This window comes from Prionailurus viverrinus, chromosome D2 (assembly GCF_022837055.1).
Source record: "Prionailurus viverrinus isolate Anna chromosome D2, UM_Priviv_1.0, whole genome shotgun sequence".
NCBI classification, from domain to species: domain Eukaryota; kingdom Metazoa; phylum Chordata; class Mammalia; order Carnivora; family Felidae; genus Prionailurus; species Prionailurus viverrinus.
This window is the reverse complement of record NC_062571.1, coordinates 46442115-46685907: the sequence shown is the minus strand read 5'-3', so window position 1 is coordinate 46685907 and position 243793 is coordinate 46442115. Positions and strand designations below refer to the sequence as shown.

The 243793-nt window shown below is 43.2% G+C and overlaps 2 protein-coding genes, 2 long non-coding RNA genes and 1 pseudogene across 11 annotated transcripts; 3 read left to right on the top strand and 2 right to left on the bottom strand.

Moving 5' to 3' along the window:
* Positions 1 to 4952: 4952 nt before the first annotated feature.
* On the bottom strand, positions 4953 to 5071 carry LOC125148562 (uncharacterized; annotated as a pseudogene).
* A 3531-nt stretch (positions 5072 to 8602) lies between these two features.
* Positions 8603 to 27064, top strand: FRMPD2 (FERM and PDZ domain containing 2). Its single transcript, XM_047826444.1, has 6 exons — positions 8603 to 8710; positions 12124 to 12271; positions 14247 to 14461; positions 16755 to 16853; positions 21905 to 22248; positions 27016 to 27064. The coding sequence occupies exons 1-6, from the start codon at positions 8603 to 8605 to the stop codon at positions 27062 to 27064; spliced, it is 963 nt and encodes a 320-aa protein (XP_047682400.1).
* Positions 26787 to 42797, bottom strand: LOC125148397 (uncharacterized). Its single transcript, XR_007145528.1, has 4 exons — positions 42338 to 42797; positions 37058 to 37132; positions 32034 to 32273; positions 26787 to 27906 (listed from the first exon to the last, which is right to left on the bottom strand). It is a non-coding gene; the product is annotated as an uncharacterized LOC125148397 (long non-coding RNA).
* A 129-nt stretch (positions 42798 to 42926) lies between these two features.
* PTPN20 (protein tyrosine phosphatase non-receptor type 20) lies at positions 42927 to 166610 on the top strand. 8 transcript variants are annotated; one of them, XR_007145485.1, is made up of 14 exons: positions 42940 to 42964; positions 43285 to 43365; positions 64677 to 64830; positions 65152 to 65199; positions 93819 to 93916; positions 99666 to 99760; positions 105670 to 105779; positions 124382 to 124530; positions 127778 to 127868; positions 139545 to 139879; positions 143794 to 144009; positions 150474 to 150536; positions 151637 to 151906; positions 153275 to 153506. XR_007145485.1 is itself a non-coding variant. In XM_047826225.1 (14 exons), the coding sequence occupies exons 5-14, from the start codon at positions 81215 to 81217 to the stop codon at positions 166593 to 166595; spliced, it is 1398 nt and encodes a 465-aa protein (XP_047682181.1). In that variant the 5' UTR covers positions 42940 to 42964; positions 43285 to 43365; positions 64677 to 64830; positions 65152 to 65199; positions 81197 to 81214; the 3' UTR covers positions 166596 to 166610. The 8 variants fall into 8 exon arrangements, 7 of the variants coding, with proteins under 7 accessions (XP_047682179.1, XP_047682181.1, XP_047682178.1 ...); XM_047826225.1 differs by lacking the exons at positions 151637 to 151906; positions 153275 to 153506 and adding exons at positions 81197 to 81251; positions 166392 to 166610; XM_047826222.1 differs by lacking the exons at positions 151637 to 151906; positions 153275 to 153506 and adding an exon at positions 166392 to 166610.
* A 60359-nt stretch (positions 166611 to 226969) lies between these two features.
* LOC125148037 (uncharacterized) lies at positions 226970 to 242201 on the top strand. Its single transcript, XR_007145393.1, has 3 exons — positions 226970 to 227671; positions 233578 to 234088; positions 240689 to 242201. It is a non-coding gene; the product is annotated as an uncharacterized LOC125148037 (long non-coding RNA).
* Positions 242202 to 243793: the final 1592 nt, after the last annotated feature.

Sequence of the window (243793 nt, the reverse complement as noted above, 5' to 3'; positions counted from 1 at the left end):
CAGCCCCGGTTCACACTGTCTGCTGGATTTCCCAGCACTGTCCCTGTTCTTCACATCCTATTTTAGCCTTCCTTTCATTCCCTTCCACATTTTGCACAGGACTAGGACAGAAAGGAGGAATCGAAGCATCCTTTTTTTTTTGTCAGGAAACGATGCAGCTGGGCTGGGATCGGTTTGGAGTCATTCAAGGCTGGCTATTGGGATGGGAGGTGTCAGCAGTTGGCCCCCAGAGTCTGTGAGGCTCAACCCACAGTTTCACACTAGAATTTTGGACAGCGGCCTTCCCATAATGCCTGTGAATTACATGTCTTTCCACCTGAGGGCCCCAGTTACCTGTTGGTAAGTGTGTATTACCACAGTTGGCATTCCTCACACAGCTGCCAAGGCTTCACTGCTGTGCATTTTTTTAAAGTTTTCTTTCTTTTTCTTTCTTTTTTTTTTTTTTTTGAGAGAGAGAGAGAATCTTAAGCAAGCTCCATGCTGTCAGCACGGAGCCCAACATGGGGCTTGATCCCACAAACCTCGAGATCATGACCTGAGCCAAAATCAAGAGTTGGATGCTCAACCGACTGAGCCACCCAGGCACCCCTTGACTGCTGTGCATTTGTCTGTGGTTAGGCTGTTGTTGGGGGCAGGTGCTCTGGACCTGAGGTCAAGGACAAGACAGATAACGTTCCCATCATGGGAGCCATCACTCTCTATGACAGATTGAGTTTTAATTTCCGCAGAAGGTCTCCTAGCTTGTACTTCTGTTAGGCAGGCTCACGTTGTATAGCTTGACTTTTTATTTCTTTTTTTTTTTTTTTTAATTTTTTTTTTCAACGTTTATTTATTTTTGGGACAGAGAGAGACAGAGCATGAACGGGGGAGGGGCAGAGAGAGAGGGAGACACAGTATCGGAAACAGGCTCCAGGCTCTGAGCCATCAGCCCAGAGCCCGACGCGGGGCTCGAACTCACGGACCGCGAGATCATGACCTGGCTGAAGTCGGACGCTTAACTGACTGCGCCACCCAGGCGCCCCTTGACTTTTTATTTCAATCATAAATCCTGTCCTCATCTCGCATGGAGTGTGTGGAAGAAAATGAACAGATGCTTACAACATTGCCAGAAGGACAATGACAGTAGAATCTGTGAATAAAATGGCTAGGGATAAGGCATTAAAGAACAATGGCCCCACCATTCCCTACTGAATACCTTTATGCTCGAATAACTTCCAATCTAATTCATTAAATTACAGTTCATTCAATGTGTGAGTTTAGGTACTTCCCTGTGTGCTAATGAGTCTGTATCAAAAGTAAACCTACTTGTGTGTTTATATATCCAGATCTAAAAAAAGTCAGACTAGTATACCTTCCTCTCGCATTTATTTGTTAAGCAGCTAATATTAACATATTAATAGTAAATGCATTGGGGCGCCTGGGTGGCTCAGTGGGTTAAGCATTAGACTTTTGATTTGGGCTCAGATCATGATCTCACCATCATGGAATCGAGCCCCGGGTCAGGCTCCATGTTGACAGTGTGGAGCTGGCTTGGGATTCTTTCTCTCCTTCTCTTTCTGCCCTTCCCCTGCACACACTTGCACCTTTTCTCTCAATAACTAACTAATTAACTAAATAAATAAATAAACAAACATTAAAAAAAATAGTAAATACATTTATTGAGGCTCTACCATGTACTAAACTAATTTCTCTTCATCTCTCTCTGTCTATATGAAAGATCTCTCTACATATATAACTTCTAAGCCCTACCAACCCCAAAAGGTTGTTGATACTATCTGTATTTTAACTAATAAGGAATTTGAGGTCCAGAAATGTTAAGTACCTTGCCCAGTGTTTTGTCTATTGATTTCTGACCTCATATTCTTTCCCCTGTTTTGTGCCAGGTCAAGGGTCAGACATGGGGTAAATTAGTTGCCTAGCCTTCACCCACAAGGAGTCCGCCATCTTGTTATTACCAAATCCTCCCCAAAAGACCTAACATGTTGGTCTTTGGATCACATGGTGATTACAGGCACGCTCAGCGGTATCTCTGGAAGAGGCTGAGTTTAACAGCACTACCACATGCTTGCTGTGGGATCCTGGGCAAGCTACTTAATCCTTCTGACTCTGCTTTCTCATATTTGAACTGGGATAACACCTTCCTGGTGGATATGTTGAAAAAATGTGTGTGTGTGTGTGTGTGTGTTTGTGTGTGTGTGTATACATAAGTGTGCTTGTGTGTGTGTTTATGTATTGCCCATCACATGGCAATAAATTAATAAGGTGGAACTGGCATTATTAACTCTCCATTTGCTCCCATATTTTCATAGTTGGGTCACAAACATCTACTTAGGTTTTTAAATCACACTCAGAATCTTCCCTTCCTCTATTCTAAATGCATCATCCTTTCCGAGGTGCTAAACTGACATCGTTCCCAGCAGCTATAAAAGGTCTCTCTGTCATTGGAGGAAAATACTGTACCCCATGTAGCATGATGCCACCGAAATGCCAGCCTTTCCAAGCTGTTGACTTCTTGGCTTGTTTTCATAGGTATTTGTGGAAATACCCCAAGTGAGGAAAAGAATAGCCCAGACAATTCTGGGGTCTTCTCTACAGACAGCCCAAGCAACGGGCACCTGGGAAGTTTTTCATCACGTGCACAGGACCAGGAGAAAAATACTGAAGAACTGGAAATGGCTCAGACTCAGAGCTTACTGCCCAGGGTGAGGCCTTAGCTTTCCCCTCTGTCATTAATGGTAATCATCCCTTGGTTCACTCTCTAGAATTTGGAGAAAAGAGAACAGTGTGGACTCCAATAGTCCTGGCTCCAAATTCCTTCTTTGCTCTTTTTTTTGCCATGTTAGCTAGATAGAATTTACTTACTCCCTCTGACCCTCAGCTTTCTCGTCTGCAAAATGGAAATAAATGCCTGCATTGCATGGCTATGGAGAAGAACATAAAGGGGAAAAGGCAAAGCCATGCCTGGGCCGTTCCCGGGCTGTAGGGCTCAGTCTTTGAACCTTCAGTGTCCTCAGTCACTGATTATAGTTGTTACTGGTAATAACATTGACTGCTACCAAGGGCCATGTATGGACAATCAGGCATTCCATAACTCTTGGCCTCTAGTTGTCCCTCGAGATCCAACTCAATGGCTTTGCTCTTGACAACGCCAGGGAGGAAGAAGACAAGCCACCTTTGGGATACAGAGGGCTATGAGCTTCAGTCCCAGCGCCACCGCCTTGAGCTGTGTCTCCTTGGACACTTGGTAGAAAGGTCTCCTTTTGCCCTCCAGAACTTTCTCCCTTCTGCTCTGGGCTCCATGAAGCTGATGTTCAGAGACGGTGTCAGCCTTCTGTCCACTTGTTGGCTGTGCCCAGGAGAGGCCCTGTGTCTAGAAAAAACTCTCTGCTTTCCTTTACTCTCACACCAGGACCCCACTTACGACATCACACTTACGGCACTGTTGTGTGGGTTTCTCACCAGAAGCAATTCTAGCAGTAACTGAGTGGAGTTAGCACCAGGTCCCACAGGTTTTGTGGGATTGGACTCAGTCCCACAAGACTGCCTCCATCTGGGAAGCCAATCACAAGTAGTAGATCCACAGGTTACCCACACTTCTGTCCAAATTTGGCTACAAATTGGAGGTTCCCATGTCTCCCCCTTGGGTTTGATAATTGCCTACAGCAGTTCATGGAACCCAAGAAAACAGTTTTCTTGGTATTACCAATTTATTACAGAGAATGTTTTAAAGGGTGCAAGTGAACAACCAGTGAAGAGATGCATAGGCCAAGGCCTGGAAGGATCCTGAAAACAGGACCTTTTGTCCTCATGGGGTTGAGGTATGCCATCCTTCCAGCACATACATGCTTTTGGTATTTTTATGGAGACTTTATCACATAGGCATGGTGGATCATTAACTTATTCTCCAGCTCCTCTCCCCCTCCCCCTCCTCCCCCCCCCCCCCCAAATCAATGGGGAGTCGAGTGAGGTGGAAAGTTCCAAGCTTCTAATCATGGCTTGGTCTTTCTGGTAACTAGCCCCCATCCTGAAGTTATCCAGAAACCCACCGAGAGCTGCCCCTTTAGAACAAAAGACTATTACTCAAGAAATTCCAAGGGATTTGAGAGCTTTGTGTCAGGAACTGGGGTCAAAGACCAAAAATTAGTATAAAATATTCTCCCAGTCTCTTAAGAAATTACAAGGGTAGAAGGAGCTCTGTGCCAGGAAGTGAAGAGAGACCAATATATGTATATGCTATTGTTTTATACCCTGGTTGAGTCAGTAGTTGGGGGTGGGTGGGGGCAATATTGTCACCCTGCCTGTGCTCAGGTTGGCCTCGTCCCTCTTCTGAAAGCACAGCTTGTATGAGGTGCTCTTCACCATAGAACTACTCTGTAGATTCCACCAGTCATTCCCTCCTCTTGCCCCTCAGGCTCAGAGAAAGTAAGTGAACCTACTGTTTCTTGCCCCAGTGTCCTTAGCCCTCCTTGCTGGTTTCTTTAAATGCCACCACCTCTGAAAGCAGGCCTTGCGCAGGCTCTCCTCCATGGCCCAGGTTGAGCCTGTACACCTTTGCTTTCTTGCTGGGACTCTGGTTCACACAGACAAGTTATCCCACTTCTCTCCATCTCATTTTTATCCTTTATGAGTAGAGGTAATGTCTAGCCACAGAGCTGTGGGGACAGAAGTGCCTGGGATCTGCCTCACAGTAGGGCTCCAGGAATGTTAGCTCCTTCCTAATCAGTCATGGTGCCTCAGCTGGACAGTGTACCCCATGAAGAGCAGGGATAAGGGGTCAGTATGAGGATAATCCTAACAGCAGACATTTATGGAGTGATTAACCATGTGTCAGGCAGGATCCTGAGCACCTATATGTTTTATATCATACAAGCTTGGCCGGAGCCGTGCTCCCTGGGGAGGGAGGGTGCCAAAAGAGAGGTAAAGGAGGCCAAAGGCCAAAGGCCAAAGGCAAAAGCCTACAGCACCCAGTGTTTCCAGGTGGTCTCCAATCCAAGTACTAACCAGGCCCAACCCTGCTTAGCTTCCAAGATCAGATGAGATAGGGCGCGTTCAGGGTGGTATGGCCGTAGATGCCATTACAAGCTTATGAGATAATTATTATCATCAACCCTTTTTATAGGTGTGGCACCTGAGGCACGAGAGGAAAGGAATATGCTCGAGGTCTCTCAGGGAGTGAGTGGTAGAGTTGGGATTTGAATCCGCGAAGTGGGACTGTAGAGCAGAAGCTTTCACCATAGGGCTGTACTTCAGAAGGTCCTCCTTGGCAGGAAGCAGGGCCAAGAGGGATTCAGGTTGGGGCCTCTGAGGCTGCAAACCTGCGAGCTAGTTTTTGGTGAGCAGTTGACGGGAGTGATGGTGTTCCAAAGCCACAGTTGACCATGGTACAGGCTATGGAACCTGTGCAAGACAGGCTCTTCTGGGCCACAAGGCCAGTTTTGCAGGCTGGTAACTTTCAGTGGCATAGTGGGGTTTACACTCTTGCTTTGGACTTCACCCTTAGTGGCTGCTTTACTCTTTGGATTTTAAAGTTTGGACAAAACATCTTGCCAGACTCTGTAGGGTAGACTGTCTCTGGAACAATTGGAGTTTCGTCTGTTTTATGCCAGTCTCTTTGGAACCTCCTCTGTTGGACTGATAATTTTCTAGCTTACTTCAGCCTGTTTATTTTCCTATGGTATTAATGGTATTTTCCAATATGGTGAACCAAAAGCAACTAAGTAAAGGGGGCAGACACGACAGAAGTCTGGGAGTACCCGTGGCTCTATCTCCACCCGTGGGTACAGTTCACTAAAAGTTTCTCCCCTACTAAACAGTAGTTCAGTAGGGGCAGGTCCGTATTATCACTGCTGTCCCCTCAACTTGCACAATGCCTGACACGTAATTGGTGCTCAATTAACGTTGTTGCATGACTGGATGAATGACCAAACAAATCACACACGATAGTTGTCATAGTATGGAGTTAAATCCCTGGCACGTGGTAGATAATTCTTGTCTTCTGACCTTTCCTCAGGCATTCCATCCACTGTTAAGTAGAGCTCCAGTGCAGCTACTCTTGCTAGGGATGATCGGAGTTTCCCCTGAGGTTTTTTCTGTTCAAGAAGCTACTGTATCTCTGGTATCCAACATCGCTTAGCTGGTGTCATGCGTGAAGCTACCAGGAAGTGCCTAGATGGCTTTAGTTCTCAAAATGATATGTGCATCTTGAGTGGAAACATGAGGGAACCTATATTTATTGAGCCCTGCTATGTGCTGGGTATGATTCATAGTCACAGTGAGAAGGGGATCTCTCATGCCAGTTCTGTGGATTGAGAAACCAAGGCTGGAGAGACCAAGGGACTGGGCCAAGGTCATGTAGGGAAGATCTGATAAAGCTGGAAATGATCCCTGTTGAAGCTGAAATTCATGCTTCTTTTGGTGCGTAATCCTGGTGAGAGCTGAGAGGTGCTATCAGCTTACATAGGGCAAGTGCCTTCATGCGTTCTTTATTTTTGTGTTCTTTAGGGGCAGGATGCTGGTACATCTTGTCCTCCACCACCTTCAGAAATCAATGCCAGTGAAATCTACTTTGTGGAACTGGTTAAAGAAGATGGGACACTTGGATTCAGCGTGACTGTAAGAATTATTAGGCAAGCTCGGGAAGTACACGGTTGAAAAGATGTTCATCTGTAGCCTTGGTGGGCATTCCACTCATATAGCAACCTCTGATAATGTGGTCCTGGGTACAAGAAGCACACGAGAAGTGGTGAGCCAAGAAAGTCAGTGGGACCTCCGTTGGGGTGGGGCTAGGAGTTCAAAGACAAACTGGGAGATGTAGGATGATCAGGCACTCCAAGCAGTGCAGGTGGGATTGGGTGATGGGGTCCTGACTCTGTGGTCATGCTGTACAACCAGGAAGGCGCAGCAGAGTGGGGTTGCAGGGACATAAGCTGAAGGTGAGTGGGGATGACCCATGGTCATCCAGAGCAGCGTCACGGTGAAGCTTGGTGCTCCCGCTTCCAAGGACAGAACAGAGTCACCTTGGCCAGAGTGGGGTCCAGGGTGATCACTTTGCACTGGCTTCTAAGGTCTATCTGCGGACCCGGGAGGAGGGAAGGGAAAAAAAAAACTGCACAAAAATGATATACTCCCACTGCTGGATACGTGTGTGAAGAAATCAGAAGAAAAGTAAACTTAGATCTTCATCTCGTGACCTGTAGGGATGTTCGCGATCTATTGTTAAGTTAGAAAAACAAACGTAAGTTATAGAACACTGTGTATTTAATTCTAAGTTTGTACCTATAAATCAAAACTCAAGAACACAAGATGTGTCAGGCCTGCCTTTGGGCCTGTGCCTGCATCCATGTATGCTGTTTGCTACTTATGGAGAGATGATGTGGCACGTTGATGTGACTTCAATTTCTGAACACCTGCCATGGGTCAGTGCTGGGCTGGGTGTGGGGCACAGCTCCCTCATGCTGGCTGTGTTGTTATACTCCTTTTGGGCATCTAACCTTGCTGCACAGCAAATAATGTAGTCTGGACGAACAAGTGAGTATATAAGACGTTGTTACATGGAAATGAGGTATTGGGATAGAGTGTCAGGCAGATGGGGGAATCTCTTAGGGAGGTTGGGGAGGCTCTTTCAGGAGGGGGCAGACAGGTGGTGAATTTTTCATTGTGTTTTCCAGGGTGGCATTAACACAAGCGTGCCCTATGGGGGTATCTACGTGAAATCCATCGTTCCTGGAGGGCCAGCTGCCAAGGAAGGGCAAATCCTGCGGGGTAAGGGACGGAGTATGTTGGGAACTGCATTGAGTCATGTGATGAGCCCTGGTCTGGGGGGTACAGCCTCCAGGCCTTGCCTCACTCCCACCCTAGACTTTGTGCAAATGATGGCCTCTCCAGGTTCTGGTTTCCTCACCTGGGAAAGGGGCTGATGTAACCTGTTCCACCTGCACGATAAGTTAACAAGGGGATCAAATGTTTGTAGTGGCACATTGGGAAGCAAAAGGTGATTTTAAAATATGAGATTTTAAATAAGCCCATTGCTGCTGGCCTTCATGGGAGAAAGTAGTGCTTCCCATGGAGGACAGAGAATGCATTGGTGATCCCACTTTTTGGTATCCAGGGAGGACACCGGCAAGCCTCCTCTCTGGCCTTCCTCACAGTCACTACACTGAAGCAAGGGGGTGACTTTTATTGCTCTCCAAAATGGCCAGTTGAGCTAGAAAGGGAACCTTGGATCTTAGTCACTTCTAATTTCTCTAGAATTCCTGTGTCTCTGGCATCAACCAGGTCTTTCTGACCTGTTTTGAGATAAAAAACATCCTCGGGATATAAATACAATCCCTAAGTGACTTGAAAATACTTTCAAAAATGGTTTCGGAGGAAAATAGGAGGAAGGATATGGCTCTACAGAGTTGGCTCAACCTCTCTGTGAGCCAATAATAGAAAGATTTTTGTATCATTGATCTATAAAGATGTCCAGAGAGGTGGCTGGTGGCCAGGACCTATCTGGGCTCCTCACAGCTCAGCTTCCTGTCCCTCCTTGAGGCTGCATGGAAGGGTGCTGGGCAGGGGCCTCCCAGAGGAATGCTTCCTGCAGCCTTGGGAGCTCAGAGACATGACATCTGTCCCCCTCCCAGGTGACCGGCTCCTGCAGGTGGACGGAGTGAGTCTGTGTGGCCTCACCCACAAGCAGGCTGTGCAGTGCCTCAAGGGTTCCGGGCAGGTGAGTGCACCATTATTGGGAGCTGTTCTTCTTCCTTCCAGAGCTTTCCTGGACAACATCAGAAGCTGCAGTTGCTTCTGGGTGGGATGCGGACAGGCAGGAAACCAAACAAGACTTTCTTCTTTGTCTTTTTGTTCTCTTTCACTTCTTCACTTTTCTATGGTGATGTGAAAGCCAGGAGGAAGCAGAAAGATTTCCCAAGCAGAATACCTCACCCCTGCAAAGACCCTTGAAAAACTTGCTTTTCCCTTGCTGAGATTCTAGAATCAGAGAGCTTAACAGAGCTGATGTGCTGGAGCGACTTCTTGCGCCTCGCTCTGGCTGCCCTCTCACACTCTCCGCTCCAGCCTGAGCTGACCAGTGCTTCCATCGGCTCTCAGGACCTGTCACCAGCTGGCCTTTGCACTTGTAGGCACCCTCTTCCCAGTTCATGCTATTCCCATCACCCTGGGTAAATTCAGGCCACATTGTCCTGGGATTCTTTTCCCAGTGAAGCAGAAATTCAAGACACCCTGAGCCGAAGGCATGAAGCCGTTATTCTATGCAGCGCCCAAACAGCATGTGGATGTTACCATGCTGTGTTCAGTTCTCGTCCTGAAGGTGGGAGCCTTTACATGTCTCAGTGTGTAAGCCACAGAGCTGGCGTTGCCCTCTAAGTAACTGGGGAGTTGGCAGAGAGAGGAAGGACTCCTGTGGCCCTTCTGGCAAACTGAGGGAGCAGAAGGGCCCCTGCTTGCTTCCCATCCAAAAGCAGTCTTCTGGTTTGTAGTGCAATTAACTTATGCTGGTGATCTTGGTTGACCTAACTTGAGAACAGAGTCATAACTTATTAGTACTCTCTGTTAGACTTTTTCTAATGAACGTGATTAGAAAAGGTACTTCTTGCTTGCTGCTGGCATCTTGCTGGCAGCGATAACAGGTAGGAATTGTCACTCTGGGATCACGGGCTTGGTGCTGAATGACAATGGCAGCAGAAGGAATGTTAGCAGGGCCAAGGCCCCTGAATGGGAGCTTGGCATTTCTAAAAAGCTTCCAGGTGATGTCCAGCCACTGGTTCCTGAAATATGGTTTGTGTAACAAGAGTAAAGAGTGTGTTGGGAGGAAGGATGGGAAATCAAACCAGAAAGAAAAGGGAGGCCAGATTGGCAGAGGTTGAGGATACCCTGCTAGGGGTTTGGACTTAGGTGATGGGCATCATTAGAAACTTTTTTTTTTAATATGAAATTTATTGTCAAATTGGTTTCCATACAACACCCAGTGCTCATCCCAACAGGTGCCCTCCTCAATACCCATCACCCACCCTCCCCTCCCTCCCACCCCCCATCAGCCCTCAGTTTGTTCTCAGTTTTTAAGAGTCTCTTATGGTTTGGCTCCCTTCCTCTCTAACTTTTTTTTTTTCCTTCCCCTCCCCCATGGTCTTCTGTTAAGTTTCTCAGGATCCACAGAGGAGTGAAAACATATGATATCCGTCTTTCTCTGTATAACTTATTTCACTTAGCATAACACTCTCCAGTTCCATCCACATTGCTACAAAAGGCCATATTTCATTCTATCTCATTACCAGGTAATATTCCATTGTGTATATAAACCACAATTTCTTTATCCATTCATCAGTTGATGGACATTTAGGCTCTTTCCATAATTTGGCTACTGTTGAGAGTGCTGCTATAAAGATTGGGGTACAAGTGCCCTTATGCATCGGCACTCCTGTATCTCTTGGGTAAATTCCTAGCAATGCTATTGCTGGTCATAGGGTAGATCTATTTTTCATTTTTTGAGGAACCTCCACACTGTTTTCCAGAGCGGCTGCACCAGTTTTCATTCCCACCAACAATGCAAAAGAGATCCTCTTTTTCCGCATCCTTGCCAACATCTGTTGTTGCCTGAGTTGTTAATGTTAGCCATTCTGACAGGTGTAAGGTCGTATCTCATTGTGGTTTTGATTTGTATTTCTCTGATGAGGTGTGATGTTGAGCATCTTTTCATGTGCCTGTTGGCCATCTGGATGTCTTCTTTAGAGAAGTGTCTATTCAAGTTTTCTGCCCATTTCTTCACTGGGTTATTTGTTTTTTGGGTGTGGAGTTTGGTGAGTTCTTTATAGATTTTGGATACTAGCCCTTTATCTGATATGTCATTTTCAAATATATTTTGATCAAGAGTGTTGCACGCTGCTGGTGGGAATGCAAACTGGTACAGCCACTCTGGAAAACAGCATGGAGGTTCCTCAAAAAACTAAAAATAGAACTACCCTACCACCCAGCAATTGGACTACTAGGTATTTATCCAAGGGATACAGGTGTGCTGTTTGGAAGGGGCACATGCACCCCAATGTTTATAGCAGTGCTGTCCACAATAGCCAAAGTATGGAAAGAGTCCAAATGTCCATTGATGGATGAATGGATAAAGAAGATGTGGTATATCTATACAATGGAGTATTACGGGGCAATCAAAAAGCATGAAATCTTGCCATTTGCAACCAAGTGGTTGGAACTGGAGGGTCTTATGCTAAGCAAAATTAGTCAGTCAGAGAAAGATAAATATCATATGACTTTACTCATATGAGGAATTTAATATATAAAACAGATGAACATAAGGGAAGGGAAGTAAAAATAATATAAAAACAGGGAGGGGGACAAAACATAAGAGACTCTTAAATATAGAGAACAAACTGAGGGTTGCTGGAGGGGTTGTGGGAGGGGAGTTGGGCTAAATGGGGAAGGGGCATTAAGGAATCTACTCCTGAAATCATTGTTGCATTATATGCTAACTAACTTGGGTGTAAGTTTAAAAAAAAAGTGTTACATGTTCAGTTTGTGTCTTAGATCAATCCACGGGTAGCCAAGGGCAGAATGGACTGAGGAGGAGAAGATAGGGTCCAGGAAGCCAAGTTAGCTGGAGCTTTGCCACAGTCCAGCTGGGCATTGGCAATAGGGGAGGAAATGGGGGAGGGGGAGCCCTGGGGGGAGATGTTTCTGATGGTGAACAGGCAAGTCTTAGAAAGCAGATGGACATTTGGAGGGCAGAAGGGGGCAAGCTGGATCACTGCAAGTGTGGCCTCTAGGAAATTAATTGAGGGATGGTTCCATGTTCTGAGAAAGCAGGTGCAGGGGGAGGAATGTTTTAGGCAGTATGGGGAGAGGGTAGTGAGGATGTGAGAGAGGAAGAAGATGAATGTGGCCTTGAATGCACAGAAATGGAGGTACATGTGTTACCTCCAGGAACATTTGTCTAACAGGCACTGGAAAATATGGCTCTGGATCCTAACAAGGAGGCTAGATTGAAGATTTTCATTTGAGATTCAAATGAAGCAGCTGGTGGAAGTATCAGAAAATTAAGAAGCAATTGCAGGGTGAAGGGAGAGCCTCCTGGTGGCTATATGAAGTGTAAACTGAGCTTGTCCACCCATCTTCTAGGTTGCAAGACTGGTCTTAGAGAGAAGAGGCCCCAGGACCACACAGCAGTGTCCTTCTGTTAATGGCAGGATGGCAGACAGATGCACGGCTGTTTCCTTGGCAACAGCCTTGCCCGACAGGCCTGTGAGCTGTGTCTCAGCGACAGATGGTGAGAGAAGAGAGAATTGAGTGTTACTATTGTTATGTCATCCTGTGCTGCCTTTGAATTCTCAACTCAAAAGAGAGAGCAGGAAGGCTTCCTCTGGGTTCTCAAAGGACAGTGAGCACGATGTGGCTGGCTTTCGGATGCAGTGGAAGCCAATCTGATGGAATATGTTTCTGGGAAAAAAAAATACATTGTCCCCAAACAATTGCTAGGGGGACAATTGCTAATGTCCCCAAACAATTCTCCCCAAGTTTTCTGAGGTTTCTTGATCAGCTGTCCGAATGCTTGTGTGTAAATATGTAGGAATGAAATTGGAATGAAAGGATCATGCATTTCCTGACCAGGTCTCCACATTCCAGCCAAGATATTTGTAACAAAAGATCTGGAGAATGATGAGGCAGGCTGGGAGAGGAAGGTGCTCAGAAATCTAACCTTGCTATTAGCATCATTTAAAACCGTAAACCTCCATAGGTTTGCAGGGACATCATTTGCGTATCTTCTGAGAGGTGGCCTCTTTGCACTTCCCTGGTGACTTTGTTTCCTGCTAGGAAAACATGTATTTCTTTTGTATTTCATGATTTGGAGCTTAGCCATTTTTCAATCCCTTTATAGAGATTTTCCTGAAGGTGTAAGTCAGGTTGAATATAAGGTAGCCATAGTGAGTGATGGGGTTGGGTGGAGGGGGACACGTGTGTATAAGATGAGTCTGTTTCCTTTTTCATTGCTCCTCTGCTCACTCAAATGAGGCCCTTTGACAAACTGACTATCAGATGAGGGGAGGGGCCTAATGGCAGTGATGGTGAAGTTGGTCGCACAATACACCTGAACCTAAAAGCGTTAGATGCTTTCATTCTTGCCCCAAATTAAGGTTTACCAGCCAGTGCTCTGTCCTATTGATCGATTGCCAACTGAGTTGAAGGCAGACCAGGAGAGACCCAGAGATCTCTTTTGCTGTTAGACTATGGAGGTTCCTGAGGCTGTGTCCCTCTTTGGTGCCCAGAGGTAGCTGTTTTGTCTTATGGTCCATCCACATGGCTGAACAAAACAGCAGCTAAAAAATTTCCACAGAGTTTACCATAATTTTCTCCATGGTCTAGTGATCAAAATTTTGTTTCAAGTGTGCTAAAAGTGATTGAGGTTCTAAAGGAGTAGTAGGAATATATATGATATACGTTTTACTAAACGATATGGGCATATTATGTCTGTCTATAAACTATATCTTTACATATAAACTTTGCCGATTATCTAGAATTGCTTTGTCTAATATGGTAGCTACTTGCCACGTGTGGCTATTGAGTACTTGAAATATAGCCAATCCAAATTGATAAAATACATATTCAATTTTTGAAGACTTAGTTCATAAGAAGGATGCAAAATCTCTCACTAATATTTTTTCATATTGATTACATGTTGAAATGGTAATATTGTAGATATATTGGGTTAAGTATACTATATGATTAAGTTTATTTTTACCTATTTCTTCTTACTTTTTTTTAAGCTTATTTATTTTGAGAAAGAGAGGGAGAGCGAGTGTAAGTGGGAGAGGGGCAAAGAGAGAGGTGGGGGAGGGACAGCGAGAGAAAGGGAAACAGAGAATCCTAAGCAGGCTCTGCATTGTTAGTGCGGGGCTCAAACTCACGAACCATAAGATTATGACCTGACCTGAAATCAAGAGTCGGACACTTAAGGGCCTGAGCCACTCAGGTACCCCATCTTACTTTTTAAAATGTAGCTGTTCGAGAACTGAAATTACATACATGGTTCGTCATTTGCATTTGCACCTCACCTTGTTTCCATTGGACAGCACTGATCTAATGGATCTAAGTGTAACGGACTCTGTCATAAAAATTAGCAAAATGAAATCTTTTTGTGTAAAGCAGAAATAATTCTTGCCTGCTTGACAGTTTGCATTTTAAGGCTGGTCAGTTTCGTTCATAATCTGCTGTCAGATTTATCTTGTTCGCATCCCACAATACAGGTCCTAAGTTTGAAGTCACTCTGAAAAAGAATGCCAGTGGCTTGGGATTCAGCTTCATGCAGATGGAGAGAGAGAGCTGCAGCCATCTCAAGAATGATCTGGTGAGAATTAAGAGGCTTTTCCCAGGGCAGCCGGCTGAGGAGAACGGGGCCATTGCAGTTGGTGACATTATCCTGGCGGTGAATGGAAGGCCCACAGAAGGTCTCGTCTTCCAGGTAGGAGACCATCTGGCCCTGTGTGCACACTGACCCCACCCATGTTTCTTTCAGGCCCACCTAACATAAGGAATACTCTGGGCTCTCGAAAGTCACACCAGGGGCCTGGATCAGATAAAGAGAGCAATTGGTGGAACATTCTCACATTTAATTTTCTGTCTCAGTTCTTAAATATCTGACCTTGAGCAAGCCTTGCTTTTAATTAGGTTTATAATGGAAGTGAAGATAAAACCCTGGCTCTGTGCTGGCTAAAGCACACCTAAAATTCCAGAAGGAGGATATATGGGCTGAAGAGATTACAGTAGGTCCTTTTCTGCCCTTCCTCACATTTCTCTTTTAAATTTACAGTTTTTGATGTGTCGTGTTGCATTGGTTGTTCTGTATGTGATCAAAAATGTAATTGAAAGAAGAGAGAGAGTGAAAAGTGGACACTTCTCTTAATCTCAATGAAATATTATGCATATGCACAAAATCTCAATGAAGTATTATGCATATCAGTCAGGGTCCTGGCCGGAAATTGAGTCACTTGAGGAGAGTTTAATAAAGGTGTGAGCTGGTTGTTAAGAAGCTCAAGGGAGAGTATAAGCCCTGGGGCTGGGAACAATGGGTGCAGTTTCCCCGTCCACCCCTCTCAAGTCCAAAGGCATATGGGAAGGAGCAATTATACAACCCGGGAAACTGAGAGAGCTGGTGAAGTGGACGTGGTGACATGAGCTGTGATATTAGGTGGCAGACCCAGCCATTCTGCACAACCCCATGGGGAGGAAGACAGAAAAACAGACATCCACCTCCCTTCTCTTCTGCCGCTGATCCTGCCCATGCTCCCATTGGCTGAGCCCAACAGGAAGTACCTCCCTCTCCTCCTGTCTCTGATCCCTGCCCATGCTCCCATTGGCTGAGCCCAACAGGAATCGTGGCTGCAGTCTGCACAGGCCCACCTCCAGAGCACAGAGCAAGGTGGATTGGTCACTCTGGACCGGGTTGTGAGAGGTGGGGAATCCTCGGGACAGCGTATGTTTGGGTGGTGGTGATACCTTCATCAATCTAGTGTGGGAGCCAACTGTTTTGAGAGAACCAGTGCTGGGTCAGCAGCTCTCTGAGGAACTAAAGACACAGGCGGGCCATACACGTGGTCTCAGAGCTCGCAGTGGGGTGGACAAACAAGAAAACAAACCCGACTGTGGAAAACAAGTGTCATGAGAGACAAAGCTGCTTGCCCTGGGGAACCGGGGAGGGAAGAAACACATTCTGTGGAAGTCCATTGTCGCCAAGGGGGGGGGGGGGGCGGGTATTATGTGGCGTCCAGATTAGCGGTTCTCCAGTGGGGACATTTGGCAAAAAATTCACGTATGTTTGTGGTTGTCACAACTGGCGGGTGCCCACTGGCATCTAGTGGGCAAGGACCAGAGATGCTGCTCAACATCCTACCATAACAGGACAGCCCCACAGCAGAGCTATCCAGACTAAGATGTCAGTAATGCCGAGAGGCTGAGAAATCCTGGCCTAGATAAGAAACAGGAGCTGCCAAGGCACCCTGGGCTCTGAGAGAGTGGGTTGGAGGGAGAGGCTCGGCACGGTGGGAGCTTAGGATATGGGAGCAGAGGGGACAGGTGGGAGAGAGAGAGTGGGGGCGAGAGGCAGGTGAGAACGGGTCCTGCGTGCTGGGCTGCAGAGCTCGTTGAGTGTGAGGTGAGCCAGAGGGGGAGCTCAGCAGAGAAGGACCTGGTTATATCTGTGCTTGGAAAGAGCTCTCTTGAACAATGTGGAGGAAGGGAGGTGGGTGACACTGGAGGAGGCAGGGAGCAGAGAAGAAGGCACTGCAATTTCACAGGTGAGAGGTTCTGAACGCTGAGCTGAGCAGTGGAGCAAAGCTCGGGGCCAAGGGGCAAGCTTTAGAGATTGGGGTGGCGGAGCGTACATGACTGATGGCCCCTGAGATGAGGGGGTGCTGAGAGGAAAGGGAGGTTGAAGTGATGAATAGCTATTTGCTTGAGTCATTCTCTCAGTGAAGAAAAGGCATCAGTATTGGCAGGTGCTGCCATGAAAAGACCCTGGGCAGACCCTGGCCGCTTCTAGCCCAGCACATCTGCATTGCCTGCATGGGAACTTCAGGCCCGTGGCTTTGGCTTCTCTCCCTTCAGGAAGTCAGGCCCAGAGCAGTGTTCTCCAGAATTCTCTGGAGGTGAGAAACAGATCAAGGGGATGGTGCCAGAGAGATAGTGGGGAGCCCAAAGGAGGAGCTGTCACAGCCATGCCACTCCCACATCTAACCACAGATTTTGGTTTCTCGTAGGAGGTGCTCCATTTACTGCGAGGGGCGTCACAGGAAGTCACGCTCCTACTTTGCCGACCCCCTCCAGGTGCACTGCCTGAGATAGACCAGGGATGGCAGGTAAGACGGGGTGGTACCCGCTGGTGCCTTCAAGCACCCCTTTTCTTGTCTGGTGGGTCCTGAGAAACCCCACTTTGTTTTAGGTAGGGTTCAATGCCATTTTCTTCCACTGGGACAGGAAAATAGCTGGCCTCCAAACGTCAGTCTGTGAGAAGTTCATGAGATTCTATCTCTCTCTTCTCCTTGCCCTCCCTACTCTGCCTCTCCAATGTTTGGGTCTTCCTGTAGAGAAGTAACATGTTTAGATCTTTTCTGTGAATCTTCTGGAGCCAGGGCCTCTGGCAGCCCAAGCCTCAGAGAGGGGAAACCAGGATCAAGGGGAATACATACAAAACCAGACTGAGGGAAGGTAAGAATTTCCATTGTGAGGAATGAAATGGAGAACAGGATGTATGTCCACCCTCCTAAAGCATGAATTAGACATGTATGGTCTAGTGCAAAGAAGAGGCATTGAAATCAGGAAAATTCAGAATTTTTGCTTTGATACCTATATTAGGTTCTCCAGAGAAATAGAATCTACAGGGTGTGTATGTGTGTGGGTATATGGGTAGTTGGAGGTGGGGGGCAGTTAGGGCATGGGCTCACGTGGTTGTGGGGGCTGCAGTCTAAACTCTGAAGAATAGGCTGGTAACCTAGGGAGGAGTTGATGTTGCAGTGTGCATCCCAAGGCAAACTGGAGGCAGAATTCCTTCTTTCTTGGAGATGTCAGTTGTTTTTTCCTAAGGCCCTCAACTGATTGAATGAGGCTGACCTACATCATGGAGGGTAATCTGCTTTACTCAAAATCTGCTGATTTAAATGCAAATCTCATCTAAAAAATGCCTTCCCAGGAACATCCAGACTCCTGTTTGACCACGTGCCTTGGTTCTGTGGCCTAGCCAAGTTGACAGATAAAATTGATCGCAATGCCACTTGTGGGGTCCCCGGGACACAGACTCTGCAGCAGAGATTTGAGTGCAGGAGGTTTATGGAGCCAGCTCTTGGGGACACCCCTGTGAGGGTGAGGGAGGCAGGGTTGGACAGTCAGGGAAGTTACTGTGTGCAGCTGCAACGGGGGCCTGTGTTCATGCCACAGGGAGCTTTGGAGCTGGGATGGCCCCTCTGAGCCGTCTTGAATTAGGGCAAGAGAGCCTGTGCCTTTGCATTTTGTATCAACCAGCACTGGAGTGGGGCTGCCCCATAGGGGACCTGACTTTGGCTGAGACAGCTCCCTTGAGTTGAGCATGATTCCTGCGGAAAGGCTAGCTGTGAGCTGTCAGTACCCAGCATTCCCAGCAGCTGGGAGATGAGGGATTTGTCCTGGGGAGGGATCTGTGTGGGTACCCTGCAATCACCTGCACCTGTCCTGCCACTCACTGGCTGCATGGACCTTGGGACAATTGCCTGACTTCTCTAGGTCTCCTGAGTCTTCATTTATAACATGTGGATAAAATCGGCCCCTTATCACTGGGGTGACAGTCACTAGAGATATCACAGGGGATTTTGTGACCCAGTTCCTTTTGATTCTTGGACTCCAAGAGGTCATTTGATATACACGTTGGTGTATAAAATTGCCAGGGAAAGGAAATCAGAAAGCTGCCAGCTTGGAAAAGAAGGTAGGTACAGCAGTTGTGTTGAGCAACTGACCAGGGTGCGAAGGTCAAGCTTCACATGCACAAAGATCAGGCCACAGGGCTTGTGTCTTGTGTTTTTGCTGAGGTATCTGGGAAATGCCAGGAAAAAATGGTCCTTCTGTTCTGGAGAATAGATCCACCTAGGAGGACCCAGAAAAATCCCGTGCGAGGGCTTAGAGTGAGGTATGGTAGGCATGCTTTCTCTCTCCTCAGACTGGAAGGCCAAGTGGAAGAGGAATTTTCATTCATTCATGTGGCTTCAGAGGTCAGATAGAAGACCAATGAAGGGAACATTTAGTTCATAACTAGAATAAAGTAATCATGGAAAGGAGGCAGTCATACAAAATCTAGAGTAAAGTCAATCCAAGCAGAAGTGATAGCAGGTGTGAGGGAATGAACCTGGATGTTTGAGGGACAAAAAGTAACAGGTGTGCCTGGACTTCAGTTAATGGAGAGGAATGTGGAAGGGGAGAAGCTATAGCGGGAGTCAGGGGCCACATCGTGTAGGGACTTATAGGTCTTGACCATGTGCGGATTGCATCTTGGCTGCGATGGGAGGCCACGGGGCTGGAAGTGGTTTGAGGGTGAAGGGCTAGGCAGGAGCATACCCTCGTCTGGTCTATACTTTAGAAAGACCACTGAGCTGGAGATGGACTGGAGCACAGAAGCCCTCAGTCATTCAAGTAAGATACTGCATGCAGCTTGGAATCAGGTTGCAGGCAAATAGTTGATAATAAGTAGTCAGATGTAGGATACATCTGGGGGGGTAGAGCCCAAAGGATTACTTTTGGCTTAGATGTGGTCAGATGGAAAGTGAGCAAAGTTTGCCTTGGACAACTGGTTGAATGACGATACTACTTGCCGAGACGGAATGTATTTACAGAATGCAGCTTAAAGTACGCGGCAGAGAAGTGGTAGTTCTTAGTAGCATCTAGAACTGAAATTCCATAGAACAGTCAGGGGGAGATGTCAATTAGGCATTTGTTTATGGAGACCTGGCATGAGGTCAGGGCTGGAAAAGGTAGATCTGGGAATTGTCTGCAAGTAATGTTATTTGAAGCCATGACGTGGATGAGATCACCTTGGGAAAGAGTGCAGAGAAGTAAGCCATGGGATCTGCCCAAACACTGAAAGGTCCAATTCAAAGAAATGAGACAGCAGGGGTGCCTGGGTGGATCAGTCGGTTAAGCGTCCAACTCTTGGTTTCAGCTCAGGTCATGATGCCACAGTTTGTGAGTTTGAGCCCTGCACTGGGCTCCACGCTGATGATGTGGACACTGCTTGGAATTCTCTGTCTTCTTCTCTCTCTGCCCTTTCCCCACTCGCACTGCCTTTCTCTCAAACTAAATAAACTTAAAAAAAAAAAAAAAGAAATGAGACAGCAGAAGAGTAGGGGCCTGGGAGTGTTGGGAAAACCAGCAAGGGCAGAGTTCAAAGGAAACTCAAGTAGAGTGAGTAAAGGATGCTCTCAAGGACGGAGAAACCAGTTATGTTGCCAGGAGACAGAGTGAGGTGAAGAAAAAGAATTGTCCTTTGGCTTTAGAAGACATAGGTCACTGGAGACCCTGATCAGAGCTCCTTTAGTTGAATGATGTAGGCAGAGGCCTGGGTGGAGTGGGTGCAAGGAGAAGTGGGGAGACACTGACAGAAATAGTGAGTACAGGCACGCATTTGAAGAACAGAGAAATGAATGGCTTGGTGCTTGGAGGAGGTTGGGACAGGGATGCAGGCTGGTCGACTGATTGCTGTGGGGAGGTGAAGGATTCTTATCTGAATGTGCCCATTTTCACTGTCAAGTAAGAGGCAAGGTCAGGGGGATGGTTGAGGAGAGAGATGAGAAATAGAGTAGAGGGAGAGAGAATAGGAGAGAACAGGAAACTGACTTCACAAAGGAAGTGGAGAATGATTATCTAGAAGTCTTGAGTGCCCACTTGACACCTGTGCCCATACGCTTGGCATTAGTCAGTGGCTCAGAAGCAGGCATAAAGCCCACATAGAATGTCACTAGGAATTGGAATTACAATATGGCACCTGCATATAACACTGAATCGAGGCAAAATGGAGGCACATAACACAGAATGGGAACTCGGGGTTTTCTTTATTTTTAAGGGAGTGTTTATGGGATAGAACCATGGAATCTTAGCAGAGGAAGAGGGTGGAGTTAGTAGGGAAGTGGTGGTGGTAACGTACCATGGACTGGAAGCCTTGAAGAGGGTGAAGGATCGCTATAGAGTGAGTACTGGGGATGATGAGTTGGTGGGAGAGGAATGGTTGAAAATGAGATTTTGGAGGTCTCATTACAAGAGAAAATATAAATGCTCTTACTATTTATTTCTTATCTCATCCACTTCAAATTTGAATTTTTGGTATATCCCTTATAATTTACATTGTATATCAGTAGACTTCTAATAAGAATTTGTGGTTTATAATTAAATAAAAGTGTAGCTTTGGAAACATAGCCCCCTCTCGTTTGGAGGAGTGGGCAATCGGCAAGGCGAGGAGATATCCAGTGTCGGGGGCAGAGTAATAGTATCTGTGTTACAGGTGAGGGCAGGGATGGGAGCTCAGCCCTGTCTGGCTCTAAAGTCTGTGTTCTCTGTCACATCAGGGGTGTAGGTCATGGGACGGAAGTGCTAAAAGATAATTTTCAGGAAAAGGTAAAATCATGACTCTCACATAGATGTAGAAATGAATATATGTTAAAGATTTTATCTAACCCATTCAGTGAAGGAACCAGGTAGATGTTAAAACTGGTTCGAAAGAGATTTCAGAGGAAAACAAATTTGTTTATACAGAGTTATGAAATAGCTCAAAGTGGAAAATACAGTACAGATAACCCAGAAAGTTGTGCTGTAAACAATGCATAGTTTCCATCGACGTCTAGACTTTTTTCTCCAATAGAAAGTTGAACGGTGTTAATGTACACAGTGTGTCATCAAAATCAGAACCTAAAAGGCCCAACAGGGATGTAAACAGTTGAGAGCAATCAAGTAATGTTTGGAGAAGTGAGGGGGACACCTAGGGAAGGGAATCAGGATGGGAAGGGAGATGAGGCTGTGAAAAGGAGCCATCATGGATGAGGACAGATAAAGACAAGAGTTTACAAAACTCATTTCTTATTGGAAAGTGAGAGAAAGAGTCAGTGTTACTTCTGCTTCCATGTTTTTTTGAAGTTTTTAAATTATTAAAAATAATGTTTACATTTATCAAGAGCTTCCAATGCCTGAAGCTAAGGGGTTTAGAGATAGTTACTTGGGTCATCTCGGGCCCAGTGGGAGCTGGGGTCCTGACAGCGGGAGACTGACCCCAGAGTCCATCTTTTAACTGCTTTGCCCTACAATCACACACAAAAAAATGGTTATTTTTAAAAGAAGCACTTTTTAGACTTTGCTTAGTGTGCACCATTGATCCAATAACCCTTAGCATTTCTTTTAATAGACACCCGTGCTTTCAGCAGACAAAGAATTCACCAGGGCAACTTGCACTGACTCTGAGCAGAGCCCGAGTCTGGATCAAGAGGACAGCCGGAGGGACAGTGCCTCCCCAGACACAGGGGAAAGCTTGGGTCCCGGGCCCGAGTCTTTCCAAAAGGCCACTGGCAAGGCACAATGGGACCAGGACATAGAGAGACCCTGGGCCACTTCCTCGATGCGTCCTCAGGATTCCCCCCCTCATTTATGCAGACTTCAGCAAGAAATGGATGCATCCACATTGGCCACCTCTTTGGAAAGGGATATGAGGCAAAACTGCTATTCGGTTTGCGATATCAGGGGACTTGAAAGGTAAGAATCACTACGTTCGCAGACACTTTGTAAATGGTATGCATTTCATTGCTAGAAATTGCAATCAGTTAATAACTGTGTTCAGATGCTTACTGGGCCCAGGACTCTGCTAGGCCTTTGGAGGGGAGGTGGGGAAAAAAAGAAGCATAAGGTTTGGAGTGGCTGCAACCACAGTTTGCGAGCTTTTGGGAAAGCTACCCTCACCCCATGGTCCCCTAGTACCCTTGGAGCCTGAGGATGGCAGGCCTCTGTTTTTTCCCAGCACACAAACCTTTGTGCTGCATTCTGCATGGCTTTTTAAAGCATTGTGGTAAGAAAGAAGGTCCCTGGTATGCATCACCATTTTTTATTGCTAATGTTACACTTTACAGTCAATACCAGCTTAAAAAAAAATCTATGTCTTCAAACACCAGACTGAAACGTTCATTTTCATAGCCCCTTTTTTTTTTTTTTTTTTTATTAAATTTTTTTTTTTTTCAACGTTTATTTATTTTTGGGACAGAGAGAGACAGAGCATGAACGGGGGAGGGGCAGAGAGAGAGGGAGTCACAGAATCGGAAACAGGCTCCAGGCTCTGAGCCATCAGCCCAGAGCCCGACGCGGGGCTCGAACTCACGGACCGCGAGATCGTGACCTGGCTGAAGTCGGACGCTTAACCGACTGCGCCACCCAGGCGCCCCTTTCATAGCCCCTTTTAAAAAGTTTGTTTATTTACTTTGAGAGGTGGGGGCAGGAGGGGCAGAGAGAGAGGGAGGGAGAGACTCCCAAGTAGGCTCTGCACCTTCAGCGTAGAGCCCGATGAGGGGCTCGAACCCACTAACCGTGAGAGTCAAGAGTCGATGCTTAACCAACTGGGCCACCCAGGTGCCCCATTAATAGCCATTTTAACTCAGGCTTCATTTTGGGCCCATCCCCCACAAGTATTTCCAGTTTTCCATCCTGTTCTGCTGAAAAACATTCTCTTTGATTCAATTTGACGGTATTTATCATGTAGAGTCAAGGTGCAGGGGAACCCGTTAGGAGCAGAGAGAAGGTACAAATACTAAGAAAGGGTGAGATACTACTTCGAGGCACGTGCTAGCTAGATACACAGGCACAAAGCAGGCAAATAATGAGGAACAATGGTTTGTGTTTGACGCTGTATAAACCCACTGCTATGAAATGGCTCTTTTTTGTTGCTCATCCTGGAAGACTAACTAGGGCAGATCTGTAGGGACTGATAGGTGACATGAAGTCTGAGGCAGAAGGTGTAATGAATGCAGTTAGGCAGGGCGAGATCTGTGACTAACAGGTGCCAGGCATGTGTTCCCTAAAAGCATCCAGACACAATTTTTATAAGTATACTGCACCCGCCAAACAAAAACTAGTGTGCCAAGTAGAACAGAGTGGGCAAGCACGATCCACCAGTAGAATTCATTTTCATTGTCTGAAAATGCATAAATACAAGTGTATTTATAGCTTCTTACAATTGCATTCTAGGCAGTAATAGATACACTTGATCACATGATAAAGGAAATAATCTACAGAGGTTTATCCAAGGACAACTATTAGTGTTATCTTATAGGAAATATAGAAGGAACTGTACTTCCTTATAGGCATGAAGCTCCTCTTTTGGATTTTTAAAAGTTTTACTGCCAGAGAGTTCAGGGTGATGGATGGAAATGACGAGCATTGGATTATAAAGTGACTGTGGGTTTAGGTACAATACTGGAGTTTAACTTGCCATGTGCTTGTAATCTGATATAGTTATCAGCTATTAATAATTGGCTTGTTTGTTTTTACTAATTGTTAGTTTGGTCACTGTTTCATTCATGGAGTCACAGAATCTGGGGGTTGTTCGATTAAAAAATGATCTAATCCAACCTCATATCCTGTCGTGAAATGTGTTGTGTAATATCCCCGCAGTAGGGGGCCTGCTTTGCTTGAATACCTCCAGGAATGCAGAACTTGCTACCTCTTTTTTTTTTTTTTAAGGTTTATTCATTTTTTAGGGACAGAGACAGAGCATGAGTGGGGGAGGGGTAGAGAGAGAGGGAGACAAAGAATCCGAAGCAGGCTCCAGGCTCTGAGCTGTCAGCACAGAGCCCGATTCGGGGCTCGAACCCATGACCTAAGCTGGTCAGACACTCAACCACCTGAGCCACCCAGGCACCCCAGAACTTGCTACCTCTTAAAGTGGCCCGTTTTATCACCATGTGGTTGTTGATCAGAAAGTGCTTCCTTGTGTTAAAGTGAAATCTGCCTTTTTCCGTGTTCTACTTATACATAGATGCTTGTGTCCTCCTATCTTTTTTGTCATTATTTTTGCAAGAAATATCACATTATATTATTTTTCTGAATCAAATTAAATTTGACTTAGTGTTCCTACTTGAAAGGGTGTACCCGATGTCCAAAATATTCCATCTTTGGAGGGGGTTTTTCTCTCCTAGAGTTACACAAGAATCCTGAGGGCTTTTCCAGAACATTCTGGGAGCGCTTTTGATATTCAGTTGGTTGTGGTTGCTGCCCCATGCTTGTTGTCCAGGCCGATGTGGTCCAGGGAGCCACAAGTAGTACGGTCTTACTGTTTCTCTGTCCTGGTTCCCTCCATGGTCAACACCTCCCCTTTGCACTTGACCTTTCCTGTGATGGTCCTGGTAATGACGATGCTCTGTCTTCTCACATTTCCTTACTTCACTTTTACCATGTTTTCTTCCCCCTATTCAGGGACCTTTCTCTGTCTCTGAAGGAAGGACTCAAACCACGTTAGCTTCTCCTCTAATGGGACACTAGCTTGCTCTAGATGCATATATAGTGACTGTCTCCTATGGGAAGAAAAGCACGACACATGCCCAGCTGCCTCTGAACACATTCCCCCAGTTCCTGGTGGGGTTGTGGCTCTTCGCAGATGCCTTTTAGAAAGAAGTGTCTGTACCTCAGTTCTGAGGTGGCTGTCCCAGGCAACTGCTCTTTCTGGAGTTTAGAACAAAAAGAGCATGGACTCCTTGACTGTCTAGCCTTGGCTTCAGCTCTACCACATACTGTGTGTGCCTGGAGTGTTGACTTCTCAGAGCTTGAGGTTTCTCAAATGTAAACAAAGACCACAACAGCCCCACAGGGCACCTCATGGGTCAAAAGAAGTAACACAGGCAGAGTGTTATCACAGCGCCTGGCTCCTGGCTCACAGCGGGAACTTAACACAAGTCAGTTTCTTTCTCTTTCTTGAATTATTTCCAGCTAAAGAACAGGTCCTGTCAACTGAAATTCCCAACAAACTGCCAGAATTTACCGTCTACCAGGTGGCTACTCTTAAAGCCAGGTGGCTGCCGGCACCCCAGCAAGCCCAGAGTAGTCATAGAGAAGATGAGGTTTTACTTTTCCTTCCTTCCTTTCTCTTTTCTTTTACAATTGTATATCTGGAGACTGCCATATCGCAGTAGATCTTTAGAAAGCATGTTAATAAAGCAGTACAGTATATTTCCATGGAGGAAGGTTAGAACTGTGTGCCTGCTGGAGGATGGCTTGGCACTTGGCTAGAGTTGCATCTTATGCAAGGTTTATTTCTAAAGTTAGGGCATAAGGCAAAAATCACATCAAGTCACATCACCCTGGAACATCACTTTGGAAGGCGCAATGTTATTTGCTCCCCTGGTAGGGGGACAGATCACCTTTTCTTTGGTTGAGCCTCAGGTGAAAGGCCTTGCTGTCTGCCAAATGGTTATCTTTAAATGCTGGACTCAGAGGAATGAATGGGGATGGCAGATTCAAGGCTTCCACTTGGCCTAGGGGCTACCACGCCCTCTCCACACACTCTGACCCCCTCACCTCTTGCAAGGAGCTTACTAGAAAGATTGGAGGAAGATAGTGGCGGACGGTAAGGGGTGAACTATCAGGCACTGCAGTGGCCCGTGGGCAGGTGTTGCCACCTGCTTGTCCTCTGCCTGGAGGGAGGAGGGTAGGCAGGTTCCTGCTCGGGACAGGGTGGGGTGCGGTGTGGGCTGACCTCGGCAGCAGGCTGGATTTCCCATTTTCTGATGAAACTTCCACATTGTCCCCTTCCATGTTTATAAGAAAATGCATTTTCTACACAATTTGGTCAAGTGCTTTAAGGTTTTAAACTGATTTTTCCTCAAAGTGCTTAGTGATTTTAAATATTACTTTCTTTTTTTTTTTTTTAATTTTTTTAACGTTTATTTATTTTTGAGATAGAGAGAGACAGAGCATGAACGGGGGAGGGTCAGAGAGAGGGAGACACAGAATCTGAAACAGGCTCCAGGCTCTGAGCTGTCAGCACAGAGCCCGACGCGGGGCTCGAACTCACGGACGGTGAGATCATGACCTGAGCCGAAGTCGGACGCTTAACCGACTGAGCCACCCAGGTGCCCCTAAATATTACTTTCTTAAAGTGAGTGTTCTCCTTTTATTCCTGGTAGCATACAGTCTCCTTTTTGTGCATGTGAATGTGCATATATTTACATGAAACACACATTGACACATACCTGTAGGTCTCCTGAGCAGAAATAATGTCTTTTTGACAGTGAAACTCAGGTTGGGACAGACATGCCACTTCTCCCAGGCAGGAGGACAGGCTCTCTGGGGGTTTGGGGCCCTGTAGCTATTGAGGGGCACCAGAGCTGGGTTTACAAGAAAGAGGCGTTTCGAGAAAGGGAAGGGAGGACAGCGGGCACATAATAAAGCCAACCCATTGCTTTGGGTGTGGTGACAGAGGCTGATAAATGAGGATTTGCGTGTTTGGTGAAAAGCTAAACCTGTGCATTTTTTTTTTAGATTTTCCTACTCACCCTCTCTAACCAGGCTTTCGACAGATATTTTCTGAGCACATTCTCTGCATGTTTGAAGCACTGTACAAAATGCTCTGCCGTCTGTATGGACTGCTTTTTCTAATCAAAAGGCGTGTGTGGTGACCTTTGGGCAGCCCCTGGAAGGCTTATTCTTCATGTTGTGTCTGCGTCTTCACTGCCAGACAATGCGCCCCACTCACCGTTCATCTGCCTCCTGTGTCACACCGGGAGTAAATGTCACTCCAGCTGGCTGCCTTTCCAAATAGGCACTTTCTCAGCGCTCAGAAAAGGACTCGATATTTGCACAGGGTGCTTTGAAGGTCACCTGCTTGAGTTGTTCCCAGCCTCCCGCTTTGGCCCTTTCCCTCTAACCCCTCTGTTGAAACGGCATTCATAGTCATAGCGATAACAGCCCCTCCTATTTACTGAGGACTTACCCTGCACCAGGAGCCATGGACGGATGTACCAGAATTATGTATTCTAAGCATCCCAGAAATCCTATAAATTTCTCGGCCTTCTCACTTTTCAGATGGGAAAACTGAGGTCCCAGAGAAGTTAATAAGCTTTCCCGAGAACCGAAGTCATGGCCCAGAACGGAGGCATAGCTCTGCTTTTGATGCCATGTCCTCTGGCAAGTCCCCCATGGTCTCCTGGGCTCCGTAAGGAGCTCCCCTTGCTCCCATAATGCTCTGTGCTGCCGCTCCTATAGCACTTTCTCCCTGGATTGTAACATTTGTTCACCACTCACTCTTCCCATTAAATCAGGGGATCCTCAGGCACAGGGGCCATCCATATCTTATCCAATGTTCAGAACAGTCTCTGGCAGGAGCTGTTTGGACCCTGGCTGGCTCTCCTACGATGTGCTGTGATGATCATCCTGAAAGCAAGGCAAGATGGGGAGAGGAGTTTCTTATCAATGCTGGAAGACACATGGGTTTCTGTTTTCTAGTCCTGAATTGGACAGGGATGATGAGGAAGGGGACATGTGCCATCTACCTGAAGCCACTTCTCCCACTGTGGAAAATGAAGCCTATCTTACCATCAACTCTGCATGGGAAGGCCAGCTACTCTGTGAAGAATGTTTGGAGGAAGATTCAGGGACCATTCCCTTGCCACAGTTCTGTTCTTGGAGTGCCCTCTCGGAGTCTTTGCCTGCAGAAGAGGCTTGTGAGAGTGACAGTGAATGGGAAGACCTGGAGGAGGCTGTGGACCCGGAAGATGGCACCCTCAGGTGGGTGTCACTCTGGGTGGACTGAGGCTGGGCTCAGTGTTCAGTCCACTTTGGCTGGGTGATGGTCTGTGGGCATCACCTCGTTCCCCTTGCATCCCCTCGGGGTGGGGGGGGGTCACACCTCGTCATGGCATTCGCCACGGCCCATGTTCCATGACAACACCCTATAAGATAGGGTCACTGTCATTCCCATTTGGGACTTTCCCGAGGTCACACAGTGGGTAAGTGACAGCCATAAATCATCCCAGCTCTCTTATTCCATGGACCACATGTTCGGGGCCTTCCTCTGCTGCCATCTATATGTGGCCCAGTGCCCTGTCTCTTTTGGGAGGGCTGCTTGTGAAGTGCTCATTCCTCTTTTGTGTGCTCTTGCCTACCCTTGGGCTACATAGATTTCAGAGAAGTGTCTCGGTGCCCTGTAGTGCAGTCCTTCTCAACAGCCTCTGTGGCTCACAGTGAGCTCTTTTTTGATCGAGAAAGTCATTCTGTTAACTCAGGATGCCACCAGAAGTTGGGACTGGGTCAGAGAGCTGGAGGCAGATTGTACCGATGAAGACGAGGGAAGAGTAAATGTGACAAAAATCCTCTGACTAGGAGCAGAGCGGGTTAAACTCTTGACAGGTTGGTAAACCCACCCAACGTTCTGTTAAAGTGCCTATAACATATGTTGTTCCAGTATTTTATTATTTATTTATTTACTTACTTACTTATTTAAAAATTTTTTAAATGTTTGTTCATTTTTGAGAAACAGAGAGAGAGGAAGAGAGAGAGATAGTGGGGGGGGGGCAGAGAGAGAGACAGACAGACAGACAGAGAATCAGAAGCAGACTCTGTGCTATCCGCAAAAAGCCTAACGTGGGGCTTGAACTCATGAACCAGGAGATCATGACCTGAGCCAAAGTGGGATGCTCAACTGACTGAGCCACCCAGGTGCCCCTTTTTCTTTAAAAGAATTTTTTTAGGGGTGCCTGGGTGGCTCAGTTGGTTAAGCATCCCACTTCAGCTCAGGTCATGATCTGAAGTGAGTTGTGAGTTCGAGCCCTGCATTGGGCTCTGTGCTGACAGCTCAGAGCCTGGAGCCTGTGTCAGATTCTGTGTCTCCCTCTTTTCTCCTCCCCTGCTCGTGCTCTGTCTCTCTCTGTCTCACAAAAATAAATAAACATTAAAAAATTAAAAAAAATTTTTTTTAAACATTTATTCATTTTTGAGTGTGTGTGTGTGAGAGAGAGAGAAAGAAAGAAAGAGAGGAGGGGCAGAGAGAGGGAGACAGAGAATTGTTCCATTATTTAAAAAATGTAAATACTCAAGAAACTTTCATATAAACACATTTTCAAGGCACCTTGAAACTTACTGAGGCATCAGCTCATGAAGATTTGGGTGTACCTGAGACAGTCTTGTTCACTTTTAGCCCATTGTGTCATAGCTACATTTTCACCACAAATGACTGACCTGGATTTCTTAGAGGACAATGGCAGGCAAGCTAATAAGGTGGGTGGCTATTTGAAATTCAAATATGACAAAAGGACTGGTTCTTATATGAAATAGGAAGCAACAAGTTCATAGAGGAGATCATGTGGGGGCTTTGAAGACCATGCCTGCCATCCGTGGGAAAGTTGGACACTGACAGCTTTGGGGATGATGCAATGATGGATTCATACAAGTGTGGAGCAGGCAGGGTGTGGCTTATATGTGGAGGGAAATATTTCCAGAGTGGGCTCCTCAGGGCTGGGGAGCTAAGAGAAGATGGGGTAAGCAATGCTTTTGGGACCTACAGGGAAACAAGTAAGGACCCCAAGTGTCAGTACTTATGAAATGTCCCAGGAAATCTGCTGTTCCTCTGGAGACTGGAGCAGGTAGCAGAGAAGAGACAATAGGGCTTTTTGGTTGGAGGGGCTCAGGCTCCAAGCCTGCCTCCATCACTTACTAGGGGGGTGACCTGCAGCAAACGACTTTTAAACCGTCTAAGACTCAGCTGACTACCAAATGGAGATAGCAAAAGCCACCTCATTCTGTAAGAGAGGACAATGCGTGTCAAGGGTTTAGCACACTGCCTGGTGAGTAAGGACTCAAGCAGTGTTAGTGCATTTTAGTCATAAATCACAAAGGAGACTATCTCTCCAGTGAGATGGTGCAACCTTAGGAACCCATTCAATACTGGTTGGTTTTTGGTTTTTTTTGTTTTTTTTGTTTTTTTTTTTTCTGTGTAGACAAAGGAACTGGGCAACTTTGTCAGACTTGCCCTCTAACTTGAGGGGCGGGTAGAAGTATTGGTCCATGGCAAGGGTGTCAGGATCTGGGTAGACTGAATAGCCCTCTGCTATGACAGTGGCTTGGGATGTCATTAGGCCTAGGCCTGCCACAGTCACTTATCCCACCCTGCTGATAGAAGGCAGGCCTGCAGGGAAGTGCTTAAGTGAGCTCTCAGCCTGGGCTCCTTGGAGCAGCCCACAGATGAGTTTCAAGGCATCTACAGTTAGAATATTGACTTGCATGCTTCTTTTGGAAAAAGCAGCTCTTTTTTTTTTGAAAAAGCAACTCTTGGGGTGCCTGGGTGGCGCAGTCGGTTAAGCGTCCGACTTCAGCCAGGTCACGATCTCGCGGTCCGTGAGTTCGAGCCCCGCGTCAGGCTCTGGGCTGATGGCTCAGAGCCTGGAGCCTGTTTCCGATTCTGTGTCTCCCTCTCTCTCTGCCCCTCCCCCGTTCATGCTCTGTCTCTCTCTGTCCCAAAAATAAATAAACGTTGAAAAAAAAATTTTAAAAAAGAAAAAGCAACTCTTAACATTCTTTAAATTCTCTAAGTGGTCCACAATCCCCTAAAGATTAAGGATCTCTGTTGTATATATTCTCTCTTTCATCCTGGAAGTGGGGAGGGTATAAAGAGGATTTTCCTTATGGATGGAGTCACGCATTCTTTAAAACCATATAACAGATTATTTTCTTTGGTACTTTTAGACAATGAGATAATAAATAATTTCATTTAGCCCTCATATCAACTTTGAAAGATATTCTTATTCCTCTTTTATAAATGGCACTTAGAAGGTTTATTTAATTTGCCCAAAATCACACAGCCAGAAGGGGCAGATTCACGCTGCATCTGTCTGATTGAACTCTTGGTGCATTTTTACATTTCCTCTAGAATGTGTGTTCCACATGCACTTGTGTAACACACATGTCTTTGCCTCAGATGTCATGAGTCCTACTAGTTCTCTCACAAAGTATTTCTCTCTTAGGAGGCTAAAACAATCCCTGCTGTCTGGTGGGATCGAGAAGGCAATTAAACTGTTCTCTTTGGGAAAGGCTAGGGCCAAATGGTGAGGGCAACCAGTAAAAGCTGCCTATTGTTTTAGGTGAACAGAGAAAGTTGGAAAGTCACCCAAGGCAGAACCCAAGGTTTCTGCATGCACATCCTTTTGACAGTGATCACATGGAAGAGGCCTCAGATGCCCTTGGTCCGGAGAATGTACGCACGAGCTCTACAACCAGGAAAGAAGCCTGTGGGTCCCCGAGAAGGCAACATGGAATGGAGGGTCTGGCCCAGTTGAGAACTAACTTCAAGAAGATCATGCCTGTCAGTTCTGAGACTCATTTTGAATAGTGGTCATGACCTCTCCTCGGTTCTGGGGTTTATGTCCAATAAAGCTTGGTGTGTGTGTGTGCGTGCGTGCACAAGTGCACTCGCAAGGGCTTCCCCTTGTGAAAGGATTTGAGAACCAACCACCTATGTCAAGATAAGCCAGCCCAGGGTGAGGTCTCGCTGCTGCCCTGGTACACACCTTCTGGGACAGATGCAGTGTTCCAGTTTCCACTTTTTAGTTCTCCATTGGTTGAAGGAGTTTCCATGGCCTTCAAAGTGCTGTCAGTTCCCTCAAGGGAATCTGCTGAGAGATGGCTCAAAGGCCATGGGAGTAATGTGTTTTGACATCTTTCTGTGTTCCTCCTGTGCAACTCCATATGGTTGTAGATTCTTTTAAAAGCATTTTCCTTTTGAACTCCACAACCTGATCCTAAAGATTCTATGAAGGAAAAATAAGATGGGAACATGTAATAAAAAAGAAAGAGCAAAGTGGTAGATCCGGCATTATCAGATATTATGCTATATAGCCACGGCCATAATAAGAAGCTAATATTACGTGGGATTAGCTGGGGGACACAGTGTGCGCCAAGGAACACGCTTAGCATGACACAAGAGGGGATACATGGCAGTCAGCATTTCAACATGGGTAAGGAAGACGCCTTCACACACATAACTGGAAAAGAGGATTTGATTCAAATCTCACTTCATCTATTAAAATTACAGACCGTTTGATTAGGAAAAAAAAAAGCAACACAGAGAAAAGCTGGTGAAAACAGATTCTAGTCTCACCAGATCTACACAGGAATAACACACTTCTTCTGGCCTACAGCAATAAAAAAGCATAACAAGGAAGAACTACAGAGTTGACAGTATTGAGAACGTAAAAACTTCTGTGCGGCAACGATGACAAAATTAATGTAGAAATAGGTGCAATGGATGGGGAAGCACTTACATAATTGTGAATAAAGATTAATACCTATAATATTTAGAAATCCCATTATAGTTTATAATAGATTAATGAAGGATTTCAGTAGCTGGTGTACACAATAAAAATGCAAATGGTGGACAAATACATATTCTGTTTAAAAAAGTTTTTTTTTTAACGTTTGTTTATTTTTGAGAGAGAGAGACATAGTGTGAGCAAGGGAGGGGCAGAGAAAGAGGGAGACACAGAATCCGAAGCGGGCTCCAGGCTCTGAGCTGTCAACACAGAGCCCAGATGTGAGGCTTGAACCCTGAACCATGAGATCATGACTTGAGCCGAAGTTGGACACTTAAGCGACTATGCCAGCCAGGCACCCTGACAAATACATAGTCTAATCAAAATAATCTCAATGGATTAGTTTGTGTTCACATTTGCAAAATTAAAAAAAGTACTATCCAATTTTGGCAAAATTTGGGTGAAATTGGTATAATCAGAAATACCAAAAGCCATATAAATGCTTATGCCCAATACCTCACAGTGCCAGTCTTCAGAATTTATCCCAAAGGAATAATTCAGAATAAGAAAAAAAATACCCACATATTTCAAGATGTTCATTGGAGTGCTCTCTCTGAAAACAACTTGAAAATGGTGAAAATCCCTTAGAATATAGCAATGTTAAAGACAGTTATGTCAGCATGGTGAAAAAATTGAATAGAATAAAAATGGCAGAGAATAAAATATGGTGATATTAAAGACAGTATGGTAAAAAAAAAAAGAGAGACAATTATGGGATGGTAGCATAATGGGATATTATGTAGTGAAGAGGACAATAAACCAAATACGGAAAGTCACGACTTAGAGCAGTGTTTGGTATAATAACATCAAGTTGCATGTTGAAATGGCGTACTAATGACATCCACAGAAAGGCATATGCACATACACACAGACTAGTATAGTGAGGGAGTAGAAATCACCCAGGGGTCGGATGATAGATTAAGAGAATACATTTTCTTAAAAAATACCTTTACTTTTCTATATTACTTGTATAACGAATTGTAAGTTGAAAATAAAAAGACTGGACCAGAAAAAAAAAAAAAGAGAGACAACAGACAAACACAAAGGTTTAGAAAAGCCTATGCTCTAAAATTTAATTTACGAACTCTTCTCCATGTGCTTTGATTCCTAATTTCTTGTTTTCTTTATGAGAGAAGTCTGATAGATCCATTGCCTTGTTTTGTTATTAATTAAAGAGAAATTTCCGGGCATCTGAACAGTCTTGTTTCAAATGCACTCAGGGCTGGAGCCAGCTTCCTCGGTGCACTATTACACGGTTTCACAGACCTCAAGTTTAGGGAATTAATCAAGCATGCAATGAAGTGAATAAATAACAGTATTTACAATTTTGGAACTGCTTGTGCTTTGCTGAACCCTGGTTGCTTATTTCCTTTTTGGAAAAGAAATGGATGCCTACAGGTTCAAAATGAATCTAGTCCTCCTCCTTAGGGGAAAGGACCCCCCTTCCCCCCAGGGCTGTTAACCCATTTGAGCCATATCTCATGAAGAACATGTTAATTTGCCTTGGGTGGACTTGACTGCAGCTGCTACTTGCTTTGTTTCAGGGCAAATGTTGGAAAGGACAGTACAGTCCTAAGGGACTCAGACCACTGAGCACAAACTGCTTCCCTGTCTGGCTTCTGCATTGCACATCCTCAAATCTGGCTGTACCTAAGTCAAGTCAACTACAGAGGGTGTTAAAAATACAGCTTCACTGGCCTCACCCCTGGAGATTCTAAACCAGCAGGGTTGGGGTAAAAACCAGAGAACTGTCCTTTTATCAAGCTCAGCAGAGGATCGTATATATGGCCAGATTTGGAAAGCATGGATGCACACTCTTCAAGACTTTGCTTGGCTCTCCCATCCTTCCTCTCTGCCATAAATATTTATTAAGCTTCTGTTATGTGCCAGTACGCCATGTGTATGAGGTTGCCCAAACATACACACGGTCACCACTAAATTGTAGAGCTAAGGTGGGCTTCCCAACTCCACTTAGCAAAGATGTGAATTCTCCCTGAAAAGTTTAATTTAGAGGTGTAATGGGATTCCTGTCAAGTTCCCTTCAAGGTATTTCGCAGATATAGACAAGTGTCTTCTAAACTTTATTTTATACATTTTGTATTTTAAATATAATTTATATAAATAAAAAATACGTTCTGAAAAGTCACAGGCCCTAGAATAACTAAAATAATTTTGAACATGTCGAATGAAATGGGAGGAATAGCTGTGTCCAACATCAAGGCTTACTAGATAGCTACCTTCATTAAGTGTGGTATGGCAGAGGGATAGACATACAGATCCATAGAATAGAATAAAGAACCCAGAAATAAACCCATACATATATTTCCAACTGATTTTTGACAAAGGTGCAGAAGAAATTTAATGGAGAGAAAGTAGCCTTTCAATAAATATTGCTGAAACATTTGGACATCCACAGACCAAAAAAAAAAAAAAAAAGGACTGACCTAAACATCACAACTTGTACAAAAATGAACCCAAAGTGGATCACAGACTTAAATGTAAATGTAAAACTATGGGACTTTCAGAAAACAAACAAACAAAACCAAACAAGAAAGCCTTGGGATTGAGGGCTACGCAAGGAGTTCTTAGACTTGACATCAAAAGCATGACACATAAAATGAAAATGGTAAATTTGTATTTTGCTCTGTGAAAGATTCTACTAAAAGGGTGAAAAAACAGGAGTGTCTGGGTGGCTCAGTTGGTTGAGCATTTGACTCTTGATTTTGGCTTAGGTTATGATCCCAGGTTTGTGGGACAGAGCCCTGTGTTGGGCTCCATGCTGAGCATGGAATCTGCTTAAGATTCTCTCTCTCTCTCTCTCTCTCTCTCCCTCTGATCCTCTTTCTTGTTCATGTGTGCATTCTCTTTTGCACTCTCTCTGTCTCTCTAAAAAAAAAAAAAGAAAGGTGGGGGAAAGTATTTGCAAACCACATATCCAACAAAGACTAGTATGTAGAATATACAGAGAACTCTCAAAACTCAACAGTAAAAAGCCAAAATCCAATTAGAAAATAGGCAAAGGTATGAACAGGTATTTTCCTGAGGATTATATACAGGTGACAAGCAAGCACAGGAAAAGATGTTCAACCTTATTAGCTATTAGGGAAATGCAAAAATCAAACCACAATAAGGTATCTCTATATACATATCAGAATGGTAAATAAATAGTGACACCACCAAATGCTGGTGAAGATGTGGACAACCTGGGCCACTCATGCATTTCCAGTGGGACTGTAAAATGGTGTAGTCACTCTGGAAAATAGTTTGGCAGTTTCTTATAAAAAAGTAAGTATGCAGTTACCATGAGACTCAGAACTTGAGACTAGGCATTTATCTCAGAGAAGTGGAAACATTTTCGTACAAAGATCTGTATATTAATGTTCAGAGAAGCTTTATTTATAATAGCCCCAAACTGGAAATAATCCAGATGCTTTTCAACCAGGCGAATCGTTAAACAAACCATGGTATATCCATACCCCAAAGGGTGAATTATGCATGTTTGGATGGTTCTCTGGAGAATTCCGCCAAGAAGCCAGTCACAAAAGTGTGTGCAGTATGATTCCATTTGTATGACACTCTTGAAGTGATGAAGTTCTAGAAATGGAGAACCTACCCATATGATAAAATTGGATAGAACAGAACACACACACACACACACACACACACACACACACACTCAATCTATCTGATTGAGAGATAGATCAATGTCAGTATCCTGGTTGTGATACTATACTAGTTGTATAATAATAAAGTTGTTATCCTTAGAGCAAACTGGTAAAGGTCCAGGGGATCATCTGTATTGTTTCTTATAACTGCATGTGAATCTATAATTACCTTAAAATAAAAAAGTTTAATTAAAAACAATGGTTTTCTCAACTCTGCTTTAACCATATTGCGGCTGCTCCACGTACTGGCAGGGCGGGTTCTGCATTAAGTCATAGATCCATTGACCAAGAGTGAGAGCTCTCAGCTTCTGCGGCCAGTCAGACACAGACTCTCCCACAGTACATCTACATCATGCTATTGCTGCGACACTTCAAGTATATATATATTTTTCATAAATTGCAATTTCATCCTTCAGCTACACAAATCTCGGCTGCCGAATAAGTGACTCAGCTTCAGAGTCAAGCAATCCTAGAGAGAAATCATCAGGAAGAATATCGGAACAGCTCTACACGTTTCTGCCCCATTTTCCATTTGACACACATTCACCGAGTACCTACCATATAGCAGGCTCTGGGCAGGGCGCAGGGGGTAGAGATGACCATGGATGGCAGTTACTCGCTGGGGGCTTGTGTCTTGTGAAGGAGATAAAACACAGACACATTACTATCAATGGGAATAGTGCTAGAATGATGGTATAGAAAAAAGTAATGTAGAGAGAAAAGGGATTTTTTTTTCCCCAGAAGGAAATATTAATGCAACCTGAGGGGAGGGTCTGCAATGGGGTAGCAAGATGTTCCTCTAAGAGGAGAGGCATAAGCCTTGAAGAGCATGGGAATGATTCAGCATAAAGACAGAGTAAGCAGGGGGCTGAGAGGCAGGAGAGGAGCCGAGGACGGGGTGTGGACAGATTATGAACTAAGCTTGGCTTTTCAGCAGTGTTTGTTATAATAAGAACTCTCATCAGAAAGATTAGTCTGGTTTGTGGGGTGGAGGAAGGATTGGTATAGGGAGAGACAAAAAGTAATCAGATCGCTTTGGAGACCACTGCTGATTACAGAGCAGAAAGAATGGTGGGCCCATCAACTAGGATGGGGATGATCAAGGAATATCATATTTGGTGATCAGTTTGGTTTTATACATTCTGAATTTGAGATGTCTCTGGATCTGAGGTACCCCAGAAGGATGTTTTCATTAAGATGGGATCATCATGAATTCCATTGCAAAGGGCGCCATCACCGAGGGCTCAAGGTAATGCCATGGTGTGGTTTTATCTACGAGAGTTTCTGTAGAACAGACCCTAAGGCTAACAGTGCTATGAGGTGCTAACATATAAAGGGAGCAGCAGCAGAGGGACAGCCCCATGCAGCGGTCTCCCTTCTTCATTCGGTGAACTACTCCAGTCACCTCCCCTGGCAAGCCAGCAGCACTGGTGATCACCCACCCATAGCTTATAAGGGTTTAGAGGGTAAGGAGGCCAGTAATGGACAATTCCCCTGAAAACAGGTGTTGGAATGCTATGGTATTTTCCCTTCCATACCTGTGAGGGAGGGTGGCGCTTTTCCCTGTATGAGAGAACTTTAAGAGAATAATTTATAAGGCTTGATGTGTGTCTCCTGAAGTTGGAGGTGGTGGTGGTGGGGGACACATGGGAGTGTAGCTGCATCCCAACAGACTTGAAGGCAAGTGTGGGTAATGGTCCAGTGAGGCCAAAGAAATGACCCAGACACAGATGTCAAGACATCGGTTTACTCCTGCAACTTACATACAAGGAGTCCGTAAGTGGCTGACTGGACAAAGCAACCATTGCTGGGATCTACATGCAGCAAGCTTTTATAATGTAGCAACTAGCCTAGCAACTATCTGTAGCCTCTCCTTCCTACATGGCCAGCATTCCAAGGAGATGAAGGCCTGCTGTCTGGACATTCTTCATTACAAGGGAGACGCTCCGGGTTGATTACCCCCAGAGCCCCTGACCTTGAATGCTGAACAACATGTTCTTCTGCATATTCTTCTTGATGGGAATATACAAGGAGGATGGGATCTCTGCATTCTGAAGATAGCGATGAACATGGACACTCACAGTGTGCTCGCACAAGCTAGCTATCTAGCACGTACCGGACAAAAGTCTTCGTGTCTAATCCATGCCTGAGCCGTGTAAAGGTGAGAGGTGATGGTAGAAAAAATAAGCCTGGTGGGGGAGCAAAGAGAAAAAGGACTGCCCAGGAATAAATTGTCATACCCCTGGTAGGGTAAGGACGTGGAAGCTTTTCTTATAGTCAAGTGGCCCTACAGGTGGGGCACAGCCTACAGCTCTTGTAAAATAAGTAGGCATGACCCAACCAGAGAGAGAGAGAGAGAGAGAGAGAGAGAGAGAGAGAGAAGTGTCAGAGCCTCCGCTCACACAGAGGGTGTGTCAGTGAGAATCCTAAAAAGCCCCCTTCTGTGGCTGATACATTATGCAAAGGTGGCCTTTTCTCCCTTTGACAAGCCCCTCATCGGGGGACAAAAACCAAGTTGGCATTTTGGCCCCCACTTACTCATTTGTCTGGCACCTGTACTCATAGCACAGAGTACATAAACTCATTGGTACTCTGGAGTGGGGGAGCAGAGGGAGGGCATTGTAAATAGCTGTCCAGAGACAACATCACCCAGGCAATGGAGTTGCGCCTGGAGACACCTTGCAGGGGAGTTGTTGGGGAAACCACAAGATTCTCTCCCAGCACAAACAGCTGACTCAAAATACCTGCAGAGCCCAGAGGGCCCAGGGCTGCGTTCCAGCTGCAGAGATATCAGGCACTGGGTCTACAAAGTAGGATGTGGGTGTGAAGCTGAGTGAGGAGGAGAAACTGATATGTCCATTTCCCATACCCGTTTCCAACCCAAAGCAGTCCCAGCCTCAAGGGCAGAGAGCTTAACAGATCAGAAGACAGAGGGAATCTTACACTGAAATGGGACTGTTCTGGGTGCTCATAGTTATGGGCCTCCCCAAGATTTGATATACAAGGGCCCAGGAAAAAAATGCATCTGGATATCGAACTTGAATGGCACTGGAAGGAAACAAAGACGTTGTCTTCCGTGTGCCCCCTATTCTGTCTAGCTAATAAGATGCAACCAGCTGATGACATCTGTATTCTTGCTGTAGAGCCCAGGGCTTGGCACAGACCAAGCGGTAATACATGAGGGTTGAAAGGCATCCATCCAGCTCCCCTGTTAGAATCTGTCAGTGTTAGCAGTTCACTTTCTGCCACATCATGATTTTACTGTTAATAAGTAGAGCTGGAAGCGGAAGGCGGGGCATTTATGTACAAGAGTTGGTGACAGGCGAGCCTGCCAACTTAGCGACTCTCCTTGTCAAAGCCTCCGGATTCCTTCCCTCTCCGTGTGGTGTGTGCCTGCGGAACGATGGGCTGGTTGACACTCTGCAAACAGATGAGCAGCAGCTAATGGTCAATCAATTAATATTTATTGGGCATCTACCATGTGCCAGGCTCAGGGACGGGGCAGCGGGGAATTCACAACGAGGTAAGTGTGTGTCCTTCTGCCCCTTAAATAAAACAGTTTTCGGCTCCCACTGGGCTTTTTATTGGCGTTGCACTTTCCACAATTTATTTTTATAGAGCCTTTTATGTGAAGTGTCTCAAAGCTAAGCAGAGAGAAGGAAACACACAGAAAGGCCCCATGGCTTCTTCCAAGCTCACGATCCCCATCCACTCACACTTGGTGGCGCTGGGTGTGAAGAACATCATCTAAAAATAAATCAGGCTGCCAAGCAGAGGCCTGGGCCGTGACGGATCCGATGGAAGGGTAGTGTTGCTGAAAAGATTCTTTTCTTTCCTGCCAGTGTTTCTTATTCTTAGTTATGTGCTCTTCCCTGGGTTAAATCAAGTTTAGAAAACTCTGGACTTGAGCGTGGACCTTGCGGACTGTGAAAACATGCCTTTGGGTTCTGAGGTCCTGGGTGCACACTGCTTACTGGAGTCTGGAAGCCCCTCGTGGGTCCTCTCTGATTGTGTCTGGAGACCCATGGCTTGGGATGAGGGGCCATTTTGTCAGTAAATTCTTGTACTTGAAAGAAGCAGAAGGGCCCCACCTCAGCAGAGAACAGGTCTTTGGCTGGCCTTCAGGTGCATCCAAGAGGGAGCCTGGATGTCCAGACCAGGGGTGGGGGTGCAGACTGTGAGATGACACAATCAGCATTACCTCTTGGTGCTGGTCACTGCTATTCCCCCATCTGAGCTTTCCCAGGGATCTGTAGTGAGCCCCAGGCAAAGCAGGACAGGAGGAGGTGGTGTCTGGGGGGGGGGAGTGGGGGGAGCAGAGAGGGGATAACCAAGAGACTCCATAGCTAGCCTGGAAAGGGAACCTGGATGGATGGACTACGAGAGGCAGAACTGGGCTGGAGGACCACATTGGGACCAGGCCTGCAGTAAGCACCAAGGGTTGTGTGGTGAAGAGTCCTGTAAGGTTGAGTTCTGGAGCCCAAAAGAAAGGGAATATTAGCAACCTAGTCTCCTAGACCTGCTTTTGGAATGACCGCGACATCAATATGCCTGGTCTAATTTGTGGAGGGTATCCAGCCTTACCCACAACAGGACAGAGACCATGGCTACAGCGGGTCCTTTGCTTAGAGAGAAACAGACAATGAGAGATAGAAACAGCACAGAAACTCTGGAAGATCCACAGCCCTAGAAAACTCTGTGAATCCATCCTTCTGGGAAAGGGAAACAGGATTTAGTACCAGACACAGTGCTTGATGCTTCTGTACTTTGTCTCATTAAGCACTTACAACCCTATGGACTCTTTTTTTTTTTAAGTTTATTTATTTTGAGAGAGATAGCATGAGCGGGGGAGGGCTAGAAAGAGAGGGAGAGAGAGAATCCCAAGGAGGCTCTGTGCGGGGACTCAATCTCATGAACCATGAGATCATGACCTGAGCTGAAATCAAGAGTGTGCTTAACCGACTGAGCCATCCAGGTGCCCCTGGACTTTTTTTTTTTTTTTTAAAGAAACTGAGGCAGAAATTAGGAAGTAACTTGCTCCAGGTCACCAGCTATTCAGTAGCAGAGCAGGGATTGAAATCTAGGCCTGCAAGACTCTTTGCACTAATGGTGACTGGTTAGACACAAGAGTTTGAAAAGGCCTCCAAAGCATGGCAGAAAGTTTGGTAACATACTACATCGTTCTTTCAATTTTCCACAGAAGCAACCAAGAAAAGCCTTCTGGGTTGGTGGCCTCTGAGATTATTGTGTGGTTTAGCAGAAGGTTGGTGGATAGAGACCTCAGGATCCACTTTGACCAAGTGTTCATTTAGTCTCCATTCGGGGATTTCCTGACGCTGTGGGTGGGAATTCTTTCTTCTGTGTGTCCCTAAGATAGCCTTCTATGTAGGGACATATAACAGTATACATAACATTTCAATTCATTCATGCTGTTCATGTTTGTGAAATGGTGACCACGGCAGAGTTCTGATATTAGAGACTATGAAAAACAAAAGATACATCAGACAAGGGGGTCCGTCTTTAAGAGGAATCTTACCCTGGCACTGGTACGGCTTGCCTGGAGGGTGCCTTGGCTGCTAAGGGAAAACCAGGACTCTGATGGAGAGACGGCAGCTAGCTATTGTCAGTGACTCCTAGAGCAGGAAGCTGACCCCTCCATGCCTGGACAGAGGGTGGCCGTTTTTGCTGAGTCCGCCTTCAGCTTAAGGATATGGCTGTCTTCTTTGGACCAACACTGACAACCGTGGTCTGAGCCAGGCAGGTCTTGTCATGACTTCAAGGGAAATGGATCTGCTAGAATGGCTCGAGTCAGGACCAAATGGAGAGAGATGTACTCACCAAGATAAAAAGATTCCAGCTTCGTGGATTGAGGCAATGTTTACATCCTGAATTGCCCCTGCACCGACGATCCGAACAGAAACTCTCAACCGACCTGTAGCCAACTGACCTCGCACTCCGGCACGGGTTAGTGACTTCTGCAGTAGTCTATCCTGTCCAACGTTCTTAAATACTCTGTCTGTCCTGCTCTGACACTGCAAATCCACTCCTACTCTGGCCGCTCTGCGACTCAGTAGAGGGGGACAGTCAGAGGTACGTATGAACCAAGAGGCCATCCCCAGGGAACAAAGTCAGTGGTTCAAGATGTGGGCATGGCTCAGAGAGTTGCTGGCGTCAGGGCTTAGTTTAGGAAAGGGGTATGTACAGCGGGGTGGTGGACCAGCGACCCGCAGGGAGGCGTCAGCTGGGTCCGCAGGGAGCGCTGTATGGCCTTGAAAGGCCAGCAGGGGAGGTACTGAAGGCTCCAGCCAGGCCAGCAGAGGGCGGTGGCGCAGGGTGAGGCTCCAGTGCGCAGGCTCGCAGGCGTGGCTGGGATTGGGTCTGCGGGCTCCCGCGAGAACTCAACTGGCAAGGCGGGCTGGGGGCGGGCAGGGGGCGGTTGGTGCCAGGCAGGGCGGGGCAGGCCAGGTGAGGAATGGTGGCTGGGGCCAAGTGGCAGCGGGGAGGGTGGGGGAGGCTGCTGCGCAGCAGCGTGAGAGGGCCGACTTGGGCTCACTCGGTGGCCCGGAGAGGAAGATGCCTTTGATGCCCAGGGGCAGAAGGAGTGTGTTGTGGCCCCAGTCCCCAGGAGGCCTGCAAGTGCTGGTTTTGGGCAGGCCCTGGGCAAAGAGAAGCCAAGGAGGCGGGGGGGGGGGGGGGTGGGGGGGAGGGGGGGCGGAGACTCAGCCTGCGTAGTGTGATGTCCAGCTGTACTGTGACATGTGTTGTGGTTCCTGTGTGTGTGACAGGTTTGGGGCAGGAAACACTTTGGCTCTGTGGTAAAGAAAGGCCTTGAACTCTCATTGAGAAGCATGGAGCCGATATGATTGGTAAGAAGCCATAATCAGATACTAAGACATGGTATGGTCCTCGCTGGCCTGGGCTGGGGAGGTTTCGAGGCCAGAACTCCAGTCTCACTCAAGGACCAATGAGGGTTGAGGGGCCTAGCAAGAAACAGAGCATTGATTCATCAGTTAATTCAACAGCTAGTTTTGAACACCTCCTGTGTGCCAGGCACTGCTCTCGAAGTTGGGAATATACATGAACAAGATAGGAAGGGCCCCTGCTTTGATGGAGTTATAGTCCAGGGGGGAAGATAGCTAGTCAAGGCTGCGTCCTGGGTTTTTGCCTCGCCTACTCTTTTGCCTTGCTGTTTAATGAGGTGGGGAAAAATGTAGGTGGGGTGTAGGTTTCATTTTTGGAAGAGGTGGAACCAAGAATTAATGTTTTGAATATGTTAGGTTTGAGATGCCTACTAGGTTTTCCCCCAACGTGCGACATACAAACAACATAGTTGGAAAGAATTTTCCACTGAACTCTGTATACCCGCCACCTAGGTCCCACCACTAACATTTAACCACACTTGTTCTTGTGTTTTTTTTTTTTTCTTTCTCACATATTGATTTATCTCTCCATCCCTCTCTCCATCTGTCACCTTGTAGATTTATTTTGTTTTATTATGGTGAAATATACATGATAAATCTAGTAGATTTTTAAGTTGAGATGTCAGAGAGGCCATTGGAAATTTGTATTTGAAGTCCTGCGCGATGTCAGGGCTTTGGAATCACTACCACATAGATGGTATTTAAACTAAGGGACTGGCTGAAACCACCTAGGTTGAGAGTGTACCCAGAAAAGAAAAAGGGAGGCCAAAAAAAGAAGGAAGTGGTGGTTAACTGTGGCGAATGCCACTGTGTAAGATGGATTTGGAATTAGGATTTTAATCATTTTAACAAGAATAACTTTTTGGACTAGAGGGGCCTTTGGGTCAAGTGGGTTTTTTTTTTTTTTTTTCCAAGATAGAAGAAACTAGAATATATTTATATGCCAGTAGGATTGAACTCCTAGAAAGGGAGAAATGATGCAGATGAGAGAGGGGAACATTGCAGGGGTAGGTCATTGAATATCTGAGAGGGGAGGAGATCCAGAGCAGGTGGGTGGTTGGCTTTGAATTGATCAGGAGCACATATTCCAGTATCACTAGAGGGGAAGCCGAGACAACAGGTGCAGATGCAGGTAGGTGGTAGTGGCACCATCTGTCTGTAATGCAGTCATTGACTGAAAGGACAGTAGGGGAGAGGAGAAGAGGTGTTAGACTCTTGAGGAGATGCATGTGACGTAGTCCTTCCGCAGAGTGGAGAAGTGAAGTGACTAGGGAAATGGGATTGGACTGTCAGGCAGTGTTGAATACCTGTTCGAGGTGTGTAGAAATGAATTTAGAGTGAGATCGACCAGTGGGGTTGTGTGGTTTTCTCTGGGAATGTTAGCCCCTGGAACGGTGTTTTGAGGATTAAACGAAGCAACCTATGGAAAACATTTAATAAGTGGCAAGCACATGATGAATGTTACCTATTTTTGAGCTCTCGTTTTGTTTTTCTTTTGGTTTATGCAAATATAACTGGGGGAGGGGTGCTGGCCTTTACCAACTGACAGGGTCCTCTAGTCCACTGTTTGCAGCTATTTCGAAGCCTGTCTCCTAATGTGTTGTATTTATATAGCCTGATAATAGGGGATGTTGGCTAAAAAAGGCTAAACTATAGCAAACGGGGCTGTCACTGGCAGACTCATTCAGTCTTGGCCTGGATGGGCTGGGGCCTGTCACAGTAACAGTTACAAAGTTCTCCTGAAAGTCTGTTTTGCGTTTCCTAGGGAAACTTTACAGAAGTTTCTGGGACTTTACAGAATCTACAGACTTTACAGAATCTTTACAGAATCTACAGACTTTACAGATCTACTAAGATCACCAGAGAGGATTTTCAGTGTAGTAGGTTGTCATTTCTCCCCGACCACTTGGGCCGTATTATGGTACAAATAACAATAATGGTTGACATTGACAGCTCTTAAAAATGTCATGTACCGTTCTAAGCACATCACATGCATTGTCTTGTTTAATCCTCACCCCAACTCACTGAGGCAGGTACTGTCATCTCTATTTTTCATGTGCAGAAATGGCACAGAGAGGTTAAGTCACTTACCCACAGTACACATAGTCTGATAGCCAGTGTTTGCTGCGGACTAACTTAAATTTTTTTTTTAAATTTTTTTAAAGATTGTTTGGCCATCACTCATCTACTAGTTAAGGTAACAGACTGAAGCAAATTGCCTGGGTTCAAAAACTGCCACTTACTAGCTCTGTGTCTTTGGAACTCATTTAACTTCCGTGTGTATTTTTTTTTTTAACTCATGAAATGGGAATAATAAAAGTACAGTATGTGCTCAATAGGGTTATTTTGAGGATTACATGAATTAATGTATTTAATAAGCTTAAGAATAATGCCTGGTTGTTTAAATGCTATTACCATCTGTCTGGTAATGCAGCCAGGGTGATATGTGTACTGATTGATTCCCCTAAAATCATTCACTAAGGGTCCTGCTGCTGGGTTTAGTAGAGCTTGAAAATTACAGGGCACTCTGTTAATGCTCCTAATTAAGAGATCACCTTTCCTTAGATTTTATTATGTCTGAGGGAAGCAAATTTAAGTTTGCCTCTAGGTGCAGAAAACAACTTGGATTTCATTCAGACTCATCTGACCAGTGAGGTTAATGTCATTAGTCCTGGTATCACATACCACTTAAAGGGAAATGAGGCCTGGGCATTCCATTTTGCCATTCCCAAACCGGCAGCCTAATGGGATTTGGTTAGAAAGGCCAGCGGACTGCATAGCTGGTGCTGGGCACAGTGTGTGGTAAATGATGCGGGTCAGTAGTCCGCACATGAAAATGTTTTGAAAAGGTCTGTAGACTTTAGACTTGCTGTGATGTATTGCATCAGTTACTGATTAAAAGAAACTGGGAAGGCTTGGCATGGGCGGCCATGAAAGTTCTAAACATGCCAGGAAAGTTCTAAATGACCTTTGCTGGTACACAACAGGGAGAGTAAATTCATAGTATAAGGTAGTGGTTGCCTGCGGGTTTCTGTCAGAATCTCCAGGGGGAAGTTTTATGATGCTTTGCAAAACGACAAGTTCCATGTCCGTGGACTCGGAATCACTAAGTTATCGCAGGGTTCTGGAATCCATCTATTTTTTTGAGAGCTCCACAAGTGACTCGGATATGTAGTTAGCATGGGGTGTCATTAGTGCAAATAAGTATTTTTCAGCCCTGACTGTGTTTTAGAATTACAGATCAATTAGCCTTTTATTTATTTATTTTTTAAAGTTTTTTTTCCCCAACGTTTATTTATTTTTGGGACAGAGAGAGACAGAGCATGAACGGGGGAGGGGCAGAGAAAGAGGGAGACACAGAATCGGAAACAGGCTCCAGGCTCTGAGCCATCAGCCCAGAGCCCGACGCGGGGCTCGAACTCAGGGACCGCGAGATCGTGACCTGGCTGAAGTCGGACGCTCAACTGACTGCGCCACCCAGGCGCCCCTCAATTAGCCTTTTAAAGAATACTCATGCTCTGGACCTACCCCAAGGATTTTGATCTAATGGGCTTTCTCATGGTCTGGACATTTGGTATGGGTTATTTTTAAAAAAGCTTAAGTTGATTCTAACCTGCATCCAGGTTTGAGAATCACTGGTATAAATAATAAGTTAGATTTCCCTTCAAAGTTTAGTTACTCATAGATTTAAAATGGACATAGCTTCAGGTGGCATCTTATCATCAGAACACTGAGAAAGTTAGCATTTCTAAACTTCTCCAATGCAAATGTTCACTTCAATAATCAGGTAACAATGGAAGATATGAATTGATGATTGAATTAGCATTTGTCATACCAAGCAATGAAGATTTCATCAAGCTTGCCCTGGAGAGGCACATTAACATTTACTTAGAGCTTTATATAGAATCTCAGTCTTTGGGAGGTATATATTGTTCCCATTTTATAGATGAGATTTTGGGGGCAGAGGGAGGTTATGTCACTTGCCCAAGATTTTCACCCAAGTAGGTACAGCTCCAAAGCCTAGGTTCCATTTCCTCAGTAGTTTTTAATCTTGACTGCATACTAGGATCACCTGGAGAACTTTAATGATCAATACTTGGACCCCATTCTCTGATTTCATTCATTTGATGTGACCTGCAATCGGTATTTTGCAGAGCTCCCCAGATAATTCCAATGTGCACAGTCCTGGCGGTCTAAATTTACTTTCTTTTACATCAGGTTGCCCCTCTGTGGTCTGCTATGACTGGGTTCCTTGCTTTTGCAAATTTACTTATCTTTGTGTCACTTCTTTCTGCTTCTTACTGCCTTTTAATACATATGTATTGAGTGCCCACTTTCTACTATTCATCTTGGTGTTGAGGTCACACCGTGGTGACAACACAGACCAGGTCACCAGCCTCATGGTACTTATACGGAGGGATTTAAACAGTACACATATGAGCAGATACACAAGGACTTGCATACATAAGTAAATCTTAAGGTAATGAAAAGTGCTTTTAAGAAAACTAAAGCAAGGTAGTGAGTAAAGGGGTCCTGACAGCGGTGCATCAGAGTTCCAGTTGTTCCATTTTTGCCAGAACTGCTTTGTATTGTTCGTGTGATTGTATTTCATTTAGCTATCCTGATAAGTGTGTAGTGGCGTCTCATTGTTTCCTTTTGCATTTTCCTGTTGACAAATGGTGTTGAGCATTTTTTTCCTATGTTTAATTTACCATCTGTAGTTTTTTCTTTGGTGAAGTGTCTATTCAAATATTTTTCTCATTAAAAAAAAAAAACTTGGGTTGTTTGTCTTCTTGAGTTTATAAGGGTCTTTACATGTTTGGAATACAAGTCCTTTTCCATATAGGTGTTTCTTCCAGTGTGTGGCTTATCTTTATATTTTCTTAATGTAATCTTTTGAAGAATGGGATTAAGAAAAATTTTTAAGAGTCTTCCAATTTTTTTCTTTTGTGGTTTGTGCTCTTAGTGTCCTAATATATGCATTCTTTCACAGTTCTGGGAGCTAGAAGTCTGAAGTCAAGTTATTAGTCAAGGCCATGCTCTTACCGAAGTTTGTCAAACCATACCTTTACTCTTGTTTCCAGAGCATGATATATTGGATAGGTTGAGAATATTCCAAATCATCAAATGCTGGTTCCATTTCGCCTAACAATTCCTTTCTCAATTTATCTCTTCCCTCTTGCATTTTCTTATATAGGCAGCAAGGAGAACCCATGGTCACATCTTCTACACTTTGCTTAGGAATATCCTCAGCTAAATATCCAAGTTCATTACAGTTGACCCTTGAATAACATGGGTTTGAACTGCATGGGTCCACTTATATGTGGATTTTTTTTTTATAAATGTAGTACTATAAGTGTATTTTCTCTTAAGATATTTTAAATAACATCATCTTTTCTCTAGCTTACTTTAAGAATACAGTATATGAGACATACAGATGTGATATATCCGTAGATATGATACATTCAGATGTGTCAATTGACTCTGTGTTAGGTAAGGCTTCCAGTCAATAGTAGAGTATAAGTAGTTACGTTTTGGGGGAGTCAAAAGTTATAGGTGTATTTTTTACCATGGCGGGGGCGGGGGTGGTCAGTGCCCCTCACCTCCACTTTGTTTAAGGCAACTATAGTTACAACTTCTACTTTGACCCAACAGTAGAACACATTTCAGGCAGTTTTTGCCACTTTGTAACAAGGATTGCTTTTCTTCCAGTATCCAATAATATATTCATTATTTCCTTTGGAAAAAATTTTTAAAAAATGTTTATTTATTTTTGAGAGAGAGATAAACAGAGCACAATCAGGGGAGGGGCAGGGAGAGAGGGAGACACAGAATCTGAAACAGGCTCCAGGCTTCACATTGTCAGGACAGAGCCTGATGTGGGGTTTGATCTCACAAACCATGAGATCATGACCTGAGCCGAAATCAAGAGGTGGATGCTTATCGCCTGAGTCACCCAGGCGTCTCTCATTATTTCCTTTTAAGGCCTAGCCTGAAGAACCTTTAAAGTTTATGTTTCTAGCAATATTCTTTTCTTGGACGGTACATGTATTCTCGAAGACTGGAGATGCTTTTTACACCATTCCCCTCTTTTCTTTCTGACCCCTCACCAGGGTCGCCTTTAATGTCCACATTTCTACCCACAGTCTTTTCAAGGCAGACTAGGCTTTTTCTATAATGTGCCTCAACACTCTTATGTCCTCTATCCATTACCTAATTACAAAGCCACTTCCACATTTTTTTTGGGTATCTATTATAGCAACACTGTACTTCATGGTACCGAAATATGTATTGGTTCTTAGGGTTGCCATAACAAAGTACCACAGACTGGATGTCTGTAAGGAAACAGAAGTGTATTCTTTCACAGTTCTGGAGGCAAGATTCTGAGATTTTGTCAGCAAGGCCATGCTCTCTCTGAAGTTTCTACAGAAGGATCTTTCCTTGCTTCTTCCTAACTTTTGGTGGTTGCCAGCAATGCATGCTGTCCTTGGCTTGTAGACACATCACTCCAGTTTTTGCCTCTCTTGTCATATGGACTTTTTCCTCTGTGTCCAGATTTTCCTTATCTTAAAAGGACATCAGTCATTGCATTAGGACCTCATCTTAATTACGTCTGCAAATAGCCTATTTCCAAAAAAGTTTGTTCACAGATACTGGGGGTTAGGACTTCAGAATATCTTTTTAGGGAATACAGTTTGCCCACAACAATCACACAGGAGAAAATATGGGTGACCTTGGTTTCGGCAATGAATTTTTAGATACTACACCAAAAGGAATCATCCATGGATCACCATGAAAGAAAAAAAAATGATAATTTAGTCTTTATTAAAATTAAAAACTTCTGTGAAAGGTACTGTTAAGAGAATAAAGACAAGTCTCACACTTGGAGATGATTTTGCAAAATACATATATGATAAAAGACTTGTAATATAGTTGAAATCATCCAGTATGTGGCCTTTTCAGCCTGGCTTCTTTTCCTTAGCAACATTCACTTAAGGTGCCTACATATCTATTTATAGCTTGATAGCTCTTTTCTTTTTATTTTTAAAAAATTTTTAATATTTTTTTATTTTTGAGAGAAAGAGAGAGAACCAGAGCATGAGTGGGGGAAGGGCAGGGAGAGAGGGAGACACAGAATCTGAAGCAGGCTCCAGGCTCTGACCTGTCAGCACAGAGCCCAACGTGGGGCTTGAACTCGGGAACGGTGAGATCATGTCCTGAGCTGAAGTTGGACGCTTAACCTACTGAGCCACCCAGGTGCCCCCTTATTTCCTTTTATCACCAAATAATACTACATTGGGTGGATGTACTACAGTTTGTTTATCAATTCAACTAATGAAGGACAGTTTGGGCATTTCCAGCTCCACCTCCCCCACCCCTGTTTTTGATGATTGTGAATAAAGCGGCTATCAACATTTGAACACAGGGTTTTGTGTGGATATACGTTTAAAATCAGTTGGGTCAATACCTAGGAGTACAGTTGCCAGATCATATGGAAATACTATGCTTAGCTTTGTGAGAATGTGCTAAATTGTCTTCCAGAGTGGCATTCCCAGCAATGTGTCTCCATCCTTAACAGCATTTGGTTTGCTTAGTTTTTTTCGGATTTTAGCCTAATAGGTATGTAGTAACATCTCATTGTTGTAACTTGCAGATCTCTAATGACATATGATGTTGAACGGCTTTTCATATGCTTATTTTCCATTTGCATATATTCTTTGGTGAGACATCAGTTTAGATCTTTTGCCCATTAAATATTTTTTTTAATTGTTGAGCTATTTAGGAGTTTTTTTTTGTTTTTTTTTTTGTTTTTTTTACTTTTTAAATGTTTATTTATTTTTGAGAGAGAGAGAGAGACAGAGTGGAGGAGGAGGAGCAGAGAGAGACAGAGACACAGAATCCAAAGCAGGCTCCAGGCTCCAGACTGTCAGCATAGAGCCCAAAGTGGGGCTCGAACTCACAAACTGCGAGATCGTGACCTGAGCCGAAGTCGGATGCTTCACCGACTGAGCCACCCAGGCACCCCAGTTTTTTTTTTTAAAGTCACCCAGTTTGTGGTACTTTGTTATGATAGCCCTTGGGCACCAATACAGTTATCTTTTAGAAGTTTTGTAATTTTGTGCTTTACATTTAGGCCTATAATCCATTTTGAATTAATTTTTTAAAAGTGTAAAGTCTAGTTTTTTTTTTTTTTTTTTTTTTTTGCATATGGATGTCCAGTTGTTTCAGTGCCGTTTGTCAGAAAGAATGTTCTTTCTCTATTGAATTGCATTTGCTCTTTTATCAAGGATCAGTTGACCAAATTTGTGTGGGTCTGTGTGGGTCTCTCTGTTGATCTGTCTTTTTTCCCCACCGTGTCATGCTGTATTGATTACTGTATCTTTATAGTAAATCTTGAAACCCTGAAGTGTCAGTTCCTACTTTGTTCTTCAGTATTGTGTTGATTATTCTGAATCTTTTGCTTTCTCACATATACTTTATTTTTTTAATATGGAATGTATTGTCAAATTGGTTTCCATACAACACCCAGTGCTCATCCCAAAAGGTACCCTCCTCAATACCCATCACCCACCCTCCCCTCCCTCCCACCCCCCATCAACCCTCAGTTTGTTCTCAGTTTTTAAGAGTCTCTTATGCTTTGGCTCTCTTCCATTCTAACCTCTTTTTTTTTTTTTTTTTCCCTTCCCCTACCCCATGGGTTTCTGTTAAGTTTCTCAGGATCCACATAAGAGTGAAAACATGTGGTATCTGTCTTTCTCTGTAGGACTTATTTCACTTAGCATAACACTCCCCAGTTCCATCCATGTTGCTACAAAAGGCCATATTTCATTCTTTCTCATTGCCATGTAGTATTTCATTGTGTACATATACTTTAGCATGAGTTTATTGGTAACTACAAAACAACTTGCTGGGATTTTGACTGAGATTGCACTGACTCTATAAAACACATTTGGAAGAATTGAGATCTTAACAATTTTGAGTCTTTCTATCCATGAACATGTAATATTTCTTCATTTATTTAGACGTTTCCTTTCTTTCATTAGTTTTGTAAAGTTCTTCATGTACATCCAGCACATATTTTGTTAAATTTATGCCTATGTATCTCATTTTGGATGAAGCTAATGTAATGATGTATTTTTTATTTCCAATTTCATTTGTTCATTGCTGGTATATAGGAAAGGAATTGACATTTGTGTATTAACTTCAACCTTCAACCTTGCTATAATTCCTTATTAGTTCCAGGAGTTCTTTTGTTGTTGTTGATTCTTTGGTATTTTCTTCTTAGGCAATCATGTCATCTGAGATGAAAGGTAGTTTTATTTTTTCCTTACCAATCTGTGTATCTTTTATTTCCCTTGTGTTATGCATTAGGTAGGACTTCTATAATTTGGTCTTGAATAGGAGTGGTGGGAGAGGATATCCTTGCCTTGTTCCCCATCTTAGAAGAAAGCATCTAGTTTATCATCATTAAGTTACCTATAGATGTTTTTGTAGATGTTCTTTGTCAAGTTGAGGAAGTTCCTCTCCTCTAATCCTGGTTTCCTGAGAGTTTTTTTTTTTTTTTTATCATGAATGTGTTTGGATTTTGTTAAATGTTTTTTCTATGTATATTGGCATGATAATATAATTTTTCTTCTTTAGACTGTTTTGTTGCATTACGTCAGTTGGTTTTCACATGTTGAACCAACCTTGCATACTTGGAATAAGTTTTGCTGGTCATGGTGTATAATTATTTTGATATATTTTTGGATTCAGTTGCTGATAGTTTTGTTGATTTTTGTATCTGTGTTCATGAGTGATTTTGGCCTATAGTTTTTTTTTTTTTTCTTTGAATGTCTTCATCTGGTTTTGATGTTAGGGCAATGTTGGCTTTATGGAATGAGTTAGAAAGTATTCTCTATGATTCTGTTTTATGGAAGAGATTGGAGGTAATTGGTATATTTTTATTGATTGAATTTCTTTTATAGACATAGGCTTATTCAGATGATCAACTTTTTCTTTTGTGAATGTTGGTAGTTTATGTTTTATAAGGAATTGATCTCTTTAATCCGAGTTATCAAATATGAGGGCATGATGATATTCCTCTCTTATCCTTTTAATGTCCGTAGAATCAGTAGTGATAATCCTTTTTTATTTCTGATATTAGTACTTGGTATTGGCTCACTTTTTTTCCGTGGTTATCCTGGTTATAGGTTTATCTATTTTATTTATCTTTACAAAGAACCAGCTTTTGGTTTTATTGATTTTCTCTATTGATTTGCTGTTATCAACTTCATTTATTTCTGCTTTAATTTTTATTCTTTCTTTGCTTGTTTTAGGTTTATATTGCCCCTTTTTCTTTAATGTCTTGAGGTAGAAGCTTAGTTATTGATTTTATCTTTCTTTTTTAAATATATGTATTTAGTACTTTAAATTTATTGTATCTCACAAATTTTTGCTTTTGCTGTATCTCACAAATTTTGATGAGTTGTATTTCAGTTTTCATTTAGTTCAAAATATTTTAAAATTTCTCTTGAGACTTCTTTGACTTCTGTGTTATCTAATCACATTGTTTAATCCCCAGCTATCGTTCTGTTACTTATTTCTAGTTTAATTTCACAGTGTTCTGAGAGCATATTTTGTATGATTTATACTCTTTCCAATTTGTCTTAAAGTGTGTTTTGTGGCTTGAGATGTGACCTGTCTTTGTGAATGTTCCATGTAAGCTTGATAAGAGTGCTTATTCTGCTATTGTTGAAGGAAGTATTTGATAAATGTCAGTTAGATACAGTTGATTGCTTGTGTTGATCAGCTCAACTGTATCCTTACTGATTTTCTGCTTGCTGAATCTGTCCACTACTGATAGAAAGGTGCTGATTTCTATAACTAAAATAGTGGATTTGTTTATTTCTCTTTGTAGTTTTATTACTTTTTGCCTCACATATTTTGACACTTTGTTAGATGTGTACCTGTTAAGGATTGTTATATCCTCTTGGAGGATGGACGATTTATCATTATGCAGTGCCACCCCTTGTCTCTGGTAATTTTCCTTGTTCTGGAGTCTGCTTTGCCTGAGATTAATATAGATACTCTAGCTTCCTTTTGATTAGTGTTAGCATGCTATATCTATTTCTTTCCCTATCTAAAAAATCTATCTTCGTCTTTATATTTAAAGTGGGGTTCTGAGAGACAAGTTATATTGGAGGCTTTTAAAAAGTCTACTCTGACATGTGAATGTATTTATTAGACTATTCATATTTAAAGTGATAATAATATAGTGGGGTTAATATCTACTGTGTTTGTAACTGTTTTCTACTTGTACTTGTTCTTTGTTTCTTTATCTTCCTCCATTTTTCTGCCTTCCTTGATTTTAATTGATCATTTTGTGGTCAGTCACTTATGGTAAATCATTTTCTGTCCTCTTAATTAAAAAATTAATTTTTTTAATGGTTACCTTAGTGTTTGCAGTATACATTTATAATAAATGTAAGTCTACATTCAAATAACATTATGCTGTTTCATGGGTACTCCCCATTTTGCCTTACATATTTATCTTATTACACAGTAGTCCCAATTTTTCCCTCCTATCCCTTATGACATTGCTGTCATTCATTTCATTTATCCATATGCTATAATCACCCAGTACATTGTTGCCATTATTACTTGAAAAATTATTAGATCAATTAGGAATAGGAAAAACAAGAGATTCTACTTGACCTTCATTTATTCTTTCTGTGATGTTCCTAGTTTCTGCCTTTTCCTTTCTTTGAAGAACTTTGTTAAAATTTCTTATGTGGAGGTCTGGGAAAAGTCCCCTAGTTTTTGTTTGTTTGAGCAAGTCTTTATTTCTCCTTCACATTGGAAGGATAATTTCACTGTATGCAGAATTCTAAATTGGGGTTTTTTTTTCCTTTCATCATTTAAAGTACTCTATGGTCTTCTTGTTTGTGTGGTTTCTTACAAGAAATCAGATGTAAATCTTGTCTTTGTTCCTCTATAGGTATTGTATTTACCCCCCTTCTCACTTCTTTCAAGATTTTCTCTTTGTCTTTGGTTTTCTTCAGTTTGAATATAATATGCTTTGGATATTTATCCTCCTTGGTGTTTTCTGAGCATCTTGGTTCTGTGGTTTCATGTCTGTCATTAATTTGAGGGAAGTCTTGATTATTTTTACTTCAGGTATTTCTGTTCCTTCCTTCCCCACCTTCTTCCCTCCCTCTCTTCTTCCCTCCCTCCCTTCCTTTATGCTCCTTCTGGCATTCCCATTATACATATGTTACACTTCTTAAAATTGTCCAGTGGTTCTTATATATTTTGTTCTATCCCCCACACCTCTTCTTTTTTCTCTTTCTTTTTAGTTTGGGAAGTTTCTGTTGACGTGTCTTCAAGCTTGCTAATTCTTTCTGTAACCATGCCCAATCTACTGATGAGTTCATCACAAGCATTTTTCATTTATGTTACAGTGTTTTTTACTTTGAACATTTCCTATTTATTTATTTGTTTTTACAGTTTGCCATCTGTTTGTGTCCATGACCCATATATTCTTACACATTATTACTTCTTTTTCCTAGAGCTCTTAGTTTTTGTTAAATCCCTAGTGGATATGTGTGTCATATTGGAATCTAGTTCTGAACTTGCTTTGTCTCTTTAGATGGTAAGGTTTTTATTTTGCTTGTTTAGAATGTTTTGTAATTTTTCTTGAAAGTCAGACATAGTATTTGAGTAATAAGAACTGAGGTCCTTAGGCTTTAAATTTTTTTTTAATGTTTATTATTTTTGAGAGAGCATGCAGGGAAGGGGCAGAGAGAGGGAGACACAGAATTGGTAGCAGGTTTCAGGCTCTGAGCTCTCAGCACAGAGCCCCACGTGGGGCTCGAACTCACAGACTGCAAGATCATGACATGAGCTGTAGTCAGCTGCCCAACCAACTGAGCCACCCAGGCACTCCTTTAGGCTTTTAGAGTGAGATTTTGTGTCAGTCTGGCTGGAAACTGGACTCTTGTCTAATGTTTCCTATAGCTGTAGGTGTCAGAGCTTGCAGTTTCTTCTAGTTTCTTTCTTTTTCTTTCTTTAAAAAAAAAAATCTTTCCATACCTCTGTTGTCTCTAGGTTTTCCTAAGAACTCCTCCTTACATGGAGTTTGTAACTTGCAGCTTGCAACTTTTTCAGTTATAATGCACTGCTAACATATGCTAGCATACTGAAGCCTAGATGATATGGTAGGGCTTTGAGGAAGAAAAGCATTGTGTAATTTTAGGATTAGATCTTGTATTTTTGGTGGGCCTGAGTCCTTAGGTTGTGATTTTCTGAATGGTTGATTAGTCTCTTTTCTTATCTCTTTACCTAAGACAGATGGCTAGAGGAGGCTAGAGTTGGCGGTTGCTCTTCCCCCAGGTCAGATAAAGCTCTAGTCAAGTACTCTTCCTTGGAGTGCAGGCTTTTGTTATGGAGAACGCTTTAGGGACAATGCAAATTGTCCCTATTGTCCAAATTGTCCCAAATTGGTTACGCTGTTCTCCCCTCCCCCATCTAAAACACAAGGGTATGTTTTAAAATATTTTTTCTCATGGGAATCCAGTGGAGTTCTTGGAGCTAAAATTCATATAAGTATTGAGGCTTTTCCAAGTCTGGACCCTCAGTTGTTTGTTTGTTTTTTTCACTTCACCCCTTTTTATTTTGGAACAGTATTTCATTCCATTCTATGATTATACATCATCCAATGAGGGGCATTTGGACTGTTTTAAGGTTGGAATTATTATGAAAAGCACTGCTATGAACATTGATGAACAAGTCTTTATGTGCGTGTAAGTTTTCATTTTGCTTAATAAATTTTTCTTAGTAAATATCTAAGAGTGAGCATGCTGCTTCTGTGGTAAGTACATATGTAATGTAAAAAGAAACTGCCACACTTTACTTATAAGCATTTGTGTCATTTTACACTCTCCCACTATACGTGAGAATACATAATTTGTCCAGATCATTGCCAACACTTGTAATTTTTCCAAATCATTGTCAACACTTCCAATTTTTAGCCTTTGTAATTTTGGGATTTCTAGTTGGGGGAGTAGTGGTATCTTACTGCAGTTTTATTTTGCATTTTCCTGTTATTTAATCATGTTGGGTTATTTTCAAGGCATATTGTCAATTTCTTTCCCTCCTTTAGGCGAATTCTGTCTTTTTCCCATTTTTTAAAGAATTGATAGAATTGGCATGGAATGTTATATTAATTTCAGGTGAACCACATAATGATTCGATATTTGTATATATTGGGAGATGAGCACAATAAGACTAAATAACATCCATCACCACACAATTATGATTCTTTTCTCGTGGTAAGAACTTTCAAGACCTATTCTCTGAGCAACTTTCAAATATACACTACAGTTTTATTGACTCTAGTCACCTGCTGTATGTGACACCTCCAGGGCTTGTTTACTTTATAACTGGAAGTCTGTACATTCTGACCTCCTCCACCTCAGGGGTTTTTCACTTTCAAAGTAGTCCATGCTCAGCCTACAGCACTTTGTAAAAGCAGTGAGCTTAATTCCCCCTACTCCCTACCGGCTCTGATGCCTCTGTTGTAGGTAAGCTGATCTCAGCAGCACTTGTCTGTATCTGCCTGTCTCTCCAGATTTGGGGTGGCGATTTTCTCTGCCACCTCAGTCCTCTGGTGGATCTAAGAAAAGTCATTGATTTTTACTTTCTTCATCTTTTTTTCTTGTAAAGATGAGAGTGATGACTTCCTAGCTCTTTGCCCATTAAAGCTAAACCCGAAGTCGCAATTATCTTTTAAAGAGATTAAAAAATCCTTTATATTTTTACCATTTTTTGGCATTCTTACCGTTTTTGGTATTTTCCACATGCTTGGTATGTAACTTCAAATTTCCATCTGTGGCCTACTTTTCTTCTTGAAGAACTTCTTTTAACACCTTTTAGTGCAAGTATGCTGACCCTGAATTCTGTCAGTTTTTTCATAGGTCCCTCCCAGATTCCCACAATATCTTTGTTTGTCAGCATGTGGACTATGATGTGTGTAATCCATACACTCCCCCTTCCCCTCAGTTGAGGTTCTGAACACATCTTTGATTTGTGATTTCTTATCATATATTAATTATGGACATTTCTCAGGTATTCTCTCTTTTGGTGACTCCACTTATACAGAAATTAGGCCATTCGATAATGATCCACTACTTTTGAACGATCTTCTGATTTTCACTCATCTGCTTATTTCATTTTGGATCATCTTTATTTACCTGTCTTCAAGCTTACGATTTTTCTCTTCAGCTGTGTTCAGTCTTCTAATAGATCCATCTAAGAAATCCTTTATCTCTGATATTGTTTTCTATTTCTAGCATTTCCATTTGATTTTTTTAAAGTAGTTTCTGTCACTCTACTTAAATTCTCTACCTGTTCATATATGTTGTCCACCTTTTCCCCTCGACCCTTTAACATTGTGCAGTGACATGTTCCTCATTTTAGTTTGAGACCTCATTAGAATCACCTTTACCATCCATATTTCTACCAAAATCCTATTCGTGGTTACTTATGTATTCTCTAAGCAAATGGAAACTTTGTCTGTAGCACTCTTCTTTGCTTCCTGAGCTCTCACAAGAATTGCCTTTAGAAGTCCTTTCATGGCAGTCTAGGCTCTTTCTAGCATGCACCTTGAAACTCTTCCAGCCTCTACCCATTACCCGGTTCTAAAGCACTCCTGCATTACAGCAGCACTCCTGAGAAATTGGCACTTCTCAGAACCAATTTTTGTCCAAGTTCAGGCTGCTTCAACAAAATACCATAAACAGAGTAGCTTAAACAACAAACATTTCTTTCTCACAGTTTTGGACACTAAAAGTCCAAGATCAGAGTGCCAGAATGGTCAGGTTTTGATGAGGACTTTATTCCGGGTTGCAGACTTCCATCTTCTTGTTGTGTCCTCACTGGTAGAAAGAGAGCTCTCTGCTTCCTATAAGGGCCCTAATCCCATTCATGAGGTCTCACTCTCACGACCTACCTCCCAAAGACCCCACCTCCAAATACCATTACACTGGGATTAGGGTTTCAACATATGTATTTTGGAGGGATGCAAACATTCAGTCCTTTGCAGGAGGAAACCATGTGCAATCTTTCCAGAGTCCACTCTTAGTGGGGTCACACAGAATGTATTTAATTCCCCCAGCAACAAATTGTGACAGCTCCTGTGAAGTACGTCTACCTAGGTTAGGCATTGAGGGTCTTTTTTGGGGGTCAGTCATGAAGACACACAGTATTTGTGGTCTGATGGGACTGATGGTCCCATTCATGAGGTCTCACTCTCACGACCTACCTCCCAAAGACCCCACCTCCAAATACCATTACCTTGGGATTAGGGTTTCAACATATGCATTTTGGAGGGATGCAAACATTCAGTCCTTTGCAGGAGGAAACCATGTGCAAGCTTTCCAGAGTCCACTCTTAGTGGGGTCACACAGAATGTATTTAATTCCCCCAGCAACAAATTGTGACAGCTCCTGTGAAGTATGTCCACCTGAGGTTAGGCATTGAGGGTCTTTCTTGGGGGTCAGTCATGAAGACACACAGTATTTGTGTGACTGATGGTGGTCACTGAAATTCCAGATGTCCAGAAGGAAAACAGATGTTCAGCATACACCACATCATTTATACAGTGTAGGCACAGTGAGTCACTCTTCTCATTTAGGGAAATGACTTCTCATTTAGGGCAATTCCTGGAAATGACTTTGCCAGGAAAGTTCCCAGATGACAGCCAAGGGCCACCCTTGCAAGTAGGTTTTTCTAAGTGTGGCAGCCTAAGGCCTGCTATGTCAACTCTTGTCTGCATACATATGTCATGTGTATATGTTTGTGACTGACATAATATTAGTTATGGAAAGGCTCAGCTGTACCCTATAAATAAATAGTTCCTTGGGATATACAAGCCAAGGTCTATTGATTAAAGGTACAGGAGCTACATATTTTGAAACAGGAAGGCACTCTCATGTAGTTACTGGCAAACTTTATTTCCTAAAGAGCGAGAGGAAGGTAAGAGGGAAGATAAAAAAAGAAGAACAACAGACAGATGGATATGATGTTCAGGAGGTTCAAGGGAAGATGCCAAAGCAAGTTATGTCGTGGATGAAACAAGCAGTAGAAGATTGTTTATCTTGGCACCTAAATAGCAGAAGCATCTAGGTAATGAAGTCATTTTCAAATGTTGTTAGTAAGTAGTTATTTTTACTAATGCCATTCTAATAATTGAAAAAGTGTTTGCTCAGAGTGTGGCTCATGGTAACTATGTAAGTCCCTGGGTTGCAAGTGACTGAGCATTGTTGACACAGACTTCCAGTGCTTTATAATACAAACAAGATGGTAAGGACCCGCGAAGGGGTAACAGTTCTCTCATTTCCATGATGGTGGATAACAGCTCTTTAATGTTTAAACTTCCATTAATAACTTGATTTTTAAAATCATTTTAGCACAATCACCTCTGTGTTTTATTTTACTCTTACTGAAGTAGATTATCTTTTTATGGCTTTTTTTAAACGTTTTATTTATTTTTGAGACAGGGAGAGACAGAGCATGAACAGGGGAGGGTCAGAGAGAGGGAGACACAGAATCTGAAACAGGCTCCAGGCTCTGAGCTGTCAGCACAGAGACCGACGCGGGGCTCGAACTCACGGACCGCGAGATCATGACCCGAGCCGAAGCCGGCCCCTTAACCGACTGAGCCACCCAGGCGCCCCTTTTTTTTATGGCTTTTTAAAAATCAGCCTTATTGAGGTATAATTATGTACACAAATCTTAATCATGTGAATAAAGACAGTTTTATTTTGTCCTTCCCAATTCGAATACCTTTATTTCTTTTTCTTGCCTGATTGTGCCAGCCAGAACTGCCAGCGGCTCTTGTGCACTTCAGCACCTCATCCCTCCCTGCTTTGTACCCCGCAACCCTCACACATACATACTTCAGAGTGACTAGTAAGCCACTGATCAAAAGTGAAATTTCCTGATGGGAACTTCACTTTCTACATGAATACTGGTTATCTTTATAATTGGAAAAAGCAGTAACACTATTCCTTTAAAAAACACAACAAAACTAAAAGCAATTCTTAAGTGGCGTAAAACATGCTACATAATACTAGTCCAAGAGGCTTGCCCTGAGAATTTAGTCACCGGAAATACAGAGTTCACAGGAAAGAGCTCTTATACCTGAGGTGGACTTCAGGTAGGGCAGTAGTTACTCAGTACTGGGCATTTGGAGTTCTTTCATTCTCTTCTTTCTAGGCCAACACAGGTCTCAGAGAAGAATTTTCAAAAGAATTGGAAGTACTCAGCCCTAGAGGTTAGAATTGTCAGGACAAGGTGCTGAGCATGTCATTTCAAACTATATTTTGGCATTTTGCTTCCAACATAAAGTCCGATATGCAGGAATGGCCTTTGCTGGCATCTGCTTTAGTTTTGAGAGCATGTGAGACAGTCTGACAATCGCACCTTAACTAAGCATTGGAGAATATGTACAGTATTCATTGGTTCTTCTGTGTCACTCTACCTCCTAAAGAAAAATGTCCTGCATTTGTTTCTTGGGAAACCAAACACGTGTTTTCTTCCTCTTGTGGTCACATGGGACCACTTTGTGCCATATTGGAACTTTATTTGTCTGTCCTCAATGCTGTATCCCAAAGCAAGTAATAAGTTTTTAATGTTTTCCCCCTTTTCAGGGTTAATTCCTTGATTTTCTATAGTGTAGAAAACTTCTTCAGGAGTTGGGAGAGAAACTTTTCATTTAGGGATCTGACCTCTGGGACTTCCCAGAGTTCTTGGCATGCTATGCAGATGCATACACATTTTTCATGGAATTAAATAATTAGTGAACCCATCAAACATTTCTTGAGTGTGTAGAATGTGTTAGTCACTGAAGATACAACAAGTTAAAATTCCTGCCTTCAAGGTGTTTATGGTTCAACTTGGGGAGATGAGTCCAGAAAGTATTATAAAAAACAGAAATTATGGGGGGAAGCCCTGATGGGGGCTTACTTAGTCAAGCATTGGAGGAGGTGAGTAATATGGTAGCAGCTTTCACTATATTCCCTTAGAAGTTTTCTTTTGCATTATAATAAGTGAAGATTCTGTTTTTTATTATGTAATTTACTTTTGTAGACTTTATAGAGCCTCTAGGCTTTAATACACACTTGTTGAATTTTATAATCTTATGCTGTTGCTGATTTACTATAGTAGCTGCAACTCACAAACTGACTTAAATGTTAATCAGCTTAATTAAGATATTCTTTTATCTATTTGTCCTGCGATATACTAGATCAAGTGTAAGAGAAGGGAAATTCATCCAGTTTGATTTTTATATTTCTATAGGCTGTCTCAAACTCATTGCACTAATAAATGCTAGAAATGGGTATGTGTTTCTGATCAGAGTTGTTTGCTCTGGGAGAAGTACTGGCTTATATGAAAGATTTGATACTGGTGACTGTTGGTATGGATTAATATGAATTTCAGTCTACTTACCTGTGTGCTAGAGAGATCTTGTGTGTGTGTGGGGTGTGTATTCACATAAAGATGATGAGCTGTTGGAGTGCAGGACCATTTATATGTTTGATTTGGTGGAATGCAGCATATAGCATATTTGAATTATTTGATTTATTTATTTACATTTATTTAGTTTTGAGAGACAGAGAGAGACAGAGCGTGAGCAGGGGAGGGGCAGAGAGAGAGGGAGACACAGAATCAGAAGCAGGCTCCAGGCTCTGAGCTGTCAGCACAGAGCCTGTCATGAGGCTTGAACCCACAAACCGTGAGATCATGACCTGAGCTGAAGTCGGACGCTTAACCGACTGAGCCACCCAGGCGCCCCCAGTGTATAGCATATTTAAACCCTGATATTTAATTAAGAGTATCTCCCGTTACCAAAGAGCATCTTAAAATTGTCTGGCAAAATTTCTAAAAAATATTCATTTTTTTGTCTTTAGTTAAGATTGTATCATTTTAAATATTTTCAGTCATGTATTTGGAAGGCAGAAACTTGGGCATTATTCTCAGTGGTTCTTAGTTACCAGTGAGGTCTTTAACTTCTCAGGTCTGCTTCCAAGGAAGGCTCACCACTGAAGTCCATTACCACAGTACCAGTCATGAGGCCACCGCTGTCCTTTTAAAAAGAAGAGATTTTTTTTCCTTTCGTCAAAGTAGCATTTAAAAATAAAATTAAAAGTGTGACACATTAAAATTTGAAGTGAAACCATGATAGAGATTGTATTCAATTTATTGATTAATGAAGAAACCAGGAAGTTGGTGAAAGTAGTTCAGAGAAGGTTTGATGATCCAGATTTTTATAGGCAATTGGAATGAATGTTAGAATAAGAACTCTAGGTTAGATTTAGAAAGCCTGGTTTAAGGTCTGACAGGGCAATAGATGATAATCTCTGATGTTCTCTTTCCTACTAGAAGAAAAATCTATAGGTTAACATGTAATTTTATTAAGTCTAGGATTTAAACAATGAGTCGTAGTTAACAATTCTCTACATAATTGATAATCCTTGGAAGGGCCTGTTAAATATCAACGTCAACATTAAAAGGACATGCCACCTACCTTTTTGCCTTATATCCATGTTTTAAATAATCTTTTTTAACATCGTATATCTCAAAATTCTAAAATTTGTATGTTTCAGGGGCACCTGGATGGCTCAGTTGGTTAAGCGTCTGACTTCGGCTCAGGTCATGATCTCATGGTTTGTGGGTTCAAGCCTCATGTCAGGCTCTGTGCTGACAGCTCAGAGCCTGGAGCCTGCTTAGGATTCTGTGTCTCCCTTTCTCTCTGCCCCTCCCTCTGCTCATGCTCTGTCTCTGTTTCTCTCTCTCAGAAGTAAACATTTAAAGAAATTAAAAAAAATAAATTATGTTTCAAAACATTAACTTTTAGATTCAGATTACAGCAATCCCATATCATTTGCAGGTAGTTAATGGAGAAGTTGCCAAACAAAAAGTACTCTAGGTTTTAACCAGAAGGAGTAATGTGCCATGATTTTACAGGCCTATTATTTATAGGCAAAGATTAGAAAAGAAAACATGCTTATTCTATCTGAGGAGTTTTTATAGATTGAACATGAACTATTTGAAGACGGGCTCTGTAGTCAGTTCTTATCCATTCAATATTGAATCCCCAGCACCCACTTTAGCATAAGTGTGGCATTCAAAGAATTAAGTCATCGAGTGACAGTGACTGGGTAAATATCAGTAATAATCTAATAGAAATTTCTTTGCATTGTGTGTTTGACCAGGTGAACAACAATTGTGTGCTGGCCCCAGGATACTAATCAGAACTTCTGCCTGACTCTCAAGGCACAAGGCTCAGTACCTGCAGAAGCCTTTTACCCATCTAATTCGGGCGTGGGGACAACATGTCTGCACCTAGGAAGGCCACAGCAGAGTCTGGTAGGTTCTCATGCCTCACACACTTTGAGGGATGTGGAGCAGAAGGAACCAGAGCAGTGCTTCTCAGACTATAAATACATGTGGGAACCACCTGTGAATTTGTTGTTAACCTGCAGATTCTGACTCACTGGGTCTGTGCAGGAGTCCAAGATTCTGCATTTCTAACAAGCTGTCATGCTTTGAGTAGCAAGGAATAGATTCTAGTGTTTTATTATACTCTTTCCATAGAACATTTTTCCAATTATGTAAATAATATGTTACCTATATAACATGTAACATATAATTATATATAATAATAAATGTAATATGTATTTATTGCAGAGAATTTGGAAAGTACAAACAAGCACAGAAACACAAGGAAGGCTTTTGGTATGTAATAACTAACACGGTGTTTAGATGAGATGCCACTGTGTCCCAGGTGATCCATATTGTCATTGTCTTGTCTCAAACATTAGCAGCTTGCCATCATTTTTCAACATTTCTTTTATACCTGTCCTCATTCTTTCCATGTTGGGCTCAGCTGCTCGTCCCTCTCCTAGACTGCCCTCCTTGTCATCAGTGTTACTCCCTGGCCTAGAGGGCTGAACCAGAGCTCTACATAGGGCTGTCCTTGCTGGGCTGCTTCTCTGCTGTTTCACCTCTGACTCCAGAAGTCCTTCTGGTCCTGTCTACATTCTGAAAGACATGGAGACAGCTTTTTTTCTCATTGTGGTATTTCTTATCCAAGCATATATGTTGTTTCCAGTTTCTTTCCTTCTATCATAGACATTCCTATTGACAACATGTTAACATTTACAGGTTTATTCTTTGGTTGAATTCCTCCTTTAGGATAAATTCCCAGGATTGGGCTCTTTGAGCTAACAGGTCTGAAATTTTATATTGCCTTTTTAATTTTTTTAAGTTTATTTATTTATTTTGAGAGAGATAGCACAAGTGGGGGAGGGGCAGAGAGCAAGGGTGAGAGAGAATCCCAAGCTGTGAGATCATGACATGAGCCAAAATCAAGTCAGACGCTCAACTGACTGAGCCACCCAGGCACCCCAAGAATTTTGTACTGCTTTTACTATCAATTGCCAAATTATTTTCCAGAAAAAGTTAATCATATTACCAGGATTATACCAGTTCTACTGTAACCTCACCATATTTGGTGTTATCACAGCAAGAAGAAAGGTAATTTATAAAATGATATCTTGAGTTTCCTTTTCTCTTCCATTTCTATGATTACTGTTCAGGATTATCTATTTCATTTTGTGTAACTTGATTTTTTTTTTTAATGTGTGTTCTGCGTTTTCCTTTTTGAGATAGCTATGCACTCACCAACAGTTCTATCAATTATCTTCTGACCCTCTACTAAAGAATATGATCAAATTTGGGGCGCCTGGGTGGCTCCGTCGATTGAGTGTCCGACTTCGTTCAGGTCATGGTCTCCTGATTCTTGGGTTCAAGCCCCGCATTGGGCTCTGTGCTGACAGCTTGGAGCCTGGAGCCTGCTTCTGATTCTGTGTCTCCCTCTCTTTCTGTCCCCCCTCCCCCCAATTACTCTCTGTCTCTCAAAGGTGAATAAATGTTTAAAAAAAATTAAAAAAAAACATAAGAATATGATCAACATATACATTTTACTGAGGTCTTTTAAAATACAATTTTGAATCAGTTTCTTTCCTATTTTATGTTCTAAACACTCCATTCCTTTATTTTAGGTTTTTTGAAAAGGACAAAAACAGCACACAAAAAGATAGCTGAGGCACCCGTTTACCCAAGACCTTTGTAATTACTATGCACGTGACCAAACTGGGTGGGTTTTCCTGAAAGAAATTACAATGAAAGTAGCAATTGTCATATTTTATTGGCAGAACTTTTTAGATTCTAAATATATATGGTAACTTACAGCTTTGTTCTTTATTGCCACCTAGTGAATGGCAATATTCTTTTCTCGAGGAAAGAGTGTGCTTGCAAAATTGAAAAGTTAAACATATAGATGGATTGAAAGTCCACAGTAAGTGGCGCCTGGGTGACTCAGTCAGTTGAGCATCTGACTATTGGTTTTGGCTCAGGTCATGATCTCATGGTTTCTGAATTTGAGCCCTGTGCGGAGCCTGCTTGGGGTTCTCTCTCTGCCTCTCTCTCTCTGCCTCTCCTGCTGTCTCTCTTTTTCTCTCTCTCTCTCAAAGTAAATGAATAAACTTAAAAAAATTAAAAAAATAAAGTCCACAGTAAAAGAGAGTAAGAACCAAGTTACTTTATTTTTTAAAATTTATTTATTTACATTTTAGTTAGTTAATATACAGTGCAATATTGGTTTCAAAGTAGAATTCAGTGATTCGTCACTTACATAGAACACCTAGTGCTCCTCACAACAAGTGCCCTCCTTAATACCCATCACCCATCTAGCCCATCTCCCACTCACCTCCCTCCGTCAACTCTCAGTTTATTTTCTATCATTAAGAGTCTCTTGTGGTGGTTTGTTTTCCTCTCTTCTCTCCCCTCCCTCTTCCCATATGTATATTCATCTAATTTGTTTCTTAAATTCCCCATATGAGTGAAATCATATAATGACTTTCTCTAATTGACTTATTTGCTTAGCATAATATATTCTAGCTCCATCCATGTCCTTGCAAATGGCAAGATTTCATTCTTTCTGATGGCTGGGTAATAATCCATTGTTTGTATATACCACATCTTCTTTATCCATTCATCAGTCGATGGACACTTGGGCCCTCTCCATAGTTTGGCTGTTGTTGATAATGCTGCTGTAAACGCTGGGATGCACCTACCCCTTTGAATATGTATTTTGTATCCTTTGGGTAAATACCTAATAGTGCAATTGCTGGATTGTAGGGTAGTTCTATTTTTAGTCTTTTTAAGAAACTCCATACTCTTTGCCAGAGTGGCTGCACCAGTTTGCATTCCTACCAGCAGTGCAAGAGGGTTCCCCTTTCTCCGCATCCTTGCCGATACCTGTTGTTTCTTGGGTTGTCAATTTTAGCCATTCTGACGGGTGTGAGGTGGTATCTCATTGCAGTTTTGTGTTTCCCTAATAACAATGTTGAACATCAACAATGTTGATGTTGAACATCGTTTCATGTGTCTGTTAGCCATCTGGGTGTCTTTTTTGGAAGAGTGTTCATGTCTTCATTTCTTAACTGGGTTGTTTGTTTTTTGGGTTTTGAGTTTGATAAGTTCTTTATAGATTGGATATTAACCCTTTATTAGATATGTTGTTTGCAAATATCTTCTCCCATTCCAGAGGCTGCCTTTTAGTTTTATTGACTGTTTCCTTCACTGTGCAGAAGCTTTTTATCTTGATGAAGTCACAGTATTTCATTTTTGCTTTTTTCCCTCTTGCCTCTAGAGACATGTCTAGTAGAAAGTTGCTATGGCAAAGTCAAAGAGGTTGCTGCCTGTGTTCTCCTCTCAGATTTTGATGGTTTCCTGTCTCATGGTTAGGTCTTCCATCCAATTTGAATTTATTTTTGTATATGCTGTAAATAAGTGGTCTGTTTTCATTTTTCTGCATATTGCTGTCCAGTTTCCCCAACACCATTTGTTGAAGAGACAGTCTTCCATTGGATATTCTTTCCTGCTTTGTTGAAGATTAGTTGACCATATAGTTGTGGGTCCATTTTTGGGTTTCCTATTCTGTTCCATTGATCTATGTGTCTGTTTTTGATGACTACAGCTTGTAATACAGCTTGAAGTGTGAAATCATGAGGCCTCCAGCTTTGCTTTTCTTTTTCAGGACTGCTTGGCTATTAGGGGTCTTTTGTGGTTCCATACTAATTTTAGAATTATTTTATCTAGCTCTATGAAGAATGCTGGTGGTATTTTGATAGGGATTTCATTAAATATGTAGATTGCTTTGGGTAGTAGAGACATTTTAACAATGTTTGTTCTTCTAATCCGTGAGCATGGAATGCTTTTCCATTTCTGTGTGTCCTCTTCAATTCTTTCATGAATGTTCTATAGTTTTCAGAGTACGGATCTTTTACCTTGTTAGTTAGGTTTATTTGTAAGTATCTTATTGTTTTTGGTGCAGTTGTAAATGGGACTGATTCCTTGATTTCTTTTTCTGCTGCTTTGTTATTGGTGTATAGAAATGCAACAGATTTCTGCATGTTGATTTTATATCCTACGACTTTGCTGAATTCATGTATCAGTTCTAGCATTTTTTCTGTGGATTCTTTGAGTTTTCTACATAGAGTATCATGTTATCTGCAAATACTGAAAGTTTGACTTCTTCCTTGCCAATTTGTATGCCCTTTATTTCTTTTTGTTGTCTGACTACTGAGGCCAAGACTTCCAGTATTGGTATTAGTTGTGGGTCTTTTATATACGGCCTTTATGATGTTGAGGCATGTTCCATCTATCCCTACTTTGTTGAGGGTTTTTACCAAGAATGGATGCTGTATTTTGTCAAATGCTTTTTCTGCGTCAATTGACAGGATCATATGGTTCTCATCCTTTCTTTTGTTAATGTAGTGTATCACATTGATTGATTTACGAATATTGAACCAACCCTGCAGCCCAGGAATAAACCCCACTTGACCACGGCAAATAATTCTTTTAATGTACTATTGAAATCAATTTGCTAGTATCATGTTGAGAATTTTTGCATCCAGTTTCATCAGGGATACTAGCCTTTAATTCTCCTTTTTAGTGGGGTCTTTGTCTGGTTTTGGAATCAAAGTAATGCTGGCTTCGTAGGAGGAGTTTGGAAGCTTTTGTTCCATTTCTATTCTTTTGGGACAGTTTGAGAAGAATAGGTATTAACTCTTCTTTAAATGTCTGGTAGAGTTCTTCTGGGAAACCATCTGGTCCAGGACTCTTGTTTGCTGGGAGTTTTTTTTTAAGTTTATTTATTTTGAGAAAGAGAGTGTGAGTAGGGCAGAGAGAGAGGGAGAGAGAGAATCCTGAAAAAATCCTAAGTAGGCTCCGCGCTGTCAGCACAGAGCCCAGCATGGGCCCTGAACCCATGAACCGTAAGATCATGAACTGAGCTGAAACCAAGAGTCGGACATTTAACCAACTCAACCACCCAGGTGCTCCTTGTTGGGAGATTTTTAATTACTGATTCAAGTTCTTTGCTGGTTATTGATCTGTTCAAATTTTCTATTTTTTCCTTTTTTAGTTTTGGTAGTGTGTGAGTTTCTAGGAATTTGTCCATTTCGTCCAGATTGTCCAGTTTGTTGGAATATAATTTTAGTAGTATTCCCTTATTATTGTTTGTATTTCTGTGGTCTCAGCTGTGATAAAAAATGTGATTTTTATCTATTTGGGTCCTTTCTGTTTTCTTTTTGATGAGTCTGTTTAGGGGTTTATCAATTTTGTTTATTCTTTCAGAGACCCAGCTCTTAGTTTTATTGATCTGTTCTACTGCTTTTTTTGTTTCTATATTATCTATTTCTGCTTTCAGCTTTATTTGCTGTTTTTTCTGAGCTTCTTTAGGTGTAAGGTAGGTAGTGTGTTTGGATCTTTCTTGCTTCTTGAGAGAAGTCCAAATTGCAGTATCCTTTCTTTTTAAGACTGCCTTTGCTACATCCCAAAGGGTTTGGACTGCTGTGTTTTCATTTTCATTTGATTCCATGAATTTTTTTTCTTTAATTTCCTGGTTAACCCATTCATTCTTTAGTAGGATGTTCTTTAACTCTCATGTATTTGAGGGCTTTCCAAATTTTTTCTTGTGGTTGGCTTCAACTTTCATAGTGTTGTGATCTGAAAATATGCATGGTATGATTGATGTTGACGACTGTTGATGACTGATTTGTGACCATGTATGTGATCTGTTCTGGAGAATGTTCCATGTACATGAGAAGAATATGTATTCTGCTACTTTAGGATGAAATGTTCTGAATATATCTATTAAGTCTATCTGGTCCAGTGTGTCATTCAAAGCCATTACTTCCTTGTTGATTTTCTGCTTACATGGTCTGCCCATTGTTGTAAATGGGGTGTTAAAGTCCCCTACTATTATTGTATTATTATAAATGAGTTTCTTTATGTTTGTTATTAATTGATTTATATATTTGGGTACCTCCAAGTCAGAGGCATAAATATTTACAATTGTTAGCTCTTCTTGATGAATGGATTCCTTAACTATGATATAATGCCCTTCTTCATTTCTTGTTACAGTCTTTGTTTTAAAATCTAGTTTGTTTGATACAAGTGTGGCTCCTCTGGCTTTCTTTTGACATCCATTAGCATGATAAATGGTTGTCCATCTCCTCACTTTCCATCTGCAGGTGTCTTTAGGTCTACAGTGAGTCTCCTGTAGGCAGCATATAGATGAATCTTGGTGTTTTTTTTTTTTTTTAATCCATTCTGATACCCTATGTCTTTTGATTGAAGCATTTAGTCTGTTTACATTCAGAATGATTATTGAAAGATAAATTTAGTGCCATTTGTTACCTGTAGAGATGATGTTTCTAGTGATGTTCTCTGGTTCTTTCTAGTCTTTGTTGCTTTAGTCTTTTTTTTCTCCACTCAAAGGGTCTGCCTTAAAATTTCTTGCATGGCTGGATTAGTGTTCATGAACTCCTTTAGTTTTTGTTTGTTGGGAAACTCAATCTCTTCTTTTATTCTGAATGACAGCCTTTCTGGATAAAGAATTCTTGGCTGCATAATTTTCCCATTCAACACGTTGAATATATCCTGCCACTCCTTTCTGGCCTGCCAAATTTCACTGGACAGGTCTGCTGCTTACTTTGTGTGCCTACTCTTGTAGGTTAAGGACCTTTTGCCCCTAGATGCTTTCAGAATTCTCTTTATCTTTGTATTTTGCAAGTTTCACTATGATATGTCATGGTGTTGACCTGTTTCTGTTGATTTTGAAAGGAGCTCTCTGTGCCTCTTAGACTTGAATACTTGTTTCCTTCCCCAGATTTCCTTTCAGCTAAAATTTGTTCCAATAAACCTTATGCTCCTTTCCCCCACTCTTCTTCTGGGAATCCTATGATACAGATGTTGTTCCATTTTATGGAATCACTAAATTCCCTAAGTCTCCTCTTGTGATCTAATAGTTTTTTTTCCCTCTTCTTTTCAGCCTCATTGTTTTCCATAATTTTATCTTCTATATCACCTATTCTCTCCTCTGCTTCTTTAATCCTCATTTTGATTGTATCCAGTCAATTTTGCATCTGTTATTGCATTTTTTATTTGAGCCTGACTAGTTTTTATGTCTTTGATCTCTGAAGCAAGGGTTTCTCTGTTGTCTTCTATGCTTTTTTCAAGCCCAGCTGGTAGTCATATGACTGTTCTGAATTCATCTTCAGATATTTTGCTTCTATATTTTTTTAATTTTCTTAATGTTTATTTATTTTTGAGACAGAGAGAATGAGTGAGAGAGAGATTGGGGGGGGGGGGCAGAGAGAGAGGGAGATACAGAATCTGAATCAGGCTCCAGGCTCCAAGCTGTCAGCACAGAGCCTGACATGGGGCTCGAACTCATGAACCGTGAGATCATGATCTGAGCAGAAATTGGAAGCTTAACTGACTGAGCCACCCGGTACCCCATATCTGTTTTTTTTGAGAAAAACCTTTTTTTAATGTTTACTTATTTTTCAGAGAGAGAGAGAGAGAGAGAGAGAGAGAGAGAATGAGCATGAGAATGAGCAGGGGACGGGCAGAGAGAGAGAGGGAGACACAGAATCCAGAGCAGGCTCCAGGCTCTGAGCTGTCTGCACAGAGCCTGATTCAGGGCTTGAACCCACAAACCGTGAGATCATGACCTGAGCCGAAGTCAGATGCTTAGCCAACTGAGCCACCCAGGGGCCCCTTACTTATTATATCTGTTTTGAGCAAGTCTCTGGATGTGATTTCTTCTTGACCTTTCTTTTGGGGGGGAATTCTTCCATCTTGCCATTTTGGCTATGTTTCTGTCTTGTGTGTGTTTTGAAAGCTTGTTATATTTCTTGCACCTGAGAGTACTGCTATATTTAAAAGGCGTCTCACACTGTCCAGAGCCTGACGCTTCAGGAAGTGTTTCTGGTATGTGCTGTGTGTATTCTGCTGTTTCATTTTGGCTGTGCTTTCCCACTGGTCAATCAGAGCTCCTTCTTGCTTGTCATGTGGTGTTTGGACCCTTAACTAGGTGTGCTTTGATTTGTTTGTTAAAATAAGCCTTGCACCTGCCATGCTGTCTCCCTCCAACTGTGGAGATCTTTCTGCCAGGCCACAGATCGATTTCCTGAGTGTTCCACATGATCTGACCTCAACACAGCTGTGTTTGATGGATGTGGAAAGCCCAGGGTCTCCCTACTTCTCTGTCAACTTAACTCGTCCACCCTAAGAACTAAATTACTTTAAATGAATTAAAATCTGTAGTCACATACACAGTCCCCAAATCACCTTGAAAAGCATTTATAGTGTTCATGGAATTCCAGCTGAATTTATATTCTCTTTTCTGGGCTCCCTTAAGCCTTTATTTATATTCTTATTTGAGTGCTTGTTTTATTGTCTCATGTTATAGTTACTTTTATACTTCCTTATTGAAGTACAGACTTCTTGAGGATAAAGGTTGGGTCTTTTTCCTCTTTGCTTAAGCACGCTCAGTGCTTTGTATATTGTAAATATATAATGTTTAATAAATGTTGAGTTGAACATGATTTCAGAGCTGCTCTTAGTGGTGGGAGAAATCAAAGAACAAAAGAGATACCCCTGATCTGTGGTTTCTGCAATATATTGTCCTTAAAGAAATGACAGATTAGCAGTTTTGATTTATGCCAAATTTCGATGAACCAAACAGATAGCTTATGACACATTAAGTGAATGAAATGATCTTTAAGAACTGAGTTTCACTAAGAACAAGAGGGATTAAACCTATCTCCATCTAGAGTAATCTAGAGCAGCCCTGGATCAAGACGAAGCTTTCTTCATCCTGATAGTGTAATTGTTCTCCTTCCTGGCTACCCTAAGATTAGGATGACCCAAACCTCCATACCCCAGGAAATTATTTGTTTGGAGAATTTCATGGCCCTGAAGCTTCCCTAGAATCCCTTTGCAAAGTGAAATGGGTGCTTGAATTTAGCAATGTTTGCTGAAGTCAGGAGTCATCCTTTTAGGATTCCCAAAGTGGTAGAATACACAGGAGATTCATTTACTAGTTTAACTAGTTTAATAGCCATTTATATGTCCCATTGGCAAAGTCTATGTGAAGATCATCAGCCTTCTTCGTGTTTTAGGCTCCTTAAAACTTAACCACAATGACCTGAAATTTCTGGTGATTTTGATGCATCAGGTCCAGTATTCTGAATTATTCAGAACCATGTAGGCCCTGAGCTAGCTACCTAGCCCAGAGTTTATGCTACTCTCTGTTAGTTCCTGAGGATCCTGGAAGAGAGCATCATTTTCATTATGGTAAATGTCCAGGCCACACTAGACCAGTAGGTTCTTTGCGCTAGTTCACTTTTAGTTTTTATAGTCAACCCCACTTTTTCTTGAGATACTTCTTTATCACCTTCCCACCCATGTGTCTGAGAAAGGGCAACATTTGTACCTTGTACTTTTTAAGGTTCTCTAAGTTCATGTCCCCTTATCAATAAGCCAGATGGGGTATTTAGAGGAGTCACTGGGAAGTACGTTTGGTACTGTGCCTCATATGAGTATAATGACAGGCTGCATAGCTCCTAAATAAATGCTGAATTAATGTACAGCAGGTCATGAGATCAGTCCACACATCTTTCATAATAATTATGTCCTTCCCTCTTACTTCTCCTCTCTCTAGAATCATCCTGACTCTGGCCATTGGTCAAGGGGTCTCCATCCACAAGAAAGATTTATAGGATACCACACCAGGGGCTGCTACTAGCCTAGCTACAAGGCTACTAGGCCTCGGCTGCTAGCAGCCTCGGCTGCTACTAGGCCTCGGCGAGCCTTGCTCGCCATTGGAAAAATCCCACAGGCTTACCCAACTCCTGTGAAATCTCTACCACCTGACCCTTCAAGAAACCACATTCTGGATTTTTCCTAAATCACTGAAGTAATAAAGGTTGCCATCTTTCTACTACCATTAATTAATTCATTCACATTCTCCCTGGTTTTTAACTTCCTGACCATTCCGATATGCCAGTGTATAATGCCATGCACCCGGACTTTCAGGACATGCTCTACAAATAGCCTTCTTCAAGGCCTGCTCCAGTGCCTGAGCCGAGGAAAAAGGTTGGACACCAGAGTAATTCATAGGAGCTTGAGGCTCAGACTTTTTTAGGGACAGGATCTCAGACTGAGCAAAAAAGGGACACCTTGCCTTATTCCAAGGCTAGGGAATCTAGGAATGAGTAGGGTGGGACAAGAGGATGTTCTCTCCAGCCTGGTGCTTTTAAACTTTCATGTCTGCCCATAAACAACACATGAGCACACATAAAAATGGGTCTCTTATGTGTGTTCATTTTTCATGGACCTCTTTAATTTATGGCCTTGTGCCTTGTATGACTTTCCATTTCATATTTCATTCCTTGCACAGATGCCTAGCACCTCTTCTCCAGTTTTGACCTGTTCCTTTCCTTCTTTGATTTTTATTTGCTCTCTTCTTCTGGCCAAGGGATTTTCCTGGTTTTGGGAAAATACCATTTTAATCTACTAATCTAGAACCCGTGATAGAAGTCCACACCCTAACAGAAAAGCTTTCCATGTTGCCCAACACCTTGCATTTGTCCAGACCTGGTAAAAGTACTCTTATTGCTAGAGAAACATGTGATAAGATGGACCACACAATGACAGTTGGTAACAAAATTCATCGTTCCACAAACATTTTTCTAGTGCATGTTTTGGCCTGGCCAGACTTGGAAGGGAAGGGAAGTAGAGAAAGCGTGGTCTCTCCCAAGAAGATTACAATATATTGTGGACATTTGTATGCAGGTAGATTGTAATATAAATGTTTATCTTGTAATAGTCATATGGGGAAAGTGCTATAGTAATCTCAGCGGATTTGGAAAAGGAACTAAACAAGGTAAAATATAGTAAGAATAAAATTAAAGTTTTTTGTTTGTTATGTTAAAAATTCAGCTCTGAACATGACCAAGGTAAACTGTTTAAAATGTATTTAGGGGGCGCCTGGGTAGTGCAGTCGGTTAAGCGTCCGACTTCAGCCAGGTCACGATCTCGCGGTCCGTGAGTTCGAGCCCCGCGTCGGGCTCTGGGCTGATGGCTCAGAGCCTGGAGCCTGTTTCCGATTCTGTGTCTCCCTCTCTCTCTGCCCCTCCCCCGTTCATGCTCTGTCTCTCTCTGTCCCAAAAATAAATAAACGTTGAGAAAAAAAAAAATTTTTAAATGTATTTAGGAGACAAGAACCTGAGCAATCCTTGCACTAAAACACGGCAGACTAAGTACAGGCTTTAGTGTATGCTCCCTCTAGAAATCCTACTAAAGAGGTAGTGAGGGAATGGAAAGATGTAAACCCATACAGACATCTTGATAGGAGAGGAGACACTGGAAGGTGAAAGAGTCTAACCATTTTGGAAGATGGAAAGCAGATGGGTGATGACTTTAGCAGAGAAGAGGAGAAGAAACCCACTGCCAGAAAGGGATGAAGTAGGAGCTAGATTTTTGCATTAGAACTAAGAAGTATTCAGGAATTGAAGGTACTGAGTGAAACAGGAAAATCATTGAAAGCCTGTAATATTAGAATTTTCTAGACACAAGACAGTTGTTCTTTTCTTACCTTGGCTAAGGACAGGAGGCTTGCTCTGTAGAGGTGGAGGTGGAGGAGTTGTTTGGTTTGGAGGTTGGCTGGACTGGGAGGGGAGAGGGCTGTTAGGCTGAAAATGGAGTGGTAGTAGAAAGTTTGTGCTTAGCACAAGGTTAAGCCTCTCCCTCCCTCCTTCCCATCAACCGTCCATTTTCCTCCACTCAGCTCTTAACAATGCTGGTAGCCAGGTTTATACACCATAGGCAGGAAATCAGAGGATTTATCTCTGGGGAAATTGGCTTTTCTGAGGAAACATCTACAGACTTTGGGAAGTTCTCAATTAAAGGACAATGTATGTGTGTCTCCCTCTGTCTTTGAATTTTCATATAACAAGGACTACTTACTACTAGTCAAAGACACACACACACACACACACACACACACACACCCCTTCTTAATATCTTAGTGTTATGCATGAATGAATGGCCAGAGGTCACCAGATAGGTATCTAAGGAAAGCTTTTGAGTAAAATAAACAAATGGGAAAAGAATGAGTTCAGACAGGAGCGCCTGGGTGGCTCAGTCGGTTAAGTGTCTGACTTCGGCTCAGGTTATGATTTCACAGTTCATGGGTTTGAGCCCTGTCTTGGGCTCTGTGCTGACAGTTCAGAGCCTAGAGCCTGCTTTGGATTCTGTGTCTCCCTCTCTCTCTGCCCCTCCCCTGTTCATGCTTTGTCTGTCTGTCTGTCTCTCTCTCAAAAATAAATGTTAAAAAAAATTTAAAAAAAGAATGAATTCAGAGACAATGCAGGTAGAAAACAAATAAGTAAATACTGTAATTAATATGCTTAGAGAACTGAGACAATACTGCACCAAGAAACGTGAACAGGATTGTCAAAACAAGGACCAATCAATCAATAAAAAGAGCTGTTAGAAATTTAGCAACTGCTAACAGAAATACCAGAATTGAATATAAAGTTAGATATATCTTTCAGAAAATAGGATAAAGAGGTAAAAAGTAGAGAAAAGATAAGATTAGAGGATGAATTCAAGATAGTCTGCATGTAACTAATAGGAATTCAGGAAAAAAAAAAGCAACTGAGGAGCTACTCACTAAAAAGTTCACAGACTGAAGGACATAAGTTTCTAGGTTTGAGAGTGAGTTCAAGTACTAGTGAAACAAAAGGAAAAAAAAGACACCACATCAAGGAACATTACTGTAAAATTTCCACTCACAGGGGAAAATCCCAAAAGCTTTCAGTGAGGGTGAATAAAACAGGTCCCAGGTTGTGCATTAGAGTCAGAATAGCATCATACTGGGGCACCTGGGTGGTTCAGGCAGTTAAGCGTCCAACTTTTGATTTCAGCTCAGGTCATAATCTCATGGTTTGGTTCATGGGATCCAACCCTGAGTTGGGCTCCATGCTGCCAGCACGGAGCTTAGGATTCTCTCTTTCCCTCTCTTGCTGCCTTTCTCTCTCTCTCTCTCTCTCTCTCAATAAATAAATAAATAAACTTAAAAAAAAAGAAAAGCATCATATTATTAGCTTATCAAATTATCTCACTGGAAGCTACAGTAAAGGACTTCTCAGACATGAAGTAAGTTTTATCACATTTATTTTCAATGTAGAATAAGAGAGGAATTGAAGGGAGTGGAATAAGGAAGTAGGGATGTGAATCCTGGAGAAGAGAACCTAACAGTAGATGTTACACCGGTGTACAAATGTGCCAAGAGCTATTGTGAAAGGGCATGTTCTGTGGTGCTCCAGAGGGCAGGGCATGGAATCCAAGATTACAAAGGGAGACTCTGGCTGAACTTGTGAATGACCTGTGGTATTCAGTGATGAAATCGTGATTGTCTGATATGAGCCTATATAAGTTTGAATAGAATCATATAAGGGAATCTCTTGAGAGACTGCTAGACTATTAAATATAAAATCTAACTAGACGATGAGATGCTATTGTAACAATAAATGCCATTATGTATATAAATTAGCAGAGAGGAAGCTGTCTGTTATAGGCACAAAAAGTGGGTCAGTAAATTTAGCGGGTTTTTTAGTTTTAAAAAATTCTTAACAGAGCCCTGCATTCCTTTAAAGAAGGTAGGTTATTTAAAAAGTGCAAGGTCTAGTAAACTTGAAGGTTTTTCACTTATTCAAATCAAATTTTGAAAGCCTCAGACTTGACAAAATTCTCAAAAGCATTGTAGACAAGGAGACAATCCCTTTTTTCTAAAGGTTAAAATCATATATGCTTGAAAAATCACTCAGCATTCAAGTGTCACTTCATTTAGCTACCTTGTATTAGAGGAAAACCCTTCCAAATATGGAAAAAAGCTGTCTCAAGTAATTTATTCAACTCATTAAATAATCAGGGAGTAGTGCTGGTTGAAAGAGCATTTTGAGGAACAGGGTATGTGTTGTCTATTAGGGAAGGCATTTCGAAATAACTTTGTTGAATTAGAAATAAAACTGATTAGTGTTCTACAGGGCATCAAAACCACAGCCTTTCTATCAGGGGGCTCTTAACAAAATATTATTAAATTAATAACTTTACTTCTGATATGAACATATAAACCTGCAATTTTAGTTATTTAATTATTATTTATAACTTACTGTGCTGTATGTCACAAACTGTTTTGACTCAGTAGAACTTTATGAAGTTTGAAAGCCTTTGAAAGGGCAGTGGGATAGAAATCAGGGAAATTTAGGATGGTCTATTAGATTTCCATTTTATGGATGTCTTAATTTATTAATTGTCCCATAATTGAAGGACATTTTGGGTTTTTTTCCCCAAATTTTTATTGTCCCAAACAGTACTACAGTAAACATCCTTGTTCTTCGATCAATATTTACATGTGTCAGTATTTCTTTATGAGAGATACATAGAGGAGGGATTTCTGGTTAAAATTTATGTACATTTAAAGGGATTGATACTATTTCAATTTACTTTCCCTTTAGCCTATTTCCCTAAACCCTCATCAGTAGTGAATGTTATCCATTTTAATGATTTTTCCCAACTGATCAGTTAAAGTGGTATCACACTATTTTAATAAGCATTTTCCTGAATGCTGGCAAGGTTGTCATCTTTTTTATTTATTAGGCTATTTCCATTTCATTTGAATTTTCTGGGTTTTTTTTGTTTTGGTTTTTAAAAAAATTCATATATCCTGTATTTTATAGCTAATAACCTTATCTTTAATACATAAATCAAAAATCTCCCAGCTTCTAGCTTGTCTTTTTTTCCTTGAATTTTTATTGAAATACAATAAAATACTATCTCAATATAGTTTATTTTATATACATGTGATAAAGTACTCATGAATGTACAAGCTCAGTGAATTTTCACAAAGGGAGTGCACCTTTGTAACCAGAACTCAGATCAAGAAGCAGGATGTTACCAGTATCCTAGTACATCTTTTGAGTCCCTTTCTCAAAGGATAACTACTGCCCTTACTTCTAATACCATAGTTTAATTTTGCTTGCTTTGGATCTTTATGTAAATGTATTCACATTTTATGTACTTTTTTGAGTCTGACTTCTTTTACTTAATGTTTTATTTGTGAGATGCAAACATGTTACTGTACCTAGTTGTGACTTGTTCATTCTTACTGCTGGGTAATATTCTACTCGATGGATATACTACAGTTTGTTTATTCATTGTTTTAAGTAAACAGAGTGTTAGTAGTCTTTATTACAAATGGTACTGCTATGAATATCCATGTGAATGTCTTTTGGTGAATATACACATAGGATATGTACATAGGGGATATATACATAGGAATACATGTACATTGGGGATATATACATAGGAATGAGATGCTGGTTCATAAAGTTTGCATCTGTTGAGGTGTAGTAGCCGTGCCTACCAATTTTCCAAAGTGATTAATCCACCAGCAGCGTTTGAAAGTTTCAGTGGTTCCACATCCTCGTCAAAACTTATTTGTATTATTTGTGTTTTTCATTTTGTCAACCTAGTGGCTGTGTAGTAACATTACATTTTGATTTTAATTTTTATTTCCTTGTTGATTAGTGAAGTTAAGTACTTTTTCATATCCTTCCTTATCTATTCTTTTTATCTGTGTTAGCTGTTCAAACACTTTTCCCGTTCTTCTGTTAAGTACTCTCATTTTCTTATTCATTTGTAGAAGTCCTTTTTTAAAAAAAAATATTTATTTTGAGAGAGTGAGAGCACACATATGTGTGCATGCTGGGGAGGGACAGAGAGATGCGGAGGAAGAGAGAATCCCAAGCAACACAGAGCCTGTTGCAGGACTTGAACTCACAAACCATGAGATCATGACCTGAGCCAAAATCAAGCGTTGGATGCTTAACCGACTGAGCCACTCATGTGCCCCCATTTGCAGAAGTTCTTTATGTGTCATTTAAGTGAGTTTATTATAGGATATATGTATTGCAAATATCTTTTCCCATTCTGTGGTTTGTCTTTTTACTTTTTTTTAAGGTTTTTTTTTTTTAAGTTGTCTCTACACTTCATGTGGGGCTCCAACTCATGACCCCAAGATTGAGTTGTATACTCTTCTGACTGAGCCACCCTGGCACTCTTGCCTTTTTACTTTCTTAATAATATCATTTGATGAAGAGAAATTTTTAATTTTAAGGAAGTCCAATTTTTCAATGTTTTTCTTTATGACTGGTGTTTGTTTTAGAAATATTCACTTTCTGAAGGTCATGAAGGTATTTTCTTGTATTTTCTTCTAAAGGCTTATTGTTTAACTTCTCAAATTTAGATCTGTGATCCTTTTGGAATGTTTGAATATGGATATTTAATTGAACCAGCACCAGGTAATTAAAGACTTATTTTTTTTAAATATGTTCATGAGAGGTAGTGGTGTTCTCTTTTAACATTCTTGTCTGTTTTTGATAGCAGGGGATGTCTGGTGTCCTAAAGCGTTTTGGGGAAGTATTCTATCTTCTTTTATTTTCTGAAATTCTTTGTGTAGAATTGGTATTATTTATTCCTGAAATATTTGGTATAAGTGAAGTCATAGAGCCCTAGAGTTTGTTTGCATGTCTTTTCCAAGATTTTTGGCCCAAATTCAACTTCTTTATTTGGACTTTCTGTTTCTTACTGTGTCTGTATTTAAAATTTGTGTCGTTACATTGATGAAAGAAAAGGAAGAAGACACAAATGAATGGAAAGTTATACTCTGTTCATGGACTGGAAGAATTAAAACTGTTAAAAATGTGCATACTACCCAAAGTCATTTATGGATTCAGTGCAATCCCTATTGATACTTCAATGGAATTCTGTACAGAAGTAGAAAAACAATCCTAAAATTTATATGGCACCACAAAAGACCATAACACTTTGTATTTCAAGCTATATTATAAAGCTATAGTGATCAAAACAGTATGGTACTGACATAAAAACAGATACATAGACCAATGGAACAGAACTGAGAACCCAGAAATACACTCATGCATATATGGTCAACTTCTATTTTACATGGGAGCTAAGAATATTCAATGGAGAAAAGACAGTCTCTTCAATAAATCGTACTGGGAAAATGAAATATTCACATGTAAAAAATGGAACTATACACACACAGGAATATTATTCAGCCATAAAAAAGAAGGAAAACCCTCTATTTGCAATTACATGGATGGAACCTTAGGGCATTATGCTAAGTGAAAAAAATCAGAGAGAGAAAGACAAATACTGTGTGGTCTCACTTATGTGTGGAATCTGAACAAATGAAAAAGTGCACAAAACCTTAGAAAAAGAGATCAGATTTGTGGTTACCAGAAGTGGAGGGGGTGGGTTGAGGGGGAGATTTGGATGAAGATAGTCAAAAGGTACAAACTTACAGGTATAAGATAAAAAAGCGCTAGGGATGTCATATACAACCTGATGTCTCTCTGGTTAACAGCGTTGTGTGTTGTACGTGAAAGTTGTTAAGAGGATCTGTATGAGATGCTGAATGCTAACTAAACTGGTTTGGTAGTCATTTCTGGGTGTACATAAGTCAGATCATTGTGCTGTACACCTTAAACATATACAATGCTGCCTGTCAGCTATAGCTGATAAGACTGGGAATTAATGGGTGAATGGATAAACAATATGTGGTATATTCATACAATAGAATATCATTCAACCTTAAAAAGGAAGAACATCCTGTCACATGCTACAACATGGATGAATCTTGAGGATATTATGCTAAGTAAAATAAGCCAGTCACAAAAGGACAAGTACTGTATGATTCTACTTGTATGAGGTATCGTAGATGGTCAAATCAATAGAAACAGAAAGTACAATAGTGGTTACTAGGGCCTGGGGGAGTGGGAAAAGTGGAGTTGTTGTGTAATGGGTACTAAGTTTTGGATTTGCAAGATAAAAATGTTCTGGAGGTCTGCTTCACAACGATATGCATGTAGTCAACACTTCTGAGCTGTATACTTAAGAATGGTTATGATGGTAAATTTTATGTTTTATGTTTTGTACCACAACAAAAGCAAGTGGGGGGCAGTGCTAGGGTTGGAAAATTATCATTTTGTACCCATTATAAAAGACTGAATCAGGCAAAAAGCGACAATGGATGTTAAACAAGGTGAAAATTTTGATGAAGAGCAGGATGTATGTGTGGTTGCAGGGTAGGGATAGGGATCCAATGCCTAAATGGAGGGCGCGTGGCTCCTGTGTTACCTACCACCCTAGGAAGAGGTCAGATGTGCAGAGGTGGAGGATTGGTCTGTTATGCATCAAGGATGCAAGAGAATTCCAACTGATGGATTTATTTTGTCTGAAGTGCAGGTTGGTCCACTGCTGGGAGTGAGGGGAAGATATGGATATGTTACAGGCTTAGGAGAATAGCAAGATTTGAAACAACTTTTGGGAGGACTAGGAAATTAAGTGAATCTCCCAAATCTACTAGACCCATTGAATGCCAGGATTAGGTACCGTTGTGAATGGTAGAAAAACTGAAACACTGATGGCTTTTAAGAGCTGTAAGTTTATTTATTTCCCATATAAAGGTCTGAGATAGACAGCCCAGGACTAGAATTTGGCGCTGCTCCAAGAAGTTTTCTAAGAAACGTATTTGACGTAAAATATTATAGGTTTGGGAGAGGAACACCACAGAAGTGAAGTTCCCTTCTTGTCACATGATGTCAGGAGGCACATGACATCCACATGACACTACTGATAATGGTTAAGGTGGTATTTACTAGAGGTGTTTTCTCTACTACAAATTTACTGTGTTTCCTTTTTCTCACTCTTTGGAAGTGAGCCACTAAGTGTAGTCTGCTCTCATGAGTGGGGAAGGGAGCAAGAATTAAACTCTACCTGTTGGAAGAGGAGGTATACATATGGTTTTTGGGATTATTCTATAAAAATATTTTCTCTCTTCTCCCCTACTTATTTATTTGATCATTTGTTTATGAGTTTGGAATCATTTGTATTTATTTTATACTTTATTATAATCCAGTTGTCATTTAGCTTATTGTTCAAATTGTTCTAGCCTTGGCCCTTGGAATGTCTTTCAGGTTGACTCCTGTGTCTTGTCTTTATCCCATATCTGTGTTTTGGGTTTTTTTTTTTTTTAGCATTTCATTAATTTATTGCTTTGCAAGATACTTCAGGCTTATCTTGTATTTACCCACACCCTAGCCCTAAATTCAGCCATTTCTCCACAGAGATTTGTTTCCTTTTATTGGAGAATAGTATTTAGGAACCAAAATCTGGGCACTGGGCTTTTTGTTGCTACTGTAGTACCATTGTTTCTAGCTTCTGGATAGTTCTTTTCAACAGATTGAAAAATAATCACATGGTTTAATGGAATAAATCTTAAAAAATGTAAATGAAGAAAGTGAATTCTTGAAACATTAACAGTAATAACCAACATGTTAAATGCTGACCCTGTCAGCACTTTGTTGAGTGCTTCAAGTATAATACCTCATCTAATCATTAAAACATCTTTTTTAAAAAAAATATCCTTTAGTTAACATACAGTGTAGTCTTGGCTTCCGGAGTAGAACCCAGTGATTCATCTCTTACATATGACACCCAGTGCTCATCCTGAAAAGTGCCCTCCTTAATGCCCATCACCCATTTAACACATTGCCCCTGCCCACCCCCCCCACCCCTCCCATCCAGCAACCCTCAGTTTGTTCTCTGTGTGTAAGAGTCTTTTATGGTTTGCCTCCTTCTCTGTTTTATTTTTCCTTCCTTTCCCCTGTGTTCATCTGCTGAGTTTCTCAAATTCCACATGAGTGAAATTGTATGATACCTGTTTTGCTCTGACTTATTTCAGTTAACATAATACCCTCCAGTTCTATCCACATTGTTGCAAATGGCAAGATTTTATTCCTTATTTATCACTGAGTAGTATTCCATTGTGTGTGTGTGTGTGTGTGTGTGTGTGTGTGTGTATACCACACCTTAATCCATTCATCAATTGATGGACATTTGGGCTCTTTCCATAATTTGGCTATTGTTGATAGTGCTGCTATAAACATTGGGTGCATGTGCCCCTTTGAATCAGCATTTTTGTATCCTCTGGATAAATTCCTAGTACTACAGTTGCTGGATCATAGAGTAGTTCTCTTTTTAATTTTTTGAGGAACCTCCATAATGTTTTCTAGAGTGGCTGTACCAGTTTGCATTCCCACCAACAGAACAAAGGGTTCCCCTTTCTCCCCATCTTCTCCAACATCTGTTGTTTCCTGAGTTGTTAATTTTAGCCATTCTGACAGGTGTGAAGTGGTATCTCATTGTGATTGTGTTTTTTTATATATAATTTATGTCAAATTGGTTTCCAAAGCAATCTATGCATTCAATGCATTCAATACATTCAATGCAATCCCAATCAAAATTGCACCAGCATTCTTCTAGAAGCTAGAACAAGCAATCCTAAAATTTGTATAGAATCTCATTGTGGTTTTGATTTGTATTTCCCTGATGATGAGTGATGGTGAGCATTTTTTCATGTGTCTGTTAGCCATCTGCATGTCTTCTGGAAAAGCGTCTCACCACTGTTGTTCAACATAATGTTGGAAGTCCTAGCCTCAGCAATCAGACAACAAAAAGAAAAAGTGTCTCTTCATGTCTTCTGCCCATTTCTTCACTAGATTGTTTGGTTTTTGGGTCTTGAGTTTGGTAAGTTTTTTATAGATTTTGGATACTAACCCTTTATCTGATATGTCATTTGGAAATGTCTTCTCCCATTCCGTCGGTTGCTTTTAGTTATGTTGATTGTTTCTTTCTCCGTGCAGAAGCTTTTAATTTGGATGAGGTCCCAGTAGTTCATTTTTGCTTTTGTTTCCCTTGCCTCCAGAGACATGTTAAGTAAGAAGTTTCTGTGCCTTGGTCAAAGAGGTGGCTGAAGGATTATCCTGTAGGATTTTGAAGGCTTCCTGTCTTACATTAGGTCTTTGATCCATTTTGAGTTTATTTTTGTGTATGGTGTAAGAAAGTGGTCCAGGTTCATTCTTCTGCATGTTGCTGTCCACTTCTCCCATTTGCTAAAGAGACTGTCTTTTTTCCACTGGATACTCTTTCCTGCTTTGTCAAAGATTAGTTGGCCATATATATATAGGTCCATTTCTGGGTTCTCTATTCTGTTCCGTTGATTTATGTGTCTGTTTTTGTGCCAATACCATACTGTCTTGATAATTACAGCTTTGTAATACAGTTTGAAGTCTTGAATTGTGATGCCTCCAGCTTTGGTTTCCTTTTTCAACATTACTTTGGTAATGTTTTCGGTATATTTTCTGGTTCTGTACAAATTTTGGGATTGTTTGTTGTAGCTCTGTGAAGAATGCTGGTGTAATTTTGATAGGGATTGCATTGAATGTGTAGATTGCTTTAGTTAGTATCAACATTTTAACAATATTTATTCTTCCAATCCATGAGCATGGAACGTTTTTCCATTTCTTTGTGCCTTCTTCAGTTTCTTTCATGAGCTTTCTATAGTTTTCAGCATACATACCTTTTACCTCTTTGATTAGGATTATTTCTAGGTATTTTATGGTTTTTGGTGCAGTTGTACATGGGATTCCTTGATATCTTTTTCTTTTGTTTCATTATTGGTTTATAGAAATGCAACCAATTTCTGTATATTGCTATTATATCCTGCGACTTTGCTGAATTCATGTATCAGCTCTAGCAGTTTTTTGGTGGAGTCTTTCGGATTTTCCACGTAGAGTATCATGTCATCTGTGAAGAGTGAAAGGTTGACTTCTTTGCAATTTGGATGCCATTTATTTCTTTTTGTTGTCTGATTGCTGAGGTTAGGACTTCCAACATTGTGTTGAGCAACAATGGTGAGAATGGACATCCCTGTCGTGTTCCTGATCTTAGAGGGAAAGCTCTCAGTTTTTCCCTATTGAGGATGATATTAGCTGTGGGCCTTTCATATATGGCTTTTCTGATGTTCCTTGCATCCCAACTTTCTTGAGGGTTTTTACCAAGAAAGGATGCTGTTTTATGTCAAATGCTTTTTCTGCCTCTATTGAAAGCATCATATGGTTCTTATCCTTTCTTCTATTAATGTGACCTTAGCACTTAATTGATTTGCAAATATTAAAACCAGCCCTGCAGCCCAGGAATAAATCCCACTTGATCATGGTGAATAATTCTTTTAATGTACTGTTGAATTCGATTTGCTAGTATCTTGTTGAGAATTTTTGTATCCAGGTTCATCAGGAATATTGGCCTGTAATTCTCCTTTTTAGTGGAGTCTATGTCTGGTTTTGGAATCAAGGTAATGCTGACTTCATAGAATGAATGTGGAAGCTTTCCTTCCATTTCTGTTCTTTGGAACAGTTTGAGAAGAATAGGTGTTAACTCTGCTTTAAATGTCTGGCACAATTCCCCTGGGAAGCCATCTGGCCCAGGATTCTTACTTCTTGGGAGATTTTTGATAACTGATTCAATTTCTTTGCTGGCTATGCATCTGTTCAGATTTTCTATTTCTTCCCATTTGAGTTTTGGTAGTGTGTGACTGTCTAGGAATTTTTCCATTTTTTTCCAGATCGTCCAGTTTGTTGGCATATAATTTTTCATAGTATTCTCTAATAATTGTTAGTATTTCTGTGGTGTTGGTTGTGATCTCTCCTCTTTCATTCGTGATTTTATCTATTTGGGTCCTCTGTCTTTTCTTTTTGAGAAGTCTGTATGGGAATTTATCAATTTTGTTTATTCTTTCAAAACATCAGCTTTTAGTTTCATTGATCTCTTGTACTATTTTTTTTGATTCTATACTGTTTATTTCTGCTCTGATCTTTGTTATTTCCCTTCTTCTGTGGGCTTTGGGCTTGATTTGCTGCTTCTTTTCTAGCACCTTTAGGTGTAAGGTTAATTGTATATTTAGAACCTTTCTTTCTTCTTGAGATAGTCCTGAATTGCAATGTATTTTCCTCTTAGGACTGCCTTTGCTGCATTTCAAAGGGTTTGGACTGTTATGTTTTAATTTTCATTTGTTTTCATGTATTTTTAAATGTCTTCTTTAATTTCCTGATTAACCCATTCGTTCTTTAATAGGATGTTTTTTAACCTCCATGTATTTGGGGGCTTTCCAAATATTTTCTTGTGGTTGATTTCAAGTTTCATAGTGTTGTGATCTGAAAATATGCATGGTATGATCTTAGTCTTTTTGTATCTGTTGAAGGCTGTTTTGTGATCCAATATGTGATCTATTTTGTTGAATGTCCCATGTGCACTTGAGAAGAATGTGTATTCTGCTGCTTTAGGATAAAATATTCTGAATATATCTGTTAAGTCCATGTGGTCCAATGTGTCATTCAGAGCTGTTGTTTCCTTACCGATTTTCTGCCTAGATTATCTGTCCATTGTTGTAAGTGGAGTATTACGGTCTCCTACAATTATGGTATTATTATCAATAAGTTTGCTTATGTTTGTGATTAATTGATTTATATATTTGGGTGCCTCCACGTTAGGACATAAATATCTTTGATTCTCTGGGATTCAAAACCCGAAGTCTTAAAGGACCCGGCTTGGTGTGTCTTCTCTCCCCTGTTCCAGAGTAGAGCCTTTCCACCCTGCTGATAAAAGGCCTTTGGCTGGCGCCTACAGAGTCTTTTGTCCTTGGGTACACAATAAACCCTCTTCCCAGAGTCCGAGAAAGGGATTGTTCTCTCTCAGTGCACCTCTGAGATTGCTGTACCACATTATGCACTCCAGGGCCTCTTTGCTCCTCCCCAGGAGCGTATGCCAGGGCTCCTGGATTCACTCCAGAGAAGGTTGTGCACTCGAACCTCTAAGTTTTAGCACCTAAGCCTGTTTGCAAAAAAGAAAAACTGGCGCTCTCTGTATTTCTCATTCCTCAGTCTGTGGTCCAGAGAGGTTTTCCTCTTGTGCTAACTCCATACCACCCTTTCACGACCCCTCTTTCTCTCCCTTTTGTCTCTCCACAGAAGGGGTTCCCTCCCCTTCGTGCCTATGCTGTTTTATCTCCCGCAAGTCACATACACACACCTCGATCCTGCCAAGCTGTCTCCCTCCAACTGTAGAGATTCTTCTGCCACTCTGCAGATTGATTTCTTGGATGTTCCAAGTGATCTGACCTCGATACAGTTGTGTTTGAGGGACGAGGAAAATCCCAGTTCCCCTACTTTTCTGCCATCTTAACTCCCTCCCTCATTATAACATCCTTATGATACAGGCACTGTTAGTATTTCTGTTCTATAGATGATGAGCCTGAAGCATAGAGAAATTAGGGAACTTGAGCAAAATCATGAGCCACATGAATGAACTGGGATCAAAGAGGTGAAATTAAGGTATGATATATGACACTTGGAAATTTACTGATTGTATAAAATCAAGAGAAACCTGAGAAATTATTAAACAGTGAATTTTGATGAAATTTAATTTATCAGTTTTTATTTTACCTTTCATGTTTTTTGTGTACTAAGACATTTGCATAATTGTAAATCACATTCTCTCCTGTTTATTTCTAAAATTTACAGTTTAGTTTTTAGATTTAGATCTCTGATTTATTTCATTTCTTTTTTTTTAAATGATGTGACATAAGGATTTTCTTTTTCTTTCCATGCTATTTCAGAATTACTTTTTGAAATTAATTACCATTAAATTACCCCCCAAAAATAATAGCAACAATTTTGGGGGCACCTGGGTGGCTCAGTCGGTTAGGCATCCAACTCTTGGTTTCGGCTCAGGTCATGATCTCACGGTTTGTGGGTTCGAGCCCTGCATCGGACTCTCTGCTGGTAGCACAGAGCCTGCTTGGGATTCTCTCTGTCCCTCTCTTTCTGCCCCTCCACCATTCTCGCTGTCTCTGTGTCTTTCAAAATAAAAATAAATAAACTTTAAAAAATGCTTTAAAAATGGCAACAGTTTTGAAAAAGAACAACATTGAAAGACTTAAACCACTTGATTTCTAGACATCTTACAGAGCTGTAATAATTAAGATACTATGACACTAGCATAAGGACAGAAGTAGGAATCAATGGAACCAAGTAAAAAGTCCAGATATAATTCTACACATATATATTCAGTGATTTTTAGTATGGTGCAGTTTTAGCCTTCAGTATCAGGAGTGTTAAATGTGCACCCTCAGCATTCAGGTGGTTAGAGGAGTTGTCCAGAGGACATGCAATGAATTTTATTTATTCTCAAATCAGCAGAGGTTGGTTGTTGTTACTTCCAACTAAGAGTATCCGCTAGTTTAATATACTTTACTCGTTATTTTCTATTGGCTTGTCTTCCTATTGAATTTCAAAAATTCTGTATGTATCCTAGATATATATCCTTTATATCCCTTCTTCCTGGTGAATGCATTTTTAAAGCTTTGTTGACAGTATATTTTATTTTTGTTTTTTTAAGAATTTATTTTTAAGTAATCTCTATACCCAAGATGGGGCTTGAATACACAACCCTGAGATCAAGAGTCAGATGCTCTTTTGACTGAGCCAGCCAGGTGTACCCCTGTTGACAGTATTTTTTATTGAATATTCAGATTTATCAATATTTTCTTCTATAAGTTGTGTTTTTGTAATTCAAAAATCTATTCCTATGCTGAGATAATAAAAATAGCTTCTTTTATTTTATCTTGTATATTTTGATCTTTGATCTTATCATGCTCTGAGATAGGGATATAATCTTTCTTTCTTTTTTTTTTTTTTTTTTTTCTGGTGGGAAAGCCAGTTCCCCAATCCCATTTGTTTCAGTGTTTTCCCTACTGATCGCCAGTGCCACCACTATCAAATGGCAAAGGCTCTCATGTTCCTGTGTCTGTTTTTGAATCCCTGTTCTCTTTTCTTCATCTGTTTTTCTATTCTTACATTAATTCACATTGTTGATTACTTTAGCTTATAATGAGTATTGGTATCTGATAGGGCAAATGCCCCCAATCTGTTCTCCTTGTCCAAGTTGTCTTTGCTGTTCTTAGACTTGTATTCTCTAGTTTGTCTACATACAGAGTGTGCACGCGTGTGCGCGCGCACACACACACACACACACACACACACACACACCCTGCTTGAATTTTGATTGGATTTACATTGAATCTGTGAATTAGTTTAAAGGATTCTTATCATTATTATGATACTGGGTTTTCTTCTATATGAATATGGGTTCATTAGTAATTGTATTTTTTTTTACACTTGAATAAAATGTTTGCAATTTTTACTATATATTTTTGGTTTATTTCTAGTTACCTTATATTTTTATTTCTATTGTGAATGATACATTTTCTTTTGTTGCAATGTCTAGTTGGTTATTGTTGGTTTATGGAATGTTTCTAATTTATTATCAGCTATCCTGTCAAACTTTCTTATTATTTCTAGTGTTTGACTATAGAGTCTCTTTAATTTTCTGTGTAAGACAATTACAGTATTTATATATATGGTTTACTTGCTTTTGTTTCTAATCCCTAAGGTTTTTTTCCCCCTTTCTTCTTTTGTTTTAGTGCTTGGACCCCATATATTATTCAGTGTTAAATAAGGGTAGTAGTAGCAGGCATTTTTATGTTTTCCTTAAACAATGAGAATATGTCTAAAGTTTTACCATGAAGTATAATGTTGGCTCAATATTTTGAATAGATAACCTTTTCTATTAGTTAAAGAAGTTCCCTTCTATTTCTCCCTTGAAAGACTACTGAATTTTTCAAATTCAGATTTTGAAAATTCAGATTTTTTATTATATGTTCAGATGATACTGTGATTTCTGTCCTTTAGTTAACATTTGTTATGTACCCATTTATATTGATAGATTTGTATGATATTGAGCATACGTTGAATTTTTTTGATAAATGTTACTTAAATCAACACATTTATTTCATTGCACTTTTTACTAATATTTTACTTAGGATTTTTGCATCTATGTCCATTTTTGAATTTGGCTTATGATTTTTCTTACTTGTATTTTATATATTTTGTTTTTATGTGAGAATTTTCTTAACCTTTTAGTATAAATTTGGTAACTTTACATTAAAAAAATCTCTAAAATAATTAGTATAAGAAAGATATTTTGTTCATTGAAAGTTTGATAAAATTTCATCTGGAAGCCTCTCTGGCTCCAGATGCCTTTTACCTCCTGGGATGAGATTTTTAATTATTGAACTTTTAAACTGGCTATTATATTATTCATGCTTTCTACACATTCTTGAGTAGATTTTGATGGTTTATAATTCTCTATAAAAGTTTCCATTTCGTCAAATTTGTCTAAAGATACTTACTTCTTTTAAGTTTTTTTTTTTTTTTAAGTTTATTTATTCATCCTGAGAGATAGAGAATGTGTGTGAGTGGGGGTGGGGGCAGAGAGCAAAGGAGAGAGAGGATCCCAAGCAGGCTCCTTGCTGTCAAATGCTCCTTGAGCCAGATGCTAAGCTCAATCCCAGGAACTGTGAGATCATGACCTGAGCAGAAATCAAAGAGTTGACACTTAACCACTTAACCGACTGAGCCACCCAGGCACCCCAAAAGGATTTAGTTCTAAAAGTGATAGCTGGGGGGTGCCTGGGTGGCTCCGTCAGTTAAACATCTGACTTCAGGTCAGGTCATGATCTCCCAGTTCGTGGGTTTGAGCCCCGAGTCCGGCTCTGTGCTGACAGCTCAGAGCCTGGAGCCTGCTTTGGATTCTGTCTCTCTGTGTCTCTCCCACTGCCCCTACCCCGATCACGCTCTGTCTGTGTCAAAAATAAACAAAGAAACAAATAAATGAATAAAAGTGATAGTTGGGTCTGTGGCTGTGCCCTTTTTCCTTCTTAATGTTAATTAAATTGAGTAGTGAAAGAAGTTTGCGTATTTTTAAGTCTTTTTTTCAAGTCTTTGATTTTGTTGATTGTTCTATTGTTTTAAATTATTTTCTATTTGCTGTATTTCTTGATGATGTCTTACTTTCTACTTTTTTTGGAGATTTCCTCAGTTTTTCTTAGCCTTTATGATTACATATAAACCTAATATTTGTCAGTTTTTCTGTTTTTGTTATAAATGTATTTAAAACTGTACATTTCCCCTTTAAACACTGCTTTAGCTAACTTTCACATTAGTTTTGATATGTTGTTTTTTCATTGATGTTTCTTAAGATAGATACATATAGATACATATGTATATAAATATAAAATCAACTCATGTGTTTTAATAGTTCACAATTTCTATTTGGTTTTCTTTTTAACACATTCACAAGTGCACTTTTTGTTACAAAGTACTTGTTTACTATATTTTTTACTATATTTTATACTATTAATTTTATAATAGCCATGTCACAAAATTTCTAAATCATAATATTTATGGCTGCTATGATATGGGGACAGTACTCTGAAATCTTAGTTCTAAGATCAGAGAAAAATATTTCCTTTTGTTCCTCTCTGAAATACTCTGTTCAGTGAAAGAGAGTAATTAACAATGCTCCTATAATAAAACCAGCACAGAGTTTCCTAGGGAGGATTCATATTATATTCTTCAATAAAGCCTGAAATGATTTTCTGTATACATTAACATTTTGCTTATTTATTTATGATTAATAATTCAAGAAGTCAAAGTGAGGCATATGTAACACGCTGCTCTTTATCCCAGAAGTAGACCCTGAAGAAAGAATTATATTCTGTAATACCTAGTACATATGTTCTGTAAGTTGTGTATATTTAGGATTTATCTGAAGAGTACTTTCTTAAATAATTTGGAAGTAGGAACAAAGGGACCGCTCAAAAATTAACTTAAATGAACTGAGAATGATCCTAGAAGAAGGATCATGTTTGCTCTGTTATTTTTTTAACGCAGGGAGAAAAGTGATTAATACAGGAGATAAAGATGAGATGACTCTACAACAAGAAAGTGGATTCCCCTTATGTAGCTTGGCTTTTCTCATTAAGGCACACCCTTTCTCTGTGTAGCCCTTTGCATTTGATCAATTCTTCCCTTCTCTTTGTTCAGGAAAAGATATGGAGGGAGAGGACTCTAATTTGAAAGACGTGATTTCCTGGGAGAGTTTGCCTTCATCAAGTCAGACACCTAGATCAGTGACTCGTGAGGTAAAACTAGACGAGGGAATCTCTGCTAATTGATTGTGACTAATGCCTAAATCACTGAGTAAGCCCTCTAAGGAATAGGTGTCTATTCTGTTCTCCTCAGCATAATCATTCTCAGTTCCATTTCATTCTGGTGTTGAAGATGACCCAAATATCTATTTGAAAGAGTGCAACTCTTTGTGACTCTAAAGAAAAAAAAAAACCTTTGATACTATTCTGGAAAGTTTACTTATTTTGGCATCTATTTCATTTTGTGCTACTGATAGAGATACAGAATAAATTCCACATAAAATTTGAAGCACTTTTAGGTATATTGATGATGGAATTTTAATTGATAGAGACATGGCGCAGTATCTCCAAACCATGGAAAGGTAGAGAGTTGGGAAAAATCTGGGGCAAAAACTCTCACCTTGACATGTGTCTCCTCCCTTGTGGAGGTTAACTGCCAGGATTAAAGCACAAAAAGCGAAATGCATTGTCATCGTGTGGGTGGCTTGCAGTTTTTTTTATCTACTGGAACTTTGGGACTTCTACCATGTTGCTGTCCTCATACTCACATTCTGTAAGTTGCAGCATTATTAGAGATAAAAATAAGTACCAAGAACAGACATTGCTGTCCTAACTTTCCAGTTTGGTTGCCATCCCCACCCAAGGGCTGACAGTCATGCTGCTCTTTGAAAAACAGTGCTATGGTTTGATTGTTCTCTCATGTAAGAATCTGTGCGTTCCTCTGTGACATGTAAGGTGGCTGCATCAGGGCCACCCACGATCACGTATCTGACTGGCAGTCTCCAATTTTTAGTGTACTGCTGGGCTCTCAGCTCCATTGTTGATACTTTTCTCTGATCAGAAGGATTTTCTACTTGAAGGACCGATAATTTCAAAATGAGCACCTTCATAGAATGTCCCAAGTAGATCGTTTTTATAACCATGCTTGACTCCCTTCTAGAACTAAATACATTTTATTGTTTTTTTTATCCCCATATTTTATGGCTTGACCTATCTAGGATAAGTTTTGATATCCTTTAAAGTTTCATTTTAGAAAAGAGTGTCTTAGCGATCATTTCTGGATGGTTTTTAGAGTATGTTGGGAAAACCAGCTGATTTTACCAGAATTTGCTTTTAACATTTCATGAATTAATTTGATGTTACAGCCACTTGATGCCCTTTGAGTTATGATGCTGTCTGTAGGAATTATCTAGACTCATAGACTTGTAGATGATTGTATTTGGAAGCTAGGTCAAATCATTTTTATTCCAACAATCATTTTAGACATGAAGAACCTAAGTCCTGGAGAGCTAAAATGATTTGTCTGTGCTCATACAGCTCTTCAACCACAGAGAAAAGACTAGAAACCAGGCTCCTGTCTCTTAGTATTACTGCTTTCACTTTGTCCTCATATGTCCTTGGCATATGCAGTACAAAAAACCCAACTTAGGCTCCTCGTAAAAATTTATCTAGCCCTTTCTTTAATTTGACACAAATTTGATTCAGTGAGCAATCTCTGAAAAGACCTGACATCTTGGTAATTTAGTATATTTCTCCTTGTACCTTCTTGGCGTTGCTGGCCAAATCACATTTCATTCAATCAAAGATGTATTAGAGTCCTAAGTGAGCCTTTAATTTGAATTGCAGCCATCTAAAACAGTTCGCTTCTTGGATAAATGTAATCAAGTTGATTTTGAAGTGTGACTTGAAATATGTCTCAGGTTTAAATTATGGTAGGAATTCTTACTCAGGTGATGTCATTTTTTCTCAGTGAGCAAGTGCTAAGAAAATGGCTTTTTAAACATGTCTTGTTGGAAGAAGAGAGGGACTGTGTTGGTGCAATAGTATTCTCCTTTTTCTCCATCCTCACATTCCTGTTTTAATTATCCTGAAATTAATGCTTAGGGATTTGTTTTACCAATTAGCATTGATAAACTAGCTTTCAGGACTAAGCCAACTCTGTAGAACTCATTTAATTCGTTGGTCATCTGTATAGGTTAATGAGAAGGAATCTTTGGGGAACATTTTCCCCCTGATACACAGAGCAATACTAACAAAAGAGAGGTAATGTAGCTATAGTAATGTCAGACAAACGAACTTAAAAGCAAAAAACATTAGGCTTTAGAGGTCACTATATAATACGGGAAGGTTTACTTCACAAGGAGGATATAAAATTCTAAATTTATAAGCACCAGAATATGTAAATCAGAATTAGAAGTGAGAATTGATAATTTCACTATGAGAGTAGACCATTTAAAAATATATCTTTATTAATAGAATAGATAATAGTTAAGAGTAGAGAAATAACAAAAAAATTTAGCAAGATATATATAATGAACATATATATAGAACTTGCATCCAGAAGTTAGAGAACCCATATTCTTTTCAAGCATACATGGACCATTTATAAAAATTTACCATGTACCAAATCAAAATATATCTTAACAAATTTCAAATAATACTATATATTTAAGTTTATAGCGCTGACTGTGATCTCTGACATAAAGAAATTCACTTAGAAATCAACCACAAATAGAAAAAATATGCATTTGGAATTTAAAGACATACTCAAAACTCGTGGGTCAAAGAAGAAATCATAATGGAAATTTAAAATATTTATAATAGAATAAGTATAAAATTACAGTATATAAAAACGTGATTTTCTCATTATGCAGTAGTTAGCAAATGTATACCAAATATTAAATACAAATTATCTACCATAATGGATTATACTATTATATTTACAGCTATAAAGTATGTGAGAGTCAATTTAATAAATGGTATGAATTGCCTTTCCTGAGAATATTTAAAAATATTTTGATGTATAGCTGTATCATATTAATGGATAAGAGGAGTTAATATAATAAAGAAAACAGTTATCTCTAATTTAAATATGAAATGAATTTAACTTAATTTCAGTAAAAATTCCAAAGTTTTGTTTTGTTAGTGTATATTTGAGGTTTGATCAACTGATCAAAAAGCTTTTGGGAAAACAGAAGGTCAAGAATAGGCAAGACAGTATTAAGAAAGAAAGCAAGAGTATGTATGTGGTGGAGAGGGCCATTGGCACTGCAGAGTGTCAAGGCCTATTAGAACGCTGTAGGAATTAAGGAAATGTGAAAACAGTATAGGAAGTGGCAAATAAGACCCATGAAACTGCATAGAAATTCTAGAAAAGACCTATACACATATGGGAGCTTTTCATGTGACATTGTAGATTTCTAGAATGGTGTGCTCAATTAATGGTGCTGGTATAATTGGTTATTCCAACAGGAAAAATAAAATGACATTATTGCCTGTGAGTAAAGATGAATGAACCTTTTCTTTTTCACAACGAGAAAATGATCTTGTGTTAGCCTTCTAGCACCCTGTTTCTCTGGAAACCTGGTAAAAGTGGACTATCAGCTGTATTACCAGGTGGCATTGGCTATGATAAAAATGATCCCCAGACTGGGAGGATTATGACTAGGACAATAAATGTCTTAATGAGAGTACTAATGGCATGAATGTGGGAATCCCCTTGCAGTGAGCCCTAGGTTAGGTTCATGCATTCTTACAAGAGATACGGGTTCCTGTGCTGCTTGAGGTTTCTAAGGAGGGGGACTTAGGTACCCACCCACCCATTGCTTCACACCTGAGCTTACACTAGAATGCTGCTAGGACTCTTAATGAGGCCAAGCCTAAGACTGTCCTGCTCACATGTTGTGGTTTTCCACCGTATCCTCTGCAAAGCTCATCTGGTACCAGGTGTGGCCTACTGGATCTCGTGAATGTCCAGTTGAACGCAAGATCATTTTTGGTGGTTGCGCAGAGTGGGTGAGGAACACTTCACATCGAAATTGTTTCTAGGTGAATTAAGTCCCCAAATATTAAAAGCAAATGTTAAAAAATTTTGGAAAAGTATTTCAGAGTAGATGGTTTTCTTGCATAGGGAAAGACTTTTTTATCTTTTTATTTCAATTTTTATTTATTTATCTACCTATTTTTATTTAAGTACAGTTGACACACAGTATTACATTAGTTTCTGGTGTCCAACATAATGACTCAACAACTCTGTATGTTGTGCTATACTTGTGTCACCACAAGGAAAGACTTTTTATGTTTTATGTATTATTCAAAATGACAATTAGCTAATCCACTAGAATTTACTGTATTTAGAAAACTACTGCTAAAATATGAGTTAACTTTAATTTCAAGCAATCCTTATTCATATTAGATTAAAAACCTAATAACTTATATGTGTTGATTTGTTCAACCAAATGAATATGCTTGGTAAGAACAGCGTTGGGTAATTGTTTACATCTTTCCATTAACGTGCTTGTTTCTAAAATTGATTGTGTTTGAGTCCATGTTCTGGAATGATGGCTGTATATATGCCCACAATAGGTATTTCAGGTCTAAAAAGTTTCATGGAATAAGCAAAACACACACACACACATGCACACGCACACACACACACATACTTGCGAGCGGGGAAAGATTAATAAGTTTTACACAATCAGAGTTGTCAAAGATGTGTAAAAGATGTGAGAAAAGATGAAAAGACATGGTATATAGGCTGTGACTTGATGCTGCATGAGAAATAAGCATGAGGTGAGGGTGGTCAGTTAGGCAGAGGCCAGAGGCTCTGCCTGGACCTGGGATCTGCTGTTTCTTTCGCTCAGGATGCTTCCCTGTCTCTTTGCTTAGCCCTTCCTTTTGCCTTTTAGGTACATGGCAGTTACGTATCACCATATTCTGTTACTGCAGTAACACCACCAGCTGTAATTTGTATATGTTTGCTTGTGTGTTTTCTTTCTCCCCATGAGAGTATATATGCTCTGCAAGGGCAGAACACATACCTCTCTTGTTCACTGTTTTATCCATAGCACTTGGACCACTATCTGTGCATACTGGGTCCTCAGAAAACAATTGTCAGATGAATGGATTAATTGAAACAGAATTGAGGGCTAAAATATTGATTGAATTTTTAGTTTAATGTGATTTTTCCCCTCTACTCTCATTTTTTTTTGTTATTATTATTTTTTTACTATACAGGACTCTGTGAATGCAACAAAGTGGAAAAAAGTCTAGGGGGCAGAAGAAAATCTCATGGCAGAAACATACTTAGAATTAATTACTGGATTAGATTACATAAGTATTAAAATAAAGATAAATATAGTGCTAAGAATTTTGTATGTAAACTAAATGTGATAAGAATTCATTATAAGAATCTTCACTGGGCTACAGTGATAGTCTTTTTTTTTTCTTATCACAAATTAAGCTTATTTTTATCAACTTTTGTAAAATAACTTGGGTGACTCAGTAAAAATCATTTGTGTGTGCATAGTACTTTATACTCTATTTTTACAGTTTGGAAAATATTTACTAGGGAGAAATACATTTCAAGTGATTTTATAGGAATAGAAATCAAACTGTGATTGTGGTTTTAATTCTGTTATTAAATACCTTAGCACTCTTCTTAATAAGCTATAGAAATCGGGGGTGCCTGGGTGGCTCAGTTGGTTATGTGTCCGACATTGGCTCAAGTCATGATCTCGTGGTTTGTGAGTTCGAGCCCCATGTTGGGCTTTGCACTGATAGTGTGGAGCCTGCTTCACATTCTCTGTCTCCCCCTCTCTGTGCCTCTCCCCTGTGCTTTCTCTCTCTCTCTCAAAAATAAATAAACATTAAAAAATAAAAAATCTATAGAAATCATATTTCTTTTAAACTATACATTCCTAAAATCATAGCCATAATTTTCTTTCCTTTCTTATTCCTGTAGGTTTTGGCAAAGGAAGATAGCTCAGAGGAGGTAAAATTCTCTCCTCAGAGTTCCCAAAATGATTATGAGGATATTTTAAAAGATGCTACAGAAAGGTATAATGTGCTTGTTTAGTGAGTTTTCTATTCATATTCATAGCTAGCTCTCTCAGTGGAGACAGTGAATAATGGCCTTCAAATGTTTGGTTAGTTTTTCAAGATACAGCTCTTTGTAGTAAGTACAGCCTGATTTGGCTAGAAATAAGATGTATTTATGATCTCATAAATATAGTATTAACAGATGAAAAAGATATCCCTAAACAATGTAATTTCTCTGTCATCTCAACAATTGTACGTTTCCAGAGTCATGGTGTTTGGAACCTTGGAGAGGACAGTGTACTTGAAGTAAGGTAAAGCTCAGTACACAACTAAATTTTACTAGAAATGATATTTGGTTCCAGAAAGAAAATAATGTGCTGGAAACAATAGAATTGTTAGCGTGGTGAATTTTTGGTACTATATATGAAAGAATTTAAGGAACCAAAAGAAAAGTAAATTTCCATTAGAAAAACAAAACAAAAATAATATTCATCCTTATAAACTGTTCACATTTAGGTGTTACATGCAAAATCATGTCAAATAAGAGAACATTTTAGTGAGCCATATTTCCTTAGAGATTTGTAACTAATATTAGTGGCATAGCACTGCATAATAATGTGTATAATAGGTAACTTGCATATATAACTTTCAAAAGTGTGTTAGGTGAACAAATAATAATTCAAAAGGCATTTTGAGATACTATTATAATCTAATAGTTTATATTAATTTACTAGATACTGATTATATACTAAACACTGTACACAACTGCAAAATATTACACAGCTCTTGCCCTTTATAGGTTTTTAAAAATTGTTTTTAATGTTTATTTATTTTTGAAAGAGATACAGAGTGGAAACAGGGGAGGGGCAGAGAGAGAGGGAGACATAGAATCTGAAGCAGGCTCCAGGCTCTGAGCTGTCAGCACAGAGCCCGATGCGGGGCTCAAACCTGTGAACCATAAGATCATGACCTGAGGCAAAGTCAAATCCTTAACTGACTGAGCCACCCAGGCACCCCTAGTTTATAGTTTAATTAAGGAAACAGATATGTAAAAGACAAATTTAAGTACAATGTAGTAAATACTACTATAGAGTCAAAGTCCAAGGATTGTGAATATAGAAGACAGATAAATATGTATAGGGGGCTTCACCAGCTTCTTTGAAGAAAAGATACATAGGTTGGATTTAGGACCTTAAATAAGTAGAAATCTAGCAGGTGAAAAGGAAGGGAAGATGGGGTGCCTGGGTGGCTCAGTCGGTTAAGCGTCCAACTTCGACTTAGGTCATGATCTCACAGTTTGTGGGTTTGAGTCCCACATCGGGCTCTGTGCTGACAGCTCAGAGCCTGGAGCCTGCGTTGGATTCTGTGTCTCCCTTTCTCTCTGCCCCTTCCCCACTTGCGCTCTGTCTCTGTCTCTCAAATATAAATAAAAGTTAAAAAAAAAAAAAGAAAAGGAAAGGAAGAAAATGTCAAGCTGGAGGAAGAGGTTTGAGCAAAGGTAAGAAGTTGTGAAAATATCTTATTAATGGTGATAAATGTTATGTGTCAAGAGTTGTAGGGTACATGTGAATTGGAATGCCAGGAAGCTTGAGAAGGTAAGAGGTACAGCCAAACGTAAGGTGGGCCAGAATGTGAAGGAAGTTGATATATGTGAGATCAAGGAGTACATATTTTAGTCCATTTGTTGGAATGAAAAGAAAGTACAGGGACTTTTTTTTTTTTTTGCTGTATCCATGCATATGTCTGTCTGTCTGTTTATCTAGAAAAAGAGGATTGCTGGTCGCCAGGTGGATGATAGGTGGCAAGAAGTGGGGAGCAATTAGATATTTACAGTAATCTTAAAAAAGATGAGAAGGAGAAAGAGTAAGAAACTTTAAATCACTTCCAGAAGCAAAAGAAAAAGGCATTTTTTTTGTTAAGATTAAAACATAAGATACATAAAGGAGATTAGTAGGGATGACGAACAGATTGGCTGGGGCCAGATTGCCAGTGTCTTAAACTTATGTAAGAAGCCTGGGTTTATCTTGAAGGTGATGGGCAGGCATAATTAAATTTGAATTTAGGAACAGTTGTCTTTAGACATCAGAGATTAGAACCAGAAGTCAAATTAGGAGGCTTTTGTTAAATGGGGCTATGAATGAAAGCACAAGTAAACGGAGTAGTAAGAAGCTGGAAAGGAACAGAAAATGGGTATGGCTAGTATTTGAAAAATCTGTTTGAGATAGGAGGTTGAAAAGGGTTTCTATTTTTTTCCAATTTTTATTGGAATTCTAGTTAGTTAAAATATACTGTAATATTGTTTTTAGTGGTATAATTTAGTGATTCATCACTTACATATAACACACAATGTTCAATATATGACATAAACATATGACATACATATAATGACAAGTGCCCTCCTTAATACCCGTCATCCATTTAGCCCATCCCCCACCCACTTCCCTCCATCAACCCTCAGTTTGTTTTCTTTTGTAATGAGACCCTTATGATTTGTTTCCCTCTTTTTTCCCCCATCCAATATGTTCATCTGTTTTGCTTCTTAAATTCCACAATATGAGTGGTATTCTATTGTATTTATCTTTCCCTGACTGATTTATTTTGCTTAGCATAACGAACATACTGCATCTCCATCCAGGTCATTACAGGTGACAAGATTCATTACTTTTGATGGCTGAGTAATATTCCATTGTATGTATATATGTATACACAGCTATTTTCTCTTTTTTAAAAAAAATTTATGTAAATCAAAGTTAGTTAACATATAGTGTAATAATGGTTTCAGTAGTAGAATTTAGTGATTCATCACTTACATATTATTTCACTTAGCATAATACATTCTAGTTCTATCCACATTGTGGCAAATGGCGAGATTTCATTCTTTTTGATTGTTGAGTAATATTCCATTGTGTGTGTGTGTGTGTGTGTGTGTGTGTGTGTGTGTGTGCGTATAATATTTTCTTTATCCATTTGTCATTCAATGGACATTTGGGCTCTTTCCATAATTTGGCTGTTGTTGATAGGGTTGCTTTAAACATAGGGGTGCAGGTGCACCTTTGAGTCAGCATTTTGGTATCCTATGGATAAATACCAAGTAGTGCAATTGCTGAGTCACAGGGTTGCTTTATTTTTAATTTTTTGAGGAATATCTATATTGTTTTCCAGAGTGGCTGAACCAGTTTGCATTCCCACCAGTAGTGCAAAAGTGTTCCCCTTTCTCCACATCCTCTCCAATATCTGTTATTTCCTGAGTTGTTAATTTTAGGAATTCTGACTGGTGTGAAGTCGTATCTCATCATTGTTTTGATTTGTGTTTCCCTGATGATGAATGGTGTTGAGCATCTTTTCATGTGTCTCTTAGCCATCTGGATGTCTTCTTTGGGAAAGTGTCTGTTCCTATCTTCTGCCCATTTCTTCACTGGATTATTTTTTGGGGGGTGTTGAGTTTTTTTTTTAATTTTTTAACATTTATTTATTTTTGAGAGACAGAGATAGAGCACGAGTGGGGTAGGGGAAGAGAGAGAAGGACACACAGCATCTGAAGTAGTCTCCAAGCTCTGAGTTGTCATCACAGAGCCCAACGCAGGGCTTGAACTCATGAACCGTGAGATCATGACCCGAGCTGAATTTGGATGTTTAACCGATTGAGCCACCCAGGTGCCCCTTGGGTGTTGAGTTTGATAAGTTCCTTATAGATTTTGGATACTAACCCTTTATCCGATATATCATTTTCAAGTATCTTCTCCCATTCCATCAGTTGCCTTTTAGTTTTGTTGATTGTTTCCTTTCCTGTGCAGAAGCTTTTTCTCTTGATGAGGTCCTGATAGTTCATTTTTGCCTTTGTTTCCCTTGCTCCTGGAGATATGTCTAGTAGGAAGTTGCTGTGGCCAAGGTCAAAAGGGTTGTTGCCTGTTTTCTCTTCTAGGATTTTGATGGTTTCCTGTCTTACATTTAGGTCTTTCATCCATTTTGAGTTTATTGTTTGTATATGGTGTAAGAAAGTGGTCCAGGTTCATTCTTCTACAGGTCACTGTCCAGTTTTCCCAACACTATTTGCTGAAGAGACTCTTCTTTCCATTAGATATTCTTTCCTGCTTTGTCAAAGATTAGTTGGCTGTATGTTTGTGGGTACATTTCTGGGTTTTCTATTCTGTTCCATTGATCTATGTGTCTGTTTCTGTGCCAGTACCATACTATCTTGATGATTACAGCTTTGTAATACGGTATGAGGTCTGGAATTGTGATGCCTCCAGCTTTGGTTTTCTTTTTCAACATTACTTTTGCTATTTGGGGTCTTTTCTGGTTCCATACAGATTTTAGAATTGTTGTAGCTCTGTGAAGAATGCTGGTGTAATTTTGATAGGGATTGCATTGAATGTGTAGATTGTTTTGGGTAGTATCCACATTTTAACAATATTTGTTCTTCCTACCCAGGAGCATGGAATCTTTTCCCTTTTGTGTGTGTGTGTGTGTGTGTGTGTGTGTGTGTGTGTGTCTTCTTCAATTTCTTTCATAAGCTTTCTATAGTTTTCAGTGTATAGATTTTTCACCTCTTTGGTTAGGTTTATTCTTAGGTATTTAATGGTTTTTGGTGCAATTGTAAATAGGATCAATTCCTTGATTTCTCTTTCTGCTGCTCCATTATTGGTGTATAGAAATGCAGCCGATTTCTGAATGTTGATTTTATATCCTGTGACTTTGCTAAGTTCATATATCAGCTCTAGCAGTTTTTTGGTGGAGTCTTTCGAGTTTTCCACATAGAGTATCATGTCATCTGTGAAGAATGAAAGTTTGACTTCTTCCTTGCTGATTTGGTTGCCTTTTATTTCTTTTTGTTATCTGATTGCTGAGGCTAAGACTTCCAACACTCTGTCGAACAACAGTGGTGAGAATGGACATCCCTGTCATGTTCCTGACCTTATGGGTAAAGCTGTCAGTTTTTCCCCATTGAGGATGATATTAGCTATGGGTGAAAAGAGTTTCTATTTTTAAGATTAGGGAGAATTGAGTATTCTTATGTTATGGCAGAATTTGTACATAGGGAGAGATTAATTATATATATATATATGAAAATGTCATTTCAAAGAAAAGACTTAGGAGATAGAAGGTGTGGAGTTGAATGTGGAAGGATTAATTTCGATCAGGGAGAAAGTAAAGAATAATGAAACATGTTGATGTATCTAAGTACCCATTTTATTTTTTAAAATGTTTATTTTTTGAGAGAGAGAGAGAGAGAGAGAGAGTTCAGGGGAGGGGCCAGGGAAAAGGAGAGAGAGGATCAGAAGCAGGCTCTGCGCTGGTAGTGCAGAGTCTGATGTGGGGCTCGAACTCACAAACCACAAGACCATGACCTGAGCTGAAGTCGGACACTTAACTGACTGAGCCACCCAGGTGCCCCATAAGTACACATTTTAAAAGAGAATTAGTTGAACGAATTCTTGCTTCCTGGCTTGCACTTTCCAGAAGGGGGTCTGTTTATACTAAGGCAGAGAATTAAGATAGGGTCTAAATGAGGGTGGTGGTTCAGAATTAGCTGTCGTGGAAGAAAAGTAGAGGAGACTCAACAGGGACATACATCACAGTATTTTCCACATGGCTCTGTGCTGATATCAGAAATCCCAGTGACCTCAGTACTTTTCTCTCACAGCCTGGGTAAAGGAGGAAAGAAGGGGCGTAGGTAGATTGATCCAAGATGGCTAGTTTGCAAGCCAGATAAATGTGGGAAGAGATGGAGTTTGTGATCAGACATTGGGACTTCAGAGTGATCCCTTTTGAAGTGGGCCAATTCTGGGTGCTGACAACGGAAGTACATGGCTAAACTGAAATAAAGATGAATGTCAACTGAATAACTAATATGGATTATCAGAGATTCTTTAAAAAATGTGTACATTGTTTGAAACCATGAACAGCGAAATATATTTCTTTTCTAGTGACAGTGACCCAAGCATATGGGCCACCAGTGGCTTCCTAAGAGACAAGTGGAGCAGTGAGGATGAAGAACTTGCAGGGCCATCCCAGACTGTCCCTCCTCAGCTCCACGGTATGACTTCATCCTCTTTTTATTATCACATTCTTGAAGAAGCTATATTTCAGAGGGATGAACCAAGAAATTTCTAATATAAATGTGGGAAAGAGCTAGGAAAAACTTTTTTAGATGGAGCAAACATGATTTCCTAGGATTTTTTTAAGAATGAAGAAAATGTTCCACACCTCACCTTCATAAGGGCAAATCTCTCCCTTTCTTTAAATATTTTAATTTACAGTAAAACCTTGGATTGTGAGTAACTTGTTTTGAGAGTCCTCAGCAAGACAAGCAAACGTTTCTAATAAATTTTAACTTGAAAAATGAGCGATGTCTTACAATACAAGTAATATGTGATGCCGAATGTCACATGATCACAACTGAGCTAATTGTTCTTGAAATTTGCTTTGTTATACAAGTGCTTTGGATTACAAGCATGTTTCCATTCTAACAGACTTAGAATGAATTATGCTTGCAATCCAAACATGTCAATTTAATAAAATGAGCTATTTATATTTTCTTATACTAGGAATTATAGATTTGTGTAGACTTGCACATGACCTGCTTCCTCATTTTTTAAATTTTTATTTGTTGCACAGTATATATACTTTGTAAGTAAAATAATAACTTTTTTTTGGATTACACATAGGGTATATTATGAGGAAAAAATAAAATACAAATTGTATAAAAAATAAATCATAATACTGAAGATAGTCGAAATTTTTGTGTATATGTATTTACATTTGTATATAATGTAAACATAAATATAACCATGAACATACATAGATTTACATATAAAGTTATAAAAATTATAAAAACATATGCATTTATATATATGTAAAATTTTTGTGTGAGATTGGGGAATCCCATACCTCAAAAACCTTGGAGCTAGAGAGGACTATAGAGATCACCCATTTCAACCTTAGATCAAGTGCCAGAATCATCTTGTCTAATGACTTCTTTAAAGTTGGAAAATGTCAAATCTACTGAAGGCAATCTCACACTTATGTAATTATTAAAATACAGATCTGACACAAAAATAGTTAATGAGAAAATTAGCATACAGTTCTGTAAGGTTAGACAAAAGGTCTACCACCACCGTCAGCATATAGTGCATTTCCTTCACCCTTTAAATTTCTCTTGTACTGTTTTGAGTCTTCCTCTAACCCAACACAAGCACCTGACAACCAGTAATCTCTTTTCATTCTTGTTAGTTTTCTTTTCCAAAGTGTTGTATAAACAGAATCATAAATCTGTTGCCTTTTGAGTACAGTTTTTTTTATAATGCTATTGATATTCATGTACACCATTGCTTTTATTGGTATTTAATTTTTTTTTCTGAATAGTATTCCATTGTATGGCTACACCAGTTTGTTTATCCACTCACCAGTTGAGGCACAGTTGGGTGTTTCCACATTTTAACAATTATGGATAAAAAACACTACAAACTTTCACATACTGGTCTTGTGTAAAGCTACATTTTCATTTCTTTAAGGTAAATGTATCTATGATTGGGATTTTGAAATTGTAAGTGTATATGATTGACAAATTGTTTTCCAAAGGGGCTGTACAAATATGCTTTTTACCTTTTTTCCTCCTAATTTTTCTCTTAGAGTTTCAGTTAAGGTAATTTTTATCAACTCATCTTCAAGTTTATTGCCTCTTTCCTCAGCTGTGTTAGTCTACTCCTGATGAACCCATTTGAAAGCATTCTTCAGCTCTCACAAAGGTTTTGACTTTATCTTATAGTTTCCTTCTCTGTTCAAATTCCTTATCTGCTCATGTACTTTGTTCACCTTTTCCATACAGCTTTCACATATTAATTATAGTTATTTAGAATTCCCTCTCTTATGATTCTAACACATGGGTCATTTCTAAGATTTTTTTTCTGTAGATTGCCTTGTTCTTTTGATAGTGATTTTGTCATTGTTGCTGCTTCTTGTATATCTTGTAAATTTTGATAGAGTGTTGATGTTGGGTGTAGAAGAGTAGAGATTGAGATAAATGGGATTTATGCCTATTCCCCGTTAGGCCATTAGTATAGGTACTTGAGTTAGTGTGTTTAGGACATGAGCTGGACTTTGCTTTTGTGTTGCTGTCATGACCTACAGTGAACTATTAACTTAAAATTTAAATCTTTCTCAAGATTTGAACTGTACTTAGGGTGGCAACTGCAATGCTGGAGTTTCCCTTCTCATTCCTGTTCCATTCTTAGCTTTAGGCCTTCCCCATGTACCTGTGCTTCAAAAGTGCTCTTCCCTACACTCATGGCCCTGCTCTAGTGGTAGGTAGCCTGGTGCTGGCTGGCCTGGAGAGGAAGGCAGGTAGTGTTTTGTGGTCGTAGTCCAGTCTCGGCCTTAGGCAAGTTCTCTGTTCCTGGTTGTCAGTGGAGGGGCTTTGTCAGTGATGCTGCCTCTCCTCATTATGGCATTCAAACTCTGCTTTATATTTTTGGTAGGTTTACTGTGGGAGGAGGCTTCCTGTCGGAGGAGGTTTCCTTAGTGGTGAGAGACTTACTATAGTATTGGTTTAGGATCTTGAGCTTAAGACTGTTTCCTGCCCTTCCTCCAGGAGTGGAGTGTTTTTCTTTTGCTTGTCCCAGAGGCGGTGATTCTTCACCTGTGCACAGTGGGGTTTGCTGCTGTTCTGCCTGCAAATGAAGACGTTTCTTCAATGCGGAGGTGTAGGTCCAAGTAACGGCTTTATACGTTTTCTGCAGTAGTAGTAACTCTTCTCCTCCAAGCCTGTACCACCGAGGGAAAGATTCCTTCCATTTCCTACTCTGTTTCCTTTATTTTTTGCTTTTTAATGAGCACCTATTGGAGGCCTGTTGAGTCTGCAAGAGTGTTGCAAAACTCTTTTATCTGTGGCTTCCCGGAATTTTAAATTATCACATTAGGCCACATTCAGCCTTCAGGAATACATCAAGTTTTTTTTTTTTTTTTATCTGAATACTTCTTTTACACTTGTATGGTGTCTGGCATCTCTTTCTCCCATTAGCTGCTACAAGGAACTTGTGTTGGTGACCTGTCTCTCCTTGGAGGCATCTGTCTTTCCTTAGACTTCAGACTACTTGGTTGTCCTGCAGCCACAGCTCTCCAGTAGATTTTTTTTATTGGTTTTTATTTTGCAGTTTTCAACTTTTACATGTTGTTAGTGTATGGGTGATGCTTATACCAGCTTTCTACGTTTTAGGCAGAAGTGGAAGTTTTAATACAAATTTATTTTTAAAATAAAAATGAACACATTCCTTTGTAAACATGGCTTTTTATTTTTATTTTTATTTATTTTTTTTCAACGTTTATTTATTTTTGGGACAGAGAGAGACAGAGCATGAACGAGGGTGGGGCAGAGAGAGAGGGAGACACAGAATCGGAAACAGGCTCCAGGCTCTGAGCCATCAGCCCAGAGCCTGACGCGGGGCTCGAACTCACAGACCGCGAGATCGTGACCTGGCTGAAGTCGGACGCTTAACCGACTGTGCCACCCAGGCGCCCCAACATGGCTTTTTAATAAACACATATTTACCCAACAGTTTTTAAAACCTAAATGATACTTCATTGTATGAGTGCACAATTATCCGCATAGTCAATCTCTTCTTGTTGGTCAGTTAGGGTAGTTCTTTTAAAAATATTATTATAATATAAAGTAATATGATAAACATCCATGGAACTGAACCTTTGGGGAAATTCTTGGATTGGGTTGGAAAAAAGAAGGAAAGCTTTATTCATGGTACTGCTGCTGCAGCAGTAGCAGGAAGCTTATGATCTAAGATCAGTGTCTAACCAAGCAGGTGGTTTTGAGAGCTGAGATTCGGAGCGATGAGGAACAAGAAACTTGCAGTTGGTATATTACGGGTTATTCTTTTGAGTTCTGTCTGTTAAGATATGATGATTAGGTGGTTTTGTTTTGCTTTATTACAGTCTTGCAATGGCAACTAATATCAGTGCTATGTGACATTGGTTTCTGTATGATAAGAGAGTGGCATGGCCCGGCCCTCAGAAGCAAGGCCAGCTCCCCAGGGAGAGCAGACAGGAGCTGCTTTTTCTTTCCCAGTCCCCTTCTTTTCCCCTCTTTTTAATTTTCACTTTAGGGTTAGGTCTGTCCTGGGGTCTGTTACTGAGACTGAGATCTGTACTAATAAAGGATTAATGCCAGAAAACATAAAGAACTACAAATTAATAGGTAAAAGACAATAGGAAAAATGGGCAGAAGACATTGCTATGGACTACTTTTTCGCCCTCCCCCCAGCTCCCCGAATTCATGTTGGATCTCCAATGTGATGACAGATGGAGATGGGGCCTTAGGGAGGTAATTGAGTTCAAATGAGGTTATGAAGGTGGAGCCCCATGATGGCATTGGTACCTTTATAAAGTGATCAAGGAACTAGAGCTCTCTTTCTATAACGTGGGGATGCAGGAAGAAAGCAGCCATCTCTAAACCGGAAAGAGGGCATTCACAGAGAATTCAACCATGCTGGCACCCTGAGCTCAGACTTCTAGCTTCCAGAACTGTGAGAAAGAAATATTTGTTGTTTAAGCCCCCGAGTCTATTACTTGTTGTAGCAGCCCAAGTACTGTTTAAGCCCCCGAGTCTGTTACTTGTTGACCAGACAGATGTCAGTAGGCACTTCACAGAAGAGGAAATCTGAAAAAGGTACTCAACCTAATTTTTAATCAGGGAAGTGAAAATCGAACCACAGTGAAGCAACAATTTACAATGACTAAATTGTTAAAAATTTTAAAATGTGACAGTAGTTCTAAGTGCTACCTAGAAAGGCAAATCTTTCCCTTCATTTTTAAAAAAATAAATGTAAAGCAGATTAAGAGGTACAAACTTCCAGTAATAAAATAAACAAGTCATGGGGATGTAACGTAAAGCATAGGGTGTATAGTCAATAATGGTGTAATAACTTTGGTGACAGGTGGTAACTAGACTTATTGTGGGCATTATCTTATAATGTACAAAGATAAAAAATGACTATACAGCTTAAGCTAATAGATATTGTATGCCAATAGTGCTTTAATAAAAAATTTTGTAGGCTAGTTGGGCTCTTGCTACATGTGGTATTTTAAATTATTTTGTTCATTCCCACAACCCCCCCTTTTTTTGTTTCTACAAATTTTTATTTAAATTCCAGTTAGTAAACATACAGTGTAATATTAGTTTCAGTTGTAGAATTTAATGATTCATCACTTACAGTGCTTATCACAAGTGTCCTGTTTAATGCCCACCACCTATTTAACCCATCCCCCGCCCACCTCCCTCCATCAATTCTCAGTTTGCTGTCCATAGTTGGGTCTGTTTCTTCATTTGCGTCTCTTCCCACTCCATGTTCATCTGCTTTATGTTTTAAATTCCACATATGGATGAAGCCATAAGGTATTTGTCTTTCTCTGACTGACTTACTTTGCTTAGAATTATAGTTTCTAGCTCCATCCACATTATTGCAAATGGTGAGATTTCATTCTTTTCCATGGCTGAATAATATTCCATTGTGTGTGTGTGTGTGTGAGTGTGTGTGTGTGTGTGTGTGTGTGTGTGTGTGTGTGTATATATATATATATATATATATATATATATATATCTCACATCTTCTTTATCCATCATCAGTTGATGAACATTTGGGTGCTTTCCATAGTTTGGCTGTTGTTGATAACGCTACTGTAAATATTGGGATGCATATACCCCCATGTAAATTTTGAAATTCAGATTGGAGTGGCAACATATTCATTTGGGAAGTATTGCCATTTTTATGATACCAAGTTTTTCCCTCTGTGTAAAAAATGAGGTGTGTCAGGAGATAAGCTATAGTGTGTGTGAACTACAAAATGGCTATTGTTTCAGGTTCACTGTCCAAAGTCTCACATAAGAACCTCTCTTGTCAATCATCTTAACTGGAAACATTTAGGAAATGGAATTCTGGGAGAAGTTCAGCCTAGCCATATTGACATATTGGAAAATAACCACAGTCCATCTTTTGTCAACTTGGCACCCACATGTATCTCTTTAAACCATACCTAATCTCCAAATAAAAACATATGTTTCCATCTACGATGATACAGTTATCCTGTGTGCAGCTGAAAACACCTTCTCACCCCATCCTCAAAAGAGAATATAAAAATCTCCCTTTTGTCTTTTTTTCTCTTTTTAATGTTTGTTTATATTTGAGAGTAGGAGGGAGGGAGAGAGAGAGAGAGTGAGAGAGAGACTGAGTGTGAGTGGGAAGGGGCAGGGAGAGAGGGAGACACAGAATCCAAAGCAGGCTTCAGGCTCTGAGCTGTCAGCACAGAGCCTGGTGCAGGGCTCAAACTCACAGACCTCGAGATCATGATCTGAGCTGAAGTTGGACCCTTAACTGACTGAGCCACCTAGGCTCCCCTCCCCTTTTGTCTTTGAGTGATGTCTTCCTTGTTCAGCTGATTAACACTTCGCCTTTACTATCCTATAAAAGAAAACAAAAATATGTGGTTAATTTACATATTTGAATGTATGTGAATACTTGATATATTGTGTCAGACATTTATATTGAAAAAGGAAGACTTACTTGTAACTATTATGTCCTCATTTGTGCAGCTGGTCACAAGGTTGTATCTGGTAGAACTGCCTTCTTCTACTAATTTGGTATTCTCTTTGACCCCAACAAGCACCTCAGTTGGTTGTGGTTCCTTGTCTGGTAGGGTGATGCAAACCTTCATCCCTTGATCCCTTCATCACTAAGCTAGTAGCAGTCATGTCTAAATTTAACTGTTATCATTTTCCACTGACTTTAATCACTGTAAAGGCACTCTAGAAGATCACCTGCATTCTCAACATACTCCTTCTTACCCCTGCTGTTTAGTAGGAACCCAATTTCCCCTTGATAATTAGAATTAGTCATATCAAGCATTATAGTAGCCCCTCTTTTTCTGTCAGTTTGGTAGCATGGGGAGCCCAAAATGGGCTGGTGGCATTCTCAACTTCTAACGTTATCAATAGGATCATTGTAGTGTTCTCTGATGGAACCATTTCTCCGTTTAGGTCTGCTTTGATTTCTTTTATCAGTAGTTAGTGTGTTATAGTTTTAAACATACAGATCTTGTACATATTTTGTTAGACTTTTATCTAAGTATCATGCATTTTGGTGCTATTATAAAATACTTTAACTTCCATAGTTCACTGCTGGTATATAGAAATATGATTGATATTTTTGATATTGCCTTTGTATCCCTTTACCTTATTAAATTCACTCTTAATTCTAGGAGTGTTTTTGTATATTCTTTTTGGAATTTGCCTATGTAGACACTCATGTTATCTATGAATGGACACGGTTTTATTTTTCAACCTTTCTAATGTATATGCTTTTCATTTCTTTTTCTTAACTTGTTGAACTAGCTGGGACCTTTGGTGCAACATTGAAAAGAGTAGAGAGAGTGGGCTCCGTTTTAGGGGGAAAACATTCTGTTTTTCATCATTAAAGAATAATGTTAGTTGGAGGATTTTTGTGGATGTCTTTTATCATATTAAGGAAGTTCTTTCTAGTTTTAGTTTCCTGGAGTTTTCATCATATGTGCATGTTGAATTTTTTCCCAGTGTTTTTTTCTGTATCTACTGAGATGATCTTATAGGTTTTATTCTTTGGTTTGTTGATATGGTGACTTATGGACTGTTGGTATTTGATTTTCAAATGTTGAATTTGCTTTGTATTCCTGGGATAAACCCAGCTTTGTGTTTTTTCCTTTTTATATGTTGCTTGATTTGATTTGTTGGTATTTTGTTGAGGTTTTTGCATTTACGTTTGTGATAGATATTGATTTGCAATTTTCTTTTTTGGAGTGCCTTTTTCTGGTTTGAGTATCAGGGCAAAGCTGCCCTCATAAAGTTGGTTTGGAAGTACCCCTCCTATTTTATATTCTGGAAGAGTTTGTACAAAATTATTATTATTGCTCTCTTAAATGTTTGCTAGAATTCAGTGAAACCATCTGGTCTTGGAATGTGTTTTTAAGGTTTTAAAATACATATTTGTGTTCATTTTCTAGGGTTTTCATAACAAAGTACTAGTGGCTGAGTGGCTTACATAACAGACATGTATTTTCTCACAATTCTGGAGGCTAGATGTTTAAGATCAAGGTGTTGGCAGTTTTGATTTTTTCTGAGGCCTCTTCTTGACTTGCAGATGGCTGTCTTCTCCCTGTGTAGTATCTGGGAGCTGTGTTTTTTGTTTTTGTTTGTTTGGGTTTTTTTTTTGTAAGGATACTAGTCATATTATGAGGGTGCACCCTAAAAATCTTACTATCTTAATTACCTCTTTAAAGATCCTATCACCAAATACAATCATATTCTGAATTATTAGAGGTTAGGACTTCAACATATAAAATTCTGGGGGGGGGGGGGTGTGGGACACAATTCAGCCCATAACAATATTCAATGTTTTTAACTGATAAAGGACTATTGAATCATCTTTCTCTTCTTTAATGAGCTTTGGCAGTTTGTCTCATCAATATAAGTTGTCTAATTTATGGAATTAGAACTGTTTATAATATTCCCTTATTAACTTTGTAATGTCTGTAATATCTGACTTGATACCCTCTGTTTTATTCTTGATGTGGTAAAGTGTGTTTTTTCTCTTTGTTTTGTGATCAGTTTAGAGATTTTCATTTTTTTTAATTCAGTGTAATTTTATTTATTTTGATAATTTTTAATTGAAGGATAATTAGCAGTGTTATATTAGTGTTGGGCGTACAATAAATATAGTGATTCAATACTTCTGTACATTACTCAGTGCTCATCACAATAAGTATAATCATTATCTGTCACCAAGCAATGTTTGGACTATATTCCTCATGCTGTACTTTTCATCTTCATAATTTATTTATTTTGTAACTGGAAGTTTGTACCCTTTAAGCCCCTTTACCTATTTCACCCATCCTTCCACCCACCTCCACTCTGGCAACCACCAGCTTATGCTTTCTATTTAAGAGTGTGTTATTTTGTCTCTTTTTTTCCTGTTTTGTTTCTTAAATTCCACATAAAAGGGAAACCATATTGTATTTGTCTTTTTATTGATCTTTTCCATGAACTAGCTTTTTTAGTTTCAATTATTTTTCCTATTGTTTTCAATTTTATTGATTTCTGGTAAGTTATTTCTTCTGATCTAATATAAGCACTTAATACAACAGATCTTCCTGTGAATACTGCTTTAGTAATACCCCCAAATTCTTGATGTGTTTTTATTTACATTCCATTCAGAATGCTTTTTCATTCCCATTGGCTACAGCTGGAACAGTTTGAGCACCAATACAATGTAGCATTGGATTATAACTCAAAGGATGAAATAAATGTCTGAGTCCATACTAATATAAAAAAATAATTGAATATATAAATAAATGGGGAGAAGAAAGAGATGCAGAAGAATTCCAAATAAATTATGTTGATATTCCACTCTAAAGTAGATGTATTCCACTCTAATGTAGATGGAGCATAACATCCCATCCCTTAAGTGTGTGTTGTATATAGTGATTTTCTTCTAAAGAGTACAGTATGGAAAGAGGGATAAAAAGAGGACCTTTGTAGTAAAGAAACATGATACACAGCTGCAACAGGTGAACAAGGTCAACATCAGTCATGTTAATGGTAGGTCCCCTTGATATGTTGTGATGAATATGGCACTTTACCTCTGTGATCTTCCCCAAAACTGATAACCCTAAGCTAATTATGAGAAAAACATCAGACAAATTCCAATAGAGGGGCATCCTAGAATATATCTGATCATTACTCCTCAAACTGCCAAAATCATCAAACACATGGAAAGTCTGAGAAAGCATCCCAGCCAAGAGGAGCCTAAGGAGACATGAGAACTAAAGATCATATGGATTCCTAGATGGGATCCTGGAACAGTAAAAGGATATGAAGGAAAACTAAGGAACTCTGAATGAACTATGGACTTCAGTTAACATATTAATAATAATGTATTAATATTGGTTAATTAAATTCTTTTTTTAATGTTTATATATTTTGAGAGAGAGAGAGACAGAATGTGCATGCACACAGAGTGGGGAGGGGCAGAGAAAGAGGGAGGGACACAATTCGAAGCAGATTCTGTGCTTTCAGCACAGAGCTTGATGTGGGACTCAAACTTGTGAAGCATGAGATCAGGATCTGAGATGAAATCAAGAGTCAGACACTTAACTGACTGAGCCACCCAGGAACCCCCAAATCTAACAAATGTACTAACCTAGTTTAATTGTTAATAATAGGAGAAACTATAGCAGAGGATATATGGGAACTCTCTGTACTACCTACTAATTTTTTTGGTAAACATAGATCTATTCTAAAGTCTGCTTTTTTAAAACTTGTTCTCTAATTTCTCTTGTGACTTCTTCTTTGATCCATGGGTTATTTAGAAGTATGCTTTTAACTTTCTTAATATTTGAAGATTTTCTAGGTATGTTATTGATTTTTATTTAATCTCATTATGGTCCAAGGGCATAATTTATATTAATTCTTTTTAATTTGTTAAGGTTTGATTTTTGACCTAGAATATGGTCTATCTGGTGAAGGTACCACGTGCACTTGAGAAGAATTTTTACAATGTTGTTGGACAGAGTGTTTTATAAAGGCCAGTTAGATGACGTTGTTGTTTAGTTCTTTTCTGTCCTTGCTGAATTTCTGTGTACATGTTCCATTGATTCCTGAGTGAAGAGTTTTGAAGTCTTCAGTGATAATTGTAAATTTTCTTTCTTTTTTTTTAACACTATCAGTTTTTCATGTATTTTGAAGTTCTGTTAGGTGCATACTCATTTAGCACTGTTACGTCTTCTCTGTGATTTGACCTCTTTATCATTAGCAATTATCTCTTTAATTTTTAGAGCAGTTTTAAGTTCACAGCAAATTTGAACAGAAGGTACAGAGATTTCCCATATTCTCACTGCCTTCACATATGCATAAGCTCCTCCACTATCAGTGCTCCTCACCAGAGTGGTGTATTTGTGACCGATGAATCTGCACTGACGTAGCAATACCACTCTGAGTCCATAATTTATGTTAGAGTTCACTGGTGGTGTTGTATATTCTATGAGTTAGGACAAATGTGTAAAGACATGTTTTCGCCATTTTAGTGTCAAACAGAATAGTTACACTGCTCTAAAACTCTCTTTGTTCCCCTTATTCATCCTTCTTCCCCCAAGTAACGACTTTTTTAACCCTGGTAATGTTCTTGGTCTGAAGTCTACTTTGTTTTTGATATTCTCTGATGTTAATAGAGCCACTCCACCTTCCTTTGATTAGTGTTCCCATGGTGCATATTTTTCCATCCTTTTACTTTTAACTTGCCTACATTTTTGTATATAAAGTGGTTTCTTATGGGCATTGTATGATTGGGTCTTGCTTTTTCACCCAGTTTCCTGATTTCTGTTTTTTTAATTGGTGTATTTAGACTGTTTGCATTTATATTACCGTCTTTTAACTCTACCATCTTGCTAATTGCTTTCTATTTATTCTTTCGATTCTTTATCTTTTTTCCTTTTTTTTTTTTTTTGCAGATTTCTCTAGGATTATTTTGTAATAGCATTTTATTTTCCCAATGGGTTTTTAGTTATACCTCTTTAAAAGTGTTCTCTTGGTTGCCCTAGGATTTATAATATATATACATCTTTAATTTTTCACAGTCTGTTTTTTCTATCTTCAAATAACATTATAACACTTGGCAAAAGGACCTTCCAATAGTGTCTTCCTAATTATTCCCGTGAATCTTTTGTACAATTGTTGTCAAATGTTTCTTTTACATAACAATAATTAGGAAAAATATGTATTCAGTGCTTTAGATAGCCAGTTACCCTCCAGGAAAGTGAAAATTAAGGAAAAAAAGAATTTTATATTTATCTACTTTCATGGAATTTTTACAACTTTTCATTTGTGTAGAGTCAGTTTCCTGTTCTGTAGTATATTCCTTCTGCCTGAAGATCTTCCTTGAGCATTTCTTACAGTGCAAGTGTGCTGCTAATGAACTCTCAGTATTTGTCTGTAAAAGTGTTTATTTCTCCTTCATTTGTTCTGAAAGACATTTTTGTTGGTTGTAGGATTCTGGGTTGTCTTATAACTTGTATTGTTGATGATGAGCTTTTGTATCTGAGGCTTGGTGTCTTTCATTCATTTTGGAGGATCCCCAACCATTGTCACTTCAAATATTTCTTCTGCCCAATTCCACTCCCACTCTCTGTTCTATTTTGGGTTTCTAATTATAGGAATATTAATCTGTGTGATATTGGGCTGTAGTGCTTGGATGCTGTCTACTGTGGCTTCCCTGACTCTTTTTTCTCTTTCAGTTTGAGTAATGCCTATTGACCTATTTTCAAGTTTGCGGATTCTTTTCTAGTCTGTATCAAGCCCATAGATAAGCCCACTGATAGCATTCTTTATTTCTATTATAGAAATTTTCATTTTTAGGATTTCTGCTTGATTTTTTATGGTTTCCCTAGCTCTGATGAAATTCTGCATTTGTTTATGCATGTTGTCCACTTTTCCACTGAAGCCTTTAACTTCGATCTTACTTATTTAAAATTCATTGTCTGATAGTTTTAACATTTATGTTGTATCTCTGTCTGGTCCCTTTGATTGCTTTATCTCTTGGCAGTTTTATTTTTTTACTTTACTTGCTTCTTTGTGTACATATAATTTCTTTGTTGAAATCTGGATATCTTGTGTTCTAGAGACTGGGGTTAATAGGAATAGGCATACCTCTTCCTTTTGTAGGCCTTCAGTCTGGTGAGTTAAGTCAGTTTAGTCAGGAATTGAGCAGGGTTTGAGTTTTTATGTTGCTAGGGTTACTCCTAGTGCATCACCAGCTTCAAATTCCTGTATTGCTACCTTGTGCTTAGAATGGAAAATGCCAGAGGGTTTATTTCAATGTCTACCCTCTGCTTTAGGTCTCCGCATTGCACTTGAACCTCAGAGAAGGTTTCTGTCAATGACCTTGTTCATTTCCCAGCAACAGAATGCTCTTGTTTGTAATTATGTTACTTGCTAACCTAATTGGGGGTGGGAGTGCATTCTCTGTTGTCTTTACTGAGCATTAGTTGTAGACAGGTGCAGTGTCCCTGCCTTCTCAGTTACCTGTCTTTTCTTTAGGGGTAGAGGATATGTTATGGTCTGAGCCTAGGATGCTTTCCTCCCCTCCCAATTCCCAAAGTTATTGTGTCTTAACTTGTGTTTGTGGACAATAGAGTTTGCTGCCCTTTTCCCAACTTCTTCTGTTTCTGATCCTTAGGGAAGATAGGGGAAAGGAACTGGATGGGACATCATACCTTGCCTGTAGAAGCTGCTGCTTCCCTCTCTGCGCTTGTACCAAGAAGGATGATTTCTGGAGTTCCTCACTGTATCTTAAGTTTTCATTCTGAACTTCTGATGATGTCCATACATGCACTATCTTTTATTTTTTGTCTCTTCTTCCACAAACCATGAGATCATGACCTGAGCTGAGATCAAGAGTGGAACGCTCAAATGACTGAGCCACTTGCGTGCCCCTGTAATCATGTAGTTTTGATCTTTATTTTCTTAGGTCTGTAAACTTATTTTTTACCTCATTCTTTTTTTTAATTTAATTTTTATTTAAGGTTATGATTTAGCATTCGTTGGGTTGAATCCAGAAATCCCTATTTTCTTTCTTTCTTTCTTTCTTTCTTTCCTTCTTTTTTTAATATGAAATTTATTGTCAAATTGGTTTCCATACAACACCCAGTGCTCATCCCAACAGGTGCCCTCCTCAATGCCCGTCACCCACTTTCCCCTCCCTCCCAACCCCATAAACCCTCAGTTTATTCTCAGTTTTTAAGAGTCTCTTATGGTTTGGTTCCCTCCCTCTCTAACTTTTTTTTTCCCTTCCCCTCCTCCATGGTCTTCTGTTAAGTTCCTCAGGACCCACATAAGAGTGAAAACATATGGTATTTGTCTTTCTCTGTAGGACTTATTTCACTTAGCATAACACTCTCCAGTTCCATCCATGTTGCTACAAAAGGCCATATTTCATTCTTTCTCATTGCCACGTAGTATTCCATTATGTGTATAAACCACAATTTCTTTATCCATTCATCAGTTGATGAACATTTAGGCTCTTTTCATAGTTTGGCTATTGTTGTAAGTGCTGCTATAAACATTGGGGTACAAGTGCCCTATGCGTCAGCACTCCTGTATCCCTTGGGTAAATTCCTGGCAGTGCTGGGTCATAGGGTAGATCTATTTTTAATTTTTTGAGGAACCTCCACACTGTTTTCCATTATTTTCAAGGCACTTCCCAGGTGATATTGATACAAATGTAGATGTGGCAGGGCACCTGGCTGGCTCCACTGGTTAAGCATCTGACTTGGGCTCAGGTCATGATCTCACAATTTGTGAGTTTGAGCGCTGCATTGGACCTGTATTGGCAGCTCAGAGCCTGGAGCCTACTTCGGATTCTGTGTCTCCCTCACTCTCTGCCCTTCTCCCAGTTGTGCTCTGTCTCTCTCTCTCAAAAATAAACAAACATTAAAAAATTTTTTTAAAATGTAAATCTGGCCTCTTTTCTGATGCTTTCTCCATCTAAACCTCTGTCCCCCATAGGTGTGACCTCCCCTCTGGCTCTAGGGTAAGACCTGGGGAGGCATCAGAACTGAGATGTAGGGGAGTTTTGCTGGCACTGGTAGGGGACAGCTAGGGAGGAGCTGGAAGGATGGCTTGAATTTTGCACAAAGGTTTTTTTGCACCCTAGTCTGTGCACTTGGGTTGAGGTTGCTGCAAATGTTGTATAGTGGCACCAGTGAGCACTCTAGCTGATTCTTCAGCACTCATTTCATCTCTTTTCCATCGAGCTGCAGCAAGGCAGGTTGAGAAATTGCTTTTAACTCAGGGTGTGAACCTGAATGATCTGAGGATATGCCAGTTAGGTTTTGCCAGTTTTGTTTTGCCAGCTATGTTTCAGACACTTGGCCTGCCTGAAATTCAGGTAAAGGTTTGTTGGATGCTTTGGGGAAACTTTGTCCTTGCATTTAAGAAATAGTTTGTATGTGGGGCGCCTGGGTAGCTCAGTCAGTTAAGTGTCCAACTTCTGCTCAGGTCACGATCTGGCAGTTCATGAGTTCGAACCTCTCATCGGGTTCTGGGCTGACAGCTTGCAGCCTGAAGCCTGCTTTGGATTATGTGTCTCCCTCTCTCTCTTCCCCCCTCCTACTTGTGCTCTGTCTCTCTCTCAAAAATAAACATTAAAAAAATTTTTAAAAAAGAAAATAAATAGGTTGTAAGCAAGAAAATACATGGCTCTGATTGCTGTTGACCATCTTTTTGTGACCATGAGGAGAATCTAGCTTTATAATAGCAGCTGGTCTCTGGATAACAGACTATAAGTGATGCAAAGAATCTGGGTTGTTAGTAGTATTTTAAAAATTGTAGTAAAATACACAGAACATAAAATTTATCATCTTCACCATTTTTCTGTGTACCGTTCAGTGGTATTAAGCACATTCTTACTGCTGTGCAAGCAATACCACCATCCATCTCTAGAACTTTTTCCTCTTCCTCAACTGTAACTCCGTACCCATTAAGTACCTAACTCTCCATTCTCCCTCCCCCAGCCTCTGACAACCACCATTCTACTTTCTGTACTGTGAATTTGACTACTTTAGGAACCCAATATAAGAGGCCATTCTGTTTTTTGGGGGGCATCTGGGTGGCTCAGTCGGTTAAGTATCGATTGGACTCATGGTTTTGGCTCAGGTCATGATTTCGCAGTTTGTGAGATTGAGCCCCACATCTGGCTCTGTGCTGAGAATAGCTGAGCCTGCTTGGGATTCTCTCTCTCCTTCTCTCTCTGTCCCTCCCCGCTCGTGTTTCTGTCTCTCAAAATAAATAAATAAACATTAAAAAAAGAGGCCATTCTGTTTTTTAAAATCTCACTTTTAAACTCATTTAAAATAATTTATATTCCATTACTTCTTCCTACAGGTAATAGATCTACAATATAAGTTATGTTCCATTCAGAATGGATTAATTTTTTTTTGCCTACCATATTGCATTGTCATTTTTTTTCTTCATCTTGCATTTTATTTCCATCTTGCTCAGTAACATGTATAGTTCTGCATCTCCTTGATTTTTCAGTTTGAGCATGAATGACTTCTTGTTGATTCTCATTCCATTTGATTTGATTAGTTATCTTCCATTATAAACTACACTTTGAGGGCTGGATTTTGCCTGAGCAGATAATGACAAATGGGCAGAAGGGTTAGGGGAAAAGGAACAGAAAACTCACAGGGTGTGGATGAATTGTTGTATTGAAGATATTATAGATTAGCTTACTCAGCTTTGATCACATCCTTCTCTTAACTTGTCTTTCTGTATGGCCCAGGCAGGAAAACTAAAAATTACATTTCCCGGAAATCCTGAAGTTATGTGGGTTTGACCAGTTGTATGCACTTAGCCAAGACTTAAATCTGTGGAGAAGCTCTCAAGTTGCTGGTACGCACCATAACACGCATGGTATTCCTTGTGTCTCATTAAAACTGAAATGGTACATCACTAGCACCAACAGTTGTGGTGCTGACTTTCTAATTCCTCCATGGTTGCTATAGTAGTGTCACCCAGGAGCTAGTGGTTCGAGCAGCGGTGTCCAGCTTCCTCAGATTCCTCCTTACAGCAAAGCTAGTAGTTTTTGTGGTAGACCATTCTGCAGTGTTATTTTTGGACCATGTTAGGGGGGAAGCACCTGTTCTTCAAACCTGTCCAATGATGTCGCACCAAATAGCTAGAAAAGAACTGCCCCTCTGCAAAAATCCCATTGCCATTATTGTAGCTGAAGCCTGACCTGTCCACCTTGATTGGAATTCTTGGACCAGGCCGCAATAAAAAGAAACCAAATTCAAAATGATGTTAACCACAGCAATATATTTTCTCCCATAATGGAAGTGCAGAGGTAGGAAGTGTTCCAAGTTCAATTTGATCAGTTTCTCAGTGATGTCATTAAGATCATAGGTTCTTTATGTATATTTTTTTCATATTTGCTGTATTCAGCTCATTCCTTTTATGTCACAGTAGGGCTGCTTGTAATAATCAGGGTCTTATACATCTGTATCTATGTCTGGGCAAGGGATGGAGATGAGAGAGAGGCTTGCTTCTCTTCCTTGCCTGCAAGCCCTGAATATACTTCTTGCTTCCCATTGGATCAAGTCATCTACATATTGCTGAATTATTCACTGGCAAGGGAGTCATTGTGGAATGATCACTTATGGCTTTAACTAACCATCAGGGTAGAATCAGTGTTGGAGAGTCAACAACAGTGTCCATTACAATCATTCTACCTTTTCTTTCGTTTCCTCTCTCCCTTCTCTCAGCTTTTGTTCTAGCAAGGCTGGAATACATGGGAAGCTCTAAAGATTTTTCTGTTGGGCATCAACGATGATCAAGATGGCTTCTACTCTTGCAGAACTTTAGCTCCCCCTCTAGGCTTCCTAGATCTCTTCTCATATTCAGGTTAGAGATATTTGTGAGAAATTTTAGGATTTCTGTGACTATCTCTCCCAACCAACAGTCCCTCACTTCCACCCCTACAAAGAGCTTTTGGTTAAAATAGGGTTCCAAGACAAGAAGAGTTTCACAGGGCTGTGCGCATTCTTAGAATTTTTTACTTTTTATCCCCATTCTTTTGTGGAATTGCTTCTTGTATATATATATATACATATATATATATGTATATATATATATGTATATATATATATATATATATATATTTGCTGGTGTTTATTTTTGTTCGTATTATTTGGCTTTGAAAAGAGATTTTGAGAACTGGTTTCACATGAGCATTTTACTTCAAAATTCTGAAATTTTAAAAATATTCTTTTAATACTGACTTCTGGATTTATTGCATTTTGGTCAGTGGACATGATCTGTAAAATTTCGGCTGTTTGGAATCTAGATTGTCAACATGACATAAAACATCATCATTAAAAAAAACCCTCCATGTGTACTATTGAATAGCATGTATTCTCTTCTATTATTATTGGTTATAAGTGTGTAACTATATAATGTATATATATGCATATAATACATAGTTACAAGTTATATATTATATATTTTTTTAGTCTTATTAATGATATCACATAGAGCCTCTCTATCCTTGTGGGGGGTGTATTTGTGGTGTATGTCTGTGTGTGCATGAGTGTCCTTGATCTATTTTAGAGTGAGAATTGTGTTAGACTCTCCACATCCTCTCCTCTCAAACTCTAGGGGTGTTAAATACTTGGTCTGAGGGAAGACAAAAGTTCTCACTTTTTCCCATCCGAGTCTTGTTTGCACATGCTTGCTGTGCATAATTGTCAATACATATACTCAATTCACATTGTTAAATAGAACACTTCTCAGTCTATAGCATCTTTTATTTATATAGCACTTAACAGTTTTTCCAAGAATAGTGGGTTTTGTGTAATTTCAAAGTACATAATCATGGTTTTTCAAACCAAGAATACTTTCTTTCAAAGTAACAGATTTCTTCACTTCTGGAAACACAAATTTCCAGTAATCCATAGGTGGCTGTGCCTTTATTTAAGAAAAAACAACAACAGAAAGAAAATCTCCCTTCACATACATACAAGTAACTTACAAATGTGAATTTTTCTTTTTCTTAGGTATACAAATTGTTTCTGAAAGGGAGCTAGCTCAGCTGGCTCATGTTCGACCATTAATATTCAGTTTTCATGAGCAATTAACCATCAAGGATTGTTTTAATGTGCTTGAGAAAAAAGTAGCAGAATTTGAAATCCTCCAGGAATTTATGGTAAATATTTGGTTTTAACAAAAGTCTCTGATTTTCCACATTACTACTAGAGGGTTTTTTTTTTTCTGTGTTTTTTAAATTGAGCACTTTGTCTTTGTTTTTAAATATTAAGTTTGTTTTTAAAGAAATAGGTGTACATAGTTAAAAAAAGTGGTTAAATAGTATAAAAGGTTATAAAATGGATAAAGTATCTTTCTTTTTCTCTCTTGACTTCCTAGGCTCCCTTTCCGCTATTAACTTTGTCATCCAAATGTCCAGAAAAGCATTAGCATGTACTTTATTCACCATTACCCTTTCCTTCCTTAAAAAAAAATGTGTCACCTGAGAAATAATTTCCAAATGTATTATCAGTACATATAGCTCTATCTCCTAAAATCTCATTCTTTTTAAGGGTTGCATAGTATAGTTAATTGTATAGCTCTAAAGGCCTTCTTTTCTTTACGTAGTCCCCTATCATGCTCATTTAGATTGTTCTAGGCTACTATGAACAACAGCTACCCCTCTTCATATGCCTGTACATATGTATGAGTATCCTTTTTTTTTAATGAAAGACTCCATCACGAGTGTATCTTTCTTTGTTTTTTGTTTGTTTTTTCTTTTAATTTTTTAAATATTTATTTATTTTTGAGATAGAGTAAGAGAGAGAGACAGCACGGGGGAGAGGGGCAAACAGAGAGGGAGACACAGAATCTGAAGCAGGCTCCAGGCTCTGAGCTGTGAGAAAAGAGCCCGATGTGGGGCTTGAACCCACAGATCATGATATCATGACCTGAGCTGAAGTGGGACACCTAACCGACTGAGCCACCCCTGTATTAGTATTCTTTAGAACAAATTACTAGGAAGACCACCAGTATTTTGTGCTATTTAATTTTTGGATCTTTGCTTATCTCTTACATGACAAATGATTTCTTGTTGATGATCTAATTGACACTTATTTGAGAACAGAGGAATTACTTTCCATATTTTTTTAAGCCTTTTATATTTATTTTAGTGAACTGTTAGTTCCAATTCTTTGCTCAATTTCTGTTTATTCTTTTTCTTATCAATTGATAGCTTTATATAATGAAGATATTGTCTCTTTTGTATGTGCTTTATATGGTAACTTTCCTCCCTTGTTGTTTGTGCCACACATACATGTGCGTGCATGCACATGCACATTTAGTAAGAAGAGAGGTAATTTTTAGTGGTCAAATATGGCAATCTTTTGGGACTTCAGGGTTTTCTGTATCCTTTAGATGCCCTTTCACTCTAAGATCATAATTATTTCATGTTTCTTACTAATATCTTTTAAAATGTATAAATTTTTTAAAATGTATAAATCTTTGATCCAACTAGAATTTAATTTTTTATAAGGTATTTGTTAGGGACCCCACGTTATATATCTATCCTCTTGTCCCAAGATCCTCTTGAAACTTCTATTCAGTGATGTAAAAGGCCACTTTTATTATATACTGAAGTGATATATACATTTTAATGTATTCTTGGACTTCTTCCATTGATTTGTTTATTCATATGCTGTTGCCAAACTCTCTTTTTTTTTTTTTTAATTTTTTTTTTTAACGTTTTTCTTTTTTTTTTTTTTTGGGGGGGGGACAGAGAGAGACAGAGCATGAACAGGGGAGGGGCAGAGAGAGAGGGAGACACAGAATCTGAAACAGGCTCCAGGCTCTGAGCCATCAGCCCAGAGCCCGACGTGGGGCTCGAACTCACGGACCGCGAGATCGTGACCTGGCTGAAGTCGGACACTTAACCGACTGCGCCACCCAGGCGCCCCAAACTCTCTTAATTAGTGTAGCTTCATGGGATCTTTTACTGTTTGTTCAGACTAGTCTTCCCTCATTTACTCTTCTTTTACAGAATTCTTCTAGTACTTCCTACAGATATTTTTTCCCAAGTTAATTTTAGGATTAATTTGCATAAAAATTAAAAGGGTAAAAATCTTACTATCCTACTGCTTAACACCTTCTCTAGCTTCTCATCGGCCATGTCAGTAGTTGCCAGCGCTTATTTAAAGACTGGTGGTGCCAGGTTGGCTACCGAAGGGTTACTGAAGAGCTTTTGAAAAGTATAGACTCACAGGCTTTATCCACAAATATTCTCATAGACTAGGACTGGATACATCTCTGCTTCTTTTGTATATGAAACAAGGCCTTCCTGGGTAGTTTTCGTTTTCCTCTGGGCTAGATCATGTTCTCTGTTCTCTTGTTATCATCCTATTCACTATTTCCCCAAGAGGAGATGTATGCCCCCGGGCCTTTATTCCTGTCCGTTTACCTGGAGTGGTACCTGCTCACCTCCGCTCTCCTTGCCTTCCGCACACACACATACTGTCATATGACTAACTTTTAATGGCAGTCATCAGTGCTACCATCATACTAGCATCTCTGTACATTGATCTCATAGGTCCCCCTCTGACTGCTCTGATAGCTCCTTAAGGATGGGAACATTTTCAGGTTCATCTTTGTATTCCAGTATCTAGAAAAGTGCTGAGTACGTATTAAATGTTCAATCAGTGTTTACTGAATTCACACTTGGTAATGAAATTTTTTTGGAAGGGAGAATTCCTTAATTGATATCTGATAATTCCTTCATGGGCCAAGGAGTAAATTGTGAGTCTGCTTATATTTTTTTTGGTTTATATGTTTATATATATATTTTTTGCTGTTATTTTTATTTGTTTGCTTATAAAATGATAGATTTATGGGTAAGTCCAAGAAGGGAATGTTCTGTATTGGCTTTGTTATGAAAAAGTAAAAATATTGAAGTTTAAGGGAAAAAAGCATCTTTAGAGAGATTAGCATTTTCTTATCAAACAACTTGTTGATTGACATCTCAAATTTGAGGTATTTTCTATAGTATTTTTTTTTAATGTTTATTTGTTTTTGAGAGAGGGAGACAGAGCATGAGTAGAGGAGGGGCAGAGAGAGAGGGAGAGACACAGAATCCAAAATAGGCTCCAGGCTCTGAGCTGTCAGCACAGAGCCCGATGCGGGGCTCAAACCCACGAACCACAAGATCATGACCTGAGCCAAAGTCAGACACTTAACCAACTGAGCCACCCAAGTGCCCCTTTATGTAGTATTTTTTAATGCGGTTTTGACTTCACTTATCATACAACACATTTAACATTGGGTCATGCCATATAGAGAGAGGTTTAAGGATCATGAACACTAAGCAAAGGCAGATTTTTTTTCTTGTTTCTTTTTGTTGTAGTAAATATGTGACTTATATTTCTTACCTTTTAAAGACTTTAGATTTTCAGAACCTACCTGGTGAGTTCAACTCTGGGAATGACCTACGCAACAGAGACAAAAACAGATATCGAGATGTTCTTCCATGTAAGCTAAAAATGGTTTTATTTTCCTGTTTACATTGCGGGAAAGATAAAAAGTGGGTTGTATGGCTTTCAGTATTAGGCATTTTGACCTGTGGTCATGACAAAGAGCTCTGGTAGCTAGCTAGTGGGTGGCCTGGGCATATTCTTAAATATGCTAGAACATGGTCAAGTTCAAGTCTTCTATTCCAGGTACTTCTTCCAGCAACTAACATAGGGTTATTTACAGAAGTCTTTAAACCTTCTTCTTAGGCATATGCTACTTGTCAGGCCATGAACTATATCCAAAATATAAAGTCTAGTAGTCTGAGACACCTCTCACTTTTGGTACCCCAAGCCCTAACCACCTTCCTTGGCCATTTTGTTTAGACACACGGATACAATGCAGCTATTTATATCCTCTGCCCTGGACAATAAAACTGCCAGTCTACCCTGCAATAGGAGGTTGCTCTTTGATTTTCTCTAAGGGCCCTCCACATTGCTTCCCTGTACTGGGTGAAGCTAGTGCCCCTCTCCTTCCCACCCAGTTGCTCACAGGATTTATCTGTCTCAGGCCATCCAAAGAGTAGAAACAAAATACAAGACATTTTTAATTTTAGGCAGGAAATCTCATTCTATGCCTCGCATTCCTTTCAAAGTAGAATATTTTTCGTGTTACTTTACCATTTTTCTTCCTCCATCTTGACCTTTCTCCTTCCTCCTATATCTTATTTACTGTAACCACCCAGTTGTCCACACCAGAAAACTTTGAGTCACGTGCAATATTCAAAAGTGGTCACAAAGCCCTTTTAATTCTACTTCCTTAATACCCCCAGAATCTTCCCCCATGTCTCAGTTCTAACCACTGCTTAGATTGAGCCGATTTCATCTCTCGGCTGGTCTGTCTTCTTCACTGCTTCCATGCCCATCTACTCACAGCAGCTACTGAAATGACTTTCCTAAAACACAAATCCCTTCCAAGCTCTTCTTTGGCTCCCTGTTACTGTCATGGTAAAGCTCTTTAGCATCATGGCATCCATTCCACCTCTGTTGCCACAGCTCTCTGACAGAACCTCTTTTGGTTTCTGGAATTCATTCTCTTTGTCTCCAGGCCTTTGAACCTGTGGTTCTTGCAAGAACCACCCATCCTCCTTTCTTTTCTGAGGTAATTCCTACTGTTTTTGAGAGCTAGCTCAGCCCGACCTTCCTTGTGTTCCTCAAAGCTAGGTTTGGTGTTTCTCTAATAGTCTCATACCACCTTGTGACTGACCTCCCCAATTTACCAAATTATATTTTATTTATCTATTTATGCTCCTGTTTCTCCCACTAGACTTGAGGTGGTTATCATAGAAATGAGGGTAGAATAGTGACTGCCATAATTAGATAAATACCTTTATGTTTAGTTGGTTCATTCAGATCTAAAATAGCTTTATTATTATAGACTAATGAGTACCTTCCCAGATAGTTAAAATATTAATTCTGCTATCTTCTGTGGGGAGAGTGTGCAGAAGTACATTGATGAATATTCCTGAAATCAGGGTAATGTTTAAGAGATAATACCAACAATTTGGTGCTAGTCTGAGAAGTCAGAGGTTCCAGTTATGTAATTCCTACACCTACATGTGCAGTTAGCCCTCAAGGAACCAAATGCAAACAAGACTTTAAAAATGAGGATTACAAGAAGCTTGTCTTAGGATATGGGGTACATTTGACATTTGATCTGGCTTGAACTCTTTACTCTGGGTACAAGAAGAGTGACAACCAAAGAGAAAAGAGATGTGAAGATACAAAAAGTAAAGTTCAGTGATTAGGAAAACAGTATGGCATTTCTTCAAAAAGTTAAAAATAGCACCAGCAATTACACAACTAGGTATGTTATTCAAAGGATACAAAACTACTGCACCCCAATGTTTATAGCAGCACTATCAACAATAGCCAAAGTATGGGAAGAGTCCAAATATTCATCAACTGATGATTGGATAAGGGGATGTGGTACACATATGTAATGGAATATTACTCAACCATCAAAAAGAATGAAATCTTGCCATTTGCAGTGGCATAGATGGAACTAGAATGTACTATGCTAAGCAAAATAAGTCAGTTAAAGACAAATACCATACGATTTCACTCATGTGGAATTTAAGAAACGAAATAAGTGAATATAGGGGAAGGGAAGGAAAAAATAAAATAAAAGCAAAAAGGGAGGCAAACCACAAGAGACTCTTAACTCTAGAGAACAAACCAAGGGTTGCTGGAGGGGAGCTGGGTTGGGGGGATGGGTTAAATGGGTGATGGGCATTAAGGCAGGCACTTGTTGTGATGTGTACTAGGTGTTGTTGTATATAAGTGATGAATCACTAAATTTTACTCCTGAAATAAAACAAAACAAAACAAAAGTTCAATGGGTGAAACTAAGGAAAATCATGTAAAACCCTTTGCTTTTCTCTTAAAAGAAAATCAGTTGTTATTCAGTCAACTTTTGTTTTAAAGCCCACTGATTTACCTGCCTTATACTACAGTGTAATTTAATCTCAGATAAGCCTCCTTAAGTAACAATCATAGAAAGTTTTTTTTTTCCTTTTAGAGAGAGAACATGCACGTGCATGTGAACGGGGGGCAGAGAGGCAGAGGGGCAGAGAGAGAGAATCTCAAGCAGGCTCCATGTTCAGTGTGGAGCCCACTGTAGGGGTCAACCCCAGGACCCTGGGATCATGATCTGAGCCAAAATCAAGAGTTGGGCACTCAGTCGACTGAGCCACCCAGGTTCCTCAAAGGTTTCTTTGATTTCTTCACCACACATTTTTTGAAGTAATAGAGAAGGTTCAAAAAGAATCACATCAAGAAAGCCAGGAAAATAATTCATTTATTCCTCTCTTCAAATGCTGGGAAGACTAATTGGGAGATTCACATATCTTGGCACACTGCAAGTATATGCAAGCCTCACTTTGCATGGCTCCAGTATGCACAAATTTCAGTTAGTGTGTTTAGTGAAGAACACCATTCCCCCAACAACACAATTCAAATTTCAGTGATCACAGTATATTAACTATGAGTAATTGCATAAAGTACAAACTTCACTTCTAGCTCTTCAGTCTGCAGATTAATATGTAAATAACAGATGTGCATCATGATCAGTGACTAACCATGTCATTTTTCTTTTACTTCTTTTAAAATACTACTGCAGTTGGTCACTGTGTACCTGTTACTCAGCTCATGCACAGATAGCAAAGCGCATAGTTTTGTTGCCTCCTTATTTTTTAGCGATAAGCCCACATCACCTTTTATAAAAATGGGTTATCAAAAGCTGCTTGGTCAACAAAGATGAACTGAAGCAAAGAAAAGAAAAGTAGTAACACTGGGATGAAATCCTAATAGAACAAGAATAGAGTTAAGAAGAAATAGTGCCTTGGAAAAGGTTATAGAACAATCATAATTTGTTCTGTTGATTATTAAGATCTTTTGCAAAGTTTCAGCTTGTGCAGTCATATTTATGGCCCTATACTACTATGCAAAGCAGGAATGGGCCTTATTATGTAGCCCAGGGATTTTTAGGTATAAAGTAAATATCTTGTATTTGTATAGCATTTTATAATTTGCAAAGCATTTTAAAATGAATAATCTTATATAATCTCTATGAAATCCTCCTGAAGTAGACCATTGGATATCATAATTTCTACTTCACAGAAGAGGGAATAGCTCTGAGGTTAAAAGGTGTTTTGAAGGCTAATAAAGGAGTGGGGCCATACCACATGTCATGGCCTAATACTTTTTCTGTTTCTTGTCTTCGGGTCAGGATCTACTCAGAACTAACTAATAATGATAGTGACTTAGATTTCTATTAGTTTTCCACTTTACAGAGCACGTTTTCATGTATGTCATGGAGTGCTGTCTACAGTTATGCAAGGAAGGCAGAGCAGACAATATCTGAATTTTAGGATGCAAGCAATGAGGAAAGGATAATTTCAACAAATGGTTCTGGACAGTTGCATTTTCATATATTTAAAAATGAACTATACCCTTATCTCACACCTTACATAAAAATTAACTCAAAATAGATCATAGGACTGATATGAATTAAAACCATAAAACTTCTGAAGAATACTTGGGAAAAATTTAGTGTTCTTGGGTTTGGCAGAGTTTTTCTTAATAGGACACAAAAACCCCAAATTGCAAAAGAAAAAAACAAATTAGACTTCTTTGATTTAAAAAAAAATATTGCTTTTCAATGTACTGTTATGAAAATGAAAAGGCAAACAAAGGACTGGGAGAAAACACATTCAAAACATTTGTCTGACAAAGGACTTTTGTTTAGAATATGTAAAGAAATTGGGGCTCCTGGGTGGCTCTGTTTGGTTAAGTGTCTGACTTTGGTTCAGGTCATGATCTCTTTTGTCTGTGAGTTCGAGCCCTGCATTGGGCTCTGTGTTGACAGTTCAGAGCCTGGAGCCTGCTTGGGATCTGTGTCTCCCTCTCTTTCTGACCTTCCCCTGCTTGCTCTCGCTCTCGCTCTCGCTCTCACGTGCTCTTTTGCTCTCAAAAATAAATAAACATTAAAAAATGTTTTTAATTAAAAAAAGAAGAATATGTAAAGAATTTCTATGACTTTATAGGAGGACAAATAACCCAACAATAAGTGAGCAAAATATTTAAGTGGCCGCTTGAAAGAAGATGTATGGATGACAAATATGTGAAAAGATGTTTATATCATTAATCAGTAAGAAAATGCAAATTAAAACTATAATAAGATACATTTTACATGAGATACATTTTACATCCGCTACAATGGAAGTGAGTTTAACAGTTTCTTATAAAGTTAAGCATGCTATTGCTGGGTCATAAGGTAGATCTACTTTTAATTTTTTGAGGAACCTCCTCACTGTTTTCCAGAGTGTTACTTCATTGTCCTCCAGCTTCCAGTGTTTCAGGTAATAAATACGATGGTATCATGACCTTATTCTAAATTTTTTAATGTTTATTTATTTTTGAGAGAGAGAGAGAGAGAGAGAGAGGGAGAGAGAGAGAGGACAAGTGGGGGAGGGGCAGAGAAAGATGAAGACACAGAATCTGAAGCAGGCTCCAGGTTCTGAGCCATCAGCATAGAGCCCATTATGGGGCTTGAACCCACGAACCGTGAGATCATGACCTGAGACAAAGTCAGACGCTTAACTGTCTGAGTCACCCAGGCGACCTGGCCTTATTCTGTAAGAAACATATTCTTTCATTCATAAACCTTATGGCATTTTAATTTTTTCCTGGAATTCAGAAATGTTACCATGTATGTTTCATTTCATTGGTCTTACGTAGAATTCATAGAACCTTTTAATCTGAAGACTCAGTCTTCCTTTAGCTCTAGGAGAGTTTCTTCAGTTATTTAGTAATTCGTCTTCCTCTCTCTACTCTGTTTTTCTTTTTCTGGAGCTCCTGTGATTTGTAGGGTTGGTCTCTTGGATCTTTTTTCTAAGGCTTTCATCTTTTTCCTAATTACCTCTTTACTTTTGCCTCTTGGTAGTTTTGCATATACTTCCCCCCCCCCCCCCCCCCACCACCTAGTTTTAGTTCTTGCTTTCTTTCATTTGGTCTTCTAGGGAACTTATTTAAGTTTCAAGAAAACCTTCCTCCTTCCAATCATCTATTAAAATTTTTAGCTTGTGTGCTGCTTAATCTTATATGTCAACTTGGCTAGGCCACACTACCCAGATATTTGTCCAAACATGAGTCTAGATGTTGTTGTAAAAGTATTTTTAGATGTAATTAAGACTTAGATCACTGGGCTTTAAGAAATTCAGATCATCCTATCTAATATGGATGAGCTTCATCCAATCAGTTGAAGGCCTTAAGAAAAAATGATTGAAGTTCCCCAAGGAAGAAGCCATTTTGCCTCCAGATTGCCTCTGGACTCAAGACTGTAACATCAGCTGTTCTTTGGATCTCCAGCCTGACAGCCTGCCCTGCAAATTTCAGACTGGCTGCACAGTTGTGTGAGCCAGTTCCTTAAAATGAATCTGTCTACTGTATATATATATATATATATATATATATATATATATATGGCCTATCAATTCTGTTTTTCTGGAGAACACTGACTAATATAAATTTTGGTACCAAGAATGATTCTAGAGGAACAGAATATTAAGGATGAGTTTTATGAATTGATTTCCTACTCTGATAAAATTTAAAGGCACTAATGACTCTATTTCTAGTAGTAAAGAGAGCAGTGATAATCCATGGTGTAATAATGGTAACAGAGATAAATAAAATCTCACCATTGGCTTTTCCTTTACAAATACTTATAAGAAGCAAGGTCTGGATGACTGTGTATTTTATACCTTAGAACATTTTTGTCAACTAACAAATATAATGAGATTGGCTGGTTGTTTCTAATTGTGCTATGCCAAGTAGGGGAAAAAAAGGATGGTCTCAGGAATTTGAATTTCCAGCTCAAGCATCACATAAATGACCTAAAAGTGTTCATGTTTTCCCTGAAAGAAACCATTATCTCCTGTAGCCATGGAGCTCAGAATGTTGAAAATCAAACCCAGAGTCTCATCCTATGAATGGCTGACTTACTTTGCAATTTGAATTCCATACTTTGCAGGGTGTTTGCTATTAAAGTGAGGGCATAGAATTTGACAAAGAATGGGATTCTGAAAAACTGAGAACATATGGCAAAGTCCTGGTAAAGATAGGCACATCAAACCCCTAAATGCTGAAGAGTCTTGTTTGCCAGTACTACTGAAGCTGGCACTAATCTGACACTAATTCCAGGAGACCAAAAGTGTCACCATGGCCCACCAGGAAGAGGGGTACTTATGGAGGTCAGATAAGCAACGGAGTTTTAGCTTGGGTCCATTTCCTAGTGGGTTCGGTGTGTTCTGAACCACTGTGGTTATTTCTGAAGTTCTGGAATGCATACTTGGAACAGGCATACTCAGCAACTGGCAGAATCCCTACCTGTGGAGTGAGGCCAGTTATGGTGGAAAAGGCCAAATGGAAGCCTGTAGATCTGCTTCTGTCTAGGAAGATAGTAAACTAAAAGCGATGCCGCGTTCTTGAGAGAGCACAGAGAGATTAATGCCACCATTAAGAATTTAAAAGGTGCAGGGGTGGTGATTCCCACCACATCCCCATTCATCTTACTTATTTGACCTGTGCAGAAAACAAGTGGATCTTGGGGAATGACAGTGGATTATTATAAGCTTAAGCAGGTGGTGACTGTAACTGCAACCATTGTACCAGGTGTGATTTGATTGCTTTAGAAAATTATTACATCCCCTGGTACCTAGTGTATACCTGTTGATCTGGCAAGTGCTTTTTATCCATATCTGTTAGTACCCCCACCAGGAGCAGTTTGCTTTCAGCTGACATGGCCAGCAATACACATCCAATGCCCTATCTCAGGAATAGATCAGTTCTCCAGCCCTATGTCATAGTTCCCAAGGATTTTGATTACCTTTCCCTTACTTAAGACATTATACTGGTCCATTATATTGATGACATTATGCTGATTGAATCTAGGGAATAAGGAGTAGCAATTAACTACTCCAGACTTACCAGTAAGACATTTGTGTGTCACAGGGTGGAAAATGAATCTAACAAAAATTCGATCTCTTTGAAATTTCTAGAGGTCCAGTGGTTGGGGAATATAAAAATATTCCCTTCTAAGGAGAAGGGTAATATGTTGCATCTGGCCTCTCCTATAGCCCAAAGAGGTAGAATGCCTCATGAACCTCTTTGGACTTTGGAGACAGTAGATTCCTCATTTCAGTGTGCTACCCTGGCTCCTTTACTAATATGGGTTTTGAGTGGGGCCCAGGACAAGTGCAAGTTCTACAAGTCCAGGCTGCTGTACAAGTTGCTCAGTTGATCCAGTAGATGCAATGTCAGTGGAAACTAGGGGTAGTTTTGAGCCTTTGGCGGGCCCCTATGGCTGAATCAGAGCCCAGGCCATGGGCTTTTAGAAAAGCCCTGCCAATCTCTGTGTATAACCACTCACCTTTTAAGGAACAGTTTTGCCTGCTATGAGGTATTAGTAGAGACTGGACACTTAACTATAGGCCATCAAACCAGAAAGTAGAGCGTGCAAAGCAGCACTCCATCATCAAATGGAAGTTGTAGATACAGGTTGGGTTTGAGCCAGCCTTGAAGGCACAAGTAAGTTAGATGAAGGGACCAAACTGTCCATGGTCTTCTTTCCTTTACCTCCTCTCTTCCAGCCTGCATCTGTGGCCTCATGACAAGTTCTCTATGATTAGTTGACTGAGGAAGAGAAAATTGGGATGTTCTTTACAGATGGTTCTGCACCATATGCAGGTACCACCTAGAAGTAGACAGCAGCAACACTACAGACTTTTTGGAGGGCACATCCCTGAAGGACAGTGGTGAAGGGAAATCCTCTTCGTTGGTAGAACTTTGAGCAGTATACGTGGTTGTCCGTTTTGCTTGGAAGGAGCAATGGCCAGAGGTACAAATCTGTACCAGTCAGGCGCTGTGGCCCATGGCTTAGCTGGATGGTCAGGGACTTGGAAGGAACATGATTGGATAGTTGGTTACAAGGAGTTCTTGAGGAAGAGGCATGTGGCTAGACCTCTTGGGATGGGCAAAAATAATGAAGATATTTGTGTTGTATGTGAATGTTCACTGAAGGGTGACTTAAGGAGAGGATTTAATAATCAGGTGGATAGAATGACTCATTCTGTGCATACCAGTCACTTTCCCGGTCACCCGTGCATTACCCAGTGGATTCATGAACAAAGTGGATGTTCTGGCAAGAATAGAAGTTATGAATAGGCTCAGCAACATTAACTTCTAGTCATCCTTGCTGTGGCCTGTGCTGAGTGCCCAATCTGTCAGCTGTAGAGATCAACAGTGAGGCCCCAATATGGCACTGTTTCCCAGGGTGTTCAGCCAGATACCTGACAGCACGTTGATTACATTGAACTACTTCTATCACAGAAGGAACAGTGCTTTTTTCAGTGCCGTTTTTTTGTTTGTTTTTTACAGAATAGATATTGTGTATGGATTTGCCTTCTTTGCATGCAGTACTTCTACCAAATCTACCCTCCAGAGACCCACAGAATGCTTTAGCTAACGTCATGATAGTCCACACAGCATTGCCTCTGACCAAGGAGCTCACCTTGAGGCAAATGATTTGTGGCAGTGGACTCGTGCTCATGGAATTCACTGGTATTAACATATTCCTCATCCTCCTACAGCGGCTGGGTTGATAGAACAGTGACATGGCTTTTTGAAGACTCAGTTACAGTGCCAGCTAGGTGGTGGTACCTTAAAGGGCTGGGGCAGTGTTCTCTTGGAGGTCCTATGTGCTCCAAATTAGCATCCAGTATATGTTTCTGCCACAGCCAGGATTCAGGAACTGAGAACTGGAAATGGGAGTGGCACAGCTCACTAAGACCTCTAGTGATCCAGTAGCGAAGTTTTGCTTCCTATCTCTGTGACGTTATGCTCTGCTAGTCTTGAGGTCTTAGTGGCCGTCTTCAGTAACGTTGTCTGGCATTTGAAGTGGTCTTTCCTTGAGTCTTCCTTGAGGGCCAGCAGATCATAGAGTTACTTGTGGAGACTGTGGAATCTAGAAGAACTGCTGCATAATAGGGAACAAATTACTTAGCCACTTTGAGTAAAAGTGTCTCATCTGAAAAGCATGCATAATATACCTCATTCAAAGGATCGTTTTGAAGTTCAGATGAGGTGATGCATGCAGAATACATACATGCTGCTTGGGCCTGGGTGCATGTTAGCACTAAATTCTACAACTGTTTCTTCCCTTAGGGGAACATTTCTCCTGTGATCACTTGAGCTATTTCCTTACTACTGTGTATTCCATAGTTTTGCTTCTGAAATTCCTTTTATGTATTTTCTTTATATGCTCTGTACTCCATAACATTTTACTCATTATTATCATTGTTTTCATATTTTTTTCTGAGTTCATGGGGAAATCTCTAAGCCAATTTTCTAAATCACTAATTTGTTTTTCTATTCACTTCTCACTTTAGAGGTTTTAATTGAGTAATTGTGGTTTTTATCTGAAGGCAAGCTTTTATTAGTTTAGATTGTTTGATTTTCACACAGTTAATCTCCCTTTTAAAAATAAATACTTTTCTGCTATAAAGTAGTACAAGTTCACTATAAACAATTAGGTAATAAAATAGCCACTACTAGTATTTTGGTGAATACTTGCCAGGTTTATTATTATTATTATTATATGTTTATATAAAGTAATATAATGTATTTGTATATATGTTCATATATGAGGAAGACCTTTTGCTTTTGTTACCTCCTTTATAATTTAATAACATGTCAATAAACATGTTATTCTTTTTAAATAATAAAATAATGTTCTCATATTTCATTTTGTTTTTTTATTATTTTTTTAATATGAAATTTATTGTCAGATTGGTTTCCGTACAACACCCAGTGCTCATGCCAAAAGGTGCCCTCCTCAATACTCATCACCCACCCTCCCATCCCTCCCAACCCCCATCAACCCTCAGTTTGTTCTCAGGTTTTAAGAGTCTCTTATGGTTTGGCTCCCTCCCTCTCTAACTTTTTTGTATTTCATTTTAAATGAAAATAGCTTTTAAAGTATTCTTCCCTCTTATAGGAAGGAAAACCTTTGCTATGATTTTTAAAAATTGTATCCTTTTGTGAAGTACTAGCCTTCTTCACATATCTAGTGATTGTTTTTCCTATTTATTCATATTTACAAGGGCAAGTTTATGTTTGCTATGTTGGAATTTGAAAAGGGTTCTATCAGAACTTGTGTAAGGCCCTGTTTAGTTATCTCAGTCATACCCTATTTGCCAGATAAGTGGCCCACAGGACTCTGAGTAATAGGGAGGGGCTCTTGGTGAGACCACTGCCTGGCAGGGAAGGTCTGTCCTTTGCTGAGGGCATTTATTGTCTGTGTGGGAGCAGTGGTTGAGCCAGAGGTTCAGATGTCTATGTAAAATGAAGAAAGAGCTCTGGGGCCAATGGAGTTTGTGAGTAGGCCAAGTAATTGGCTTCCTCTTTCATATTTGTTGCAATAGTTCATGTTTCATGAGTCCCATGTTACTTGGAGCAAATCCCCTTCATAACATCATTTTTCCATAATACCTTTGCTTTGATTACATACTGTTTCACCCAGTGAATGCTGAGGATGGATATAAAAGTTGACTATCATGTAGTTGGGGCATTGGTAGAATTCCATTAATCCTAGGGTTTGGATCTGATCAACTATCACAGTCATTTTTTTTTTTAAATCCTGGTCCCTACTGCTCTGGGCTTGCAGCTTGTCTGGATTTATAGAGAATGGCATTCCCTTGCCACCTCAGAGGGCTCCTCCTTGGCTGCATTCAGTTCAAAGGAGTTAGGTAACTCCCTTGGCCTAATCATACCTGTGCCATATCTAACAGAAATCTCTCAAAGTGTCTGGATTCCGATGGCAGCCTTCTCTATTTAGTAGAAACAGATGAAAACAAAAAACACTCATTGTGTATTTTGTAGGTCATGCCACTATGTTTGGGGGAGGGAAGAACTTAAATGCATGGACTCCTATAACTCTTGAAGTGACACTCTTATGCCATCTTCTCTACGTGTCAAAGAGATGAATGAATTTACCAGTGTGAAATACTTTCATGAATCCAGGGTGTATTGTATCTCCTACTTTTCTTTTATCTACCAGATATTTCTGTTTTTATGATAGATGATTCAACACGTGTTCCTCTTGGAGAAAACAAAGACTACATCAATGCTAGTTATATTAGAATAATGAATTCTGGAGAAGAGTATTTTTATATTGCTGCTCAAGGACCACTGCCAAGTACCACAGATGACTTCTGGCAAATGGTTTTAGAAAATAACTCTAATGTTATTGTCATGATAACCAAAGAGATAGAAGGTGGAGTTGTCAAATGCCACCATTACTGGCCCATTTCTATGAAGAAGCCTTTGGAATTGAAAAACTGTCGTATCTTCATGGAGAACTACCAGATACTTCAATGTTTCATCATCCGAATATTTCAAGTTGTGAGGAAGTCTGTAAGTTTAAAAAAAAATCAGTATTAGATGTATATTTCATTGGATAAGCCACATATCAGGAGGAGAAGTTAGGATTAGGTTGTGTTACAGACTGGGGGTACTTTTTTGAGTAACTTGTTTTTACTGCTCCCTGGTGCTAGAAACCAAGACACCAAACTCTGACTGGAGAAATGAAAAACCTAAACAGGGAAGATGGGACAGGGAGCATCAGTATTGGAAGTTGCCTAATCCTGGGATGCACTTTGGCTGCTCCTGCCTAGTATGACATATGTATTGAGTCTTTCAGGTATATTGCTAACCACTGTGCCAGGCACTATCACTACCTTACCAAGTAGTGGAGATTCGGGTATCCTTACTGATACTCCTAGTTACTGTGGTCTGTGGTAATACTGAGATCTATATGGAATGCTTTGGGGCCTGGAAGGGAAGTACTTAGCTTTACTTAGGGTTCGGGGGAAGGTTTACTGGAGGAGGGAACATCTGGATTGAGAACTACCCAAACAAGAAAGATGTAAATAAGAAGTCGGTAATCAAGATATGAAATGCGGTGTGTATGGAGAAATGTAAGTAGTTAAGTGTTTAGGGAATGTAAAAGTTTAACAGTTTAACTCAGGGAAAAGTGAGAGGTGAGATGAGGCTCTAGAAGGTAAGCAGGGACCAGTCATAACATGAAGTATCTTGGAGTTTGGCTAAGGAGCACAAACTTTATTATGAAGATAATTGGGAGACATTGAAGAATTTTAGTCAGAAGGTATCATGATCAAGCAGGGCAGTTGGTATGGAGATGAAAAGCAGAGACTTTGGTGTTTTTCATATAAAATTGGCAGACTTATATGTGATTTATGATTTATAAGTGACAGAAGGAGTGGTCAGAAGTTAAGTTATCCAATACAGAAGCCATGTATGGCTATTTAAGCTTAAATTCAAATCATTAAAATTTATATGAAACAACAAATTCAATATTTCACTTGCAACAGCTGCATTTCTAATGCTTAGTCCACATGTTACTAATGGCTGCCATATTGGGTCACACAGATTTAGAAAATTTGCATCATTGTAGAAAGTTCTAGTGGGAAGTGTTGATCTAGAATAACTCATAGATTTCTTGCTTTAATAGAATCAAAAGATACAAAAGGAATGGTTTATAGGAGCATTGGTATAAGTAGATTTGATTAGCAGGAAAGTGATACATGTGTTCAACAGGAATGAAAGAGATGGGAGTTAAACAGGAAGCGTGACAAGAGGATCAAAGAAGTTGATTGGAGTCCAAACAATGACTAGGAAAAGGGTTGCTGGAGATGATGAAGTTGGAACCAGTAAATTTTCAGTAGCAATAAAATGTGCATCTATGAAATTATTTCCTTCCCAGCAGCCTAACTATGAGATTCCTGAACACAGGTTAAGGGGCTGACCCAGGGTGAGGTGTTGTCCACTATGTGTGGTAAAATTCAAAGGATGAAAGGAGTTAACAGTTTGGTAAGAGAATGATTCAGATAATCAGCCATGAAGTCTAAACTTAGGGAGACAAATGGAATCAGGAGCAGGTCAACTAGGAGTAGATGGAGGGCATAAAGGACAGGAGAGCTCCATTTGGTCACATTGTTATTGGAGGGAAGATTTTTGATACTGGACATGATTATAGGTGATAATAAGTTCAAGGAGTGACCATCACTGTGAGGACCAGAAGAAACAAGTGGTCTCCTCTACAAGAGAGAAATACAAACGCTGTGAGGTTAGAGTGTCTATTGGGCTGTAGAGACCCTGGATTTGCCCTAGATGATGTCACAGTCTGTGACAAAGAGAAGGTCAGGATTTTTGGTGAACGTAGCAAATTGACCAGAGGCTAAAGCCACTGGGTAATAGCAATGAGAAGATAAAGCTAAGAGGTATGAAACTCAAAAGGAAGAGGGGTATTTACACAAGAAGGAATGATGAATTGGAAATAGGAGTGGGCAGCAAGGAGTATGCAACTTGATATCTATGCTCTGTGGGACCTGGAGAATGGGAGAATAGGTGGCCTCGGTGAGGGGGCTGCAGAGAGTGAAGGGCTGTGGGAAGCAAGGAAAGAAATGGACGAAGCATTAAGGGAAATGATGAAGGTTTCAAAAAGTTTACGGTGGGATGGGGCACCTGAGTACAAAGGGAGAAGTTGATGAGATACAGGAGTAGGGTGAGAGGGAAAAGTGAGGAGGATTGGAGCATAGTTGTGACCAGGGAGGCCAAGAATGATGGCTGACACTGATGGATAACTTGCTGGCTGTGTGCTAGGCACTGTGCTTGGTCTGTGCACTAAGGTTGAGGGGATTCGCTTCAACCCTCACTCCCCTAATACCTGTGGATTCCCTCCTGTTGTAACCAGGTGTTGTGCCAGGCGCTGGAGACAGAAAACACACACACACATTATCAGCTCTTAGAACACTTATGGTCTAGTGGGGAAGGAAGTTCCAAAATGATGTGTGAGGTACATTTTATGGCAGGGGAAAGCCAGTATGCTTAGAGAGTATAGGCAGGTGAAAGGCACAGAGGAATTATCTGTCTGCAAGAACTCAAATGCTTGGGTCCAAGCAGTGGTGGCCTTTGAGCTGAGGCCCACAGGCTCCAGAACCATGGCGTTCGTGTTTGAAGAATCTGCATCACGGTTTCTGTCTAAGTGATTAGGTCAGGAAAGTGGTGAAGTCCACCTTTGTGCAGATTCTTAGCGGTCAACAGTGGCAGGAGAGATTTAACTCCTGACATATGTGGTAAAGCTATCCTCACTTCGGTGCCTTCACAAGATTTTCAGTATTGTTTTCATCATTCAATTTCATGTACCAATGATTTAAACCTGAGTTTTCTATTTGGGACTTAGGAAAACGTATTTCTATTTGGAACTCAGGAAAAAGGGCTGCATTAGGGAAAAGCAAGGGAGGAGTAAGAAACCCATCCTGAGTTTCCCTGCAGGGGTGCCCAGAGAAGCAAAATGAAGGGCTTGACACTGGGAAAGCGCCATGCTTTTGGAAAGGATAATGGGCCAACTCGAAGTGTTTAATAGTCGACCCTGAGGAGAGTTTCGTGCCTGTGCTGCCAGAGGGCTCAGCATAAGGGTGGGGGCACGGCCCACTTGCCTGGTCACCACCTACCCTGTCCTCATCACCAGAAGAGATTGGTGAACCCCTGGTCAAGCAACTTTACAGCACCCAGCTGTTTTCACTAAATTTTGTATCATAAACATTCAAGCTAACATAGAATGCTTTTCCTAATGTGTTAGCCCATTCTTGGTTTTTGGATTCTGGGTTTTTCTGCACAACCATGGTCCAGAAGAAAGATGGTTGATTTGAATTCAGGAAGCCTACATTATAGTCCAAGCTCTAGATGCGGGAGATTTCTGACCTAGCGTGCATCTCTCCATTACCCTGATCCTTACGGTTTCATCTGTAAAATGGGGATAAAATAGTACCTACCTCCCAGAGTTGATGTGAGGATTAAATGAAAGAGTGCATGTGAAGTCTCTAGCATAGTACCTGGCGCATCATCAGTGCTTAATTCTTTTTTAAAAATTATTTACTTATTTATTTAGAGAGAAAGAGGGTGCGTGCACTCACGCAAAGTGGGGGAGGGGCAGAGAAAATTTCAAGCAGGCTCCACACTGCCAGCAGGGAGCCTGATGTGGGGCTCGAACTCACTAATCATGAGATCATGACCTGATCCAAAATCAAGAGTCAGGTGCTTAACCAACTGAGCCACCCAGGTACCCCCAAAAGTGCTTATTAATTCATGCTACCTATTGGTATTCTTATTTGCATTACTGTATGACTATAGAGCCATTATTATTATTATTATTATTATATTGGAAATGGAATTGAGATCCTTAACACAAGAAGTTGATAAATCTCTCTCTTCCCCTTCTTTCTCCTCCCTGTCTCCTCTCTCAACAGACAGGAACTAGTCACTTTATAAAACACTTGCAGTTCACCAACTGGCCAGACCATGGCACTCCTGCCCCAGTAGATGGCTTCATAAAGTATGTACGTTATGTGAGGAAGAGCCACCTTACAGGACCTGTCCTTGTTCACTGCAGTGCTGGCGTGGGCCGGACGGGGGTGTTCCTCTGTGTGGATGTTGTGTTCTGTGCCATCGAAAAGAACTTTCCAGTAAGTGACATTAAACAGATAACTTGATGCTATTAGTAAACACTCTACTACTTTTAACAGCCTTCTAGTACCTGAAGACTATGATTTGGCCCTCAAGAGAACTCAGTCAAGAGAAGGCATGTGAACTTTGGGTACCTGCTTCTCAATCAAGTGGTGCAGATTCTGGGAGGGGGTTGTGATGATTAAAGTACATAATGCAAATGAGTGGCATGGAGCATTGTTGGGAACACAACAGGTGCACGATTGCAAGTTCGTGTCTCTTTGCTTTTCCTCTACCCACACATACAGCTTTTAAAATCCTGTTAAATAATGTCAGTGAAGTATGCCTGTTTTTAATGAACAGAAAATACATGCACATGAGCACGTTGGAAAAAATGTAGACTTCAGAGTTTTAATGAGCGGTCCCTAGCTTTGACTGCCAGTTTTGCCTCACACTTGAGATTTTGGTGACTTTGTGCAAATTGCTCATCTTCTCTGAAACCCACTTTTTTCATATGTGAAATAAGGATAATAATATTGCTGGGTTTGGGTCAATCATTGACAATCCATTGCTTCCCTCTAAATTTGGAACCAGCTGAGAGATAGACACAAGAATTAGACACATACTGATTATACTATTACCTTTACTCTTGATTAAACTGATTAGGGAATGTGACCTTAGATTTGTGGCCAGAAAGACTGATTCACTGAATTGTTTTCCTGCACTGCAGGAGTGCGAAGGGAAAGACACCTGTTTATTAGCAGGCACAGGGGCAGGAGTGACTCTTACCAAGGGGCACAAGGAATGTGAAAAGCCACACCTCAATCCTGAGAAAACAGGCTGCCGGGCATTTGCCATGCGAGGCAAATTCTGCGTTAGGTTGTTGTCACAACAGTCCAGTCTCTGCTCTCTTGGGCCTTCTGCACTTAAACCCTAACAGTGCCAGACTCTCTCCGGGGGCAGCGGAATGGCTACTTTGGTTCCAGAACTCATTATCCTCAAGCTATATTATGTGGGAGGGTTGGAAAATGGTCTCTCCCAGTAGCTCCTTGGAGGACAGAGGAAATTACTTTTTGTCAGAAACCTGAGCCAGTATATCCCGGCCTTTCACTGTGTCTGAGCTATAGCCCCTTCCCTGAACTAATCACCGTGGGAGATACTGGGCTATGTAGGCCGGTCAGGACTACTCCAGGCCATAAGACTGAGAGTGAGAAGAGGGATGGTTTTCCAGAGCAAACTCAGTGAATGAATATAAACTGGTGAGTCCCCCCGGTGTGCTAAAAAATACTGAAAATTTTAGTAGTGTAAGTCCGATATTACCCATTCCCATAACTAATGTTGTTTGAGCCTTTTAGCAGAAAATGTTAGTATAATTTTCTTTTATATATTCCCCATCATAGTTTCTTAAAAAATTTGTTTATATTTGTCCTTATTTTATATTCCTTGTAGAAACTATAAAAACTGTAAATATTATATTTCATGTTTCTAAGGAGCACTGTTTTCTCCCACCTTATACCTTCTTTAAACTCAGAATGTGTCTTATAATAAGCCATCTGTCAGTTTAATTGACAGTGTTTTTCTTAGTGGTACATAAAATAATGATGCATTTTACAATTAAGGATGCTTAGATTTGATGGAGTAATTCAAAAATAGAAAATACATCCATTGTTTCTTTATTGGTTTCCCACAGAACCTTGAACTGTCAAATGTTCTTACCGATACCCTTTCTACTCTTTTCAGAAATTTTGTCCACCAGACCTACTCAGAGTGTGGTCTTGGACCAGCACCAATCTGTGGATGTTTATTAATCTACCATAAGATACATTCCTAGAAATTGAGAGTGAACGTTTAGAAACTTTCAGAGCAGTTTGATGTATTGCTGTGACATCCAAGAACATGACCAGTGGATGGGTCTTCTTGAACAGAGTATAGACCAGTTTGTGTGTTGTGGAACTCACATGGGGAGTCTTACATGCAGCAAGCTACATACCAGCTCTGTGAAGCGGACATTTGTGACCTGAGACATTTTAAGATTATCTGATCAATTATAACTCAGATATGAAAATCGGAGAATATGTAACCATTTCTTTCTTTTTTGTTTGTTATTTCTATAGCCATTTTCATTTTTAACCACGCCTGCTTAAAAATTCTTAAAATATTGGGAACACACTGCCTCTTTTCTTTCAGAAACCCTGAGACTGCTCTGTAGTTTGAATGGTCTCAATAGACCTTTCTCTTCTAACAGTCTTTAGGGTACAATAACAGTTGTTCATTACTGGTTACCGTATTATCACATAATGATGTGAATAATCCAAAATTTAGCACATTAGCCTTTACATAATTAAAAATTATTTACACAACTATGCACACTGTCAAGTTTATCTGGCAGAGTTGGGCTTGTTTTGTGTAACAAGACTCTAGATGAAGCAGTGTGATATTTATTTATTTATTTATTTATTTTGATGGGGGTGGGGGAAAGGGGCCCTCAAGAGAGAGGGAGAGAGAGAGAGTCCCAAGCAGGCTTTGCACTTTCAGTGTGGAGCCCTACCCTGGGCTGAAACTCATGAATTGTGAGATCATGATCTGAGCCTAAACCAAGAGCCAGATGCTCAGCCAACTGAGCCACCCAGGCACCCCAAAGTCCATAATCCATTTTGAGTTAAGTTTTGTATAAATGTGAGATTTAAGTAAAGGTTTACATATGTTTTCTTTCTTCCTTTTTTCTTTCTTTCTTTCTTTCTTTCTTTCTTTCTCCTATAAATGTCCAATTTTCTAGGACCGTTTGTTGAAAAAGCTATTCTTCCACTAAATTGCTTCTGCACCTTTGTCAAAACCATTGGGCACGTTTGTATGGGCCTATTTCTGTCTCTGTATTCGGTTCCATTGATCCATCTGTCTATCCTTTTACCAATATCACACTATAGATTCCTGTAGCTATATAGTAAGGTAGAGTGATTCCTTTATTCTTTTTCAAAATTGTTTTAACTTTTATAGGGTCTGTGCTTTCCTATATAAATTTTCTAACTAGCTTGTCTATATCTACAGAAAAAAAAGCTTACAGGGATTTTGATAGGAATTGCTTTAAATCTATAGATCACTTTGGAGAGAACTGACATCTTTGCTATGTTGAATACTCCAAGCCATGAACATGGTATGTCTCTCCATTTATTTAGGTCTTCTTTGATTTCTCTCATCAGTATTTTGTCATTTTGGGCATATAGATCCTATATGTGATTTATTAGATTTATCCTATTTCATTTTCTTTGGAGCAATTGTAAATGGTGTTGTGTTTTTATGATCAGCTTCTACATGTTCATAGTTTATATGTAGAAATGTGATTGATTTCTACACACAATCACAAGATCTTGTATGCTCTGATTTTATTGAACTCACTATTTCTAAGAGGTTTTTTTTGTTCTATTTTGTTCTGTTTTTAGATTTCTTGGGATTTTCTACATAGGCAATCATTCTAGTTGCCAATTGGGACACATTTATCTCTTCTTTTCCTATCTGTATGCCTCTTATTTCTTTCTCTGGCCTAATTCAGCTATCTAGAGCTTTAAGTATTGGGTTGAATACAGGTGGTGAGAACAAACATTTTTAGGGGCAAAGTAAATTAAAATGATTCATTTTGTGAAAGACCCTGTGAAGAGAATGATAAGCTACAGACTTAGAGAAACTGTTTGCAAATCACATATCTAACAAACATACCTAAATATCCATTTAGAATATATAAATCATACTCAAAACTTTAATAGTAAAAAACAAAAAACAAAAAAAAAAGCAACCCAGTTAGAAAATGGGTAAAAGACATGAACAAACATTTCACCAAAGAGGATAAAAACATGACAAATTACGATGTAAATAGATTTTGGGCTTCATTAGCTTTTAGGGAAATGAAATTAAAACCATGATGAAATATCACTAGGCATGTATCAGAAAGACTAATATAAAAAAATAGTGATACCTCCAAATGCTGGTGAAGAGTTGAAGACACTGGATTAATTATTTGTTGCTTGTGGGAATGTAAAATGGTATACCCACTCTAGAAAATAGTTTTATAATTTCTTTAAAACAAAAGCAAAACTAAACTAAACTTACTATACAGTATCAGCAGTAGCACTCTTAGGTGTTTATCCCAGAGAAATGAAAACTTACAATTACTCAAAAGCCTGTATGTAAATGTTCATAGCAGATTTATTCATAATAAACAAAAACTGGAATCAACCTAGATGTCCTTCAGTAAGCTGATGATTAAACAAACTGGTATATATCCATTTCATTTATTTTTTTAATGGAATACTATTAAGAGATAAAAAGGAGTGAACTGTTGATATACAGTAAAACCTTGGATTACAAATAACTTGTCCTGCAAGTGTTCCACAAGATGAGCAAACATTTATAACTAATTTTAACTTGATAAATGAGTGATATCTTGCAATAAGAATAATATGTGACACTGAATGTTACATGATCATAACTGAGCCAATGATTCCTCTCTTTCTCTCTCTCACTGTGAGATTTTGGGTGATTGTCTCCCATGCTCGGATGCTTGGTCTCAGGCCACAGTGTTTGACAGAAATTGGTGATTTTTCAGAATGTTGGAAGGTACCCACAACTGGCAACCCACAACGGTGTATTTTTTGCCACTTAAAACACCTATGGACAGTCCTTTGCTTTTCCATACAAGAGTAAGCTTAGGAATGCTTTGCTTCATTCTAGGTCAGGCTGCCTGCAGATATAGACCCTTTTTCTCTGCTGCCTTACTGCCAGTTACATTAAATACAGTATATGACAAGAGTTTATTAATACTATACTGTAGTCACCACCTGTTAGTGACAATGAAAATCATCCTACACAATAACCCTCCTCTCTCTTGTCTCCCTCACACCAGCCACAAAGGTTTTCAAAGGTAAGTGCAGGCTAATTTGTTTATTTTTCTTTATATTTTGTATTTCCTTTATTATTTTATGTGATAACACAGTACTGTAATCATTTTTATATGAATATTTTTGGGTCGTGGAACAAATCATCTGAGTTTCCATTATTTCTTATGGGGCAATTCACCTTGATATAAAAGTGCTTTGGATTACAAGCATGTTTCCAGAATGACTATTGCTCGCAAACCAAGGTTTTACTGTACACAATTTATAAGGATCTCAAGGCAACTATACTGAATGAAAAAAAACCCTAAAAAAGTTAGGTATTACATGATTCCATTCATACAATCCTCTTGAAATAACAAAACAGTAGAGATGGATAACAGATGACTGGTTGCCAAGAGTTAGGGACTGGGTTGGGTGAGTAGTTCTAATGGATAACATGAGAAAGTCTTATGGTGGAACAGTTATGTATCTGGATTGTGGTTGCAGTTATCTGAGTCTTCACATGTGATAACATTGCACAAAATCACACACACACATGTACACAAATTCACAAATGATTGCAGATAAAACTTGCAAAATCTGAATAATGATCAAAATATGATTCATGGATCATACCAATGTCAATTTCCTGGCTTTCATATTATACTATAATTATGTAGGATGGCATAATTGGGGGAAATTGGGTTTAGGGTACATAGGATTTCCATGTATATTTTTGCAACCTATTGTACATCTATAATTATTTCAATATACAAATTTTTAAAGGTTCAATTAAGATTTTAAATTATTATAAAAATGAAAAGTTATAAAAATCAAGGAATGGTTACATTTTCTCTGATTTTTATATAATTTGGGGTTATAGTTAACAAACCTTAAAATTTCATGTGTCTATGTGGTCTTGCTGGACATGACTGGTCCTCAGCACCACTTGTGACTCTCCAGGCAAGTTCAGCAACACTTGAGCTGGTCTAGTCCCGTTCCACTGGTGATCCTCCTTGATGCTGTGCCACTGTCAGATTGCCATAAGAGTTTCTAAACACTTACTACCAGTTTATGGACTCATCTCACTGTGGATTAGTAACAGCCCCTTGCAGACCTGCACCAGCTCAGTGACCACAGTGGGTAGGCTGGTCTCCATGCACAGGTGCAGAATCTGGTATTGGGCCAACTGTTGTTCAGGGTCTCCATTTGAGTTGAGAGGGCTCTTTAGATGAGAAACAGCTGTGTTACTAATGTGGCCAGAAAAAGTATTCTATGCTCAGACTTTTCCAGAATTACAGTCCTGCTTTAAGATTTCCCTTTGGAGAACAGAAAAGTAGACACAGGGGCAAATTTGTTGTTATTTCTTTTGGAGAGCATTTCTTATTATAAATGATTGCTTCCTGCTTTTTCCTGGAAACCTTTTAAACTAAAGTCTTCCTTATCCATTAGACTAACTTAAAAATAGTGCCTTTTCTTATAGTTGAAAATGAGACCTTTCTGGTTATATCTTGACATCTTTTTTACTGGAAAGAATTTATGGAGTACTTATTTGGCAATCCGTGGGTTTGTATTTTCCCCCATGTGAATAATACAAAATCACTGTCATCCTGTTGCAGTTCAACATCAAGAATATAGTGGCCCAAATGAGAGAACAGCGTTATGGCATGATTCAAACAAAGGTAAGCCCTCACTACATAAATTCTAATAAAAAGAGTAAAGAATATAAAGATTAACATGTTTAGCATGTTACAATTTGTAAATCTCTTCTACTTACATGATGTCATTGAATTCTCACTGTTTGAGGTAGACCTTAATTTTTCTCTGATATTACTGATGAAGTACTTCACGTTCAGAGTAATGAAGTCTGTTCTGTGAGGTCATTCATATAGCACATGGGGGAGCCAGGAGGGAAACTGAAGTCTCCTGATGCCCAAACACATGACTTGTCCATAAGGCCATGTTATTTAAGTAGCATATCTGAAGTTATTTATAAGTTTCTGGATAGCAGCTGGGGGATATTTACTCGTCACTAAATTATCAAAGTCATTGGTCTGTCATAAAAAGATAGCGTTTATGTTACAGACCAGTTATTAATCATTGGGAAGGAGAATCGAGAGAAAGCCTGGATGATGAAAACAAGCAGGTACACCTAAATCTTTAGGTTGACCTGTTTTTAAGCCAATGCTGAATGATAGATGAAGCATTTTATGTGAACTAAGGTTGCCTGAGAGACCTGAGGCTACTCCTAAAAATAATTTTAAGCATAGGTTTATCCAGGGCAATATAAGGAGATTGAGATTGGGGGTCAGTTTCCCCTGTGTTCAGTTAAGCCTTGAGTTAACTAACTCTAGACCAAGCACTATAGTATGATCATTTTTCTTACTGATATTTAAAGAATATATACATAGGGGCGCCTGGGTGGCGCAGTCGGTTAAGCGTCCGACTTCAGCCAGGTCACGATCTCGCGGTCCGTGAGTTCGACCCCGCGTCGGGCTCTGGGCTGATGGCTCAGAGCCTGGAGCCTGTTTCCGATTCTGTGTCTCCCTCTCTCTCTGCCCCTCCCCCGTTCATGCTCTGTCTCTCTCTGTCCCAAAAATAAATAAACGTTGAAAAAAAATTAAAAAAATGAAGAATATATACATAAAGAAGTTCTTGGTTAGATGTTTGCTCTTTTTGGGAACTTACCTTTATGGTTGAAAATTACAACTATGTTCTCTGAAAGTGGATATTGGTATTCAATTACTTAACATTCTGTTGTTTTTCATATATATGTATATAGGAGCAGTATTGCTTTTGTTATAAAGTTGTGCTTGAAGTTCTTCAGAAGATTCTGACTTTCGATTAAGAAAGACTTCCGTTGCCTCACACTTGAAATTACCAATGGCTTGGAGTCTCCTCGTAAAGAACATGTTCCAGCTGTCCTGAAGGGCTTTGCTTAGGCATACAATGTACTTTCTTGGTGTATCATTTGACTGTCTTTCTGACAACTCCCGGAAGGCAGCATCATTTGGTTTGCGGTGAACAGTGTTTACCCATTAATCTTACTTAGGTAATATAAAAATATCTTTCCACATTTTCCAATGAAACAAAAGTTGCATAAAACAATTGCAGCCTAATTGGTTGAAGGGATTACAGAGCCAATAAAGGACTTAAACTATATTCATTAAGATTTTATTTGGACAGGCAGCTAAAGGGAGCTGAGGATTTCCAGGACCTTATAAAGCCCCTATTCTGGGAGAACATAGGGCCAGTAAAGGCAAGATCACATCATGACCTCTTGGAGGCATTTTCAAGACAGATACTTAACCCATGTTTTTTAGCTAGAGCATGTACTTTTAGCTGGTATTTGAATAACTCAGTTCGCTAATTAGGATGGATTAACTTTTTACACAAATTGGATTTCATTTTCCTATAGTTTCTATAGGACCCCAGGGACCTCAGAGGACAAGCTGCCTTTCTAGAGCAGCTGCACAAGGACCTGTCGGTCTGGGAAGTATTTCATGGGTGGGCAGAGCTCCTCTGCTCCATCACATGAACACACTGGTGAACAGGCCAAAACTAAAATAGATGTTTATATAGAAAGTCCAAGAGGAAATTTTTGCCCAGCTTGAGTTCTTTCCTATCCCACCCTAACACTTAACATATTACTCAGTCTGCTTTGTCAAAAGCACATATTACATTTTACTTGCCTCTTACTCTTTGCCCTTTAGCTAATCAATAAACTTTGATATAAGCATTATTACATAATTCTGTGTATCTCTCTCTTACGCCAGATATATTTCTTAAACTAAGATCTATGATAGTTGTTTTTTTTTTTTAAGAGTTCCATTAAATCATTTCTTTCCATTACTGCCCCACCTCTGCTGTAACATTTAAAAGTTGGCTTTGGGAACCAGGTTTTGGAAAACCAAATTCATAGCTGTGAGAATGAAAATTTTCATGTTCTCTTTTTGAAAAGATGTGGCCATTATTACATCCATCTTATTATAGGACTTTGCCTCATATAATTACAGTGATATTTTGGTCAAGGAATTTTAGTGACCATTTTTACCTGATTATAAGCTATGAAGCAAATGATACATGTTTTTGTACAGTGTGACTCAATGGAGATCAGAATATTTCATGTATTATACTGAGAAAATTTCTAATATTAATCTGTAAATCTTTAATTTTTAAGAGGCTTACTTTGTTCCCTTGGCTGAATGCATATTTGGATTTGTTGAATTATCTTGATAATTTTCATTTTAACAATAATTATATGCCAGAAATATATTTTATATTAAATCAAATTGATGATTCTACCTATTTACATTGTTCATATAAATAATCTATGCTAAACATTAATTTCATTTTGATGATTGGCCTTTAATATTTGTATCCCTCATTTTATTTTCTCTCTGTTCTTGTAAAATAATAGATATGACGTACAGCAGTATTCCTGAGAAGGATTCTATGCTGTTACTTAAATGAAAAGACTTACTATGAATTGCCTGACGTATTTTTATTATCTAGGCCTTGAAATGTTCTTGTAAAGAAAAATGCCACAATTCTTGATGGTAAGCATATTTCTTCTTTAATGTGTGCCTCATATTTTTATAGCTGGACTAATTTTTAGTTTTTCAGGGAAATTAAATAAGTAAACATGGAAATACTGATTGCATTTGTTTTATTTCATTTTTGGAAAGTGAATTCCAAGTTGAAAATGTTTGACTAATTGAAATACTAAGTTTCATACCAACAATAAATCAGTCTTTGCCTAGACTATGAATACGAAACTCCCACTGACACCTTTGTGAGTGTATGAATGCTTATTGAGAGGAACTTTTAAAACATTTAAATAAAAGCATATATGCATTTATTAACTTTCAACTTTAAATACATATTTTTAAAGATGCATGTCCTCGATGGACTGACATGTTGGACCAAATCTTTTCAGAAATAAACACTGTAGGTTTTATTCTCCTATAAGTCTTGGTAATTTATTTTTCCTTGGGCTTTTCACCCCTAAGCTATCTAGAACATTATTGAATTTTCAATTAACTTTACATTTACTACTCAGAGGTCATTTCAGTGATTTATTCTTACTGAAAAATCTTAAATGAAAACACCTTAACTCTAAAACAAAAAAGTTTCCTTTCCTACTTATTTTTTCTTAATACCTGGGAAGAATTAATTTTCTTATATGTTGTCTTGAGATTTAAGTAATTGAACTAGAAGATTTGGAAAGTATCCATTAAGTAAAAACAGGTTAGTGGTATTCAGTGGGGATGATGGATTGCTCAATGGAGTACTCAATTTGTCTACAGCTATAATCAAAAGGAAGTAAGTAATGACCTCATCATGTAACAATTTGAATTAGAAGGGATCTTAAAACATGCCTAATGTAACTATCATATCTGAAACTTGAATGTGATAAAGAACATTTTTTAGAAACTAATAGCGACATCATATTGGGAGGTGAAAAAATAGAGCCTTCCCATTAGGAAAACAGTAACTCCTGTTAGCACTATAGTATTGCTCTAGAGTTATCTAGCCAATACAGAAAGACTACAAAAAGGAATAAATGGTATATAAATACTGGAAAGTTAGAACAAAGCGATCTTTTGTTTGTGTATTTGCTCACATAGAAATAATAGACTGAACTAAAATACAGTATTAGAAAAATCATTATGAAGTCTGGATACAAGATAACTGTGTTAAAATTTCTTTTTCTACATCAGGGGTCATCGGATGATGGCTTGCAGGCCAAATCTGACATGTTGCCTGTTTTTGTAAATAAAGTTTTATGCCCATTTGTTTACATATTGTCTATGGCTGCTTTTGTGCTGTAGTGACAATGGCCAAGTTAGTAGTGGCAGAGATCATATGGCCCATAAATCCTAAAAATATTTACCATCTGGCCCTTTAAAGGAAAAGTCTGCCACCCTCTGTATCTTCAATAGGAAAAATACCTCTGAGCAACAAGGATATGTAAAATGTATAAAATACTTAAGATTTAACTTACCAAGAACTTGACCAGTTGTTGCTCTCGCTCTCAACGAGCAGTAAATACATGAAAAGAATCAAGATAGTTTTGAAAAAGAAAAGTTAATTGTGGGGAAGAGAGAGCATTTGCCTTAGTAATAATCAAAGTATCATCTAAAGTCACAGTTAAAACAATGTGATTCTGGCTCAGGGATACACACATGGATCAGTGGAACAACATAGTCAAGAAAGAGACTCAACAGACTCATATATTTGTGAATTTATTATATACTAATGGTAGCATTTCAAATCCAGAGCATCAAAATTTATGAAGCAAAAAATGATAGAAGTGATAAAATTGGAAAGATAGATGAGTCCACAATTGTATTTGGAGATTCCACCATTCCCCTCTTAGTAATTGATAGAATAAATGGAAAAATCAGTAAGGATATAAAAGATCTGAATAACACTACCAACCAGTTTGACCTAACTGACATTCGTATAACACTGCACCAAAATACAGTAGAATACACATTTTTTTTCAAGTGTATGTGGGACATTCACCAAAAGCGATTATATTTTGGCTTATAAAATAAGCCTCAATATAATTCCTAGGAAAGGAGCTTTATAGGTACGTTTATGGAATTAGCTACAAATCAATAACATAAAGATATTTCAAAAGCTTCAAAATAGTTGAAAATTAAATGGTGTACTTCTTTTTTTATATATTTATTTTGAGAGAGAGAGAGAGAGAGAGAGAGCGTGAGCAGGGAGAGGCAGAGAGGGAGACAGAGAATCCCAAGCAGGCTCCATGTTGTCAGCACAGAGCAGGGCTTGATCCCACGAATTGTGATCTCAATCTCAGATCATGACCTGAGCTGAAATCAAGAGACAAATGCTTAACTGACTAAGCTATGCAGGCGCCCCAACAATTTACTTCTAAATAACCTATGGGTCAAATAAAAAAAGAACCTCAAGAGAAGTTAGAAAATATTTTGAAGTGAAAATAAAAACATAACATGGGATGCAGTGACAAAAGTTTTGGAGAAAGCCATGTGCTTAGTTTGTACAGTGTTGAATTTATTATGCTTATGGGACCGCCAAGTGGCTCTACAAGTCTGGGATGAAGACCTAGATCTGGAGGAATCTTTGCCTTAAAGATGATGTTTGAAGTCATGGGAATGGCTCCCCCAAAGAAAGTGAGACAGAGGCCAACGGCAGAGTCTTAGAGAATTGTCGCAGACTCTGAGTACAGAGTTCTCCCTTGTCCAGCAAGAGAGCGGACATAGAATTGAATATGAGAGAGGCTAATGTCCGGGAGGAGACAAGAGTCCTGAACAGGGATTTCATCTCCATATTTATTGAGCTCACAAGATATTACCCATGTGGTGAATGTGAAGAAAACAAGATATTACCCATGTGGTGAATGTGAAGAAAACAAGATCTTGCACACGTGAACGTGGAGAAAACAATTGGTCAGTAATCATTAACTTGTGTATGTAGGAAGCAAAGGGTCTGGGGGACAAGTGGTGTTTGTGATCCAAAGTATAATAGTATATTGGCATCAGATGGAAAGTAATTTCTTGCAGGTGATACAAGTTACTCGTGATCCCATTTCAATATCTTGCTAGCTAACCTTGGGCGCTATCGCCTCGTGGTGGTGGCTTTCCATCCTAAGCTTTTTCTAACCCACTTATGTAAGTAGAACCTGTTTCCCCACAAGGGAATGTCAACATTCATTCCTATCTAGATTGCCCTCATGGCCCAGCCTAAAAGCCACCTCTTTTATGAAGTCTCCTAATACTCCTCTCTCCTTCATCAGTACTTCTCAAACTCTGTGGTGAAGAACCCATTTTATTTACAAAAGATGGACCCCAAAATACCCATCAGATATTTATTGGAAATTGTGGTGAGCTAATTTGAGGACAGTAGCTGAAATTGGATGATTGCCTCAAAAGTGAATAAGTGCAAGGAGCACTTGGTAAAACCTAAAGGAGTTGGAGCAATCCAGCTTTTATCTACTGTAAAAGCTGATAAGCTAAGACTCCTTTTCAGAACCAACTTCCATACTGAGGAGAAACTGTAGAATCAACATTTAGCAAAACAGGGATAATAGGAATGAAGAAAAGAGAAGGTCTATATAAAAGTGAATGAAGGGGGGGCGCCTGGGTGGCTCAGTCGGTTAAGCGTCCGACTTCGGCTCAGGTCACCATCTCGCGGTCCGCGAGTTCAAGCCCTGCGTCGGGCTCTGGGCTGACGGCTCAGAGCCTGGAGCCTGCTTCCGATTCTGTGTCTCCCTCTCTCTCTGCCCCTCCCCCGTTCATGCTCTGTCTCTCTCTGTCTCAAAAGTGAATAAACGTTAAAAAAATTTTTTTTAAATAAAAAAAAAAAGTAAATGAAAGGAACAGAGGCAGAAAATTTCAGAAGGTGAGCTCAATGAAGTTAACAGATCTATATGAACAAACCACTTATAAGTTCAGGAAACTTAAATTCACATGAAAATGAACAATAGGAAAGTATCATGATTAAATCCCACACAAGTTAATTTAAGGGGAAAAACAATGCTAGAGGACTTAATAGCATCCCTAAAGACAATGAAGAGACACCAGAAAGACCTGGTAAAAAAACAGATCAAAACTATAACCTAATATTTAACTTAATGAGCTTAAAGACATTAGGAAAATTACATAGGACACACAAATAACAAAAATCAGAATGAGAAAAATTCAAAGTGGTATGACAAATCAAGAATTAGAAACAAAAGTTGAAAAAATTAGAACTAAAACACAATAAATGTACTAAATGTGTACTCAGAACACAAACACAATAACTGATGCCTTGAGAGAAATAGGTTTCCAAGGAGGAACATTTTCAAAACAAAGTGAAGAAAGGAAACAACTTGAGAGCATGACTTATCAATGATGGGCAAAGAAGACTACCATGTAGATAATGAAACTTTTATTTATTTTTTAAATGTTTATTTTTGAGAAAGAGAGGGAGAGAGAGAGAGAGAGAGAGAGAGAGAGAGAGAGAGAGAAAACAAATGGAGTAAGGTCACCCTGAGATAATGACCTGAGCTGAAGTCGGATGCTTAACCGACTGAGCCACCGAGGCACCCTTAGAAGTTTTAAAGAAGAAAGCCAAAGAAAGGGTACAGAGCAGACACAATAAACTATAATTTAAGAAAATATTCCTGAAGTAAAAAATATTTAAAATTACATACTGGAATACCACAGTGTATACCTGAAAATACCAAATGAGCTTGACCAATACCAAGAAATGTCTTAGTAAAATTAGTCTGAAGAAAAGTTGGAAGAAAAGTTTGAAGTTTGAAGAAAAGGAAAAAATCTTTTGGGCATCTATGCAGGAAGAATAAAAGGAAAATAAAATTAGATTACTATCAATCTTTTTGACAATAACATTTTATGACAGGAAAAATAGAATAATATATTTAAGATTTTCAAGGAAAAAATATATGCCTTAATTTATAAAAGGTGCATATTGATGTCAACATGGGAGAAAAATTGTTTCCGAGTGTCCTTTCTGGGGAAGCTACTAAAGAACACACTTTAAATAACAAAAATACTTAGTCACTGACATAATGATATTATATACATATTCTAATTATATATATAATATTTTTTATATATTTAATGCTTATAAATGTATGGATATATGTTTTTTTAATATAAAAGAGTTAAAAGGGAGAAATTATAGTATGCAATGGCTATACTACCTAATGAGTAGATATAATCTTTTAAAAATGGGAGAGAATACAATAGTGTTAAGTATAGTATAGGCAAAAAATGTTTAACTGTTTTTGGTAACAATTGGTAGAGTTGTATTGAATTGCTATTTTGAGACTATTGTAATATTGGGTAAAGTAAATGAGTAATTATAGAATATTTGATTTCATCCATCCTTTGTGTCCTTGTGAATGAGAACTCTCAATGTGAAAGAAAAAAGGTACAAGTGTAATACAGAAGTTAAGGAAAAACCCTATAGTTCACACTTAGAAATGACAATATGAACTAGATAGTATTCAGATGATTGGCAAATAGATAGATAATAGATGATAGAGATGATAGATAGAAACTCTGTCACTTAAATGGCCTACAAACAGTGACCAACCAGTAAAAATGAGCACCGCTAGTGCCCAGATTTTGGTTTCTAAACCTTATAGGAATGAGAGTGACATAAAGACATTACCAGACACAACAAAACTGAGAGTTGTCCTCAAGCACTATTTCCTAAAGGAAATTCTAAAAGTGAAAATGGCAGAAAATGAACTCAGATTAGGAGGACCTGGGTGGCTCAGTCGGTTGAGCATTTGACTCTTGATTTTGGCTCAGATTATGATCCCAGGGTCAGAGGATCAAATCCTACATCAGGCTCTGCATTGACCATACAATCTGATTAAGGTTCTCTCTCTCCCTCTGCCCCTCTCCCCAACTCACGTGCTCGCTTGCTCTCTCTCAAAAATTAAAAAAAAAAAAATCTCAGATTAATGATGGAATTAAGACCAGAGAATGGGTTAAATTTTTTGTTGGATTTAGAGTACGCATAAAATGAATTAAAATACATTATAACACTAGCATATTGTTCAGAAATGACATAAATTTAAAATGTTCTAAGGCCCTTGCATTATTCAGGAGAAGGGTAAATTTACAAGTTAATGTTAGGTTTTGATAACTTTAAAAAGGCTTTTTTATAATTTCTATTATAGCTACTAAAAGAATAGGAAAAGAGTATATAATCTCCAAACTAAGAGAAAGTAACAATGGGCAAAACAGAAAAAAAGAAAGGAAGGAAGGAGGGAAGGAGAGAGAGAGGAAGGAAGGAAAGAAAGAAGGAAGGAAGGAAGGAAGGGAGGGAGGAGGGGAGGGAGGGATAAAAGGAAAGAAACCTAGAGGGTGGTGCAAATAAAAAGCATACAAAAGAATAGCTTGAAGCACAAAGATATCAGTTATTACAATAAATTATAAGTGGGTCAAATGCTTAAGGTAAATGAAAAATATCAAGAGACAAATCTAAAACACAAGAATGCAAAGTGATTGAATATAAAAGGGTGTAAAAAAAAAGGATGCCAACACTAGCCAAAAGAAAGTTGGTGTAGTGTATTGCTTTTAGACAACATGGAATCTAGGCAAAAGGTATGACTAGAGGTTCACTGGAAGTGTATTGACCATTCTAAATTTGCATGCATCTAATAACAGAATCTTAAAATATATAAAGCATATATATAAAACAAAGCATATATATATATAAATTGAAAATGATAAAGAATACAAATAATAGTTGAGGATTTTAACCAATCTCTCTTAGTAATTAATAGAACAAGTGGACAAAAATTAGTTAAGCTACAGAGAGAAGGTAGCCCTCCAGATGCCTAAGAGAGAGGCCTCAGAAGAAATCAACCCTACCAGCACCTTGTTCTTGGACTTTTAGCCTCTAGAATTGTAAGAAAACAGATGTCTGATGTTTAATCCAAAAAAAAAAAAAAATCAGTGAGATTATAGAAGAACGTGAAGTAACCTGCTGACCGAAGAACATATATAGAACATTGCACCCAACTACTGCAGAATATAGATTTTTTTCAAGCACTTGTGACACATATAATACGCCCCCACCAAAAATGACCATACCCTGGAACATAAAGTAAGGTCCAATTTATTCCAAAATCTATATTGAAATCGTATGCATTTTCTTTTTATTTTTTATTTTTTTCAACGTTTATTTATTTTTGGGACAGAGAGAGAGACAGAGCATGAACAGGGCAGGGGCAGAGAGAGAGGAAGACACAGAATCGGAAACAGGCTTCAGGCTCTGAGCCATCAGCCCAGAGCCTGACGCGGGGCTCGAGCTCACGGACTGCGAGATCGTGACCTGGCTGAAGTTGGACGCTTAACCAACTGCGCCACCCAGGCGCCCCATTCGTATGCATTTTCTAAGCCAAATGGAATTATGCTAGAAAGTAACAGAATGATAACTGGAAAGCCCCATATACTTGAAACTTAAGAAATGTGTTTCTAAATAATAGGACAAAAGAATATTCATAATCAAAATTAAAATAACTTAAACAAATTTTTTAATGTTTATTTTTGAGAGAGAGAGACAGAGAGAGAGAGAGAGAGACAGAGTGTGAGCAGGGGAGAGGCAGAGAGAGAGAGGGAGACAGAATCTGAAGCAGGCTCCAGGCTCTGCGATGTCAGCATAGAGCCTGATGTGGGCCTCGAACTCAGACTATGAGATCATGACCTGAGCCGAAGTCGGACGCTTAACCAACTGTGCCACCCAGGTGCCCTGAAATAACTTTTAAACTGATAATGAAAATATTACATTTAGAAACTTCTGTGAGACAGCTAAAGCAGTATTTAAAGGGGAATTTGTAGCCTTAATACATATATAGAAAAGAAATCAGGGGCGCCTGGGTGGTTCAGTCGGTTAAGCGTCCTACTTCAGCTCAGGTCATGATCTCACAGTCTGAGTTCAAGCCCCGCGTCAGGCTCTGTGCTGACAGCTCAGAGCCTGGAGCCTGCTTCAGATTCTGTGTCTCCCTCTCTCTGCCCCTCCCTGCTCATGCTCTGTCTCTCTCTGTCTCAAAAATTTAAAAAAAAATAAAAAACGAAAAGAAATCATTATTTGTAATAGGAAAGATATGAAAGCAACCTACATGTTATGTTCATCAATGGATGAATGAATAGAGATGTGATAGACACAGGCATGCGTGTGCGCGCGCACACACACACACACACACACACACACCAATACTATACAGCCACAAAAAGCAAAATTTTGCCATTTGTGACAACATGGATGGACCTTCAGGGCATTATGCTAAGTGGAATGAGTCAGACAGGGAAAGATAAATACCATATGATCTCATTTATATGTGGAATTTAAACAAGCAAATAAAACCAAGATCATAGGCATAGAAAACAGATTAGTGGCTATTAGAGGGAGGTTTAGGGGGTGGACAAAATATGTAAGGTCAAGAAGTACAAACTTTGAGTTATAAGTCTTAGGGGTGTAGCATGCAGCATAGTGCTGAATTAATAATACTGTGCTACATATTTGAAAATTTCTAAAATAGCAGAAGTTCTTAAAAAGTCCTAATCACACCAAAAAAATTTTTTTTGGAACTATGTGTGGTGATGGACATTAGCTGACCTTACTGTGGTGATCGCTTTGCATTATATATAAATATTGAATCATTATGTTATATATATGAAACGCATATACTGTTTTATGTCAGTTATATAGCTCAATTTTAAGAAAACTGAAAAAAAAGAGAGAATATTATGAGTAAGTTTATGCCAATAAATTTGAAATAGACAGTCCTAGAACGGTATTAAAACCAACACCATCTAAATGGAAAACTGTAATAGGTCTAAAATTGCAAGGAGTCAAATTCATGATTAAAAACATTCCACAATAAAAAGTTTAAGCCTAGGTGGCTTCACTGGCAAGTTCTACAAAATAGCAAATTAGAAATTATTCCAATCTTATACAATTATATGGGAGAAAAAAATTAAGTTAGCATAACATCCATACAAAAACCCCAAAAAGGAAACTGTCAGGATATGACAGGTCAATTTCACTTATGAGCATATATGCAGCATATCTTAAAGCAATAGCAAATTGAATCTAGAAATAAACTGTTAGAAGATAATTTTTAAAGAAAATGTATTTATTCCTTTCATTTAATATTAAATATACACAAATCAAAAGATTTTAACTCATCAGTTAATGAGGGAGCCCTTAAGCTGTTTCATAGAAAAACTCAAAAACCACACATAAATGCTGAAATTTACAAATAGATGATAAACTGACTTTTACCATACCAGGTAGGAATAAGGATCAATTATTCCTCCCCTAAGCAGAATTAACTTGCATGTCTATGGGTAAGAATCATTTGTATTGCTGTTAGTTATGTACAATTTACAGAGTTGTAAAATAGCTCAAGGATTATAAAAAGTATGGTTCCCATAAAATCAGAAAACCTACAATTAGAAAATTTCTAGTTTTCCTTTGAGAACATCAAGTAACCCTTTTGATTCATTTCAGGGCCTTTCACAAATTTTCCTGGCAATATAAAAAGGATAATATATCATGATTACGTTGGGCTTATTCTAGGGATACTATGTTGGTTTAACATTGTAAAACCAATGAATATAAATCATCACACTAATGGATTAAAGAAAATCCTCTGGACACTTCAATAGATGCAGAAGAAAAATTCTGATGGAATTTGATATCCATTCTTGATTTTGAAAGTGAAAAGAAAATACTTAGCGAACTGGGAATACAAGGGAATTGCCTTAATCTGAGCAGACAGCTACAGCAAACTTAGAGTGGATATTCATTTAATAGTAAAGGCTGTTCCTCTCTTATAAATCAAGTCTTGCCTTGGACTTGTCTTCTGAAAAGTGTGGGGAAGGGGGAGTGGAACTGGGGAAACTGAGTCTACCACATAACGCGGCTGGAATAATAACCCCAAGAAAACGGCAAAGTCCTTTTAGGCAAAAGATCATGGCTCCCTCACTGGTGATGATTCTTAAAGTTCCCTCTCAGATATGCAGAGAGTGGATTCGGATTAATTATACCCCATAGAGCACTTTAAAAATTCTCTGCCAGTATCCTTTCTGCTCAGGATCACCACAAAGACGTGAGCAATCCAGTACCAAGCCTTTTAAAAGCCCAATGTAGAAAAAGTACTTCACAGGCCCAACAGAAATGCCTATGTTAGCAGTATTTTATTCTCCAGGAAAATGCATCTGAAGAGCACAGCATTCTAGTGCTAAAGCGCCTATTTCTGCCTGTATGAAGCAGAAAACAAAGTGGAACATTAAAGCCATTTGCAACAAGGGGCCAAATCAAAGAGGCACAGCATTCCAGAGTCTGAGCATTACTGGACCTACAAAATGAAATAGTGTGTAGGTCTCTTAGTGACCGTCCAAGTTGGATTGCCAGTTAGAACAGGGGCATGTGGGGGCCGGCCTCCGGTGCCTGGGCTGACATACTTATGGGAGCAGCTTATTTTTATGAGACTTCTAATGACCTCTTGGGGGAGATAATGCTGGTGCCTGCTGGCAATGATTGCTGCCTCCAGAGCTAAGTGACATTCTTCCTGCCAGGGCATTCGGGCACAGTGGCCCCCCCTTAACTTCTCAGGTCAGATTCTGTGGGAGAGAGTCGTCCAGGAGGTAAAGAGACTGTCAAGGCTCTGGACAGAGGCAAGGACCACGAATAAGGGATTTCTAAGGGGGGCCTGGCGTTTAGCAGGGGATGCTTTTATTTCCTCTGGCTCCAGACCTTCAGGGAGAGTATGTCACGAGCGGGGAGATGAAAGGGTGAGCTTTAAAAGACAGTCAAAATCGTGACGAGAACAAACAGTCTGGGAATACACTATTGTTGGGGTTCGCTCTAATGATGAGGCCAGGACTCATCTGGTCCTGTCCAGGAACCGGGGTGAGGAGCCAGGGCCCTGGGGACAGAGGGAGGACAGGGGAGGCAAGGAGGATCTCCAGCTGGCCTAGATGCTCTGGGAGGCAGGCTGGGAGACTCTAAAACAATCTGTGGGCCGAGGGGCCCTGGGCTGGGGAGGCTGGTTTTGCCAAGGCCTCTGCTCCTGGTATGCCCAAAGATGGACTTTCGGCGCTCTCTCCTCCGAGTCCACTCACAGGCTCCCTGGTTGCCCACACCGGGGTAGGTGGACGTTCAGGCAAGCGTGTACCTCCGGGCTCTTCTGCACTTTCCCTACAGCACTGCTTTCTCCTGAGCAGGGCAGGAGGGAACAGTGTCCTTCTCAGTCACAGCCCTCTCCTACCAAACGTGAGCACGGTTATGAAATGCAGGGGCGGATGCGGAATCATACGCTTCCCGTCACGGGGGCCCCGGACTCTCACTGTGAGTGGCCCATCGCGGCAGCAAACATCACATTAGGCCGTTGTTGACTGACGGCTTTCCTATGAGCTCTTCCACAGCTCGCTTGTGCTTTATTCTGTTCTGGGCCACGATGACCTAGGTCCTCAGTACAAGTCAGATGAGTGGCGAGTGAATGAACAGAGACGTTGTTAGTACTTACCTATCACAATGTCAGTGTTTTGGAGTGTGGTTCCCGCCGCAGGCCTTGGCTTGCGATGTGGGCATACGAGCCTGAAATGCTAAGGCTCTTTCACAGAAACGTCCCGGGAGAGTCAATAAGAGAAAGATTCTTTGAGCAAAGAAGTTTGGGAAACGCTGCATGCCGCATGCCCCTCTTGGAGTTCCAGAGACCACATTAGCCCGCCCCCATCTGCTGGGCCTGGAGAGCAGCTCGCGTGCAAAAATGCCATCTCTCCCTCAGCCTCTGGTATGAAATTATGGCCTGAGGACAAAGGATGAGTGAATTAAATATCTGAATGCAGTAACAAACTTGGTTGTTTTGTCTCTCTAGTGGATCTATAGAAATTCCATTAGGTTGATTAGAATTCATCCTCCAATAGTTTTTTTTTTTTTTCAAGACGCCCTCGTGAGTTCCACATTCTTTGATTTCTGGCATATTTGAAACTGTTTTGATGTGTACATGACATTTTGGCTCTGCATAAAATCCATGGGTCCCTCTTGTCTCACTTGGGGTGTTTTGTAGATATTGTTTCCCTTACTTAGAATTGGATGCTGTTAGGGAGGAATCCACTGTGTTGAAAACCTAATTGTCATACAAATACTGAGCACATTTCATTGCTTTCATTTAACTCATTAATGGCGGAACCAGCAGGAAGATCAAGGAACAAGAATTTTTCCCCAAGCACTGCCAACTCACTTTTAAGCTTTTCTTTTCCCTTTACCCTTTTGTTGAGTGTCTGTCTCTCACCTTCAGCTCCTGTTTTGTGCAGCCCCAATTGTCAGCTAGTGAGTGTTAGCTTTGTGCTGTTTGTTTCCTGCCTTCTAGACCTTTGAAAGGCTTCCATGGTCATTCTTCTCTCCTTTGAAAGGAAGACTTCTCCCTACCAGCTAATGGTGAAGGTGGTGTTGGTGTTGAGTCAGGGCTGAGGGCTGGGCCAACCGGCAGCTGGGACTTTGCTCTGTCGTTTCTAAATGTGTTCTCAGCAACACTGTTCTCTGGGCGTGTCCCTGCTGCTCAATTCCAAGTGGTTGAGGGTTTTGCATGAGCGAATGAATGCAAATACTTTATTTGCACACTGCATATTCCTCGTGTTTTGGTGAAGCAGGCTGCCACAAACGTTCTTTTGCTTTTAGAGAAACCAAGAGCTACTGAGGGACCAAGAATAAATAGCTTAAGGATTGTCAGAGGGCCCTCAGGACTTTTCCTCCTTTGGGGGAATAAAAAGCGACACAGTGAGTTTTCATAACGCAACGCCTACTGGAGTTGTTAGTAGATAACATCTGACAGATGAAATGGCACCTTTGGCCTCATTCTCTCCCAGCCATGTTTCAGGAGAGGCCAGCCAGGACTAATGAGAGTAGGGTCACCATCTTGACTCCTGGTGTTCTCTGTATAAGGCATTTTGGGAAATCTCCGTGAAGCTAATCCTTCTGAATTTTGGCATTCCTGTTTTGCCTTGCAGCCTCCGCTAATAACAGACAAACCAAGCTTACTGGTTAAAAATAAGCCACAGTCAGTGTATGTCAACCCCAGGATCCTGCTCTCCCCGTGTGTCGTTGCTCCAATATTTGAATCCTCCTGCTCCGTGTATCTCAGGGAGCTGAAGAAGGCGCTGGTGGTAAAAGGTGGACATGTGACTCAGAGCCCTGTTCATCCTGGACCCTGACCAGGGCCAACTCACTCACTGAGAACAGTGGGAAACGAGAAGCCAAAGGCACCGGCGAGAACAGAGAGAGAAGGAGCCGACCGGTGCACGCGGGCCCCCCTGACAATTGGGTGTGACGTGCTTTTCACATGTGGCCTGGCCTGTGTTTATTGGGGCTTTGCCCTGGCCTCGTGCTACGCGTCGTCTTTTGTGGGTGCGCTTTTCATGTGTTCCTCTGGAGTAGTGGCTGCTCATCCTTTCACCCATTCTGAGGCCCGTTCAGGGTAAGGACCTTCCCTGGGCCAGAAGCGTCTCGGTCCATGGAGTGCACACCCCACCCTTGTGTTCCAGGCTGGGGAGAAGGAAGGCTGTGTGGGCGTCGGGCTGGGCAGGACCTTCGCTGGGCTCGGCTTTCATCTGTCTCTTTCTAGGTCACATGCTAACTTCTTTCTCCGCCTCAAGGTTCCTGCAGATGGGGAGCTCAGCACCCCGCTTGGTTTTGAACAACCACACCTCTGGTGAATTTCACCTGACAAAACTCCACCCTCCCACCAAGAAACAAACAAACCAGGCCACAGCTTTGAAAGTCTATGGTTGGGTGATAAGTTCACTGCTTACCTCTCACTTAACCTTGGTCTAATGTATTTCTAATTTTGCCATGTTCATTTTGTCAGTGCTTCGTGTCCTTTCTGGCCCCCAGAAACATTAGTGAAATGAATGAATAAAGTAAATAAATGTGATAAGAATAGGCAGTGGAGTGAGTGGGTCCTAATGGTAAATATTAGTCGAATGCCGGTTCTTTGTGTGAGCGGCGGGGAGAGTGGCTCCAGCTTCCTCGGAGCGTGAGGTCTGTCCTTCCCTGTAGAGAAAGATCACATCACAGCACAGAGACTCCACCCAATACCCCATCTGCAGCTCACAGTGACTCCTGAGAGAGACAGAGACAGAGACACAGACAAGAGGGAGGGAGAGAGAGGTTCATTGGTTCTTGTTTGGAGGTGAGGACCAGTGCTTAGCTCGCAGCTCCTTCCCTGCACCTGGTGCTCAGCACAGGCTCTCCTGGTAGGGCTGAGGGCTCCCCTGTGGTCAGGGGTGAGGGAAGGGGTGGGCTGCATGGGTGTGGTGTGTATGAGAATTCTCTTGCTGGAGCCATTGTCTGCTTGGCTTTGGAGCTGAAAGTGAGCCTCCCATTGGGCAGGAACACTGGATGCTGACACTTCCTGTGCACCTGTCATTTACCTGCCAGCAGCACTGGCCCACACAGCGCACTGAGCCCAGCGCCCGTCCTTTGGCTCAGGTGACTTCTACGGCCCTGATACAGGCAGTGTGATTAAAAACCCCAGTTCTCACGCTTCAGGCTGCTCATTCCAGTCTCCGGTCAACACTGACCCGGAGCTATAGGCAGCTGCCGAGGTAAGGGCGCCTGCAGGGGAACCGTGAAAGGGTGGGATATGCACTACCAAAGAGGGAAGGGGGGAGGCCATCGGATCAAGCGTTGTTAGGTCCTTTATAATTGCCTCTAAATGGTCTTCCTGCCACTAAGCCCCGTCTCACCTCCATCATGCCCCACTACATCCCACCCACGTGCCCACACACAACAGCCATTGTGCATGCCCCTCCTTGAGAGCCTCTCTCTAAAGGACACCTCTAATAAGGTGACTCTGCTCAAAAGCCACTGGGTAACCAGGAAGCTGAGAAGTCTTCTCCACTGGCACAGCCTTCGCCTCCTGTGGAAGGAAACCAGCGGAGAGCAGCCCTTACATCCAGGTCTAGAGGGGAGGGGAGCTGGCATACAAAGTCTCCTTTGAGGGCCCTGGGTTGGCCTCCAGGACAGACAGACCCTGCTCACCCTGGGCCCAGGCATCGAGTAGGGGCAAGGCTGCAGAGTCTGAGGCCAAGGTCAGATGCCCACAGGGCTTCCTGCTTAGGAGGCCATTGCTCACAAAGAATCTCCAGGAACCAAGGCCATGTTCTGAGATATCCTGATGGATCGTTAACCTGTCACTGTAACAGGAACAGCAGGCCAATAGCTCAAAGGGCTTGGAGAAAGTTCCAGCATGTGGGGAGTCGTGAACCCACAGGGGAGGCACCTCAGCCTGGAGGGTCTCGACGGAGGTTGTACCTGTGGTTCGGGGTGCAGTGGCCCAGGCAGGACTCCCCCTCACAGGCCCTCTCGTGGAGCCGAGCACGCTGCTGGCACTCAGCAGATCATAAATCACCATCCTGCACTGCCTTCAGCTGGGATAACTCCACAGCTGGAAGAATTTTCTTTTTTCCCCCAAAACTTAACACATCATAAAACACAGCCATTTGGGGAATGAGAACAACCAGGAGGTGTTTTCGCCTCCAAGGCTGTGTTCTGGGAAAGCTTGGAAGGTGAGGTTTGGAGTCTGATATGTCTCCACCCCCGACCAGTCTCACCAGCAAGCCCTGAGAGCAGCCGTTTCCTCAGGTTCCCAAGCTTCTTCCAGACTGGTGGCCCGGTTGCTGTGGCCCAGTGATTGCCAGACCTAGGTTGGAAAAGGCCATGGTTCCCTCTCTGGGGCCATCTTGGATTTGTGGCATGTGGGCTTAGAGTCAGCAAGTGTCGGTTTGTCCTAGAATTCAGCACTGAGTCTCCTCATCCCTTTCTGACTCTCTCAGCACCTGCATCTGGTCCAGGTATGTCAAATTTACATCTCATTCATGACCCCACAGGTTTCTGATACCCGCTCCCTGGCCTTAGTGAGCAGAACACCTACCCGCAGCTCCTTCCCAAGGTAGAAGCACCAGGTTCAGGGTGGACAGTAAGTGGTCTCCAAAGACAGTCACCTTCAATCTTCCCTTCCCTGTAAAGTGCTCTGTTCTAAGAGTAACTCTCAGTCCCTGGCACCTTGACCCAGGACCAGATCTTTTACTTGCCTTGACCAACAGGATGCAGGCAAGCGATAATTTTAAGCCAGTGCTGAGTCTGGTCCTTAAGAAGTCTGGCAGCTTCTGCTTCTTCTGGGGGAGGCCTGTACCAGGCTATAAAGAAGCTCGGGCTAGACCACTTACTGAGAGGCCATGTGAAGAGGGGGGCCATATGGGTGAGCACCCAGCTGGGAAGCCCAGTGAGGACATCTCGCTTAAGGAGGGTGCTGTCAAGATTGGGTGAGTTGGCATGGATACGGTGCTTAACACAGAGCCAGGCACATAGTAGCTGCTGGATCAGTGTTCACTCCCCAACTCTTCTCTCCATGTTCCATGCCCAGCTGATTCTAACGATGTCATCTTTGATTCTGGTAGCCTGAGGGACAAGAGGACAAATATGGATCAATAACACTTTGCCGCTGTGGGATATATGGGCCCAGACTCAATTCTGACATAATGAACAACAAATACAGTGTTGGTTCAGATGGAAGGGCAGACACCCCAATTCCCCTTCGGGGAGGCACACACAGCATTGTGACAGTCACCTTCCGAATCTTCACAAAAAGCCGAGTAGTCAGCGTGTCCAAGATGATGACCTGGGATGCTTAACTGAGACTTGTCCGAGGCAGCTGAGGGAAGCCCAGACTGGGGTCTGTGTATGCACATTGATAGCCCATCACAGAGAAATTTCATTGAACATTTGTTAAAAGCAGCAAGACAGATTTTATTTGAGCAACTGCACCAGGGAAGAGAGGCTTCACTGCAGCCCTGAGCCCAACTCCAGACAGAGCAGAGGAAGCTAGGGATGTGGCACCAAAGGGCAGAGTGAGGGTCATGAGCGGTCAGTGGACAGGAAATTACTGAGAGGCATTTAATTAGGCATCAAGAGTTGGAGGGGCGGGGCAGTCTCAGGGAAGGCCCTTGCCAAGCCACAACTTCTGTTCTTATCGGATCAAGATTCTCCAATGTTGGTGTTATACACTTTACTTTCATTCATCCATTCACTTACTCTCTTTCTTTCTTTCTTTTCTAAAAATTTTTTAATCTTTATTTATTTTTGAGAGAGAGAGACAGTGTGAGCAGGGGAGGAGCAGAGAGAGAGGGAGACACAGAATCCGAAGCAGGCTCCAGGCCCCGAGCTGTCAGCACAGAGCCCGACATGGGGCTCGAACTCACAAACCATGAGATCGTGACCTGAGCCGAAGTCGGACACTCAACTGACTGAACCACCCAGGTGCCCCTTTCTTTCTTGCTTGCTTTCTTTCTTCTTTCTTTCTTTCTTTCTTTCTTTCTTTCTTTCTTTCTTTCTTCTTTCATTAGTATTATGGAGCATGTTTGAGGGTCAGGGAGAACCTAACAAGCAGAAGTAGACATAGTGCTGTTCACATGGTGCTTTTAAGACTCTTCCAGAAGATTAAAATGTCCACGTTTACCAGATCTCACAGTGACTGTTGAAGACATGAGAAGCACAAAAGGGAGGGTGCCCTCAGGACATATGGCAGAGGAACCTGCCTGTGCTCGGGGTTCTAGGGCAGGTTCGGTGGCCGTGGTAACGTCTGGGGGGACTGCAGGTGGGGAGAGGGGCAGCAGGCTTCTCCTTTTCGGAGGGTCTGCGGGCGCGCAACAGGGGAGGCAGCGCCACCTGCAGGCGGCCTGGGACGGAGCAGCCCGAGGAACTGAAGGAAAGCGAGACGTTCCCCCCCCCCCTCCCCCAGAGGGAAGTGAGACAGGGTCACCGCCTGGGGCCCCGGGGGTGCGGACAATGGATAATGGGAGATTTCAGGAGAACAGGTTAGAAGCGGTCATTTTGGAGAGGAGAGCAACCTGAGAAGAAAAACACGGTAGGTTTAGACATTTGAGGTAAGACATTTGAGATGTTGAAAAATGGATCCATAGTCGAATCCACTTGACCTGTTATTTTCACTTTGTTTACTTTGGCTCCGTCTCCCCTTTAGGTCTATACATATACATATACATGTACATGTACATATACATATACATATACATATTAATATATATGCATGCCAAACCCCATGGATATGTGGTTTATACATATATATGTTTACATGTATGGGGTTTTATATGCATCAGGAGATATAGTTCTGTATCTATGATTTTCAGCTGAAGTATGAGGTGGGGGAACAGGCACAGAGGCTAGAAGCAGCGTGGCGCTTTCAGGAAACCGCAAACACATTGGCTTGACTGAAGCCAGGGGTGAAGGGGAAAGGCTGGCTTAGCTTCTGTCCCTGGGGGTGACCAAAGAGAAGGAGCAGGTGGGACATGTGAGCTTTTCTGGGCAAAGGTCACCTTAATTGGAGGCGGGGGATGATTGCACGCCCATGAAATCGGTGACAGCCCAGTTGATGTGACCTGCCCTAAGACCCATCTGCACACGCGTGGCCCCACTGCCTCCTGAGAGCATTTCTTTTAGACTAAAGTGGTGTTTTTCAAAACCACCGGTCCCATGAGCCTGAGGAAAAAAAGCCAAGTGTGTTGGAAAAAAAAAAGGCTGCAAATTCGCCTTTCCTCCCCTTGGGAAGACTGCTTTTATTAAAAGCTCCTTGGTATCTAAAGTGGCGAGTAGTGTCGCAGTTCAGCAGAAATGTAGCTCTGCTTAACCCAGAGTCAAAATTGTCTGTTGTTCTGCTCAATGCCTATTGCCACCCAGGATGCTTGGACGGTTGTGTTCCTTGGAGCATATGATGAGAAATATTGGCTAAAGATACCATTTCTCAGAGGCTTCTGCTCTCATTTAAGTAGGTTGCCAGGGAGTAACACATTGGCACATTAACACACACACACACACACACACACACGTTACTCAGGAGGAACACAACAGAATTCAGTCTAAGAGCACCTGCGTTTGGCAGAGCGGCTGCCCCTCCTCGCCCTGCTCCCTGCACAGGACCCAGACGGGAGGCTCTCGAACACCAACAGAGGGGTGTGCATGGCTGAAGGAGGGCTGGGGCAGTGCTGACAGTCCCATAAATGGCTGCAGGGCCCAGCTTGGGGAGGGTGACCAAGGTGAGTTTCCAGGAAGCAGCATTTTAATGGGACTTGCACGAGAGCTGGCCCTTTGACAGGTGTAATTGGGTTAGAAAGGGCTTCGGGCAAAGGAAAGAATGGGAGTAAAGGCAGTAGCAGGCGGTAGGGTGGGACTCTAGTTCAGGGGTACGGCGGGCATGAGGCTAAGGACACAGACTTGGAATCGAGGTATTAGGTGTGTCAAGTCAGCGTAAGCGGTGGGTTTGGGTGGCCGTGTATAAAGCAGAGGTTCTCATGCTTCCTTTTCTCCTACACCCAAGGGCTGGGGCACATGCATCAGTGATTGGCTCACCCAGGCAGTCATTCTCACCTGGGCAGGTCGGAAGAGGGCGAGGGTGGAGTGGGGTGTACTTTTTGGAAAAGTCTCTTCAGGGACTCTGAGAGACCACAGTATTAATCACGTCTTATTTTCGCTGTTCTGATGCTTTGTCATCTTGGAGCGCCGCGGCCCCTCCCAGGACCAGCCAAAATTCTTGAAACTAGGAAACCACTCACCTAAGAGTACGCTTTCCAAATGCAAATCAACCGATCCAGAGCCCATGCCCAACCACAACCTTGTTTTTGGGGTCTCACAGTCTGAGTCACTATCCGCCTGCTTTAATCACCCCAGGGCCAGGTATCACACACCCTATACCCCAGACCCTGCTGAAACCATTCACACTAGCCAACCCTTAGCCTGCTAACCCTGGGGCTAGCAGGTGAAAGCCCCTGGTGCTTTCTCATGTGGTCCTGCAAGCGGGCTGTGGCTCCTGCTGCTAGACATCTGTGAACATAACAAACCTCTTCCTTCGTGACAGTCATTCCTGTGTCTGCATGTCTGGAATCATTTTTGTGTCTGACCATCTGATTAAAGCAAATCCCCAGGGGCGCCTGGGTGGCTCAGTTGGTTAAGCATCCAACTTTGGCTCAGGTCGTAATCTCAGGGTTCGTGAGTTCCAGCCCCATGTCGGGCTCTCTGCTGTCAGCACAGAGCCCACTTTGGATCCTCTGTCTCCCTCTCTCTCTGCCTCTTCCCCATGCTCTCTCTCTCAAAAATAAATAAACATTTAAAAAAAACACCCAAATCCCAGCCCACCCGTATGACAGCTCCTATAGGTAGGGCGAGCGGTAGGTAGGGTGACCAGAACAGTCCTGCTTGACAGCTGTTGCCCTACGTAATTATTAATGGCACTTCTTACACTCTGCAAAAGAGTCCCAGTTTGGATATTAAGTTTTAAAGGACTGTGCCTCCCGGTTGAGAATCACAGGTGAGATGTAGCAAGAGAGGCAGGTCAAAGGCAGAATTCCAGAGGTTCCCACTAAGGAGACTGAGGATTGGTGTGAGGGAGGGGGGAGCCTGTGCTTGTCACATCAGAGAAACCCAGATTGTAGGGGAGAGGGGGTCGCAAGGCACACGGTGGAGAAAGCAGAGAGGAGGAGAACCACGAAGGCGCCACGCTGGCCGGTCTGCAGGGGGAGTGGGCGGTGGGGTCGCTGCCTCTGGGCAGAGTGCGAGGGAGGGCAAGGCGGGAAGCGGTGACTGCATTATTCAGTCTTGTATCATGAAGGGAAGCAGGGAAGGAGATGGGGCAGGAATCCGAAAGGCAGCAAGGCTGAGGAAGTATTTTAGATGTATAACTGGAGTTTTCATGAGTTTCGTGGAGGAAGAGAAGTGGTAAGACAGAACACCCAATGGGGAAAGGACAGTCTCTTCCATAAATGGCGCTGGAAAAACTGGACCTCACATGCAGAAGAGTGACACTGGGTCCCTATCTTACACCAATACACAAAAATCAATTCAAAATGGATGAAAATCTTACACGTAAGTCCTGAAGCTATAAAACTCTAGAAGAAAATGTGGGGGGGAAACTGCTTCATATTGTTCCTGGCAATGACTTATTGGATTTGACACCAGAAATACAGTCAACAAAACCAAAAAACAGATAAGTGGAACTCTACCAAATTAAAAAGGAAAGGAAAGAGCAAACAATAGAGTGAAAGGCGTCCTATGGAGTGGGAGAAAATATTTGCAAACCATCTATCTGATATTTGGTTAATATCCCAAATACTAAAAATTTATATAAGGTCTACAACACAATAGCAAAAAAAAAAAAAAAATAACGCAATTAGAAAATGGGCAAAGAGCTTAAATAGACATTTTCCCAAAGTAGACACACACATGGCCCCCGGGTATATGAAATGATGCTCAATATCACTATCAAGGAAATAAAGATCAAGACCACAGTGAGATATCATCTCACACCTGTTCGGATGGCGATTATTAAAAAAAAAAGGGGGAAATAAGCGTTGGCAAGGATGTGGAGAAATTGGAACCCTTATAACACTGTCAGTGGGAAATAAATAAAAAAGAAAAAAAGAAAAAGAGAAAATAAATTAAAAATATATATACTTAAAAAAACACTGTCAGTGGGAATGTAGAGTGAGCAGCCACTATAAAACACAGCATGGAGGTTCCTCAAAGATTTTAAAATGGGACTACCACATTATCCAGCAATTATACATCTTTTTAAAATTTTTTTAATGTTTTATTATTTACTTTTGAGAGAGAGAGAGAGAGAGAGAGCGGGGGAGAGACAGGGAGAGAAGGGGGACACAGAATCTGAAGCAGGGTCCAGGCTCCTAGCTGTCAGCACAGAGCCTGACGCAGGGCTCGAACTCACAGACTGTGAGATCATGACCTGAGCCAAAATTGGACACTTAACCAACGGAGCCACCCAGGTGCCCCTACGCCACTAAATAAATACATATCCAAAAAGATTTAAATCAGGATCTCGAAGAGACATCTGCACCTGCATGTTTATTATACCACTATTCACAAGAACAAGATATGGAAACAATCCAAATGTCCAGCAACAGATGAATGGATAAAGAAATGTGCTACATGTACACAACGGAATATTATTCAGCCTTAAAGAAGAAAGGAATCCTGCCGCTTATGACAAAATGGATGAATTTAGAGGACATTATGTTAAGTGAAATAGGCCAGTCACAAGACAAATACCGCATGATCCTACTTACATGAGCTAAGATGGTCAGACTCATAGAAACAGACAACAGAGTGGTTGTTGCCAGGGGAAGGGGGAAATAGGGAACTGTTTTTCAATCGGTATAGTGTCCGCTATGCAAGATGAATCAGCTCTAGAAATTTTTGTTATACAACACAGCACCTACGTGTTAACGGTCTGGAATTGTACTCTTTAAAATACATTGAGAGGATAGATAGAGCTCATGTTAAGTGCTCCAACTGAAAAATAAAAATGGAAAAATAACCCAAGGAAAATGTCTTAGAAGGGTTGCATGTCTTTAGTGCCTTGGTGACTTGGTTATGGTTATAGTATCACAGGTGTGGGCCTCTGTCCAGACTCATCAAGACGTTTAAATTAAATGTGCACATGATTTATCAATTATATCTCAATAGAGCTAAGAACATTAAAAGGAAGCCCTAAGACAGAAAAATGGAAAGAGGTCAGGAAGGAATCAGGAAGGTGAGGGATCCAGAATCCAGGGGGAAAAGTTTGTCTTGACAAGAGGAAGGATATTTCTCAATAAAGACCCACCGGGGGAAGGCAGAGACATTCTGAGGAAAGGGGGAGAGAAGGTGAGAACGTCATTATCGGATGAAATTCTCAATAAATTATGAAGTGCATTCATCTGGTATGAGTTCAGGAAATGGGGGTGGGTTTGTGGATTTGGGGGCAGGAGGAAGATTGGGAACAGCTGCTGGGGGAATCTTCTGGAACACCAGCCAGGGACGCAGAACTGGGTTGTGCAGCAGCCTGGAGGGGCCGGTGGAGGTTAGCAAGGATTGGCTTGTCAAGGAGCCAAGGCACACAGCTACATGGCTTCCCCCTCCATGCTGCATGGGCCTGGAGGGGAGAGAGGAAGCCAGGTGGTGGCTTATGACCGTGCCAGTGCCTGACAAGGCGGGAATGGAAAAATGTAGGAGGGCCAGAGATTTGGAGCTGTGAGGATGGAGTTCAAAATAATTTCAGGAGGCACTTGCAGGATGAAAAAAAAATGGGTGATCTTTACACAGATAAAAAGCAGGTGAACAAGAACTGGGGAGAGGTTGAAGGGTGGGTAGATGGTGGTCATGAAGGGCCACATCGGAGGACGTGGCCTTGGAGCTGGAGCTGGAGGGATTCTTGAGGGGTGGAGAGACCTGAGGTGAGGACATGTCTGTGTGTCACTGAAAAGAGTGGAATCAAAGTCCACCAGAGGCCTGGGAAGTAAGTTCCAGAAGAGTCATCCGTGTGGAGGTTGATGTCCTAACCTCTATCCTCATTCGAGCCTAGGCATTGGTGACAGGGGGGCACTGGGGACCTCGGGCTCCCATCCTCTGAGAAGACAGGGAACTTCAGTAGAGTCATGGGTGGCAGGAAGACAGGTAGGGAATGGGTCTGTCAGGGAGCATTATTCTCCAATGATGTGGTGAAAATACCACCGTGGGGTGGACAACATGGTGGGGCTAAAGCAAGGGCAGGGGTTTCTAAAGTGGAAGGTCAACTCTGCTTTCTTTATGAGTGTCCCAGGCCGTGATACCAAGTCACAGAGCAATGTACGTGTTGGGACAAGGTGAACAGGAGTAATGGAGTCAGTTACTGACAAAGTAATTAGTATTCCTGAGATGGGGAGAAGGTGGTAGAATTTGAGAATGTTAAGCTTTCACGTTATGGGAAAAAGATGTGTAGAGTTCAGGGTGGATGTCAAACGTCCAAGAATGAAGTCTGGAGTAGAGGTGGAAAGGAGAGTAGAAAAGCAGGGGCTCTGGTTTAAAGATGAGGGGCAGGGTGGGGTTGCTGGGTGACTATGCAGGTGTCACCCAAGTGGGGATGCTGAGGGGTCAGGGATGCGTCTGGGGCTTGCGAGAGGTCAGGGCTACATCTATAAATGTAGACACTGTTGACATGAAAGAGACAGGAAGAGCCACGAGACTATACCTGTAATAGTGCAGCCAGAAAAAAGAAGAGTTAAAAACCAAGAACTTAGGGGTGCCTGGGTGGCTCAGTCGGCAAAGTGGCAGACTTTTGATATTGGCTCAGGTCATCAGCTCATGGTTCATGGGACCAAGCCCTGCATCCGGCTCTATGTAGACAGTGCAGAGCCTGCTTGGGATTCCCCCTCTCCCTCTCTCTCTGCCCCTACTCCACTCTCTCTCTCTCTCAAAATAAATGAATAAACATTAAAAAAAACCCCAAAACTTAAAACATAGCAGCTGGGAGATGAGAAAGCTCCAGCAAAGGAGACAAAGAGGGAGCTGCCCTTGATGTGGTAGAAAAACCAGGAGATGTCTTCAGGGGAAAGTGCCTCTGGGGCGAGGGAGAGTTCAGTGGTGTCAGATGCTTCTGAGAACTAGAGGACGGTGAAGGCTAGGAACTGACCATTGGAATGGAAAATAGATTGAAAAGAAATATGAAACACACAGCATCAGGAAGGCGGAGGACCACATAAAAGATCTAACATTCATGCCATCAGAGTCCCAGACCAGGCAAAGGACGTGGGGCTGAGAAAGTATGCCAAGGGAGAGTAGCTGAAAAATGTCCAAATACGGAGAATGACGTAAATCTATAGATTAAGTAGGTGAACAAACTACCAATAGGGTAAACCGAAAGCAATCCCTGAGAAGACGTTATCACAAAAAGAAAAAAAAAAATCTGCAAACTAACGACAAAGAAAAAGGTGGTGGGTACGTGAATCTACACAGGCGTGAAAAGGTCATCCAGCCATCGTACACACGCTGGGCCAATGTCACATTCCTAGCTCTGATGCTGCACTGTGGGTAGGTAGGATGAAACCACTGAGGAGACAGGGTGAAGGAGACAGGAGAGGTCTCTGTACTGTTTGCTACTGCTGACGTATGGATAGCTGTTTCCAAGTAAAGACTGAGGCCAATCATTCAAACAATCAAGCAAGAGCAAGTGTAAGAGAGAACAAATTACTTTCAAAGGAATGACCGAGTGACAATAGTCTTTACACCAGCAGCAAGAGATGCCGGGAGCAAATGGAGTTAACAATTTCAAAATGCTGATGGAAGATAATTATGATTTGATTTTCCTATCAGGCTAACCTGAAAAATGAAGTAAGAACACAAAGATATACAAAGACCACACAAAGTTACATCCATCAGATGATCCAGGTAAGAGCTATTACAAAACCATGTTCAGTCTTTGTTTTGCGCGGTCACTGGGACTAGAGACATAACCATGCAGCTGAAAGACTGAAAAGCCGTCTTAATAATCAATGGGACAAATTACAATTGTCCAGTGCCCTTTAAAAACTTTTGTCAAGTCATTAAATAATGCTCTCTCACTGCTTGACATAAATATAGAGGAGAAGGAAAAATACAGTAGAAGTAACACATATTTAGTACACTATATTTTAAAATATTGGAAACGTGGGAGAATTAAAGTGGTTTTATTTCCTTGTACTCTCTACCCTTGCAAAGAGTAGTTTGAATGGTGCTTGCCGGTTCAAAGCCTGTCTGGTGCATTATCGCTTTTTGTTTCTTTGTTGCATTTTATCTCTCTTTCTTTTTGTGTGTGTGTGTGGGGGGGGCAATATACCTACCTTGTGAATGTCAGATCAGTTATTTTTACAATCAGTTATTTGAACTCCTTTCTTAAATCCATTTTGGAAAAATATAACTGGTCGAAAAGGAGGCAATATAACAGCACTCTTTGCTGTCTGGACAGGAACGAAGAGCCGTGCAGGACCAATCGCCAACAGACCTGGAAAGATGTCCCATGGCTGGTCACTGGTCATGATCAGCAGACTCAAGGGCTAGCCGCAAAGTTTGTATTTTTCTTGCGAATACAAGTCTGGATCATGTTGTTGGAGCACTGGTGTTATTTCACACCCAAGAAATCCACAGGAAGACACAGCATAGTCAAAAATCTGAAAACTAAAAACAGAGGAGAAATCTTGGGAGCAGGGTGAATGTTATTCATGCGTATCGCAACTGTGCACGGTGAGGGTTACATGCACATTTCTGGGACGAAACTGACCTGAGAGGGGCCAGTGAGGATGGGTGTGGAATCCCTGACCTATGTCAGAAACCCTAATTAACTTTTAATGATAAAAATAGAAGTAACGTTCTGTGCGTAAAGGTAAGAGGTAAAACCGACTTCAGACAAATAAATGGAGGACAAGGGTGCATGCGTGGGTCGCAAAGTCTGGCAACGTCCTTGGCACACCTGGAATGGGAACAACGAATACTGCAGACTTGCTCCAAGAAAAAGGTGAAGTTAGGTATTTGTGCTGGAAAAGTAAAGGAGCAACTGCAAGGGCAGAAAAATAATGATAACTTCAAAACCATAAAAGAAGCAAAAATTGACTCTGCAGGGAAAATGGAGATAAAAAGAGAGGCCACGGAAAACAGAAGACTATAAAAGAGCAGAAATAAGTCAAATTATATCCGCAATCACACACAAAGTGAGCAGTTTAACTTGCCTAATTAAATGGTAGATATCATCGGATTGAAAATGTAAAAATCCATCTATAGATGCTGCTTACACGTGACGCACCTCAACCAAACCATGCAGAAAAATCAAGGGACAGAAAAAAAAAAAGGACTCTACCAGGCATGCACAAACCTAAATAAGGACAGTGAAGCAAAACTAGTAACAGACCAAACAGAACTGGAGGTAAATGGCACTTGGGGGATAACGTGGGACAGTGCATTCTCCTAAAAGAAACAGTCTGCAGGGCTGAGCTGTGTGCGCTTAACGTAGCCCCGGGGATATTAATGACAATACTGCCTCTCCACGTGCATAAAGCAAAACCCAACAGAATCCTAAAACATTGCAAAACTGTCATCGTAACGGGAGATTTGAATTTACTTTACTTATCTTTCTGATGAAGATCGCTTCGGTGGTAATAGAAGACCAAAATCACTGTCCTTAAAAACCTAAGCAGTCATGCGATGACATGAAGTGAGTAGAAGTCCCCCTGAGGGGGGACATCCTAAGGGGCACGGCCTGCGTTCGTGCTGTCAGCCTCAGGATTCCCATCTGGAAAGTGGGCATGGCGACTGCTGTGTTGTCGGCTTCCTAGAAGTATGGCCAGGCGTGGGGAAGAGGTGGAAGGAGAGGGAGTTTGAGCACATTAAGCACCCTCTGTGCCCCAGCTTGAGGGTTTGCTCTTTCGACTGTGTCCCTGTGGATTCGGACCAGAATGCTGCTGGGCTCGGAGAAGGTAAGAGTGAAGTGAGGGCCATGCTTGGGCAGAAAGCAGATTCAATCAGATGTCTGAAGAGTTTGGGACTGGTCCTTCGGGTGGAAAGTCTGTGTGAACAGAGAACTATTCCTGTCCTGAAATGAGGGAATTGGGAGTGTCTAGGTCATCAGAGTCCAGCTAATTACTGGTCTTAGTCACCCTAATGGGAAGTCCAGGAGCCTGATAATTGGGGGTCATCACCTGGATCCTGAGTCCTGGAGGTTCAGCCTGCCCGTGATGTCTCTGTGAGGCCACGGAGGTTTGGCTGGTGGACACGAAGGCATCTCATCCTAGGTCCACGCTCGGACCAGCTGATGGGTGGAACCACTTAACCCCCAGGGTTGGCCCAGGGGCCCGGGCCCAGGCTATAGACCCCCTCCCCAGACATTGCTTGAAGGCCTACCTGTCACCACATTTGCAATGAAGAAAGGAAGGATACTTCCAGGAAAGGAAGAGCCTGGAAGGAAAAGGATTGAGATCGTATTAATTTTCCATGGCTGTGTAACGAGTTGCAAACTGAGCAACTTGACACGCAGTGAGCATCTCCTAGTTCTGTAGGTCACAGGTCTAGGTGGGCTCCCCCGGGCTACCTGCCTAGGGTCCCACATGACTGAAATCAGGGGGCCAGGATCTTAGCTGGAGGCCCTGGAGGTAAATCTGATCCCAAGCTCCCTCAGGTGGTTGCAGATTTCAGGTCCTTGTGGTTCAGGGACTGAACTCCCTTCTTCTTGCTGGCTGATATCCGAGGACTGCCTCAGCGCCTAGTGACCACCCTCAGGTCCTGGTCCCTGCCCCTCCCTTTCAGCAAAGGAGACCCCCTCCATGCCCAAGCCCCCTGACTCCGACTACCTCATCTCCCACCAGCCAGAGAGAACTGCTATCAAGGTCTCATGGGATTAGGCTGAGCTCATCAGAAAAGTCTCCCTAACTTAAGAGCACCTGATTAGTTGCCTTAATGCCATCTGCAAAGTCCCTCTGCAGTATGAGTTACTCCATTGTGGGAGTGACTTGGTATTCACAAGTCTTACCCACACCCGAATGATGGAGATTGTACAGGGCAGGGGTCTGGAGGGGGCATCTTAGACTGAGGGTGGTCATTGCAGTGAAATGCAGTGAGAAGATGCCTGGAGGGCGTTTTCTGGCCGTGGTGAGATGGGAGTGTGATTTGGGGGTATCTTCAAGCGCGGCACTTGTGAACTCCCCAGCAACAAGAAGGTCGGGAGGCCAGCATGCTGGGTACTAGGAGAACGGACTTTGAAGTCAGCTGAACTGCACTCGCCGCTTCTTGCTGTATATGCAAACCTAGGAGCTTAAAGCCCAACATGTATTTAGTTCAGGAAACTGCACTATGGGGCAGGAAAGGCTTGTGGGCTCCACCTGGCACCAACTGGGGAGGCCCCACTGGGGGCTGGGGGTCCATTTCTAACATGCCTCACTTGGTGGCTGGTGAGCTGGGGCAGGCTGGGAGGGGGAGCTTGGCTGGAGTTGAGGGCCGGGGCCTTGGGTCCTGTCCATGTGAGCCCCAGGCCTCCTCCGAGAAGGGTGATGGAATTCCAAGAACAAAGTCCTGAGAGACAGGAAGTGGATGCTGCCAGTTTCCTACGGCCTGCCCTCAAACTGGCACAGCAGAATTTCTGCTCTTGGCCAAGAGTCCCAGGTCCAGATTCAGCAAGAAAGAGAGAGAGAGAGAGAGAGAGAGAGAGAGAGAGCAAACCCCACCTCTCACTGGAAGAAGTGTCGAAGAATTTTGAGATTTAAGAATGTTTAAGAACCGCCCCCCTTGCTGTATGACCTTGCCAAAGACCCTGAACCTTGGCGTTTGGTTTTCCTCATTTAGAAAGCATGACAGACAACACTTTGCTGCCCTGATTTCTGTGAGGGAGGGTGATTCAGGTAGACCTAGTCTTGGGGTCTGGTCTGTGCTAAGGTCTCAGAGGTGAGTCCTCTGCACTTTACAGGGTCGGCGCCAGTGCACCTGACCCAAGGGGCAGCAGTAGAAGAGAGGCCTGGACAGCATCGCCCAAGTGTGACCCAGCAGCCCACCCTGAATGCTGTTTCCAGAGCCCGTGCTGGAGAGTAAGGTCCTGGGACCCTCCCACTGAGACTGAAGATGTGCATGCTGGTGGCCCGGCCTGGGGAGGGAACCGAGAGGGCTGCCTCCACTCTTCAGCTGGGAGGACAGACCCAGGGATGGGGTAGCAGGAACCGGGCAGCTGCGGGCGGTGCCAGGGTCGTAATAAAGGCAGTCAGCTTGCCACAGGAGCTGTCCACACCTGGTCACCCAGCAGATCCTCTGAATGCGGAAGCCCTGGCCCCATCCTGGCCCTGGAGAGGTTCCTATTCCCTCCACTGAGGGCAGAGGTCAAAGAGCTTCTGTGGCTGGGGATGAGCACCCTCCCTCCACCCAGGGAGAGAGAGGGAGGCCCAAGCTGACACCATGAGATGTGTCTTCCAGCCAGCTGCTGGGTCCTGATGCTCTAGAGGCAGCAAGCTGTGTCCCGGTCATGGGCGGGGAAGGGCTGAGCTCTCCATCAGCCTCCAGCCTCAAAACAGAGCCTGACTTCGGGTTTCCCATGGCACCATGCTGTTTGCAAGAGTGACGTACCAAGTCTCCTTTTCAGCGTGGAAGGGAGAAAGGAAATATTTGCTGAGTCTCTTATGTGCCAGGCACTGTGTGAAGCATGTCCTCAGGGAAACTGGGCCCCAGAAAGGCAAGGAAAAGACCATGTAACAAATCACTCTAAATTTGGTGGCTTGAAACCACATTTATCACCTCACAGTTTGTGTGGGCCAGGACTCTGGGTGTGGCTTAGCTGGGTCCCCCTGACTCAGGCTGCATCCAGCGTTGGCTGGGGCTGTGGTCACATCTCAAGCCTCGACCAGGGAGGGTCCGCTTCTAAGCTCACCCAGTGCCTGTTGGGTGCCACTCAGTTACTTGCAACTTGTTTCTGGAAGCCTCTCTCATGAGCTTCCTTGCCGCGTAGGCCTTTCCATAGGACAGCTCACCGCCTGGCAGCTGGCTTCCAGCAGGACAAGTGAGTGAGACGGAACCCAGAGTCATTTTTGTAACCTAATTTTGAAGGAGACATCACATCACTTTTACCACATTTTATTCATTAGAAGCAAGTCACTAGAGGCAGCCCATATTCAAGGTGTGGGGTTACGTAAAAGCATGAACACTGGGAGGTGTGGGCACGCCCAGGATGACAGGGGGCAAGACTGGGATTTGATCCTCCCTCTCTCTGACTATAGCATCTGTGCGGCAAATGCCAGTTGCCACACACACACACACACACACACACATCCCACACACAGGTAGCCTCCCACACATACCACACACACACATATGCACACACACCACGCAGACCCTGCACCTACCACATACATGCATTTGCACACACGCACACATGCACACGCACGCACGCACGCACTCCATTGCTGGGAGGAGACTGAGGACAGTGGAGGTAAGACAATGATTATGGAGAATTGGGGCTCTGGTGCCGCTTCAAAAATCACCTTGGGACCAAAAATACAATTATGGGCCAAGTTGGTTCTGTTTCAAATGAAATTCTAGTTCAAGGATCCATAGCAACCATTTTTAAAACTGGAATCACCTGTGGAATTTGGAGCAACGAAGGCATCAGCTGTGAAGCCTGGGGTTTGGAGTCACTTGCTGGCTGGGTGGGCTTGGGTAAGCTAATTTTTCTGTGTGACAGTGACACCTACCTCATGGCTGGAAGGCTGGCATGTACTAGACCTTAAGCAAATGTGACCTCACCCCATTTCCTTTTCAGACAATTTGGCTGTCCTCACATAGTCACCAAATCAGTTTTTGGAACGAGAAAGGAAGCATGTTGCTTTATGGCTGTTGATGGCCAACTACAAGATGTGATGCAGTCGGGGGGGGGGGTGCTGGGGAACGTTTGTGCACAGGTGCAAGTGTGGGTAGGGGCCTGTGGTATGCATTCCCAGTGGGGTGTGTGTTGGGGAAAGAGAGACACAGAGGGAGACCCACCCCATCAAGGGGAATCCAGATTCATGGTGCTGATCACACCCACTAGGTGGCGCTGCGTGCCTGTGCAGCAGCCACACCAGTACCAGGGGGCTGGTCCTGGGAGGCAGGGTCCCCTCTCCCACCCACCCACTCTCAGCTGCTGAACCTATGTCTCTTGATCTGTCCTGGGTCAGCTGGGAATTGCTGCCATCAGACCTGAATCCCATTGGAGCACAGGCTTAATATTACACTTCCCAATGCTGCCCTTGTTAATATCAAGGAGGCAGGGAAGCCTTCATTTGCACCATGCAAAGCATTTGCATCTTCACAACCACCTGTGAGGAGACTGAGGTTCAGAGCAGTTCAGCAACTGTCCAGGGTCACACAGCCCGGAGGTAGAGGAAGCCAGGGGCTTCTCTCCAGAACCCACTTGCTTTGTGTGCCACCAACTGGACCCTGAGCCAGGCTTGGTGGAAGAGGGCTGTTGGGCACGGGGCACCAGGGACTGCAAACAGAGGGCAATAACTGGGGGCGTTGCTCCTCCTCTGTCTGCTGGGGCGGGGGTGGCTGTAGGGCTTGTGAGCCCAGAGCAGTGCTAGCAGGTGCTGGCCAATTGTAGGACTCTGTCTACATGAGGTTGCAGCCTGGTAGCCCATAGATGCCATTAGTGGCTGCCCTCTTCTTGGAGAGCTCACGCTTCTTGGGCAGACAGAGCCCCACACTGGGTGCCTAACATAGTTCTTTACTGCTCCTGCCTGGCCCTCTAAGGAATCTGAGTCTGTAGCCCCCGCCCTGCAGACAGGCTGGAGCTTTGGTTCCTTTCTCCCCTGGGCTGAATCCCTGTGACTTGTCTGTCACGGGAAAGAGGAGTGCAGCTGGGTGGAGGCCGGTGATTCCCCCAGCTGCTCTGAGCTCCCCAACGAGGGTCATGCAGGTTTGTCTACCACTTTGCAGTTCAGAAGGGCTCGATCTGGACAGGACCAGGTGGCCACAGGTACCCTTATGCTCGGATAGCACCTTTCACGGCACGGAGGCACAGGGCAGTGAAGGGGCAGGCTGTTCTCTGGGACCAGAGCTGGATTGTTCCCTGAAAAGTATCATGGAACCCAAAGGCCACCTCACTGTGCCCATCCCCACACAGCTCTGCAGGGTAGCCTGGGTGGTTGGAAATGCCCCTGGGCTCTGGCCCCATCAGACCTGGTCTTGATCCCAGCTCCACCACCAGCCATGTGAGCCTGGGAGACTAACTCATCCCAGAGCCTCAGTTTCTCTTTCTGTAAATGATGACTGCAATGAGTAAATGGGATTAAATTGCAGAGCGTGCTGGTAGGGGGTGCCCAGCACAGGCTGGCTCCCACACCCTCTTCCTCCTTACCTCTCGCCCTGCCCGCCCTCCTCCCCCGAACCACTTCTCTTCTTAGAGCCCTTGTGCCCTTTACAATCCAGACATGTGCCAAACCTCAGGCTGGCTGCCAGGGAGACAAGACCCCATTTCCTCTAATCGTCCTCCCCCCACAGAGGTGGGCACTAATGACCTCTTTCTTTACGGAGAAGGGAACTGTGGCCACAAGCAGTCACGAGGCTTGTCTGGGGCTGCCTAGCCTGATTCCACGACAGCCGGTTCCCACAGATGCTTATACTAACAATTTGGGAGCTCTGAGTGGAGGCAGGAGGCTTCCCGATGGGGCACATCTGGGTAGCCCCGAGACGCAGAGGTATTGAAGCTGGAAAGGCAGCCCTCGGGAAGTTTGGTGGGGGTGTGGGGGGGAGGGGAGCGGCTGCTGCACATGCCCAACCTCTGAACCAGCACTTTGGGCAGCTGCCTGGCTGAGCTCTGTGGGAGACCTGCTGATGGAGTCATTTTCCCCCCCACGGAAAAACAGCTCAGGGAAGGTGCCACCCAGGCTCTCGGCGCCCATGTGTGATGGGACTCCCAGCCCATATGTCGTGCTCAGGGCTTATGGGAGAATTTTCCATCCAGGTATGTCCCTGGCCACACCTGCTCGGTCTCGGTCTCCCTTTTCCCATTACCCAGTCTGTCTGCAGAGAAGCTGCCATGGCTTCCCTCTCCCCTGCCCTTCTGTAGGCCCACCAGTGTTCACACGGCCCCAGACAGGACGCCTGGACTGCCGGCCTCCGTCCCCCACCCCCGCCCCCAGCTGGCTGGCTGCCCAGCGATGCCTGGATGCCTGGCCATGTGTCTGGAACGCGTGGAGTCATTCTCCTCTGCTCGCCACTGCTCTGCCTGAAACAGGGTGAAGTCTCCCCACACTCAGGGTCCTGATTCTAGGCCATCTGCTGTAGGTCCCACCCACCCAATTCCACTCAAGAAATGGTTAGTGAGTGCTATTCAGAGACGTCCAGAGGAACCAGAGCCGAGAAGTCCTCCCGAGTGGGAGGACGGCGCAGGCATTGGCACAGACCTCTGGGACCTGCCACCCCGGGATCTGTTGCACTGAGCCCTTCGTGGCACGCCCTCAGCTGGACTCCTTGCCCCTTGGCCGATGCTCCTGATCATCTGTGTTCATTCCCTGGGGCTGCTGTAACAAAGTACCCCAGACTAGGGGGCTTAAACAGTAGACCTATTTTCCCACTTTCCTGCAGGCTGGAAGTCCAAGATCAGGGTGTCAGCGCGGCTGGTGTCCCCTGAGGCTTCTCTGCTTGGCTCACGGGTGGCCGTTCCCTGTGTCCTCACATGGCCCTCCCTCTGTGCGTGCACATGTCCATGCCCAAAGTTCCTCTTCTTATACGGACACCAGCCATATTAGGTTAGGGACCACTCTGAAGACCTTGTTTTAACTTAATTACCTCTTTGGGGCATCTGGGTGGCTCAGTCGGTTAAGCATCTGACTTCAGCTCAGGTCATGATCTTGCGGTTTGTGAGTTTGAGCCCCGCGTCGGGCTCTGTGCTGACAGCTCAGAGCCTGGAGCCTACTTTGGATTCTGTGTCTCCCTCTCTCTCTGCCCCTCCCATCCTCATGCTCTGTCTCTCTCTGTCTCTTAATAATAAATAAATGTTAAAAAAAATTAAAAACCTAATTACCTCTTTATAAGTCTTACCTTCAAATACGGTTATAGGGGTTTAGGATTTCAACATATGAATTAGGGGAACAACACAGTTCAGCCCATAATAGCACCACAAGAGAGAAATGGATCTTAGGGACCCAGGGAGGATTCTCTCTTTCCAGAAGGGTTGGGATTGCTCCCTTTCAGCCTGGTAGATCTGAAAAAGAAGGTGATAGGACCACAGGGTGACCACCAGCTCTTCTCTGGATAAGTCCCTGATTACTACAGAAGGGCCATAGGTAAGGTAGACTGAAGAATAGGATGATGGATGCTACTCCAGTTAGTTCTACTGTTTCAAAGAGCAGGGTGGCTGAAGCAAGGGGACCGTGGTGGCCCACATGGTTGTGCCAGGCACCGGGGACTTCTCTACACTGATCATACCCCTGGAATGCATGGAGTCTCTACAATTACTACTTGGCCTGTTCCCTGCCACAACACTCTCTCTAGCATTTTCTGGGTCTTTCACATTCTGTTTTCCATTCTCTAAACTCCTTCCATGAGAAGGGCTATGCTGTATGCATTTGAGAGCTCAGATGCTTGCTGGCTTTTGTCCGCTGAGCTTGGCAGTGGCCTGGGAACAGGACATGGTAGCAGGAATCAGGGCTATTGGAAAATCACAAAAACATGTGTTTTGCTGATGCTGTAAGCTCTCTAGTCTATAAAGAAATCCAAATGATGTAACGGGAATGCTGTCAGAGATCCCAGGTCTGGACACTCCAATTCCCACCTCTGTGCCTGGGAAAGATACTGACTTCTCGAGGCACACAGCAAGACTCTGATCACGAAGGGAAACTCAGATGGGTCCTCTGGACCGTGGTGAGAGCATGATGTAGCTTTGTCTCTTTTAACTTAATTCAGAAATTCCACCTAAGATTACTCATGCACGTGAGACCTGATCAAAAGAGTCCTCGTAACTGGCTGCAAAACTTTGGGGGGGCGGTATAAAAATTTCAGGTCTGAGTGCCACTGCCCTATATTGTGCTCAGCGCTGGGAATGGAGGAAAACGTAGCCCACCTAGAAGGGGTTCCCAGGGAAATAAAGTGTGTTGAGAGGGCAGGAGGGAAAGACAGAGGGGTGGAGAAGTAGGCATGAGCCAGGCTAGGAAGCTTGTTTTTGTTTTTTTTTTTTTTTTCCTTTCTTTTTGAAACGTATGGGAAACTATCGACATATTTAAAGCTGAAATCATGTTGGACATTTAGAAAGATCATCTCGAGAACTGTGTTGAGGGTGGTTTGGAAGGGAGCCACATTAGGCCTAGACTAGTTAGGGGCAGGTGCAAAAAAGAGTCCAAGCCAAAGAAGAGGAGAGTCTGAATCAGGGAAAAATGGTGGAAGCCGGGGGTGGCTGGACTTCAGCAATGCGAGGTAATGCAGCCCACAGCGCTAACTCATCAGCAGGGTAGACATCTCAAATGATTCCCAGGTTTCTGGCGTGGGGACTGGGCGGTGGTGATGTCATTCTTTGGAGCAGGGAACAGGAGCGAGTGGGGAGGAGTCAATAATGAGTTCAGTTAGGGACATGGCGAGTTTGACCTGCTGTGGAACTTTCAGACAGAAATGCAGGTCTGCTGCCAGAGGAGATGGGGCCGGAGACACTGCGGGAGGTGGGAGGGGGGTCATGGCCTGTCGTCACCAGACGTCACTTACCTTGAGACTGCCCTCTCTGGACGGCGGGTGGTGGGGGTTTCAGACTTGATTCTACTTTCCCTTCATTCATCTGCCTTTTTGTTCTTGTTCTGCTTCTTGGGAGGGAAGTCGTTTTATGAAAAGGAAATTACAACATGGCAGGTGGGGCATCCCACCCTGTAACTATTTTGAGGACGACCAGGGTGGGCACGGGCAATGCCAACATCACTCATACAGCTTTGAGGTGAGCGTGCTAACCAATAAGCACATGATACGGGGGTAGCCCGGGGAGAGTCCTACACCCCCCAGGGAGGGCAGGTGCTGTGCAGACATACAGATGCACATGTGTCACGGTGGCTGACCTTGGCACCTGTAGTCCAGTGGTGATGAGGGACAGGTGACCCCTTGCAGGGTCGGTGCAGCGGCCGGGCTGGGGTGGGCACAGAAAGAACGTGCAGGACGCAGGGCGGTCTCTGGATGCTGTCTGACTGTTGACGTGCAAACACGGAGGGAAGACTCTTCTAGCCTGGGGATTGGATGAGGTGAAAAGGTGGAGGTGGAAGGGCCCTCAGGCAGGCTGAGGGGTTTCCAGTGGTCCCGGTGGCACATCACACTGGGGCTGAGCAAGGGCCATGCCAAGGGACATGGTGTTCCAAGGGGGCTTCCCTTTACTTGGTAGGAGACAAGAGCCCGTAAGCGACTTTAGGTGGGGAAGCGGTGTCAGCTGCATTTCAGCACGGCTCTTCCTATAGCAGTGGCCTGGATGACGCGTGATGGGGTACAGCCAGCTCAGTGGGAACAGGGTGGGAGAGGAAAGGATGGCCAGAGAGATAATAGTGAGGTAGGGCGGATAGGAGTCTGGGGCCGAATGGCAGTGTTCCCTCGTGTGAAGAAACTGGCTTCCAAGATTAGAGACCTTTCCTCCCTCGGTGGTAAAGGTGAGCCCCGGGGTTCTGGTCCTGGGGTGTGGCTCTGCGGTGGGCTGTGGTCAGCGAGTGACTTTGCCCCGGGTTCCCAGAGTTGGAAATAGAGCTGCGACTCCAACCTGGCTCTCCCTGACCCCACGAATTGTGATGGTTCCCATCTATTTCACAGACCTACCATGTTCCACTTCTAAAATGTAGCTGCACACACACACACAAGCACACACACACACTCACGGCTATGTCTAATACATTCAGTAATCAACCCTTTTCAATCAAGTCCATCAGTGAAGGACTTGCTTGAGGTGACAGCTCGTGACCACAGCCACCCAGCACACACCTGCCCTCCCTGTGTCCCCAGGAAGCCAGCCCCACTGGACTGGAGACTGTCTCTGGGAAGGTCAAGGTGCGGGGCAGGGTCATTTTCTCACACATGTTCTCGAAGAGGCTGGGGACAGGCTTTACGGCAGGAGGACATGGTTGAGTTTTTCTGGGCAAGGGAGCAGGACCCAGTCTCCGCTGCCCCAGCTATGAAATGGAAGATGAAGCTGAGAATGTGAGTCGCCCGCAGCTGTGGGTGTGACCCGGGCAGGATCAGGGCACGTGCTTGGCACAGGACCTGGCAGCGGCAGATGCTCCTGAAGTGGCAGGGCTCATCGGCGTCAGCACCAGCAGCCGTCACCTAGTGTCACCGTCGCCGTCATCTGCATCATCACCATCTTTAACCCCTCTGCCTTCTCGCTTTCACAGCCCGGCCGGGCCGTCCGGGGCCGGCTCGCCAGCAGCCCGTGTAAACCCGGGGTCACTCGTGGGGAGAACAGTAATGAATACAAATCGCTCCCTGGGCACCTGAGAGGCTGTCGCTAGCATCTCGGCCGTCCGCGCTAACCGTCCTTATTACCTCCTGAGCGGCTGCTGGCAGGCTTCTGGAAGACGGGGCTTGATGAAGACAGATGTCGGCCTGCCGGGCTGGGCCCCCGCCTGGGGTAATACCGTGCTACAGCAGAGCCGGGCGCTCGACCGGAGCTCCGCTCTCTGCCAGAACTGAGTAATTGGAGGCAGGTGCTAAGCGCAATTTAAATAAAACGTTGAGTTAATAAGGACAGGCGACAAGGATGTTACAAGTCCCCTGTCCAAGTTTTCAACAGGCATTTGAAGACACTTGGAGGCCTCAAGAGACTGGGACTTAATTTCTTAAGTTTTTCTTCAAAAGCAAGTACAATTATGTTTTTTGAAGCCGATTTATTTTCACGTTTGTGATTTAAACATGAGAGAGTCACAAGTCCCACAAGCATGTCTCTGCCTGGTACCCATGAGAGCTGACATCGCTTCAGTATGGGAAGTACATAGCCGGGGGCTGTCGTGCTCACGTCTGCAGGACCACCCCCGAGGGAACGCAGTCACATGCCAAGGGACATAGACGCCTGGCTTTGAACAGCAAAATGGGGCTCAGGGGTTCCCGAATGGAGGAGTCCGACTTTTCCCTGATAGCCCATGCCTGGAGGGTGTGACGCAGGAGCAAGAGGACAGAGATAAAGTCCACACCTGTCCCATCCACATGTCCTTAGGCCCAGAAACTTAAGCTTCAGGTATTTAAAAAAAAATCTGAGAGCCCAAGACTCCTGTCAGACGGAAAGGTGTGGAACAGCCCTAGCTGCCCCACGCAGCCACCCTTCTGTCTAGGCCTCTCTCAGCGCCCCACCTGCAACACTCTGCCCCGGTGGCCACACCCCTGCTCATCCCGCTCTGGGGCAAAGGAAGTCACTACAGGTTTGCTCTCTCAGTTCTTTACTTGGCCTCAGGCCCTCCAGGGCCTTGGTCCCCGCCGACCCCAAGTCCTCCTGGCTGGTGCCCGTGGGTAAGACTGTCCATCCTCACTCTCACTGGCACCTTCCAAGCCCACCCCTCCCTTCCTTGCTATTCCCCTGGATTAAAAACCCCACTTCCATGTCTGGAAACCACCTGATAGTCCAGGGATTTGAATGTGTTTCTCAAGAAGGCAGGAGTTAACTCAAGAGGCTCTCCGGGGGGCTGAGCAGTTGCCTGTGGGGCCCTTGCTGGGGCGCTGACTAAAGTGGGGCTCCGGGCAGTGCGATGCTGCACCTGGGTGGTGGCAGATTTCCGAGGTTTTCAAACAAGTGCTGCCGCTCCCCGAGCAGCAGCGTGGGCCAGAGGGAAAGGCATGTGTCTGTTAGGTCCAGCGGAGCTGAGAGTGAGTCCCAGATCTGCCTCCTACTATTTGTATCCCTTTGGGTGAGCCGTCTAATCTCTCCAAGCTCTGTTTCTGCACAGACCTGAGTCGACTTCAGTAGAAGTTGAATTTACTGGAGGAGACCAGGAAGACTGACACAGAAGCTTGGTGCACAGGCTTGGGGAACAGACAGGCATCGTGTCGGGTGCGGCCTCCAGGGACCACCTGAAGGATGGGGGCCCAGGCCACTGCTGCTGCCACACGGGCACCACTGTCCTGGGCTGTCACCTTTGCCCTTGAATCCTGGAGGAGCTCACTGCTGGATGGCAGACTTGAGGGGGTGCGGCCAAGTGGGTGTAGGGGGCAGGAAGATGGATGAGCTTCGCCCACCCTACTTAGTTGCTGTCCTGGTGGCTGCACCCCGTGTCCCCCAAGACTCACAGCGAGGTCGGTTCTCCCAGGGTGGAAGGATGTTCACAGGTCGACGGTCAACAAGGAGGAGTCCAGTACCGATTCGTCTGCTTTCTGGGGGAATCCTGGGGATTAAAGATAAGGTCTAGTGAGTTCTGGATGCCCAAGAAGGCCCTCAGCTAAGTAATTACAGGCCTTGCCTCTGGCAGCTTCTCTGCAGCCACAATTTCCTTCCCCACACTGAGTCTCACTACCGAGTGAGGGGAGCTCTAATAGTCCCAGAGAGGACTCCGTGGTGCATGTGGTTCAGCCTTATCCACCGGCTCGGGCCCCCAATGCCTAACGCCTCAATCAGACGGGAGAGGGAGAGGCTGATTAACTGATTGACTTTTATGTCACAAACCCAAGGGGAAGAGGAGGGAGTCAGTTGTCCGGGTGGTTAGTTTTGGCATCTTGGGAGATACTAGGGAGAAAGTCATTTGTCTTTTGCTTTTGACCAGGATTTCTATGGAGACAAGTTGAAGTCTGTTACTAGACACCCTGCTGGTTTGAGAGCCGCTGTCCTAGCTGCCCTAGAAGCAGGACCAAGGCTACAGTGAACCTTGGCTTGCTCTACCAAAGATTTGAAGGAAATGACCAGTGCCGAGAGTATGGTCTTCAGAGCTAGACAGATGACATGGGTTTGAGGTCTGTCTGCCCTCCTTACCAGCTGTGGGTTCTGTCTGACTTTGCCAGGCCTTGATGGCTTCTCTTCAAATGGCAATCAGGGTCTGTTGCCCAGGGACACGAAGAGGAAGCCACAAAACCACTTTTGCAGACCTCCTGGTACAACGGTTGGCACACTTTACCTGTCAAGGGCCCCTTAGTAAATACCTTAGGCTTTGTGGGTCACGTGGTCTCTGTTGTAGTGACTCATCTCTGCTGCTGCAGCCTGAAAGCAGCCACAAGCAAAATGTAACTGAATGGACACAGTTGTTTTCCAATAAAACTTTATTGACACAAAGGCAGCAGGCTTGATTTTGCCTGCAGGTTTGAGTTGGCAGAACCTGTCCTAGAAAATGGCCAGTACTCAATACATGTGAGGTTTGTTCTGTCAGAGGAAGCTGGCTTGAATGACAAAGAAGTTGAAGAACATAATGTGCTCAACAAAAGTGGTCACTGACGACAGTCAGAAGGAAGACAGCTGGGCTCAGAAGTTCTCCTCAGGGAATTATTGGATTGTACCATAAAGCGTCTGCTCTGGCATGCCACACCAGCCATGGGCAAGCCAGCCTTGAACACTCCATCTTCTGCAGGGGTCCAGTGGGAGTTCTGGACAGTGTCCTGGGCCACTAGATGGTGGGTGACCACATGGGTGCATTGAGTGGGACCCCATAGTCTTGGGCCATGATTGACCATCACTCCAAACTGGATGGCAGGTGCCTTTGCTGGAGTCCTGACCAGAGGACAGTGGGTGGGGCAGGGGCTCTGACCTGAATGCTTGCAATGCTGCCGGTCCTGACGGTGGCCACGCTTGCTCAGGTCAGGTTGTACCCATGTAGCCCCTTTCCTGGTCCACAGAAGCTTTGGAGACATTTCCTGAGCATGTGAATGCTCGCTGCACAGGAACTCATGTCAAGTTCTCTTGTCTAGGTGGAAATGATCAGATCTTGACCTTAGTGACGTCACATTTATAGCCTTTGCTTTGGAGTCAGCAGTAGGAGGCTCCAGCCCATCTGTCTGGGGCTGGGGGCTGGGGCAAGGCTGAGGGAGACAGCTGGGGGACAAGGGCTGGGTGCTGGGGTGAGGCTGGGGCAAGACCCCCAGTGTCACACGAACTTGAGTGGGTGTGGGAGGCAGAGGGGGCCGTGACTGCTACCTGGGGATTATCCCACCCTCACATGCAAGGAGGTGAGCTCATTCACTCACTCACATGGCCCCAAGACCCTACCTTGCTCCTGCCTTGCTGAGGACAGGAGCCGAGAAGGGTCACATTGATGGGGCGGACGCCTCTAGGGAGCTCACAGTCTGGTGGGCCCAGAGCCTGGGAAACAGAGAACAATACTAGAAGCTGATCAGGGTTACATCACTTTTTCCTCTGTATGTTTGGCTACTTTCCATTATTCACAATCATCCTTGAATCTTACTCTGGGTTTTGAATGACAGAGATGTGGGCACTCGGAACTGTCCTAAGCAATCTCGTGAGTCATAAATGTGTCTCCAACAACGTGAGAATATTACCCCAGGGCCCCTCCCTCCTGCCTGCATGAAAGCAGAGGGCCACTGGGATGGGGGGAGTGCTGGGGGTGTTTGCGGCATGCGGCTGGGCTCCAGCAGCCACACCCTTTGTGACCCAGGCACCGAGCCTAGATAGGAACATCGCCTTCAGCACTTGGTTAAGCAAGACCTGTCATCTTCCCTGAGACACAGCAGACCGTGTCATCCTTTTATCGTGCTCTCACGGGTCTTGGCAACATGGGCTTCCTCAGCCTGTAGCCCCAGCTGTGTTTTTTGACATCCCATTAGCAGAGGACCCAGAATGGAGGAAGTCTGGACCCCTCCCTAAGCTTGGCCCCAGAGTCTTCAATTAGCACATGACACTAGTGGTCCATGATTTCCGCCCAAGTCCTGCTTTGATTTCCCCAGAACAAACATGGCTTGGGGAGTACTGATAAGGGGCACAGCGGACAGAGCGGAGAGCCCAGCAATTCTCCAGTACAAGGCCAAGGCGGTGCACGGTCGATGTTGCTAATCCCTTAATGAGGGCCTGGTGGCTGCCGAGGGCAGGGGCCAGGGAAGCGAGGGATGGAGGAGCACAGACTGGGCTGCACAGAAACCCCAGGAATGCCTTACATTAACAAACCTAGCCCGCTGGGCCACCACTCCCGCCTCTTCGAGGTGCTCATGGAAACTCACACTAATTATAGACAGAACCATGTGGCTCGGGAAAGGAAGCACTTTTTTGAAATCTCATGGCCTCCAGTGATAATGTTTTAGAGCCGTGACATTAACACAAACAGTCCAGAGTAGGTGGGCAGGATGAGAATGTGCCGGCCCAGCACAGCCTGTGCACCCATGCCTGCCAGGTGGATGGGGGGCTGGGGCAGGGGGCAGCACGGTCCGGCCGTGTGCTGGGGCCTGCAAGACATACAACCACTTGCTGTGGCTTGAGGCTTACAGTTCACCATTTCGTCGGCTCTCAAGACAGCCTTACGAGGCACCTGTCACCACTCCCAGGTGACGGATTAGGAAGACTTCCCTTGGACCTGTAAAAAAACACGCCAAAGAACCCAGAGCTGACAGGGGCAGAAGTTGGATCTGAACCTAAGATTGGTTCCCCAAATGCACTTAAGAACAACTTTGATGGCACAACCGCTTTGAGTGCTGAGAGCTGGGTTCACCTCGGTTGATGGACCAGGCTGGCTGGGCCCAACTTGGGAAGTCATTGTTGTCTGCTCCGTTGTCCGTTGGGGCTGGGCCAGGGCTGTGGTTCAAGCCCCACCCTGAGCAGCACAGGTGGGCGCTGGCCTCAGTCCCCCACAGGCCCAGCCTCTTTGGCCAGGACTGTGCTCTGACGTTGGAAGATCACGCTGCCCATCGGGTAGGAGTAGGAGCCTTCCCCGGGCCCCGTGAAACTGCCTCATACCCTTGCTTGGGGCTGGTTCCATCCCCCCAGGTGGCCCCATAGCCACCTGCACCTGCCTTCACTCACACACAGCATGGATGGAGATGAGGGCTGCCCCTCCCCTCTCCCACCCTCCTTCCGGCTGCTCTGCCCACTCAGAGGGTAGGGGCTGCTCAGACCTGAGCCCACTTGGCCCACCTGAACTCTGTGTAGGGGCCGCATCCCTTCTCCCCGGGCCCGGGGAGCTCCCTCAGCAGAGTCTACAAGGCTGGCGAGAGGTGGAGCCAGCATTTCTGTGTGGTCCCTACCTGAGCTCTCTGAATGTCCTCTCCCGGGCGGATGGGGAGCTCAGCCCCATTGCTGGAGTTCACGGGACAGAAGTGTGTGCAGAACACACATTGTTTTAAGAGGAAAGATGGAAAATACTTGGGACTCAACTCTCTATTCTCTTATCCTGCTTTTATTTTCTCATTAAACTGTGTGTTGTGTGTGTGTTTGCTATCCTTCCTCTCACTCCAGATCGTAGGCGCCGTGAGAAGGGGGCCGCTGTTCACTGCTATGTCACCAACTCCTAAAACCATGTCCCCAGCCTGGTGTCCACTTGGTGCTCGGCACAGAGCCGTTGAATAAAGGGAGGGAGGAAAGACTGTCCTCAAAGGTGGGAAGCCTGCATGTTGTCCTTTACAGTGTGTCATTTACATTATAGTGTCATTTACAGACCCACGGATCCGGGCCGAGGCCTGGGCCTGGGGACGCTTGGCCAAGATCATACAGCTTCTAAGTGGGGGCGGTGGGATTCAACCATTTTTACGGCCTTTAGTGCCCCAGAGTTTCCGTGGTTAGCTGCTATCTCCTCAGTGAGGCCCGAAGGCCTTGATCCCAATGTGGACACTTGCCCCTGGAATGGTACTGCATCCTAATCCTCACTCGGGGTGTGTGTGCACTGGTTTCACAGGCCCCAGGGGCTTCTGGTGAGCAAGTGGGGACCCTTCGAAGATACATCCCAGAGTGTGGTCTGTGTTTCCTGGGGGACGATGGGCTCTCGCTGTGGTGCGTGGCTGCTGGGGGTATAGGTCCAGTTCTGAGGGGCCCAGCGGAGGTTAGAGGCCTTACTGAGGAGATAGGCCAGGGAGGTGATGTAAATTTATTAACTTGACAAATACTTATGAAGCCCTTATGCCGTTTTAGGCTCTGGGAATATAGTACTTAGACAATAGACAAGAACCCCAGCCTTGGCTAGATGACATTTTAGAGACATTATGGCCCCAGGGGTTAACTGCACAGGCCCCGGGGCCAGGCAGGGCTGGACTGAATCTTTGCTCTGCCGTTGACCAGGTGGTCACTTAGGGCAAGCCACTTAGCATCTCTGGGTCCGTGTTTCCCCATCTGTAGAAGGGGGGATCTTTTACAGATCCGTTTGCATGTGCCTCACGGGACGTGCTGATGGAATCAAATGCATTAATATGTGGAAAGTACTCAGAGAAGAGCGTGGGCCACAGAAACACCACGGCGACACGTGTGTTGTTAGTGGAGGGTGGAACGATAGTCAGCAACACAAAGGAGTCCGACGCATGCCGGCGGTGGGGAGAGGTGCCAGGGAGGAAAGAGCAGGGGGAAAGAGGGATGGGGAGTGTGTATGTAGGGGGAGTCAAGGAGGGCCTCAGATTTGAAGGAGGGGGAGGTTCAAGAATGTCCCAGAAATGGGGGCAGCGCACACACATTCCTTCAGCCACGGCCGAATGTGATCTGGTCTGTAGAGCTGAGCTGTATCATTTTCTTGCTTCTTTTTAGGTTAAAAAGATAGAAGCTCACACACCTGTTCTGCACCCCACAGTCGTTTTTTGTCCTCTCTGGGAAGACCTCTGCGTGGGAAGAAGGGGCCAAATCCTTGCGGGTCACCCAGTGAGGCTCAGCTGAGGAGTGGTCTCCTCTTGGGACTCTCTCCCTGCCCCGTCACGGGCTCTGTCACTGGCCGCATGACCAATGCCTTGTCACTCTCTGCAGGCGCAGAGGCACCTGTGAGCAGGCCCAGGTGGTGAGCCTTACTTTGTGCATTGGAGATTCTCAGTGAGGCTTGATTTTCCCTGAAATACCCCGGAGGTATTCAAAGAACGCTTGCTGCACCAAGTGAACAAAGGTCTGTCTCCAGGGCACAAATGCCTCAGGCAGGCTCCACTTGGGGCAAGAGCTCAACTTTGCCCTTTTGCCTTTGTCCCACGCTGCTCTCAGGAGCTCTGTCCATTGCCGGGCGAATTCCCAGGAGTGCAGGACGGCGGGGCCCAGCGGGAGAGGTGCCCTCCCGGCTCGTCGTTGCCACGTGCACGAGCAAGGCACCTCTAAGGCCCACCTCCTGCAAGATGCCACCCCTGGACTTCAGAGAACACTGGTGGCCTTTTCTCTTTTTGATCATAGAGCCTGTGGCGTTTGGCGGTTTCCACCATCTCTGCTCAGCCCTGGGAATTAGCAACAGGTGCCTTTGAACTGATCCCCCCGGAGCCCATCACCAGCATTTCATGGAAACGAAGGAAAATAATTTGATTCCCCTTCCAAAAAATGTGAGTAGAGAAAATAGGCCTGGTTTTAGATGCGAGCCAACTCTCTTCAATTTGATGTGTCTCAAAAGAAGTGAGAAAGTGCAGGGGTTTCCCCCTGGGTAGGAGTGAAGCATGACAAGAGCCTGGAAACTTGGCAGGGATGCCCTGGATCGCAGCTCTGGCATTGGGCCCACTTGGCAGAGGCCCAGGGAGAAGATTTCCCGTTGTCCTGACGCGATTCCTCGGCTCCGAGAAGCAGGCTCACATGTGGGCACGGTGCCTATGGGAGTCAAGCTGCCAGCGAGGCCGCACTCCCCCATTCGACCTCAAGTCAGGGGACGCTTTCCAGAATTTACTGAGCACCGCTCTGGGTGGGGCACTCACAGATGGCACTTCTTAGGGTGGCGTGCGACCCTTGAGGAGCCAGACCCTGATTCTGCCTAGCCAAGCCCCCACAACGGAAACAGATCCAAGCACACTCATCTGTGAGATGACGGCCATCACTCTGGCCTTCAGAACCCAAAGTCCTCATGGGGGAAGTTTGGGTTCCCTGGTGCCCAACATCTGGGTATGAGGGATCACCCACGTTCACGGTTTGACTCAGACGTCTGTCCTCAGGGAAGCGCCCGCGTGGGTCCCTGGATCCTGTTTGAAGGAAACTGAGCTGTCATGTTAAATGTTTTTCATATTCCTGTGGAAATTGGAACAGATAGACTGGGCTCCATGTCCAGTGCTGGAGTTTCCTGTGCTTTGTGTGGGAGGGGTTGAGCTTGGGGTAGGGGTGGGGGTGCTGGAGCCTCCGGCATTGACCGAACCAATGGCGTGGGCCGTTGGCAGAACTCACCGTGATCTGGCCATGGGAATCCATGAGAGTGAGGCCCTGAGCTCACAGTCTGCCTGGTGGAGAGCAGGCTGGTGGGGTGGTGGGGGTGGGGCGGGGGACATCAGGCAGAGGTTCTGGGCGGGTGCAGACCTGGCGGGGGGGCGGCGGTGGACCCGAACGTGGCCCAGACCTCCTGGCCCGTATATGCCCGGCCCATGACCCCAGGGGAAGCTTGGGCATTGTTCGCGGCACCTGGCATTTTGCTGATGAGAACGTGTCCCTGATGAGCCTCCCTCCACCGTGTCCAGAGAGGAGAGGGCTGTCAGGGCCTTGGTGCCTCGAGTCGGGGGTCCAACGGTCAGTGAAGCTGCTGATCCAGATCCAGGAGGGAGCGTCCAACGAGCAGGGCCAGGCCGGCCGTGTGGAGGCTGTGGGCTGCCCCCCTCGTCCGAGCAGAGCCCAGCACCATGTTGGTTTCTAGCTCTCCCTCGTGAGACTGAGCGACGGAGCAACGTGTCTGGAAGACCGGTCCCCCTCCTCCACAGGGGGGCTGGGCAGTGGTGGTGGGTGGGGAGGTTCTTGGCACCGCAGTTTAGAAAGGGCTTTGATCTCTTGGAGTACATCCACACAGGGTGTGTATGGGGCATGGGGGCCTGTGGCAGGAGCACAGTGACCCTGAGATGGGGAGGTCTGGGAGATTGGGACGATGAGGGGCCACCGGGGGCCCCCTGGTAAGGTAGAGCCCTGTCGTTGTGAGTGGTACAGGGGCTCTCACCCCCTGTTCAAAATGCCCCTATCACTGATCAGGCACGTCTTCCCTGAGAGGCAGGTGACCTTTGCCCTTCACAGGGTACCTGCTCCTGGGCTGGGCCTCCCACTTTCCCCAGAAAGTCACAGAGCACACAGAATCTTGGAGAGAGCAGGAACCCCACTGCAGTGTTCCCCTGGGGACCATCTTCTGTGGCCTTTCTGGGTCCTGCCTGGTCACTCTGGTTGTGTTAGCCTGTTCATTTTTGCTTCGCACCCTGGGAGACCGCAGCCAGTAGACATGGCCACAGCATGGCACGGGACTCTTTCTACAACCCATTCCATCCTTTGTCTCATGCTTGTCTTGTTTTTCTCTTATTCCCACTACTTTCTCTCAGGGCCTTTCCACACCCCACCTCTACCCTGGCCTCTCTGACTCTCTATTGGATAGCTCTCTATGTATCGGGAGGAGGGGGCGTAAGGGTGGGTCCTCCCAAAGCCAAGATTCCACGATGGCTAAGAGCGGTCCTGAAGGAAGAGGAATCAATGGTCAGAAGAAATGGGGACAGGGTCTTAGCAGGGTGGCCCAGAGCAAGGAGGAGCCTAGTCACTGGTTTTCACAGTGACTGTGTGGGCAGGTGGGACAGGTTCAAAGGTCCTGAGAATCCATGGCCCTCCTTGCATGTCTGTGCCCACCCACGTGTCCAGGCCTCTAATCAGGGAGGGATCCCTTCAGAGGGGACCTCAGCCGATGACACCCAGCTCTTGGCAGCTGTGTCCTGAAGCTTCCAGCCATGGAATAGCCACGGCAGTCATGGCCTGCAAGTGGCAGGGCCTCCGTGTGATCATGGGCTCAAAGATCATGAATGAGGGTGACCGGGTTATAGCATGAGTAGGGAACAGACAAAGGGAAGCCACCGATGGCAGGACAGGGCAGACTCTCTAAAGAGGCCTGGGGACAAGAAACCCCGGTTGCTAGTAAGGTCTCTGTGTCGTCTCTCAAAGAGAGGTGTTTAACACCACCCCTTCCACCTTTCACCAAAAAAACCCTGCTAGGGTAACTTGGCCTTGCCTTGGTCCTTCCTCATATGTGCTGGGTATGAGGAAATGAGACCCGGGAGCTCACAGAACCTGTCAGAGGAACAGAGAAGGCCGGAAGTCCTAGGTAGCCTGGCAGGGTGGGGGGAGTGGAGCAGAGAGGTGGGGCTCAGGGGGTCCTCTGGGCCAGCAGGTGGGGAAGGGGTCAGCACAACTCAGAATAGCATTCAGGAGAAGCAAAGTACCAGGACCTGACCCTGCAGGCCAAGGGGGAAGTGGGCATCGGGCTGAGCATAGAATAGAACTGGGCCCCTGCAGCCAGAATGGGGCTGCCCAGTGGGAAGGGGAGAGATCAGCCCACCATGTCTGGGGGAGGTCTCTGAGCCCTGAGGGTGCTCAAATTTGGAGCAGACTGTGTGGATGGCAGTGCAGAAGAATATGTTAGAAAGGACTTGTTGGTACCAGGTGCTAAAGAATATTCTCTTAACTTCCACGTGGGTCCTCCAAGCTTGTTTCAGCATAAGGGCATGAGGAAACAAAGCAGGAAAAGTTCCTGTCATTTGCCTGGGGACACCGCTTGGAAGGGGCCCAGTGATATGCGTTTAGCTCTGTGGGTCCCCAAGCCCAATACAGGCCAAGGCACCTCTGGGAAGTGGAAAGAGATGGTGTGGGGGCCACAGGACTCCTTACAAAGGGCACGGCCAGCCAGGAGCCTGACTTCCCACTGAACCCTCTCCCCCACCCTCCCCACAGGCCTCCTCTGTGCTCTGTGCCCAGACACAGTGCCAAGCAAGGCTGGAAGTGTTGTTGCTGTGGAGGCAGGAGAGCTTGGGGTGCAGTGCCCCGGCTGGAAGGCGATGTGGGAAATTTCTGCTTGAAGAGAGCCGTTCAAACGGGCCATTGGGCTGCTGGGCCCAAGGCCTTATTTTCCGGCTGCCTCCTCAAATGGAGAAGGGGCTCTGGGGCAGGGCCTGCCTGGCTCCAGAAGCTCAGGCATGAACAACAGTCTTGTTGGCTGGCCTGTCACCCCCGGACATGTGGCCCTGGCGGCCGGCCGCTGCCCTCCTGGAGGACCAGAGCTTCCTGTGGGTGCAATTCCTTTCAGAAGCTCTTCCTGGGAAACTGGGCACCGGGGCCTGTGATCTCCTTCCTCTGTAGACCCTGAGCTTGGGGCGAGGGTGGGCACAGGAGCGCGTCAGGGGAGTGGGTGCTTCTAGATGTGGGGGTCTCCTGTCGAGAGCTAGGTGGCTGGGAGCTACATGTGGCACGGGAGTGGGGAAGACAGATGGGGTGTGAGTCTGTCCATGGGCATGAGTGGGGAGGACTGTGTATAAAGTGGGGTACACCTGTGCAGGGGAAGGGGGCCGAGGAGGTGTCTGTGAGGCTGGAGATGGGAGGCCTTTTCAGGAAATGGCGCTGTGGTGCTGTGGTTTGCTTGGAGGGTGGATGCATGGCGAGAAGAGGCAGGGAAACCTGTCCTCAGGTTGGTCATAGCACCGAAGGCTTTAACTGCCATTGTGAGGAGTCTGGGCTTTCTCAGGGTGGGGTGGGGCCTGGAGGTGCAGGAGCAGGCAATGGAAGCATGTGGAATGTGGGGCCATGTGCAGGATGGGTGTGTGCAGGAGTGTGCAGAGGGAGGGTGCCTAGTTGGACCCTGGGCCCTTGTCCTAGTGGGGGCCTGAGGACCTGGGACAGGGCCCAGCAAGGGAGTAAGGGGCTAGGACCAGTTGTATGGGGGTGGGGGCACTGGAAGGAGGACCGAAGGACTCTGTGACAAATCGACGACAGGGAGTGAAGGTCAGGGGTCACCCTGGATCAGGTGAGTCTGGGGGCAGTATCTGTACACAGCAGGTGCTTTGAATTTGTTCACTATGTGATTGGTCTGTGAGTGGTGCCAGTGGGCAAAGGGGGTGCCCAGAGTGTGTGTGTGTGTGTGTGTGTGTGTGTGTGTGTGTGTGTGTGACAAAGAGAGAGACAGGAAAATGGTGCATGCATGCATGCACACCCTGTATCTGCTGGTCCCGTCTGTCCCTCTTTGCTGCAAGGGGGTCAAGCTGCATCATCAGCATGACCAGCAGGGGGAGCTGTGCTGCCGACTGACATGTGCCCCTCCACCCTTAGCCCCCGTACTAAGGCTGGAATACATATTTTTACATTTTTGAGCGTGTGCCCATCTCTGGCATCGCTTAGACGGCAATCTAGCCCCAGTCCTTGCTGACACACTGTTTTCACCTCATCACCTCCTGTGCTAATAATACCACAGGACGTCACATCCCAGGGAGCCTGGAGCTCCTGGACCCCTCATCCCAGCTCAGCCCTGAGTAAGGCACACACAGTCCCTGATGGGAAGGCATCTGGTTCCTGGCCAAAGAAAGGGAAGGTGTCCGCATCCACAAAGAGCCAAGTGTAACATAGAGGCCAGGGGGCTTCACCCGGGGTCTTTCCCCAGAGCCTTCTCCCAGAGCCCAGAGTGGGACAGCCAACACAGACTGTGGCCTCCGTCCTCACAGGCTCTGGGCCCTAGGGCTTCCCAACAGGGTGTGGTGTGCTGGGAGTGGGGAACAGCAGCCTAGGGTGGCATCCGAGGCAAGGAATGGGGGCCCTTGGAACAGCTGCTGGGACCCTCAGGTCAAGTGGTTTCTGCAGAGGGGGCCGCCTTGCTCAGTTACATCACTCACTGTACTGTGAACTCCTAATGCATGAAGAATGCTCTATCAAGGCAAAGATGGGTGCTGGAGAGACCCGGAGGAAGGGTTCAGCCTAGCCTGAGGGGTTGGGGTTGCCCGGCACAGCTTCCAGTAGAAGGTATGTCTGAACAAGGTTCTGAAGGATGTGTAGGAGTTGGTTGGGCCAAGGTCAGTGTTACACACACACTTTCTAGGCCTGTGTTCCACCCGCAGGAGGCGGGAGCCAGGCGTGTGGGGACAGGTGATAGAAGCCCACAGGTCCAAGTCAAGAACTAAGGCCGACCAGCCCCCGTGGGGATGCTTAACCAGCTATACTCACATGTTGGACTCTGGGGCCAATGCAGACCCTGGAGGAGGGGGGTAACTCTAGGGTGAGGGAGCTGAAGGAGCGAAAAGTTGGTCCTTGTGTCAGCTGGAAGGTCTTCATTCCTGCCCTGGTGCTTCTAGACTCGATGTAAAGAAAAACGAAACTCTCAAATCTGGGCTCCTCCGGGGACAGATAGCCCCACTTCGCTGGAGCTCAGAATTCCACTTGTAAAGTGGGGGGAGGGAGGGCTGGTGGGGGGAGGGGCAGAGGGGGGTGATGATAACCCCCCACAGGATCGTTGGGAGGGACTTTGAGGAAGTTACCTAGTTTGGTCCCTTTGCATCTAGCATGAAGTAATTCGTGTTCCTATTTTATGGGTGAAGCAGCGGGTCAAGCTGAACTGTCACTTGCCCAGACCACACAGCTGTAGCTCCGTGAAGCCAGTGACTGGCCCACACGTGCTTTTGCCTCTCGCCGCCTGAGGGGCAGCCCCGTGCTGGGACTGGCTGTGTGCAGGCAGGAACCTCCTTGGGGGCGGCGGGCCTCGGCCCCTGGCAGGGTGCTGTGACCTGCTCGTCTGGGAGCAGAAAGTAGCTGTGTTTAAACCTAAGGAAAGAAACGCAAGCAAGCATGTCGACCACAGCCTGGCCCTCTGGGGACTCCCTGTGGCTTGAACGGTCTTCCTGCCTCAGCTCTGTTTGTGACGGGCCGTGCAGTGTCAGAGGCGGGGGCGGGGGGTGGCCCAGGGGTCTGCAGGCCAGGGGGAGGTGACCAGTCAGGAACAGACAGCTGTGGATCTTCCGCACAGGGATCTTCTGAGTACCTCTGTGGCTCTGCGGGTGGGCCCCGGGCACGTGACCTAGGCAGGCTTGTGGGACCTGTGAGGAGCTCCCTGCCGTATGGTTGGAAGGTTAAGGAGTGGGTGATATGAGACTCCAAACACAGGTCGCAGAGGTGGTATGCAGGCCGGGTATGTTCTGTCAATATATAATGTTTAATTATGTCCCAACATATAAAAAAATCTAAAATCTAAAATTTTCCCATGGAAGTCCAGACCTGAAGTTTCTCCTGAAAAATCGGAGGATCTGGCCACCCTGTGTAAAAGGAGAGTCGTTGCCCATTCTGGTTGCCGAGTTACCGCAGACCCCACCACTCTCTGTCGTGCTCCCCTACGCTCCTGTGTTCCCTGCCTGCATCTCTCTGGGCAGCTCTGTTAACACACTTCCCCACCAGTGATGGGGATGCTTTTCATGTACCCTTGGCCCCTTGCCCCTGGCTCTCAATCTGGCTGTGGTCCCAGTTGCCCTAGAGAGGAACCTGGGGGATGTGACAGGCACCCAAGGTCATTGGTCTAGCACACTGGAAGCTGAGTCAGGGATGAGGGTGGGGAGTAGGGAGAGAGGGCTCCCCCATCCCTGGGGCTAGTGAGTCAGAGGGTTTGGCCGGGGAAACTGGTGGGAGTGGCCACCGTGGGACCAGGGGGCTGCAGGCAGCATGGCTTCTCTTATGCTGACAGAGAGAAGGCCCGGGCTGATTTGCCCTGGGCATGTCACAGACACAGGAAAACTCTATCCACCCTGAGGAAGTCAAATGCAAAGGGCAAAATGAGCTCTCCACCAGCTTCCAGACAGACCATAGACTTCCAGGACAGACAGCAGATATCTGAGCAGCTGTTCTCCACCCCAGGCTGAGGGGGAGGCAGGAAGGTGGCGAGGGGACAGGGTCACACTCTGGGAGGAGCAGGGATGGCTCTGTGGTGGCAGGACATTGCCCAGAGGTGGGACAGGACCCCCTCCCACGGGCCCTCCGTGGCCCTGGGCACAGAGCTGCTGCTGCTGGGGGGGGGGGGGGAATGAGCCTGGAGGTGATGGGGTGGGGTGGGGAGGGGGAGAGACAGAGAGATACATACAGAGAGACAGAGGCTATTAGAGACAGAGGCACACAGAGACAAGACAGCAACAGAGAGGAAAGACGGTGATAAAGTAACAGAGATAAATAGAGATAGAAAGCGAGACACAGAGACAAACAGATATAGAGACAGAGAGGGAGGGAGAGAGAGGGAGACAAAGAGAGAGACAAAGACTGTTAGAGATAGAGATGCAGAGACAGAGATAGCAACAGAGCCAAAGAGACAGCGACAGAGATAAACAGAGAGACAGAGACAGAAGGAGGGACACAGAGACAAGCAAAAAGATACAGAGAGGGAGGGAGATAAAGAGAGAGACAGAGACTGTCAGGGATAGAGATGCAGAGACAGAGACAGCAACAGAGATAAGGAGACAGTGACAGAGATAGAGAGACAGAGAAGGAAAGAAAGGGAGACAGACAGAGAGAGAGAGAGAGAAGCAAAGAGACAGAGACAGAGAGACAGATTGAGAACCAGGAAGAGAAGCAAGCTGGATGGCCCTGATGGGTACCGCTGGGCTTCTTGGGCCTCTGGGTTCTGGCCTGACATGGGGCCAGCCGGCTGCCCGCCCCACTTCTGGAAGAACTGACCACCACCATCCAGGCCCGCCTCTCCTGGCTTATGGCCGGTGTCGGGAGCGTCCTGTGCGGACAACGCTGGCACGTTCCAGCCGCTCGAGAGCTTGAGTACGGCCGCTGCCAATGGGTCCCAGTGTGCCAGGGAAAGCACACTGGATGGCCTCAGCCAGCCTGGGGATGTGCCGGGGAAGGACCAGCAAGGCTGGGTGGGCGTCTGCAGATGGCCGGTAAGGAGAGGGCCAGGCCAGGGCCCTTCTCAGCAGCAGGACCATAGAGGAAGGCCCAGCCACTCCTGTGAGCCCAGCCCACCGGGAGGGGTCTGTCCTGGAGGACCGATGGACCCAGGCTTGGAGATGTGTCGACAAACAAATCAAAACCATATTTTTCTATGTTGGAAGACGGAGCCGTGATAAATTTGGAAAGTAATACATATCAGGGCTCCGCAGACCATTTCCCGACATCTCACAGCAGACTGGCTTCCTGCGGCCAGAGTGGCGCACCCCCAAGTGCGTGCGGCCCCGGACCAAGGGGCCGCGCGGTCGGTAAAGGTGGAGCCGTGGTCGGGAACGCCGAGTGCATTTCATTAGAGGCTGGTGATGGGGAGCTTCCAAGTGGATGGTTTGGAAGCCCATGAGCGGGCAGTGTGGGGGGAAAACGCCCCCGAGGGAGTTGTGGCCAAAGCCAAGCTGTGGTTATTCAGACTGCGGTTTTCCAGTCGCTTCCAAACCTGCCGTCGCCAGCTGGGACTCTGAGTAAGTGATGGCTCCCCCCCAGATCTCAGTTTCCCTGGCTTCTCCGAGATGTTGGTCACTCTCCTCTGCCTCCGACATTCTTCTGAGCGAGCTTGAAGGCCACACCCAGTGTTTCCTTGAAGATAGAACCTCTGTATGGGGTGGCTCCTTCAGGTCATGACCTGGCCTGACTAACACACAGGATCCAAGGCTGAACGGGAACTCATCTGGAGATGGGGTCTTTCCCACCGCTTTTCTGGGGCCATTGCCGGCCGGGTAGACACCCTTGAGAGAGGAGCCCGGATAAGGGAGATCAGAGCATGTGGGTTCAGAGCCTCTGGGAGGGCGGGGTCTATGGGCCACCCTGTGTTCAGGCACCCAGACCAGGGGGCTTCCCCCTGCCTGTGGCCTCTGAGCTGCCCTGAGCCCACCCTACACTCATGACTCCCTGACACTTGGCACAGGGCAACATCTCCAGATGCACCTCCTGGGGTTTCTTTTTCTCTCCAGAACCCTCAGTGGAGACTCCCTTGTGGTACCAGGTCCCACGGAGAGTCCCCTCGTGTGGAGCCCCTGCACGGAGGTCCGCTGTGTGTGGGCCATTCACTGGGCCGTGTCCTGGCTGTAAAGGTAGGCTGTGCCCGGCATGAGCATGTGCCTGTGCTGAGCACCGCATCTGCTCAGAGGTGATGGCTCCAGTCACAGCCTGTCCCACGCATACACAGCACCCTGTGTAAACTAGGCGCACGGGGCGGTGGGGGGGGATACTACTTTTGGCTCCTTTTCTCTTCCTCATCTCTGTTGTAAAAAGTATGCCTGCCTGGCATGTTTAGTTTATGTATTTCCATCCCCCCAGCCTTATTTCAAAAGAGACTCTGGGGGACTGGAGAGGGTAGTTGGATTTCAGGATGAGTGGTAATTGCCCTGTCTGCTGTGCCAACCACACTGCACGGGGCAGACTCTTTGTCTTTGCTGTGTGGTCCTCATGATGCACCCTGGAGGCAGACGTGCCCATGGGGCAGACCGGGGCCCTCAGAGAGCCATCTGTCAGTCCCCACTCCTCACTCTTCAGGAAGGTAAGGTGAGGTAAGTTCATTTGCACAGGCCCTTACTATGTGTCTGTTTCCTGGTAAAGGACTCCCCGGCCAGAGGACGGGCATTTCCAGGTTACGCCTTCCTAGGCATCCTGGTCCTCGCCATCTCCACACCTCTCTGGTGGGTATGAGGACTGGCGGCCCCAAGAGGCTGCGCGCAATGGCTCGTGCGTCCGGGATAAGAGCTGCCCCCATGTTGCCGTGCAAGGAATCTTGTAACGGACTGCTCCAAGTTCACCAGCATTACTGAATCAAGGTGTCTGGACAAAGGCTCCGGGGATCCTGGAGAAGGGACGTGGGTGGGGCCCATTTCTCTGCAGAAGGCAGTTCTTTTAAAGAAAGGGTGCTGAGTACTAAAGGCATTCCTGTGGGAATAGGGATGAGTAGGTGGGAATAGGACGACCATGCTAGTCCCTTTAAAAAATGCATTTTCTTCTGAGTATCAAAGTCATCTGTGTTCGTTACACACACACACACATACACACACATACACACACACGAAGAAAATCATAATCACAAGTTGTACCGCTCAGAAGCGTTTTAACAAATATTCTGATAAATTTCTTCTAGGTATAGCTACATAACTGCAGACACATTTTGGAGGGATTTTTTTCAAACACTGTTGATATTATATCATCACTGTGCCATGTGAACGCCGTGGGAACTTCATTTTGCTTGCATTTCTGTTTGCATTTTCAATCATTTCTACTCATAGATTCCTGGAAGGGGAAATCACTGGGCTGGAGGGAGTGAACACATTGAATATTTATCGTAAACTTGTCTTCCAGAAAGTCTGACTCGCTTTATTGCTCTCCAGGAGCGTGACAGTCCCCACCACCAGTCTTGAAAAAAGACTCAGGGCTGGAAGTGAGCCACAGTTTATCTGGTGTCTAGATAGCCGGTGACTACATGCCCTTCCAGTCCCTACTTGAAGCAGGGGCTCCCTGGCAGGGTCCTCTCTGCTGGTGCATCAGGGACAGAGAGCTCGCTCATTTGCTGCAGGTAAGGCTCTGCTTCTGCAGATTGCCAGGTTGTTTCTGCGTGCCCTTGGACATGAGAGCTTCCCACCAATGGCCGATTGAAGCAGAGGAGGGTTTGCATCATGGGGAAAACTGTGTCCACCCCTTTGTCACCCAAGTGAGTTCTGGCAGGTCTCAATTCTAGTATTGTTACTCCACTTAGGGGACTTCTTTAAGAACAAAAAAGTACGAATACAAACGTAGTTATCAGAGTGATTATTTTGAATGAGACAAAAATTACAATAAATGACAAATTTTTTAGAAAGCTGATGAATAACAAAAACATCACAAAACTCTTCAAAAACATAGTTTTTATTAAGTTTTAGACCTACTTCTATAATACTTTCCTTACATTGTTGGCTGAGTATTCTTTGTTGCCTCCATGACAGAGATTTTCTTTCTTTCTTTTTTTTGAATGTTTATTTATTTTTGAGAGAAACAGAGACCGAATGCGAGTGGGTTAGGGACAGAGAGAGAGGGAGACACAGGATCCAAAGCAGGCTCCCGGCTCCGAGCTGTCAGCACAGAGCCCGACGCAGGGCTCGAACTCACAAGCTGTGAGATCATGACCTGAGCCGAAGTCAGACGCTCAACCAACTGAGCCACCCAAGCGCCCCGACAGCGATTTTCTATAGTCATAATAAAAAGAGAATTCGGTCTGTCTTCAGGGCCTGGCTAATCAAAAACATTAATTTTTTTTTTTTTTTGGTAGTTTAGACAAATTACTTCCAACTACATAGCTCATTGATAATGACATGCGTTGTAGTATTATCAGGCTTGGGGAACACTTATTTCATGTATCTATTGTATCTGAGCGGCAAGATTTTAGGGCATTCCCAGTCTCCACGTGGTCATTAATGTTATATAGTCTCTGAATGGCAATGTTCACATCAATGCTTATGTTCTAATGGAATTTATGAGATTTTGTGTGTGTGTGTGTTTTCTTTGTTGTTGTCAGTTTTGGTCAGTTCAGCAGGAAATTTCAATATTTTCATAGTCTCTTCAGAGAACTCACACTTTTAATGATCTTACTTACTATTTTTATTAGTAATACATCTCTTCCTCTTTGTAGTAAAATCCGAACATTTAAAAATTCAATGTGATTAACAATAATTTCTATTGATTCCATAGCTCCTCTATATTACTCGTCTTATATTCCAGTCATTTTTATCTGATTTTTTTCCCCTCGGTTTCTTGATTAAAAATTTAAGTAGGAAAAACCGTACTTCCGGATTGGAAAACTGTAACTTTTCGTCTGTTTTATTACAACATTTAAAAACATCTCTCTAAGGGGCACCTGGGTAGTTAAGCGCCCAACTTCGGTTCAGGTCATGATCTCATGGTTCGAGGGTTCGAGCCCTGCATTGGGCTCTATGCTGACAGCTCAGAGCCTGGAGCCTGCTTCGGATTCTGTGTCTCCCTCTCTCTCTGCCCATCCCCTGCTTGCTCTCTCTCTCTGTCAAAAATCATAAAATAAACATTAAAAAGATTTAAAAAAATAAATAAAAACATCTCTCCAAATTATTTGTTAAATCATATATTCCCAAACAAACTTCTTAGCAGGAGCCCCAAATGCCTGAGGCCTCTTCAGTGCCACCTTAAAAGAGGGAGAATACATGACAGAGGGCAGACCCCAGCGCAAAGAGAAGCTATCTTACTTCCTTACATTGCTGGGGCCCTTCCAGGGCCTTGGAAGGGGATGCTGTAAATTGAGGTCCATCCTGGAAGTGTCATTAATTTGAAGGTAAATTTATCTCTGGCATCAGTCCCGGATTGCCTCTCCTCCACCAATGCCCTGTGGATTCTCTACCCAAAGGACTTTCAGCCTTTGTACTTCAAAGCTTTAGGCTGGACAGTGGCCAGTCCAGGAGACATGAGATGGGTGACTGTGGCTCATCAGGTGTGACAGGCTTTACCACATTCACAGTTCAGCTTCATTGGAACTCTTGAGAAGATACCCTTATAACTCTTGATGAAGCAACTCTCTCGGACTGAGGATTTCCTATGCGTCTGTGACTGTGCATGGGTCCGAGAACAAGGAAGGCCCTGGACCTATCTTATGTATATTACAAACTCTTAAAATTGTGTCAGGAACAGCATAATTCAGGAACATCTCTCTACTTGCTATATGGGATGTTGCCCAATTCATGACTTGCTCAATAAAGCCAGTTCCATCTTCAAAGAAAAAAATCAATATAATTCAAGAAAATGAGAAGACAAGCCATGGACTGGGGAATAATATTTACAAAAGACATAGCTGATAAAGGACCTATGTAAAATATACAGAGAACTCTTAAAGCTCAACAATAAGAAAATGAACAACCTCATTAAAAATGGGTAAAAAATTATACATACTGAGGGACACTTGGGTAGCTCAGTCAGTTGAACATCTGACTTTGGCTCAGGTCATGATCTCGTGGTTCATGGGTTCAAGCCCTGCATCAGGTTCTGTGCTGACAGCTTGGAGCCTGGAGCCTGCTTCCAATCTGTGTCTCCCTCTCCATCTCCCCCTCCCTGTTCACACTCTTCTCTCTCTCTCTCAAAAATAAATAAACATACAAAAATTTTTAAAAATTATACATACTGTATAATCCCAAGTCTATGATTTCCTGGAGAAAGCAAAACTATGAAGACTGTAAAAAGATCAGTGGTTGCCAAGGATTTCCTGGGAGAGAGGAATGAACAGGAAGAACACAGAGGATTCTTAAGGCAGTGAAACTACTTTCTATGACATTATAATGGTGGATCCATGTCATTATACATTTGCCCAAACCCACAGATGGGCAACACTGAGAGTGACCCCTGAGATGGGCACACTGGGCACACATTATACATTTGCCCAAACCCACAGATGGGCAACACTGAGAGTAAACTCTGTACTCTGGATAATAATGATGTGTCAACATAGGCTCATCAGTGATAACAATGTATCTCTCTGGTGGAGATGTTGATAAATGGGGGAGGCTTTGGAGAGGGAACAGGGAGCATATTGGAACACTCAGCTAAATTTTGCTGTGAACCTAAAAAGTCTCCAAAAAAAGTCTATTAAAAATATCAATCTATTCAATGTTTTTTGTAACTTATTTTAATAGCCACTTCCAAGTAATGCATTCAATAGATACTCACTAACCCTGCTATATGCTACCTCTGAGCAAGGCCCTGGGACATAGTTGGGGAATCGGCTAGAGTAGCTGGTCTCATGGCTCCCAAATCCTGCAGGGAAGACAGTCACCCAGAAGTACAAATAACAAAAGTATTATAGCAGTAAGTTCTTTCCCAGTTGTCCCCTATTTTAGAGGAGCAACAAGTAGGGGAACTCAAGCTAGTCTGAGGGAGTCTTCCCCCAAGGAAGTGACATCTGAACCTGGAAGGGCTTTAAGTGGAGGAGTGAAATGATAAGACTTGTGTTTCTAAAATACTATCCTGGCTAGTGCACAGAATGGACCTGATGGAGTCAAGAGTGGAAATGGGCAAATAGTTAAGGGGCCATCACAGTACCTAGCAGGAAAATACGGTAGCCTGTGTGGAGGAAGGAAACCAGGGATCTTCTCAGGCGAAGAGGTGGGGGACAGTGTCAGGGAGATGTGGTGTCAGGGAGACTGTGATAGAAGACACTGGAGGACAAGCAGACTTGGGAAGGGAGATGAGGCGGTCACTGGGGACCTGTGAGTGCTAGAAACCACTGAGCCGCTGAGTGAGATGTGCCTGGGCGGCATGCATCTGGAGCCACGTACACAGTCTGGGCGGGAGACATAAATCTGAGCAGATAGATGATAATTGGAGCCATGTGGTGGATGAAATCATCTAAGGGGAACGTGTGGGCTGAGAAGAGCAGGGAACCGGGCCACGATCGCCGCCACATCTGTGGCCGTTGGGAGACAGGGCCAGGAGAATTCGCTGGGATTATCAGTGACACGACAGACAAAGAAATCTAGAGGCCAAGATGTGCTCCATGCTCTCCAAGGGCAAAGGCCTCCCACCCAACGATGTCCCTATGACTCCTCACCCAACCCTGAGAAGCGGGCATGCGTCTATCGAGTGAGGCATGCAGCACAGAGAAAGGAGAGCGGGAGTGGAGTCCCAGAGACCCGGGCTCAGATTCACTGGGTAATAATTTCACCCCGAGGGCTGTGGGGATCAAAGGGCACGGTGCATTTACAAAGCACCAGGCACTGCGCCTGACACATGGCTGTTGAGGTTTCGAGAGACTCATAAATAACACCCCATTATTCTCCTCCCTGCTCACGTCCAACTGAGAAACGAGACACAGGAGACAGGTTTCAGCAGGACGAACAACAGAGGTATTGGCGGCCCTGCTGATGGACAGTAGGCTGTGGCCGTGAGGTCCCTCCGGGGTTTTGGCCTTGCCACACCCTGCTGCCATCCTCCCTGCCACACCTCAGGGCAGCCCTCTGGAGAGAATGAATGGGCCGGCAGAGCAGTCAGATTTACCCGGAGCACAGAGAGCAGACCAGAAGGGAATGAGTCTTGAGGGGGCCGCCTTTTGACGGCTCCCCCCATCCAAACTACAACTGGGGACAGTACTGTCCCCCGTCACCGCCAGGGGCAGGGTGCAGGACACAGGGAGCATCACTCTGGGGAGGTGTCTCCTCATGGCACCATAAAGCCTGGGGGGAAGGGGTTCATCCTTGAAATAATTATAATAAGCAATTACAATAAGCAATTGTGAATACGGAGCCCCTCTCCCTCATTTAACGTGTGAAGACACAGAGGTCTTTACTCATTGGAGCGATGTTGATTAAAAAGTTTTAAATGTGCTGACTTTGTCCATGTAGTCTTTCCCGGTTGTTTCTTTGATTTTTTTTTTTTAATTCTGTTTATCAAAGTCATACACGTACATAGTTTTAAAAGTCAAATGGTTCTGCAAGCTTTATAATGAGAAACAGCGTCTCTCTTCCCTGCTTCTGATTCTCGCTCCCCAGAGGCCATCACTCTGAATTCTTCTAGCTAATTCTTCTGGTGCTTTCCTCCTTACTTTAAAATAACACGCTTGGACTGCCATTTCTTGGTTTTCCACTTTAAATGTTATTTGATGAATTCCTACTATGGCAGAGGAGGCCTCCGCTCTTGTACCCCAGCCTCTCCCCCTGCACGCGTGCGTGCCTTTCTCCTCAAGCCTGACACGGTAGTTACAGGGTCGTTTTTGGCCAAATCAATATTCCGTATTTACATAGTTGTGACTGCGTTCATATTATTCACAGCTAAACCATGTAGCACGCTTTCCCATTTTGTACAACTTTTTGTTTGGCTTGGAATGAGGGTCTGCCACGCTTTTTCTTGGTTTAGTGTTCCATGACTGTCCTTTCCTACACTTCGGGGTGAAGGGGGCCTCCATGGAGTTTGTGCAGATGTGTGTGCGGAGGCTCAGCTCCCTTCCCCGTTGACACCCCTCCCAGCACACCCCCCCCCCCCACTGTGGTGTGTGCTCTCTGTGCTGCTGCCCCGCTGTGGTGCTGGGGTCCTGGGGACCCTCTGACTTCCCTACGCCGGGTCCCTGTTTGCCAAATCCAATGCCCTACCTTGGTTTTCTCCCTCCTGGGGAGAGGCGTCTTCTCCCAATAGCTTCTTGAGAAATGTTCTGTGTTAGGAAACTGTTCAGAGAGCTCGCGCATGGGAAAATTAGCTATCTTCCGCTGTCACATTTGATTGGCAGCTTGGATGGAACTTCTTGCCCCTCCGACGGTGAAGCTGTTGCCCACTGTCTCCGGCTCCCAGAGCCGGCTGTGAGAAGTCAGATGCTCTTCTCTTTCCTTCACATGAGGCCACTTTCATCCCTGAAATCGTTCAGAATTTTCTTTTCATCCTTGGGGCGCACTGGTGAGGGTCTTCACATGCTGCTCCTCAGTGAGTCCTTTCAAACCGGAGGCTCACAATGATTACTCATAATCTGGTAAATTTTCTTGCACTATTTTGTAACCTCCTATCCTTCTCCCCCAATATATTTTCTCTGTTCTCTTTTTTTCAGACCTTTCTGTTTTTCAGTGATGGACTCCCTGGGCTGATTCTCCAATTTTTGTATTTTTTCTGTCTTATTTTCTACCTTTTTATTTGTGTTCTTTTCAGAAGGTGTCTCTTAACCTTTCTACTGAAGCTTCTTTTATGGAGTTTTGGATATCGGCCAATTGACCTCCAAGAATACTTCTAAAATTCTGAATGATCCTTCTAAAACTTACTTTGTTATTATTTTTTAAGCAACAAGTTCTCATTTCATGGATGCATGTAATATCTTATTTCCTGGAGACAGCAATTATATTATATTATATTATATTATATTAATTATACTTTGCTTGTTTTCCCTGCTCCATGAGTTGTCTGTTTCCTTTAAGCTCTTTTTTTAGTCTTTGATAATTTTCATCTCTGACTTTATGTGCACAGTAAGACTCTAACACACACACTGCAAGCTCTGTGTGTCTGGGTGGGGTTTCATTGGAGGAAGACTGAGTCTGGCCATTTTACCCCAGGGGGTGTTCCAAACCAGTGTCTATATAAATTCTATTGGACTGATCAGTATCCCCAGAGAAGAAATCACCCAAAATCTTGCACAAGGATTATAGGCTTGGCTCCTAGTTCTCAGGCAAGAGAGGGGCACGGTGTGGATTTCAGCACTCATATGTGGGCTTTACTCAATCCTCATCATTAGCCAGGTGCTCTCACCTGCATCAGTGCCCGTAGTCCCTGAGTCCAGAGCCCCCTGGCTCCCTCTCGCTGAAGAGTAGAGCCCTGCCTTCTGCCAGGATGCTGAGGAGGTAGTTTTTCACCTGTACAGATTGGGGCAAGGGACCACGGGTCAACATCTTCTCATACTAAGTTTTAACCAATCATCCGTTTTCAGTTCCACCAAACTGCCTTTGCAGAAATCCCTGTACCCTATACCCTTTTGGCAGCTCTAGCATACTTTACTTTGCTTCTTGGCTTCCCCTGCATCTGGTTAGACCTCCAGTTTCTCAGAGCCACTGCATTGTGGCCACTCATACAGCTGCCTTCCAGGTTCCAGGATTTTGTCACTCTTGCTTCTGTTCCATTTTCTTTGTCCATCGAAGTTTTTGCCTTATTTTCCCTCCTTTACTGCCATTTTGGTGGACTTTCAAGAGGGGATAGAGGTAAACAGACCGAGACTGCACAAAGAGCCGGGAGCACAGTCTTTCTTTGCTTGCTCCCAATCTGGAGACTTCTCCAATCTCATCCTTCCCTGCCCTGGGACCAGCTGCCCTGCCTCCTGCCTCTCCCATGGGTAGGAGGTAAATGATTAGACAATCCTTTCAGCAGGTCCTGAATCAGGGGTCCAGCATTTAGACCCTGGGGGTACCCACCGTGTTGTCCTTGACCTTTTGTCCCCAAACCAAGACTGAGGGAGCCCCACTTGTGCATCCAACATTCATTTCCCACATCTTTTTTTTGTTTGTTTGTTTTAGTATAATTTATTGTCAAGTTAGCCAACATACAGTATATACAGCATGCTCTTGGTTTTGGGGGTAGACTCCTGTGATTCATCACTTATGTAGGCTAATGGTCCTTCAAAATCTCTTACCCATTCTTCTGTTGGATTGTTTTCTCTTTTTTTGTGTGTTTTGGGAGATCTATTTTGGCTACTAATTCTTTACTTGTCAGAAAACTCATTTTTTTTTTTAACTTTATATGTGTTTTGATCTCCAGAATTTTTTTTTTATGAGATTAATCAGTCAGTTCTTTCCTTTATGGCTTCTGGGTATTGAATCATCCTTCCTGTGGAAGGGAACCCCCACCCAAAAGTTGTAAAAATGATCTCTTTTCTTCCTCTGAAATTTTTATTGTTTTGTTTTTTCATGTAGCTCTTGTGCCTCTGTCCAAAGTCTGGAAACAGTCTCAGCAGAATGGCCCTTTCTCAGAATGCTCACCTGTTTCCCACAGTGCAGCTATACTCTCCGGTGAGGTTAATCACAGTTCTTAGGACAATGCTTACATACCTGTTTATTTGTGGCTATTTGTTCTGTGTCTGTCTTCCCCTCAGATCTGTGGACATCAGGAAAACAGCTAGCCATGTGCTGCTTCAGGAATAAAGATGGATTTGTTTCCCACAGCTGCTGTAATGAAACACCACAAACTGGGTGGCTTCAAACAACAGAAACTTTCTCTCTGGAGACCGGGAGTCTGAAATCAAAGTATTGACAGGGCTGTGTTCCCTCTGAAGGGAGGAGCCTTACTTGCGCTTCTCTTCACTTCCAGTGCTTTTGACAATCCTTGGTTTCCTTGGCTTGTAGATTCATTGTTCTGATCCCTGTCTCCGTGGTCACCCAACATTCTTCCTGTGTGTCTGTGTCCCTTCCTCTTCTTATAAAGGGCACCAGTCATATCAGATTGAGGACCGACTCTACACCAGTACGAGCTCATCCTAACTTAACTAATCATCCCTGTGACAGTCATATTTCCAAATAATTTCTGGAACTCCAGGAAGGACATGAATTTTGGGGCACACTCTCCAACCCGGCACAACTGATAGGTCTCCCCTTTTGCCTTCAACTGAGATGATGCCCTTGCATGGCCTCCATTACTGCTGCCCCGTCGGCTCCCTTAGAAGAGCCGGTGTTCCCTAATTAGTGCCTTTTGATCTATCTCAGAAAGTTGTGGGGGAGCAAGAGAAGACTGAGGACTCCAGAGAGAGGAGACCCAGTCTTGCCTTGATAGTCCAGAGGGAATGGTTCAAATCCAGGGTCCCTGGAAGTCAGCAAACACTTGCTTCTTCTGCACACACTACAAGCCAGGGTGGCATCTGCAGGATGGGAGGGCCTGGCTCCTGAGTGTTGGGACTGACCCTGAGGTCTTCCCTGGGAATGAGGGAACACTGTTTTTGTGGCACTGTTCCCCTGGGCCCTTCCTGAATGGTGCAGTTTGAATTGCAACCTGTCTATGGAGTAGGATGTACATCCATCCCTGCTTTACCAGAAGAAATGGCCCGGGTATGCGATGTTGGGCATGGACATATTTGGAGTCCAGAGTGCATGGGCTGGGGCAGTGGGAAGGGTGTCCGGGACAGGCTCCTCCCACACCTTGGAGTCAGTCATGTCCTGGGGCAGCTGGCAAGGCCCAGCTTCTAAATGGACTCACGCTCCATCACACTCTGCCATTGCCAACGGGGGTGGGATTGGCTTGGCTTCAGGAAACAAGGGGAATACATACAAAAGCAGGTGTACTGCAGGGGTGGAGTGGCGAGGCACGGCAGGGTGAGGGGGTCAGAGTGTTTTGTCCTGTTCGTTCTCAGGCACATAAAATCTGTAGTGGGGCTGCTGGAGGGACAAAAGCCAACCTTGCTTGTTAAGTAAAACCACAGTATCTTTTTAAAAAAAGCAATGTTATTGAGGTATACGTTACACATCATACAATTCACCCAAAAGGCAGAACGTACGTAGCCTGATGGTTTTGATATATTCACAGGCTCGTGCAGCCTCAAGTCAAGTTTAGAACATTTTCATCACCCCAGACAGGAACCTGCACCCTTTAGCTGTAATGCCCCATTCCCCCAAGAGTAGAAACCTACCAAGCTATAGTCTATCTCAATCAGTTGGCCTCGTGTGCACATTTCATATAAATGAAACCATATAGTACGTGGTCTTCTGTGACTAGTTTCTGTCCCTTGGCACCACGTGTGTTAGATTCACCCACATTGTAGCACGTCGGTACCTCATTCCTTTTGATGGTTGAGTAACATTCCGTGATACGGATATACCAAAGTTCGCTGATCCGTTTATGTGTAGACAGACATTTGGGTCAGTTACGCCTTTTGGCGATCGCGGACAATGCTGCTGTTAGTTCATACCAGTTTTCATGTGGACATGGATTTTCATTTCTCTTGAGTTCATAGCTGGGAGTGGAATTGCCAGATCATTTGGTAACTCGGCTTTACCTTTTAAGGAACGTCTAGACTGTTTTCCACAGCAGCTGCACATTTTACATCCTTATCAGCGATGTATGAAGGTTCTGATGTTGCCAACGCTTGCTGTTATCTGACTTTTTTTATGGTAGCAATGCCAGTGGGCATGAAGTGTATTCTCGTCATGCTTTCAGTTTGCATTTCCCTGATGGCTCATGGTGTTGGAGATTATTCATGTGCTCACCGACCACTTGTGTGTCTTCTCTGGAGAAACACCTGTTCAGATGCTTTGCCCATTTTTTAATTGGGTTATTTGTCTCTATATTATTCAGTGACAACAGTTCTTTATATATTCTAGACGTAAGTGCCTTATAAAAGATAGGATTTTCAAAAATTTTCTCCCACTCTGTGTGTTGATTTTTTTACTTTGAAACCCCAAAGTTTTTAAGAGTGATGCATCCCAATTCATCTATTTTCGTCTTTGGTTGCTCATGCTTTTGGTGTCATAGCTGAGAATCCTCTGCCAAATCCAAGGTCATGAGGACTTACGCCCGTGTTTTCTTCTTACATTGTGGTCTTTGATGCATTTTTTTTTAACTTGGGCAATTTTTTTAGTTCTTTATTTGCTGTTTAGTTGATTTATTTGATGCATTTTATTTCAAGATCTAATTGGCTTTGTTCAACGATTCATGAAACGATTCATGGACAGTTCTAGCCGGTGGAAAGGAACTCCCTGATGCAGTTCGCTTTAAAAACCACACGTACGCTTTACGGCAGCGAGAGATTTGGAAGGAGTGTATATGTAGGGCAACTTACCCAATGCCTCGTTTTTTATTTTTACCGGATTTATCCACCTCAAAATTTCATTTCTGTGTGCTCTTTTCTGTACACACACATATAATATGTGTAGCAGTACAACAATAACAGCTACAGTGGCCGCATGTGAAGTGGTGTACAAATGTGGGCAGAGCAGTAACTGGAAACGTTAAGGGCACTTGACAATGGATTCTGCACTTTTTGAGCCCAACCCACCCCTGCCCTTAAAGATCCAAGAGAGCGGCCGGATTTTGGACTGACAGCATCAAAAAAATATGATGGAGAACACACAAATCAAGAGACACATATTCTCTCTAATTTAGACAAACCCAGAACGAAGAGGGCTTAGACCAGCTTCCTTGGGCAGAGTTCTGAGAAGGACCTTCTTCCCTGCGTTTTTTTTTTTAATGTTTATTTATTTTTGAGAGAGAGAGTGGGGGGGAAGGAGCAGAAAAAGAGGGGGACAGAGGATCTGAAGTGGGCTCTGTGCTGACAGTAGGCCTCAAACTCACAATCTATGAGATCATGACCTGAGCTAAAGTCAGATGCTCAACTGACTGAGCCACCCAGGCGGCCCTGAGAAGGAACCCCTTGCAGAAGCATCTAACACTTCCATCTTGTGAGGGCTGGTTGAGACACCCGTGCCTGGCAGACAGGAAATACAGGGCCTTGTCAACCCCACCTCCGCCCACCCACATGTTTTCATGGCACTTGAGAGAAGAGGAGGGGATTCCCAGGACTTCGGGGCCAGCTCCATTACTTAGGGGCCCAGGGCAAAATAAAAATTCATAAGAAACCTCTCATTCAAAAAGCAGAAAGGCATTAAAGACACACACACACACACACAAAGATTTTTTGTCTTTGTTTTTGCCGTCTCGCTTTCTTGACCCATCAGACGTTTTCCATTTGTATTTACTGTCCTGCTCCTTCAGGTGCAGGGATACTCAAGGCCTGAGTGTAGACCTCACAGGCCAGGTTCTCCCTCCTGCCAGCCACTGGACTTCCACTCTGCGTGCCGTCCAGGAGCAGGGGTGGAGAGCCAGGCGTTTTCTGTCCCCACAGGCCTGCTGCCTCAGCCCGCAGTGCACAGGAGACCATGGGGTGTTGGGACACAACTATCACCTGGATCCAAGAGAGTCTTGCCCTATCCAATCACCCACTGCACATGCCGTGGTGCAGCCCACCTGGGGAGTGGACAACCATTGCCATGGCCCACCCCAAGATGTGTGGGGCATGAACCTGACCTTGACCCTCTCCATGCCCGTGCTGGTGCTCAGGTCTCCTCTAGGGGCAAAGCGTGGCAGCTGTCACTGGGAGAGAGGTTGAAAGGCAGAGGCCGGGCAGGTTCAAGATGATGGGGACCCTGGGGCTGGGCAGACAGTGGGAGGTAGGAGCACTGTGAGCTGAGGCCCCAGGCCCCAGGGCACGGTCCACTGTGCCATGAGACTTCTCTTATAAAACACAGATTCAAAGATAAGATTATGAAGAATATCCAGAGGGTGAACAGCAATGGAAGAACATTAACCCCCCAGTATGGGGCCCTTCTGAGTCCGGGGTCCTGTGGGACTGCATTGGCCACCTACCCATAAAACTCGTTCTGGTGTCCCTGAGAGTAGATGAGAGACAGAGCTGAAGGGCCAGCGCAGAGGTTTCCAGGGGGAGGTGTGGGGACCCCTGCAGTCCTGATAATAGTGAGGAAAGTCACTCCTGGATGCTCCTGGGGTTGCACATTTCAGGGAGCTGCAGGGACAATGGCCAATCCCACAGACCATTGTGTCCGGGAAGCATCCCAGGACCAAGAAGGCGGTAGAATCTGGAGGGACTCACCTCGCTAGACATGGGGAGTGAGACAGGAAAGGGACCCCTCAGTGCCCCCCCCCCCCCGGGAGTCAGAGAAGAAGGGGAGGGGGCAGGGTTAAAGAGAAGGAAAGAAACCTCCAGCTTTCAACAAGGAAGAGCAGAATTTCACCCTGGAAGTGACTGGGTTTCTGTGACTCGATATTGTTACATTTATCCATCCCAAGTGCACTTGAAGAGCTTTGCCTTAAATACAGTTCACTGTAGAGATGGAAATGACCCCATTTATTTTTATAACCAAGATGGGTGCACCGTTGCCCTGCAGTGCTGTACCTCGGACACTGACACTCACCAGGGCTTACTCCAGGCCAGGCAAGGTGCTGAGCTTCGTACACGGTCATGTTGAATTGTCAAACAACGAATGGCATTGCCACTTTTTGGAAAAGGACACTAAGACTCAGGAAGATGGAATGCCTTGGCTGAGGCCATGAGAGCTGCAATTCAGATGTGACGGAGTTAGGGGAACCTGGGGTGGCTCAGTCGGTTAAGCATCCCACTTCGGTTTAGGTCATGATCTCACGGTTTGTGAGTTCGAGCCCCGCATCAGGCTCTGTGCTCAGAGCCTGGAGCCTGCTTCGGATTCTGTGTCTCCCTCTCTCTGCCCCTCTCTTGCTCGTGCTCTGTCTCTCTCTCTCTCTCAAAAATAAATAAACATTAAAAAAAATGTGGTGGAGCTAGAATCAAACCGTGGTCACTCTGACCCCAGTGCCATACTTACCCCCACCTTGGATCCTAAACCTCTTTTTAGTCCTAACATTGTTTTGTGTGTTGCCTCTCTTTCTTGAGGTAGACATTTTGAGAGGGCACCAAAAGAAGAGGGAGTCGTCCGGTGAAAGTTCAGAGAAGTTCAGAGAAAGTTCAGGTGAGAGGCAGATGTGTGGTGGGGAAGAGGGACCCGATGAAGGTGGCCCTGGATTCTGGCCAGGCCGATGGAAGGACGGAGATAAGGAAGGCTGCGATGTCCAAGAAAGAACTTATGCGTCTCTGGCCTCAGAAGTGAGTCGTGAAGAAGCTGGGGACCTGTGTCCAAGGATTTGTCAAGAGCTGGGCGTGAACGTTGAGTCAGTAGCCAGCAGATGCTTTTCTCTAAGCAGCCACGGGTCGTCATCTTTTTTGGGTCATAGGCCTTTGAAAATCTGATAAAGGCAACTAACACTTTCTCTGTCTAAAAAAATATTATTATAATTTTGCACATGCTGACAGTGCGGAGCCTGCTTAGGATTCTCTCTCTCTCTCCCTAATGGGGCACCTGCGTGGCTCAGTTGGTTAAGCGTCCGACTCTGTTTTGGCTCAGGTCATGATCTCACAGTTCGTGAGTTTGAGCCCCACATCGGGCTCTGTGCTGGCAGCACGGAGCCTGCTTAGGATCCTCTCTTTCCTTCTCTCTCTGCCCCTCCCCTGCTCACTCTCTCTTTGTCAAAAATAAATAAATAAACTTAAAAAAGTAATTTTGCACATAGTTTCAAAGGGTCTACATACACCCGATCCTAAATCAATCTCAGATTTCCCTGCACGTCTAGAGGAATGGGGAAGCAAAAGTGCATCTGTACCCACTAATGTGAGAGCAGGGAGATCGGCCTTCGTCCGGGTCAGCAGCCATTTGAGAAATGTATTTCTTGCTGCGGTGACAGAGAGGTAGACGGGGAACATGGTAAGGGGACTCAGCTGGGCCAAGAGCCTATATGGGGACCCAGGGCTTAGGACTTCCCTACAGTACCGGGCAGGGTCTCCCCTGTGGCCCCAGATGTCAAATTTTCTCAACACATCAGCACCTTCAGGGGAAGAATTGCATGTAGTGGCCAGGGTAACACGAAGGATTTTTCTCTTCTCTTCTAAATATGTTTGCTTTTAAGTGATAAGAGCCCCAACTTCCCTCCCTGTGTGACAGAACAGGGCATGCCGCTTTGATCTGGGTCCTTCTCGTGTGTTTTCATCACGGATGGAGTTTCCTGGAAAGAGGCTCTGGGTCTGAGATTTTTACGCAGGACGTTTGTTGGGGATAGTGTGCAGGACAACACATGTGAGGGGTTAGGGAAGCAGGCTTGGACACAGAGAGAAGACCAGCCGGGAGACAGTTCCCACAGGCGCCTCAGCCACTCATGCAGGGAGGGCAGGTGCCAGCATGGCCCTGTGGGACGGTCCCGAGGTAGGTGAGGGGGCTGGGTCTTTGTACCCCTGCACTGATCAGTCATTGAATCTGGGAGCTGAGGCAGCCATCACCTCCGCTTCAGGCTGCCAATGGCCAACACTACAGGCAGCTGGGGGAATAGGGACTTGGTCCTAAAGTGGGGGAAGGGGGGGACTCTGGGTACACCACAGTCTCTTTCTGGCCTGGAAAAATAATCATTTGATTCATCCTGGGAAGACCAATTGCAAAAGCTGTGCTCCTGTTTCCCTCCTCTTTATGACCAGGTAGCTGCAACTATTGAGTGATGCTGTTCTAGAACTTACTAGAACCTCTGTTGTGATTCCACCTACCCCCCAGACAGGGGCAATCCAGGATAAAGAGAAGACGGTGCCAGAGTCATGCCAGCCGGGATTGTTCTCTCGCCCCGGATTCACTACAGAACTAAGAGTCCCCCATGCTGGTCCTCTCAGGCCATCTGGAGTTGGGAAAAGCAGACGGAAGCAAGGCCAGGCCCCCTGTCGACGGTCAGTAAGCAACGGCCATTTGAAGCTGAGCCAGGGAGTGGGAGCCAGACTGGGGGGGAGGGGGGTGCTGGCTAGCATCTGGGCTCAGTCTGTCTGGAGGAGGGGCTTGGGGAAGGCCAGGCCAGGCTGGGCTTTTTTGGGCAGCGATGCAGGTACAGAACGTGGACTTCTCAGGGTGCCTGGAACAGACCCAGCACAAGGCATTGACTCAAAACAAACAAGGCTCTTAAGATACTGATAAAAATAGTAACGGTGGTGACAATGACGACAATAACAATAGCTAACATTTATTTTGGAGCTCCTTTGTGCCACCGGCCAGGCCACATAGTTTGCTTGAATTAGCTCCATTAATCCTCTTGACAGACCTATCAAGTAGATACTATTTTTATTCGCGCTGTACACATGAGGGAACTTACCGTGAGAAGGCTAGTCGAGGGGCTCGAGTTACTTAGCGGGTAAGTGATGAACAGTTATTTAAACCCAGACAGTCCTACACTAGCCCTTCCCAAGCCTTCTGCTTCTCATTACATGGGGCCTTCATTCCCCCCTGCCGTTCAGGCCTCATTCCCTAAGATTCCTCCTCCAGCTCTTATTCTCAAACTAACTATAACTAACGTATCAGCAAAGCCCCACAAGCATTGCCTTGAACCTTTCTCCTCAACGTGGCCCCTTAGCATTATCTCCCAACCACAAGTGTATCAGTCAGAGGCGCTAGGTTATGCCTCAGTGACAAACAGCCCCCATCTCTCAGCAGTTTAATTTAATGAAAGTTTATCTCTTGCTCTTGCTACACATGAACTACAGATACGTGGGGGGCTCTGCTCCATGTCATTCTCACTTATGGGCCCAGGCAGATGGGGTTTCTAGAATTCCTAATGTCACCATGATATGGCCAAGAAAGGGAGAATTGTGCACTAGCTCTTAGAGGTTTCTACTTCTCACTTTTTATTGGTTGAAGCAAACCACATGCCCACACCTAATTTTACCAGGGAGGAAGAGCAATTCTACCTCAGACCCGGGAGGAGACCTAGTGACACAGGTGGCCCACATATGTGCCCAGTCACTGCCAAGCCAATCTCCATTCTCTCTTGCACAAAGAACTTGAACAGCTTCAAACTGGTCTCCTCACTTCCCCTCCCGCTCTTGCCCTATAATCCCTTCTCCATGCAACAGCCAGAATGATCTAAAACATACATCAGATGACTTTACTCTTCGGCTCAAAGTCCTCAAATGGCTTCTATCACATTAACAAGAAAGGTAAAGGTTCTCATCCTGGCCTACGAGGCTCCAGAACAAGGGTCAGCAAGCTGTAGCCCTCTGGCCACATCCAGCCCACCGCCTGTCTTTATCAATAAGGTTTTAGTGGAACAAAGTCAGTTTGCTGACACCTATCTCAAAGGACCCGGACGCTGCCTCCCCCCAGACTTTATTTCTCCTCGTTCCCCCTTGTACACTCCCTCCAGCCACACTGCACAGCCTGTGATTCCTGCAAGTACCCAGCTCACTCCCACCTAGGACCATTGCACACTCCGTCCTCCCACCATCCTCCTCCCTCACTTTTAACACAGCCCACTCCTCCCTGTCCTTCTGGCTTCTTCTCTGATAGCACCTGCTCAGGGGGTCCTGCCTGACCCCTTACAATAGCAACCAGGCAAGCTCTTTAACCCCTTCTCCCCTCATTCGTCTCCAACCGAAATGATAGCACAGATGCTATTTATTTCCGTGTTTCCAGTCTTGCCCCTTATTAAGGTCTGTGAGGTCTTGGAAGTTTTGTATTGAGAGACCTGGAGTGGTCTCGGTACGTTGAGACAATCTTCTCTTCGCCTGTGCCTTCTGTGTCCCTCTTTTTTAAGCTGACGAGAGCCCTCCTGGGGAGGAAATTTTCAATTTTTGGCCTCAGCCCCAAAGAGAATATACTTCCATGAGATTTTCAAGATCGCTTTATGGCTGAGGATTTGAATTTTTGCATTTGAGGGTCAAGGACAATAGTGGTATTATTATGGCTTTTTAAAAAAACACTTCAAGCAAATTCCGGTCATCTCTGGGAGGCAAACTTTGAACATCTCGGCAGTCCCCAAGGAGAACAATCTTCTGTAACTTTGAAGCCAAATGGGATTTCTGAAAAGGAAGCTACAGTCAATTGAAAACTCTCAGTGGAGCGTGAAGGGCAGAGGAGTCCCCGCGGTGGGCCGCAGCTGAGCTCGCCCAGGCTGGACGTGCCCTTCCCGGCTGGAGAGAGACCGCACAGACAGCACAGTAGGCGTGCTGGAGGCTGCACGGGCCTCCGACCAGACCCTCTGCTCGGAGACCAGCTCAGAAGACCAAGTATTTCTTCCTCGATCTTTGCTATGGGCTTGGCTGTTTTCAAATGACTTTAGGTGACTAAGACAGAAAAGACAGGCAAAAGAAAAACAAAGTGAGACTCTGCCCACCTTCTCCCCAGCAAAGATGCTCTGGGATATAGCAGAAACAAAGAGGTGAGGCACTGATGGGGGGGGGGGGCGGGTTCTGTGGGGGAGGGTCGTCTCCAGCGCCCCTGGCCCAGCCTTCCTGGAAGGAGCTCCCCAACTCTACCCTTCTCTGCTTGGCTGTGTGGCAGGAGATGCAGGGGTGCCCAGATGTCCTGCTGTCTGTCTGCTGGCCCGCCTTCCCTAGCTTCCCTGGCACACTCACGTGACCTGCTGCCATTCACACCCTGGGCTGCCTGCTCAGGTGCTGGGGTTCTGGGCCCCTCGGTGCAGTCCTCTGTGCTCCGCCCTGCCTCACCCCAGGTGATCCCATGTGCCTCCGGTTGAGTAGTAAAGTTCACGCTTAGCTTAGCATTCCGGGTCATTTACAGTCTGTGTCCAAGTTCACTTGCCCTTTCTCTCCTACATAAACCTACACTGTGTTTTACCAGTTGGACGTCCAGCTGTTTCTCAAAGATTCTGGCACTGTCCTATTCCCTGCTTTGGTTTATGTCCTCCCCAATTCCCTGGCGTCTCCTGCTTCTGCCTATGGGAGCATAAGCAGCCCCAGACCTGATTCCACGTCACCTCCCCCGTGACAATCGGTCTGGTCTTTGGGAGCCCCACCATGGGGTCTGCCTAACTGCAGCTACACGCACCTTCTCCCTTCCTAGCGACTCCAAGGGAACAGGATGTGGCTTGCTCATCTTTATTCTACTTCTCTCTGCTGGCCCTGTACTGTTTCTGGTGCAGACGGTGGGTCAGAGGGTGTTCATCAAATACACGGACTACTGAGTTACACAAAGATGTAAATAATGAGAGTTTGTGTGGGGGCTTTTCAGAAAGCTTGTTGTCTCTGAGGTGGGGGGTGAAGGTGGCACAGGACGAGAGGTGGGGGAGAGGGAGGAAACCTAAGCCTGGGCAGGCACACTGGCCAGGGTTCCTGTGCCAGCCTGACTGATTGTGGTGATGGATTGATTAGGGTAAGTGATGGAGGTAACTGACTGGGATTGTGCCTCGAGGGCTGTGCCGGGGGAGTGGGAGTTTCTGCCATTTCTGCTCCGGGGCTGATGAATATTCACATCTCTGTGGAAGGTCTCAGAGAGAAGGGAGGTGGGCAGGTCTTGGCCTCAGGGATCGTTATGAGAAAAGCCTTTGGAGGGGGTGGGCGCACCTGCTCAGACTCTGGCAGTTCTCCTTCGCTGGCCCTCTGACGCCCTGAGTGTCCTTCCTTGCGGGCTGAGTGACTCAGGACTCACCTCAATGGCCTGTGCCACACATGGTGGCCCATCCTGGTGCCCTTGTACTGGGACCCTCTGCCCCTGTGTGATTGTGAAGCACAGCCTCCACCCCATCCTGAATCCTTTCTGTGTCCTATTGATCTGACCTTCAGCCATGCCCACACTGGCCCCAACCACACCCATACTTGGACCCAGACGTGCTCAGGGTCCCCCCTTGACTGCAGCCCTTTCTTCAGGCACCATGCTACAGTCTTATCTCCTGAAAATCTCACCTGGATGTGGTTCCAATCCAGGATGGTTCCAATCTAGAAGTCCTACCGAACTTCAGGGGCTGCTGTGCAGAAGGAAGAAGAGAACTGTTGCTGAGTCATAGGGAGGGAGAGGAATTGGTGGGAAAGGGGCTGTGGCAACCAGGGGTAGAGTGATGCTCCCGGGCAGGCTGGACCCACTGCCCCTGCTGGGGGCTTCAAATCATTGACCTCCCAGCAGAGGAGGGCACGGAGGCTGGTGCTGCCCCCAGGCTGCCTCCACGGTACAGGAAGAAGGCAAGGAGAAGAAAGAACCCTGATCCCAGAGCAACAGCTTGAGGTCTCCCTAAGTGCACGCCAGTCCACACGGGTGCCAACCTCACGTTCTGGTGAGAGCTTCCCAAATACCTCGGGCTGCCTCTCTCCCCCGGCCTCTGCCCGCCCTGCCCACTGCGCATCCTTCTCTCGTCTTCTCGTCTCTCGTAACAGCTCTGTCTGTTGCCTTCTCCACAAATGCACCCTTCCCGTGGCTGCCAGAAAATCTCTCGAGGTGGAAATCTGCTCACATATCTCCCTGCCCACCGTCCACCATGGGCTCCTGCCTGCCTGGGGGGAAAAACCCCTGTCCTTATCTGGGTGAACCAGGGCCCTCCATACTCTGTCCTACCCGGAAGCACATTTCTCTCCCTCCCCTCCAGTCTTACAGCCCAAGCCCTGTCACGCCAACCTTCTCTGCATTCGGGGAACGCAGTATATCCTTCCCAAACTTCTCCCTTTGCACATGCTGTGCCCTCTTTCTGGAATGCCCTTCCCTTCTGCCTTGGGCAAGGGCAGAGGTGGCGGGGAGGAGGTTTGGATATCCCATGGAGTTTGGGCTGGATCCTTTTGCCTGGTGATTCTCAAACATTGTCACGTGACAAAGCTCCTATAACACACCGGTCCTTTTCAGGACACCACAGACTCTTGATACTTTTAAGAGACAGCCCTCTTTGATACAGGACTGCCATGTTCCTTAGGCACACACAGCTCTCAGCACATATATGATGTTTTTAGTAAAACACATTTCCAAGTTGTTCACATGATGTGTTCTTTTCATTTGCGCAGTAATTTTCTTTCTTTTTTTTTAAATTTTTTTTTTAACGTTTATTTATTTTTGAGACAGGGAGAGACAGAGCATGAACAGGGGAGGGGCAGAGAGAGAGGGAGACACAGAATCGGAAACAGGCTCCAGGCTCTGAGCGGTCAGCACAGAGCCCGACGCGGGGCTCGAACTCACGGACCGTGAGATCATGACCTGAGCCGAAGTCGGATGCTTAACCGACTGAGCCACCCAGGCGCCCCTTGCACAGTAATTTTCTAACGTGCCTGGGTTAGCAAACTGTAGCATGTAGCTGTGTGAATCTGTTCAACTCGGTGAGCCCTGAGTTCCTTTTCCTGTACGATAATGAGAGCAATTTCACAAGGATTGAGCAGATGAAAGCCGCTGGCGCACGCACGAGGAGTCCGGGACGTGCCAACAGCTTTTCTCCCCATCTTCTTTCCCATACATGACCCACGGGCCCCTTTGCTCCATATGCACTGTGACCCACGGCTCCCGGCTGGGACCCTGGTTTGGTCCTGTGGCACATATTCAATGTTTTCCCGTATCCAGTATTCACTTCCTTTTGTTTAAAATACATTTTTAAACTTTATTTATTTTTGAGAGAGAGAGAGAGACACAGAGCACAAGCAGAGGAGGAATAGGGAGAGAGGGAGACACAGAATCTGAAGCAGGCTCCAGGCTCCGAGCTGTCAGCACAAAGCCCGACGCTGGGCTCGAACTCACGAACTGGGAGATCATGACCTGAGCCGAAGTCAGATGCTTAACTGACTGAGCCACCCAGGCACCCCTGAATATTTTACCTTTCTAAGGAGACCTCCAAAGGGCCCTTAACCGACTGAGCCACCCAGGCGCCCCCTCCACTTCCTTTCTTAATGGCACCCAGTATCTTTATGAGGAATCCTCTGCTTGGGTGGAGGGTTGAGAGAGGCTGATACGAGCTTCCTGCCTCCCGCTGGGGCAACCGTTCAGTGTTCTCTGTGCTGGCAGGTGCATCTACTGAGGGAGCCAAGCTGATCCTCTACTTTGTCACTGTTCTAAGATTCTCAGACTTGTTTTTTTCTGTCTGAGGGAAAGTTCAGAGAATGGCTGAGACTCAGGAACTCCCACAGGTGTGCCATAGATATCACCTTGGGAGGCCCTAGAGTAGTCTAGGTCTAAGTAGTCAAGAACCCCTGGGTTCTCACAAGTCATGGGGAGGCAGGTTAAAGGTCTAGAAAGTTTTGCAGACTGATTCCTAGGGCTTTATTTTGGTTCCTGAGGGGCTGTGCTCTTTGACGTCACTCAGGGAGGAAGTCCACGTTTGCAACTTATATATGGTGCTTCCCTAAGAGGCATGAGCACCTTTGAGCCACTCAGAAGCCACATGCAGAAATCCTCAGCAGCAGTCCAGGGCAAGCAGGGACCCTGGTGAGAGAGCAGCTGCAGCCACAAACAGGGACAGAGACCCAGAGGAGACCTGGGAGCATCAGTGTCCACCCACCTGCAGGCCAGGCACATCTGTATGGTTCTGGCAGTACAAGGTGTATCTCTAAGTCTCTATTTCTTCATCTAGAAAGTGGGCCTCGTATTTGCTTCTTTGGACGGCACTTGATAAATGTGGCCCCCTTCCCGTTTGGGCAGATACCAGCAGAAGAAGAGAGAGGAAGGTTCTGGGGTGATAGTTCTGGCATCTGCTATGACCAGGAGAGAGCAATGAGATCAAGGAGACAGGACATTCGCGAAAAGATTTGCAATGAGGGCAGGGAAACCGAGCAGTAAGACAACGGGCTTGGAACCACAGTGTGAGTGCTGCAGACTGGGGACCCAAGACTGTGCCCCCCTGGCCCCACGTTCCTGCTCCCCAAAGCTGATGCCTGTGTGTGCAAGCAGATACCTGTGGGGGTGCGTCGTGGGCGTACATAGGGTGGGCGTGTGGAGGTAGGTGATCAGAGCAAACCCGTGTTGGGAAATTCTTCCCCTAAATAGCTGTTTCTGGTGGACTTAACTGCTCAGAAGAATTTAGTTTCAAAGTTTATTCAAGATGTGATTATGTTATTTTCATATAATCTCTTTCTCGGAGAGTGAAAGAGGGCTAACTGGATGCTCTTCGTTTGTCGTAAGAATACTCAAAAGCAGGTGGAACCAGCTGGCCTTTGGCTCGTTGGCACGGGGCTCAGGCAAGGGCTGCACCCCTGATTGGGTCTGCCTTGCCACACCTGCCCAGAGAGAGGGAGGGCGCTGGTGGCCGCCAGCCCACGCTGGGACCCAAGAAGTTTATGAGGGAAGAGGCAGGCCTGGCTCCTCTTCTCCCTTGTACTCCACCCTGCTCTTGGGAGGCAGTGAGTGGCCTGCCCTCAATCAGCCTTTGGCCTCGCTCTCAATTTCCATTTCCCTTTCTGACAACAGCAGCCAATCTCCCAGAAGAACAGAGATGAGTTTCTAATGCAAAACAGAATCTGCTTGAAGCAAGTCCAAAGTGATTTTCCAGTCCCTGTCTTTCATCAGGCAGGGGAAAGGCGTCCATGTCAGGGGACCAGAGGTGATGCCAGACGCATGGGTGTGGGAGGGGTCTTCTCAGGTCAGAGGGGAGGCTTGGCAGGGAGCATGGGCATCAGAGCAGACTTGCCCAGAAGAGGGTGGGGCAGATGGCCACCTTGTGTCCCTGGTTCTGACCCCCATCATCCGCTCTCCTTTTATGCCATCAGGGCTGTTCCGACCTGCCAAAATTGAGGGGGTCCTGGTGGCCTCCAGTATGCCGTCCCAAAGAGGTGCTGCCATTCAGCCCCCGGGGCAGGCTCCCGCCTGCTTGAGAGCCAGTCCTGACCCAGGAAGGCAGTGAGGAATCTGCACCAGACAACCCAGGACCATGCACAAAAATACAGAATCCTCCCCAGCTTCTTACATCCTCACCTTGGAGATGGAAAAGAGGTGGCCTCTTGCTCGAAGGAAGGCAGGAATGGAGACCAGGGGGTGCGTGGACACCAGGGCTCAGCAAGAAGGACAGACATGGCCAAAATGATGAGGGGAAATGCTCCCCTAGGAGAGCAGAGTGCATGGAGGAGGAAACACCTTTGGGAAATTTCCCAAATGCGTGTCTTCTCCCTGCACCGGTGACACTGGCCCCGACAGTATCTTGCGATTGTCTTAATTTCATACTACGGAAGAGGAGGAGATTTATTCTCATGTGTCCTCTGTCTCCCAATGTTTATTGTAGTGTTATTTTTATATTGTCAATGTTCATAAAATTTAATTTCTCACACCTCTTTTGACCTCATTTTGTATTTAGAAGGACGTGGTGTCCACTCCAAGCCCCTTGACAGTGTATTTTTTTTGTTGTCTTGTTTTCTTCTTTCTTCTTTTTTCCAGATGAGGGCTGGCTCTGTCTTCCCAGCAATGTCTGCAGTGGGAAAGTGGCCGTAAGAAATGGCAATCGGATGGCATTGCCAGAATGGAAAAGGCAAACTCAGGTACCTGTGACGTGACAGGAAGTGGATGAGCCAACTGGGGCGATCATCCACAGTCCAGATTGGAATGAGCAAATGAGACATACTGATCCCTCATCAAATCATGGCTCTTTGGGTCATGATCAGTAAAATGAAGAAAGGTTACTAGGCAACCATGACAGATTTCCTCAATGTCAGCGATGAGAGTAATGGAGGAGACTAATGGACTAAGGGCACCAGCAGCAGCCTTTGCAGTTTGACTACAATACAACTGGCCACACTGGGAAGGAGCCAGGGATGGACAAAGCAGCTGATGGCGCCAGTGCCCATCCTGGATACAGCCCTACCTCCTTATCCTCTTCTGCATCTTGTTACTGGTTGTTTAGAGAAAGTGGAGATAGTTCTCACCCTTTGAGAAAAAGTGTCATCAAAAGGTAAAAGGCACTGGTATTCACTTTTATACCTTCCTAGTGATTTTACTTTTTAAATGAACAGACACAGGGGTGCCTGAGTGGCTCAGTCAGTTAAGCGTCTGACTTCCGGTCAGGTTATGATCCCCCAGTTTGTGGGTTCAAGTCCCGCGTCAGGCTCTGCGCTGACAGCTCAGAGTCTGGAGCCTGCTTCGGATTCTTTGTCTCCCTCTCTCTCTGCCCCTCTCCCATTCCTTCTCTGTGTCTCAAAAATAAATAAATACTAAAAAGAAATTTAAAAAAAGAATGGACAATGATGTCTGGTTTGGATTCTAAATTCCGTGTGCTTTTTTTTTTTCTACTGTTTACTGTTTATTTATTTGAAAGAGAGATAGAGAGATTGAACACAGGGGAGGGGCAGAGAGAGAGGGAGACAGAGGATCTGAAGCAGACTCCGTGCTGACAGCGGAGAGCCCAATGCAGGGCTCAGACTCACAAACTGTGAGATCGCGACTTGAGCCTAAGTTGAACGCTTAACTGAGCCACCCAGGCGCCCTGAGGTTTTTTGTTTTTTGTTTTTTATTTATTTTGTTTTGTTTTATTTAAGAATGTCTTTTTTACCGCTTTTATAATTTAATAAGACTTAGCTGTTGGAGGTATAATTATTTTCTCCAGCACATTGGAGAAATACTCTTATCATCTTCTAACAGTTATTGTAGCTGTGGGACATGCAGTATTCGTGACTTGTGTTTTCCATTTCTTGGATTGAGGTTTTCTATATTTACCCCTTATATTCAATTTCTTAAGAAAGCTCTGTCTAGCTTTGCAATTATTTTATTGCTTACATGTTATGCGTTTTTTATATGCAGATTAAGATTTTCTTTCATTTCGGGAAATCAAAATTTTTTTTATCTTCAAATACATGTTTTTGTTCATATTTTGTGATTTCTGAGACATTATTTTTTTCCTGGTTGTATTGCCTTTAACTGTGATCTTCTTCCTAATAACATTTATCTATTTTCATGAAATCTTTAATATATGTCAGTAGTTTGACTTTAAGTGAAATGCCCTATAAAATCCTGATTACTATTCTCAGAATTATTCAAAGAATATATTATGATATTGCATCCACAAACCATGACAAAAAATATCCCCACTTTATACAGAAAATTTCTCTGTCTTAGTAGAGAGCACGAAAGCATATACAGAAGTTAGAATATTATTATCCCCAAACTTCAAAATTCAGCATAAGGCCCCAAAGAAAATGTAAAGAAAATCTCCTAAGACTTGAAACAATCATATAAAAAGGTGCAAAAAATATTAGAAAAAAGGTAAATGGACTGGAAAATGAAATGGGGCAAGAGTCAGTATCCAAGAGAAGTTCCAGAAAGTAAGAACAGAGAAAATGGGGAGGAGGAAATAAGTAAGGAAATAATAGGTTTCTCTGGGCAAAAGCAAAGAAAATCTTGGGGCACCTGGGGCCCAGTCAGTTAAGCATCCTACTCTTGATTATGGGGCAGATTATGATCTCAGGGTGGTGAGATTGAGCCCCATGTTGGGCTCTTCCCTGAGTGTGGAGCCTGCTTGGGATTCTTTCTCTTCCTTTGCCCCTCCCACTTATGTGCATGCACTCTCTGTCTCAAGAAAGAAAGAAAGAAAGAAAGAAAGAAAGAAGAAAATAAAAAAGAAAGAAAAGAAAGGAAAGGAAAGGAAAGGAAAAAAATCTTCAGGCTGAAAAAATTGCTGACTGCTAAGCAGGGAAGATGGAAGAAAGAGTATAAAAAAATCCCAATAGCTTCTAGAAATAACAAATAAAATAGCTACAAAGGGAGAATTAAATTGGACTTCTTGCCAACATCACCAAAAACTAGAAGTAAATGCAGAAAGGTCTTAAATATTCTAAAAAGAAATTATTATCCACTTATAAATCTGTCAAATTGATGTGAGAGTAAAGGCAGAACTTTTCAGCCTTACAATAATTCAGGAACTTTCCCTTCCATGCACCTTACCTGATAAAAGAACAACAAATTTTATTGGGGCATATTCAGAAAAAAAATCAAGAAATCAAGAAATCATAACCATACACCCAAGAGATGGTAAAAGAAACCCAGGAGAGCTATGAACAGAAATGCTTAATGAAAGCTGGCAGCAGGCCTCCAAAACATTAGTAAACTCAACAAAGATATGATTAACAGACTCCAAGATCACAGGAATATGGTTTAGAAGGCAAGTGATCTTTCTGTCGTCAAGAAAAATGAAAGGCAATCAGATTCTCCAGACAAAACAAAAAGCTCTAAAAAAAGTCATTGTACAAATATGAGACGAGCTAAAACTTGGCATAATCTTAAGCAATTAATGGCATTTAAAAAAGGGAATCCATTTGACTTTAACTTTGGAATATTCTCAGTAGAACAGCAAAGATTCAGTGACCTATGAAAACATTCTTGTCTTTATGTAGATATTTGTCTAATAAAAATATCTGGCCAAACCACAGGAAATTACCACATTTTTTTGTAGGTGAAAGGAGATTGAATAGAAGGGATTTCATATGGCTCATATGATTTAACTGAATACATAATCATACTATAAAAATTCTATATGCTGGGTTTTGATTTTCAGAATCAACTAATAAATAAAAGATGGAAGACACAACTTGCAGAGTAAGATATAAATGGTAAAAACTTTGAAAATATAAAATCCATGTATTCTAGGATGTGGAAGGGTGAGGAGAGGCAGATGGAATTTCAGGGGCACAAAATTACTTATTTAATTAGTGAGGAATCCCAAGATACGTATTATATTTCCTGGATCAGGAAACAGATTGGATACTATAAGATAAAACAAATGTGTAAATATATTAATATTGAGAACTGAGATTTTCACTATAAAATAAAGGAGATATGGGTACAAGCTAAAATAAAGAAAAAAAATCCCGTTCCATTAAAGTGGAATTGGAAATATCACTGCAAATTCATGATTTTATGTGTGACCACCTGTACATCCATCCATCCATCCCAACTCTGTCCATTGAAAGGGCAAAGTTCCAGTAACAACAGATTTTGGTTTCTCGATAGGACTCTCCCCTAAAATAAACCATCCTGGGTGAAATGCCTGATTCCAGATCTGGGTCAGGGGAAGTAGAAGCTGAGCCTGGATCATCTTATTATTTGAGAAGTAAGGATGTAGTTGAAGAATAGAAATGTGTCAAAAGCATATAGGAGCCAACTTTAAGAGGATCCCACTGGCCATATTTCAGACAATTTAAGTAAGAAGTGTAACACATTGAAAAAATAAATCCATGAGTCTATAGTTATATGAGAGAGATTGCTTATGGCTATTTAATACTTAAATAAATTTATAAGAATAACAATTTCTATGTAATTTCCCAAACAAGAAATAATCCAATTGTCAGTTATAATAGGGTGGAAAAAGAAACTTTGTTACATCCATACAACGAATAATAATAGCCTTGCCTTCTTTCACTGCAGTAGCCCATGGTCCCCTCTCATGGGTAACTCCTCTAGGCACCAAGGAGGAGTCATTCTCCCTCTCACTTTAGTAGGGTCCTTCCTCTCCTGTTCTGCAGAGCTCTGGTAGACACCCTACTGAGTGGATCTCTGTCCCTCCAGGAGCATCAATAGACCAGACAAAAGCCCAGAATTTCATAGATTCTACATATCAGTTGAGGGCTGTGGTTCTTACCCTTGCCTTATATTAAATCACAGTAATGCCCAGGCCTCACCGCTAAGACTCTGATTCAACTTTACCGATTGCCTCAGGTAAGTCTAACATTCAATCAGGATGAACTAGGAAAGATGACAAATTCTGAGACAACAAGAGTTCAATTCATACAATCACGACAGACAGAATAACGTGAAGCATGGCACTATTTAATCCTGGGTGCAATGGAGAAGAAATATTAACCAGAGTAACTTGGAGTCTAAAATACCTTTCCCCAATTTCAGTTAAATTTTCCACAGTAACTAACACATGTTAATTGCGCATGTTCAAGGGCAATATCAATAGTCAATATTGAGTGCTGTTTAAACCCTGTTTAAAAGGAAGCCACCGGGGCGCCTGGGTGGCGCAGTCGGTTAGGCGTCCGACTTCAGCCAGGTCACGATCTCACGGTCCGTGAGTTCAAGCCCCGTGTCGGGCTCTGGGCTGATGGCTCAGAGCCTGGAGCCTGTTTCCAACTCTGTGTCTCCCTCTCTCTCTGCCCCTCCCCCGTTCATGCTCTGTCTCTCTCTGTCCCAAAAATAAATAAACGTTGAAAAAAAAAAATTTAAAAGGAAGCCATCATCAACAGTAACTAACATTTAATTAAGTTAAATCATGAAATTGCCCCATCGATCATTTTTGTTCTGAAAAATGAAAATGTTATTTGGTTCAATCAGATATCACATTGCCTGCAATGGAGCCCAATGGCCAGGGGTGGGGAGAGAGGGTCTGGGCCCAACCTGCAAGGGTAGAGCATCGTCTGCTAAAAATGAACGGGATTTGGATTCTCACCACCTGAAATTGTTTCCAGGCCACCAAACTGCACCAACAGGAAGTGAGTAGACAGTCCCCTGGAAGGGGGAGGGGGCTCCCCACTTCGGACGAGGGGGTAACAGACAAAGGAGATCCTGCAGTTGGGAAGTGGCAGGGGCCACAAAGACAGTGGACAAGTGAGACCCCACCCTATTGTTTAGCCTGGAATTCACTCCAGTGCTAGGGAAGGGAATCCTCTTTCTGACCAGCTGGATTCGATCATTGCTCTGGCCAGCAGCAATTTAAAGTGTTTCCCATTAGTTTATACTGGGCTTATCCTGTTCCTTCTGTGCCTTTGATATTGAGGTTATTGGGGAAGATAACGTCTTTGGGGTTATAGCTTGCCAGGCCGTGATGAGCTATGCCGACACCTGATGGAGAGGGCTGGACACCACTGAGATCACTGAGATCTTCTGAGGTCTCAGGGTCGGCTGGTGGCACTGATGGCACTTTGAGGTCATGTCCTTTGAGGACAGGAGGTGTATGTTCTATGGATAGGAAGGTGATGTGTAAATGTTGCATAGTTTAAAGGGTGGATGGAGGCAGAAAAGCTGCCTGGTTAAGTTGCTTGCCCAGTATCTACTGCTCCCTCTTGCTCACTAACAATAGCCCCATTTTATTTGGGGCAGTGGTATGTCCAGCTGAGGGACCGTATTTTCTCACCTCCTTTGCAAATGGGAGTAGCACATGAGACATAAGCATTAGTCAGTGCATGGGGTTCTGGGAACACTTGTAGTGGAAGCCATACCACTGTGCCTTTTCCTTCTTCCTTTCTACACCTGTGAAGCACCCCTCTGGCAGGTCACGCAGCACTACTATTGTCTTAGAAGTGCACTGTGGTTCCCTCTTCCCATGAGGCCAGTGCGCTCTCATGAGATGCCTCTGGTCCTGAAGTTCTAAGCACTACCTGGGGTCTCTGGCAGACCCACCTGCTAGTCTTCCCTCCTACATCCCAGCTGGCGTCCATTTAGGCTCAAGCTGGGCACCCTTAGGATCGGATACAAAATCACAAAGGAGCAAACTTGGGACTTGGAAGGCAGAGACGGCTCAGTATCCAGAATCCTCACCGAAACTCAGCATTTATTTCTGTTGCCCATCAAGCCCCCGTGGCATTCAGGACCCTCACGCCCAGGAGTCTAGGTTACAGGAAAGAACATTTACTTCTAAAGGTGGAGACCTGGGCCGTGGGGGGCGGCAGGGGGCAGGCCTTCCATCTGAGAGTCAGGCAGAGGCAGCGGCTGAAGAACCAGATGAGATGTGTCTTCAGCCCTGACGTTTTGGGAGGTGAGAAAGATACTGTGGTCCTGGGGGTGGTGGAATGACCTGGAGACACAGAAAGCCCCAGTTCACTCACAGCTGCCCTACCCATTCACTCATTCCTTTACTCCAGCAGCTTCTCCAAGGTGCTCTGTGCTAAGCACCATTCTAGATCCTGGGGCTCGGGGAGGAGTCAAACTTTGTCCCAGCTGAGCTCTTTGAGAAGGGACAATAAAATAGGCACAACTCTGATAAGTCTAATCTAGGAAGGTTGGGGGTCAGGGGCAGACATACACCAGATGAGGAAGAGACAAATGTCAGCAGATTGAGCAGAGATGCTCTCAGATCAGCACTGTGGAAGGGGCAGAGGCAGGAGTTAGGAGCGGGGGAGATTGGCTGCAGCACAGTTAGCAAAGGCCTCACCGACCCCACTGGGATCCCTGAGGCTGGATGGCCCTCTAGCATTGGCAGGTGGAAGGTGGGAGGATAGGACTTCCTAACTTTTGTTGGCCAGTCGGATGAAGGTTCCCCAGGAAGAAGTGTGGTGTGGGCCATGGTGACTCTTTTCAGTTGAGACAGCTCTGTAAAGGGCTGGGGCCAACAGTCGGTTTCTGACAGCTGGTTCAGCAGCTTGCAGAGTAAGTCCAAGATGTCTCGAGGGCATTGGTGGGCGTGCACTTCAGCTTCCATGACAATGATCAAATAGGTCTGGCAGGTGCCCTGCACCATATGCCTCCCTTGGACACTTACAACGTAAGGAGGCTTGTTTGACATTATTTAACCTAGCCTTTCAAGAATGTACGTTGAGCACCCACACCTTGTTCTTCCTCACAGACTGTCTGGTGCAGCTCAGGAGAGGAGAGCCATAAAGAAGCTGCTTTGTGGATGTGGCCCTAGAGGCTGGTTCCCTGGATGGTCTCCCGAAGGTTCGACTACCCAGCTCCCATACCTATGCTCCAAACTCTTTCCCAATGGAAGGAGAGTCTAGAAAGAGTCTTGTAACCCTCAGCAATTGAATCTGGAGCTAAGATACCTGTGACTGGGCACAGCCACCTGTCAGAGACACCCAAGGCTCTGTTCGCCCACACAGCAGACTTTTTGGTGGAGCTGTTGGCCTGGCACTCATACAACCCTTGGCCACCATGGAGACTACTGGTCTCCTCGTCCTCATAGGGGTCAGCCTTGAACTCCCGCCTGGTTTCAATCTACTGCTGCACCCTGCTGAAGTCGTCTACCTGAAGGGAGAGCCCACTGCTGAAACTCCCACCTCTCCAGGCCTACAGCCTTTTGGCTGATACTGGTCAGTTTCTTGTTTCTTATCTTTAGGCCATAATTTGGCTCCTTCAGGGTGAAAGGGGCCTCCCAGTCAGAAGACATCCTGCAGCTCCTTTTCTGTTCTTATCACCAAAATGCCATTCCAGAAGATGAGGAAGGAGGGTGAGTGAGAGCATCACAGTTCTTATCACTCCCACCAAAAGACTGCACCCAGGCCCTTGAAGGCCTCCTTGGGAGCCAGAGAGGCCAATGGGAGGGGAAGGATGGCTGCCAGCTCTGTCACCCCTTAAGACACGGATGGTCTGACCTCCTCCACATCTTGATTCCCTGGGCTGGTATTTCAGTGGAAGCTGTTTTTCCCTTTCTGGGGGCAGTTGGGGGAAAAGAACACAATTGCCCATCCAAGCTCCTCCTTCCTCCTTGTCTTTATGTGGAGGGAACTGATGTGTCATGGATGAAAGAGAGTGCATTTTAGAACCAGGCAAACCGACTTTGATCTATTTGCCATCAGAAGTGTCCTAGAACTTTCTGAGACTCAGTTTCTTCATCTGTAAAAGAATAACAAAAATACCACTTGCTATGGTAGTTTTGAGGATGCGATGAGATGACATTTTTCATTTTTAGAACAAAAGCACCACGACACATTCCTTTCGTGGAGTGAGGGACAACCAAGCTCCTGCGTGGTTCCACCTTCCAGGAAAAGGGATTTATTTCCATTTTCAGCATTTATTAGTACATTTGCTGCTCTAAGAAATTGTTGTAGATCTTTTGCCAGCTAAAGTTGCTCAAAAAGATTCATACAACTGAATCCTGATTCTTTTTCCTGGCTGCAAAATAATTTTAGCACTCTCTCACATAATAATTTTTACTCGTATTTAACAGCTTTATTGAGGTATAATAGACATGAAGTAAACTACATGCGTTTAAAGTGTGCAAGCTGATCAACTTTGGCCCATGCAGACATCTGTGAAGTCATTGCCAAGTGAGAACAATGAGCACATCCAAACCTTCCTCACACCCCTTTGTTCCTCCTCCCTCCCACCTCCCCACCCCACCTTTAGGCAACCGCTGATCTGCTCTCTGTCACTATGCATTAGTTTGCATTTTCTAGAGTTTTCTATAAATGAAAGAACGAATATTCATTTTTGTGTGGTTTCTTTCACTCAGCGTTATTTTAAGGTTCATTCATGTTGTCGCCTGTACCAATAGTTCATTTCCTTTTTGTCGGTCTTACATCATACTTTGATCCATGAGATAAATGCTAAAGTACATCCATTACATTTTTATGGAAGCCAAAAGTGTAACATTATAGGAAATGTTCTGGACTTTCTTTTCTTTTTTCTTTCTTTCTTTCTTTCTTTCTTTCTTTCTTTCTTTCTTTCTTTCTTTCTTTCTTGAATCGTAAACAGGCTCAGTGCAGAGCCCAACATGGGGCTCGATCCTATAGCCCTGGGATCATGACCACCAAAATTAAGAGTAGACTGCTCAACCAAATGAGCCACCTGGGTGCCCTGTCGGACTCAACTTAAAAAATGTTTAGGGGCACCTGGGTGGCTCTGTTAGTTAAGCAGCAAGCTTTGGCTCATGTCGTGATCTCACACTTCATGAGTTCAAGCCCCACGTCGGGCTCTGTGCTGACAGCTCAGAGCCTGGAGCCTGTTTTTGGATTCTGTGTCTCCCTCTCTCTCTCTGCCTTTCCCCTACTTGTTCTCTCTCTCTCTCTGTCTCTCTCTCTCTCTCTGTCAATCAAAACCAAAATAAATAAATTTAAAAAAATGGTTAGTTGATGTGTTCTAGTTGTATAACCATGGACATGTCATTAAACCTCTCTGTGCCTCAGTTTCCTCTCCTGCAAGAGAGGACTAATGATGAGGACCACCTCACTGGTCATGTTCACCAGTCCTTTATCATTGATTTGAGAAGCCCAGCCCACTGGACCTGTGTCTGTCTGCATGTCTGAATGGCTTCGTGGGCTGGCACCTTCTCTTGGCTTCAGCCCCGTGGGGAGATGACATATTTGCCAAAGGTCAGGCAGTGATAGATAAAGGCAGCAGGGCTCTTGGCCCTCTGCCTGTGAGAGTGGCCACAGTGGGAAGCACTCTGCCATGGCACTGACGGAGTGTCTGGGAAGCAGGCCTATGAGGCGCTGCCACGGGACCAAACTCAGGTTAACATGGGTGCCCTCACCGGGAGAGGTTCTGGAGTTCTCCAGCTGGAAACTGAGCACCAAGTGAGAAGGAAGTTTAGAGCAAGTTGAGGTGGTGGAGGAGTGGTATACACAGGAGGCCGCACTCCTGCTTCTCAGCAGGACCGAGATTGGGAGAAAACCGGAAAGCTGTTCAGAGTCCTCTGGGAGAGTGAGAAAGGCATTAGAGAGTCCTCCAGACAGGCCCTTCCTTCTGGCAAAGCGAAGTTAGAGAGGTTTAAAGACGATTACTGGCTTGAAAAGAGGAGAGGCACTACTCTGAGGTGAGGACAAAACTTGTGGCAAATTGTGTTTTGCAAAGATGGCCGTAAGAGTGTCTTCTGTCCTATATGCTCTTCAGGCTTGCCACCCCACTGCCTCATCAAGAAGTGGCATCTATGACCCCTTCCTTGAACTGGGCCTGTGTAACTGCCTTAACCAATAGAATATGGAGGAAATGGAATTATGTGACATCTGAG

Coding starts and splice junctions, on each gene's coding strand:
- FRMPD2 (XM_047826444.1), top strand. CDS start 8,603: ATGACATCTGTCCCCCTCCCAGGTGACCGGCTCCTGCAGGTGGACGGA. Junction 14,462..16,754: donor CAGAAGGTCTCGTCTTCCAG/GTAGGAGACCAT, acceptor GGTTTCTCGTAG/GAGGTGCTCCATTTACTGCG. Junction 22,249..27,015: donor GATATCAGGGGACTTGAAAG/GTAAGAATCACT, acceptor TTTTTTTTTTAG/ATTTTCCTACTCACCCTCTC.
- PTPN20 (XM_047826223.1), top strand. CDS start 64,797: ATGTCTGCACCTAGGAAGGCCACAGCAGAGTCTG. Junction 139,880..143,793: donor TTCAAGTTGTGAGGAAGTCT/GTAAGTTTAAAA, acceptor CTCTCTCAACAG/ACAGGAACTAGTCACTTTAT. Junction 150,537..166,391: donor ATGGCATGATTCAAACAAAG/GTAAGCCCTCAC, acceptor TTTGCCTTGCAG/CCTCCGCTAATAACAGACAA.